The sequence below is a fragment of the Dama dama genome, chromosome 24, assembly GCF_033118175.1.
Source record: "Dama dama isolate Ldn47 chromosome 24, ASM3311817v1, whole genome shotgun sequence".
Classification (NCBI taxonomy): Eukaryota; Metazoa; Chordata; class Mammalia; order Artiodactyla; family Cervidae; genus Dama; species Dama dama.
The window spans coordinates 42015686-42261301 of NC_083704.1; the positions used below are offsets into that span (position 1 = coordinate 42015686).

The following is a 245616-nucleotide window of genomic DNA, read 5'->3' on the forward strand; positions in this document are numbered from 1 at the left end:
GAAAATACTCTGAAACAGTTCAACAGTCATTCTTAGAAGTCACAACAGTGGAAGAGTGGCCGCTGAGGGAGCTGGGTGAGAGGCTACTAAAGAGCTTACCAACTTTGATCACTAATTTCTTAGAGAAACTGGAAATGTAAGTACCCTTAGCAAAATCCACAACCATAGGAATCAGTGCTGTCCATTAAGTCCAACACAGGCGTCGCTCACTGTGTTCCTTCTGTAGGAATCTGTTTTCAGCCAGTCACCTCATTGCAGTTCACGCGAGAAGGGAAAAGTACCATTAAAATGTCAGTTTCTTAAAATAACTTTCCCTCAACTCCCCACTATAAAACCACCTACACTGAAGTGATCACAGAGCAAACCATTTCAACTGAAATGTAGGCTTTTTTAAAAACCATTTTAGCTCTACCATCTAAAATTAGAGGAGGTAACAGGTAAGAGACACTAAATGAAAAAGAAATGCTATTCATTCCCAGTGCAAGATGGGGAAGCTGAAAAGCAAGCCTGCAGATAAATGTCTAGGGAACTTGCCCTATGATGCGTAAGCAGTACGATTCTGATGTGAGGGAATCCAGGTTTTCAAGGCCGTGCAGTATGCGACAGATAGCCCTGAACACTGCGACTAGGAAAGACTTCTTTCAGCCTATTTCTGTGGTTTACAGTGCGCTAGGAAATCAAGCTTATTATGAAGTTCCTTTACATAAAAACATCACAGACTAAAACAGTATAGTCAACAACATGTATTTCTTGGTCACACAGTTGCCTGGGCCACTTACACCACATTTTATATTCCAAACTGAGAATTTTTTTATCTCATTGATGTTTTTCACTTATGTTTGTTATATACTACGAGTACATAGAATGATGATTTTGAGCCTTGCTTCTCTGATTTTTGACCAGTGAGAGTTGTTTTAAATTTGATGGAAGACTCAGAAACCTAAAGCAACTCATGATGCCAAAGGAGGCTTCCAGAAGCTTGCAGACAGGTCAACTATAGGCTACAACTGTCACCAACTCCCTCCCCCCACCCAATACATTTTTGGAAAAAAAATGTATGGTTGCCATCTAAAAATAAAAAGAATTCCAAATCACTTATCTAGCTTTGCTGTAATACAGATCAGGTGCTGGGCTCCCGTTCCCAGGCCAGGCAGACGGCTGCATCTGCTCCAGCGGGCCCGGTCCTGCCGTGTCAGATTCTGCTTCCTACCTGGTCCCGCAGCTGTTGGGAGCTTCCTGTCCAGGTCATACATCTATCTCTACTGTATACCTGGGGCTGATGGTAGGCAGATTCTGTTAATCTAGGAGAAGCCATTCAAAGAATTAGTCTTAATTTTGACATTTTACTCATGAAGGGTACACATCCCAATACAAAAATAAGATTATCATCAAATGATAGCTTCCTTTGCTAAGGGATAGAACAGTTGTGTTTAGTCCCTTTTAAATACTGGTAAGCTTTTTTCCTTTTGGTCAATGTTTTTAATCAGACCTGGAAACTTCTCACTTTTATAAAACATAATCTCATTTATTATGCACTACTCAAGTACGAAGTGCATCACTGGGGTGAACAATCTTAGGCATATTTAACTTTCAAAATATTTATTACAAAATGGAGGAAAGCAAATAAACATCAAAATGACATGACACCAACCTGGACTTGTGAACACACTGCAGACTCTGTGTTGGAGCATCCAATTCCAATGACAGTCAGGCACTGAGGAGTCTCACCACACAACAGTAAAATTTAATCTTCCATACAATAGCATAGAAGATTTTTGCATCAGACTTTCTTAGAATAATACTGCGATGGAATAACAGAAAAATGTTTTGAGAAAGAAGAGCTGTAGATGAAATTTTAACTTCCTACTAGTCTTTTAGGGAAGGAAATGCTGTCAGAAACTATGTTACTAAGTTTCTGGTGAAACTATTTGCGTGGCAGGAATAGAGATGCAGAGGTTGAAAGAGAAGAGGAGGGTGGAGTGAACTGAGACAGTCGCACTGACACAACTCTCCCAGGCGTGACAGGGAGGTCAGCTCGGGGACTTCCGAGAGGGGAGGCATGGGGGACGGAGGGCGGGGTGTGTGCACTCACAGCAAAAACCAACACAACACTGCAGCAACAGTACTCCAATAAAGTGTTTTAAAAAAGCAAAAACAACACAATTTTAAAAGGAGGACAACCTTTAACATTTCTCAAAAGGAAAAATGAATGGAGAACAAAGAAGACTAATTATTCCTATTAGACTAATACAGATGAAAATACTGAGGTATCACCTCATGCCAATCAGAAGGGGTATCATTAAAACATCTACAGTCAAGCCAAAGAGAGGGCATGGAGAGAAAGAAATGCTGCTACCACGCATGCTTTCAGTGACTGTAACCTGCTAACAGAAGGGGAAAAAAAACAGTATGGAGATTCTTAAACTAAAAATAGGTCTACCACATAATCTGGCCTTCTCACTCCTGGTTTCTCTTGAGTCTCTCCAAGTTAACAAATGTAGTTACAAGGGACACCTACACCCCAACATTCACTGCAGCAATATTTATCACCAGCCACCTCTGCAAGCCCCCACAGAGTTCATGGTCAGAGATGTACAGATAAACATGGTAAAGATAAATGTGTGTATAGAACATATACACACACACAATATATATATATATATACACGCTGCAATATAAGCTACCAATCAAAAAGCATGCAAAGTGCCTTTTCCAATGGCGTGAATGACCGTAAGTGACCATCCTGTGGTGGTGATCTCCCTTAGGTACAGAAGGCAGACAGAGGGACCAACACCTTATGAGAACTCCTATGTGCAGGAATCTAAAAACCGGAACCACTGAGCACATTTACAGACCGAGTTTTCTAAATTACGAGGTTGGGATTAACATAAGCACAGTCTTACACAGAATATGTGGCGTTCCCACGGATAGTCTTCTGAGCATCTTCCCACCTAACAGGGCATCCCCAGCATCGCACTTCAGGTAGCCTTCGAATCTGTGTCTGGGGTGCAGGGTAAGGGGGAAGATGATGAGACAAGCCCTTAACAGGTGCAGACTTCTGTAGGGATCCAGTCGCCAAAAACAAGAGCAGGGCCTGAGGGGATGCCGCTGCCTTGTGGACACTTCTGTAACAACAAGAAAACTGCGTGCACCTCAAAGTGTCCATTTTCAGATGAGTGGATAAACACGGTAAACAATCACACATATAAATGCATATACACACTCATGCATAAACAAATATTCCATGGAATAACACATAGAAATCAAAAAGCATGAAAACTCTTTTCCAGCAACAACGGATATACTGATGAATATCCTAAGGCAGGCAGGCAGAGAGGACCAACAGCCTAAAAAAACTGTATTTGGTACCTAAATGTTGACATCAATGAATACATTTCTCAACTGAGTTTTGTAAATTAGGAACTTGGGATTCACAGAGGGACAGTCATACATATGTACGATAAATAATCCACAAAGACCAAGGATACAGCACAGGCCATTCTGCTCAGCAGCCTTTAACTACCTTCAGCGCAAGACAATTCCAAGAGGAATACATACATGTGGAAGTGAATCATGCGGCTGTATACCCAAAACAAATGGACACTGGAAATGAACTGTATCCACCGCACAAGAAAAAATTAACTTTTGAAGAAACCAAATGTGAAGAGTATTCCTCTCAGGCCTGGGGGCCTTGGACCACTGTCACACCCCAGGAACCTGAGCAGCCTTGGGACTCAAGTCCAGACAGCGCTGAATTGAAGAAACCGGAGGATGTACCGAAAACACGCCCTCCTTGGATCTAGAGTGCCTGGACCACAGGGCATGGGACCCCACTCCCCAATGCAGGCAGGCTGTCCCACAGCTCAACCAAGCCTCGTAGGCCCCCCAAAAAGGTGGACCCTCAGGCTGAGAGCTCTGAACAGACACCTGGTCTCCAGTCTCTCCAAGGTGTCTCTCCAAGGTGGGTTCCCACCACAACCTCCTACCTCCACATCTTCCCACCCGACTACCTCGGCATCCCCAGCATCGCCTTCGTTGCTGGCTTGTGCAGATAACAGGGAAGATCAAGGAGAACCCAAGGCCTGGCACATGCCACTCTCATCTGCAACCCAGGAACACAACTTTTCTCTGCGGCTCTCGATACCAGGAAAACCTCCTATGGGCCTGAGAAAGTGCTGCCGCCTCGTGGACACTGCTAGTAACAGCACCTTAAAAATCGCCGCTTGCGAGCACTTCAGCTTCACAAGCCTGTGGGGCTCAGGGACACCTCGCCTCACGCAGCGTGCTGGGGCGAGTAATCGGAGAGCGTATCAAAACACAGGGAGACAATCTCAAAGGTCACTTTAAAGCACATTAACGTTTGTTTCCTCTTATTTAGAAAGCACAGGAAAAAGGCTCCAGATCGCTAATTAATGAGAACTGCACTTCAAAACCATAAGGACTACCTACCACCTCCCACCACTCAGAGTGGTCATTCACAAAAACACCACCAACAATAAATGATGGAAAGGGCCCTTCAGAAACAGAAACCAGAACCTGCCCACATTTTCTTCGGATAATGTCAAGTGGGAACAGCCAGGACACAAAACAGCAGGGAGCTTCCTTCAAAATCTAAATAGGAGCTACCATGGTATCTGGCCGTCTCAATGCTGGGACTTTGCAGGTGGAGAACAGATCATCCAAAAAGACACCTACACACCCCAGTGTTCACTGCACCAATATTTATCACAGTCCAAGGCTGCATGCACACACAGATCCATTTTCAAAGATGGATGAATAATATGTGGTACACACACACAAGCACACACACACATATATATACACACACACAACACATCCATAAATATACACACACACACACTCACTGGTACATGATACAGCAATCAAAAAGCATGCAAAATGTCTTTTCCAGCAACATGAATGGACATGCTGATGAAAAGTGAAGGTAGTCAGCAAAGGAACAATTGCCTCAGAAAACTCCACTGGGTACAATCTAAAAATTGACACCAATGCACACATTTATCAACTGAGTTTCGTAAATTAGAAGTTTGGGATTAACATATGGACAGTCATATACATTACATAAATAATCCACAAGGACGCAGCATGTATCACAGGGAATTAATACTGAGCAGCCTGTAACTACACACAGGGAAAACCTATTCCAAGAGGAAGACATACATGTAAGTGAATCATGTGGCTGTACACCCAAAACAAACACAACACTGGAAATGAACTGTATCTATCACCCAAGAAAAATTAACTTTCAAAAGAAACCAAATGTGAAGAGTATTCCCCTCAGGCCTAGGGGCCTTGGACTACTCACACCCCAGGGGTCTGAGCACCCTTGGGACTCAAGGTCAGACTGAGCTGAATTGAGTTAACTGGAGAGGATGTACCAAAAACATGCCCTCCTTGGACCTAGAGGGCCTGAACCACAGAGGGTGGGACCCCACTCCCCAAAGCAGGCAGGCTGTCGCACAGCTCAGCCAAGCCTCATAGGCCCCCCAAAAGGTGGACCCTCTAGACTGAGAGCTCTGAACAGGCACCATTCTTCAGTCTCCCCCATGTGAGTTCCCACCACAGTATCTTACCACGGCATCCCCAGGATCACCTTTGTTGCTGGCTTGGGATTTGTCTGCGGTGGTACAGATAAAGAGGAAGACTTAAGGAGAGCGAGTCCTGGCACATTCCACTGTCATCTACAACCCAGGAAAACAACTTTAAGGCTCTGAATGCCAGGAAACCCTCAAGTGGGGCTGAGAAAGTGCTGCCACCTTGTGGACACTTCTGGTAACAACAGCTGAAAACCAGTGCTTCGGAGCACTTCAAATTCACAAAGCCTGCGTGGGGATGTAGGGACGTTGCTCCTCAAGCAATGTGCTGAGGTGGGTAATCGGACAGCACATCAAAACACGGGGAACATTCAAGAAGACAATCTCAAGAGGTCACTTTAAGGCACATTGTTTTTTTTAATTTTTATTTTATTTGGACCACACAGGAAACAGGCTCCACACTGCTAATTACTAGAGAACTGCATATCAAAACTATAAACAGGTAAAGCCTCCCACCACTCAGAACAGTCATTCACAAAAACACTACCAACAATATATGATGGAAAGGGCCTTCAGAAACCAGAACCCTCCCACATTTGCTTTGGGTAACGTCAAATGGGAACAGCCAGGACATAGAACAGGAGGGAGCTTCCTTCAAAAATGAAATACGAGCTACTACAGTTTCTGGCCATCTCAGTGCTGGGCCTCTGCAGGTGGAGAACAGATCATCCAAAAAAGACACCTACACACCCCAGTGTTCACCATACCAATATTTATCACAGGCCAAGACTGCATGCACACCTAGAGGTCATTTTCAGAGATGGGTGATAAATACGTGGTACACACAGGCACACACACAATCATATACATACATATGTACACACATACACATCCATATACATATATTCACTGGCATACGATGCAGCAATCAAAAAGCATGCAATATATCCTTGCAGCAAATGAATGGACATGCTGATGATCCTAAGTGAAGCATGTCAGAGAAGGAACAATTGCCTCAGAAAATTCCACTGGGTACGATCTAAACACTGGTACAAATGCACACATTTATCAACCAAGTTTTGTACATTAGAAGCTTGGGATTAACATACGGACTGTTATATACATATAATAAATAACCCACAAGGACATAGCGTGTAGCAGAAAGAATTCTCCTCAGCAGTCTCTAACTACCTACAGGGCAAAACAATTCCAAGAGGATATAAATGTACAAGTGAATTAGGTAGCTGTATACCCAAAACAAACATGACACTGGAAAAGACCTGTATCCACCATGCAAGAAAAATTAACTTTCAAATAAAGCCAAATATGAACAGTATTCCCATCAGTCCTGGGGTCACTGGACTCTCACATCCCAGGAGCCTGCGAACCCCTGGGACGCAAGGCTGGACTGAACCGGAGCGGAGGCAGCTGGGGAGGTACCGAAACAAAGCCCTGCTTGAACCTGGAGTGGCCGGTCCTGGGGGGACGGGACCCCAGGCTCCAGATGCAGGTGGGCCATCCCACAGCTCACTCAAGCACAGTACGCCAGAAAAAGGGGACCCTCTAGGCTGAGAGAGCTTTCAACGGGCATCTGGTCTCCAGTCTCCTCAAGATGGGTTCCCACAAAGTTTCTTACCACGGCATTTTCCCCAGCTGACTTCCACAGCATCCCCAGCATCGCCTTCTGTGGAGGCCTGGCATTTGTCTGGGTGGTGCAGATAAGGGGGAAGATGTAATGAGACCCGAGCCCTGGCACGTTCCACTCTCATCTACAACCAGGGAACGCGACTTTTCTCTAGGGCTCTGGTTGCCAGGAAAACCCCATATGACCCTGAGAAAGTGCTGCCTGCTTGTGGACACTTCTAGTAACAACAGCCTAAAAATCTGCTTTTAGAGCACTTCAAAGTCGCCAAGTCTGCGGGGCTGTTGGGACACTTCTTAAGCAATGTGCTGGGGTTGGTAATTGGAGAGCATATCAAAACACAGGGAAGTTTCAAGAAGACAATTTCAAGAGGTTATTTTAAGACACATGAATGTGGTTTTTTTCTTTTTTATTGAAAGGATAGGAAACAGGTTTCAAATCACTAATGAACAGAGAACTGCAATCAAAACTATGAGGTACCATCTCCCACCACTCAGAACAGTCATTAACAAAAAGACTACTGACAATAAATGCTGCAGAGGACCTCAAGAAACCAGAACGGTCACACATTTGCTTTGGGTAGTGTCAACTGGGAACAGCCAGGACACAGAACAGCAGGGAGCTTCCTTCAAAAAGTAAATAGGAGCTACCACAGTATGTGGCCTTTGCAAGGACCTCAAGTATAGCAGAGGGAATTCTACTCAGCTGCCTCTACCTACCTACAGGGCAAAACAATTCCAAGACGATGACATATATGTATAAGGGAATCAGGTGCCTGTATATCCTAACCAAAGGCAACACTGGAAATGATTTGTATCCACCACGTTAGAAGACATAACTTTCAAAGAAACCAATAATGAACATTATTCCCCTCAGTCCAGGGGCCCCTGGGCACCTTCTTAGCCCAGGAGCCTGAGCACCCTTGGGACCCACGGCCGGACTGAGCTGGAACTGAGGCAGCTGGGGAGGGCGTACCGAAAGGAAGCCCTCCTCGGACCTGGAGTGCCCGGTCCACGGAGGACAGGACCCCACGCTCCCGGATCCCATCTCCCCCGATCCCATCTCCCAGATGTGGGATCCCACCACAGCCTCTTACCTCTGCGTCTCCCCACCTGACTACCACTCATCCCAGGCACTGCTTCTGTGTAGGCTTGGGATTTCTCTGGGGTGTGCAGATAAGGGGGAGGACATAAAGAGATTCGAGCCCTGCCAAGCTGCACTCTCATTTATGACCACAGAACGCGACTCTTCTCTAGGACCCTGGTTGCCAGGAAAACCTAACGGGCCTGAGAAAGTGCTACCGCCTTGCGGACACTTCTCATAACAACAGCTTAAAATCCAGCTTTCCAGCACTTCAAATATGCACTCATCTCACATGCTACCAAGTAATGCTCAAAATTCTCCAAGCCAGGCTTCAACAGTATGTGAACCAAGAAATTCCAGATGTTCAAGCTGGATTTAGAAAAGGCAGAGGAACCAGAGATCAAATTGCCAACATCCGTTGGATCATAGAAAAAGCAAGAGAATTAAAGAAAAACATTTACTTCTGCGTCATCGACTACACCAATGCCTTTGGGTGGATCACAACAAACTGTGGACAATTCTTAAAGAAATAGGAATACCAGACTACCTTACCTGCTTTCTGAGAAAACTGTATGCAAGTCAAGAAGCAACAGTTAGAACCAGACATGGAACAATGGACTGGTTCCAAATTGGGAAAGGAGTACGTCAAGGCTGTATATTGTCACCCTGCTTGTTTAACTTATATGCAGAGTACATCATGTGAAATATCAGGCTGGATGAAGCACAAGCTGGAAATCAAGACTGTCAGGAGAAATATCAGTAACCTCAGATATGCAGATGACAGCACATGGCAAAAAGTAAAGAGGAACTAAAGAGCCTCTTGATGAAAGTGAAAGAGGAGAGTGATAAAGCTGGCTTAAAACTCAACATTCAGAACATGAAGATCATGTCATTCGGTCCCATCACTAAATGGGAAATAGATGGGGAAACAATGGAAACCGTGACAGACTTTATTTTCTTGGGCTCTAAAATCACTGCAGTTGGTGACTGCAGCCATGAAATTAATAGACGCTTGCTCTTTAGAAAAAAAGCTATGCCCAACCTAGACAGCATATTAAAAAGCAGAGACATGACATTACCAACAAAGGTCCATCTAGTCAAAGCTATGGTTTTTCCAGTTGTCATGTACGGACGTGAGAGTTGGACCATGAAGAAGACTGAACGTTGAAGAATTGATACTTTTGAACTGTGGTGTTGGAGAAGACTCTTGAGAGTCCCTTGAACTGCAAGGAGATCAAACCAGTCCATCCTAAAGGAAATCAGTCCTAAATATTCATTGGAAGGACTGATGTTGAAGCTGAAGCTCTAATACTTTGGCCACCTGATGCAAGGAACTGACTCATTAGAAAAGACCCTGATGCTGGGAAAGATTGAAGACAGAGGAGAAGGGGATGGCAGAAGATGAGATGGTTGGATGGCATCAGTGACTCAATGGACATGAGTCTGAGTAAGCTCTGGGAGTTGGCGATGGACAGGGAAGCCTGCTGTGCTGCAGTCCATGAGGTCGCAAAGAGCTGGACACGACTGAGCGACTGAACTAAACTGGGGGGATGGAGGGACACTTCTCCTGAAGCAGTGTGCTAGGTGGGTAATTAGAGAGCGTATCAAAACAAAGGGAACCTTCAAGAAGACAATATCAAGAGGTCACTTTAAGGCATATTGATGTTTTTTTCTTTTGCTTGGAAAGCACAGGATACAGGCTCCAGATCGCTAATTAACAGAGAACCACACATCAAAACTATTAATCAGGTACCACCTCCCACCACTCAGAATGCTCATTCACTAAAAGACCACAGACAAAGCTGGAGAGCACCTGGAGAAACCGCAAGCCTCAACATTTGCTTTGGGAATTGTCAGCTGGAGAAAGCCAGGACACAGAACAGGAGGGAGCTTCTGTCCAACACTTAACAGGACCTACCACATTATGTATTCTTCTCAATGCTGGGACTCCGCAGGTGGAGAACATATCACCCGCAAAGACACCTACATGCCAGTGTTCACTGCACCAACACTTAACCACAGGCTAGGACTGCATGCACACACACTGTCCATTTTCAGAGACAGATGGATACACACGTGCTACACACACACACACATTCTTACTCATATATTCACTGGCATATGACGCAGCAATCAAGAAGCATGCAAAATGCCTTTCCAGCAACATGAACAGACAAGCTGACAATCTTAAGGGAAGCTAGTCAGAGCAGGAACAACTGCCTAACAGAACTTCACTGAGTACAGTCTAAAAGTTCATACCTATGACCACATTTATCAACTGAGTTTTATAAATTAGAAGCTTGATATTAGCAGAGTGACAGTAATATACACACAATAAAAATGCGCAAGGACCTAGCATACAGCAGAGGGGATTCTACTCAGCAGCCTCTACCTACAGGGCAGAACAGTTCCAAGAGGAAGACACTTACGTGTAAGTGAATCAGGTGGCTGTACACCCAAAACACACACAACACTGGAAATGAATTCTATCTGCCATGCAAGAAACATTAACTTTCAGAAGAAACCAAACGTGAACGGTGTTCCACTCAGTCCTGGGGCCCCTGGGCACCCTCACAGCCCAGGAGCCTGAGTAGCCTTGGGACCCAAGGCCAAACCGGGCTGGAGCTGAGGCAGCTGGGGAGGATGTACCAAAAAGAAGTCCTCCTTGGACCTGGACACCCTGGTCCACGGGGCATGGGACGCCATGCTCCAGATCCAGGCGGGCCATCCCACAGCTCAACCAAGTCTAGTATGCCCAAAAAAGGTAGATCCTCTTGGCAGAGAGAGCTCCAAATAGGCACCTCGTCTCCAGTCTCCCCGAGGTGGATATCCACCACAGCCTCTTAAGCCACAGATCTCCCACCTGACTACCACAGCATGCCCAGCATCGTGTTCTGTGCAGGCTTGGAATTTGTCTGGGGTGGTGCAGATAAGGGAGAAGATGTAAAGAGACCCAGGCCTGGCACAGCCCACTCGTCTACAACCCAGGAACACGACTTTTCTCTAGGGCTCTGGTCGCCAGGAAAACATCAAATGGGCCTGGCAAAGTGCTGCCCCCTTGTGGACACTTCTAGTAACAACAGCTTAAAAAGAAATGCTTCAGAGCACTTCCAGTTCACACATTTTGAAGTGCGGGGCTACAGGGACACCTCTCCTGAAACAGTGCTTTGGGGTGGATAATTGGAGAGCACATTGAAACAGAGGGAACCTTCAAGAAGACAATATCAAGAGATCACTTTAAGGCACAATCGTGTTTTTGTTTGCTTGCTTGCTTGTTTGGAAAGAACAAGAAACAGGCTCCAGATTGTTAATTAGTAGAAAATTGCACATCAAAATCATAATGAGGTACCACCTCCCACCACTCACAATGGTCATTCACAAAAACACTACCGACAGTAAGTGCAGAGGAGGGACTGGAGAAAGCGGAGCCCTCACACATTTGCTTCGGGAAATACCAACTGGGGACAGCAAGGACACAGCAGAGTAGGGAGCCTCCTTCAAACAGTGAGCAGGAGCTACCACAGCACCCATGCTTCTCAGCGCCGGAGCTCTGCAGGTGGAGACAGGTCATCCGGTAAGATACCTACACTCCAGTGTCCATGCACCAGTATTTACCACAGCCCGAGACTGCATGCACACAGAGAGTCCATTTTCAGAGATGGATAAACACGTGGTACACATACATACACACACATTCATATACACATATTCACTGGCATATGACACTGCAATCACAAAGTACGCAAAATACCTTTTCCAGCAAGATGAACAGACGACGTGATGATCCTAATGGTAGCTAGTCAGACAAGGAACAACTGCCTAAGAAAACTCCATGGGGTACAGTGAGAAAGTTGATACCAGTGATCACATTTATCAACCAAGTTTTATAAATTACAAGCTTGGGATTGATAGAGGGACAGTCATATACCTACAATAAAAAATGCACAAGGACCTAGCAGATTACACATGGGTTTCTACTCTGCAGCCTCTAGCTATCTACCCAGCAAAACAGTTCCAAGAGCAAGGCATTTATGCATAAGTGAATCTGGTGGCTGTACACCCAAAAGAAACAGGACACTGCAAATGAAATGCATCCACCATGCAAGAAACATTAACTTTCAAAAGAAACCAAATATGAACAGTATTCCACCCAGTCCAGGGGCCCCTGGGCTCTAATAGTCCAGGAGCCTGAGCACACCTGGGACCCAAGGCTGGACTGGGCTGGAGCTGACGTAGCTGGGGACAGTGTACCAAAAGGAAGCCCTCCTCAAACCTGGAGTGCCTGGACCATGGGGAAGGGACTCCACGCTAGAGATCCAGGCAGGCTGTTCCACAGCTCAGCCAAGCCTAGTACACCCCAAAAAAGGTGGACCCTCTAGGCAGAGAGAGCTCCAAATAGGCTGTTGGTTCCAGTCTCCCTGAGAGGGGTTCCCACCACAGCCTCTTACCTCGGCATGTCCCCAAGTGGCTACCACAGCATCCCCAGCATCCCCTTCTTCGCAGACTTGGGATTTGTCTGGGGAGGTACAGATAAAGGGGAAGATGTATGGAGACCCAGGCCCTGGCACATTCCACTCATCTACAACCCAGAAACACAACTTGTCTTTAGGGCTCTGGTTGCCAGTGAAAGTTGCTCAGTCATGTCTGACTCTTTGCGACCCCATGGGATATACAGTCCATGGAATTCTTCAAGTCAGAATACTGGAGTGGGGTAGCCTTTCCCTTCTCCAGGGGATCTTCCCAACCCAGGGATCGAACCCAGGTCTCCCACATTGCAGGCGGATTCTTTACCAGCTGAACCACCAGGGAAGTGTCCACGAGGCGGCAGGCCTTCTAACGGGCCTGAGAAAGTGCTGCCGCCTTGTGGGCGCTTCTGGTAACAACAGCTTGAAGGTCAGTGTTTTGGAACACTTCAAATTCACAAAGCTTGTGGGGCGCTGTAGAGATCCCTCTCCTCAAGCAAAGTGCCAGGGTGGGTAATCGGAGAGCATATCAAAACAAAGGGAACCTTCAAGAAGACAATCTCAAGAGGTGACTTTAAAGCACAGGAAACAGGCTCCAGATCGCTCATTAGTGGAGAACTGCACATCAAAACCTCAATGAGGTACCACCTCCCACCACTCACAACAGTCATTCACAAAACACCACCAACAATAAATGCTGCAGAGGGCCTGGAGAAACGAGAACCCTCTCACATTTTCTTTGGATAACAACAACTGGGAACAGCCAGGACACAGAATAGGAGGGAGCTTCCTCCAAAAACTAAATAGGAGCTACCACAATCTCTGGCCTTCTCAACGCTGGGCCTCTGCAGGTGGAGAACAGACCATCTGGTAAGACACCTATGCTCCAGTGTCCACTGCATCGATATTTATCACAGCCCAAGACTGCATTACTTTGCCAACAAAGGTCTGTCTAGTCAAAGCTATGGTTTTTCCAGTAGTCAGGTATGTATATGAGTGTTGGACTATAAAGCAAGCTGAGCACCGAAGAATTGATGCTTTTGAACTGTGGTGTTGGAGAAGACTCTTGAGAGTCCCTTGGACTGCAAGGAGATCCAACCAGTCCATCCTAAAGGAGATCAGTCCTGAATACTCATTGGAAGGACTGATGCTGAAGCTGAAACTCCAATACTTTGGCCACCTGATGTGAAGAACTGAATCATTTGAAAAGACCCTGATGCTGGGAAAGATCAAAGGCAGGAGGAGAATGGGACGACAGAGGATGAGATGATTGGATGGCATCACCAACTCGATGTACGTAAGTTTGAGCAAGCTCCAGGAGTTGACGATGGACAGGGAAGTCTGGCGTGCTGCAGTCCATGGGGTCGCAGAGTCAGACACGACTGAGCAACTGAACTGAAGACTGCATTGCACACATAGTGTCCATTTTCAGAGATGGATAAACACGTGGTACACATACATATATACACACACACACATTCATATATTCACTGGCATATGATGCAGCAGTCAAAAAGTATGAAAAAAGTCTTTTCCAGCAACATGAACAGACATGCTAATGATGATCATAAAGGGAAGTCAGTCAGAGAAGGATACGGTTTAACTCCATTGGGTACAATCTAAAAACTGATACCAAAGAACATACTTATAAATTCAGTTTTGTAAATTAGGAAGTAGGAATTATCATATGGACAGTCATATACATACAGTAAATAATCCAATAAATAATCCACAGGGACCTAGCCTTTTGCACAGGGAATTCTACTAAGCAGCCTGTAATTACATACAGGTAAAAAGAATCCCACGGAAAAAAAAAAAAAAAAAAGAATCCCACGAAGACGACATATAGGTCTAAGTGAATCAGGTGACTGTACACCTAAAACAAACATGACACTGGAAATGAACTGTATCCACCATGCAAGAAAAATTAACTTTCAAAACAAACCAAATTGAATGGTATTCCACTCACACCTAGGGACCCTGGGCTGCTTTCATACCACAGAAGCCTGAGCAGACTTGGGACCCAAGGCCAGACTGAGCTGGAGCTGAGGACAATGTACCAAGAAGCAGCCCTCCCTGGACCTGAAGTGCCTGGTCCATGGGGGATTGGACCCCATCCTCTAGATCCAGGCAGACTGTTCCACAGCTCAACCACAGTATGCATGGTACGTTCAAAAAACAGCGGACCCTCTAGGCTGAGAGAGCTCTGAATAGCCACGTTGTCTCCAGTTTCCCCGAGGTGGGTTCCCACCTCAGCCTCCTCCCTAGGCATCTCCCCACCTGACTACCAGGGCCTCCCCAGCACCGCCTTCTGCGTAGGCTTGGGCTTTGTCTGAGGCTGAGAAGGAGGGAGATGTAAGGAGGCCTGAACCCTGGCACATTCCACGCTCATCTACAACCCAGGAACATGACTTTTCTCTACAGCTCTGGCTGCCAAGAAATCCAAAAGCGGCCTGAGAAAGTTATGCTGCCTTGTCGATCCTTCCCATAAGAACAACTTAAAAACCAATGTTTAGTAGCACTTCAAATTGCAAGGCCTTTGGGGTGTAAGGGTTTTCCTAGTGGCTCAGTGGGTAAAGAATTTGCCTGCAATTCCCGAGACGCATGAGATGGGGGCTCCATTCCTGGGTCAGGAAGATCCCCTGGAGGAGAGCAGGCAATCCACTCTAGTATTTTTGTCTGTAGAATCCCATGGACAGAGGAGTCCTCAGGGCTACAGTGCATAGGGTCACAGAGAGTTTATCATTACTGAAGTGATTGAGCACATGGGGTGTGATGGACATCCTTCCTTAAGCCTGTCCTTGGGTAGATAACTGAAAACCAGTGCAAAACATGGTGAACCTTTAAGAATTCAATTTATTGCAGATTGTTGTTTTTTTTCCTTTCCTTTTATTTGGAAGGCATATGAAAAGAGGCTCCAAATCAGTTATCTTTGGAGAACTGCAAATTAAAACTGCAACGAAGTATCACCTCCCACCACTCAGATTGGCCATCGTCAAAAAGACTACCAATGTTAAATGTTAGAGATGGCCTGGAGAAAAGATAACCCTCTTATGCCATTTCAAAGAATTTCAACTGGTAACAGCCATGATGGATAACAGGCTTCCCTCGTGGCTCAGCTGGTAAAGAATCTGTCTGCAATGCAGGAGACCTGTCTTTGATCCCTGGGTTGGGAAGATCCCCTGGAGAAGGGAAAGGCTACCCACTCCAGTATTCTGGCCTGGAGAATCCCATAGTCCATGGGTTGCAGAGTCAGACATGACTGAGTGACTTCCACTTCCACTTACTTACGATGGATAACAGTGTAGGGCTTCCTTAAAGAACTAAAAATGGAGCTACAACATAATCCAGTCATCTCACTCCTGGGCCTCTCAGCAGAGAGAAAACATAATTCAAAAAGACACATGCACCACAATATTCACTGTAGCAGTATTTACATTAGCCAAGACCTAGAAGCAACCAAAGTGTCCATCTTCAGACGGTGGTATATATATACAATGGAGTATGACTAAGCCCTATAAAGGAATATAATAATGCCATTTGCAGCTACATGAATGCTACCGGAGATTATCATACTATGCGAAGTAATTCCGAATGAGAAAGACAAATAAAAGATTGTATTATTCACATGAGGAATCTGTAATATGGCACAAGTGAACGTATCTATAGAACAGAAATAGACTCACAGACATAGAGATTAGGTTTCTAGTTGCCAAGGTTGAGAGACGGGCGATGATGTAGTAAGGACTTGTGGTTAGGAGACGCAAAGTATCACATTCAGAATGAATAAAGTCTAAGATCCTATTGTACGCACAGGGAAATATTTTCAGTCTGCTGGGATAAACCATAACAGAAAAGATTACTTAGAGAAGAATGCGTACGTGTAAAGCCGAGCCACTGTGCTACGCAGAGAGGCTGGCGCCACACTGTGAGTGCGCTACACTGCCGTTAAAGAGGAGGAAAAGGTGCGATTTATAGACGAAGCTACTGAACAAAAAAAAGGCGGGGAGGGGAACCTGCTTTTGAAGATGATTAGGAGCTGCCACTTGACATAGGTCCTTGACTTCAGGAGGAAAAGACAGCGGGCTGTTGTAATCCTCCATGTTCATAATGCTCCAAAAACTCAAACAAACCTCTTACCTTCAAAGCAGCTATGGGGAAATGAAGTTACATTCCTGTGAGAAAACATGGAGTGCTCCAGTGATCACTGGTTTGGGTTTTGAAGGCAGAGAGGCACAGGCGTACACTATTCTTCTGTTTCTGAAGACCTACAAACGATATGAGGAATGTGTGACACGCTGTTGGTGGGAACATAAACTGATACAGCCACTATGGGGAACAATAGGAGAGACCTTTAAAAACTAGGAATAAAACTACCATATGACCAAGAAATCTCACTACTGGGCATATATACTCTGAGAAAATCACAATGGCAAAGGCACATGTACCCCAGTGTCCACTGCAGCACTGTTTACAACAGCCAGGGCATGCAAGCAACCTAGATGTCCGAATGGATAAAGAAGGTGTGGTATATACATACAATGGACTATTACTCAGTCATAAAAGGGAATGCATTTGAGTCAGTTCTAGTGACGTGGATGAACACAGAGCCTATTACATACAGTAGTAAGTCAGAAAGAGAAAAAAAATAGCATATATTAACGCATATATGTGAAATCTAGAAAGACAGTACTGATGAAGCCACTTGTAGGGCAGCAATGGAGACGCAGACGAGAGGACACAGTGCGGTAAGAGGAGGGAGGGACGAACTAGACAGTAGCAGCGAAACACAGACGTCACCATACGTGAGAGACAGCGCCAGTGGGGGTTTGCTGTATGATGCGGGGAGCTCAGCCTTGGGGTCCGCGGCAGCCTAGAGGGGTGGGATGGGGTGGGAGGGAGGTTCAAGAGGGAAGGGAGATATGTATACCTTCGGCTGATTCATGTTGATATATGGCAGAAATCAACAGAACATTGTAAAGCAATTATCCTTCGACTGAAAATCTTAAAAATGCTTTGAAAAAGAGTGATAAAAAAAAATATAAAGAATGCATGTCAGTTTACTCCAGGCCATTATAACCTTGAAGTACAGGGTCAAGGGGGAGGGTGACGTTCTGTCATTCAGAAATCTCTTGTAATGGCATAATCTTCCCTGTGTAGACTGGATGTAAGAAATAAAAGGTACAACTAGCTAGTGAGTGAGTCAGCCTTCATTCCAGCAATTATGTATCATAAATCCTGACAGTGCCTTGGGGAAGGGATCATGTAGTCATCACTACCAATAGGTGGCGCCCTGACAACTGTATCAACCCTCTCTTTAGGAAGTTACCAGAGATCTGCTTTTCCAAAGAGTCTCTGCAATCAGTGGGATTATTAGTACTGGTAAAACTCTGTACTAGGTTTTTGAGGACTCAGTTCAGTTCAGTTGCTCAGTCATGTCGACTCTTTGCAACTCCGTGAACCACAGCACGCCAGGCCTCCCTGTCCATCACCAACTCCCAGAGTCCACCCAAACCCATGTCCATCGAGTCGGTGATGCCATCCAACCATCTCATCTTTTGCCATCCCCTTCTCCTCCTGCCCTCAATCTTTCCCAGCATCAGGATCTTTTCAAATGAGTCAGCTCTTCGCATCAGGTGGCCAAAGTATTGGACTTTCAGCTTCAGCATCCGTCCTTCCAATGAACACCCAGGACGGATCTCCTTTAGGATGGACTGGTTGGATCTCCTTGCAGTCCAAGGGACTCTCAAGAGTCTTCTCCAACACCACAGTTCAAAAGCATCAATTTTTCGGCACTCAGCTTTCTTCACAGTCCAACTCTCACATCCATACATGACTACTGGAAAAACCATAGCCTTAGACTAGACAGACCTTTGTTGGCAAAGTAATGTCTCTGCTTTTTAATATGCTGTCTAGGTTGGTCATAACTTTCCTTCCAAGGAGAAAGCGTCTTTTAATTTCATGGCTGCAATCACCATCTGCAGTGATTTTGGAGCCCAGAAAAATAAAGTCTGACACTGTTTCCCCATCTATTTGCCATGAAATGATGGGACTGGATGCCATGATCTTAGATTTCTGAATGTTGAGCTTTAAGCCAACTTTTTCACTCTCCTCTTTCACTTTCATCTTCACTTTCTGCCATAAGGGTGGTGTCATCTGCATATCTGAGGTTATTGGTATTTCTCCCGGCAATCTTGATTCCAGTTTGTGCTTCTTCCAGCCCAGCGTTTCTCATGATGTACTCTGCATATAAGTTAAATAAGAAGGGTGACAATATACAGCCTTGACGTACTCCTTTTCCTATTTGGAACCAGTCTGTTGTTCCATGTCCAGTTCTAACTGTTGCTTCCTGACCTGCATACAGGTTTCTCAAGAGGCAGGTCAGGTGGGTACTGGCAAAACTCTATACTAGGTTTTGAGGACTCTTACTTTTCTTGAAATCCTCTGGCTTAGAGGCTCTTCTTTCATCTACACCTCAGGAACTTGGGGCTAAGATGATGCCTTGCTTCTCTGCTGGCCATTAAGTCTCCACCCTTATTCAAAATGCCTTCTTGGTGAAGCCACCCACTACCCAGCACTCACTGTGCTCACCACCCTGAGAACTCTAAGCCACCATGTCCCGTTCACTCCAAACCTGAGCAGCTGGCTCTGACTCCCTTTCAACTCTAACTCTGGAAAAGACAACCTGTACAGTGACAGCTCACTTCCCAAGCCTTCACTCCAGTGCTATTTCCTTCCACGCCACTTCTATCCACTGTCAGGGTCTCACTCAGGACCCAGGAATCACAAACACCTCTGAACAGCCCTGCTTTTGAAAATGAAACCTGGACTGCCACTGGGACCCTACTATCCTATTCCTTTGTTTCCTGACCTAGTCATGTGTCACTGTGCTAATTCTGGATCTGTCTTGGACACAGAGAGCCCTTCTTCTCTACTGGCCAAATAAAACTGAACATGGACTGTACTCCATAACTCTGAACGAATCACTTAACTGGTCTGATCATAGATAAGTTACCTGGAAGGAGGATCATAAGATATAACAAGAGGGAAAGTGCAAATACAACATCTTTAGGGGGCCTGCATGGACTTACATGGCAGCTCCTGTTCTTCCTTGAATACCCGGATAAGGCCATCCCTTGGCCACACTCATATTTTTAATTCTTTGGCAGTCTCCCTGCCTAGGCCAGGGTCTAACTTTTCATCTCAATTGATTCCAGTTATCTTGGAGAAAGCAGCAGAAGGGGAAAAAAAAAAAAAAAAAAACACCACCACCACCTAAGTGGGTGGATAGGGTTGATAAATAAGATAACTGTCTAAACTTCTAATTAAACCAACTCAACTGCATCCTTCTCTGACTTCCCTGATGTCTCTGGTACAGACTCTGTTTGTCTTCACCAAAACATTCTCTTTTCCAGGGTTTCATTTTGGGCTGTCTTCTCTCTCTGGCCATGGAACATGGGCTTTAGGTTTGTGAAATCTTAGAAAAAGAACATAGAAGGTGGGGTGCTCATGCCTCTGTCAGAGACAAGCTATGATTTCTTTCATGTGATCCTAAGAATCTATAGAAAGAAAAAAAAAAAAGATTAAGAACTGCTGATCTGACAGACCTGAATTCAAAGGCTGGCACTGTGGGACAGAGACACTCAGCTTTTAAGAAGCTGCTCATCAGTAGGAGTAGTGGCACTGAAATACATGTCCTGTTAGAGGATTTGAGAGAGAGAAGGGATGCAAGTGCTCACCACATCTGGGGCATCAGGCCTCCAACTTGATGAGCATTATTTTAACTAATGACAAGTCAGATTGCTACCTATTTCTCCTAGGTGAACTCATCCACTCCTAGTGAAAGGCAACCCTCCAATTCTATTTTATGCTCAAATCTGTCTCTTAAGCTCCAGACTGTACATATATAGCCACTGGGTATTACACAGGCAACTCAAATTTATTGCAGTGTTTTTCTTCTCTATCACCACAGCATGTATTCCACTTAAGGCTCAACCAACCTGGCCAAGCCAGAAATCTAAATTACCTTAGCCTCCCTTTTCCCCATATGAGACCTCAAAATCTGTTAGTTTTACCTTTAAAAGATCTCTGGAATAAGTTTCCACTTTATCCACATGGTCACTGTCTTAGTTTAGAACTTAATAGCTGTTACCTGGATCACTACAACAGCTTTATCAATTATTTTTGTCCCAAGGTTCTCACCTGTCCATTCTGTCCTCACCTGCCCATTCTGACCTGGGAGGGTCCTATGTGGTAGAGATTAAAGTATACATACTAGACTCATTTAGTAAGTCCCACTCGCAACAGGAGCAAGTGTTTCTTATGAGAGAGAGAGAGGATTGAGAGAGCACACAGTGGAGCCAGAAGGCGGAGGCCCTGAGGTCTGATTTAAGGCAGAGGTTTATGAGGAGGACTTGACGGGTGGGGAGTAAAGGCTAAAGACAGAGTTTAGGCAAGAGCAAAAATGTGAGAAAAAGGGAAAGAGGTTTAAGTGCTTCTTTGATTTTCCACAGTTGCCAGTACAGATGTGAATGGCTTTTACCTTTGGCAACTACAATGTGCTAGGGCTGGGTGTGAAAATCTCTGGGCTCTGACACTGACACCTGGTTAAACTGCACGCTCCAAAGGATGAACGACCCCTGACGCGCAAGGTCCCCAACAATCTGGTGCCATCGTCTCCAGCCCTGTCGGCCCCCCTCCCTCTCAGCCAGCTTCCTCCAGTCCGTGTCTTCACACCTGTGTGGCCCCTCTTTGCTCCCTCCGCCTAGAATGGTCTCACCTGCCCTTCTGCCAGTCGATTCCCTCAGGTCAAGATCCAGAACTGCCAATCCCCCGCTGGGTGAACTGGGATAATCTTCTGCTGTCCCCGGCCAGGTTACCCGCAAGAGAATAGAAGTGAGAAAAGCATGAGAGGATGAGTGATCGAACGTTTAAGGGGGACATCCAAGTGAAAGGAGTTATCTATAGAGAATGTATTAAGACTGAGTTTGAATAGTCAGCTGATCTAAGGATAGAATGTAAGTCTATGGAGCAGGGCAGTGAGGACTGAAGCCAACCTGACTCCTTCCTGTAGTTACTCACCTTTATTCCAGTCCACAAATCCACTGCTTCCCTTAGTCTTTTAAGCAACAAAAATAATTTGGAATTTGTAAGAATGGTTTGCAAATGGTAAAAATGGCCAAATTTCTTCAGATGAAAGATTATACTGTGCCTAACACTAATACACTTATATCGCCAGAGAGGGAGGTATGTTAAAAAAAAAAAAAAAAAAAAAAATTTAAAAAAAAGAAAAAAAGAAAGAAACCAGACCCACTAAAACTTACCTCTCTTCTCAATATTCTGTAATAACCTAAATGGGAAAAGAATTTGAAAAAGGATACCTGTATACATATAACTCAATCACTTTGCTATACACCTGAAACAAACACAACATTGTTAACCAACTATACTCCAATATAAAATAAAAATTAAATACACACACAGACTTACCTGTAATCAAAACTGACCACATGCCATCAAATAATGCAAATAGAATGCATTTCTCAACCTATCGATTCCCTTCTGCTGACAAACCTACAGGGCAAGAATACAGTTGTGTTCACTGTTTACCCAGTTATTAATTTACCCAAGATGAAGTTTTGTGCCCAAGAAGGGAAACATCTTAAGCCCTTAAAGTTTGTAGCTTGCATGGAAGGGAAGCTGAAGGAAGGGGCTTTACAAGGGTGTCTGATGTTAAAAATGAAGAAGAGTCAGACTAGATTGGAAGAGGTTCAGGATCACAACGAGGCAGAAACATGTAAAATATTTCATGCAGCCAACCTTATTTATTGAGAAATCCTAGTTTTATTGCCCGTTAACATGTTTGTTCCACAAACTAATTTCTCATAAAGCAAAGCACAACTTTTCTTATAAATAGTATAAATTATTTTATTTACAGAACTTGTTACAAAACAAATAGACTATATATTTCTTCTCTTTTAAATATCCAAAGTAATCTTCTATCCCTTGACATTTGTTCATGTTCTATACAGCAGCCAACAAAAAGTCCAGCTGAGATGCTCTTGATTATGTGTACAAATGATCAAACTATTCACACATTTTAAACAGGAGATTGCTTTTATAACCAAGCTCAAAGGGAAAAAAAAAAGAAACCGGCAAAATGCTTTCAAGGCCCTACACTCACACTGACAGGATGTAGTGCTCATTTAAATGATCCAAAGATGTAAAAGGCTTTACACAGAATGTAAAAATGGTTATTTTTCTGCTAAACATAATGAAACTTTTAACAATCATTTTTCCAAAGCCCAACTTTTCCCCCCACCGCAGGACAGAATGAGAGACATTAAGAAATTCCTTGGCAACAGAACTCTTGCAGGAAGACAGCTGCCTTTATAAGTTACATTTTTTTCAAATTAAACATTTTTTTCAATGTTCTCAGAGGTACTCTGTATTATATTTTTGGAATACAAAATATTTTAAATATTCTATTTTAAACTCTGCATTTCACGAGTGAATAACAAAACGGACACGCTGTGTAAGTTGCTGGCTGACAGAAGATTTGTAACCCTTGGTGCCACTGGGCAATTCATCACCAGTTGAATTCCTGTGAACCAAAAGGTCTTGATTTTAAAATACCTTATAAAATTACCAGCATTTGGTGGTTTTCAACTCCTCCCCTAAAATTTAAGTAACAATATTTAGGTGGAAAAAGCAAACTCCAAAAAAGTTCAACTGAACATTCAAGTCTTTTTAAAGAATCTGTCTAAGCTTAAAACTAGGTTCAGGCACTTTCAGTTTTGTGTTTTTCCCATTAGTTTTAACCACTCACATACTAACACGCGTGTGCTCGGGGCGCGCGCACACTCACTCTCACACGTAACGAAAGAAAAGCAGTATGTCACCTGTTACATGTAGTCTATAGGGAAGTCAAGCAACTAGGGAGAAGCAATGCCCACTTCATCTGCGTGAATCCACTCCCGAGACACTGAAAGGGACAAAAGACTTTCACAGAACAGAGGCGTCCCTTACATGGTAAAGGAAGCAGGTCCTAGAACTATTGGCTTGGCAGTGAACCACTTCAAATTATAAAAAGGTATTTACTTTTATTAATTAATAAATAAATACTAGATGATCTCAATTGTACCAAAACAGGATATCAGAAAAAAAGACCTGTGCAAAAATACATATTTAAATATGTACAATTCATTTTTAACAAAATATGTCTTCTCAAATAGGGATACTTCCATATTTATAATAGAACAAGAAATTCCAAAATAAAGATACAAAAGTAGGTTTTTGTATAATTCTTTGTTCATCATTGCAGCACTTTTTCTTTTTTTGTAGGTTAAGAAAACTGCAGGAGTTGTCACGAAATTCTATTGGAAAGAATATAAAAATTTTCTTGGTTTTAAATTGATACCAAAGTCTGTCTAGAAACAACCCAACCACTGCAAATTTGGTTTCTGCAAGTTAATTTAGTTCAAAAAAATACTTGTACTCCCGTGTTTTAAATGGTCTTACTTGTTCATTATAGTAAAAAGTAGCTGTAGGAGAAAATAAAAATATTTGAACAACAGTCTAAAATTTAATAGCACTGTTTAGAATAGGTCTGAGTCCAAAATGGCTAATTTCCTAATCCCGATGCTCTGTGTACTACCGGGAGACAATAATGAAATTAAAACCTCAATCTAAGAAATCAAAGGATCAAGACTCGCTTAACTAAATATCTACATTATTCTGAGTCAACTTTCTATCATGGGTCCTATTCACATCTTCTGGAACAACATGATCTGTCTACAATTCCATCACTAAAAGCAACTTTATTTATAACCATCAAGTCCCCTTGGCTCTGAAAATAAATTCTACCCATCCCCCATTGCACTTGTCACTGAGGAATCAGCTAGGTACATTCTGATTTCCTCTTACCTCCTTCTCTCTCTCTCTCCTGGGATGAAAAACCAGACCGACCTCTGCTAACTACACCAAATGGGCCCATCTGTGCAGTCTTCTCACAAGCTCTCCTACAGTATCATTTTAAAAACATTTACTAATTGATTGCATAATAACTGAACAAGTTACTGTTCTCCCCTTCCTTTAAAAAAAAAGAATCAATATTTTACATCAATTTATAGCTAAAGTATCTCCATAAACTTTGTTATCTTACATAATAATTCTGTAGCGATTCACATTATTAGGCTGGTAACCAAGTATTTATTCATTCTACCTGTTGTTGACTGAAAATTCCCTGAATCTGAAGTTTATAACCCAAGAATTGTAAGGAAAACAGATGCACTGACTGGCTCTGTCCTGGCTCTACCCGGGGCCATGATCGGAGCCTTGGGAAATTTACCCTGTGGTTGGCAACTTCCTGTGTTCCTCTAAGCGAAATTGCCTGGTTCTCCTTTCAGGAGCTGCCGGTGGAATCAACTATGGAAAAGCTCCAGCTCATCCCCTCAAATTCAATGGCACCTTCTCAGGCAGAAATGCCTTAACCTATTAAACTCTTTCTCTGGGGGTTAAGTACTAGAAAAAACATTCTGGGTGGGTGGGAGTGGGGGGTGGGGGGTGGGGGGTGGTCTCTGAAACCCTCAGGAAGATCACAGGCATTAATCCTAAGAAAGGAGGTATGTCAAGGAGCACCCCACCACCTCCACACGGGCAGTGGTACCGTCACCTGCACCCCTCCCTGGGTGCCTGCTGCCCACCTCAGTGGCATCCAGAGAAACGTGTGCAGTGGCAGGATGCGGTGTGCAGATACACACATTGGGAGTGCTCCAAGCAGAAATTTACACTTAGTCCCAGGACAGTATCCAAAGAGGTTGGGGGTAATGCACAGAGTGCTTTGGAAACATTTAAGTATTCCAGTGACTTGGTGAATGACAGATTCTGCTGCATCCCAGTTACTTCACGTTACAAAGGCAATTTTTAAAAACAGGAGCCTGGGCAGGACAACTGGCCTAATCACATTGTTTAACATGAAAACAAAGGTTTAAAAAAAAATCAATCTCTTTAGAAATCATGGAAAACTTCCCCCCCACAGTGATTTTTATCTGCCCCCTCCCACCAAAATTTGACTTTCCATTATCAAAATTGTCTGCATTTTTTTTTTTTTTTAAATTCACACAGAATTGCTCTTGTACCATGAAAAGTAAGCCTCTAAACTGGTGTATCCTTGCTCTCTGGCCATCAACGGCTTTTAAACCAGTTCGTATATGAAAAACTTCTGACGGCTTCTGATCCCAAATTACTTGCAAAAGGCTGGGCGAAAACACAGACTCTTTTATCACGGCGCCTCACACTAACGTCCACACTCCATTCCGGGCCCCTGATGTGTAAACACCTAGCCACAGACCCCCTTCTCCAGGGGGCTGCTCGGGGTGCAGCTCTGCTTGCCCCCAGAGGTCTCTCCAGTTACGGTATCTGACGGCTGGAGAGGGACCTGGGACCTACAGATGCCAGAGTGAGGGAAGACCTAGGCAGGGAGAAGGAGGGAGGGAGAAAAGACCACAGTCACACTCTTGCCAAGACACTTGCACCAGCCAACCTCCTCCAAGAGCGGCTTGGTGATATATTGCAGGTTCAACAACGAGACAGGAACTTCTCACAGATGGCAGCAAGTTGTCCAGACCACTCTAACACTGATAAAAGCAACTTGGTGGCTGGACTTGATCCAGTGTCCTTTAACAAGCACTCACTGCTACAGGGGCAGTGAGTCAAGCTTCAGGGGCATCCTCGTTAGAACAACGGCCCGGCAGATTTCCACCCTCGTGGCCCACAGGAGGCTGGGAAAACAGACTCAAAGGTGTCGTGGAATCCAGAGTGCTGAGTGAAGGTGTAACTTGTCGTCAAAAGTGTCCACATTATTCCTCCCCGTGCTATTTCCAGCTGTCAGGGACGGGCCTTTGGCTTTCAAAAAAGAGGTGGGTGGAGAGACATCGAAAGGTAAGAAAGCGGCTGTCCCAGCCCTGCCTTGATTCTAAACAAGGTACTCCCAAGGCCACGCACCGCTCATGTCTCCTCTGCCCAGGCCGTGCCAGGAGCAGGCAGCTAGAGAACTTGGTTTTAGCTTTCAACAGTCTCCAACGACCTTGGGCACAATCCTTCTAAGAGACTGGCTCTGAGAAAACAGTCCAGAAGAGATGCAGCCTGGGTTTCTAGCTTAGAGAAAAGGCTCACATGTCTGCCTTTTGGTTCTATTTACGGATGCTGCTTCCTTGAGGCTTTTCCAGGTTGTCAACTGAGACGTGAACAAGGTCAAATGGGCCAGCACACAGGTGTGAAAGCTCACACCCAAGGCGGAGGGGAGGCAGGCAGAGGGAACTCTGGCCTTCGCTGGCCTGCACTGAGCTATTTTTAGGTCCGTGGTGGCAGAGCCCGCAAGTCCTTGGTGGCAGAGCCCGCAAGTTGACACAGGGGCTAGGCGGGCACTCAGCAATATCTCCCAGGCTCCCCAGCAGGTCTCCGATTCTGTTGTTGAAGGGACTCAAACCAGTCCAGTTATCTCGGCTCTAAAATCTGCTCCATGGAGAAGAGTGAGCTCAGGTTCCTACTGGTCTAAGAGCAGACTTCTGTACAGCATTTTGGAGGCATGGGTCCCTTTGATAGTCTGAAGAAAGCTACTGGTTCCCTCTTGCAGCTAAATGATCAGGGATGTAAAAATATGCAATACTTTTTTGGGCAGTTGATCCATCCTGTGATCTATAGCCATGAACCACACCCCACATCCCCCGAATTTGTGTAGCGTAACAGAATGTATTCCACTGCACAGAGAAAACCTTTCTCAAATACAAACATGACATGAAACTGCCGTTAAGGAAAAGAACCCAAACATAGGCTGTTTGTCCAAGGGGGATGTAGTCCTCCTCAGATGGTGGAAATGAGAGGTGGCAAACTGGTAGCTCCTGAGCCAAACTTAGCTGACAAATGTGTCAAGACAAAATGATAAAAAAAAAACAAAAAACTAGAGCTTTGGAAAATGGTGAAATTTCTCATGAAGGTTCAGATGCGCAGTTTCTCTCTGAAATTAGAGCAAGTTTCTGGGAGTCGCTGCTCTGTGCAGATGAGGTGCCCATTCCCCAGCTCTCCACAGATCGTCACCCTCGGCTGCACCCGCCCAGTCCCCACCTTGCCCCGACACCAGGGCGGTCAGGTCTGCAGCAGCTTCCGTGTGAAGACGGCCTGCTCCGAGACAGGGGTGCGCGCAGTGGGGCTTCCCTCCTGGGGTTCACATGAATCGGGAAACTACGCTCAGAAGGGTGTTACTAAGGGATGGATTCTTACAGTGTTTGCAGTGTATTTTTATGCTTATTGTTATACTACAAATCAAGAAGTTTTCACTTGTCCAGGAATCCTGTTCAAAGGCCCAAATGACACACAAATAGCACTTATGTATTTGTGGCTCAAAGAGAAGAATTGAAGCGGCTGCTACTGAAAATTCACGCGTCATTATTTTTCCCACACCTCTGGTGCTGAGTTTTCATTCACACATATACTGGAGGGAAACTTCTGTCTCATGAAGAAACTTCTTGGTATTTTCTGGACAAGTTCTAGTCTGACATTTATGTTCAGTTTTGAAGACGAGGAAGGGAAAACAAAGCAAAACAAAAAGAGCCTCACATTTTAAAGCAGAGCTCTGAGGCTGATACTGCTGAAATTCCCGCTTGTAAGCAAAGACAGAAAGTACCCTGCTGAATGAAATGACAAGATGAGAGGAGCTGGACAGGAGAAAGAGGAAGGTGGAGGAACTGGCCACAGGAGCAAACAGCAGCCGGAGGAGGAGTGGGGAAGACAAGACACAGCCAGAGAAACCACGGTCAGTAATGAATCCGATGCCCGACAAGCCCTTTTCTAGAAACGGGTCACATGCAGGTTTCTTCTCAATCTGTTAACGTCAACGAGATGTTAGTCTTCTGCTCTGCCACAGTTAAATTCTGTTTCCCTGCCTCCTCGGAAAACAGGGAGAACACAGAGGGAGGGAATTAACAAGAAAACCTGAAATTCTTTGAAGGGAAAAATATGAACAGCCTTTTTCAAATTTAAATCATCCCTTTCCATATCAGCTTGATTTTCGCCCAGCTTTCTTCAGAAAAACGTACAAGAGGACCGCACTCCAGGACAGGGAGGGCCCCACCGTCACGCAGGACGGTGTCCACCGCCCCAGCTGCGGAAATGCACTTGGTGTGGCCTCCTCAGCCAAGAGCATCTTCCGAGTCATCAGAGAGACAGTCTGGCAGAGAGGCGCCCGTGTGACCTTCATCTGGCCTTCAACTTGGCCCTTCTTAAAAGACACCGTGAAGCCGGACACTTGCTTTTAGGCAAACCCACCAAACCGACCGCACAGATCTCTGAGTTGATCAACCATCTCAAGGGAGAGGCCACGAGCCTCCCCACGGGGCCCCCAGGCCCTGTCCTACCTGATGGAGGAGGGAACTGTTCGTCAGCCCTGGTGCCCCCGGGCTGGGGCCCGTGTGTTTTGCGTGGACGTTGTTCACGGCCGGCAGTTTGGCCACCTTGGTGGGCTTGCCGCTGCCGCCGCTGCTGTTGACACCGCTCGAGCCGGGTGAGCACTTTCTTTTCTTTCCTAGGAGTTTGTCCAGAGGAGTGTGTGAGTGCGGGTAGGCGCCGTGGGAGTTGACGGGAAGCTCGCCGCCGGCCTGGTGCACGAAGGGGCCGAGGGAGAGTGTGGAATCGCCGCTGTTGACCATCACGCTCATCCTCTTGATGGACTCGCAGGGGCTCCCGCTGGGGGCGCCCCGGCACCCTGGCTGCTCGTGCCGGCCACCCACTGAGTTCGCTCGGCTGGCCACGCAGTTGAGGCTGATGCCCGGGGCAGAGGCTACTGCTGCGGGGTGGGGAGGTCCAGAGTGAGCCACACAGTTTTTCCTAAAAGACTCCATGGAATGAGAAGAAGAGGACGAGGACGACGAGGAGGCGGATGAGGGAACCAACAGTGGGGAGCTGTTTTTGCGTTTCTTTCCTGAGCCGCCGCCGGCACTGCTACTGGCGTTGTGACAGTTCGTGCTGTTACCAGAAGACTCCTTGGGCCGCAAAGACTTGCTGGATTTCAGCTTCTGAGGTTTCCGGGCCATGGGGGAGGAGGGGACGGAGGACAGGCCGGAGGGCGTGGAGGGGGAGGAGGAGGAGGAAGACACTTGTCTGGACTGCATGCTGCTCACAGGGTCCACGGCCCCGGAGGCGGCGGGCTGGGCGTTCAGCGTGGTTCCGTGAGCTGGGACCGACTTACTGCTGGGGGAGATGCAGGTGGACGAGAGCGGGACTGGGGCAGGTGACACGGTAGCTGCTGCCAGGTAGCTAACCCCACAGTGTGATGGCGGCACAGAGTTTGTCCGGTGAGGAACACGTGTGGACACGGGCGATGTGGTACTGGGAACGGGCGGGATCTTCCTGCAAAACAGAAGAGGGCGTGAGCAGCGTCTACCACGGCCCTTCGTGCAACTTTCAGAAGGAGACCTCCTTCACTTCTGGCACTGAACAGACAGACCCCTTGGTCAGAGGGATCGCGCCCAGATGCCGAGCCACAAGCAGTGTCACTTGCCCCCTTCAAATTCTTCATGCTTTCCTGTGCTCTGAGAACACTGGCCTATAAGGCCATGTTGCTGGGGCTACAGGTTCACACCACACCCTTCCATCCAGCACCCCAAGCGCCCCAATTCTGGCTACTGATCTTCCTTCAGTTCCTAAACCAGGTCATGACACTAGACCTCATGTATCTTCTGCCTAAGACACTGTCACCCCAGCTTCTGCTCATCCTTCCGTTTTGGCCCATCATCACCTTCTGAGGAAATCAGGCCTTCCTAACTTGCGTAGTTCCCACCCTGCCCCATTCCTAGACTTGGGAAGGCTCTGGTAGTTTTAAAAGGTGTGACTGAGAATCACTGTCCAGTGTCTCTGCAGATGGAGCAATTCACAGCTGATTTACTACTGTCCATCCAGCACAGGGCCTAGAACACAAAGGCATTCAAACCATTAAGAGAACTCATGAACAATCAGGGAAAAAGGAAGGACACAGCTAGTTAGTAACAACTGACAGGTCCCAGATACTGCCTGAATAGCTGGGAAGCCCCCAAATCTCAGGGGATTTCTGGTCAGTGTTCCAACAATGGATTCTGATAATACTATCTGGGTATCTATTCAAACAGTCAAACGAGGGACGCTCCCCACTTTTATTTTAGCTATGACTTTTAAAATCTGACAGAACCAAAATATCAAAAAACCTTATAGCATAAGTACACTCAGATAGCAAAACAGCAAATGGCCTGACGGGAAGTCAACTGCCAAGACTGCCCTGACCCAAACTTCACGGGGCAGCTCTGGCTGATCCAACTACCAGCAGTGCTCCTCAACCTTCAAGTGAGAGAGTTGGCTTAGATAGCTGCCAAATCTCTCTTGATGCTTTTTGAGAAGAACTATAGCTATTCATGAAAGGAATTAAACAACTGCAAGTGTTCACACCAGCCTTTAAAGCCCTCCCCCAGCAAGAGTGTGGCTCCTACTCTAAGTCTGTGCTTCCCAACGTGGCTGCACGTCACAATCACCCGTGGCGTTCAGGCCACACCAGGATCACAGGGGTGGGGTCCAGGCACTAGTAACTTCTAGATCTCTCCAGATGCTGAGGTTCATTGAGAAGCTGTGCTTCTATCCCTATGTTACTCACGAAGAAAAAGCACTGACATTACAGGAGAGGCTTACTGGAAATGCTGAGTCCCTGGACCCCACCCTAGACCTCCTTCATCAGACTGTGTATCTCAGCAAGACCCCCAGGGCACTGGCACCTGTGAGAAGCCCTGACTGAAACTCAGTGCAGGGGTCCCTGCTCCCTGGATGCAGTGGCGTCTCATGGCCACCAGGTGGCTTAGGAGGACGGAGCCTCAAGGCCAGGCTGCTGGAACCAAACCTGGGGAAAAGGAAAAGCTTCCATAGGGACAGGGATGTGAACTCTCTGGATGACATTACTAGTTTCTCATTAAAAAGCTCTTTCAAGTCATTTCCTACCTTTTGCATAAAGAAGAGACCAAAAAAAAAAAAAAAAAAGAATAGGCAGTCACATTGACCTATGTTGCATGAATAAACCCAAAGACATACAAGCAACTAATAAAACTGTGAGAGGTGGGTGGAAAACAGGAGCATGGGGATCAGGGCAAGTAAAACTTTTTACTATGTGCCTCTTTGTATCCATTTTTCCTTTTTTAGCTGATCTTAAAAATTAAAAAAAAGGAAAATTCACATTAAAACCTGATAGCCATCCAGCCTGTCCTCAGTGCTCCCTGATAACAGCACGCAGACAGCAGACAGAACACACAGGTCTGAGTCAGAGCAGGAGCTAGAGCAAGAGCCAGTCTACCCTCACCTGCTGTCCAGAGATTCCACACTGCGGATGACTGAGCTACTGCCAGGCTCACACCCGCTCCACGTACCCCCAGGTTAACCGCAGTAACTGAAGCAAGAGGGGCTCAGGTCAGGGCTGGCAGGGCTCCTCGCAGGAGGGAAGATTTTCAACCGTGCCAGGGGATGGGACCCAGACCGCATCAAGAGGTTCCTTGAGTGCCTCAAAGATGCCACCTCAAGAGGAGTTCTCCTCTGCAGAGAAGTGCTGAGCCGCTCCTGGCAAATCCTAGGGGCTGCCTGCGCCAACCCCCCTCACTCCCATGTCAAGAGCACTTATTCCCTCAAGCATCTGGCCTGGCAACTCTCTCCAAGCTCCTATCCACCCCAGGCCTGTATGCCAGCTCCTCACAGCAGCCCGTCTGTCTCTGCTGAACTGATTTTTTAAAACCTCAAAGGTCATGGTAATGGAAAGAAAGTTTCCTCCTCACTGGGAGCAAGTGACTGATAAGGCAGGCAGACTGCGACACAGCAAAGGCGAAACAGCGGTCAGCCGGAGGACCCTGCTACTTCAGACATCACAGTGCAAAGATGTCTCTCCACAGGAGCCTCCAAGAACCAACTGAAAGTCTTTCACCCAAACCCTGGCTGTAAACCACACATCAGTGTGATGGGGACAGAAATCCCCAGGACCCTTCCAAACCCTGACGAGTATGTTAAACCCACAGATCTATAACCCTGATGAGTACGTTAAACCAACAGATCATAATCTCAGTGAGCTCTTCAGGTCCCACCAGGTAAGAAACTGAGATTCTCCTCATCTTAAAGTTGTCTGATCTGAGGCTACCACCCACCCCCACACCAAAAAAAAAAAAAAATCCCAACAAACCACTGCCCAAGTCTGTCTCTGGGTCAGAACACTGTTACTTCATTAGAGCTCTTATCCAGTAAGAACTAGGAACAAATATGAAATAAAGCAAAGTAACACTGCCATGGGGCTGGTCTTCACTATGAACAAATGCAAGCCCTACTAATGACCATACAGACGGTCCTCTGGATCACGGACTATCCAAGGTCTGATAACTTCCTCTGACGGTAACAGGAAACACAAGCAGAGAGGCAAATATATGTACTTGCAGAGTCTACTCAGGGAGGCACTAGGGGTAAATGATGCCCAGAGGGAGGATTTGGGATGACTATGTATTGCTGGAATGCCCCCTTTAACAAAGTTCAATGCTTTCCAAAGTAGGTTCTACCCAACACTAGTCTCCCAAATGCTCCCCTAAAAGAGGTTCTCGGGTCACAAGAGACTGAGAGGCAGTCCACATTATACATGCTATCATCTTATGTTTTCAGAGTTACATGGACAGCACTCACTAAAGGCTCTGAGAAGTTCTGCAGTAACAAAAACTTTCCTTTCAGAAAGACTGGGTTAATAAACTTTTTGGGCCACGGAACTCCTCTTCAACTTAAAACCACATTGGGGAAACAGGAGCATGGGTAAGGCCACACAACACGATCACCTTACTTTCAGCTGAAAGCCAGAGCGCACAGCTCCTTCACCTGAGACCCTTCTCCCCAGGGCTCTCAGTCAGCGTCATCCTAACCTCGGGTCTCCTCTTGTTCCAAGAGACTCCTTGCTCGTTCTCAAAGAAGCCCTGTTCTTTTCTGACTTAAGAGCTTCACGTGTACGGTTCTCCTTGCATGGAATCCACTCCTCCTCGCCCGTCCCACGACTGCTCTCTCTCAACCACTCATCTCAGCTCAAGGGCCCCTTCACACAGGTTCTCCATGAAGCCCTCTGGCCTGGAGCTGTGAAAACTGTATTTGCTACAGTGTCTGGCCTATAGTAATCTCAATAAGAGATACAGATTATGAGCTTTTCTGTTATTCTCCCTTACGACAAGCTATGATGTCTGTTTTCTGCTGACTGGCTTTCACGTTTCTCCCCGACCTAGAACCTGAGCTCCGTCCATCTGGGAGCCCCTCAGCCTAAAACCCCAGTGCCGAGAACGAGACACATCTGCTGCAGGAGTGAATGGATGAATGATGAAGGTCCTTCTTCCAGGGCTGTTCAAGCCCTTGTGTTCATCAGAGATGATGACCTTCCTTAAATCAGCCCCGTAAGAAATGAAGAGGATGCAGCCCCAAGGCCCCACCTGCCCCACAGGTGGTGGACGGGCACTCACTTCCAGAGCTGCGCGTTCAGATGCTTCTCCACCATGAGGTTGAGGGCGCAGCGAAGCCGGTTCCACCTGGAGTCAAACACGTAATAGCCTCTTCCAATCTGCCGGCTCCCGAATGTGCAAAACTGTAAAGAGAGAAAGCACACGCTTGGGCTCGCAGACTCTGAGGGCGCACGGCCCGGGAAGGAGCGGCCGGGACAGACAGCACTGACTGAGGACCGCGGGCTGTGAAGCATGAACGTGACAATGCCTAGCCCTGCGCGTCATGAGAGACTGGGAGCAGCAGCAGATGCGCCCGCCAGAGAGCATGCCGCCTCGGGGCGACCCGCATGGACGAGGGCATGCTGCGGTCCCCGGCGCGCCCCCCTGCACTGCCCTGTCCCTGCTGCGTGGGGAGGGTCGGCACCGGGGCGGGTGTGGAACTTACAGATGCTGGCTGAGGATGATGACCTGAATAATGACAGTCCAGTTTTTCAACAGACTCTTCTTTGTCATCGCCTTCTCCCTCCTCACTGGATAACCGAGAAGCTGGCTCAGTGGCAGGCAGGGGAGGGTGTGGAGACTCATGGACTGGAGGAGGGTCAATGGGGGCACTCCCACCTTGCTGAGCAGGGCAGCCTGGAGGCCTTGGTGAGCAGAAAGTGCAGCACTGATCAGATCACACCACATGTCTGGGAATCAGCCGCCTCGACTCAGATACAACCATGTATCCAAAACCACCAGGGGAGCTCTGGGCGCCACCACTAGCCCTTGGGGACACAGAAGCAGATCCGGGGTGCCTGGAGCGAAGGGGTCTCTCTCTCCTGCACCGCACGATGTCAAATGGAGCTTTCTGCCAGGTCTAATCAAAGTCACTTACAATCATTCTCCTTCCCACCTGGTCCTATTCTCCCCCAAAAAAGAGAGATGTATGTGGAACTTAAGAGAATTCTTTCTTTGATTCCCCTTCAAATTCTACTTGGAATTGGGTTACTAAGGAGATCAATGAAATTACAGGTAATGTGCTCTAAAATAACTTAACAGGGACAGGAGGTGATAAAAGGTGAGTTGATGTGGGTAATCTGGAATGTATGACTCATGGACAGCAGTGTGCTTTTCCAACAGAAAGGCCTGGTGTTTCTAGAGTTAAGCCCACTTTGTTTCAGGTGGTAACACTTTAATGAAAAGGTGGCCAAAGAAAGGACTTGCTAAGGATCCGCGGCCTGGCCCTGGGCACCTTCTGGGGCACCTGCTCGGAACACTCCTCCACTGTGCCATTCAGAACCAAGGGGCTCACACGGGGACAGGCTCAGGCACACACTCAGGTTTCCCCAGGGAGGCACTTCCACCCCTCATGTGACCATTTCAAGAATCGGACATGTGAGGGGAAAAGGTTAATTAAGCAACAGCAGCCAAGGGTCTGCACATTCCTAAGCAGAAGGCCTCACTACTGATGGTCGAGACACAAGACCCTCCTTATCTGTGGGTTTCTCCCTTCTCTCTGGATACAAAGTCCTTTACTTGAACTTGGTTAAATATACAAGCACACACATGCACATCTCAGCCCACCATCACCGTGTCTGAGGGATGTGGCTAAGTTCTGACATGCTGCTCACTGCACCGCTCCAAAGCCTAATGTGCACTCCGGCCAGAGTCCCAGATGAATGAATGAAGATACATGTAAACGGATGCTATAAAAACTCAGGCTGAATGCCTATCCCTAGCAAGAATCCCTTCTGCTGTATTTTGCAAGAAGCAAGACAAATGAATGGGAAATTGGTGCCAAAGCCATGTGAGATGTCCCCCTTGCTACTGCAGGCAGGACCCGGGCTTCAGCCCTGCTCTGCGGGTCAGGAGACAGGCATGTCGAGCAGGCAGCTCCAGCTTTACTCTGATGCTTGTGTTTGGCTATGAAGAGCCCTGGTTGAAACTCACTGATGAACAGTTTTTTTTTCCTCTAAAAATAAAACCCAATTAGAAAACACGCCCTCTTCTTGCAACGAGCCTGATGCCTGTCCTTGACAGCACGACACGCCAGGACTCTACAGGCTGCATGTCTGTTCTCTGAGGAGGGAGAGAGCTGCAGGACGCGGCTTACCTTGGAAGACTGGGGGTGTGAGGTTTAGGTTTACTAGCTATGAAAGGCTTTGATTCGGAGGGAATCACTCCGTGAGAGTTTTGGTGTGGCTCCTGTGACGTTCTAGGAGGGGTGGGATGTGGGTCCCTGAGAGGCTGCGCTGGTTGCTGAGAGTCCGGATGGCGAATCGATTCCTTTTCCCTGGTTTTGTTTTTGTGCTCGGCTAACAACACGTCGAATCGTTTTCTTCTACCCTGGACAGCCCTCCGCTGGGTTAAGGAATGTGTCTACACACCAGAAACAACAACAAAACAAACAGAAATGGAGGAACGTCAGTAATAATTTTTTATGTCATATATCAAAGAACACCAATACCAATAAAAAAGCAATCTAGACCGTTAGCATAATCAAAGGCTGCTTAGCATTTGATAAGGGAAAAACCTTAAGAGCATGAATTTTTTTTTTTTTTTTAAAGCTAGAAGCAGATATTCCAGGCTCCAAATGTATAAGAATCTGGTGATGTCAATTCCACCAGAAGAAAGGAAAAAACATCAACCATGCTGCCTGGTATGTAACCAAGAGGCAAACAGTGAGACTGTCAAACCTGATACAAACAGGTGACAGGTCCTTAAGTTCTGTGTCACTGGAGGAATTCATTGGTCAGGACTGTCACCAACTCCACTAGAAAGTCTCTCTTTGGGCCACTTAAGAGTTTTCAGTATTAAAAGGGAAGAAATACTTCCATTTTATGGGATGATACATCCCACAAAACATGTATCAGAAAGTCTTCTTTCAGTAACTGCCAGAAAGCAAAAATTAAATACAATTGCTTCTTTATTCCAGTGACAATGCCATAAGGAGAGAGGAAGTGGCTCAAGACACCCTAGAAACAGGGGCTGATGCAGCAGAGGGAGATGTGGGAATTAAACAGTGTGAAGCCAAGAGAAGACAGACTGTGAATAGGAAAAGATGCACAGCAGTGTGAAACCCCATGAACAGGCACTCTCTGCTGAAATCAAGAAAATGGGACAGACAGCATTTTTGGAATTGGAGACAAGGTGTAATCTCAGAATCAAAAATGGTCACATCTTTAGAAATTTGGAATTACTCTTGAGAAGAAGAAAGGTCAAGTAAACCTGACCACTCCTTACTGTCAGGACCCCTGTTGGTATTAAAAAAAACAAAAAACAAAACCAAGGTGCCACTAACCACAGCAGCCCAAATAACACCTCCCAAGTATGAGTGAGTTCAAGTCCTTGCCTCATCCATGTCACAGCAGTACTACAAAGGCTCGTTCCCATGTGCTCATTACCCACACGTTACACAAATGCACTGCTCTGCAGGCTCACATGTCTGCTACAGTGTAAAGGATTTTAGGGGAGTTAGACTTCTTCTTCCCTTTTGCAATTCAGTAACATAACCTAGTCCTTATCAGTCACACCGCAACTATGTCTGCTCAAATGTAACCTGGCACAGATAGTTAGAAACATGAGTAGGGCTTAAAAAAATTTTTTTTTTTTGTTTTTCTTTAATATGTAATATATCTGTAAGTAACCCAAATGAAGCCAAGAACCTCTGTCTTGCTCAGTGCTATACAAACACCTAGGACAGCACCTGGCACACCATCAATGCCTCAAACAAAAGGCATATACAAATGATGGTCCTCCAAAACACGCTGAATGAACAAACGAATGTACGGTATCACTGGTCACCTGCCCGTGTCTCCAGACAGATGATGGAGAAGCCGCTCCTCCTCTCTGAGTGTCCCTGGTGCCCAGCATGGCAAGACTGAGTGAAGAAAGTAGGCAGAGATGATGGATGTTTCCCAAGCTTGGTTTGAAGAGTAAACAGCATTTCCACTGGGCTCTGAAGAACCGTCTGATTACAACAGTTCTGACGCTGCCCATCAGAACTCTGTGGGAACTGTGTGAAGCCCACAGATAAGGACCCACTGTAAGGCGGCCCGGGGCCCGGCTTGCCCTAACACCTGTGCTCCCTGCTCCCCACACCTCCATCTCCTGCCCACCTCCAGGCTGTCCTGTGGACCCTAAGCTGTTTGCTCTGCCCTCCTCCCACAGTCTTCACACCCACTGTCTCTGCTGTCTCTTCCACCCCTTTCTGCCCAGACAAACCCCAAGAAGTTCAGCCTAGTAGTCCTAAGGTGAAGAAGCCTCCCCGACTCAGTTCCCCTAGTGAAGACTGTGACTAGCCTGGCCTCTTTTTTATTACCCATCACAGGTAACTTTTACCACTAAGGGTAGGAGCCAGGCCTTGATTCTGTTCAAGCCTGTATCCTCTGAGGCCCAGAGGGAGGTCTGTGCCCACACGTGTGTGCAGTAAATGTTTCTACACGGAAAGGAGCCCAAGTCTACCTGGACTGAAGTGCAAGGACACAGAACAGAACACTGGACAGATGAGGAAGTGAGGAGGGGATAGTGAGGGTGGCAGGCAGACCCCAGAATGACAGGAATGGATAGCGGCAGATGGCCGTCAGCTGTCCTCAGCCTAACAGAGACCTGGCCAGCAGCATGGGGGACACTGAGCTGGGGCGGTCAAGTGTGTTTAGCCCCACAGCTCGAGAGGAAGGGAAAGGGAGAAGCACTGGCAAACAGGCCGCGAGAGCAAAGTACAGGCGTCTGTGCAAGGACAGGCCAGTTGCCATGCTGTATCTTCTGCCAGTTCTATGCTGAACTCATGCCCCGCCTGGGTGAAGATATATACTAATGCAAAGATAGGCTTGGCACCCTGCTAGATGGTCAAGACCCCTTAACAGTACACATGAAGGGCAAGCACAACTCAAAAAGATGGGAGAAGAAGGCAGGATCCACATAAAGCCACTGAAGGTTCAGGAAGAAGACTGGTCAAATCCCTTGCAGAATTGGAGTTGGTAAAGCTTTTGGTTCATCAGCATGCCTCATAGATAATTAAAGAAGAGCATCCTGGGTAAAGTAAGCCTTCTTCACTAACCACAGTTACCACAACACTGAGAAATCTATGTGGCTGACAGTCAGCTAGGCAGGGAGAGAGCGGAGAGAGGTTGGCAAGTGTGATACATCGTGGAGCAGGGCTGAGGCACTCGCTCACGTTGAATGGGACGCGAGTGTAACAGAGCTCAAATGGCTACGGTCAACAACACACCACTCGAAGTGTTCAATTAATATTACAGAAAGCAAAGCAATTTGTCCTGAGGAATTTTTAACTGGGAGAGTCAAAGGTGAATTTGAAGTGGAATGACCTCTGTGATAAAATGCAAAATTCAGAACATGCATGTGTATGTATGTTTTCCTCAGAGAAAAGGATCCATAATTCTTTAAAAATTAGATATTTAAAGGTGCTCTTGACCAACCAATTTCTTCAAAATATTCAGTACCTTGTTGCAAGATAAAACCCACACATTAAAATTAAATATTAATAAGAACTATCTAGAAATAGCATTTCTCATTTCTGAAGATCTTAATATTCTTCCACTGTTTAGTGAATGAAGTGGAACCTGAATATTTTTATTCAAACATAATCTTTGGTAAAATTTATACATCAAAATATAATGTATAATACATCAAAAACTTTGTTAATTTGTAGTGAACACCACTAACTTTTATAATTTCTAACCTTCTCCAAACAACGGCTTTAAAATTACTTCAAGACAATGATTCTGAATACTTTTTGAACCCATCTTCAGGGTAGCTGGAGACATAAGCATATATGCTCATTCACATAAAGGGTCTACTGAAGCCACTCCCACATCCATACTAATTTTATAGTAAATACACCACCTTCTCATTAGCACACTGGCTAAGTTTTCTAAGGACAACTCAGGGCAGAAAGGGGGAATCTTTACATTTTTGTAGTGTGTGTGATTGATGCTTCTGAACTGTGGTGCTGGAGAAGACTCTTGAGAGTCCCTTGGACTGCAAAGAGATCCAACCAGTCCATCATAAAGGAAATCAGTCCTGAATATTTACTGGAAGGACTGATGTTGAAGCTGAAACCTCAATACTTTGGCCACCTGATGTGAAAAACTGACTCACTGGAAAAGAACTTGATGCTGGGAAAGACTGAAGGCGGGAGAAGGGGACGACAGAGGATGAGATGATTGGATGGCATCACTGACTCAATGGACGTGAGTTTGAGCAAGTTCCAGGAGGGATGTGGTGATGGACAGGGAAGCCTGGTGAGCTGCAGTCCATGGGGTCACAAAGAGTTGGATATGACTGAGCAACTGAACAAACTGATATATATGTATACCCACACAGATATACATACGTGTGTGTGTGTGTGTGTGTGTGTACACAGATATACGATTACATGTGACCTAGGTTTTTTTTTTTTTTTAACATGTGACTTAGGTTTTTTAAAACCAAAAAAATAACACTATCTCAAAGTCACAGATTTTTTAATAGCTGTAAAATTAAGAACCAGATATTACACAAACATTTTAAGAATCACATAAACATTTTAAGGACTATCCATACAAGAAAAGGAAATTTCTGGATGTACCCTATGTCAGTAGACTTCAAAACACAGTAAAGGGAAGCCTCTCAAATTAAAGGCATTGAAGATAACAGATTAATTAGGAAAAAACACTGTCCTCCTGGAAACAACAGTGCTCACTAGGGGCAGTTTGGAACAGCTGTTTATAACAACAGGTCCCATGTTTTCTGAATTTGAAGTGTTCTCCATCAAAACAGAGTCAACACCTCCCTTAAAAATCCAGGAAAATCATCAGGACAGAGGCCCTGTGAGCGAGAGAGACCTGGGGAGCAGCGCTGTGCAGCCCTGGCCCCCCCCCCCCGGCTTCCTGGAGCACTGGGCTCTCCCCGGGGCCCACTCCCTACCTTGCACGTCAAAGACCGAGTGCAGGGCTTCTTGGTGTCGAGATCGATGACCCCACAGTGGATGTCAGGATCAAACTCTCTTTCTGTCAAAAGCACACAGACATTACAATGGGTTCAAACACTCCTTGACTTATTCTGAAAATAGAAATCAGAGATTCTCTTATTTCAGGCAAGTTATAACTTGAAGCAAACCTACCACATTATCAATAAATGTAAGAAGTAAAATGTTTGAGCACTGAGAAAAAAGTCGCGACATCACTGAGAGGGTGGGCACTCCAGTCACCAGAGGAAGGAGCGGGGCCATGTGAGCCAGCACTCCCCACTACTCCATTTGGGAACATGCCACTGGAAAGCTGCTTTTACGTCACCTACACACACATGCACTCTAAAACCAAGGAGGACGAGGTCAAGGACACAACTTAGGGAACCTCATCTGAAAGCTGAAGTTGGCTAGTTTTAAAAGGAGGACTTCTAATAATAGTTGATTTGCTCCGCCAGGAGTGCCCAGTTAATACAAAAAGAAATGCTCAGAGAAAAAATATGAAGTTACCTGATAATCTCTTATTTAAAAACTTCCTGTTATTGGAGTAATCTTCTGCCTTCTTTTCCAGAACAGGCGGTGCAGGAAGCCCTTTGCCATTCAGAATGTGTCCAGGTGAAGGCAAGGTTGGCTTTGGTACTGAGGGGCAGTTAAGGCCAGGCTTGACTGAGGAGCTCACGGGAGCAGGACAGGTGGGCCCCGCCGCGGGTTTCAGTAGCGTGCCATCCATCTTCGGATGAATCTTTTCCACTTTGACAGAGGGTGTCATGCTGTCGTGGGGGAAGTGAGAACACCAGCACCTGAGTGCCTTGCAGCCCCAGGAGGGTAAGCTAGAGGGATGAGGCAGAACCTGTGTCTGCCCATGTGCCCGCAGAGCTAGGTTCCCAAAGGCACCTTGGGAAAATCTGTTAGGACTATGCAGAAAACTCAGTGAACCTTTATCCATAAGTCTTTCTGGAGAGGCAGAGAGCTCCAGAGGAACCATCACATTTACCTGGCCTTTCATCATTCCAGAACAATCTTACACATGAGCCTGTTATCCAATGCAACTCCAGCAAGCAGCAAAATATGAAAAGGTCTCAAAGGACCAGAAACTACTGCAGGACCCCGTGAGGATTATCTTTTGAGAACTGTCATTTTTAAGAACTGATCCATCAAAGTGAAGTAAAATGAGTGAGTAGAGAAGAGAGCAACTGAAATTAGAGAACATTTCCAAGAAAGGTCACTATGGACTTAGAAGAACTGAAAAGTGCCTAACAGTTCATCTCCAAGAAGAGCTTCTCTGCCCCTGTCAACGAGGAAGACCCAGGTTTAATTAGGACACGACACGTCACTGAAGCGGTAATTCTCCAGACCCTGAAAAAGGCTTTCCTGACAGAAGCCTGGACTCTAAGTGCCTGGCACCCAGCTCGTGAGCACTGGACACCTGGATCACTAACCAAGAACTGATTTTTCTCGGCGGCTTACCAATGCCGTCACTTGGGTGGCAAATGCTGCTTCGAAGCTAACAGCTGGCCCGGTCCCCATCTAAAGCCCAGCTACAGATACAGAAAACTTGGACCGGGGAGGTTCTGTGCATTTTGTCCAGCGCAGCCAGTGCTCTCACAGCTGTTAGGCTGCTGAGTGACTTACACGCTGCACTGGCATTTTCTTTGGCGCTCTGACAGCTCCAGGAACGAAAGCCAAGTCCGCTGTACTTGCGCTTCTGACAGATGAGTGGAGGCTGGGGGCTTAGCAACCGGGACAAACAGCACCAAACAGCTGTACCTGGAGCAGCCCGACAGCGGCGGAGACACCACAAGATGCCACGGCCTCTGCAAGCTGGCAAGGTCTGTGCACAAGAGCAGGTGCTGGCCGCTGCCTGAAGATTAACCAGGTTATCAGACCTTGGGACTGAGACGTATGGCACACCCTCCACAAAGGAGGCGGGCCAGGGAAAAGCCACTCGCCACCAAGGCCGAGGGATGCCGTGAGCCGGCAGGATGTGTTTCCATGAGAGGGCACGGCTGCTCTTCACGTGACCACACAGAGCCTGCCAGCCTATGGATCCACCGCGGAAACTCGTCAAGGCCTGTCCTTGTGGTGGGAACCTCTTTCAGCCTCCCTCATCAGTGTTCTGGTACGAACCCAAGTCAGAGGGTGGGAGGAGGCACTGCTTCCCTATTTGCTTTGTAAGCCCAGAAAACCCTAAGACAGCTTCTGGGGATCTCTCTGGTTTTTCATTCTCACTGTTATCATCAGTGGCAGCAGCACCAGTACCCCTTTCTGCACGGTCTCCTGCGGGGCTGACACTAGCCAGCCTTGACTGGCTACCTGACTCTAACACACGAATCCTTGACTCTACCACATGAATCCTACCATCCCAATGAGCCTGCACAGGGGCCATGGTCTTTAAACTCTGAGAAAAACAGGGCCTTGGCTAAAGCCCCTCAGCTAGGAAGTGACAGGGGTGGGATTTGAACCTCAGGCCTGTTCGACTTGAGAGTCCCACTGCTAAATCTTGTCACGCTTCCCTCTCATTGCGCACATAAAGGAGATAACCACAGTACCTATTTCATAGGACTGTTGTAATAAGTATTATTAACCTGATTATTATTGCTGCCATGACTCTGCAAAGTTTCCCAAGCTGTAATAGGGAAACAAAAAGAAACAACAACGTATATCTGGATTTCCCCCAGAGTGGGCTTTCTTTTACATTTCCACAGACGCTCTCACAGGCTTCTTGTGTACACAGTTCCACTTCTGGCCAGTGAGCTTTAAGAACCCTCTGAGCCATACTCACATTCTACCATGGGGGACTCGATTTTGCTGGATGGGATGCATTGGCCTGTTCCCCCTGAGCTGCAGTTTCTCTTTGGGCGATTTCAACAACTTGGAACTTAACGAGGACGTGCTCAGAACACCTCCGCTGGAAGAACGGCTGCTTCCACTTCCACCACCTCCTCTGCTTTTGGACAGAGAAGGGAAGAAGGAAAATACTGAAGTGGGAGGAACGGCCAAAGAAGGCTTGCTGGATGAGCTATGTCTTCTTTCTGAAAAAGAAAACAAAGGGGGGCGGGGGAGGGGAAACACTGTTTCAGGCAAGTCTTCAATGGAACCCTGGAGGAGTCCCCTGAAATCAACACATTTAGGTTCAAAAAATGTGTCACTAAGTGAAAATATATTAAACTCACCAGCTTTCAGAAATGGCTTATCTAGGCCCTACAGACTTATTCTGGATTCTAGGAACTGGTCCTTCTGCTTAAGAAAACATTTCACCATAAAGAGGTTTATCATACATAGATAACCACTAGGAAATTAAATAGCCACTTTAAACCTGAGACTACTGGGTTTTGCATTTTAGAAATAAACCTTACTGACTCCAATTTGTAGTCAGAGAGGGGAAAATTATTCATTCATCTCCAGAGCTCTGTTCATTGACACCACACAGAATTATTTCTTACTTTCTAGTGAGGGACATCTCCAATTTTCAAAACAGCAAAGTGTGAAGAAAAAAGTTGTACTTTCATTTTATTTTTTTGTCACTACCCACCAGCATATGACACCAAATAAGAATGTTTCTAGGATTATCTTATCGTTCCTTACGAATCTGTGCTGAAATTTTCCAGTGAATCACTTCACTCCCCACCCCCAACCCCTCCCCCACTTTTAAAATAATCTTACTTGACTACAGATGGCACGGCTCTGGTTCACACCACTAAGATGCCAAAGGCGCAAGACAAAAATACCACAAATAGCTTCGCCTGTTTTATAAACCAGGAAGTAATTCATGGTTAAGCAAGAACTACACAGGTTTAACGGAAAGTAAGTCTATCCGCTAGAGAATCAGGTTTTCTCAGAGTAAGGCAATGCAAACTAAATAAATGGAGAGCTGAAGAATGTTACCATCAGAAACAAGTAAATTATTTAGTAACTTTATCTACTTAAGTACCTTATGCTGGTAGCTTAGTAATTACCTTCAGTTAAACTTGTACTTTAAAAGGCATGTTTGCTTAACTCTAACTCTTAGGTTTAAAAATGTACGTGACTCAACATCTATTTATCACAACATGGAAGTTACATGAATATTTTAAAAATTCAGCATATTAGAATCAATTTGACTGATTCAGTCGCTCAGTAGTGTCCAACTCTTTGCACCCCATGGACTGCAGCACACCAGGTTTCCCTGTCCATCACCAATTCCCAGAGCTAGCTCAAACTTATGTCCATTGAGTCAGTGATGCCACCAACCATCTCATCTTCTGTGGTCCCCTTCTCCTCCTGACTACAATATTTCCCAGCATCAGATTCGTTTCTAATGAGTTCGTTTTTCACACCAGGTGGCCCAAGTATTGGAGCTTCAGCGTCAGTGCCTCTAAATGAATATTCAGGACTGATTTCCTTTAGGATTGACTGGTTTGATCTCCTTGCAGTCCAAAAGACTCTCAAGAGTCTTCTCCAGCACCACAGTTCAAAAGCATCAATACTTTGGTTCTCAGCCTCCTTTATGGTCCAACTCTCACATCCATTCATGACTGCTGGAAAAAACAGCTTTGACTAAATGGACCTTTATCGGCAGTTATGTCTCTGCTTTTTAATATGCTGTCTAGGTTAGTCATAGCTTTTCTTCCAAGGTACTAGCATGTTTTAATTTCATGGCAGCAGTCGCCATCTGCAGTGATTCTGGAGCCCAAGAAAATAAAGTCTGTCACTGTTTCCATTGTTTCCCCATCACATAAATGGTTTGTTTCCAAATGTCTTTTTTAACCAGTGAAGCTGTGCTGAGTTATTCCCAGGATGACATCAGGTCACTGATGCTTTATGAGGTACTAAGAGCCTGCTCTACACCAAGACAAAATTATTATGTTCTCTATAAACAGAATTCAAATTCTCCAACTAGAACACACAGAGGCTACAACCAAGTCAGGAAGGCCCAACTGGTAGTCATTTATAAGTGCCTGCTGCTTCCTTCCCCAGATATGACAGTTGTGTGTAAGGAAGGGAAAGCCAAAATAAGCTAAGTTGGCATCTGAGGCTTTCTTTAAAAAAAAAAAAATTAACTTTCCTTCTCTTCTGTGATCCCCAAATACTCTGAATATACTTTCAAGCATCAGCACTTGTCAGCAAGGACTGCGAAAATCTGTTTCCATTTCCTGACTCCCTTGGATGACGGAGCTTATTGTCTCAGTCAGCTGCCCATGACAACCTGGCACAGAGTAGGCCTTCAATTAACACTGAAGCCTAAGACCAGGCTAATGTCTCGAGGACCACAACTGAGTAAGTCCACATCTGCCACATAAAATACTATTTTTCACTCAACATTTCTATTTAAATGATCAACTCCACTGTTTCTCCCTAATCCAATATTTACCAGTCTCTCGGGGGGACATCACTGGTATTTCGGACAGAACAGTTCTCGTACAGGACCTCAGAGCGGTTAGAACTCCTGTTCCCCGAGCCCCTCACCACCAGTAAGTGGTACCACTCCACCAAGGGCAGCCTGAAACTACCCCCCCAATCAAAACTGTCCCTCCCAATCTATTTTCAGATGGCCCAGCATGAAATAGGGTATCACTCAGTTGAGAGATATTTTCCCAAAACAATAACATGTATAAAATAATAGGTTTTAAAAGTCTATAATATACTTTATACTTCTGATATACATTAAATATTAAAATATTCATCCATATTCTGCCACAAAAACTATCTTGTGTACCCCCAGTGGAAGAGTACTAAAGGAATACCACCATATCTGTAATACAAAGAGGGGGAAAAACTTCCAACCAGAACTTTGACTTCTAGGAAATACATTCCTTTTACAATTTGTCGTGTATCAGAATTCTCAAGTGTCTCTGAGTGAAAGTGATGTAGTCTCTCTTATATCAAATGATGCAAATAAATTATCAATCTAATTAATCTTCCATAATGATCATCTTGAAGACAGAAAGTAATTCTGAAGACACTGATCTACCAGGGAACAATTTCAGCATAAAGAATTTTTGCATTTGCTTTTGCGAGATTTCCTCTGTAAGAAGCACTAGGTGAACACAGAAAACTACCCTTGGTTGAACTAAGCCATGTGAAAATAAAAGCACACCCCCTCTATCTGCTCACCCCCACCAAATATCCACCATCCACCCCAGTTCACCATGGACCTCAGGAGCCACGTCACCCACAGCTGGTGTGACTGACAGCTTTCCCTCCATTTCGGATACCCTTCCTTCCACCACTTCACAGCAGCTCACAACCTGAAACCCTGCTGACCCCTACCCTCAGAAGCACATGCCAGGCTGTCTTCAAGGAAAACTCATATTAGAATATTTAAGTATTTTTCAAAGCATTTAATACACATGCAACTGTGCTACCATTCTTGTTAGATTCCTATCTTTCTCAGCATCGCTGCTTAAGTTTTGAGTGTTTGTGCCCATTATCCCATTTTTCTAATGAGTCTCTTGTGGGTTTTATTGCACAACTCTGCATAGTGCAGTAATTTTTTAGGAATGCGTGTTTTGTTATAGCAGACTGACTGCAATTTCAGTTTGTCCTTTCAATTTTCATTTTTTCTTTTTTGGCCACACCGCATGGCATGTGAGCTCTTACTTCCCCAGCCAGGACTGAACTCATGCCCCTGGGAGAGGGGCACAGAGTTCTAACCACTAGACCCCAAGAAAGTTCCTGCCCTTTCAATTTTTTATTCTCATTATAGTCCACTCTCCCTTTTTCTTCAGTTAATGTTTTTTTTCCCCTTGTCTATTAACTCTTGATATGGGATTCTGCATTAGAAAAATCAAGATTCAATGCTTTCTAACACTAGAAGTCAGCTGATATACCAATAACTTATCAAAAAAGTTATATTTCCTACTGCAACAATAAAAGCTGTTTAAAAACTTAAGAATGGCAATCTATCATGTGAATTTCTTTCATTCACTAAAACTTGAAACAGACTGTGTGTGTGTGTGTGTGTGTGTGTGTGTGTATAAATGTGATTCTGGCTGAAAAGTGCCAGCTCAAACCCTCGTCACGCTGCTGAATTAAGCTGTTCCTTCACATCATGGTCTGCTAACTTATTCACTGGAAAGGGCGGCATCTGGCTTTCCCTTCACGAGAAAATAAAGATGAAAAAACCAAATTAAATTATAGTTGTGTTGGACTCTCCCCAACCTTTCAAGCTGGGCCCTTAACTTTCTTAAGATTTTAAAAAGTGTTTTGTTTCTAGATCAAAAAGGAAATGGGCAACTTATGGGTAGGGTTAGGGACCTTATACTAAGTGGACAAACTGGTGGCCAGATGCTAAGCACAACTCCAGTGTGGTTTGGTGAAAAGTCCAAGTTGAATTTTCAAAGCACTCCTCTCTCCAGGGCCTAGCACTGGCCCAGAAAAAGCACGCTCTGTCCCTAAATGAGGAGGGCCCTGTGAAGGGCTCCAGCAAGCAGGAAAGATAGGCAGACAGACAGACACAGATACAGTGAAAAGACAGAACATAGACAGAAAGACAGGCATGGGTGGGTAAGGTTGCAATGTCTATGTAGCAGTGGTGACCACACAAATAGATGGGGAGTCAGAGACAGAGAGGGCAAGAGATGGGTGCATCGGTCTTTCTTTCTCTGGTGACTTGAACATGTGACACCACTGCAGGCCAGGGTAGGATACTGGGATGGGTAGGGGACAGGACAACTTTAAGTCTTCCAAAACAGAAAGTAACCAAGAATACTGAGCTTATAATTAATTGTGGATTTATGCTGAGGTTCAAATAAAAAAAAAATGCATATACAAGTGTTGACACCTAGGTACAAACCAAAAAGGAGTTCAAATCAAATAATTCGATCTTTAAAAGTCATATATATTGAAGGAAAAAAAAAAAAAAACCTAAAAATAACTTATGATGTACAACTGTCAGTGAGGATACAAACCTAAAATGCAGTCAAAAAACACGTAACTTCAAATCATTCATGCTTGAAAAAAATCTACAAAAATACCTGTCATTTGTTAAGTGGTCATCCCTTGGCCTACAGGTCTATTTTTGAAAAACTTTTGCATATTGTTTTTCTACAACAAATATGGTTTACTTGTTTATCAAACACATACTTTTAAAAAAGAGAGATCAGTTGGTCTTCTGGCCTCAATTCCACACATGCCAAAATAAAGCAAGGCCTATTATCACTCCCAAGCATAGTATCAATTTGTCTCACTCTTCAGGAGCATCATGCAAGAGCAGGCACAGCGGTGAACAGCTCAGAAAACCCCACAAAACTATTTTTACTCAAGGCCCTTTTCTGGTTAGCCCTAACCATCTTCCTACAGAGCAGACACTGCCATGATCCCCTCTTTCCAGATGAGAAAGTCAAGGCTTTAAAGGACTCAAGTTGGTTGCCCAACATCACCCAGCTAACCCAGAAGCAGGATCAGCATGCAAGCCCAGGAAGGCTGACTCTAGTGCCCAGGCTGGAGCCAGGACAGTCCATCTGCCCTGAAGTGGCGTGATGAGCAGACCACGATGCATAGGCCAAAGGCAGGTGGAAGGGAAGGGTGATGGCGGGTCATATATCCTCTTTCCAAGTGCTTAGCAAGTGCGGGCTATTACTTGGTCTGCACAGAGGGCTGCAGAGTCAGAAACAGAACAAGTTTAAGACAAAGCTTTGGTAAATTTGGGGTGGGGAGCCACAATCTGTTCAAGGGAAAACCAGGTTGTTGTGGACTTACTCTCTATTTTGGAAGTTGCTAACCTAAAAGTTAGCTATGGTCTCAGTCAGTGTTGCATTCATTTTTTTTCCCCCCTCAGAGAAACATTTAAGATGGTTTTAAGAATGATTTTTTTTTTAATTTTCTAGAAAGTGCTTGTCAGGCTGACTTTCTGGCTTGGCTAAAAAGAATTATTTACAAAGTTCCCAGACGCATATGCGCTACAAAGAACCCATGAGGAGGAGCAGCAAACGCCTGTTTCACAGGGTGAGACTGGCCCCCGCTGCCCAGCACCATTAGGCATGCTTGCAGTCACGCTCTGCTCTTGGTCATCTTCCTGACAGAGTTTGTTGGACACACTCTTGATTAATTAAACAGTTTGAATAGAATCCAAAGTAAAAACCGAAAAAAAAAAAAAGTCATCCTTTTTTTTTTTTTTTCAGTAGATCACTTGAAACGGCAAGAACTTTGGAGTCAGAGACACGTGGGTTCAACTCCTTGCTCTGTCACTAACTAGCTAGGTGACACCCTGGGCAAATACCTAACTCTACCTACAGACTCTTCATCTGTCAGGCCTACCTTTCAGGGCTGCAGGGATTAAGTAACAGAGTTGTAAAGCCCACTGTGGACCAGGGACTGGGAACTCCATAGGAAGGAAGACAGAGGCTCCCTGTAAAGTTCAGGTGGTGACGGTTACAGACACCAAGTGGGAAAGGCCTGCTGACTATTCAAGCAAGCAGAAATCACTAAAGAACAAGGCAAACCCACTGCGCCTTCTCCAGTGTGGGAGAAACTTAAGTTTATAGATTTAGTTTACATGTCAGTCCAGGAAGATAGTAAGTTCATCTCAGTGGACAGTTTGGAACTTTTACAATTCATTAAAAATGAATACATTCATACATCAACCAAAAACGACATTCATTCAAGCTAAAATTACTTTATAAATAGTAAAAAGTTGGCCCATTTTCCTCAGAGAACTGAGTCACTTAGGAAGAACTGCAGGTGAAAAGAAAGAAAGTGGATCCAAAGGTGGAAATTTTATGTAGATTATCTAAGCAATGATTCCCAAAACTCCCAAATTTTTCTCTAAGTAAAGCTCACAACTGTGGATGGGTTAGGGTAGGTGAGGTTAAATAGAATGAATACTCCGTTACAGAAAGACCTTTTTCCCCTTCTTCTCTTGGCCAAGCCATACAGCTTGCAGGGTCTTAAGTTTCCCAACCAGGGACTGAACCCATGCGCCATGCAGTGGGGGTGTGCAGTCTTACTGACTCAACAACAGGGACGTCCTAGAAAAGCCTTATGAGAACTACCAACCCACAGGTCAAGGAATATATGATTTCATGGTGTCTCTGACAGTCCCATTCCACTAATACTCTATAACTACTCCCATTGAAAGCAAGGATTTTTAATAATCAAGCTTACATATGGCTATAAAATGTAAAACAGAGATCCTTTGGCCAGATATATCAAGTAATAACTGCATACACCAAAAGCTCAGTTTAGAAACGCTGGGTCATTCATTAAGCAGACCTTTCAAAAAATTAAATTGCTTATTTGACATTCAGGTTGGAAATAACTGCTATGTGCTACTCATAGGTCCTAATTAACCCAAAGTAACCATCATATTTCAGTTTTGGGGCCAGCAAACACAACTAACAAGGGGTCAAACTGGCATCATCTGTGTTTCATTAGGAGTATGACCCCTATGAAACATCAAAGATCAGGACTCGAGGCAGACTATATCTAAGCCTGCATAATATATATTTTATATATATATATATATATATATATATATATATATATATATATATTACAGCAACTGACCAGGCATACCCAATTTAGCAACATCCTAAGCAGTATCTGTGAAACCATGACTTTGGGTTTGACGTAGCTATTTTTTTCCCTAGTAACTATTTAAAAAAAAAAAAATTAGCACACTTTTAAAGTCACATCACTGACTATATGTGGACTTAACACATTTAACAACATCTCCTCACTGCTCTCACTGTCAGCTTCTCCCTGTAAACATTCTTGTTCTTTTCTAAAAGCAGTCTCACATGTCTGACCAACAAACACAATCCAATTCTACTCCTGTCCTTACATATTCTTTCTTAATCGTAAATCTGCTTTTTCTTTGATCCAATTTCTGGAGGGTCCCCAAGGACTTGACTGGAATACTCCAGAGCAACCAGTGCACAGTCTGATGCTAAAAAGGAAGCGAGTCAGTGGGACTGTGCCTGGAATGTTCAAATCTCAAGCTGGGGGATCCAGTGCTGACCTCTGACATGCAGTACCTCAAAGGGCAGCGAGCCAAAAGCCAAAACTGGAGCCAGGAGGCGCCCTCAGAGCATGCTTAGGTGGGTTACCAACGGCACTGAAAAACAGCGAGGAAGGAAAAGTCTTTACCACAAAGCCCGCGGCATCATTTCCACTAGAGAGACTTAACTGAAAAGGATGATTTCAACACTGGCTGCCCTAACAAATTAGTCTCCAACTGCAACTTCTGCCAGATGCATTTTTCCTCCCCCTAATGCAGAGGTGTTTTAAAATTCAAACATAGGGGGAAAGTGCAGAAATGAGAGTCATTTACAGCACCTGGGCCACTTGAAACAACTTTTAGCCAAGGTCTATAATCAAATTATCAAGCTCTTGAAGTCAGTGCTTTATGACGGAAATAAAAGGCCCACTAAAGTATTCCAGGTCCCTTGGCATTTCCACGTCTCTGGGCAGGGCAGCCCTGCAGCATCCCTATTCACACTGGCTGATGAAAGAGAACAGATCACAAAGGGCAGATTACAAGGGGGAACGACTCCCAACTCCCCAACTCCGGAGGGGGAAGGGACAGGCGTGAATGGATTGTAAATAATGTTGCTAAGAAAGGACCACAAATATGGCAACCTAAGATAATCCCCTTGCCAGGAATTCTTCCCAGGGGGGCTGTTCTTTCTGAACTTTGCTTTCAAGTATGTGAGAAATATGAAGAACTTATTGAATATCTGGAGGTAGCCCTCCCCTGCCATCTTAACTTGTAGCTCTGTGCAAACATTAGGGGAAAAAAAACAAAACATGGTCTTCCAAAATTCCAAATACTTTATTAAAGGAGATGGAATGATAAAGAAAAAGAGGGGAGACCGAATGGTACAACAACTGATCACCTCAGCTGGGAGAATAGTATCAGTTCTTCATCATTGTTTTCTTAAGACATCTTGCTTAAGGAAAACTGAATGGACCGAAAAACCAGTTCATTTCCTTCAGGGGGCCCTTCCTATGCTCCTGCTTAAGGTGCAGACTTTGAACTGAGAGTTATCATCATGATCTCAGACAAACACACACAGATGTTTCTCAGCATATGTAACTTTGGGGAAAAGGCTGTCACTGCTGTGAGCAGAATGCAGCCACCAAACGACGCTACCTCTGAGACGTTGCTGTCACCGTTTCAGACTACAGCAGGGATATCATGCAGTGAACGACATGCTGGCTGACACTTCTACTTTGCTAACAGTCGTAAGCACCTCTCTCTGCTGTGCTCAGGACGCACGGTGTCAAGCAAATGATACTGACAGAGTACAGCAAGCACTCACCCCACCTGAAACAAACCTGATTTCAAGGTCTGAATTGATGCACAGCATTCCCTGAATGCACTCCTTGGTCTCCCCCTCCATCCACTGAACTGACAGGTCTGCATGCCTCAGGTATCAATGTATGACAAGGAACAAAAAGCCAAGACAAGAAATCCACCAGTCTTCAGGTACTTTTGGTTTAATCCTTTATCTGTTGGGGGAAAAGCATCCTATACGTTCAGTGAACGATCATTGTAAGTTCAGCCTTCTAACGTGCTAACACCACGTGCAGATCAAGCGGCAACACCCCCAGTCCTTATACAAACACCTCTGTAGTCACGTCTGGTCTGTAGTTGGGCCTGGGTTCCAGTTTTTCTCTAATGAGAGATTCAAGGCTATCACCAAAATGCACAAATTAAGAAAAACAAGCTATGTCTTTACTACTGCTACTGCTGCTAAGTCGCTTCAGTCATGTCAGACTGTGCGACCCCACAGATGGCAGCCCACCAGGCTCCTCCATCCCTGGGATTCTCCAGGCAAGAACACTGGAGTGGGTTGCCATCTCCTTCTCCAATGCATGCATGCATGCTAAGTTGCTTCAGTTGTGTCCGACTCTATGCAACCCCACAGACAGCAGCCCACCAGGTTCCTCCGTTCACAGAACTCTCCAGGCAAGAACACTGGAGTGGGTTGCCATTTCCTGCTCCGATGTCTTTACTACTCCAATCCAAATTTTACACACACACACAAAGGGTAAGGGAGAGAGAAAAAAATTAAAGGAACCTGGCAGAACTTCAAGTAGAAGAGTCCTTCTCATTTTTGTTTTTTTAAACAAAAACTTCCGTGTGGGAATCCCCTTAGGGAACAGTGTCCTCTGAGGCCAGAAAGGAGCAGCAAGTCCAAGGTGCAACAGAATGACGGCACCATCTGCCGCAGAGTGCCGCACTGAGTTGGGAAGCCACATCTTTACTGCTGTGTCCCACTAGTTTTGTGGCTTTTACATTCCACTTTATTGGGGAGGAAGGAGAGGAAGGGGTGAGAAGACCATGAACCTGGGAATAACAACAACCTCAAAATAACAACACAGCCTTTAAAGCCTCCTCATTAAATGAGCTCTGTTAATAAGGAATGGGTGATTCATGACTGAACAATGCCAATGTTTTGATGAGTTTGCAGCACGTGTTTTTTTTTTTCCCCCTGAAGACCGAAAACAGCATCTGCCCCACCTACAGGCCGGGGTTGTCCACTAATCAACACCAAAGCGATATTCAAAAACGAAACCAGAAAACAGCAACTGTAAAACTGCCTGACGAGAAGTAAAAGTTTTGTGTTTTGTTTTCTTTTAATGAACAGCAGTTTGAATAAAGGTTTACAATCCTGTTTGTATTTCAAGTCCTGAAAACCGGTAGCTAAAGTTCATCCTCAATTAAAACCATCCGGTCAAGCACATTATTGCAGGAGGCATGAAATGTGAATCCAGTGAAAACTAAAGATCTCAACTGTCACCTCGCTTCCTGCTTTCAGAGGAGGCATGAGAGAGTTAAGGTAACTTTGAGAACAGCTGCCCAACCCACCCGAGCAGAATCAGCTTGGCTGTACTGGCTACCTTAATAACACAACTGAAGGAAAAAAAAATAGTCTTTTCTGGCAGGCAGTCAGTAATTAAATTTTTATACACTCAATTTAAGTTACTGAATGACTTCCCAGGGTTACTGTTTGTATTTTGAAGTTGTTCTTCCTCTTGACACAATGTTCTGCTTGCAACTTTGCTGCGGAATTGAAGAATCCGACAAAACGGCTTTCAAACACATTCTACAGGAAACACTGTGAACTGCCTGTCATGAAACCTCACTCACCGCAAGTGAGATAAAAAACAAACAGTCAAAGCGTGTTACAACGTTCCTCCATTTTTAGAGAGCGACGTAACCACTGCTCTCCCTGTTTGGAGATATGGGAACCGTTGGGTGCAAACCTCAGCATTTTGTGGGAGTTAATAGCAAACTCAACTCCAGCCTGTGCCTGACCTTTGGCCAGATCACTCGAATGACATTTCAGCATGGCTCCTGTGGCTGGCCAGCCGGCGGGGCAGCAGCTAATCCCTCCTGTTGCGATCACCCCCCTGCTCAGCGGGACTGCAGGGCGCACTCACCACCGCTCAGCCCGAAGTGCTCTGGGCCTGCCGGCGGCGCGGGACAGCCGCCAGAGGACGGGCCTGTGCCAACTCGCCCCGCTCTGCTCTGCTCTGCGTGGGGCTCCGTCCTGCTCCCAAAGACCTAGCCCACCTTCCGCATGCTCGTCCAGGACCGGGCCCCCAGCCAAGCCCAGCCTCTGAGAACTGCCTCGGAAAACTTACCCGGGAGAGCTTTCAGCCCCGGTGTGGAGGAAGGGCTGCTCTGAGGAGGCTTCTCGTCACCTTCCATTCACATAATTTGGTTGTGCTTCATTGCACACTTGCTACTGCAGGCTTGCATCATGATGTGGGTCTGCCCACCAACTCCAAATATGCTCCATGTTTGGTCTTATGTAACATTTGCTACTACTGTAAAAAGCACTTGAATTACAAAGGTCCTGGCAGATCAACAGAAACAAGGGGTGGAGTCTAATTCCATCTAATATGGTCACAGAAGGCGTCCTGGCTGGTGTAAGTAATCCTTCTCTTGGAAAGGCTGCTGGCCAAGACTGGAGGAGGATGGAATTTATGAATTTAACCTACTAGAATGTGAATTACTCACACCTGATCTTCCTGCATAACTTTACACTGACAACTACTACCAGGTAAATCAGAAAATTTAAATGATTCTTTATATATCTATACTTTAAGCCTAGACAGAACTAAAAGTTTTTAATATTATACATTTTTACAAATATCAGCAGTCTTTTTCTACATTCTATTTCCCCAGTATCTATACTTTAAACAAACAAAAGTTTATTATATCTAAGAATAGCTTTCCTTAAATCTAGTAAGAAAAATCTTCACCCATTTTCTGTGCCTATTTGTAAAATAGGTCTAATTTCAGAAAAATACACATGTTATTGTCCACAGTTCAAAAGCTGGATAACTGACGAAAGCTGGGGACCATTCAGGCTTTTAATCCAAAAACTTCTCTAAGTGGATCCTTGAAAACCATGTTTTCCTGGTTAAACAGGTTGCCTGTCTCCACCGTATTACACTTTCCGCATCACTACTCCTCATCCTGCTAATCGCCAAATCTTACTATCAAACAGACATGGAAAAAAGCAGCCAACTGATATGAGTTTTATGATAATAAAGGCTGCACACATAAACAGACTCAGATGCCTGATAGTTCAGAATGAACACTTTTAAATGTCAAAAGGAGGGGGGAAATTCCTCTACAAAATACCATCACCCAACACAGACTATTTGGCAAAAAGTCATGAATTACATGTGTGGAAAAGATTTGGCCTGGAAGGGGTGGGAAAGAGTTGTGAGGCATAGGAAACGGCTTCTGTTAGAACAGACACAAATTCTAAATTTACTGTAAAACAAAAGAGTAGTAGTCACATCGCTTTGTTTTTACAGAGAGCATTCACATCCTAACCACGGCAGCAATACTGGGATCTAGAGGGCTTCTAAAACTGTTCCCCACCCCCCCTAGATTTCTGATTCTAACAATGCAAAACTATGGTGGTTCTTAAAAGAGATCAGGACACCAGGAAAGAGCCATCAGCCGGAAGTAGAAGCACAGTATGAGCAAATCCTTCCAAAGTTAATGCACAAAAATAAGACAATTAGGTTAATTCACTGAAGGGTTTGTTAAGCTGGCAGGAAAACAAAACAAAAACATTCTACTGCTGTACTACCTGATTACAGCAGAGTCTCAGCATCATTCACTGCACCCACTGCCCGCCCACCCCGCCGCCAAGGGGAGCTGAGGAGTCTCCCTGATGTTGTCAATGGCAGAACTGAACTGAGGGAAGAGGACCTACTCAGACTAAGTCTCAGCTCCACATCACTGCACTCCGAAGCCTGGACAGCAGACTCCTTGCCGGTCTCCCAGCACAAACACTCACATTTCTAAAGTTCCCTTTTGTAGATGGTGCTAGTGCTAGTGGGGAAAACAATTCTTATGAGAACCAACCAAAGTAATAAGACAATGTGGGGAACAAAGTCTTTCTGTAACCCTGAAAAATCTCAGGGTGAACTTCAGCAAATGTTTTTAAATACTACACACTACAAATGTTCTTAAGAACTACAAAGTATTCTTAAATATACCTACATTTTCATATGTAAAGAAGGAGAAACTATCCAAATTTGTTCTGAAGACCTACATCAAAAAGGGGATGAATGATAGTGCAAACCAGAAAAATAAAAATCGATACAATAAGAATATACGCAAGTACAGAAACTGAGCATCTAAAGCTCAGACTGAACTTTTAAACACACACCTCTCTTAATGCCCTAATTAAAAATGTTTAAGCCAATGCCATCCTGTTCTTCTTGGAAAGCATTATTACTCTTCTTCAAACCCTAACCAGATAGAGTTTATATTGATATTACATTTCCCTATGATGACTCATTCAGGGGACATGGTCACATTTCTTTTTTCTTGTGAAAAGAAATAAACAGACTACAGACTAAAAAAAGACTACGGACTAAAATACCGTTTTAATAGAATAACATCCATGCCTTACAGACCAAAAATTACAGGTACTGGTTGCGGTGTGGATGGTGCGCACTCATCAGCTTTACTCCGGTTGCACAAAGCAAGTCCTGAACGGACACAAATTCTTCTGTGAATCAGCCTGCTTGCGGCGAACAAGCGGACCAGCCGCAGCCGCGAGGGGCTGCGAGGGCCTGGCTTTGGCCTGCCACGGCCTCAGCACTGTGCGCTGTGCAGTCTCGGGCGAGCGGCCTCTGCGTCCTCCTCTGGGGAGCACTACTTGGGCCTCGATGAGGAGTAGAGGAGGTGACACATGTGAAGTGGTACCTAGCACCTCTGAAATGCTCGATAAATGTTGGCTATCATGATCAGGAAGAAGGAGAAACTGGATGGTGGACGTCACTTGAAATAAAGGAAGACTGAGATAAAGACAGCGGTTCCTGTGATGAAAATTAGTGAGGTCCCCGACAAATCTTGGGATTTCCTAAATCCAACCCTGAGAAGCCAGCGACGATGTCATTTGGTGTTCTGCAGGGCAACAAACGAGCTGTCGGCAGTTGGGAAATCCTGTGTTCCTGTCACCGGCGGCAGCCAGTTCTCCAGTTTACAGGAGCACAACAAGCCTCCACTCACTCCACTTCAGTGTCTCAGCAGGCCGGGCGAGTTATAATTGGCCTTAATTGGCACTTACAGGAGCTTTAACATTCCTTACCTGCTGCCAAGGAGCACTTGAAAGGGGGAGAAAGTATTTTCAAACTTGGAAATACCAAGCAATTCATTCAGCTGTGGGCCGGGATGCCTGCTGTCCAGAATCAGATTAGCTTCACCAAGAAACTGCCGCTGTGTTATTATCCCGTGCTCATTAGGTGCTCCCGCCGGATTAGGAGAGGTGGGAGATGGGAGCTTAAATGGGATCATTCACCTTGGGGGCTCATGGCACACAGCCTTCCTCTGGTTGGCACCGTCTGCTCTGTTTGGTGGACGCGCCTTCAGGGCTCAGCCACACTTGGTGTGTGTGTGTCCCTTTTCAGCTGTTCAGATTGTTCAAAGGCAGCCAAATAAAGTATAACCTCATGGCCTGATTTACATAGGCTTTGTGTCAACCACAGTCTGACCTCAGCCCAGTCTTTATTTGAGACACAAAGTGAACACTGTTAAAAGGTGACCAATCACACCAAATTCAAGGAGGATAATGAGATCAGAAATAAAACTGACAATAGTTTTTCACTGGCCCCACAACTGATCTCAACAGAAATTGTTGTCCTCTACAAGTCTACACATTTTGCAAAGAGGAATCTCAGCCTAACTGAACTAGATTTCTGCCCTAAGGTAAATTCCAATCAGAGTAAAGAGAAATCTCCCATAAATGCCAGGAAAACCATCTGCAGTTGTTTAAATGAATACTTGAAAAATCATCACTCGTTTTGAAAAACCTTTTGCCTCATATCACACGGTGAAGATACATGCTACACTGGTAGTAAAAAAAGTTCGCCCTTGTTTGAGAAATAGACTTCAAAGTCAAATTACAGTTAATCACATTTGTGAATAAATGTGTAAAGCACTCTAAGAGGCTTTAGAAAAAAACTGGAAGCTTACAAAAATAAATAAAATACCTACTCCTGGTGGCAGTAGTCGCCTAAGTGGCTAGCAGAGATACAAAGTATTAACAGACTTCTGGGAAAACAATCTAGGAACAGCTATAAACAAGGCAGATAAGTATCTTTTTTGATCTGGAATCCATTCCTGAGACTTTTATCCTACAGAGACAAAATGAATGCGTGCAGCGTTTAGCAGGGTGGCTACTGCTGCCTTCTTCGTGGAGGTAAAAAGCAGGAAACAAAGTGAATGTCCACAGACAGAGGGCTGAGGATGTTACCGCACAGCCGCACCTTAAAATGGTAAGCAACCGTTAAAAAGGAGGATTTGTGTTATTCTGGGATCTGAATGGATTTCTATGTGGTTTTGCTGAATAGAGGAGCAGCAGAAGTGTGCTTACTAACAGGATCCATCTTTTGGTAAAAACTATGACCTGTAGTCCCTGCTAATGAAACATGGGATTATATGTGCTTGTAAAGAGTTATGAGCATGATAAAAATATAGAAGGATGTATACTAAGTTACATATGAAGAATGTACCAAGTTACGTAGATGAATTACAGAGTGGAGAGGACCAGTACAATTGGAGAAGGCAGGGAAGCAGAAAGAGCCAATGAGATAGAAGGCAGTAGGCTGAACTGAAAACAGCATATTTGAGATTATTACACTTGGGTGTCTATGTAAATATATATGACAGATGAATGCGCCTCATATATTCAGGTGTCAATCAAAAAATCCATAAAGAAACTGACTCAAGTTTTTGTCATAAAAAATTGCACTGTGAAGAAAGCAGAGGAAAAATTTAAACAGCATGAAACTCTGGTATTAAATCAAAGTACCAAGTCCTGACCATAGTGCGCATTTCATTTGTTTGGCTGTGCAGACGGATTCACGCCAGTAACATAACAAATCACAGTAAGAATCACAGTGTGTGAGGCTAAGCGACTTGGGTCGTGTCCGGCTCTGCGAACCTGTGGACTGCAGCCCGCCAGGCTCCTCTGTGCGTGGGATTTTCCAGGCAAGAATACTGGAGTGAGTTGCTGTGCCCTTCTCCAGGGGCTCTTCCCGACCCAGAGATCAAACCCTCGTCTCACGTCTCCTGCACTGGCAGGCAGATTCATTACCACTGACACCACCGGGGGAAAAGGCCTATTAGCCACTCTTGTGAAACAGCACCTTAACTTTCTAAAGCTCACTACAAATCTACAGCAGGAGTTTTAACAATCTTTTAAAACTATCAAACCTAAGAAGTAATGAAATAAAGTTCATACTGGAGTTTATTTTTTACCCTAGGAGAGTATAAATCAAGAACTACATCATGTGAGATAAGGGGCTGACTGCTTATTTTAAATTGAGATAATTACCTTCCCTGATCTGTTTTCATTAACTTTCGAACACACAAGAGGAAAAGCTATACGATTTCTTTGAAGTTCAATTTGAGAACTGTTGACTTAAAAGCAAAGCACAAAAGTAAACCTAAATATTGGAATTTCTATATACACAATAAGCAATGAGGAAGGAAACAGCTGAATTCAACCTCTGCCCACTGCCCCAAACCAGCTGTAGGGGCCTGAACCCTGCATGGGAGGCATTAGTCCAGTCAGGTAGTAGGTGCTACAGCAGACAGAAGTGATAAAAACTCCCTCTTCTGGTCAGACACAAGACCACAGCTTAATAGGGCCAATACAGCAGGTGTGTTGTGCGTGTCTCAACTAGTCAACATACAAAAATGGTCTTGTGAAACAATGTCAGGAGAAACGTCTTTTAGCAAATAGAACTAAATATGGATTTATATCCTGAAATGTCCCCTTCAAAATCTGAAGCACAGCCATCCTAATGATTTCTAGATGTAGCAGACAAGTCAGGAGTGACACTGCTGAATATTAATAATTTATTGACTGATTTATGCTGCTGGACACTCACATTTTCATTGCCTCATTCTGGTGACACAGATCAGAAGTGTTGACGTTGTTCGTTCAATCAGCAGCACTAACCTGGAGGCAGCTCTGATCAGCCTCCAGGTGGAGAATCCATCCACTGAGACACTGACAGACATTCTCAAAGAAGAGTGCATGTGATAACGTAGCACTGACAATCTCAATGTCTACCAACAGGGGACAGGCTAAGTTAAATACATTGAGGAAGTGAAATAATAGGCAATCTTTTTTTTTAAAAAAAAGGAAGTAATGTGCATTAACATGGAAAAATAAGCTAGATCACTAAGTTTAAAAAAGTGAACTTATAATAAATCTAATTTTTCATGTGTGTGAAGGAAAAAGCCAAATATTGCTTTGTCCAGGGTCTAGAAATGCTCCAAGTGTTTATGTCAACCTGTGCCCCTGGAAAGTAAGATGGAAGAGATTCATCTACTTATTCTGACTGCATATTTGTCCTCTGTTGTTGGTTCATGTTTTTCTTATATGATGTGCATTACCATGTTAATAATGAAAAAAAAAAAAAAAAACTCAAATACATGTGTTTTTCCTTTTTAATTAGAAAGTTTCCACTACCCAAATGAGAGGATCCTCTTGTTTTCAGGTTTACATGACTAAATTACTGTTTCACTTTAAAACGGCAACAAAAACCCAAAAAGAATAAATGACTCCAAAGTTTTGCATCACTGCAATAATTATTTTCTATCTCTACAATCTTTAGGAAATGTCTAAAGACTTAATGCATATAATACATCATGACTTTTTGTTCAGGTCATTACACTTCATTGGAAAACAAACAAACACAAAAAAGCCCACATACAAATTGAAATAACCACCCCATGATCCACAAGCTAAGTAAACCATCCAGCTGCTTGTGAGCCATTCCCTGTCCCTTCTTCTCCAGTTCGTCAGCCGGCCCTGCTGGCCTCCTCCTTCTGTGCTGATTCCTACTCCAGCCGCAGCTCTCAGCCTCTGCCGCCGCCGCCCTGTCAGCCCAGGCATCCTCTCCAGACCCCGCGCTCACCTAGTCTAGTGCAGTGCAGCCCACTCTGCCTCGCCCTGCTTCCGCTCTTGTCCTCCGTTTCACAGAGCAACCACAAAGCAGGTCAAGACCCTTTCTGACTCAAGATCCTCCAGAGACTTTGCACAGTCTGCACTGGCAATCCAGATTCCTTTCATTTGGCCTCAGCACCCCCTTCTCCAACTTTAACCTGGCCCCCTCTCCTCCCCGCACATTACGTTTTCACCTCCTCTCTGGCCTTCCTGCAGGAACTCTGCACCTGCCAGTTTCTCTGTTTGGAACACTGCTCCTCCAGATCTTCACATGGCTGGCTGTTTTTCATCACACACCTTCCACATCAATTCCTCTGAATGGCTTTCTTTGACTAAGCCTTACCTAAAGTGTCTGGCCCCATTTTTTCTCTGACATTAACCCAAGCCTTTATCACTATTTGAAATCATCTTATTTTACTCGATTTTATCCTACTCACTCCATCCTCTTTAAACAGAATATAAGCTGCATGAAATCAAAGACACTGCTTTCCTAGTTCATTGGAGAGAAATGCCTAGACAGGATGCACTCAATAATTATTTGCTAAATGAGTGAACAGTATCCTTGCCAATTTATGGCTTTTTAAAAAAGCCCCAAAGGCACAGATATTAATAAAGGCAAGGATTTCAGTATAAAGAAAAATCAATGCATTTTATAACTAGAAATTAAAATGTAGCTCTTACAAATGGCATAAACAATACCATTTAAAATATATGTGTTGATTATATAACCAAGAAAAAAAAAAAGATAAACGTATTAGTTAGGGACAAAGTGATCCTTTATCTGATGCTACTGAAGTTACTTGAAAATTTTAATTTGCACTGTTTGGCTGGTGGTAGAGAAAAATTGAATTCACTGCATTAATTTTACATCATGTTCTTCAGTGACAAGAAGCTTAGATCAAACAGTCAACCTGGAATTTCCTTCGAGAATTAAAGTAACATCTACCCTGACATTGCTCACGTTTTGATGTGCCTGCTCTGGTTTGCTCCCTTCCTGGTTCAGCCCTTGACTGCTGGAGAAAGGCCTGGCATATGTCTTTGAAGCAAAAGAGTGAAGTATTTTTGGCTCTGCAACAAATTTCAGTCTTTATACCGACTGCAGAAATATGCCAACCAATTCGCTAGAGAAGCTACAAAATGTCACGAGGCTGGAACAAAAAGAGGAGGAGCTTGGCTTTGGATATTTACTATGATTTAGGGTTAAATAAAGTGGAACAGGCCAAAGAGAAATCCAATGACTATGCTAAATCAAGTATCTACCTACGACCATTATGTCTTCAAATTATTAAATGTTCTCCCTGAGGTAATGGGTTTACACTGCTGACCCAGTCACTCTAGGCAACCTTTCAATTCCACCTGAGATACAACATCTGTCATTAATGACAGTTTTGTGACATGTGGAATTCATTACATCTTCTCGAGATTGTCCTTTAACTCTATACACCCTTATTATATGCAAAAGAAACAGATGGTCAGTTCAGTTCAGTTGCTCAGTTGTGTTCAACTCTCTGCAACCCCATGGATGCAGCACACCAGGCCTCCCTGTCCATCGCCAACTCCCAGAGTTTACTCAAACTCATGTCCATTGAGTCAGACATGATGTCATCCAACCATCTCATCCTCTGTCGACCCCTTCTCCTCCTGCCTTCAATCTTTACCAGCATTACGGTCTTTTCTAATGAGTCAGTTCTTCGAGTTTCATCTTCAACATCAGTCCTTCCGATGAATATTCAGGACTGATCTCCTTTAGGATGGACTGGTTGGATCTTCTTGCAGTCCAAGGGACTCTCGAGTCTTCTCCAACACCACAGTTCAAAAGCATCAATTCTTCGACACTCAACTTTCTTTATAGAAACAGATGTTAAGTAGACAGAAAATTCAGCCTGAGACATTTTATCTGTGTGAATGACATTTAATTTAGGAGTTTGATCTGTAAACTGGGAATAAAACCATCCATTCAGTGGGTCACTAAGAACAGGAAATAAGATAATACAAAAACACTTTGTGAATCATCAAGTCCTGCTACAAATTATCATTAGTCTGTGGACTTTTAAATTACTATTAGTCCTAAAAAGATTAAGTTATCACTGAAAGTTTCAGAGTAGAATAAGACCCAAACAACTGAAGAGAAAAAAAGAAACATTTTTTTCTTTATCCAAAAACAAAGTTACTTAATAGCCAAATGAAACAACTCATTCAAAATTCCTGAATCCATTACCTTCTACACCTAACTCCATCAGATCACAAGAGGGAGAAAGTGTTCTTTATTGAAAGGCAAAACCTCTGCTCTGTGATACAGAGTTGCTTAATTACACAATAGCAATCATTGGTCACAACTATGTTAAATTGTTGTCAACAGTGGGATTAGCATTTTTGCCAGAGACAGCCCATGGGATGTCATACAGTAAGATTCGTTTTGCTCACCCAGTCATGTTCTTTGAAACCAATTAATTAGCTCAAAAAAACTGAGTAATTCCTATTTATTCATCTTCTGATGAAAACGACTTTTCAGAAAAATATAATTTATGCTAGCACCTAAAAAAATCCACCACCTTAGTGCATTTATTAAGTCCCAACTATGCATGTGGCTGTTAACTTTACAGGGTTTGTAATATCTACAAGTGGAGAAAGCTCTAAGGTTGCAGAGGAGTGTCAGCGAAAGATACATTCATGAAAAAGCCAGATTTATGACATCCCCTTCTGTGAAGAGAGTCTGAGGGGCACATGTTTTACCCCAAGCCCAGACTCGCACGTCACTTACAGCAATGGGGACGCGCACAACACGTAGTATCAATGGATAAATGGCAAAGGGTATTTATCTGGGATCCTTCTGCAGATCAACATGAGATTTGAGAATTCTGCTCCCTAGGTAAGGCATTTCCTAGACTAGGGCTGGCCTCGGGAGACAGCTCCCTGAATAGCACAGGAAACCAAATCCGACAGCTTAAGCTGGTGTTTCCCCAAACATGGAGTAGGAATCACTCTCCAGCATTAACAACATTAAATCTCAAGTGAAAACTTACTCCCTTCCTAAATCTCCTTTACTTTTTGTGATAACACCATGCCACTCTGTGGATGACACTTGCCTAAAACGTGCTAGTCTCCCTCCAACTAAGGCAGCAGGCCTCAGGGCTCAGTGCTGGTGCTGGCAAGAGTAGTAACAAATAACTGAATCTTTTCACTAGATTTATTTTCACACTTACCACCTATGGCAAAGGACGTCAGTTTTCCCACTGATGACTCTAGTGAGGTTTTCTTTGTGAAAGATTTAAATAGAAGTGGTTTGATTTTAAGAAAAAAAATTAAATGGAAGTAAATAAATCATAAAGATGGAACTTGATGGAGCACACCTGGGGAAAAGGGGGCTGAAGTCCACGTGCTCAGACTCGGGGCTGAGCCACAGGGTGAAACAGTGGTCAGCCTAACTCATCTGAGGCAAAATACTTGGGCAGCTGACATTCGAGTGGGGCTTCCATTAATTATAGAGATGCTACCAGACGACCCGTCCGATCTGAATTCACATCACTCATGTATTTCACCTAGGTAGGACCAGCCCATGTCTGCCTAAGACAGGTTGACAGAAGTTATGGTATTCTTCACAAACAAATTCTTCACAAGCAAATTCAAATAGAAGCGGCAGGGTGCAAGGCAGTGCAGCACACGGCTTCTCAGAACCACCTGCAAAGCTCTTTCCGCACAGAACCCCAGAGCCTCCCACCAGTCACTAGCTGACCCCACCTGTTCAGACCCATAGTAAATGTGTATAAATGGAAATACACAGTTTATGCTATTCAGTAGCCAATTTAGGGCCAACACATTTACTATGAATGAAAGTATCTACTCAGATCCCCAACCTGGCTAACACAATCTCAAAAGAAAGGTGCTTACAGTCACAGGGCATGTCACCATCTTTAGTCCTCTTTCATACTTAAGGTCTCAGAGGCAATTACTGCAAGATTTCCAGGACATGATACAAAAAGTTAAAAATCAGTTTAAAAAAAGCAGGGGCCTCCTCTCATGCCATCCTTGCTAGACTCAACAAATCTCTGAGCGCCGATCTGCGTCAGTCCCTATGCCAAGCACAGGAATACAAAGCAGCAGCCCCATGGGGGGAGGGGATAGGCTGCGAACACAACGCATCCTGGCAAGCCCTTGGGCCACAATCAGCTGAGGGAGCTGTGTGGAATGCAGACTCCTAGGTCCTCTCTCTGGCTCCTTCCAGATTGCCAGTCTGCAGTGGGTAGGAGGAAGGGGGCCACTTAGGCAGCTCCCCTTTGATTTGGAAACACAGGAGGTTTTGGATGCACTGATTCAACTGTATGTTGAAAATCTGAAATTAGCAGTAAGAAACATCTCACTCCTAAAAATACTGAATAACTAAAGAGAAGTACGAGGCAGCTGGGACTATTTCAAAACATTAAAACAACAACTAGAAAGCATGGTATTACTATACAGTTTCCAAGAGAGTCATCTATACAACAAGAGTGATCAGACTACAAAATGGAAATGCCAGAATGACACTACAATCACTCACCATCACTGACCCAGGAGAAATCTTGGTGAATAGTTAACTCATGAAAAGGCAGCTCAGCCAGCAAAAATGTACAGATACAACATTTCGGGTGTAGCTCCAGACCAGTGCAATATAGTGAATACTCAGGAGAGCAGGTCACACAGATCTTCTGGTTTCCTAACACTTAAAGTTATGTTTATGCCATACTGTAGCTTATTAAGTGTGCAAAAAAGCATTATGACTTAGAAGAACTGGAGTGAGCTGCCATTTCCTTCTCCAGGGGATCTTCCTGACCCAGGAATTGAACCTGGGTCTCCTGCATTGCAGAGAGACTCTTTACCATCTGAGCCACCAGGGAAGCCCCTAAAAGAACGTACATGTGCTTAGCTGCTCAGTCGTGTCTGACTCTTTGTGACCCCATGGACTGTAGCCCACCAGGCTCCTCTGTCCATGGGGATCCTCCAGGCAAGAGTACTGGGGCCAGTTGCCGTGTCCTCCCCTCCAGGGGATCTTCCCAACCCAGGGATCGAACCCAGGTTTCCTGCATTGCAAACAGATTCTTTACCAGCTGAGTTACCAGGGAAGAACATACATACCTTAATTAAAAAAAAATAAAACTGTTTCTAAAGAGCTTCCCTCATAGCTCAGCTGGTGAAGAATCTGCATGCAATGCAGGAGACCCTGGTTTGTTTCCTGGGTTGGGAAGATGGATTCTTTACCATCTGAGCCACCAGGGAAGCCCAAGAACACTGCAGTGGGTAGCCTATCCCTTCTCCAGGGGACCTTCCCAGCCCAGGGATCAAACAGAGGTCTCCTGCATTGCAGACAGATTCTTTACCAGCTGAGCTACCAGGGAAGAACACACAAACCTTAATTTAAAAAAAATAAAACTTTGTTTCTAAAGAGCTTCCCTCACAGCTCAGTTGGTAAAGAATCCGCCTGCAAGCAGGAGACCCTGGTTTGTTTCCTGAGTCAGGAAGATCCCCTGGAGAAGGGACGGCTGCCCACTTCAGTATTCTTGCTTCCCTGATGGCTCAGCAGGTAAGGAATCTGTCTGCAATGTGGGAGACCTGGGTTTGATCTCTGGGTTGGGAAGATCCCCTGGAGAAGGGAAAAGCTACCCACTCCAGTATTCTGGCCTGGAGAATTCCATGGACTGTGGAGTCCATAGGGTTGCACAGAGTCGAACACAACTGAGTGACTTTCACTTTGTTTCTAAAAAACGCTAACCATCATCTGAGACTTCAGTAAGTTGAAGTAGCAACAAAAATCACAATAACACAGGAACAATGAAAAAGTCTGAAATGTTTCAAGAATTCACAAAATATGACAGAGACATGAAGCCAGTAGATGCTGTTAGAAAAATGGATTCAAGGAGTTTGCTTGACATAGAGTTGCCCCCAACTTTCAGTCTGTAAAAGACACACTCTCTGTGAAGAACAATAAATCAAAATGCAAGAAATGAAGTATGTCTGCAGGTCTCTCACTATTTTGGGTAACAACCTGTTCACAAATTCAGCATAACATTATCAACATGAACTGAGCGACAAGCCTTGCTGCTACTGTAGCTTCCTCCCCGTCACGGCCAGGCAGCAGTGGTTTTAAAGGAACTGTCTGCTAAATTTTATAGCAACTGCTCACTTGTTCATAAAAGTCACAGATGAGTATCATTAAGACATGAATTCACAGAAGACTGCCCACACATTTTCACCAAGTTCATCAGAAGGGAAGACAGTAGAATCTCTCCTTTGACAGGTGCAAGTTCTTCCTAATACAGCAATAAACAGCTTGCAATGGCTACTTAGAAATTTCTTGAATTTCAAAAACAGGTTTTGCTTTTGACTCTGGAAAATAAACATGTAGCAATAGGCCTTCTGGAATTACAACAAAGGAGAATGGGTTGCAAATACTTCTTCCTGTTCCTGGTCCTGGCCCCCGACCACCTCTTTTTTTCCAGATGAGTGAGCTGTCACTCCCGAACTAGGCCAGGGACATCACATGGTGCCTTCCTCCACTTTGGGAAGTTGCCCCCAAGCCCATACACCTAGCCGTCTCCAAACCTCCTGTTTATTCCATCAGCCTTCCCTTGGCTGCTGCCCCCAAAGAGGAAACTCCTACATTTCCCAATGAATCCCTCTGTCAGCACCTGGCCCTCTTCTTTCCACCAGAGACCCTCTCGTCTCTTACAGCTTGAAGAGCTCCCTTGCCACTAGAGGGACCAACGCCCCCACCCAGTGGCCTGGGTCAGCTGCACTTCCTGCCTTTCAGAAGGCGCTGGAATATGTACTGAGTCCTGCATTTACACCACACCTTCTTCTACTTTGGAAGTCAGCACAATTCCTTTGTCATTGAACATGTATCTTATTAGAAGATGTTATGGATGCTACAGACTGATAGAGAAAAAGAGAAGAAATATGATTTCGAGACACTCTCCCCTCCCCTACCTCGCCCTCAATATACAGACATTCATTCTATGAGAGACAGAGGAAGATAAAGAAAATCATCTCCAAGAAACGTGCTGTAAGTAAGTGAAGTGCTTCTGGAAGAGGGGACCAAGAGGGCCTCCTCCTGACTAGGTAAGGCCTGGAAGAAGGAACAGCTTTAAGTAGGCTTGATGCAAACAGTAGCTGTTTTCACACTGCATCATTAAGGCAAATCATTCAGGTGTTAAAAATCCTGCAACAGGTTCCCAGTGACATATCAAGCCCAGGGTGTCTGACGGCACTGAATCTCTCTGAACAGCCCCAGCCTTGCCCTGGCACACAGCTCTTCCCCACGGGGTACATCAGCTCCAGCCAATGGAGATTCTGTGGAGTACATTCCAGACAGCCTGGAATTTCCTGCCTCCGCGCTTGCTCCCATCAGCCCTGTGGCCAACCTGGCACCACCAAATATGGCTGTGCAGTGCACAATCTGTGCTACGGTGACGGCCCTGTCCATCCCCATCACAACACTTCCCATTTTAGAGGATCGTAGGTGATTTTTTTTTTTAAGTATTTTCTGCATTTTCCACAATGGACATGTATTCCACACCTAAAAACTGATGGGGACAATATGCACATGGGAAAAACAATCCATCCTACTCTTTGGAATAGCCTGATGTGAAGAAGGCTATTTCCTTTAAGAAGTCTGCCCCGAGTTACAGAGCAAGAAGCAATCTGCGCTCCTTATCCTTACGGTTTTGGACTGCTGTGTGAGCTTCGACACGCATCTTTCTGTCCCCGCAGCGGCACCTCTTCTCTCTCGCCGACTTGTCAAGTGTCAGGTATGCACAAGGGGCTACACCATACCGTGCACTTCATCCTCTCTGGGAACCAATGAGGTTGCTATCACTGTCCCCACATTATAAAAAAGAAGCTGAGGTCGGAAAACTTGCTCAAGGACAACAACTAACCTATGGTTCTTGCAAGTTTAGATGTAAATCCAGTCTGGTCTGGCTTCAAAACCCATTACTCCCAAATGAAATGAAAATGAAATGAAGTCGCTCAGTCGTGTCCGACTCTTTGTGACCCCATGGACTGCAGCCTACAGGCTCCTCCGTCCATGGGATTTTCCAGGCAAGAATACTGGAGTGGGTTGCCATTTCCTTCTCCAATAGATCTTTCCGACTCAAGGATTGAACCCGGGTCTCCCACACTGTAGGCAAACGCTTACCGTCTGAGCCACCAGGGAAGTTTTTTTTTTAATAACTCCCAAAGCACTTGGCAACTGGCTGTCTTTTCCAATACCAGCCACTTGGAGTCTTAAGCAGGGAGACCATATCTTATTCAGTTTGGTGCTCACTCTGGTGCCTACTCTGGGGCCTCACCCAGAAGCAGAAACTCAAAGGACCTTCTTATGATTACAGAAAAGATTCCTTGGGGGAAAAAGGTGGGATGTGATTGTGAAGGTGTGACTTTGAACAATGGCAGTCCAGCCCGACAGAAAGCCCTGCAGGTTCCAAGCTGGACTGTGCCTCCGGCCCTGCTGTTCCCCTAGCCTTACTCTGTGATCATCTTCACCTCTGAACTGCTCTCCTGCTTCCACCCTCCTCCCACAGTCTGCCCTAGCGAGAGAGATGGTCCTGGGTTCCTCCCTTACAGAAACCTTCACTACCCCCAGGCAGCTTCCTCCTCGGGCCTACAAGCCTGTACATGAACAAGGGCCCCGCCCAGAAGGCTGACTCCCATGTCTCTACTTCCCTCACTAACTTCAGAAGCCATCTGCAGGTCTGCGAACCGCCACTCCCCTCTGTCACACACTTTTATTCCAGATCCCCGCATGGGTGACCCCCTCTCATCACTTAGGGCTCGGGTCACCAGGGTCACCGCCTTAGAGGCCTTGCTTGAATGCTCTATTACAGAAAGACCCCGTTGCTATTCTGTCTCAAGTCTGTGTTTGTAGTCGTGAGGACAACAATAAAACAACTTGCAGTTATTAAAAAAAAAAAAAAATATGTCCAGTTAGTTTTGCCTTTCTCTCCAGCAAGATTTTGAACCCCATGGACGGAAAAATGATAACCACATCCCCATGCCTGAAACAAAGTGAGCACTCAAACACTTCTGAGTTGCTACTGGGTATAAAATTAAACTTTATGATCAGAACTTTTTTTTTTTTTTTAATCACTATGACAATGCAAAACAACCTTATTTGGATTCTCCCATGACCGACACCCAGTTAACAGGCCTGGAGTCTCACAGCCCAGGGAAGGCTCAGAGGTTCATGAAACCCCTGAAGTCACAATGCCTCATTTTAAGTACATGCACATTTTGATGGGGGAAGACAGCATAGTTCCATCTTATTCACAAATTAGAACATCAGAGAGATTTAGAACTACTGAACTTGGACATTTCAAAATCACATTTCTTTTAAAAAGAGCCATGTCTCTATATAATTTTACCACCCACTAAATTCACAACCATGGGATCTAGAAGAAAACAAATATTTTACTCCACTGATGCAGTATTTCAACAAAGATTTTATGAAATACATTTTCCCTCTAAGTTTAATAAAAATGAGAAAAATGCACATTCCTTTCAAGAAAATTCAGAAAACCCCTAACATCTGATAGGCATTAACCCATTCAATCAATTAGAAAACCTACTTCCTGACAGAGGGGAGGGGTAGTACACCCCACCCAGGCTGTCACAGCTTAATCCTGCTCTACCTTTTTACCCTCGAATAATGATTTTTAAATGGTTAAGCACTTACCATAATGTGATTGAAATGCCTGTGGTTTGACAACCTGATTACAGTCGTTACACACCACCAAGTAGAAATCATCGTGGGCTGGACAGAGACCAAATATTGGCATGTCTGCAATAAAGACAGAGAGCATCACTCACTCACGTGGTTCTTGTTAATAGGAAACCATCTGGGGTGGTGATATTTCCTAAAAGAGCTGTCTTATGATAAAGTGCACAGGATAAAAGTTATTCCAGTTTAAAAGTAACTGATGTGATGCACCATGACTATGAAGAGAGAAACCAAATCAGGCTTACAGAAACACCATTAGAAAGGGTTAAAATAAAATGCATGAGAAATCATTAGTATGAGGTAAAACAGACCAATGTATTAAAATACGATCCATGAATGCCCTCACACAATAAAGCAACTTCAGGAGAAGTCTAATAAGGGTTATGAGGAAGAATCTGTAACCACAGAAAATGTCTAGGAATTCACAAAGCAGTACCATCTAATGGTTTTATTTAACTATGCATTCTATTCCAGCCATCAAGTCTCTGAGTTCTATGGAACAGTTAAGAAAGAAAGCAGAGGTTTCCCTTAAAGAGTAAAATTGCTGGTTTCGTCAACATGTGATACAAAGAAAACTATTTTCATACTTTTTTTTTTACAGGTCACAACTAACCTCCAGTCCTTCTGTTTACATACTGATGCCACTGAAGAGAAAGAACTTCAGTACAAGCGTAACACTGCATACATTAATCTCAGTTCAATTACTGGAACAGGGCAAAATACAGGTTGGATTTTTTTATAGTGAGAACTTAATTAAACATAAAACCAGTCTACCTGCATATATATGTAAATTGAAAGTACAGTAACTTGATACCTGATAACACACGATTAACCAAAAAATCCTAACTGTGGATAATTAATAATAATTGCAACAACCAAGGGAACAGAGCGAACACTTCAAATCCATAATCTTAACTCTTTTAAATATTTCAAAATTGGTATTTTACACTAGGTGCTCTACTTAGAATATCTGCAATGAATAGATAATTAGCACCATTTCAATTGGGCAAATATTTTAGTAGACCAAATACCAAGTTTAAAGGGAGGAAAAAGATCTAAAAAGCTGATTAGCATCTGCTTTCTCTCCTGTAAGATTTAATTTCACCCTTTTCTACCCTGGGTGAACTGGGTGGTTTTAAAGGAAACAGAAAATGCCCTGAGGTAATGTAAAGTGACGATAATCTCTAAAATATCAAATTCCGGATCTAATATCTTCCTGTGGCTATAGCTCACATTTTCTTAGACAGTTTCTATTTACACTGAACTACACAGATAGCCTTTGAATCGGAAACATACCAGGGAGCGACATGATTCTGGGATGCAGGAGTGGCACCGAACACGTTCTACATGCTATGATCTCATTTTACCTTTGCAATTACTAAGGCAGATACCATCATAACCCTGCTGTGGAGAGGAAGAAACTGATTCATAGAAAGGTGAACTACTTTGTCTAAGTCAATACCTGAGATTTCATTCTGACTCATAAGAGTGACTTGAATTTGGTCCCTTTAAGACCAGAGGAATACGATTTCTAGAAATTCTTTCCAGATGCCAACTCCAATAAGTTGACTGTCAGGGCTGAACACCTTTGACCGCATAAACTGATAAAAGAACATAAGAAGGTTCTAACAGATTGCTGATTTCTGTGACTAAGCTTAACAATTGCATGAAAAGTAAGAGCCAAACAATGTGCTATTTTCCTCGAAAGCAAGCCCACATTGAGTTAAAAATAGTACACGTGGGAGAGGGGAAAGGTTAAATCCATGCAGTGATCCACATGAAATAAGCTACTCTCCATGGCTACATTTGACGTGACATTTCATTAAAAAAAAAAAAAATAGACTAGTAGTTTACCTTAGGTTTCATATATCCCTAGGTTAAATGACTCTGATACAAGACAATTAAGATGGAAAAGTTGAATTACAGAAATGGCATAACATTCATAACTTACAGCTGAAAAATATGAAATGTCTACAAATATCAAATCAATAGGTCATTAATGAAACCAACTTAATTAGTTTTATTAATTAAACAGTAGCTAAAGCATTAAATCTGGAGAAGGCAATGACAACCTACTCCAGTACTCTTGCCTGGAAAACCCCCTAGACGGAGGAGCCTGGTAGGTTGCAGTCCATGGGGTCGCTAAGAGTTGGACATGACTGAGTGACTTCACTTTCACTTTTCACTTTCATGCACTGGAGAAGGAAATGGCAACCCACTCCAGTGTTCTTGCCTGGAGAATCTCGGGGACGGCGGAGCCTGGTGGGCTGCCGTCTATGGGGTCGCACAGAGTCGGACAGGACTGAAGCGACTTAGCAGCAAAGCATTAAATTAAGTGATCTCGCCCACCCTGGCGCTCTGTGATGACTTACAGGGGTGGTATGGTGGGGGGTGGGGGGGTGGAAGGGAGGGGATATATATATATATAGTTATGGCTGATTTGCACCACTGCATGGCAGAAACCAGCAAAGCAATGTAAAGCAACTGTCCTCCAGATAAAAAAATAAATTAGGTGATTTCAGTTGAGACTGAATTCAGTTTAGACTTGGGCCTCTGCGATGTGCCTGCTTTGTGTGGTGCCTCACAGCACTCTATGACAAGCTATGTGTTTACGATAATGTCACTTTGCCAGAGAGCAGATACTGCTGGGAATTAGCCCCCACCCCTTTATAAATAAGGCAATTGTAAAAAAAAAAAAAAAAAAAAGACAAAAACTGTATCAATCCTTTCAAATAATAAGGATGTGACTGGCCGCAATAAGGCTTATGTAGAAAACTGTTCTTTTTCTGTTCTGGTTCCTTTCAACCTTTGTGAGACTCGGAAACGCTAATAAAAGGAAGTGAGTAAGAGGTCCCTCTGTGAGCACCAGGAACCTGTACTTCTGCAAAAAGTTCAATTTCTTCAATAACTTAAAATTTTTTGCAACTGATGACAACAATAATGATGATAATCATATGGCATTTACTGAGAGACTACTATGTGCCAAGTCCTGAACTAAGCACTTTTTATAAGGTGTATCCCACAATAGGAGCCTAATTTTACTGATGGAGACCAGAACTCGTCTTGTATCACCCAGCAAGAAAGTACAACCAGGACTCAAACTTAGGTTTGCATCATCTCTGAAATCACTTCTTAATCTCTTAGTAGCACGTCACGTCTCCCTAAGAAGCCAGCATGTGCACGCATGTGCACTCACACAATCCCTGTGGGAAGAATGACGGTACGCTGAAGTACAGTTCATGCGACCCTATGAAACCGAGTTCCTGCGAGAAGAACCTAAAGCAACTTGAATTTTAGCTTTCTAAATTCTTCCAGATATCCATATTTAGATGTAAACTAGGGGATACAAAATAATTTAAATGTCTTCTTCAGGGGGAAAAAAGGAGTTCTATATCCTTTCTCTGCACTGAAACATTCCAGAGGCCTTAGCAACAGGAACAGCATGTGGAATGTTGTGGTAACAGAGAAAATGAAATGATTTTTGTGAGAGACAGTATGTTTCCGAATACTTTTAAAGTGTAAGTTCACAATCAGCCCATCTATAAGTTAACATATGGAACTTGCCCAAATGCAAGAAGGAAAAAAAAAAGCTTCATTTATGACAGAAAAGAAAGAGCTCCTACTGAGTTAAAATGAGTTCCTATTGAGTTAAAAAAAAAAAAAAAAGTTTACAAAATAGTCTTTAAATATACAAGGTAAATCATTATAAGAAATATAATGAAAAGTTTTAAAACCGTACTTGATCCCATGGACTCTGACCTGATTTGAAAGAATGGATTTTATTGTGTGTAGGTCCTGAATTTTTCTCAGGATTCAGGTCATCCCAACCCTCCAATTAGTGAGTGGCCCGGCACCCACATCTAGGCCATCATGTTTCAACACTTGGAGACCCCAGGCCGGCGAAGCAGGAAGGACTGGGTTCAGTCCCACGGACACGTGAGCACACGTGTGCAGGGCCTCCCCAGTCCTGTGCAGAGTGAAGGCCCCCTGACCAGAGCCAGTCCTGACCAGTCACTTCGGGGCTGCCACCCTCACGGGAGGACTACGCTCAACAACACAACGGACACTGCAGCCAAACATTTCACCTTTGCAGTACCCTGTGCGTCTCCTCTCTCCCACGCACCCAAACTTCTACATGCCAACAACTCCCACATTTCTGTCTCTAGCCCTGACGGCTCCTGACCTCTGTCTAGACTCACATATCCAACTGCCTACCAGACACCACCACCTGGATGCCTTTCATACATCTCAGATCAAACGAGCACGTCCGAGAGAGCAGTGCTTCCCACCCTGCCCTGTCTCCCACCCCCCACCCCCAGATCATCCCCCTTTTGTGTCAATGACCCTACTCATCTTAGGAAGCTAAACCCTGGACATGACCTCTGACTCCTCTTTCCCTCATCGCACACAGACCACCAGCAGGTCTGATCACTCTAACGCCTCTGACCACTTCTCTCCCTTGTTTAGGCCCCACTGTAAAGCCTGTCCCCAGCACCTTTCCTGTGGACCGTGGAAGACATCTCCCATGCGGTTGACAATCCCTTCCACATGGATGCCAGAGTGAGTCTGAAACTCTCCAACACATCCTGTGACTACTGTTAAAATTTCCCAAGAAACTGCCCACTCCTACGGAATAAAATCCCAGCCTTTACCATAACCCCCAAGGCACGGCCAGAGGTTTATCCTCCCCACTTTCCACTCCCTGTCCCCTGAGCCCCTGGCCCTCTCTCCTTGGCTCAGTCTGCTCCAGGCACACTGACCTCCATCCTCTCCTTTGAGAGCTTCCTCTCCGCCAGGCACTGCCCTTGCTCGTCACAAGATGCCTGGTGCACTCTCATACATCAGGGCTCAGCTCAGCGGTCACCTCTCTACAGGGCTGTCTCCAGCCCTCCCAACCACTCAGTCACAGGCCTTGTAAGCAGAGTGGCTAACAGTATGGGCCACTCCCCAGCACTCGGAATCCAATGTGATCTTGGGCAAGTTCCCTAACCTGAATCAACTTCAGTTCTTCATATGTCAATCAGTGATGATCACATTACCTAATGCACCAGGTGCCTCCCAGGGTAGAAAGGCCTGAGAAGACCCAGGAAGGGCTCACTCATGTCCCCCAACAGCCTGGGAGGTAGGAGTCACGCATCCTCACCGTACTGCTCAACCAACTAAGGCAACCAGACACTGAGATTTCACAAGCCAGTAAGTGGCAGAGTCAAGATCTGAACCCGGGTCTGCTGGGCCCCAAAGCCCAGACATTTCCCAGAGTTCTCCTGGAAACAGCCAGAAGCTGCCTCCTCCACATGCTCCCACTGTCGGTGCCCAAGGCCAGAGCCCCGCGGCCCCTGCACACCAGTGCAGAGCGCCTGACGGAGTTCCTGAGCTTCTACCCTCCTCAGCCTCCTCCACTCTGCCACCAAAGTCAGCGACCCACAGAGTAATAAAGTCACTCCTCTCCTTGAACACCTCTGCTGCCTCCCAAGTGGCCAGGTGGGATTGGACCCCTGACCTACTTCTCTATAAGCACGGCCCTCACACCCTGAGTCCTCACATCTCTCCAGGCGGAGTCAACCTGCTCTAGACCCAAGGCCATGCAGGTCTTCTCAGAACCTTCTTGTTCTCTGCAGTCCTCCTGTGTGGACACAACTGTGCCTGCAGCAAAGAAAGCTTTCCTCTCTTCTTTCTGGAATCCCCACTCTTCAACAAGAGCTATGCTCATACTCACACCTCCGTCACGGTCTGTCACTCACTGACGGGGACTTTCAAGACCATGTGAACGTGGATGACTGTGCAGTTCTGTGTGACAGCAGACCCCTTGCCTTGCCTAGCAGATTCTGAGAAGTGAGCTCTTGTTGTGTGATGGTGAAGCAATGTCTGGCATCTGGAAACTTCCCATAGCTTCCAGTTGTTCTTCGGATAAGAACTAAGGCCCCTGACAAGGCTGGTGCCCTGCACATGGCCTTTGTTCTGTCCCTGATGCGCACAATGCTGTCTCCTCTCACAGCAGCATGGCGCCTGCTGTTCCTGCTGCTTGGTCCCCCTTCCTCAGATCTTCACCCGGCTGGTTGCTTTACTTCATTTGGTCTCAGCCTCAATGTCACATCCGTGGAGACCTGGCCGGTGTGGAGACCTGGCCAGTCAGGCCCCCCGTCTGCTCTCACAGCACTGACTCTGCCTTGCTACACAGCACCGTGCCCCGTCTGTAACTATTCATCTAACTATAGAGCCTCAATCTCCTCCCACTAGACTAAGTTCCACATATGTCTTGTTTCCTGCTCCAGTGACAGTGCTTAACAACGCCTAACCTGAAGGATGAGGGAGGGGTGAAGGTGTCAGTCACTTAGTCATGTCCAACTCTTTGCAACCCCATGGACTGTAGTCCACCAGGCTCCTCTGTCCATGGAACTTTCTAGGCAAGAATACTGGAGTAGGTAGCCATTCCCTTCTCCAGGGGATCTTCCCAACCCAGGGACTAAACCTGGGTCTCCTACATTGCAGGCAGATTCTTTAACATCTGAGCCATGAATTCCAAACAACTAATGCATGCACTAACATTACTGGGTGGACAGTAACTGAAGTATTAGATGAAGTCTCTGTGGTCCTCCAAAGTCCAGGATATAATTGTGCCTTTATGTCACATAATGTTACACAGTCACCCACTAGAACGGGGTGTCCACTCAGTAAGACAAAAGTTCAAGGGTGAGAAAGCTTCCCGTGAACACATGATCCTATTTCTAGGGGTACTTTCTGGTTGAATTTTGTGTTTCAGGGTCTGATTCTCAAATATGCACACTGGCAAATTCTCATTTGCTAGCGTGTGCAGCGCAGTAACTCCAAGCAGTTCTGGAGTCAGACAACTGAGATCAAATCCCCATTCTTTCTCTTAGTAGCTACGTGAACACCATTAAATTATTAACCTCTCTGAACTTCAGTTTCCTCATTTGTCAAACAGAGTTAATAGGACCGACATTTCACAATGTTACGGTGAGGATGAAACGAACTAATCCGTGGAGAGCATTCCGTGCTGGACACATAGTGAACACTCAGCAAAATAAACAAAAACACATAATATCACACACACTAAACATGTTCTGCTGCAAGAGTCCCAGTGCTCACTGATGAAACTCTAAGGAGATTGATATACACACCAAATGGCAACTATTTTACAATGTGAGCTTAACTCTCCAGGGGTTTCAGCCCCTGCTGCTCCACCCTGTAAACAATGAGAGGCAGGGGAGAGGTGGAGGACACTTGCAGGTGCATCCCATGAAGAAGATCCAAGTCCAAGTCTTGAAGCTTAAGCTCTACCCTGCAAGCATGGAAGAAGCCACAGTTTTAAGGAGGAAAGCCACATGATACAAAAGGTCACTCTGGCATGAGTGTGGATCTACCCAGGTAAGCGTGTAGGAGGGCAGTCCCCAAGGGCTGATGTAAAGTCAGAGCAAGACAGGAAGTAGTGGTGAAGATGGGCCAGATGAGACTGAAGACATGCTCTGGAGAACTCTACGAACAGCCGAGGAGGAAGACCATGTCATCCAAGGGGTAAGGCAGAGTGGAAGAAACCAAAGCTGGGCTGCAGTCTGTTCCCTGCTCACTGCAGCTAACGTGGCTGCATGGATGGTGGGAGACACAGATGGGAGAACTCAGCCTGCTATGGGAACAGAGCCTGGCAGTTAAAGGCACAGCTGTTAGAACCACACTGACTGCATTCAAATTCCAGCCTTGTCATATGGTAGCCTTTACCTCCATTTCCTCATCTACAAACGGGAAAAGAAAGAGCACCTATCTCACAGGTTGTAGGAAGAACTAAGGAACAGATATAAGATCCTTGGAACAATGCAAAGTACTTTGTAAACATGAGCCATTTTTTATCATCTTCCAATAACTGTCTTCTGGTCTTTAATCTAAATAGTGGCTGTTCTCCCCTCTCTGCCTATTCCAACTCCCCGACCCATACAGATACAGTAAGCAGTGATGCTTTTAAATCACAGATATCACCTATTCTGACTAAACCCTTTAATAGTTTACTATGTAAACTACTGCAATGTAGTCAGAATGAAAATTAATATGTAGAAGGCCCAGCCTGATCTGTGCAACCATAAGACACGGTTTGCTCCTCATCCACACCAGAATTCTATCTCCTTGACAGTTATACCCAAAAGCCAAGCACTTTCCCACCTCACGGCCTTGGCTAATTCTGTTCCCTCTGCACAGAATGCTTTGCCTGGCTGGCTTCAGATCATGGCTTACATTCCATTAAAAGACATTCCCTGACATACCCAATTTAAAGCAGGACCCTATCTCTTTAGACATTTCTCTCTCTTCACTCATTAGTGATTTATAATTTGTGTCTTGGCTATAACTCTAAGATATAAACCCCCAGAGGCAGTGGCTGGGTCTGCATGGCACAATGCCTGGTACACACTAGGTTCTCAACAAAAGAATTTCAGAAAGGCCTCTGGATCGAACTTCCTGAGTTCAAATTCCCATGCTATTACTTACTAGCAGTATGAACTTGGGCAAATCCTCAGCTTCAGTACCCTCGTTTGTAAAATGGGGATGGCAACAGTAGCTACCTTAACAGGTAGTTGTGAGGATGAAATGAGTGAGTATGTACAAAGTTCTCAGAACTTTGTCTGGCACAGAGCACGTGCCGTACTCTCTGCTTAGTTGCTCAGTCGGGTCTGGCTCTTTGTGACCCTATGGACTGTAGCTTGCCAGGTTCCTCTGTCCACGGGGATTCTCCAAGCAAGGATATTGGAGTGGGTAGCCTATCCCTTCTCCAGGGAATCTTCCCAACCCAGGAATCAAACCGGTGTCTCCTGCATTGCAGGTGGATTCTTTACCATCTTACCTACTATGACTATGAATATTTCCATTTTTACTGTCAGTGGGTTACACTGGCCACAGTTTCTAAACTTTGCTGGTCTACGGCTACCATCTTTTGTACACTCAATGTATTAAGTACTCACTGGATGCTAGATATCATGGCAAATCCTCTACGTACATTATTCATTCATGTATTGAATGTCTACTATGCTCAGATGTGATTCAAGGTTCTGGGCACACATCAGTGAACAAAAAATCACAACAGCAACGACACCCGAGAGGCAGTACATACAACAAAAATAAGAGTCTGTAATTACCAAGCACTTCCTATGTTCCAGATACACTGCTGAGTATTATTAGCTCACTTCCTCTTCACAATACTACCCACCTACAGGGGCACTATCTGCACTTGACAGATGAAGCAAGTGAGGAACAAGATTATCTGCCTTAAGTCACAGAGCCAGTATATGAAGGGGCTGAGAGCTGAAGGTAGGCTACTCTCAAGTACGTGCTCCCCACCACCTCACAAGATTCTTAGCACTGCCCAGCGCCATGCCTGCCTCTCCCATCTTGTCCAATCAGAGTCAACAAGACATCCTATCGAACATCAGACTTCTGATGTTATCTCTGAACTGTCTGATTCTCTGCTATACAAGGGTTTCCTTAGCTACTAGGACTCTCAGCCCCATTAGTGTCCGAAACACTTCTAAGTAACTGATACTGACTTGGAAGGCTGGTCTGCACATAACTGAGCTTTTATTATGTTCAATTTCAAATTTATTTCAAACGGTAACTATCAATTCTAGATAATCAAAAGGAATGTCAGTGATATAATAAAAAAGTTTTTAATTGCTGTTACATGAGCTTTAACATCTTAACTGCACAAAAATAAAACAGAATTTTATTTCTACCTTCTACACAAACTTCTCCCAAATTCATATAAACTCATGATTAAATTAAGAATACAATTCTTTTCTTCAAAAGGCAGTCAATACAGCAACGCAACATCTGCCAAATATGTTCTATGCAGAAAACCCAAACCCACAACTCTTCATATAACTAAAAACAGCATTAAGTATGGAATGCTATTACCTACTGACCTAGCTGTCTGTTTTTAAGTGGTTAGCTTTATATAGACCATAGCCTAACCCAGGAAACCAATTTAACAAATTTAAAAGAACCAACAAATTTAAAAGAAATTGAAATCATACAAACTATGTTCTCTGACAACATGGAGTCAAATTAGAAACCAGTAACAGAAAGATACTAGAAAATTTACAAACACTTAGAAATAAGACACTTCAAACAATCCATAACCAAACAATGTAATCTGTGATAGTAACAGGCTAAAGGAAAAAAAAAAATCATTCTATCATAATAGCTGATGCAGAAAAAATATGCATGATTGAAAAAAAAATCCAGAGACCCAAGAATAGAGGAGGTTTCCTTAACTTGATAATGAACATTTACAAAAACCCCTACAACTAACATCATACTTAATGGAGAAAGGCTGCATGCTTTCCTCCTAAGGTCAGAAAGAAGGCAAGGATACCCGGTCTCAACAAAGCACTGAAGTTGTTGCCAGAGAGATCAGGCAAGAAAAGGAAACAAAAGTCATCCAGATTCAAAAGGGAGAAATATAACTTTCTCCATATGCAGATGACTTGATGGTCTTATGCAGAAAACCACAAAAAATCTACCAAAAAACCTCCCAGAATTTACCAGTTTAGCAACATCACAGGACACAAAATTTCTTAGTCTATTTGGGCTGCTTTAATAAAATAACATAGTTTGGGTGGCTTACAAACAACAAACATTTATTTCTCAACAGTCCTGGAAGCTGGGAAATCCAAGATTAAGGCACCAGTGCATTGCGTGTCTGGTGAGAGCCTGCTTTCTGGTTCTGAGTCCTCTTTTCACTGTGTCCGCCACACAGAAGAAGAGATGGAGCTCTCTGAAGCCTCCTTTACAAGGACACTAATGTCATTCATGAGAGCTCTATCCTCATGACCTAACTACTTCCCCAAAGGACTCATCCCTCCAAAAATCATCATACTGGGGGTTAGATTTCAACACGTGAATTGTGTGTGTGGAGGTGGGGCAGGAGAGCGAACGGGACACAGACAATCAATCTGTGCACAACATCAACATAAAAAAAAAAACTTTATTTCTAGATAATCACAATGAACACATGAAAACCAAAATCAAATGGCTAGCCTTCAGCTGTTAAGGCATGTTAAGCAAGTTATTTGCTTCATGGCATAGCTGAGTGTTATCCAACAGCTATGTGGCTATGATGAAATCTATGTCTTTCATAACTTCCTTAAAAGGGATGTTATAATTATCTCATATTTGTAAAGTCTCTAGAAATCTTACCAAAAACATGCCTCAGAAGATGCAGAACTTTTAATAGAAAGCTAAAACGTTAATAACTGTCTTGAGTTTGTTTCAGATTCTTCAAGTCTGAGGGAAGAAGATCCTTCCTCAGATCTTCTATACTAATGGTCACAATGAAAAGAAAGGTACACTCAACTCTATATTCCTCCTCAATATAAAACCTCACTACTTAAAACACAACTGTTTCTGTATCATTGAGAACCTGGTTAGAATTAGAGAATTTCAGGACCCAACCCAGACCCAGAAAATCAGAATAGGCATTTTATCAAGATTTCCACGTGACTTATATGTGTTTGACAAGTGTAGAAAACAAAACATCATTTAATCTGGATTGAAACTTGAAAACTGTGACCAAATTGGAGAAATTATTCATATATTATGCAGACTCTTTCCAATTCATCCATCTATCAAAGGCATATTGAACATTTCTGCTTAACTATAATTAGCATTTGCACATTACAGAATATAATAAATATACATTGTATAATGTATGGGCTTCCCTGGTAGCTCAGCTGGTAAAGAATCTGCCTGCAAAGCAGGAGACCCTGGTTCAGTTCCTGGGTTGGGAAGATCCGCTGGAGAAGGGATAGGCTACCCACTCCAGTATTCTTGGGCTTCCCAAGTATAATGTATACTGAGTATATCAGTGTGCAGTTTTCAGTTACTGTGATGTCTTTGGTTTTGGTACTGGCCTTACAGAATGAATTGATAAGAGTTCTCTTTTCAAACATTTCTATAGAAAAATGTGTGCAGGGTGAGTGCTAATGGTTTTATCGATATTTAGTAAAATTCACCAGTGAAGCCATCTGGGCCCGGGCTTTTGTGTGCATAGGCAGGTAGGGGGTGGGGAAATCTTACATTTACTAACTCAAATTCATGTACTAGGTCTATCCAAATTTTCTAATACTTCTCGAGTTATTTTTGATAGTTTGACAGTATTTTCTATGAATGTATCTGTTTCATCTAGTAAATTCAATGTGCTGGCATAGAGTCATTCACAGTAATCCTTTATAACCCTATTTGTGTCAGGTGGGTAGTGACATTACATATTTAATTCCTGATTTTAATAACAGGAGTAATGTGGTGAGATCTACCTACAAGTTCGTCAATTTTATCATAATCCAAGTACTCCAATCTTACCAAAATACTAACCTTTGGTTTCTGTGCTTTTTACCCTTTGTTTTCCTATTGTCCAGTTCACATATTAATAATTCATTGTCTTCTTTGCTCTGCTTGCTTTGTGCTTATTCTTTTTCTAGTTTCTTAGGAAGGAAGGTTCTTACTTCTTAATGTAACTATTTACAGCTATAAATTTTCCCTTAAGTAATGCTTCAACCGCAGTATGTTTTGGTATGCTGTGTTTCATTTTCATTAATTTCAAAGTACAATTTCTCTTGTGATTTCTTCCTTGACCCACTACTTATTTAAGAACATGGTGTTTAATTTTCACATGCTTGTGAATTTACCAAATTTCCTTTGGTTTTTAATTTCTAATTTTCTCCATTGTGGTTAGAGAACGCTGTATGATTTCAGTCCTTTTACAATTATTTACGTTTATTCTACTGTGGCCTAACATATGATCCTGAGAATATTCCATTTGCACTTGAAAAGAATGCAAATGGACTATTTCCAAAAGAATGTTGGTTGTGTCTAACTGGTTTGTTTTTCAAATCTTTCACATCCATATTGCTCTTCTGCCTAGTTGCTGTATCCAGGCTTTAAAGTGAGTTATTGAAATCTCCAATTATTACTATTAAATTGTCCATTTTTTTCCTTTCACAGTGTAAGTTTTTTGCTTCATATACTTCAAACCTCTGTTAGGCACATGCATCTCTATAATTGCTGTTTCTTCCAGATGAATTGACTCATTCATGATTATAAAATATCCTGTTTTTAATGACTTGATTAAAAAAACATCTACTTTGTCTAATATTTGTACAGCGAGGCTAGCTCTCTTTGACTACTATTTGTTTGTATAATTTCTACTAACTTTCAATATACTTCCAACTTTGAATCTGAACTGTCTCCTGTTCGTAGCCTATCACCGAATCACGATTTTTAAATCCACCTGACAGTCTCTGCCTGCTGAGCAGTATTCGGTCTATTCCCATATAATGCAATTACTGATAACACAGGATTTCAGTCTGTGACTTTGCTATTTGTTTAATATACATATTATGTCTCTTTTTTTGTTGTTCCCCTATTTGTCACTGCATCCTTTTGTTTAAATTGATAGATTCTAATATTTTTTTTTTTAACTTCCCTTCTTCTACTACCTTCTACATAAAGTTATTTTCTTAGTAGTTCTCCTGGGGATTACAATTAACATCTTAACTTCAGATAATGTACTTTGAATAAAATCAACTTAATTTCAACAGAATTTTATTAATGCTCTGCTTAGACAGGGCTCCATTTTGTGCTCCCCCCAAACCCTCCCCCAACATATAGGCAGTATTTTGCCATTTTTGGTTGAAAACTAGACAATATAGATAATATAACATGGCATTCTACAAATGAGATCCACCTCCCTTTTTGGTTCGTTTAGTGATTTACCTGGTCTAATTGTGTAAAGTCTGTATTCTTTGTTATGTGTGAGCTTAGTTAGCTAAGTATTGGGCAGGGAGTTCCTTAAATATGTTGAACCAATGAGTCTCTCAGGCTTTGCCGAGGGGCTCTGTGCATATGTTGGGACGTCTTCAACACTCTAGCAATAATGTACAGCTCTACCTTAGGCTTCATTTGCTGCTTGAATAGAAACTCAAAATCAGCCAGAGGTGAGAGATTAAGAGATCTACATATCCTGGACATGCGGATAGCCCTATACATGCATGCTGTTTTCTTCTCTTTTTAAAATTGAAGCGTAGTTGATCTAATGCACATGGTTTTCTAGATTCTCAGAAATCTTGAGAATGTTGGGGCTCTTCAAAAACCCCAATTGACATCTCATTTCCCAGAGTTTACTATTTAGTTTTTTGGTCAGACTCAACTTATATCACTGACTCAGACAACTGCAATGTACAATGATTGCTACCTTTTTTTTTAAACAAATACCCTAGGGATAGGCTACAGAATGAGCTCTGATACAGACAAATTGTGATAAGGGAGCTTTTTAGGGACCTACTAGAAAGTTCAAACAGAGAAAATTTTCTGTGCACACAACTTTAGGGACGCTTCAAACCCATTCTTTCCAGTCTCATAGGTTCTAAACTACTGGTTTTCACAGCTACCACAGTTGTGAGGTTTACAGGTTTTCAAAGTTACTGTGGAGCTCGGCATGGCATGGGGTGTGGCAGCATTAAAATGAGGTAAAATACCTCAGAGTTTGCCTGTATTTACAGAGATTCAGTTCTTTGTTTTGTATAAATGCTCAATAGATCCTGCAAGCCTTTAATTTTCAGAATTCTGAAAAAGTTAATTTTGTCAATTCTTGCCAGTGTTCTCGCTATTTTTATAGAAGAAAAAGATTTTGGGAAGTCCTGGAAATGTTCTCTGGAATGGAGGATAACATTATCAGACTTTTTATTATTTTCAACCCTACTCAAGACTGCAGAACAGATAAGGGAAGTGCATGCTTCAAAAGTGAGGGGGCCGGTTATTTGCATTTGCAATAGTACAGGTAAGAGGTCTGGGGCACCTTGGACCTGGAGATCACAGTAAGATGGCACAGAAATGATTCACAGATATTTAGAAGGAACTGCTGACATGACTTGGTAATGACCTGGATACAAGGGTGGTGCAGTGAGTGATGCCAAGCTTCCTGTCTTGTAGAACAGGATGGATGGGTGGGACCAGTCTCTGAGACTGGAAGAAGGCCAGGTTTGGGAATGAGGAACACACACTGGCAACATCTGAAGTCCAGGTGCCTCTGAGATTTCTAAGAAGATAACAAGGAAGCCATCATCTTAAAGACTCTCCCCCAGTTTTAGAGAAATGCTTTATAAATCAACACCTAAAACACTATTTCCTCTATATGAAGGGGAGGGGGGAGGCAGGGCTTGTATACTAAATGCCAGTAATTGAACGTCACTGAGGAATTAAAAATATGGTTCCAAGAATGGTAAGAACCATGCACAAATGTCTGAAACTATTCATTGTTTATGTGCAAAGACATTAAAGCTTCTCCAAAGGCAGCTTTATTTAAAGAGAAGCTACAATAAAAATAAAGATAAATCTTCCCTGTGATTAAAGATTCTGTTGCCCTCTTGCACACATCATTTTACCGTTCTCATTGATGCCTGTGAAAACAAATCAATCAGATTCATTCATGCCTCCACTCATTCCATAAATACTCAACTGCTTCCTATTTGACATCACTTGGTCAGACCCAGGAGACAGCTGGGAATAGGTCAGACCAGGTCCCTGCAGTGTGAACTGGTGTTGGTCTCAACACCAACTTGCCTGAGTATCAGAGTTTTTTTGTTCTGTAATCCTTTCTGTTAGGCCTCTCTTTCATGCGCGAAATTCACTTGTACAGCTGCTTTCTCTGGTCAGAATTGGGCAGGGTTAGATGTGTAAGGGAACCCTAGGGGAGGAAAGGGAAGGGCTGACTGCTGGTTAATTACTTCTACTCCTAATATCTCTTAATGCTACAAAGGTTGGTTCTGTTTAAAACAGATGAGGTGCAGTTTGTTCCTCTGGGAAACATTAAAGTTTCAAGTTTGTTTTGACTGTTAGCTCCTTTCTGACCTAACGGGCAACACTTTCACAGGAAAGTTTTATGCATTCTCTTATCTCAGTTTTGCTTCTTCAGACTTCATAGTTTCACTCCTTGTCCTTCCAGAGGAAACTGGGCAACATACCTGAACAAAGAACTCAAAGCTCGCTTACCAAAACCATATGCAAACAGATGTGGTTGGCAGATAACGCCCTGCGCGTAGCCACAGTTCAGAGGGAAGCCTCGAGTTCAACACCCATGTCTCCCCAGTTGTTTGTGTTTTTGGTTTCTAGAGAGCTTCTAAAGTAAAAGGTCAGGCAAGTGTTTAAAATACAACATAGTAACAATAGCCATCGTGTCACACGACTGTGGAGAACTCACTAGACCAGACAGTGTGCTAAGTGCTCTACATGCTTTACATTACATAATCCCCACAACAACCCACTGGTACAGGTACTATTATTAGCCCAAGCTTACAAATGAGGAAACATTTGTGTGGAAGGATTAAGTAACTGGCCGAAGATCACACAGTTGGCAAGAGGTGGGGTTGGGGTTAAAGGTTAAATCTAGTTGACTCCAGAGCACAGTTCCTAACCAGCATGCAACGACATGTCACTGGTCACAGAGCTTCAGTTCTTGCTCTAACAAGTATTAACTGGGGGTCCTAGTAGAATCACCTCTGAGGAAGCTTACATAAGAAACAAACAGAATAAGTCCTTACAGAACTGACAGAACTGCTTATACCATGAGAACTGTTTCCTTTAAGACACTTGTCTGGGTTATTCACATACAAATACATACTTTATACACACTACTACTTAAAATTCACCACTGGCTTAACAAATTCCAATTACTCTAAACTATGGTGAATAAAAGTTACAATGAAAATAATTTTAGTGGGCTTGGGGTGGAATTCAAATATGTTCAACTAAGGTAAATTGCATTCAACTGTATTTTTACAAGACTAACATGACAATCCACACTTTCTCCCTGCATTCAGCACACTAGGAAGCACTTTAGACAACAAGGGGAAAGAAATGTATGTGCTCATAAATGGAAACTAACAGAAACTATAGTCCCGCCCCACTAAGCATCTGGTCTATTTTATTTGAGGTAACATATTTCTGTCCTCCCACATTTTAGAAAAACAGCCGACACACTGCCTCACTTATATCTACGCTTATCAGTAATGACACGGCCATATCTTTCCAAACAGTTGGTTAATTAATTTGTACCCCTATCTCTGGCAGCCTGCCTGTGCAACTGAACAGCAAAAATAATTACACTAACTAAAGAGGGAAAATTTCCACCCTTCTTGTGATTTCTTATCGTAGGGCCTGTTGCCTTTCTTTACATGGGTTTGAGTTGCAAAACACTCGCCAATCAGATTAAGGTCACTACAAAATGATGATGTTTCCATTCTTCACTACCTCAGCATGAACCATCAATTGGGAAAGAAAGGGGCAGAGAAGAAAACTGACCCACCAGTCAAAGGCATGAAGTATGGGCTGAGCAAAATTATGAATGAAGAAATAGCTGGCTCTATTCCAAAAAGACCTTCATCTCTTTGATTATCTGAAATCATGTGAAATCTGACATCATGTGAAATTTTACATATCAACAAATATTTACCTAGAACCTACCACAGGCAGTCCCCTTCTTTCCTACCCAAAACCATACAGGAGAAAGTCAAACAGAGATCAGTGGAATCCACTACTGAGCACCACAAGCCACAAAATTTCTAATCAGGGATCACCACTGAAAGACTGTCTACAAGAGTAGAGTTCTGGCTCTGCTAAGGTAAACACAACAGTCCTTGATTTGCTTAAGCCCACCTGAGCCGTCACTTTTTGCATGCCTAGTGATCTTCATCTGTCTCAACTGCGATGGTGGAGAGTTCCATTTTAAGAGATGAATCTGTTGGTTAGTCTCTAAACTCACTTAAAAATCATCCTTGAAAATTTCTCAGACACCACATGGTGCCCGACCAGTAAGTCCTACACAGTCAGTTATGTCACTGATGTCAGAACAGATGGCTGTTTCTACCAGATTAAATAGTTGGCTAGTGTTTAGGGACCTTCTTGTATGGAAAAATCCAAGTAATTAAACACCACAATCACAGGACAATGAGATGCTTACACTGTGAGACACTTGCAGGAACTGTGACCAAATAAAGGAAAGCAATCAATATTCCATAATTCTCTCTGTTTACTATATTCAAAGCATTCTTTCAGGATGCTGAAGATACAGCAGTGAGCAAAACCCTGTTCTCATAGAACTTATGTCTGTGCTGATTCACACCTCCTACTTCACATTTCAGGTTAATATGCACTGAATGACTAGTGAAATTCACCGTGCCATTATTCTCTTTTGTACCATCACATAGTAGAATTCACATAACTTAGAAAGCACTTATGATGCAACCCTCCCGTAAAAGTTTGAGACATCTGTTTCTTACCACCAGTGTTGGAAAACTAGTTCATTCTATACACTCATCCTTACAGTAAGCAAAATACAGTAAAGCCTCAATCACTCAGACTGCTGCAAGGACACAACAGGGGCTACTGAAAAAACAACAACAACACTGCTGGTACCGAGGCTGCAATGGATTTTGTCCTGAGTTGCATAAAGGTTCAAAACCACATGAAAGGCAGTCTAAGAGCATCATCACAGAAGAATGGAAAGTGCAGGCTGTTCAAACGTTGGAGACTGTGTTTGAGGCACCGTGCTGCATACTGGACGAAATGGCAAGTAAAACAGCCTCTACCCATAAAGAGGTTCCAATCTAGTTGCAAAGCCCATACACACACAGAAATACCACATTCCCTAATTTCAAAGCTGCCATCAAGTGTGTGTGAATGCCAGCCTTTGGGGAAGAATAAAAAAATGTACCCTATGACTTCATAATCCATTCTGATTTCAGGAATAATGAAACACAAGAAAAACAGCCATCTTGGAATCAAGGATATACACTAAGAGCTACTCTGGCACTTCGCAGGTGCCACTATGCAACACGAGTGAAACTCAGGATGGGGAAGGAGGGCTCCTCTTGGTAGCTGGCCCCGAAAAATTCAGGGCCGAGTGCCACAAGAATCACCAAGGAACCTCCTCCACGTGATTTCTACAGAAGGAGCTAGCACTCTTCCAATTCCATAACACCAGCAACACCAACACGCATTCACACGTTCACACATTTATCACACACCTCCTATGCATTAACACTGAGGAACATTTCTATATGTCAAGCGCTGAATGAGGGGCTTTAGAGCAATGGTCCTTGGGGACCCTGGCAAAGTTTGGAGATGTTCTTTGTGACAACTGGAGGGGGCAGTGCTACTGGCACCCAGCGGTAGAGGCCACACGCTCCTAAATGTCCTATAAGGCACAGGATATCCCCTTATAACAAAGAATGATCTGACCCCAAATGTCAGCTGAGAAACCCTGCACCTTCAGAACGACCCTATGGGAGAAACACTATTCTGATCCATACCCACCTGTGAGGCAACTGAGTCAGGAGGTGTTAACAGAACTTTCCCAAGGTCATCAGAGATGCTACAGAACAGGGACTGTAACCCAGGAAATGCGATGCTGGGCAACAAGCATTAGAACCCTGCAAAATTCTTGATGTGATTACAGAAACCCAGAGAAGAAGTACTTAAAACACTGAGTCACCAGGGCATCACACTCATCCGCCCTCTCTTCCCGCAGTTCCCATCCGAAAGCACTCCCTTTCTGCCCCTCACACAGCCGGTCTCTCACCCAGCGCTCCCTCATCTCATCTTATCTTTAGACACAGGTGTGTGAGTACGATGACTGTCTGATCTCTCATTTCTCCATTGCTCAGCATGCTTCCCATCAGCATAAACAAAAACATCCCCTGGTCCCAAGAACCCAGGGAACCAGGCAATCCTTTCTCTCTGTGAACCCTCTTCCCAAAAGGGTGAGAGCCAAAGAAGCTGGACTCAATCGTAGCCTCTGAGTAAGTAGGCGGGTATGAAGACGCTCTGGGAGGTGGGAAGCCACCACCTGACAGGTCAGTATGAAGGGACAGGATATAAGAAGGTGGTTTTCAGGCTTTCCCAGCTCCCAGAGGAATTCGTCTTTGGCATCTCAATATGAATTTAGGGTTGACCACCGGCTGCAAAGGAGTTAGGGCAACTGATGATTCTTAAAATACGGATGAGTATCAGTAACTTTTTAAGCACTAAATCTATGAAAGAATTCTGAACATGCTTTTTTTTTTTTTTTTAGTGAAAACCTTTTTAAAAACATTGTTTTAGGAAAACTGATGGTAATACGTCAAATACAGAAAAAAAAGAGTCAACTCGGCGCTCCCTCCAGTAGGCACCTGTGAGGCACTGACTTCATCATCCCCTTAGCAGCAAGCATCACCCACTCCCTGGAAAGGTCCTCTAACCAACTATTTTGTGTAAATTTATTTCAATACCCAATAAAGAATATCACCTTATCAAGAGGGAGAACAAGGGAGATTATCAATCACACGGAAATTATAGTTCCTCTTTTTCCGTGAAAGAAAAATACTTTAGACTCCAGTCACTTAAAATTCTGTTCTGTATTCAACCCCAAACCCTGTTATGAGATGTTCACTCATCGTGGACTTTCTTAAGGGAGGTAGAAAACAGCTTTTGCCTTTGTCTGAGACTGCGGAGGCCAGGGCTTACAGAGCAGATGAAGAAAGTCAATAGTAATGTGGCAAAATCTGTACCCTGGATTTTGTGTAGAATAAAGAGTGAATACCTTAGGTAGTACTTTGTGAAAATCTCAGATGATGAAGCTTACTGTTAACTGGAAGCCTACAACTGATTCTTCCTTTAACACTTTGAATGTCACACTGCATTTTCAAATCACAGAGCTCTAAATGTCTACAGGACAGAAGAATGCAATTTCAACAGCCCCAAAACATGGGGAGTAGCAACACAGGGAAAACAGCTGGATCCTACCAGTTCCTTAAGGAGAGACAAACTCTGAGAGAAGAAACTGCACCCCCAAGCCATCAACATACTTTTCTCACCTAGTTGGACTGACAGTTGAAAAGTTTTCTCGGAGGGCACTTTGGCAGTACCTACTTAAACATACTCTCCATTCATCTATTTATTTAAAAAAAAAAACAACAACAAGCAAATAAAAACTTGACCAGTGCTAGGAAGCTTGCAGAAGTACTTCAAATGTGGCAATGTTGGTAAAAACAACAAAACTGTCAACAGAAATGTCCATCCAGAAAGGTTGGATTTACACAAGCATTCTATTGTTTTCCTCTATTTCTCTTCATTGATCGCTGAGGAAGGCTTTCTTATCTCTCCTTGCTGTTCTTTGGAACTCTGCATTCCAATGCGTATATCTTTCCTTTTCTCCTTTGCTTTTAGGGTCTCTTCTTTTCTCAGCTATTTGTTAGGCCCCCTCAGACAACCATTTTGCCTTTTTCTTTTCCTTGGGGATGGTCTTGATCACTGCCGCTTGTACAAAGTCACAAACTTCTGACCATAGCTCTTCAGGCACTCTATCAGATCTAATCCCTTGAATCTATTTGTCACTTCCACTGTATAATCATAACGGATTTAAGTCACACCTGGATGGTCTAGTGGTTTTCCCTACTTTCTTCAGTTGAAGTCTGAGTTTGGCAATAAAGAGTTCATGATCTGAGCCACAGTCAGCTGCTGATCTTGTTTTTGATGACTGCATAGAGCTTCTCCATCTTTGGCTGCAAAGAATTAATCAGTCTGACTTCAGTATTGACCACCTGGTGATGTCCGTGTGTAGGGTCTTCTCTTGTGTTGTTGGAAGAGGGTGTTTGCTATGACCAGTGCGTTCTCTTGGCAAAACTCTGTTAGCCTTTGCCCTGATTTGTTTTGTACTCCAAGGCCGAATATGCCTGTTACTCCAGGTATCTCTTGACTTCCTACTTTTGCATTCCAGTCCCCTATAATGAAGAGGACATCTTTTTTGGGTGTTAGTTCTAGAAGGTCTTGTAGGTCTTCATAGAACCATTCAATTTCAGCATTACTGGTTGGGGCATAGACTTGGATTACTGTGATACTGAATGGTTTGCCTTGGAAACGAACAGAGATCATTCTGTCATTTTTGAGACTGAATCCAAGAACTGCATTTTGGACTCTTTCATTGACTTCTTCGAAGGAATTCTTGCCCACAGTAGTAGATGTAATGGTTATCTGAGTTAAATTTGCCCATTCCAGCCCACTGTAGTTCACCGATTTCTAAAGTGTTGATGTTCATGCTTGCCATCTCCTGTTTGATCACTTTCAATTTCCCTTGATCCATGGACCTAACATTCCAGGTTCCTATGCAATACTGTTCTTTACAGCGTCAGACTTTACTTCCATCACCAGTCACATCCACAACTGGGTGTTGTTTTTGCTTTGGCTCCGTCTCCTCATTCTTTATGGAGTTATTTCTCCACTTTTCTCCAGTAACATATATAGCATATAGGGAACCTACTGACCTGGGGAGTTCATCTTTCAGTGTCATATATTTTGCCTTTTCATGCTACTCATGAGAGTTCCAAAAAAATATCTACTTCTGCTTTATTGATTATACCAAAGCCTTTGACTGTGTGGATCACAACAACCTGTGGAAAATTCTTATAGAGATGGGAACACCAGACCACCTTACCTGCCTCCTGAGAAATCTGTATGCAGGTCAGGAAGCAACAGTTAAAACTAGACATGGAACAACAGACTGGTTCCAAACAGGGAAAGGAGTACGTCCAAGCATGTATATTGTCACCCTGCTTGTTTAACTTATATGCAGAATACATCATGTTAAATGCTGGGTTGGATGAATCGCAAGCTGGAATCAAGACTGCTGGGAGAAATATCAATAACCTCAGATATGCAGATGACACCACCATTATGGCAGAAAGTGAAGACGAACAAAGAGCCTCTTGATGAAAGTGAAAGAGGAAAGTGAAAAAGTTGGCTTAAAACTCAACCTTCAGAAAACCAAGATCATGGCATCTGGTCCCATCACTTGATGGCAAATAGATGGAGAAACAATGGAAACAGTGAGACTTTATTTTTGGGGGGCTCCTAAATCACTGCAGATGGTGACTACAGCTGTAAAATTAAAAGACGCTTTCTTGTTAGAAGAAAAGCTATGACCAATCTACATAGCATATTAAAAAGCAGAGATGTTACTTTTGCCTACAAAGATCCATCTAGTCAAAGCTATGGTTTTTCCAGTAGTCATGTGTGGATGTGAGACTTGGAGAAAAGAAAGAAAGCTGAGTGTCAAAGAACTGATGCTTTTGAACTGTGGTGTTGGAGAAGACTCTTGAGAGTCCCTTGGACTGCAAGGAGATCCAACCAGTCCATCCTAAAGGAGATCAGTCCTGAATATTCATTGAAAGACTGATGCTAAAGCTGAAACTCCAACACTTTGGCCACCTGATGCGAAGAATGGACTCATCTGAAAAGACCGATGCTGGAAAAGATTGAAGGCAGGAGGAGAAGGGGATGACAGAGGATGAGATGGTTGGATGGATTCATCGACTTGATGGACATGAGCATGAGCAAGCTCTGGGAGTTGGTAATGAACAGGGAAGCCTGGCGTGCTGCAGTCCATGGGGTTGCAGAGAGTCAGACACAACTGAGCCACTGAACTGACTGACTACACAACCATAATATATTCATAATACAAAATACTAAGCACTAGTTTAAACAAACCCAGGCAGAATTATGTGCAATGACATGGGGAGATGTCCTTGTGGATGAACCTGAAAAGCACACGGCAGACCTAAAGCCAGCCCAGGGATCCAGGAAGGTTGCCTGGAAGAACTGATGCTGAAGCTTGAACCTGAGAGATGAAGGTCAGTTTTCCTTGTATTGGGGAAGAGGGTTGGGGGAAACAAGGAAGGAGGAGATGGGGAGGGTGTCTGGGCAAAGGCGACAGTGTCCCCACAGAGGAACAACACAGAATCTGGAGGGAGGAGCGGAGTGGCTGGGTTGACCCCAGGCAAACAGGACCTTATCCAGCAGCCATCACAGTTTTAGCTTCACACTAACAGTAAGAGGAATCAGTGAAGTCAATTACTCAAGAGCCCATCATCTAAGTCATAATGAACACTATTAGGTGGGAATTTCACACAGATCACTGCGGCTGCCACTTCATATTCAAGTCTGTCCCACACTTATCCTTGACTTATAAAGATGTTTAGGAACAAGACTTCAGTCACAATTTGCATCACTCTGTCTATCTGAAATAATGCAACTCCACAAGAAATGGCCATCTTCTCGGGCTGGCCCACTTATGACTCTTCACCTTAATGGAGTCAGAATTCTATAAGCTTCTAAGGAAAATTATATTAATAGAAAACAATATTCTGTGAAAGCATTAACTAACTTAAGCAAAACATTTAGAGACTCAATGGGAAATTTTTAAAAATTATGTATCTTGAATACTGGAACTGGAACACAAAACCTGCTTTAACTACAAAGAAAATAATAATGGAGACATTCTAAGATCTTATAAAATGAGACTGGGTACTTTCATTGCTGATGCTGAACACTATTGGATCATGAAGGTCTTTGAACATCTACCAAAATGTATATCGTGTCTCTCAATAAAACCATACTTATGCAACTACAGACGATATTCTGCACAAACCTATGAAGGGGTTCAAGGACTGTGCACTGCTCAAATAAGTCCTGTTTGAGAACCTCTGACTTCAAAGACCAGAAATTAGTTCTGCGTGTCTATTTCCACTTCTACACTCAAGGCTTTTCTTCCCTGACATTGGCTTATCACAGTCACTATTTACATCCAGCACCCACGTCATGATGTAAGATGAGAGACATTAAAAGAAAGCAAGATTTAATGTGAACTATTTTCCTGAAGTAAGACTGAAAGGGGTATGGGGTCATTTCAAAGGTATGGATATACAAAGGGCTTCCCTGGTGGCTCAGATGGTAGAGTCTGCCTGCAGTGTGGCAGACCCAGGTTCCATCCTCGGGTCAGGAAGATCTCCTAGAGAAGGGAATGGCAACCCACTCCAGTATTCTTGCCAGAAGAATTCTATGGACAGAGGAGCCTGGCGGGCTACACACTGTCCATGGGGTTGCAAAGAGTTGCACATGACTGAGTGACTAACACTTTCACAAAGGAGACTACCTAACCTAAAGATATGTAGCCAAGAGCGCTGGAAACAAAGCAAAAGCAAAAAAAAAAAAAATTGGCAATGTATATTCTTTCTGAAAAGCAGGCAAAAAGGCTTCAAGGAAGAAGGAACCCTGACCAGGTCTGTCTGTCATTGGCATCACAGGCAAGGGAGGAGGCTTATTTTCAGCAGCAAGAAAAAGTCCATGAGCGCCCTCTCTGATCTTCAGGGACTTTTTATCAAGGCCAGACACCCAATAAAAACTGATCCTTAAAAAAACAAAAGCAGAAAAACTGACCCTACACATGAGTACTCACAGGCACCACTCACCAAACCTTTGTCGGAGCTCAGTTACAGCTGCTCCCTCCTTCTGCAGAGGTTGCTCACAAGGAAGATCAGCAGTAGAAACAAGAGCTTAGAACCTCCACCATGCATTCCATTGATTCCCGAGCTCTCTAGACCCCTGCTTCACTTTAACGCCTCACAGTTCTTTGCAACAGCCCCACTCTACTGTCTGAGCCTCATAAGACACTCAACAGCCAGACTGAACAAAATCTCTGAGCAAGCCTTTACTATGTCTCCACAGAAGCAGCCACCTGCCTGGGGCCTTAGAAGTTGATACAAAGGTTCTAAAGCTACAGGGGCACGTTAGAACCACCCCTAACTTTAAACTGTGGGTTTAATAAAGATCCAGTGGCTATTCTACCCTGGCTCCTCTCTTCATTTGACAGTGCCCACCTACAGAAGTAATTACGGCCAAGGACTTTCAGGGAAAGCTGTGGAGGGGCTGCACACACAGGGGATCTTATTACAAGACATTTTCATCAGGCAAATAAGAACCTAAGTGATGATGCCAAACCAACTGCAAGACATATTCCCCACTCACTCCTTAATTACCTTTTCATAAAGCTGACAGCATTTAAACATTTCTTGGGGATTTGAGAGTAAAAAGAAAAACCTGTTATCTTTTTAAACAGAAGGAAAAGCTGTCTCTGAACAGGGGCTGCTGAATTTTAACTGAAATGAGGCACTGAAGTCTGACCTCTCCAAGTGACCCACACTCCTCGAAAACCATTGAAATATACATTAAGACCTATTTTTTTCTGTAGGGAAAAAAAAAAAAAAAAAAGAAAGAAACCTAAATTACATTCAATTTAGTCATAACCATTTCAAATGATTCCTGCCAGACACTCTTGAGCCAGTAACTCCCAGTTGCCGTGGATGGATGGGACACCTCTCAGTCATCTCTCCATGACATTTCAGACGCTTCACCGGCAGCAGGCTGCATGAGCCCACTGCGTGCAGAGAGGCCAGCATGCTGTGAGAGGCTCCACAGCCAAGAAGAGCGGGCTGGCTGGCCGCTGAGCCAACTCCCATTCTCCTTGTGCCAACGGTGCACACACAGAGGAAAGGCCACAGTAATGCAACACGACCAGAGCAGAGCAAAGTAAGTGACGCAAAGTTTTGTTGTTGAAACCTATTTCCCTTTTTGGGGAAGCCCCACCATCAAGACAGAGATGGGGAGAAAAAGAAAGAGTTCAGACCAATCAACTGAGCAACTTAATGTCAAGCAGGACATTGTCTGGTGAGAGAGAGAATAAAAATTAGTGAATCAAATTTTCAAGAGTTTTTCAAGTTGTCTTAACACTTTCTAAAAATCCCATTCAAATAAAATTGGTGTGCAAACCCCATTGCTATCAGGATTCAACATATTTTCTTAAATCTTATGTGCCATCTATTGAATTCTTATTTTTACAGAAGCTGTTTTTATTTCAGAATTACTAGTGAAAAGAAACAAGAATCTCTGTGAAATTTCTATAAGATCTTGATAAATACTAGTATTTCCTAACTTTACCCAGCACTTAATGAATACTAGAGCTTACCAACTTTACTAATCTATCTGGAGGGTTTGGCTTTCAGACGATTTAAAAAAAAAAAAAAAAAATCAGTTGTTTTACTTCTTACCCTGCCATAATTCTGTTCAATGAGAAGATTATGATTCATGGATAGATTATAAACTCATACAACACAGATTATTATCAGCAACAGCCACCAGCTTTTAAGAAAACATCTACCAAACACAAGATCTTTTAAAGGAACAGTCACTGCAGCTGCCAGTTAACAATGAAAAGCTCATGAGACATGGGCTTAGTGAGATAAGAGGAATAGAAAGTGTAGCACACAAAGTCTACAGTAAACTCTGGGCCTGTCCCCAGTACAGTGGTGCTCCAGAGAGACAGAAAAAGGCCTAGAAACAGGAATAAAGGGAAGGCAGAAAATAAATTTCCTATTCAGAGGCTGAAAAAAGCACAGAGTTTATCTTGGGAAAGAAAACCCCAGTGATGTAACAGGAGGATTCGGGCATGTTGTCATTTCTTCGTACACAACCAGTCATTCTAAAACCAAAACCATTTCTCTCTTCACAGCATAATGTTACTCAACCAAAAAGTGGGTGCTGGAATACTGGGAATAAAGATGAACAATGGTCTATCAAACTTTATAATCAACAGGGGAATGAAGTGTTATTGCAGCGAACACTACCAACCAGAGGCGAAAGAATATCATTAGTGGTTATTCTATACTGTTTTTCCCCTTTAGGTCAAATTTGCAAATTTAGCCGAGACTTATATAAAAACTGGCCATAATTCCTTCTACCCAGCATTCATATCCCAAATCTAACAGTAATGACCCATCTTAGTAGTAATGATGGCTTACTTTATATCAATATAAGATACTAACAGGTAGTTTTTGAGAAGGGTCACAAAGCAACACTGATGTAGAGGATTCCTTCATGATGATGATACCTGACTTAAGGAAGGGGTGAGGGCTGAGGGAGAGGAAAGAGCCCATGCAAAGGTTCAGAAGCTGGGAAGAGCCCAGGGTACAAGAGCTGGAAGGAGGCCACGTGCCTGGGGCCCAGGGGATAGCAGAAGTTGGTGCTGGCCGGCCTGGCAGAGGCCAAACACAGCAGAGCCGGTAGGCCGAAGTGAAGGGGTCTGGATTTTCACTGTGCTACAAGGCCCTTGAGTGATCTGCCTCCCCAACTCCCTCCCAAGCCCTCAGCTGCTGACTTCTGTGGCCTCACTCCCTCTGCTCACGCTCCTCCAGCGACCCTGCCCCCCGCTGTTCTTCAGCCTTTCAGCATCCTCTCCCACCACAGCCCTTGGATTCACTGTTCCTTCTCTTCTGCCCTAGGCTCATCCACCATGTTGACGTGACTCAAGCCTTCATACCCTCAAAGTTTTGTTCAGAAAACTCCTCTTCTCACCCTGTTTTTTTTTCAACCTATTTTAAATTGTACACCTCCAACGTAATCCTTCTCTAGATCACCAACTAGCATATATATATATATATATACACTTCACTTTTTAAAAAAAATTGTCTATCTCCTGCACTAAAGTAGAAACTCTGTGAGGGCAGTTATAGTTTACTATTTTTCTGAAAATTAGAACCATACCTAGCTCAATGTAGGTGCTCAATAGATACACACTGATTCAGTGAATGAACGAATACAAAGAGAAGCCACTGAAGAGTTTCAGGATGGAGAAATGATCCACTTTACATTTGAAAGCTACATTTTAAAACCTTATTTCCTCAGTTTATGATTACCTAGACCCTTGAGGATTTCACCTTAAGGAGGGACGCTACAGGCCCCAGGCCCCCAACTTGTACTTCAGCCACTGCCAACTCACCATCCATACTATGACCATGACAACCTTTCTGGGCTCACCCTCTGGACAAAGTGCAAAGCTCTTTTCTTCTAAATGCAGAGTGTGTGTGTTGTGTGTGTGCACATGCATGCTCAGCCATTCAGTTGTGTCCAAGTTGTGTCCAACTCTTTATGACCCTATGGACTGGAGCCCAGCAGGCTCCTCTGTCCATGGATTTTCCTGGCAAGAATACTGGATTGAGTTGCCACTTCCTCCTCCAGGAGATGTTCCTGACCCAGGGATGGCACCCGTGTCTCCTGCATTGGAAGGTGGATTCTTTACCACTGAACCACCTGGGAAGCCCACAGAAAGAGGCTTCTAAAGGTTATGTAACTGTTCATTTACTTGGCTAACACCTCCCCACCAGCCCAGTCTAGATACTTTGAGAACAAGACATACAAAATTCTTCTTCCTACCCACTGTCAACTGATAACCCTCCTATCTTCTCTTTCACTCCATAAAATGACAGGAAAGAATTCCCTACCTTATCTTCCCAACTTTCCACATTCTTACCTGCGATTGATCCACATGCTCCTTCTCTCATTACAACAGGAATAAGTCTGTGATTCGACCCAGAACTGAATCACTTAGGCTGTGATACCGTTCATTGCCTTTTCTCATCTCAAGGTATTATCTTCATGATAATCCATTTTTTTCACACGTTATCAATTATTGTTCACTCCTGGATAATTTCCAGTGGCAGACAAATGTGCCCTAATACTATCCAAAATAAATAACACGAAACAAAATAAAACAAACCTTCCCTTTTCTGCCTTTATCTATGTCTCTATCCTGCTATTAACTTATTCCTCCATTCTCTTTAAAGCAAAACCATCTGAAGATCTGCGGACACTTGCCCTCTCAACTCCTCCAGCTCTGGTCATCTAACCCCACTCCAAAAAGGCATCTAGCTCCCCGACTCTCCTGATTAGGGGCACTAACCTCCACACTGCCCCAGCCAGAGATCAATTCCCTGGCCTGCCTCTACTGCACAACAGCAGGGGACCCGGGCCATCACTCCTCACTTACCTGTTTCTTCTCTGGACGCCTACACACTTCACATTCACCTGGCTTCCCTCCCCGCCTCACTGGGGATTTCTCACCACTCCTCCTGACTCCTCCTTACCCTCAAATCCCCTTATTGAGGGCTGAGCCGCCGACCCTCTTCCGTACTTTACTGACCCTCGAACCCAAGAGAACTCGCCTGTCACCCAGCTCTCCCTGTCCTCTGCACAATGATGACAGATTCACCCAGTGGCTTCAGCCAGGCTGCTCCTCCAGCTCTGGGCTGTATACTCAACTGCTGCATGGATGCCGACGACCTCACACATTGTAGCCAAAACCAGCTCCTGACCCTGAGTCTCCCCATTTTTCACCATTCCTCAGCTTATTAGATGGTACCACACAGCCGCTCACATATAAGATCCCCATCTTCATTTCCCTCCTTCACCCGCATTTGATTCTTCACTAAATCATCAGCTCTACCTCCAAAACAAGTCCATAAGAGGACAATCTTCTGCCTTGCCAGCACCATCACCAGGATCTAAGCCCTTATCACCTCTCACCTAGTTGACTGGTCCCTACACCCTCTCCCCAATCCACTCACCATCCAACTAGATCCACCCACTACCGGATGAAGCTACTGCCCCGCCCCGCAGTAGTCTCTCACTAAAGTTCAAATAAATTCAAATTTCTGACCTTGGCCTCTGTGATCTGACCTTTGTTAGCCTCATTTCCCTCCACTGTGTTCCACGCTCATCTCAGAGAGGCCACATACCCGCTTTTTCTTGCTCCTCCTTCCAGATGACTCAGTGGCCACTTCCTTCTCACCATTCCCACCTCAGCTCCAATGCTAAAGCTCAGATAAGCCGTCCCTGATCATGTTAGCCTGAACCCCCTCCTCCGCCATCAACTCACTAGCCCACTTTCCTGATGTCACAGCACTCCATCTCCTTGTAAAACATTTGTGTGTTGACTGAGTCTCGCTTTACTCAAGGTTCGGGGCTTTCTGATGTGTGTCACTCTACCCCAATACCCAGGAGAGAACCTAGCACTTAGCAGGTTAATTCCATCACCACTTGCTAAGCAACCGCCTGCCAGTCAGGACTGTGTCTTCACTGCACCGAGTTATACCCTCGGACTCTAACCCCATTAAGAGGCACAGACAACGTGCCTGTCAAATGTCTGAGGGATAAAGCAAATGAATGAAGGCAAAACAGCCAGAGGATTCTCAAGGCAGGAATCACGGCTGGACAAGACATCCTGAGGCCTGCCCACTCTGACAGGAAGTGAGATGACTAGGCTGGCAAAGAGGAGCCCTGCCTGTCAGCAAGGGCCCTAAGCAGTTACAGGGACGTCCCTGATCAGGTATGAATTGTCCCAAGGCCAAATCCTATAACTGAAGATTTAAAAATTGGCCTAGAACGCAATTACAGAGAATGATGACTTTCATACTTCATACTATCATTAGTATGGAAAAAATTAGTAAAATTATTAGTAAAATCTGTACAATGAATATGTATTAAATTCAATAATACTCCCCCCTCCATTAATACTATTCTGCAGATATAGTTTCCAAAGAGAACAAGGTCATTTAAATGGAGAACTGCTTCAAATTTAAATGGAAATTTCCAAGAATTGAAAAGGCAATTTTAAAATTCCCTCATCAGACAGAAAACCCATGACTACCACTAAGCATACACAAAATCTTAAAAGTAGTAGCCTCAGTTATCTCTGACCCATTTCCCAACCTAGGATGACTTTATTCTGGTGGCTGTAACTTACCTTTCTTGCCCACAGAAAGAGCTCTGCAAAACATTCCAAGAAGAGACAGCAACTACGGGCTTCCAGGAAAGAAGCAAGCACAGTTTTATACAAGAGAACAAAGTCAAACCCCACACCGGGCTTCTATCTGCAAGTCTAAAAAGACACGACTGACAGCAGAAACAAGCAATGTCAGTGTCCACTTCTCATTTTCACTCATGTTCATGAAAGCTGGGAGCTGGGGTTCATTTGCTACGCTCACTCTGTTGTCCTGAGCACTCTGAGGCTTCTTCTCACTGCCTATAGACTGCCTGCAAATGGAAAACTGGCATTTCGCTTCCTGCTGCTCTCCTGAGAGTCCTGGCTAACCACTTGATTTGAGGCATGCTCACAACACTGCGCTTTCATGATTGATGAAAATAACAACATTAGCAAGTAATGTTTATTGAACAGCTACTCTGCCATACATACAAAAGGCTGAAAGTCTATTACATCATTTCATCCTCCCAGTCACAATGAAGTACTGCTAGGATTCCCATTTCACAGGTAAGTCAATTGAGGCTGAGCAAAGCTATGTATATTTTTCTCGAGTGACTCCTCTAGTGGAGCTGAGATTTGAACCCAGGTTGGTTTAACTCTCAAACCAGAGTTCTCAGTATAGCCTCTATTTAAAGCTACCATTTGCAAGTTTACCACATGGAATCCTATTTTCTCCATAACACCTACTAGTAACAGCAAACAGAAGCAGGGCTACAAGATAGACACTCAGGGAAGCTAATTTAAAGCAGAGATGATCAAATATCAAAATACACAGTGATCTTCAGAAAGTCCACAAGGAAACGTGAAAAAGAAAGAAAATGCAGTAAGTTTTTCCTAAACCTAAATTTTCTTCAAATTTAAAGAACTGTCCTTTATTCCAGAACAACAGCCCTCACACTTTTATGATAGTAAGAATTATATATGTTATAATGTCTAATTTTATATATTCTAAAATGCTAGCAACCCTTTGTTTGAGCCTCAAGTTATTTTATAAACTTTCTGGTTTGATATATAAAAGCCTGGGACCACTGGTTAAAAGCATTCCTTTTTTCTAATTGCATTACTGGAATTTAGGACTATAGAAAACATCAGTATCACTGGGGATGGGAATATTTTATATGTTTAAGATTACAAATCTAACTGATAATGAACTATCACTTTCTCCCTGCCGTACGTTTACATATAAGAGAAAAAGTATTTCATGTTAGCAGGGTCTTTATTACAAAGAGGAACAAGAACATTTAATCTAGTTTTATGTTATGAATGCCTGAAAAGAAAAAATCATTCTTCAGCTCATTTATATGATCCCTGCTGTACAAGATGAATATAAATGTAATCCTCTGCCTTCCTCTCAAAAGTATAGTAACTCCAACTGTTAAGTCTACTAACGGGCTTCTTTTTCTTCTTAGAACTTCAATCAAAAATACTTTAATAATCAGATGGGTACATTTATTAGAAACACCGCCATAAACTGTGAATATCAATGTGATTAAAAGCAATCTTGCACTGAAATGCTATTTAAACAATGAAATTTCACTTCTCCTTTTTTTTTCTAAAGGATTTTTTAAAAATGGTACAAATCCCAGTTGACTGTGTTTGCTATCTGCTGCAACTTTAGCTTTCACCTAATCTTTTTTTAAATCCAAATATTTCTAATGCAAATTGTGCATACTTTCCCTCCCTGTCAAAGAAAAGATTTTTAAAAAGAACTGCTAAACACAACATAGAGAGGGCTGTAAAACACACCAAAGGAAGGGCTCTTGATAGCTTTACTTACCCAAAAAAAAAAAAAAAAAACCACCAGGTTTCCCCTTTGGGAGAAAAGGCAGAATTTCTAGCCAAAGATAAGGAAAACAAAGGTCACAGCAGCCTGTGCTGTGGACGCACATCCCGGAATGGGCTCAGCACAACTCTTTGCGATTCCATGGGCTGTAGCTTACCAGGCTCCTCCACCCATGGAATTTTCCAGGCAAGAATACTGGAGTGGGTTGCCATTTCCTTCTCCAGGGGATCTTCCCAACAACACAGCAGAGGGTTAAGCAGGTGAGCTTTGGAGTTAGACATATGTGAGTCCCAAGGTCTCTTGCATGCTTTGGGGTCTTGGTGAGGTATCTCACTTCCCTGGGCCTCAGTTTCCTCATCTGTAAAGTGGGGGTAATGGTAATACCTGCATCACAGAACAGATGTGAAAAATACATAAGGTAAAACCTGTACTGGCACTGAGTAAAAGTTCTCACTGAACTTGAACTGTCATCATACATGTAGGAACATTGTAAGATGTGGATAGGAGGAAGCAAGATGCTATTCTAAGGGAAACACTTGACCACATAACAAATAGGTCATACTCAATAATGAGGCATAAATTTCCTATGCTTCCCTCCTGAGATCAGAGTTCACGAGAACTAATCAAAACTTTAAAAGGAGTACATTGAGCTTGGAAGCCTCATCCTTATAGGAAACATGCGTGGTTTCCTTTACTGTGGAGTCTTGTGGGTTGTGGACCTCACCATGGACTATACCAGGTATGACACTTCTCAGCAGGCACAAAATCAGAGCTGTGAGATGGAAGGATGTGGCATGCCCTCCTCATTCATCAAAATGTAGACGTGTTTCCTGGTGAATCTGCCTTACAAATCAAGTTCCAAGGCTTCTCACGGGGCTTCAGCCTCCCAAAGGCAGCTCAAGGGCAAAAATTGTCAAGAATCTGTGTCAGGTCCCTTTTTGAAAATCCCATGAAAGTTTCAGATTCCTTCTCCCAAGGATGTATACACTATCCAGGAGTTTAACAGAAGCCAGGCCCATCCTCACACCCAAGGCTCTATAAAGCTGAGACAGTAACAGCTCTGTGGATGTCCTATATTTGCATTGTCCAGACACAGGTCTATGCCCTAGAAAAGTGGTGGGGAGTGACAAAAGTGACAAAAATAGGAACCTTCTTACACGAAACCTTACATCTTCACATGTATCTTTCTGGCTCAACATATTTCTTCAATGTTGAAATAACTTTTGGTTGAATGGTGTCTTTTTGTTTTTGTTTTTTTTTTACTATTTTTAAGATTCTCCCCCTCAAAACAGAACATTCGAGGAGTAATAGAATCACATTCTGCAGAAAAGGTTTCCTTTCATTAACCAAGAAATCCATTAGAACAAGGATGGCAAGCTTTTTCTGTAAAGAGCCAGATGGTTAATTCTGGCCTTGCTGGCTATATGGGCTCAGTCACCCCCACAGGTCACTGCAGAGGAAAAGTGCACGGACGGCTGTGCTGTGCTCCAGGGAAACGTTACTCGGGGACTCTGACATCTGAACTTCACAAACTGTCCTACAAATCAGGAACTGAACGTCTCCTTTTTAGAGTTTTTATGTTAACAACTCAACAACATAAAAAGCATTCTCAGAGGTTTCCCTTGTGGCTCAGTAGTGAAGAATTCACCGGCCAGTGCAGGAGACACAGGTTCCCTGACCCAGGAAGCCCCCGCATGCCACAGAGCAACTAAGCCTGTGTGCCACATCTACTGAGCCTGCGCTCTGGACCCCGGGAGCTGCACCTGCTGAAAGCCGCCTGCCCTAGAGCCCAGGCTCCACGGCAAGAGATGCCACCGTACTGCGCGGCCCGCATTACCTCAACCAGAGTGGCCTCCACCCGACACAACTAGAGAAAAGCCTGCACAGCAACAATAAATATAAGTAACAGAACTTCTTTAAAAAGGAAAAAAAAAAAAAAGCATTCTTAGCGAGGCTGCAATCTGCAGTGACGTAGCTAAGGAGCCATACTCAGGTCAGGGGAAAGATTCCTTCTTTAGGAGTGTCTCTAGGTCTACCCAGGCCCTCTCACTCCTGGGTTAGCGCAGACTTCACAAGCAGAGAGTTACAAGCAGGAGCTGTGAGCAAGGACACTGCCTCCTGGAGCCACAGTGCTCATTCACAGAACGTCAAGTGTGGGCGCTCCAACGCCATCACCCGCCCTCCTTGAATGTGTGAGTGCAATCCGGAGGCAGTGAACCCAGATCACACTGATTCCTGTCTGAGGCTTACTTTGGGTCTCTACGTAAGGTATCAGCAGACTGCAAGCCCTGCTGCCTGCAGAACCCTTACAGGCTCATGGAAGCGTGCCTTGCCTCAAAAGAAGGAGCGGAGTGCAGGAAGGCTCCATTTTGCCAGGAGACAAACTGAAGTCCATGCAAGCATTAAAAAGAAAACCAAAAGAAATATGGTGTCTGAGACATGTTTCAGTGTGGGGAGTGTGGCAGAGATGAAACAAGATTGGGAAGGGATTCATGAGCTGTGGGAAAGACATCAGGAGGCTCATTAAAATACTATCTCTACTTCTGTGTATTTGAAATTGTGCATCAGAAAAGTTGGGGGGGGGGCATTAAGAGAAACCCTAGAGAAAAATAGAGATGCTCTTTATTTCAGAGAGGTTTTATGTCTATAACACAGTTATTTTAATAGTCTTTCCCACTGATACCTGTTTGTTTTCAGTTACCTGACTATGAACAATTTTTATCCCCAGGAAAGAAAAAGGTGGTACGTTGACTCAATCTGTGTTGATTAAGGTTACCTACCTTCCTCGTTTCTCTTTTTCCTTTGGTACCTAGCTCCCTGCAGGTGTCAACCAACCTCTCTTCCATCTTCACCCAGGCTCAACTAGGTCCCTGTTATTTTGACAGGGAGGTCACCTGTCATCAACTGTGGATATCACTCGAGGTCACCCTCCTACTCATTCGCCTAAATATCAGTGATAAAAAAGGTGGTGTCTTGCCTGCACTCTTTCTGGAAAAGTGTAAATGGAGTGCTAAACTCAGGTCAGAGACACAGGAAATGCTCAGCACAGTCCCCAGCCAGAAAGCACATCCCCCCACAGAATAGGTACCTTTTTCTGAATCACAATACAATGGAAAGTTGGTCACTTAAACTTTTCAATCTTCCTAGTAGCCCAGTTCATTTATTTTGTGGGCAAATCTTCATTGAACACAAGCAATGTGCAGGAGCTAAACAGATCTTCGTCAATAACAACCCTGTCCTCTAGCAGCCTGCACTCTAATAAAAGAGCCATCACATAACACACGCCTTCATATGGTGATAGGAAGAGAGTTTAGACAAAGGAAAAATACGGGGTACTTTGATAATGTACAAGCGGCGGGCGTAAGAAAAGTTAGGAATGACTTTCCAAAGAAAACATCCTATTTTCACTGTCGACTCCTACAATGTTTTATTTGTAATTTGCTGTCAAGTGAAGGCATTTCATGCTTTTCACATTTAAGGACTTAGGTAGCAAGCTTAGGTACAAGCCTAGGTACCAATATGAAAACCTCACTCAGTTACTCATACCAATTAATTTCGTCTAAACATAATTAATGTTATTTATACAATTTCAAAAATCACCTTTAAGAAAAAAGTAATTTTCTGCGTTTAGTCTTTTGAAAGTTAAAAATGTATTATCCATCTTATCCCAGTAAAACCAACTGTGCCATAAAATTACATATTACAGAACAAAACAAGCAAGGCAATAAAAATTTGATGATATAAATGATAAACAGGCTGATCTCTGAAAGATAACTGATATTTTATCCTAACATTTATCTACCTGTGCTAATAGGAAAACTGGGGGATGACACAGTTGCTAAACCACAGATAATCTCAGTCCCACCTAAGTCAACAGTCCCAACCTCTCCCACAGCATTAACTCTTGGGCACTCTCATCATGAAAGAATTGGACAAAATAAACTACAAGAGCAAAAAGAGAGGAAAAGAAAAAAAAGAGAGATTCTAACTTAGAAATTTTGAAGGTAGAGATAAGCGAACAATCCTTGAGAACCCAAGAAAAGCTGGGGATACCTGCCCTCCTAAGTGGACATAACATACTATTTTGCATACAGTTTCAGGGCAACCATAACCCCCTGAAGGTAATTCAAGCCCCAGGTCAAAAATTTCTGACCTAGATAAATACCAAATTAGGAGATCAGGCCTAAGATTATCAGCAGTTGAAAGGAAGTAGTAAGTACGGAGGAGTCACTTTCCATTATCTAATTTAATTTCAACCCTTACAACCTCCATGGGAAGTAGGTATTATCATCTCCTTTGACAAAGAGGAACTTAGATTCTGAAAGCTGAAATGCAATGTTTAGCAACTTCAAACCCAGGTTTCTAACTCTTAGGTGCACAATCATAAACTGGAGAATTCAAAGTCTGGTCAATATTCCTAAATATCTTCCAAGACAAGGAGTTTCTGACTTAGTACATCATTCATAGTATCAATTTATCTACATATTTCTTTTCAACTTAACTTTGTTGACAAGAAGAATTAGTAAGAATTTAACTCCAAAACACTTTTTCCTTCGTAGGAGATAATCTCAATCAAAGACAAAGGATAAGTGTCTGATAATTTTAAAATGTATTTTCATTCTTAAACAGCCTGACATGAACTATTTGTTAGAAAAACAAAGGTCCACTGTCTAAAGTGCTGGACATCCTTATACTTATCCCAGAAAATTCACAAAGTCACAAATGAATCGAAAATTGACTGAATTAGAAACTTCAGTCTCTACTTAAAACTGGGAGGCAGAAATTCAGCCACCCTGGCTGCTTTAGCGTCTTCTGAACGGTTAGAGCAGTTTAGGAAAAAAATAGTACCGCTTATAGCCACTAATAATTTGATAGGTCAGAAGCACAGAGAACCAAATTTATGATCCCTTTGTGCCTCAAGACAGGAATTAAGAGGTCCTAGATCTTTTTTGGTAAAATACACTAATGACTATGCCCAAAGAGAAAATAATAAATACAGCAAAAAGTGGGTCCAGGCAACTACATTTGGTTGGGTCTCAATCCAGAACAAGTAGTGCAATGAAATACAAACATACGTACTCAACCTCTATAGGGGAATTACCAATAATTAGCACCCTGTTTTCACACAGATTTAGAAACTCTTTATGGAAAATATATCCACACCCAGGGAAGAAAAATGAAGAACAGGAGCGGGTCAGGTCCTCTAAAGCTCTATTCCAACTGCTTCCAAGGAGAGTTACCACCTAGTGATTTTAATTTTTTAAGCCCAGGCAGGCTGCCAATTCAACACTAAAACCGGACTAACAACTGATTTTTCCTATTGCAACATCGCCAGCAAGTCCTGTGCTTTCCCTCTCTTTCCTTTGCTCTCAAATAGCAATTCTCATTTGCAAAATCAACTAATTTGCTTTCTAATCTGTTCCAATTGGAAGCTCTCAGAAAGTTGCCACTGGTATTACTCTTCCTCCTAGTGCCAAGAGGCAAACAAAAAGCTAGTTCAAAAAACCAAAACTGTGAACATGTAGACAAGACAGGCACTAAAACCAAGAAGTGTGGAGACAGAGTAACAATAGGCCAACTTTAGACTTTAAAATGCTTCACTGGCCAAAGCTGTACCTATTCTTGGGCCCTTGACAATAACAATGCCAAAATAAATGGTCACACTGAGAAATAAAGTTGCACTGGGAATATAAACTCAATATTTTGGATACCAAACCTCACTTAAGTCCTTGTCCATACTACTACTGAAGGAACAGCTTGAGCTTAGTCTAGAGATGACTGGACTCCTTTAGTCCTTTCTGACCACCATGTGCCTTAGACACAGGCCTTAGACAGCAAAGGGGACTATTTAAAGAAAAAGAAAACCTGAAGTAAAAGTCTGACAGCTCCTAGATATCCTTCATTTAGAGATCCACGTTTAGTTACAGTTATTTCCTTCTACCAAACAGTTTTTATTAAAAACTGGCCAATAATTAGACTTTGATTTCACTACCTAAGCGCACCAAAGGCTTGTTTCACCAGATAAAATTCTGTGACCCGCCCCCCACCCCCGCCCGGCTGATTTTGGCACCTTCATAAAAATACAAAAAAGAAAAAAAAAAAAAATCCGACCAACAGCTTCTTGGTTGTGATGATCCTTTTGATGAACCTTTGTAAAATAAATTCTATGGAAATAGGCTGTACAGGTAAAGTGCTGTCTTTTTTAAAATTCATTTTTATTGCTGGCAGACAATTACAGGTGGCAAGGTGTCCTTTCCAGAACCCCCTAAGACGTTCGTGGAGACGCTTTTGGAAGCTGAGAATTCCTCCCTCCACTCCTCGCGTTTCTCCATAAGGGGTCAGACCTGAAGAGATTTGGGTTAAACTCACTGCTGGTCCCAGCGTTCATCACTAAGCAATGCTGCTTAAACTGCACCCAGCCAGGCCTCCACTGAAGGGATCTGGATGCTCCCGGATACACGAAGCCCCAGGAAACCGGATTTTCCAAACGCTCCATCCTCCCCTTTCTTCTTTATCAGACAGCATCCTCGCGTGGGAGGAGCGGGGTGATTCAGGTGGGCTCAAGCTACAGCCTGGTCAGCCGGCCAGGATACTTCCCCTGGACTTGTACAAACTCCATCAGGGGGCTGGACTCACCTTCGCGACAGAGCCCCATGACTTCGCGGTTTTTCCCATACTCCTTGAAACTTTCGTCCAATTCCGTCCCTAGGAGATACACACACACAGGAGGAGGGGAGAGGCAGGTCAGTTGCCGAGAGTGTGACGCACGCTCACGCACGCACGGAGTAGGTGCGGGCACCTCCGCGTTCCCCAGCCCAGCGATAGCATCTCTGACCCCCGAGGGGGCGGGCCACGGGACGGGGGGAGGGGAGAACGGTCTGAGGAGGGGGGAATGGGGGCTGCGAGAGGAAGAGGAGGGCGTGGACACTCACCGTCCTTCCCAGGAAGTTTGGAAGCTTCGACCCACAGATTCCACGACTGTCCCAGCATCGCTTCGGGACTCGGCAGGGGCCGGCGTTCCCCGACGGTCGCCATTGCGGCGGCGGCCGAGGTGGAGGCGGCGCCAGGGCCACCGTCCTCCGGCCGTAGGCGCCGCGGCGGCGGCGGCTGCCGCTGGGGCTGCGGAGGCTGCTGCTGCTGCTGCCGGGCGGCCGCGGCCGCTGCTCCGCCCGCCGCCGCCGCCGCCGTTCGGCGCGGCTCCCCCCTGACGTCATCCGCGGCCCGCTCCGACATTCTTTCCGCTCCTACAATGTAACAAAAAAAGGGGGAAAAGAGTCGCGCGGGGGCTGCTTTTAAGGAGGCGCCGGGGAGTTCCGGCGGCGTGCGCGGCCCGCGGGCCGGGTGGGGCGCGCTGACAGCGCCCCCGGCCGCCCAGACCCCCAGCTCTCCTCCTCCAACCCCCCCCCCCCAACCCCCGCCTTGGGCGCAAAGTCCGCGGCGCGGGCTCGCTTTCGCTTTCGACTCCAGTGCCCCTCGGGGGAGGGGACGAGAGCCGGCGGCCCGCCACCGCGGCGTAGGGTCCCCAGCCTGCCTCCGCCGCGGACACCCGGCGCGGAGGCCGGCGCCCAGAGCTGCCCCCGCCTCAGCCCCGCGCCTCGCCGCGGCGGCCCACGGAGGGGAGGCCCGAGACGCACTCCGGGGCCCCCAAGTTGCCCACCCTGAGGCCGCTCGCATCCCCGGGCCGGGCCCGGCGGCCCCGCTCCTTCCTTCCGTCCGCGCGTCCGTCCGAGCGGCGGCGCCCGGCCGGCTCCCTTAAGCGGAGGCGCCTCCCGCCGCCTCCTCCCCCTCGCCGGTCCCTCCCTCTCAGCTCGCTCCGGCGAAGTTTGCACGTCAAGCCCCCGGAGTGGAGCCAGGGCGAAGTCGGAAACGCAGCCACCTATGGAGGAACCGGCCGGCCGGCCGGCCTCGGAGCACCAGCGGGCGGCGTAGCTGTCGGGCCTTCCCGCCCGGGTCCGATCCGAAGAGCAGGGGCGGGTTCAAGGAGCTCTTCGCTCTCAGCTCGCGAGCGGCCGCGCGGCTGTCAAAAGCATGAATGGGAAGCCGCCGCTGAGCGGACGCCTAGAGCGGAGGAAACCACTGGCAGGCGAGGAAATGCAGCCCAGGTGCTATCCCAGGTGTCGGCCCGAAGCCCACCACGGGGGATCAGCGCGTGCTCCCGGGTGACTTGAGCTCGTTCAGCGAAGAGGAGACCATGAAATCCGTGTAAGATGCAGTGGAAGAGAGAGAGACCGAGGCGAATCCGTTTACATGTTTTAGAGACACGACTCCAAATTTCTATATTTCCCTTTCCAGTGCTCCTGGAAGTGATTCATTCACTACACCCCCATCCCCTCCTCACCACCCCCAAGTCTAATTAGTTTTAATTCAAACTGTTGGTCTCTCCCTCCCTCGTTATGATTTCTTTGCCTGGGCAGGACGAGAAGCTAGGGCTTAGGTGAATGTACAGCATTCCTAGAAAATACTGTTTTCTGTTAGATATTTTTCACTCAATTAGGCACTGGCCCACAAAACTTAGTACCCTTCTGCAATACACACATTGCGCACAAAGCTTTTGTTCAAGTGATGGGTAAAGACGGTAAAACAAAGGGCTACTTAATGAACTAAAGCACCTGAAGTACTTGAAACAGTAGCAGACCATATCAAGCGCTTTTAATTAAGTGTTCTTAGCATAACTGTTACTTAAAACTGATGTGAAAAATCTGCAGCCTGAGACAGAAACAATGATTTTAATCAGCATGTTTCACATAGCAATAATATCCGCACTCCTGAGGCACACCTATCATAGCTGCTTACTTAGAGGGGCATTCTTTAGATGGGAAAAAAGCAGGCTTATTCATCTTTTAAAATTATTATTCATGTTTTTTTTTTTTTTTTAAATCTGGAACATCTGATGTCACAGAAGTGGCCAATTTAGCTGCAAAAGGAACAAAGTCCAACTCTCAGAAATATAAAGATATTTAAAGAAGAGTAAAAAATAATGAAACGTTATTGCATCCTAAACTCAACCCAGGGCTCCGGTGGGAAATGCTTATTTTAGGTTCAAAATTTAAAGACTTTAGTGGAAGAAAATTTAAAAATTACATATGTATATGAATTTATTTTTAAATTGTTTAGAAATAAGTGTGTAAATTTTTTCCTGGATGACATGCAAACAAAAGTTCCCAAAAGTGAAGTTATGGATGCTTCCTGTCCTCATCTGAGAAGCAGGGGGGAAAAAAAGAATAACCAAAAATAGTAGAAATGATTGGTAGGATAAAAAATCATTTCTAAAGTTTTAACTTTCAACAGAGGAGGATCAATGAGAAAAAATGTGTAGGTAAAACATAATTTCCTTAGTAGTTCGGTTCCTAACTTGTAACAAAGGCCCTCAATCTTGATGTCACCAACGTAGACCTTCAATTTTTCATTCATCCAAATCACTGAAAAATCTGTAGAATTACAGAAATACATTTAAAAAAAAAAAAAAACCTAACTTAATGATTTTCTGCGACTAAAGCACACAATTTATGGATTATTTTGTATTTTGCAATATTCTACATTTAAGAAAAACAAAAATTTGAAGTATATGGCATTTGGAACTGCCATTAAAAAGAAAAGCTTAGGGCTACCCAGGTATGTAGGTTCCAAAGAGAATTTGCCTATTGAGTTCAGCCCTTCTGATCTCTGAGAGTACAGGATGAAAACAAAAATAAGGGGAAGAGTGGCAAACATGAGTACAGCCCTACTTCCTCAAGATATGGCTCGATTTCCCCCTTTTACATGTGAAAACACTTCAGCATTCACTAGTATGACTTCAAGGTAATGAGGGTCAATATGGCAATTTGTAATACTTCAACTTCCATCCTTATTCCAGTTTCATACCTCCCCCCTCTTTTTGACTGGTTTAATAAAGAAAACACAACAGGGCTTAAAATAAAAAAATACTAAATATCCTCTTAGCATTATGATAGTTATTAAGATAAACTGTTACTAATAGCAGCTATCAATTATTGGGTACCTACTAGGTGCCAAGCATTGTTGGAGGTACCTTTTTGCATTATCTCTATTAATATTCACATCCGTGTAAGGCAGGAGTTGTATTACTATTTACAGATGAGGAAAACAAGGGAGGGCTCTGGAGCCAGTCCCTATGGATTTTTTCTGGGTTCATATAGTGGCTCTTTCACTTACAAACTATGTAATGTAAGCCAGTCGCCTAACTTACTTGGACCATCAGTTTCCTAACCTGTAAAACAGAGATAAAGCCAGGTTCCTTCTGAGGACTGCATGAAAAGGTACATGGAAAGCACAAAAGAAGGCAAAACAAACACTATAAACAAGTATCTTATATCACACTGAGCAATTCAGGTAAATTCTTACCTGAAAACTGCATTACCAAGTTGAAGATGGGATCACCAAGAGAATGACAGGCAATTCCTGGCCATCTCTCTTTTCCTGCAGCCAATGACTTTTACCACATTCTCTTCACCCATGAAAAGTCCTAACTCCTTCTAGAACATGCAGCTTCTGATATCCAGAGTTGGTTTGGGTTTCTCAATAGTTTGAATGAGTAACCAACAAAAGCCAAAACTGCTAGCTGAGAAAAGTACAGTGCTCTGAAACTCAAATTTAGGCAACATTTTAAAAGTGTTCTTATATCAAGGACACTCCCTATAACCAAGATTAAACAGAAATTAGAAAACTTGGTTTGATAATAAGGATGACCTGATGACTTCTTACCTAAATACCCCTCTTCTGCACCCAAAAAATATGTAAAACCATGAGCAATACAATTTACATTCATTTATTATTATTATTTTCATATAACAGTGTTCCTTGTATGCTATCAATCAATTCTCCTACCAGTATACTTCTGATGCTGTCTTAGAGTTCTGAAGATCTTTAGTATCTGTCTGCACAGATAAATGATAGGTTTTATAAGGTTTGAGTAATGAAGATTCAACTCATCAAACAGGTTCTGCTTACCTACCATGCATCAGGCACTCTGTTAGGCACCGGGCTGAACACAACACAGTAATTTCACTGAGGACATGAGAAGTTTTTTTAATTCATCAAAATGCTCTTATGGAAAAAGCTGTCACCACCAATTAGACTGTATGTGGCTTAAGAACTAGGCCGTCAGAAGTGAAACGCTGCCAAGTTTTGAGCATTTCATCCCTTCCAGGGATGTATTTAAAAGGTGGCCTTACTTCACCATCCAAATTTAGGGATGTTCCCAGTAGGTGCCAAGGGTAACAAGGTCTCTCTTTACAAAAAGGATTCTCTGCACAGCAGATTCACTTGTAAAATGCTTTGTTCAAAGGCCAAAGGCATCACTAAATGCAAAACAAAACAACAAAACAATCTTTAAATCCAGTTTAACGTAAAATGGCTGAAACTATCTAAAACTTTTCTAAGATGTAAGACCCCACATGACCAGCCGTTTTGTTTGGAAAGAACCACTAGTCCCAATACACCATTTTAATAAACCTGAAAACCAGCAACTACAGTATATTTATGTGTGCAAATTACAGGGTTGATAACAGAGATTCTCCATCATCAACCCCAAAGGACTGCAATCATTTGAGTAACAAGAAACTTGGACCTACTGAATTAGGAATGTGTTGCTGTGGGTTTCTTTCCTCCTAAAATTGGCTGTGCCTTTGTTTACATCCTTTCTCCCTTCTCTGACCACATCTCTCTCTTTCCTTTTTTCTTCACCAAACAGAGCCAGGGCTCTCTTCTGCATAAGGGGTATGCCCAGGCCAGCCCTCTCCTTAACTGTGCTCCCTCTAATGAAATACCTTCTGGCCTGTTATGGATACATGAGTATTCCAGTAGGGGGAGAACAGTGGAAAAAATTGAATTCATCAGCTCAGTGGCTGGAACTGCTGAAAATCAAGTGCAAAATTAGGAATAATAAAGACAGTTGAAAGTGGAGACTTAAAGATGAAGGTAATTATCTTTTTAAAGACTTAACCTTGGCTTCCCCGGTGGTCTAGTGATTGAAGTCCGCCTTGCAACGCAGGTGACCCTGGTCTGGAAGACCCCCATGCTGCAAAGTAACTCAGCCTACGCGCCACCAGTACGGAGCCCGGGCTCTCCAGCCACAGCCGCTGAAGCCCATGTGCCCCACAGCCCATGCTCCACAACAGAGCAGCCCCAGCTCGTCACAACTAGGGGAAGCCTGCCTGTAGCAACAAGAACTCAGCACAGCCAAACATAACTAAAAGTTACATATAAAAGACTTGGCCTGTATGTGTAGTCACTCTATAAACTATGTCATTTGCCCAAAAGTTCAGAGCTTTACACCTTTGGTCTGTTTTCTCAGTCATACGTGTGTAGCTACATACAAATCTCCCAAAGCATCACTCACCAATAAAAGCAAACTGCTTTGAAAGAGAGAAAATTTAACAATACACATAGTGAAGGTATTAACATATACCTTTAAACTGAATAACACCCAAATGTCTCTAGGAATTTGATACTAGCCTGTAATTTTAAATGATTCACAAATTTCATTTAAAATCTTTATTTAGAGCCTTAAGGTTAAAGAGTTCTTTTAAAAATAGAGGAAAAGGATTAAGTTATAGAAATGGAATGGAAAAATTGGACTAATGTTTAGCTATAAAAAGAGGCTGACTGTATAGTCATAGTTCTAGTACACTGCCTCAGATGCAATAAAATGCAAAGATTAAACACACTGTTAAAAATAATTCCCTATGTCACCTTTGTACCAATCAGCTTTCCCTGAAGAGACAGTAACTATCACCATCTTTCGGGCCCAGCAGTTAAGAGGATGTGTTCTACAGCCAATATACCCAACCTGAATCCTAGCTCTACCACTTATTTACTGTTTAACTCTGGGAAAGTCGAACTTCTCTCAGCCTGTTTCCTCATTTATAAAATGATGTAAAACAAGAGTATCTACTTTATGAGGCATATTAAGAAAGTTAACAGTACAAAAGTACCCTACCCTACAGGCTTCTCAGATGGCACAGAGGTAAAGAATCTGCCTGCCAGTGCTGAAGACATGAGTTGGATCCTTGGATCGGGAAGATCTCCTGAAGAAGGAAATGGCAACCCATTCCAGTATTCTTGCCTAGAAAATTCCACGAACAGAGGAACCTGGCGGCTGCAATCCATAGGGTCGCCAAGAGTCAGACACGACTGAGCACACATACACCACACCCTACTCTACAGTTATTATCACTAGCACCTCGCCTGTCACACAGAAAGCCCCAATTCTAATCTAGCCATGCTATGCTATGATCATTCTTGCAGGGTAAAGCATGGCATCAGTTATGTCAGTCTTTTGCTCCAACACTTTCAGGGGCTCAGCACCGATCCCTCAACTCATAACCACTCCTTTCATAGCACTTAGGTCCTCCACAGCTGGCCCCAGGCCCAGCTCCACCACATCTACAGCGCTCCCTCTTGCAGGTACCCTGCAGTCCAGCCAAAATGACCAAATCATAGTACTGAGTATGCCCCCCCTCCACATCCCAGCTCTCAAGTCTTTGTTCACATGGATCACACCATCTATAAAACTAACCTCCTTTGGCTAAAATCCTACGGTCACATCCCCCCCTCAAGTTCTGTTTCCTTAACAAAATCTTTCCTGATCTCTCACACTAAGCTTACAGGATCTCATACACCTCTAAATCTAAATTGGACTTCCTGGACCGAGGTTAAGGGTACTATATGTCCTGAAATCATGGTGGCAATTATATATATGTTTAGTCTCTCATGGATTAACAGCTTGCACTCCCAACATAAGAGTGTCATTTGGAACATGGAAACCATCTCCTCATAAACTATAAGATGTATGGTGGCCAGGTCCCCAAGCTGGTCAGCAAAACGCCTTAGGGCTGGACTCTAGGACTAACTGAAAGTGTGCTAGTACAAGAAGGAACGAACAACACAGCTCTTTTTCCCCTTTATCTGCAGCAAAGTTCCAGCCCTAAGCAAAGACATAGATCCAGCAAACACAATCCCCCTAAGTGCCACACCCTTTGTGTACACCGATTCAGGAACCCATCTGGGTCTGAACTGCTTCCCCAAAGACAGACTGTTCCACAAAGGTTTGCATCTCTTTCCACCTCTAACATAAAACCTTCCTTTCCTTGGTAGAGAGAGAGAGCATGCAGATTTAACTACATTTCACTAACATGTGAATGAATGGCTGCAAATGAATACAGGTCCCTATCTTCAATCCCCAACCCACACAAATATTTTCTTATACAAAGGGAGAGACCTGAACCCAAATGACTTTCTAAATTTCATGGTCCCTAAACCCTTTTTCCCAGAAAGACACAATTACTTCATTCTCATGGCAACTTTGATTTTAAATGGCACCATCTATGACTCAAGGCAAAGTTTCAAACTTTTATTTTAACCAGTTTTATGCTTCTGACCAGCATAAAATCTGCAGGACACACAGACCTTGATCCTGCTCTCCACCCAACTGCTCTACACGAAGGAACCTCAGGAGCAGAAAAGGTAAATAAACCAAAACAAAACCACCACTCGTGAGACTCGACCTTTGCCGCTTTCCAGAGCTTCTTGTCTTCACTCCAGAAAACAGGTATTTTCACAGAACATGTTTCCCTGTCATTTTCTGGGGAAGGGGCCGCACAGCTGCAGTCACAAGTGGATGGTTAAAAGGCTGCAATCCAACTTACTAAGTATTTCTTACAAAACAAGGCCAAATAGATACACTGGACTTCATTGAAATTATGAAACTTTTGTGCTTCAAAGGACACCTTGAAGGAAGTGAAAAGAACCCAGAGAATAGAGAAAATTTTTGCAAATTCTTTATCTGACAAGGGCCTTGTATGTAGAATGTATTAAGAACTCTTACATCTAAAACTAAAAAGGACACAATAATCCAATTTTCACAATATGAAAAGTTCTCAATAGACATTTCTCCAAACAAGATAATACAAACGACCAACAAGCACATGAAAAGATGCTCAACATCTTTTGTCGTAAGATAAATACAAACCACAGTTACAATGAGGTATCACACCATGCCCTCTAGGATGGCCAGTAAGGAAATAAAAACAAACAAAAACCAGAAAATGACAAGTGTTGGTGAGGATGTGGAGGCATCAATGAGTATTGTTGATGGGAAAGTAAAATGGTGCAGCCCCTGTGGAAAACAGCCTCTGTGTCAAACTGTGGAAAACAGTTTGACAGTCCTTTAAAAGGTTAAGCAAAGAACTACAATATGATCCAGCAATTCCACTTCTAGACGTTCACTCAAAGAACTGAAAGCAGAGACTCAAAGAGATACCTGTACACCAACGTTCATAAGGGCATTTTTCACAAAGCCAACAGGTGGAAGCAACCCAGGTGTCCACCAACTGAAGGATGCCTAAATAAAATGAGGTAGAGCCACTCAATAGAGTATTATTCACCCATTAAAAGGAATGAAATACTGATACATGCTACAATACAGATAAGCCTCAAAAACAAGCAAAGTAGAAGAAGCCAGACACAAAAAGTCACATATTGCATGATTTCATTTATGCAAATATCCAAAACAGGTAAATCCATAGAAACAAAGCAGATGAGTCGCTTCCAGGATCTGGTTAGAGGCAAGGATGGAAAGTGACTGCTTTATGGAAACAATGTCTCCTTTGGGACTGGTGAAATAATTTTAGACCTATATAGAGGTGCTGTCTGTGCAACATTGTCAATGTATTAAAAATGATTCAAATGGTAAATGTGTGGCATTTAAATTATATCTCAATAAAGCTATTTTTTAAAGCCAACATTAAAATTTGGAAAATTTCACACAAAATTTCAGATTGACTTCTCTTGAAAAATCTCTATGCTCTCATACCACTGATCACAAGGTCCTCATAACAAGATGGAGCTGAGGCTGGTCTTGGAGCCCATTTCTGCCACCAACAATCCATCGACCTGTTACCGAAATGTAACAGGACACATTTTGTCTGTGCCTCTGTTAACTTCTCGGCAAAAGGAGGGTCAAACCATATCTACCTCATCAGGTTGTTACAAGGAGTTAGCAAATTAATATGGTTAGAAGAATGCCTGGCAAATAGTAAGTGCTCATCAAATGTTAGTTACTTTTACATTTTATGATACTGTATTTTCTTTGTAATAAGAGGTAAATGGCATTTGCTTTTCAATTTTTTTTGTTGTAGTCTTTACAAATGGAGGTCTAACATGTAATATAGCAATCCAAAAGAAAGAAGTAGGAAGACAGCCAAGATATAAATATTTTTAACGGACATAACAAAATACTATGCATAATATGTGCCACTTTTGTGAAAATAAATATAATAACAATAAAGCTATGTATAGAAAACAGTAGATAACTCTAGACTTACAGGTAGTAGAGAGGGAAGGAATGTAATTAAAGGGGCTTTTTATTAGGGATTATATAATGTTTACATTTTTCCCAGCTTTACTGAAATATAATTGACACAAAGGACTGTGTATGTTTAAGGTGTGTGATGATTTGAGATACTTGAGAAAGATCCAAGATGTGGATACATAGAGCTTCACAGGTGGTGCCATCGGTAAAGAATTCACCTGTCTGCCAAAGTAGGAGACGCAGACACGCAGGTTCTATCCCTGGGTCAGGAAGATCCCTTGGAGTAGGAAGTGGCCCCCCACTCCAGTGTCCTCGCCTGGGAAATGCCATGGGCAGAGGAGCCTGGTGGGCTACAGTCCAGGGGGTCACAAAGAGTGGGACACAACTGAGTGACTAGGCATGCACACATACACCTCCAAACAATTACCACAATCAAGGTGAGCTGACGTACCAGTCACCTCACATAGTTACCTAATATTTTTTAATAGCAGACATTCATAATCAGGAACTATAATAAGCATGTTTTTTTAAAAAGATCAGGAAATTATAAATTAATTTTGTTTGAGACTTCCATGAGAGTATCATAACATTCCATGAGGTGAGCAGAAATATCCTAGACTGATAAAGCCAGGGACTGCTTGCTTTGCTTTGCAACCCAGAGGCTGCAGTTCCCAAAGTACCAACCTTGCTTCAGCTTCCTTCTTAGGAACTTGTGGAGCGGACACTGATGGGTTTTACAGGTGCCAACAGAAGAGAATCTAAACTGCTTGCCTGGCAGTCAACAACTTTCACTATCTGACTCAACATCCTTTTTTTTTCCCTTCTAGCTTTATCATCTGTCACACCCCCTTACAAAGACTCCACTCTAGCTAGACAAGATGTAAAACACATATCCTTCAAATACTTTTCCACATGCCATCCTTTTTTTAAAAAAATGATGTAATATTCACACAACATAAAATTCACCATTTTAACCATTTTGAATGTACAACTTAGTGACACTGAGTACACGTACAGTGTGACGCAATCATATTCACAGCTTTGTCTAGAACATGTCATCACCCTGAAAGGAAACCCTGTACCCACTAAACAGTCACTCCCCATCTCCCATCCCTCCCCCAGCCCCTAGAAACCACATGTTTTCTTTCTCAATAGATCTGCCTATTTTGGATATTTCACAATGTTGAAACAATACAGTATGTGACCGCTTGCGTCTGACTTCTTTCAGTTAGCATACGGTTCAATCTTCACCCAGGTTGGAGCACATATCTGTAACTTTTTCTACTTTACGGCTGAATAAAATTCCACTGTGTGTGGATATATCATCGTTTACGGATCCATTCATCAGTTGACGGACGTTCGGGTTCTACCTTTTTACTTCTGTGACTAGTTGCACGCCTTATTTTTTCCCTTTGTTCAGCTTCATGCGCTAATCAAAATCAAGCTTTGATGTGAGGTTCAAATCCACTCTGACCTTTCCCAAGCTAGCCTTGTCCCAAAGCCCTCACCTTTCTCTTACTTCCTTTATCACTTCTATACCCATAGTAGCAAAGTGTCACCACATGGCAGAATCCCACAGACTTATTTAGGTTGACTCAAATTCTTTTCTTACATTGCTAACTTTGAAAACAATCAAGAAAATTCACTAAGGTGAAGATTTCCATTTTCTTAACATTTTGATGGGTCTGGGTTATTTCAGTAACCACAGCTTTAACTGCTCTCACTTGCTCCCTATAGCCTAACTGGATACATAGAGTGACCAGAGTGGTTTTATTAAAACAGAGGGCAGATCACCGTATTTACTTATTATATTTGCTATCTGTTATCTGTTCCTTTTCATTAGAAGGTAAGTGGCACAATGGCTTGTGTTCCTTTCACTTACTGATTAAAGCTCAGTGCCCAGAAGAACACAGCATGTAAGCAGGCACTCCATTAATACTTGCTGAATGGATTTTGGGGCCTACAGTCAGCCGGTACTGAAAAGGTAAGCCCTTTGAGATTGGTCATGAATCTAATAGTTTCTCATAGTTGCACCCGGTGCATTTCATTCCTCCACACATCTGATCCCTGCATACTTGAGTCTGTGATACTTCTTTAACCCCTTGTCATTGGCTTCCTGGCATCCTATTGTATGTACCACTCTGATGGCAGAAAGTGAGAAGGAACTAAAGAGCCTTTTAATAAGGGTCAAAGAGGAGAGTGAAAAAGCTTGAAACTCAACATTAAAAATAAGATCATGGCATCTCATCCCATCACCTCATGGCAAACAGAAGAGGAAAATGTGGAAGCAGTGACAGATTTTATTTTCTTGGGCTCCAAAACCACTGCAGACAGTGACTGCAGCCATAAAACTAAAAGACGCTTGCTCCTTGGAAGAAAAACTATGACAAACCTAGACCATATTAAAAAGCAGAGATATTACTTGCCAACGAAGTTCAGTATAGAGAGTTGGACCATAAAGAAGGCTGAGCACCAAAGAATTAATGCTTTTCAATTGTGGTGCTGGAGAAGACTCTTGAGAGTCGCCTGGACTGCAAGGAGATCAAACCAGTCAATCCTAAAGGAAATCAACCCTGAATATTCATTGGAAGGACTGATGCTGAAGCTGAAGCTCCAATACTTTGGCCACCTGATGCAAAGAGCTGATTCATTGGAAAAGACCCTGATGCTGGGAAAGATTGAGGGCAAAAAGAGAAGAGCATGGCAGAGAATGAGATGGTTGGATGGCATCACCAACTCACTGACATGAATTTGAGAAAACTCCAGGAGATAGTGGAGGACAGAGGAGCCTGGCGTGCTGCAGTCCACGGGGTTGCAAAGAGTCAGACCTGACTTAGCAACTGAACAGTAACAATCCTATTGTATTTTATTTTTCATCAGAATAGTAGTCTGTGAAAATCACCTCCTATTGTTCTTTTCCTCCTCAGGGACAATCCTGCACACAGTAGAAGCTCAATAAACAATTATGGACTAACGAGCTCCTCTAGCATTTCTGTCAGATATGTTTTTTCTCTACTTTCTCCTCTCACCGCCTCATATCCCACCCCTTCCAGCTGCTGATCACCATCTAGGAAAGTCCTGCTGCTCTCTTCTCTGGCACTTTTCAGACATTCCACAGAGAATGCCGTCCTCGGTGATGACTGTGATGATCACCTCTGCACTACTGGCCTTTCAGCTTTGGGCCGGAAAATTTTAAGGGCCTATTTTGAAGGTTGAGACTGCATGGCTACCCGGTCTTGTGTTCTTCTAAACACCTTACCAAAACTGCCACATCCTTCTAGAAGCTCCCGTTTCTGCTTCGTCATGGTCAAGATGCATGTTCATGTTGTCCAAAATGGTTCTGTCTTTACTACAGATGCCTACAACCTGATGGAAACACTGCAGTTTGTCATCTAAATATGTAAGCTGATCAGTTGCAGAGGCTGAAACTCCTTTGGTCTTTCCTGTTTGGATTCTTTTCAGTTTTATTCTTCAATGACTCATCTTAAACTGCATCTTAACTTGGAAGCCCCTTCATTTCTTTTAAGAGTAGATGGGAGCATAGATCTTTTTTTTTTTTTTTTTTTTTAAATAATAAAAATTCCTCCAGCAATTTTTCTCCTTTTTCACATTATATGAAACTTACCACCCCCCTCCCCAGATAGTAAGCGGAAAATTGCGATCATGTAGTGAGGAACTCAATCAACGGTGGCTGCTATCTCTGTGAAGATCTGGGACTGCTCATGAGCAGAGAGCTTTCTGGCAGGCTGGGCAAAGGCACCGGGCCCAGAAAGTGTGCCTGAAGTCCTCCTGCCTGTTTTACAATTTCCTTAAGCGCTCCCCTGCCCTGGGCAGCTGCGTCTACATTGCTTGTAGAGAGAAGAAAACAGGAGTTTGGCGAAGTGAAACAGGACAAACACAAGAGCACATCTTTAGACAGCTTTGCAGGAAAAGGTGACGGTAGATGGGGGCGGGGGAGGGGGGTGGATTTCCTATCTCCAAAGTATTCCAAAAATTCTACTGAATTTGGGGGAGGGAGGGTTATTTTGAAGATTTTAATCTGACCAACATCTAAAAATACTGTACTCTAAGATTCACCATCATTTCACATTAATACGATCATATTCGGGGTTATGCTTAAAATTGAAGATCTTACTCAGATACCTTAAATTTTAAAAATTACCATCCTTTGGTAGAACTCAAACTCTTATAATCAGAGGCACTGCAGCATTTATTCAGCCCTGCTATGGTGAAAGAGCAAGTTACCTTTTCTTTGGAGGGCTGGCCAAAAATCTTGATCAATTTACTAATGGATCTTCATCTGCTGTGATTGTAGAAGCTCTTTCTTCTTAACTTTGTTCAGACCTACAAAAAAAAAAAAAAAAGAAAACAGGCAAAGCAATGAAATAATGGATAAAATGAATCAGAAATCTACAGTCTCATTAGTTGCCAGATGTCCCCAAATTATTATATGTGCTTTAAAATGTCAAAGTGTTAAAATCTGAAGCACTGTACCAGTTTTACACCAAACACAATTCAACTTTTTTTTTTTTACAATGAATTTAATTGGCTATATTTATACAGTAAACTAAGAACAAATGACTACTCAATATGTACATAGAGTCAGCCTCCTGGGGCTTAAAATCATTTTGTGTAATTTGCCACTAATGAGTTTTCACTTAATTTTTAAAATGACTATTCAGGAAGCCTGCTCCTATGAAACCTGTCAGAATCACAGATTTAAACACACAACACACCGAGTGAGAATATTATTTGGAGAGTTCTCTCTGTCCTTTATCATTCAGCAGTTTATAAAAGCAATTTATAATAGTACAGACAGGAAACAAAAGCTCAGTTAAACCATCTTTCTAAAAAGCACACACACACAAAAAAAAACCCCACTCCCTTATTTATGTATTTTTGTACTTGTCCATACATGCACATTTAAAATCCATGGCTGATTCATGTCAGTGTATGGCAAAAACCACTACAATATTGTAAAGTAATTAGCCTCCAACTAATAAAAATAAATGAAAAAAAAAAAATAGAATGTGGGCACTATTCAAATAAATTTGGGGAGGAGCACTGAGGTACAGAATCAAGGGACCAGAGATTAACAAGCCAGAGTTAGAAATTAAGCTGGTGTTCAAGATTGACAGGCAGCAGGAGAGAAAGAACAGCAAATATGGGCAACAACACAGCTATGGCACAGATGCTGTTCAAGTATAAAGCACAAGGCAGGCTGCTTTCATATGAAAAATTCACTAGCAATACACTTCTCTTCCTATAATCCTCACTAGCTATTCATCAAGGTCGGGAGGCAGGAATACTGCTTTCCTCAACTCATATTTATTATCATACACTCGAAGGTGGCAAGCCAAATATTTCTAAGGTTTGAGGTGCTAATAAAGCTTCTGCCAAACTCAGTGGCTGAAATTCTATGCCATGTTTGAACATTTATTCATAATTACCTTTATTGGCTCTTAAGTTGCTCCTGGATCACATCCCTCCCCTCTCCCTTTTTAAACAGTTTGTTTTATTCACTCACAAAATATTATTCGGCAATGTAATCATTCCTACAATCTTTAAAACCAGCTGTTTCTCAGATTTCAAACTGCATCCCAGTCTCGTACCTTTTAAAAATTTTTCTCTGATTTCTATTTTAGTGTTTCTCTTCTGCCTTATTTCCAATAAAAGCCACTATCCTGTTTAACATGTCTGTCCTGAGCCAAAATTCATTTCTCTGCATCCTAAACAGCTATGTCAAATTTTACAGCTATGCCAAATCACTCCAAGGGAACCTACAAATTCCCAGGATAGAAGCAGCCACTAAAGATGTTATGCTACAGATAGCCACCTCCCTGATGGTTATTCCTTCAAGGTAGGCTGGAGATGCAGACAGAATAACACTGGCATCGTATGTGCTTGACCTTACTTCTCCAGGTCAAGCTAGTTTTCAATTTTCCATCAGGATACTTCAGCTATATCTCCAAGTATTCCAGGAAGTCATCAGATCTTGAGTGCTGTAAAATCTCCCCCAAGATAGTGTTTGCTTTTAAAAGAATTCACCATTTACTAGCCTGAATACTGTAAAAATGCTTTAAGAGAAACCCTATTCTTGGAGAAAAATGGTAGTGGCAACTACTAAAAATAAGCATTTAAAAATAGTAACTTTTCTCAGAATAGGGGTCAGAAATCTTTCTGCAATAGGAAAAAAGAAAAAAAAAAAAAACAACTATCGCATGTTTGTATATGTTCTTTCATTTTATCTTCACAATAACACTGTGTTCAAAAGAGCTGTTATTATGATCTCCATTTTACTACTGAGGAAACAAACTGAGAGGTCATAATTTGCTCAAGATTACCCAGCAAATAAATGGTTTGAAACTAGAACCAGAACGGAGGCCTTTGGTGTTATTTAGTTCCCTTTTCAGTACACCAAACTGTCTAAACAGCCGTTTTATTTTCTTTTGCGAAGAGAGAGATAATTTAAAAGGAAGACTGGAGAATATTTCCAAACAATAGAAACATAAAACTTGATAGCTTTTACTCATTCACCACCTACTATATAATAAGCATTCAATAAATATAATTTTTAAAGGTTTTTTAAAAGTGACAGCCCATTACAGGTGGGGGAGGAGATGAAACAAAAAGAGACATAATTTGAATGTTCTCCAAAGTCCTGAGAGGCATAGATTTACTTTCTTTTTCTTTCGGTTGGGAGGTGGAGGTGGAGATTGTAGATGATGCCTTTTGTCTAGAGTGGCCGCCAAGCCCACGGTGGTTCTATAAGCACCATATTTCCCAGTGCCAAGTCATGTGTGTACCATGGGACTCCAAACTCTTGTTCTGGCCAAAGCTGGACACATGACCCAACCTGAGACATCGCCTTCGCTCTCCTGAGAACCAGAAACTGGGATGAACAGGGTCTCCTCTATGTGCTCTCCATGTCTAGGCAAAGACCAGCGAGCAAAGACTGACGCGTGAAGGTGGTGCTCAGAGTAAACCAGTCCCAGGGGGCCCCGGGACCCCAGAGGACAGAAAAGGAACTGGCTTCTGCCTGAGGGGTTCCAGGGCTTTCTTGTCCCACGTATAGTCTCCAACTGGATTCAAGCACATCCTCTGTAGGGTTTTAAGAATCCCCTGGACCTGCAGGGTAAATGGCCCCCTAATCTGAGCTTAAATTTTTGGAACTGATTTCTGATAACCACAACAAAAATAATCTTGCAGAAAAGACAGCAATATTTTTGTACTACTAAATAAATGGGCAGATACCAGCAGAATTTGATGTAAAAGAAGGTCCTGTGGAATGCCCAAGGGTTCAGAAAAGTCTTCTCATTAACTTTAAATAGCAAAAAGCCCACACTGTTACATGGGCAGCATCTTATCAGTTTTAAAGAAAAGAACTCATTTTCTAGGAGTTACATTTCTATGTCCTTTTAAGACTCTGAGAACCTTGTTGCAATTTAAGGCATAATCTGGATCACTTCTTGTTATATAATTGAGTCTATCAAAATTAAAGCAAAACTGCACTAACCTTGATAGAGGAAAGGAAGTACAGGCTACACTGAGTTGGTCCTGTTTTTAAGCATGACAGTACACACTTTCTTTTTATTTCTTAAATTTCCTTCACTTCCAGGCAAACTCTGGAACTTTAGTGTAAGAATGTACCCCCAGGTGCTTGCAGAGAGGCTGTGAAAGAGAAGAGAAAGGGCTGCAGAGGCAGGCCCAACAACGAGGACCACAAAGGTTCTGACTTGATTCTATCTCCTAAGCTGGAGGTGAGGGAAGGCTGACTCCTCTCTCTCCGTATCTCAGAAGAGGGCTACCCCAGCAGGTTTATTTATTCAGTGAAAATGTATGGAGTGTGTGCCCTGTGCCCAGTGATGTGCCCCGAAAGCACAGGATCCAGGAGTGTATGAATCTGAGCCACCTCCTAGGTTACACGTTTTTCTCTCCATTCAACTCTCACTGCAAAGACCATGGGCCTAAAAGAGTTTACTGTTTTGTCTGTTTGTTTAGTGATCTTACAGGAAAAGGGTGGGGAGGGATTTGTTGGTAATATTTAAAAAGTGGGGAAATCCACTTAAAATTCCATATTTCTACTTTCTCTTCCAAAAATGTGGCTACTAAGGCTAGCTCTCCTACATGGGGCTGATGCTATGTCGTGGCATCACTGAGCATGTACCTCCCAAAGTATGCAGCTTGGCCACATCACTAATTTTCCTTCCAGGCTTGTCTCCTATCAGAAGCCAAGCTTGTGACTCTGAGCCTTTGTTGCTTTCCTGTCTCCCAATTGAAAAACCATAAAAAAAATTTTTTTAAGCTGGTTGTCAACTGTGGGCATATTCTCCAAAAACATGATTTAAATGGGGTCCTTAGCTTACTCAGTGTCCTCCTACCCAAGCTCCACCTGGCTTTCACCCTGACCAGTTTTCTCCCTGGCAAAACAAATTTAAGAACGAAACTCTACACAGTTGACCATCTCATCCGCAGGTTCCTCATCCATGGATTCAACCATCACTGATCTGATCGGACACTATGTTTACAATCTGCAGTTGAAACTGTGGACGCACAACCAGTGGATACCATGGGACTGGATGTGCACGGTGTAGTACTGGACCCAATCCCCCGTGGGCACTGTTAGGTTTCTGGAACTCCTGAGCTACAGGGACTGCTCTGAGGGTCACTCCAGTCAACACCAAACCAGCCTGAAAACAGAACTGGTAAAGGAGCTGAAGCCACCTGCTAGGAAGGACAGCAGCACCTCTGCCTAGGTTTCAAGGATACATCTTAGTGCCCTGCAGTCAGTCATGGGCTTTCCTGACCCTCCATGAAACTCCTTACGTGGAGTCTTAACATTTTTAAAGGAGCCTCTGTTTTCTGACAGCTTCTATGTATACACCCACATTCAGCCCCTCTCTTCCCCAAAGGGTTCAACATAGTCATTCCTTTGCCCTCTCAGGTCTCATGGCTCTTTCATCTCAAGTCCCAACTCTCCCAGACTTCTCTGAGATATACTGGATTCTCTATCCTTTTATCTCAGGGGTCAGCAGACCATTTTTCCATCAGTTGTAACTATAGTACACTATTTTACCAGAACCCTAAGAGAGAACCAAAAGTGTAATAGAATTCCCAGAGCCCTGATTTGTCTGTGAAAACTCCTTGGTCAAGTCAGTGGGTTTACAGGTTGACTTACAGACGCACATGAAAACAGTAACAATAGGAGCAGCCTGCATGTACTAAGCACTTACTATGTGCCCAGGACTACCAACCCGTCATTACCTTCCCTGGTGGCTCAGATGGTAACGAATCTGCCTGTGATGCGGGAGGACCTGGGTTCAATCCCTGGGTTGGGAAGATTCCTCTGCGGAAGGAAATGGCTACCCACTCCAGTATTCTTGCCTGGAGAATTTCACGGACAGAGGAGCCTGGCAGGCAAAGAATGGGACACAACTGAGCGAGTCACACTTTCACACTAACCCATTAACTCGATCCTCCCAGGTCTGTGATGTTGGAACTTTTTACTCTACTCCTTTAACAGAGAGAAAACTGAGGCTTGTGAGGAGAGGCCAATAAGGGGCAGACCTGAGGCAGATGCATCCATGAGGTGAGCTTCTATCATTCCTTCCCACCTATATTCTTTCACAGCTGCTCTTCCTACCACCGTGAATTCCTTTCTTCCTACCTTTCAAGAAACTCACCTCCCTAAGGGGGTTTCTTGCAGGCAAGGTCTGCAACATTTCAATCTTGTTTCCCCAGGGCTGTTAATAAATGCCTGCTGAATAGAACTGGGTTAAATGGAACCACAGGCTCTGACAATTACCCCTCCACTCAAAGTAACACGGACCTGGGAGGGGTGTTCTTCCCTTGCTAAGAACTTGCCATCAGACCTGAGCAAAAAGTAGCTCTTCTGACGTTAACCTCACTCTTCCCAGACAAATTCACGATAGAGCTGAGAAGTTCCGGGAAGGAAGGAGGGGGGGTAAATTATAGCCCAATACTCCTGTTATCCTCTTCCGAGAGGAACAGAAAGTCTGTGAAGTCGAATGGAAGGACGCAAGCCTGGGGGACAGAGAGGGTTTCTCCTCTAATATTTTGCCAGGGGAACATTAATCTCCTATTACCAAACTGGGGTTCCAGAATTCTAAACTTCATATAAATAAACTCAGTCAAGTCATTCTTCGCTACTCGAGGTGGTCTTTCAGGAAAGATAAATGAACAGCTAGCAACTATTTAGTTCTGGGGTCATACATATTAACATTATCAATAATAATAACCTTCATTGAGTGTTTCCTCTGGGCTAGACCCAGTGCTAAGTATCTGACAGGCCCAGTCTTGTTTGAATTTCACTGCAGTCCTATGAACAACATTAATAAGGAAGGAAATAGGGGTCTAAAATAGATGGCCTGTCCAAGGTCACTACAAAATGGCTTACAGTAAAGGCAGTGGCTAATGGGACAAAAGTGTAATTTTTATGAACAATGCCTGCAGGCTTTTTAAGTTCTATCCTTCCTCTTGAAATAATGCTACCTAAGGGCGGGCGGAACAGTCTATTACGTATCTCCCTCTAAAAGATCCAGAAATAAATAAATAAATAAATAAATAAACGATCCAGAAAAAAATCCCTCCTCTTCTGTTCTCTCTCTTGTCGCGCAGTCGTGCCCGACTCTTTGCGGCCCCGTGGACTGCAGCCCACCAAGCTCCTCTGTCCATGAGATTTTCCAGGCAAGGATACTGGAGTGGGTTGCCATTTCCTTCTCCAGGGGATCTTTCCAACCCAGGGATCAAACCCGGGTCTCCTGCACTGCAGGCAGATTCTTTACCGGCTGTGCTACAAGGGAAGCCCTCTTCTATTAAGCCCCTCTAATTATTATCTATGATAGATTGCCAATGCTCACCTATACTCACATTCTCCTGCTTCTGAGCACACAGTTAGACTAAATTTCCCAATACGCATTGTAGTAAGGTATAATCATATGACTGAGTCCTAAAACGTGAACAGAAATGTTGGATGCCACTTCTAGGTTTGGCTCATAGAAACCTCCTTTTCTTAATCCTCAATCTCTCATACCCTCTGCTGGTCAAATGGAAAGGGTTCCAAGCAACAAGAAGTGAGCAAAGCCACAAAATCTCACTCCTGAGTGACTGGGAAAAGTGAGAGCGTCCTTGCCAACACACACAGAGCTGTGACTTGAGTGAGAAATAAACATGGATTGTGTTAAACTACCGAGGTTTTGGGTAGTGACAGCAGTCAACCTACACTAATACAGTATTATTGCTGTCACTACATCATCAGCATTTTCCTTGCCAATGGCACAGCTATAATTTATTTAAAGTACACTAAGTAATGGGCTTTCTTGGTGGCTCAGACGGTAAAGAATATGCCTGCAATGCAGGAGACCCAGGTTTGATTCCCAGGTGGGGAAGATCCCCTGGAGAAGGGAATGGCTACGCACTTTAGTACTCTGGCCTGGAGAATTCCATGGACAGAGGAGCCTGGCAGACTACAGTTCACAGGATCGCAAAGAGTCAGATACAACTGAGCAATGACCACTTTCACACATTATGTAATGGGCAATACATGCCTATTTCATTCACTTCTCACTATGACATAGGTATCATGTGCATGTTACAGGTAACAAAATTAAGGGTCAGAGATCAATAATCATTTCCTCTGAACAATTACAGCATTTACAATCTGAAAGATTACATAATTAATTATAGATTGCCTTATTATACACATTGTATTGATAGGTTAAGTAATTTTCACTCCTGTACTTAGTTGGTTTTTCTTGTACTTATAACTTATTTTCCTCATCTGGATAGAAAACTGCTAACAGGAAGGTTATATCTTGCATCTCTAAATTCTGTATCACTTCATACTTTGTATAAATATTTAAGTTAATTAATAGATATATATTCTTTAAATTATCTCTCTATATAATGTGTGTGAAAGTGAAAAAGTGAAAGTGTTAGTTGTGTCTGATCCTTTGTGACCCATGGACTGTAGCTTGCGGGCCTCCTCTATCCATGCTCCAGGCAAGAATAATGGAGTGGATATATATTTCATATATATATATGAAGTTATATATATATATATATATATGAAGTTTTATATATAGTATTATGGGCCACTGCCTCTTAAATGTGCCTGACCAAGAAAACAGGCTTATATGCTCTCAAGAGTTACCTAGTATGTTGCTTATTTTAGACCCATCACTTAATGAGTATCATGAATGCAGTTTTTCCATACTGTAATTCCACATGTGACTGTTTTCCACATGTGACATAGCACAGTGGCTGGCATATATTCAATGGTCAAGAAATGATTGGTCCCTTCTCTTCTATCCCAACAGCTACTATGAGTAGAGTCATATGTTGCTTGAAGGAAAAAAGAAAAAAAGAAAAATGTCAGTAAATAGAGGCTGATTTTAATTACAAAGGATATTTTCCTATCTGGGAGGAAGACTGTCTAAAATGCCAGGAGCTACAGTCAAATGGAGGCCAAATGCCAGTTACACGAGTATCCCATTTGTAAACATCTGTGCAGGAGCAGGACCTCTACGCAAGCCGAGCAGCAAGGCTCACTCCCTCACCAAGGGTGAGCTCAGAATGGTGCCCTGTGACCCACCTTCTACTTGCTCAGTTACAGTTCTGTAAGTCCCCATGTCGGGCTCCCTAAAGCCGTGGTATGGTTAGCTGTAAGCAAACACTAAGCTGTCCTCCTACAGCTCCCAGAGGTTGTTTTGTTTTTTTTTTTACATTGTGTTAGAAAACAACACACTGGCATCTGAGGAAGATTTCTTCCGTCTGAGGCTGTTTGTTCCCACCTTCATTCACCCATAGGAGTCCATTTCCAAAAAATCTCATTAACATCACACAGACACTGACTTTCTTATGGTGACATCTCACATTAACCACATACAGTAAAATTCTGTACCACAATCTTTACATCAGGCAATTAATGTGAAGAGTTCAACTGTTGTTCATTTAAATATCCTGTTCCAAAAAGTCTCTCTGCTTTAAAGAGTTCTTTCAGGATCAAATGGAATACAGATGTGGGTCACTTACTTTATTTGGTACAATTAAAGTATATATTTGGGCTTCTTACTCTCGCTCGGTAATCAACTGTAATATTTACTTTGTCAATGGAATTGGCTTTTCCCAGGGTAATTTTCCCTTTAACTTCACAGTATCATCCTTAACAGTAGGCAATAAGGTTAATGCTATAATCAGCTATTAGGTTGGCACATGCGACTTTAGCCGCTGTTCAAATATAGCAACACAGAGTATAGAACATCCAAGCTAGAAAAACACAGGTTTGAAAATTAGTGAATCAAACTCTGGATAACAAGTTGTTTTATTTTTTTCAATTTTTTTTGTCTGACTCTTTCTGATCCCATGAACTATACAGTTTATGGACTTCTCCAGGCCAGAATACTGGAGTGGGTAGCCTTTCCCTTCTCCAGGGTATCTTCCCAACCCAGGGATCGAAGCCAGGTCTCTCACATTGCAGGCAGATTCTTTACCAGCTGAGCCACAGGGAAGCCCACAAGTTGTTTAATTTTTTTTTTTCCACAAGTTGTTTTAAAAATAAATATTTCTTTAAGATGTTTAACATATATATTCTTTTTTTTTTCATATATATTCTTTTTAAAATAAAATTCTTTTTAAAATACTGACCGACAGAAAGAAAAACACCAACACAGTATATTAATGCATATACATGGAATTTAGAAAGATGGTAACAATGACCCTATTTGCGAGACAGCAAAAGAGACACAGATATAAAGAACAGACTTTAGGACTCTGTGGGAGAAGGCAAGGGTGGGATGATTTGAGAGAATAGCACTGAAACATGTATATTACCATATGTGAAATAGATGACCAGTCCAAGCTCATTGTATGAAACAGGGCACTCAAAGCTGGTGCGCTGGGACAACCCTGAGGGATGGGACGGGGAGGGAGGTGGGAGGGGGGCTCAGGACTGGGGACACGTGTACACCCGTGGCTGATGCATGTCAATGCATGGCAAAACCACCACAGTACTGTAAAGTAATTAGCCTCCAATTAAAATAAATAAACTAAAAAAAATAAAAGGAAACCATGAAAGTTATAAGCATTAAAAAAAAAAAAATACTGACCAGAAAAAAACACAACAGTCTCAAAAGATCACATATATGCAACATTCCCAAAATGACAAAATTACAGAGTTGAAGAACAGATTAGTGGTTGCTAGGAGTTAGTGATTGTGAGGATAACAGGAATGACTGTGACTGTAAAGAAGGGAACAGGGGAGATTTCTGCAGTGATGGGATAGTTGTACACCTTGATTACTACAGTGGTTACTACAGCGTGTGATAAACCAGCACAGAACATGCCCATGTCAATCCCCTGGCGCTGCTGCCGTACTACAGTTAGACAAGATGTAGTCAGTGGGAGAGGCTGGGTGGAGCGCAACCCGGGCCCCTCTGTACCATCTTCACAGTCTCCTGTGAATCTTGAATTATCTCAAAATTACAAGGTAAAACAAACAAGCAAAACAGCTAGAGCTTCCTCGGTGGTTCAGCAATAAAGAATCCGCCTGCCAATGCAGGGGACGTGGGTTTGATCCCTGATCCAGGAACGTCCCCCATACTGCTAAGCCCATGAGCCACAACTATCAAGTAGGTGCTCTACAGCCGGGAGCTGCAACTACTGAAGCCCAAAAGCCCGAGAGACCATGGGCCGCAACAAGAGAAGCCACCCCAATGAGAAGTCTGCGCACTGCAGCAAAGGGTAGCCCCCGCTCATCCCAACTAAAGAAAAGTCCTCACACCAATGAAGACCCAGCACAGTGGAAAAAATAAATAAAACTTGTTTTAAAAAAAAAGTTAAATGTTGGAGTTAAATATATTTCATAGGCCAATTTATTCATCTTAAAAGATTAAATAATGCCCAAGCCCATGCAAATATATTTCATCATTGAATTTTCCATTCTGTATACAAATGAACTGCCGATTATCTTGACAAAACCTAGGAGAGAGTGACAATAGAGGTTTTAGAGTTGGTGTTGCTGTTGGGATGCTTACTGTTCAGGTCAATGTCAGTAACGTGAACCACGGTGACAGCCAACATCCAGATATCTTACAAAGGGCAGGTAGTATACAATATATAAAAAACAAGGACATGTATTTAAAGACTCATTTTAAAATCTGTAAGATTCTGCCACAAAGGAAAAAAAAAGAGAGATAGACAGCCATCAAACAGAATAGTTCAAATATAACTTAACCTATTTTGTGATTTCTGTATGCTAATCAAGATCCTACTGAGTGTATGATTATAATGTAATTTGCAAAATGTATTCTTAGACATATGTGATTACCAAATATGAGGTTTATTTTTTATGTACACAAGGCAATCATTTCTACAATTCAAACATCTCTCTGGTTAAATTAATATAAATTGCTGCAATATGCCAATAATAAATAAGAGACAAAAATAATTCCAGAAGGTGGGAGATGCAAATTAAACGAAGCCACTGTCAGTTATTTTCACTAGGGCTTTAGACAGGGATCTTTTTATCACTGATTAAAATGCAACATTCTGGGACTACATCAAAAACACGACTCTCTGATTCCCTGTATCTCACACCTAAGCTGGCTGAACACTGGTTCATCATGACTCGGAATCTAAAGAGAGGTTGGCAGCACTTCATAAATACCTTCCTGTTCGCTCCTTCCTACAGTGATGCAATTTGACCTACATTTCCAGTGCCCATTGAAACTTCGTAGGAGGGGGAAGAGGAGAGTTTTTCATTTCTCCTACCCTCTGATTAACTAGGACAGCAAATGCCACTCAAGGGACTGCTACTGGGCAGAAGCAAAGGGGGGGAAAAGTCACGTCAGTAGGAAATTCCACAAGAGAATATTTAGAAATATTTCATTCTCTGATTCTGCAAACAAACTGTCATGGCTTCACAGGACAACAGCAAGGAAGTTGCTCCACTTTCCACTCTAGTCAGCAGAGGACACTATAGGCTGTTTCATTTACTTCAGGGTCCCAGCATGATGAAAATTAAACTTGAACCATATATTCATCTTTGCAACAATCTTTTTTTGAAAAAGAAACTATTAATTTTAGAGTGATTTTAACTTTACAGAGAAGTTGTAAAGACTAAACAGAGGATCCCTATATATCCCCACAGCCCGTTTCCCCATCATTCATCTCTTACTGTCACATTTGCCACAACAAATGAAACAATACTGACACATTATAATTAACTGAAGTCCATATTTCATTCAGATTTCCTTAGTTCTTGCCTAATGCCCTTTACCTGCTCCAGGATCCCATCCATCTCACATTACATTTAGTTGTCCGGTTTCCTGTACTCTAGACTGTGACAGTTTCTCAGACTTTCCTTTTCTGATAAACTCGACAAAAGTTTTGAGAGTACCGGTGAAGTATTTTGGAAAAAGAGTTGAATTGCTTGTCCAACGTTTTTCTCATGATTATAATGAGATTATTGAACTGGGGGAGGCAGACCACAGAGCTAAAATGCAACCCTCATTACTTCACATCAAGTGCTCATTTGTCACTGGTTGTGTTAACTTGATCATTTGGCAGACGTAATACCCGTCAGGTTTCTCTACTGTAAAGGTTCTCCCCCGCTTTTCCATACTGTATTCTGGGGATGGAAGTCACTGTGCAAAGCCCACATTTAAGGGATGGGCAGTTCTGTTTCACTTCCTTTCTGGAGATTATTGACAAAAATTGTTTGGAACTCATCCATATCGAAAATTTAGTCTCTCTCATTTGCTTATTATTCCGTCACTCATTTGTATCAGTATGGACTTAGGGGTATGTGTTTTATATTATTATTTTGCTATACAATTATATTATTATTTTGCTATGTTACTTATTATTTATATATTTTACTATAATGTATTATATGTATACTGTATATCTTATTTATATTTATATCTTGAGTTATAATTTAAAACTATTATTTAGTTCAATCATCCCAGCTGTGACCACCGGGAGCCCTTTTAGGCTCCTGTGTCCCTTTGACATACCCCATCAATGTGTGTTATGCATCAGTGTGGGTTTTTTGTTTGTTACTCCTTGCTTTCTGGTATTAAAATATGCTCCAGGCTCATCTTGCTTATTACCTTCCCCAGCTGTAGAATTAAGTTATGTCTGGTTCCTTTTATTGGAAAACGGTATTAGAAATCAAGACCTGGGAATTGGGGCTTATCAAAGTCTGTTCAAGTTTTTAAACTTCTACATGAACTACTGGTACAGTAAATCAACACAATTATCTCATTAAATATTAATACCTTCATTTTGTAGCATAACATGCTAAATCATGAAGAGGATGCTTAGTAATCAAACTGCCATCTGATGGGCCAAACTTTCAGGTTTGGTATGACAATAAATGACTTATTATAATGAAGTTTCTGGGGGGTGGGAGAAGTGGAGAAAGAAAGGAATAGAGTTGTTTTCCATGGTTGGGGGCAGGGAACAAAAAATCTAGAATTAAATGTGGCACGCTTGCTGTTCTGTGCAAGGTCTCCTCCTTTTCGCCCTTATTACCATTAAATGCTACTTCCTTTATGTGAGCTCTTAATTACCTGAGTTAAAGGAAAACATAAATATCTGATCTAGCTATGAAATACATCGATGATGACCTATGACAGCAGCTACACCTTCCTATTTATGGTCTGAATACTTTAATGTTACACTTAGTTTATCTTTGTTGAGACTCATCAGTGGAACACAAGGACAGAGCCAGGAACTCTGTAGTGGGGGTGCCTAGTGGGAATCAAACAGATTTCCACTGAAAAGTGAACCACACAAACTGGAGTTAATCCCATGCAACACACACAGAAAAATTCTTCACCTCTGACTCCAACCATCAGTCTGTGTAAACAGACTACGTGAATAAAATCTTTGGTGACCTCACTCCCCCTCCTCCTTTTCTTTTTTTTTTTAAACAGAAAATAGATTGGTACCAGGACCTAATACTGATTTTTCTCTGTCATTGTTTTCCCACTCTATCTGATTAAGATTTATATTCAGTAAACATTTCTTGAGCCTCTTCTGTGCACTACACAGCACACTATGCCTAGTGCTTCCAATTAATCCAATGGATTAAAAAAAAATTAAGAGCTCTGTTCCCACTACTCCCTCTCAGCTGAGCTGCTGAAGCTGTTGAAAAATAAGTCAGGCCTTGACAATACTGAAACAGTGCAAAACGGTCTGGAGGGCGCATGGCTTAGCATCTCCTTCTGCAGTTGTCCGATAACATCTTAGAAAAGATCGTAGCTTCCCGTCTGTAAAACAGATATAATCAAACCTACTTCTCAAGGAGAATGCATGGGAAGCACTGCCCAAGCTCACACAATGGATTCTGTAAGAACTGGCTCGTGTTCACGCTTCACGTTTCATCATACTCACATCTAAGAAACACAGTAGGACTGCCCAACTGAAGCATTCCGTTACCTTTTTTCATTGCCAATTTTACTATCTTTGCAAACCCTAAAATCGTGATCTTAAAAAAAAAGTCAATTCCCTATGCCCCAGTTAACCTGTCTTTGATAAATAAACAATGCCCATTCATTCAAGAGGCATGGACCAGAATGACAGGAAATATTAACAACAATAACAGCTAACATTGCCTGAAAGCTTATTTTGTGCCAGATACTATGTAGATGTAGCACAACAGGCCTATGAAATAGTTATTTTAACTGTCCCTAATTCCAAAAAGTCAGATACCACTTAGCAACAGAAGAACAATTTCCAAATGAGAAACGGAGGCTAGAGAGGTGAAGGAACTTGTGGATGGGTGCCATGCATCTGGGCTAGGCAACCTACTCTTATGTAAAACAAAAGGTAACAAACAACAGTATGGTACCAAACAACTGAACATGAACATCTGTCCCTTACCCTTTTCAAACACTGTTGCACTGGGTGCTACAGTGGAATGAAAGAATCAGCTAAAATGTATCTTTGCTACAGAGATCCAAAGTGAGAGGGCTTAGGACACTTGTGCCCTCAAAAGGACTCCAAACAGACTTCCTGCTTCCAAAAGGTGGTTAATTAGGAAAACCCAGTGAAGCCTCCCTACAGTATTTCACAGAAAGTAGCCGCTCCCCGGCCCAGCTTGCAAGGTTATTCACTCTTCGGCCCCAGAGATGGCCTCAGAGTGTTCACACTGCAGGCCTGCTTCTGTATCTGTATCGGGGCTCAGTTCAGAAGTCACTACCTCTTCATCCAAATGGAGCTAATCCCACTACTGATTCCCTAAACCGGTGTAAAAGCACTCCTGCTGGCTTCCTCATTGATGTCAGCATCCCAGCTACTTAGTATCCAGGGCTCCTGCCTCCTGGAATTACTCCTAGGACAGTCACAGTTGTGGAGAAGAGCAATCAGGGAATCAGACCAGGATTTAAATCCGGTTTTCTACTTACAAACTGTGTGACCTCAAGCAAGTCAGTTCACCTCTCCCAGTTCAGGATTACTGGAGGAGAGGAGAGCGGTAGAGCGCAGCGCCTCGCACAAAGGGCCGCCATCACCGCAGTTCCCACGCTACAGATCAGCAACTGAGGCTCCGAGCTGTGGAACACCAAAGGTCACAAAGCTGGTGAACGGTAGGGGGCAGGCCTGAAACCAGCCCTTTTTCCTTCCAACTCTGCTGAGCATCAGTTTGAAGCACCATGCTTGGCAATAAGGGCATAACTGTGAAACAGACGGACAGGTACCTGCTCTCCTGATGCTTACCTCCTGGTAGGGAAGACAGCCACCGAACCTTTACACAAGTGGAAAGGTGCTCAAAGGAGTAACAGCAGGGGGGCTGGACACAAATGGGTTTGACCCCATGTAACAAGATCCCTGGAATTAGTCTGGAAAGTCAGAGAAAGCCTCCTTGAAATGAAGAGGTGGCAAGAGAAAAGATTCTGAGGAAGCATATTCGAGGAACTAAGACGCCAGAGCACCTGCAAAGGCTGGCGAGGTAGGCAGGGCGAGATCAGAGGACCACAGCAGAACATGGTAAGGATACTGGATGTCATCCATCACTGAAGCAATGGGAAGGCACCAAAAGATTGGCTGCCTGTAATGAAACAGTAGTAAAATGTTTATTCTAACCCCAGCTCCCTAATGTCAGGGTCATTTGGTATCTTTTTATGGTCTGTACTTCTAGGTCACAGCAAGTATACTTCTGATAAATATTTGTGAGCCACATGAGAGAATCTTTGGTAAAGACAAACCATTTCTCCCTCTTTCTAATTCCACAGCTGATGCTTCTATTAAAGTTCTTATCTCTGATTATCATAAATGGGTGTGGATCTCTTTTCATTGTCTGGCCATAAGTTTCTGGAAAGCAGAGTAAATATCTTATTTATTTTTCTATCTCTCAAAGCCAAATGATCAACAGTTATGGATTGAAACAGATCCTCTTTTAACAGCCAAAAATTTCCTTCCTCCCTTAGTGAAATAGACCTGAAGGGATGTCAAAGATTTAAAAAAAGAAAAAAAAAGTTCTGCTTTCTTTTTGAAGCATAATTTTAATATCAAAAATCCATTTTGTTACTGTATGATTAAAAGTACAATTCTTATATTTTAGGATAAACTACTTGTACAGTTCACATGCATTTTTTTAAAAAAAAATCTTAGTTTAATTTTAACCAAGAACAAAATGCCCCAACAGAAGGTCTTTCAGTGATTTTCCAATTCTTCTGAAAATTGTTCAGATTCTCTCTCTGAATATTTAATTATCTAGTAAGGGTAGGTTAACTGTTTAGGCTATTTATATTAAAAGACAGAACTGAGTCATAATCAATAGTCCATACACTTGAGGGTTTATTTTGGGATTTCGGGGGATGAGGATGATACGATAAAATGATGAAACCGGGATCATGAATATGCTACTAGGGTGTGCTAGTAATTTTCTCTGATCCTTTTTCCATCCCCAGACAAATTTTCCACCATTCTGACCCTGCTCTGTGCCCCAAAGGCTGACCTCTATGGGTAGCATCACTGGGTTCATGCAGGCAGGCTTCCAGGTGGGTTTGGCCAATAGAAGGCACTGGAAGGAGATCAAAGAAGGAGGAAAGAATGTGGGGGAGGGGAGTACTGCTTCTCTCTTCCCTCCCTAGTCTGGGACGCATTTTCTGGCAGTGACTAAATCCCTCCGGACTACAGCCCCTGTCAGACAGCCCTCCTCTCTAGCTCCGGCTCCCTCACTGGACTCCAGGAATGAATGCTATGTCTTCTCTTTGCTCCTCTGGACCTAGCAGTGATAACGGCTTCCCATTGCTGTTACCATTTCTGGGTGATGGGAACCTCTTGTCACCCTTAACTCTTTCCACTCTCGGAAAATAACCCCTTCATTCAAGTCCTGAACCATTAGAATTGGACCACTTCCTGCCAGAACTAAGAATTCAAACCACAGAACTGTAAAACCAGCAATCCCCCTCCTCTGCATGTGAGCAGTTACCACAAAGGTTATTCATTTTCCAGAGCAATTCCTTCACACCAGGCACTACCTGTAAGCTCTTATGTTCCTCAGGCAGAAACGACACCTTTTAAACTGGTCAGTGCAGGAGAACACGGGAGGGTGCTCTTGGAAAACAGCTGGCAGAATGGAGGGGTGACACTTGACCATTCTCTAGGTAGGACTGTGCTGCATGTCAAAAATAAAATGTTTACAAAGAGATGCTGCTTCCTATTTCTCCCTGGGTTTCCTCTCAATGAGGGTGTGGAATCAAAGTCAGCACTGCATTTTCACACCAAATACCTAGAAGTTGTATCACTGCCTGGGGAAGTTGACCTGTGTGTCACTTCACTTTGCTAGTTTCTCAGACCAAAAGATCTGCTTTACCACTAGCCAAGGCACCAGAAAGAAAGCCAACCACCTTGTAATACTAGCCACCTGCCTGTGACCTTTCCTTCTTTCACAGGATAAATCTTTCCTCTGCACTAGGCAAAAGATGAGCAGGATGAGAACATTCTGCTTTGCTCAGCCTCGCCTGTCTCTTTAACAGATCTGACCAGATTAGCACTTTTCTTTTCCAATGGAGAGGACAGGCATAGGCTTATACCATAATCTGCTCTGAGCTCCTTGAGGTTTTTCTTTTACCAAGGCGACTGGATTTGAGGTTAGATGTTAATTGAAATCACCTGGGAGCCTCTAAACACGTCACCTTGCTTTCACTTGGCGTGAGTACCCTGGAGGTTACTGTATTTCTAAACATTGGGGCGTTCTTTTGATCAATCAAGAGTTGATTTAAAGAATCTTTCTAAGAGGTTGATAAGAACTCATGTGGTTTATGTCAACAAGCCACTCCAACAGACTGCAAACGTCTCCCTCTGCAACCAGCAGGCATTCAGAGCTGGTGGCAAGAATTACTAAGATAAAGACAGGCAGATACACTATAGACTGTGGAAAAGATGCTCTGTTACCCCTCAAGACAGGCTGGCCAAAGAGCAAGATAGTTCTCATGGCCCATCCCAGCAGGGAAGCCCCTCTCTTCAGCCTGAGAGTAACACTGAAATGCAGTGGGATGAAGAAAACTTGGTTCTCACTGCGTATATCCATTTCTAATATTTGTTACTCTGAGGTGTTCATGTCAGAGAACATTTTACTGGAAAACTCTCTAGGCAGCTGTGTGGCTACACATCACATGTCAACAGTGGTATCTCTAGGTAGTAGAAACGTGAGTAACTTCTGTGTCCTTCCGTGTATTTGAGAAATTCCCCAAGTTTTTACAAACACCTATGATTCCTGCGATCTTGAAAAAAAATGATTAAACAAAAACCCTATATGGATTCTGGAATTTTAGTTTTCCATAGGAATCAAGTTTATGTAATTCTTGAAACTCAAAATCCAAATGATGTTTCTGGGCTTTTGTGTATTTTAAGACTTTCAATAGTACAATCATTTTATGAACCATGTTTTCAAATGAAGAACTGGTTCACAATGTAAACACCAGCATGTGAAACTGGGTTTAACATGCAAATTTTTTTCTGGGACACATCACAACTTGAGACAATTTAGATTCTTCAAGTTCAAAATTCACTATTTTCATACTCTCTGGTGCTCCTAATACAGATGAAAAATGGAACTGTTTCTTTTTGTAAGAATACCATACAGACGATATCATATGCAATGATATGGCTATGAGACTACAGATAAAAAACAGACTGGTGTTTCTTCCACCACGAATGCTAGCCAATAAAAACTTTCCAGTCTACAGCTGATTAATACTTGACACCAGATCTCTGGAAAAGAAAGCTAATCATTGCTGGCAGTTAGCTAAAGCAACAGACACACTCAGAAACCTGCCTACTAATGCATCATGACTGCTGTTCACTGTGACAACTGATTTTTCAATTCAGTGCCACTTACAGTTGTAAACAGAAACCTAGAGTATGTACTAGCTTTTCAGGGAGCTACCTTTCTCATAATCTATAATGGCTAAACATGTGTTATTCAGTGTCTTGTAGGGTTGAAATTAACAAGGAATCTTAGAAACCATAAACATCTTTACTAGCTTCAAGAAGCTAGTAAATTTGAACAAGTGATTCCTTTTAAACTGTCCTGATGTTATGGTAAATGGTCTCTTTTCTAACTTCGATTTTCAAGTGATTTATAGTTATAACTACCAGGACAATAGTAATCAACAGGATGAGGAGTGGAGGGAGGAGAGAATAGAGTTTTAAATATCTCCTCTTAGAGCAACTAAGAGTAGCTAAGAGGGGATATTTAATCTCCTTTTGTGTTCAGTATATTAAAACTTTTTTTAAAAAGTGAATAAAATACAAAGAAATTAAAAATATACATTTTTCAATGCATTACTCTGCTAGCACTCTTTATGATTAAGTTCAAGGATTCTAAAGGTTCAAAATGTGTGCAAAAATGAAACCATGAGACAAATTACATTTTCGACTAGTGCTAACAGAGTATGTTTAGAAGTTGTAGAAATCAGTGTCTGAAATAAATTGGAAAAAAGAGAGACAATTTAAAAACTAGTGTTAAATGCTAAAATGAGATTCTAAAGCCATGAAAAGTCTTGTGATTTCTCAGTTTATAAGATCCGGCCAAACAAAAACCATCATATTGCCATTATGATCATGTTGATGGTTCAGATGACAATGAAATTTTAATACTGAGGGGAAAAGGGCCTAACATACAGCCCAACTGTTAACAGAACACAGTCTGGAGACCTTAATTAAATGAAAGGGTCAAGGGCTCCTCTCAAAATTTCATGTAGTGATGGACCTGAACAGCAGAAAACAGAGCAGATCGTTTAAAAGAAGAGTCCAGGGGTTGGGAGGAGGACAAATGACTACACCAAAGGTGGTAAGTACACCCTGAGGAAGTAAAACAGGCCAGACTGAAGGGCTCCAAGAGGTACTTCAAAACCAGCTAATCATGGGAAGAAGAGGTGGGGTAAATCGGCTCCTTGACTGGTTATCTATGGGGAAATAAAAAGATCCTGGGACTCCAAAGCAAGAGTAAACAAAAACAGCTGCAAAGGAGCAAGGTGACTATTAGGTACCTCCACCACAAACCAGTGTCCCCACAGTAAAACAGAGGGTCCTCATCGGCTCACCATCTCCAGGTCAGCCTGGGACTCTGGAAAACCAGAAAAAGGGCTTCTGCAGTTGGTAATCCACCATTCTAGCACCACCCTCCACAAAGGCACAGGGGTCAAAGCACGCAGGGGTCCTCTTGCCCAAACTCATACATAGCAGGGGTAACTGCTTGCCTTTTCTAAACCATATTCTCATAAAAACGCAGGGGACATATGCTGTTCTCTGCTTTCAAAATATTAAAGTATAAAACAGGAAAATATGTGAAAATGCTCTGAATAAAATCACCTTGTATTGCACATTTTACTGACTGAACCATGATTTAACTCATATTCTAAAGGCTATATAGGGTGAGCCTTCAACTTATCTGGAAGGTCTAAAATGCTTAAGGTATTAGGAAGGATGCAGTGAAAGCAGCTAGACACTTCAAGAAGAGAAACACACACACAACAGTGTGAAACATTTAGTGCAGAGAATAATAGTGTGTATCTCACTGTGTCCTAAAGGGATCCCTATGCGCTGGGTAAAAATGTTCTTAACAGGGACTCTTTTACCAAAAAACAGTTTAGTGACAGTCCATGTGTTTTCCTTCTAAAATACAAGTGAAATGCGTGTTTTATAAAAGATCACCACATAAGAAATGGATAGATACATTCACTACTGCACTTAGAGAGAGAGGTAAGTGCTGATTAGCTGAAATAGAAACTGGTGGTGTGGAGCCACAAGAATGGGTCTCAAACTGAGGTTTAAGAGGCATACGGGGTTGGGAGGGAGAGAACAGTTGCATATATTAAATGTGATAGATGATGCACAAAGTAACCCACAGAGAGACCCACAGATGTTCGGACTGTGGACATCTGTGGTTTTCCCAGCCCTGCATCCAGTCCCCCTGCTGAGGAATGACAACTGGCCCAACAGGCACTTTCCTGGTGAGGCAGGACCCAAGGCACCTGCCAGCACCCAGTCTGAGCCTGAGCAATACACTTAGTAGGGAGACGGGTTAAAAACAACTGGAGAAGTTATGAAGTCTGGCACCCTGAGGACATTCTCCACTGAGTCCTTTTGCTACCTAAATCCCTGAGGCTGCCCTGGATCTGATCCATTCTAAGGCCTCGTTCTTCAGTTCTACTGTCAATGCTGGAAGCTACACCGCATCCTCCAGCAACCTCCATTTTTTCTTAAAGTGGCCAGATTTAGTTTCTGTTGCTTACAGCCAAGGATTTTAAACTGATTAGTTATTATTTTGAGTTGACAAGAATCAATTTTTTCAAAGATTTGGGAGAGAAAATTTGACTGGCAAGTAATTTAGCCTATTAAGGTTATGGCAAAACAAAGCATAATCATGGAGAATACAAAATAAATGCAGAATTTAAAGACCCTGGGTTTTTCTTTTGAGATTTTTAAAAATGTGCCTCTTGTCACTTCTCACTCTCTCCCTGTCCCATGCAAATATCTTTAGCAAGGAGGTTTACGCAGCACCGGTACAGAGATTAACTTGCTTTAACTTTCAGGATCTGACCTCACACCAGGCAAGACCTGTGGAAGATGCCCTGCCCCAACTGTGAGCAAAACAATGATCACTGTTTTAAGCCACCAAGTTTTGGAGTAGGTTGCTATTACTCAGCAATAGATAAATCATAGTATGTCTACACTCTTTTATTCCATGCAGAGCTTACAGTTTCCTAGGAAGGAACGCAACACTCCAGTGTTTCCAAATAACCACGTCACAGTTAGATGTGGTTTTACACTTCTTACACATTTTGCAGTCAGGTCCGCGTTTCTGATTACACAGAAACAATGAAATGCACCTCAGCTGGAACACAGAGGATCAGGCAGGAGGCAGAATGTACTCCATGGACAAGCTGACTCCAGTGAAAATAAAGCGAAAATTTTCTCAAATTATCATAGCTACACCACAAGGACACAGCAATTGAAGGTGACTAAGAGAAGAAAGATGAAGCAAAATGGCTACGTTTAAAAACTAGAGAACTCAAGACATTCACCACACACTATCTAGAGAAAATGCTTGCTTTAGGTCACCTTCTGTTCAACAACTACTGATATTGAAACAGTACCAACTCTATGCCCGTGAGCCTCTGAGCACTCTATTTTTTTTCCTTCTTTTTTTGATAGTGATACGAGGGTAAAGGGAGCATGACTGGGTGAAACCAGACCACGTGCCTGTCTTGGCCAAGGGACCTGGTCTGGTGAGAGGGTTTAGGCTGCTGAATGTGGCCAACAAGGCTCTGCCCTCATGCAAACCTACATCCAGAAGGGGGAAATACTTGTAGCTAATATTATCATTATCAGCAGCACTACTGTCACCATCATACTTGTGATTAATATACCTCACCCCTCCCACCTCTTCCTCCTGAGTCACTGCTAGTATCTGGCACTTTGCTAAGCACTTACCTCATTTAACCTTCACAATAGTTTATCAAGGTATCAGCACATTTTACAGATGAAGAGACTGAGGTCTAACTGGACAAAGGCGACATACCAAGTGCTGAGGCTCATGCTTGTAAACACTAGCCTATGTTCCCTCCATACATACGACTTACTTATGAAATTGATATTTATTTAGTCCTATAAGGAATTTCTTTTCTTTCCTGTTGGAAGAGTCTGGAAAATATTCTTGCTTATTACTAATATAGAAAACATTTTTAAAGATATATGAGAAAGCCTATTTCACTTCTCATTCAATACAACAGGGGAATGGTCATCTTGGGGAATGAGGCCTTAATCAGCCACAAGTACGAGATGTTTTTAATCTGCATGTTTATTCTTTAATAATAATGTTATCATTTTTTCCTAATTATAAAAGCAGCACATGGTAGCTGAAAAAAAAAAAAAATGACAAAAACATAAAGGAAAAAGATCATCACAATTATTACTCCCTAGAGATAATCAGCTCCTATTAGTATTTGGTGTTTCCAGATCCTTTTAGGTTTCTAAACACAGGGCTTTTTTCCACCTTAAAAATTACACATTAAACATATTTTCATGCTATTCTCTGTTTTCTTAAACAACATTCCCATGTCAATAAATATCAACCCGCAATATCCTGTTTAAAGACCACTCAGTATTTTACTGTATGGGCAGGCTCTAAATGACTTAATCAAGCCTTTATTAATAGGCATTCAGATTACTTTCTATGTTTTGCTATTACAAAAACACTTATGCACCTTTGTTTTAAGATAAATTCCTACACTTCAGCTTCCCATTCCATGACTCTGGATTTACACTGCCCCAAGTGTCATCCAGAAAATATGTACCAAATTAACCTTTTTTTTTAAAAAGAAGGAAACCCTTAAATGTTAAGAATAATAACGTAAAATTTCTAATATTCAGATTGAATGGCCAAGAAACTTTAAAACTGCAATTTATCTCTAAGATAAATTCCTACACTTCAGCTTCCCATTCCATGACTCTGGATTTACACTGCCCCAAGTGTCATCCAGAAAATATGTACCAAATTAACCTTTTTTTTTAAAAAGAAGGAAACCCTTAAATGTTAAGAATAATAACGTAAAATTTCTAATATTCAGATTGAATGGCCAAGAAACTTTAAAACTGCAATTTATCTCTAAGTGTCTAAAAGGTCGATTCACGCCTCTGATCAAATTGCATTAGGTTTACATCTGGAGAGGGAAAACACTAAAGTAACCAATATGTGGGTTTTATTTTCAGTATAGTGTTGTTTTGAAAAGTTAAAACTCTGAAAATAATGTATTTGCTGTAAAAGAAGCAATTAGTAGAGAATTCTAAAAAAGGCAGGAAGAGAAGCAAAAAAAAAATTATAATGATCAATTACAGCAGCCACCAATTCACCAATTCTGCATCCAATAAAAAGGCCCAGGGAAAAGGGTCAAGAGAGAAAAAAGACAAAAACTAGAAGAAGCAACTCTCAGAGCTTCAGGGCCGACCAGATGAAATTACACACAGACGCAGACATCTAAATGCTCAGAACACACCAATCCTGGAGCTAGTCTCCAGGGGTTAGAACACTAGAGGAATCTCTGGGTGTTTCATTTAACCAAACATCATGCAGAGGAGGGTGGGGCAGGCTGCCTACAGGTAAGGGTGTCACCTAAGCAGCCTGAGGGCCTAGTATCAATTACTTCCCCTCCAGGGCACAGTCTGCTCTTTTGCAGCGAAAGCCCACTCATTGGAAAAGACCCTGATACTAGGAAAGACTGAGGGCAGGAAAAGGGGGTGACAGAGAATGAAATGGTTGGAAAGTGTCACAGACTCAACAGACATGAGGTGGAGAGAAATCCAGGAGATGGTGAGGGATAGGGAAACCTGGCATGCTGCAATCCGTGGGGTGGTAAAGAGTCAGACACAACTTAGCAACTGAACAACAGCCGGGGCACAAAGAGGGTGACAGGAACTTGAGGCTTAAGACAGCTCCAAAAGCACTGATTCTCGTCAAAACCATCACACAAGACAGGACTTAATCATCAATTTCTACAGAAAACTGGGCAAGGTGAGAACATTTTTAGCAATAAATAATTTACTGATGAATACAATGTGTGTGCTAAGGAGGGAAGGCCACACAGGGTAACTAATAACAACTAACCTACTGGAGTCTCTTGCTAATGAGGCCAATGGGGGCAGGAGATAAAGCCTCCATGTCAAAAATACTAAATTCTTGAGAAAGCAAATGGCAGGGGGCAGGGCTGCCTGGTGACGCCACAAAACTACAGGACTAACATTCTTCTAGGCAAGGGGTCAGGAGACTGTGGCCCATGTACAGGTCAAATCCAGCCTCTGCCTGTACATGCCATGAGCCACTGTCAGTACACAACATATTTAAGCAGTTGAAAAAATTTAAAAATATTTCATGGCATATAAAAATTAAATGAAATTCAAACATCAGTGTCCACAAAGTTTTACCGGAACACAGTCATGCCCACTCACTTTTTTTCTGTGGCTGCTTTCTCCATGAACTGATGGAGGTGGTAGGTGTGACAGGCACCAAGGTGGCCAGCAACATCCTGTCTCATCCTTTACAGAAAGTTTGCTGATCTCTGTTCTAGGCCATAAAGTCCAGTCACTTTCGAATGGTTCACAGCTCTGAACATTGGTGCACGCCTATTAGTTTGGCTGAGACATAACCAGGATTTAGGAATAACCTGCCAGCCTAACAGACAATGCAACCCCATTGTTAAGAACAGCAGACAGGTCTAATAGGTCCTACAGATGCAGAGGTTAACTGCCCACAGTAACCAGAAAGATGTGCAAGGATTTCCTGAGTTGAAAGTAGGATGGTCCCAGAAGGTTTATGTGGGAATGAGTATGATTAAAGATTTTCTCTTTGAACGAATGTATTAGCTACCTCTTACAGATGAGAAGAAAACCATCCTCAAAATGGCTACCACCTTCGAGCACTTACTAGGAGCCTAGGGCTGAGCAAAGCCTTTTGCTTTTATTATCTCACTGAATGGTCATCTTCTCTAGACTCAGAAAGGCTGGTTGGCTCAGGAAATGGGGATCAAATCCAGGTTCCACTCTAAAGCCTGTGTTTCCAACCACTCTCCAACTTGAAAGCCCAGGACAAAAATGCTCACCAGGACTAAATGAGAGGAAAAGGGAACGACCACAGGAACAGTGGAAGCAAGTTCCTTTTTATGTCATTGAGCATTTTATTCACCCGCCACCATAATACTCTCTTCCATCAGTGTTTAAAGAAAAAAATACAATTCATTTCTTCCAAAATCTTTGCTTGAGAGCAGTAAGGGAGTGGGGCTGAATGAACCACTCTCCCCAGGAGCTGGTTGCCGAGCTCAAGCCTCTGCTTATCCACCATTCATCTATTCAGTCTAAATGTTTAAACATAATTTAAAACAGCTACAACGCACCCAGGACTAGCACTGTCAAGACCTTTCTGCGGTGCATGGTTTATCAATTGGCAGACAACACTTTGCTGTGGGAACAAAATGGCAGCGCTTCTGTACCTCTAAGGCCACATGACTAGGTTAAAGACAACTTAAAAGGCAAATATTAAGCAGAAAGATCTATTTTTTTCTTATTTTTTCTCTTAATTCTTCTAACTCCCATTTTACTTAATAAAAACACATATCTGTAATTAGGGGGCTCAGGCTCTCTCTTATAAAACAACTCTAGCCCCCTCCTCAGAAAAATACACACACACACACACACACACACAAAAGTTTAGGTCACAACTCTAGGGGGTTCAGGAATATCTTGAAGCCCATTCATGACCCCTTGCGATTCACAGAACCCAGGATAATCCTTGCTCTGAAAGCAAAACACAGGATTGCCTATTTTACAGGATCAGGGTACAGACCACATAGCTAGCTCTCTCATCATCTTTTAGAGTTTCAGAGGCTAATATTAAATAAATACTCAAAGAAACTTTCTTAACTCTCATACTCGCAAAAAAAACGAACCTAATAACTCGAGTAAAGCCCCAAACCTAAAGCCATATATGTCCAAAGTCCATGTCAGTTTTGTTAGAGTTTTTTTTTTTTTAGTTTTGTTAGAGTTTAAAATCTACAATCTCTTTCTGTTCATGGAGATTTTCCTAGGAAAGGAAGAAATGTTAGTATGGACTAGAGCTTGAGTGTCTTCGACTTTAGCATTCATGAATATATTAATTTACAATAAATTGTATAAAAGAAGACCACTTGTAAGATTTATTAAAAGATGTTCTCTTACTATATATGAGATGAAGAAAAGTTGATTAAAATAATTCTTAAATGTTTAACACAAAAGATCTGTGTCAATGCAATTGCCAATTAAGTTAAAAAATCTGCTTCTTCAGCCTCATGAAGTTCAAAAAGGCTTAAGCACCACCACCTGAGACAAGAATGTTCAGGGATGTTTAGTTTCAGGTATACCTTAAACTTTAAAGTCTTTCCATTTTTCTTGGTCTGATTGATTCAGAAAATTTCTGACACTGCCCAACAAAATACAAAACGAACTTAGTAAGTGTTTGGTCAGGACTCCATCTGTGACTGAAGGATACACTGACTCCTGAAAATTTAACTTAGAGGAGGCAGAGACACTTTCCCATAAACAACAGTTAAGGTTACTTCAAGTCACTAGATACTGTTTCCAAATCAGTATTATGACTATAACGCCAAATAATAAGTAACTCAAAAAGAACATCATTTCACCGCTGGACAGTTACTTTTTAAACAATGATTACCGCCAAAATGCCACCTGAGACAGACAAGTAGTTGATGCCTGAAATTTACAATGTGTAGCACTTAAGATTTAAAGTAATTCCCCTTTTGGTTAGTGTCTTCTCTCCCTCTAAACCAAGAAAATGAACGAACTCATGCACAGTCAGAATTTATGCTAGTATTAGTTTAAAGCCAGGAGAGATTTCACACTGTGGGGGAGAGCAAGTTATACCTCAAAATATTCACTCAAGGTAACTTGCTTCCTTTTTTTTTTTTTTTTTTTTTTGGCCTTTGTGTTAAAAGTCACAGGTGCTAACTTTTTAGAGCACTGTTGATGAGCATTATTGAAGTTTTTACTTCATATATGCGAATAAAATTTTATGCATACTGATTTCTAGCTAGAGGTGATACACCCTTCACTGTCACATATTTGCATGTACAGTTCTTCCTCTCAGAAACAGAGAAAACCAGGAGAAAGAGCTCAATTTGACTGAGGAAACTGAAACAACCAAATCCGTCTTCCATAAGAGCTTCATCCCGAAGAAGCAGGGTACTTGGGAGGGAGAAGAAATATTGGAAAATAACTCAATAATATCAAACCTGGATTGAAAACTCAGACCCGCTTCTTGGGGCTCACTGAATCCACCCCAGTGGAGATGAAATCAGCCGGACTGCTGCCCGTTTCCTCTCGCCCCTCACCATCGAAATGTTGCCATTTGCGAGAAGCTCATCGAAGTTGAATCAAAGTGACTTTTGGGAAGAGATGCCAGTATCTCCGGCAGTGTGCTCCGGAAATGTGTAACTAGACGCTAGTCAACATTTCTCATTGAGCACCTCCCTCTCCCTTCACTTTCGACTTCCCCTTAAGATGGGGACAGTTTTTGAAAATCTGAGAGAGAGAAATAAATAAGAGCATCCCGTCCCGGTCGCCGGCGGGGATTCCGGCGCCCGGGAAGGAAGGCGGGCACCCCGCACCGCGGAGCTGAGCGAACTCCGCCCGCAGGTCGCTAAGTTTCTCCGTCCCTGTTTTCCGGCACCCGCCCGAGCCCCGAGGGGAAGGGGGCGGCCGTCCGGGCCGGATCCGCGCCACCTGGAACCCGGGGCCTTTTTCGCTCGAGGACCGCGCCCCGCGCGAGTGCCCGCGTGCGAGACCCGCCCAAGCGCGCGTGGGCGCTAAAGTTCACGGGGACCCCCCGCGAGGCGCCCCCTCTGTGCCCCGCATCCCCCGACTCCCGGGCTCAACCCGGGCCGGGCGCCCCCTCTCCCCGCGCCGCCCCCGAGAGCGAGCCCACCCCCGGCGGCGACTGAGGGAAAGGGGCGGCGGGGGCCGCGGCCGCCGTCCCCCAGGAAGCGCTGGGGGTTCGGACCCCGCGTGGCTCCAGCCGCCCCGGCGGCGCCCGGACGAGCTCACCTGGCGTCTGGCGGCGGCCTCCGGGGCGGCCTCTGGGCGTGGGCCGGGCGGGGGCGGCAGGGGGCGGGGGGCAGGCTGCGGGCGCCGGGGTTGCACCGGGGCCGCCGCCGCCCGCCTGGCCTCGCCCCACACGCGCTGGCCGTGGCCGCCCCCGGGGAGTGCGGGGAGCGCGGGTCCCGCGGCGGCGGCGGCGCGGCGCGGCTCAGGCGGCGGAGCGGGCGGCCGCGGGCGCCGCCGCCTCCTCCTCCATGGCTGTTTACCCGGCTGCATTGTGGGAGTTTGACCTCCGCCGCCGCCAACCGCCGCCTCAGCTTGCGCCGCCGCCGCCGCCGCGCACGCCATGGGAGCCGTGACTGACGGTGAGGCCCGCTCGCCGCCGCCCCGGCCCGCTCCCCGGAGCCGCGCGGCCTCCCCGGCCCCCGCCGCCGCCTCCCTCGAGACCCCCGGCCTCCCCCGCTGCTTCCGGGAGCCCCTCGGCTTCCCGGATCGGGTCCCTCGGAGACCCGGCCTTTCCCGGCCGCTTCCCCCGAGCTCTTCAGCCTCTCCCCGGAGCCTCCCTCCCTGTCCCCCCCTCGGAGCCCCTCGGGCTCCCCGGCCGGCTCTCCCGAGATCGCGCGGGGCGTGGGGCGGGTGCGCCGGGAGGATCGTCCGGGGGCCGCGAGCACACGTGGGGGCCTGAGCAGGCTGGCAGCCGGCGATGCGCGGGTGGGTGGTACCCGGAAGGGGTCCAGGCTCTCGGAGGATGTGGTGAGGGAGCACTGGGTGGGGGCGCTGGGGTCCGAGGGGCGGCGAAGGGGAGGAAGGGCTGGAGGCCTTGCCGTTGGGGGTCGGGAGGACCTAAGGAGGGGCTGGAAGAGACTGCGAACTCCGAGGAGGTGGCCGGGGGGTGGGGGTGGGGTTGGAGATCGCGCCAGGTTGGAAAGCTGAGAGAGGTCTCCGGACAGGAGTGCAGGGGTGTCGGTGTACAGAGGTGACACCTGCAAAGTGTCTGGGAAGGTCCCCTAGACAGTGGATCGCACGGAGGCCTGAGAGCTAGCCCTGGACTGGCGGTAGGGAGAGGGAACTGGGGATAATATCAAAAAAGAGTGGATGTGGGCGGAGTGTTTGGAAGACAGCCAGGGACTGTGCCTGGGAGATTAAGAAGAGCCAGCAGAGGGATGGGGCCACCTCGGGAGATCCGTGGAAGACTCATTTGTGTGTGCATGTCTTGGGAAGGGTGGTTTGTCCCCTGGGATGGAGTAAGGAGGGAGAGGTAGGGCTGAGTTTCTGGCAAGTTGTGAGGTCGGTTTAGGAAGGTGGACCCATGTAAGAAGGGGCCCAGTAGGTAGTCTACAGAGAGCAGAATAGAGTGACACCTTGGGGAAGGTGGACAGGCATAAGCATGATGGGCAACTGGAGGGAGAACCTAAAAAGCTATCCGGTTAGGGAGTGAAGAAGTCTGTTGACATTTGGGAAGGGGAGGTCTAGGGGCACTGGGTCTGTTTGAAGAGTGGCCAGTGGATGCCTATAGAGAGGCCATTTCTGAAAAGTTGAAGGTAGACAAGGTCTCCACATGAAAGGACCAGGCCATGGGCAGAATAACAGGCCCAAGTTTTGTGACCATGACAGGGATTAGTTAGGTGGAGGCTCTTCAAGGTCCAGTTAAAGCTTAGCTTCACTCCAGTTAATTTTTTTCAGTAGGTATGTATCCTATCTGGACTAAGTCTTGGGATTATAGCCCTGGCCAACAGGCAAGACCTCTTCTCTGAGGTCACAGTCTGGTGGGAAAGACTCATGAGATAATAAGTTTTCATGGTGGAAAATGTTACTACAGAGGAAGTAGAAGGTTGGGAATTGTAGAAGCACATAACAAAGATTGTTTACCCATTCTCAGAGATCAGAATACCTCCCTGAAACAGTTACTCTTAATCTCATTTTTGAAGGATTAGTAGATGTATTAACTGTTGGACTGGTATTCCAGGTGGAGAACCACTTATGCATAGGTAACAAAGTTTTGGAAAACTCAAAGATGATAAGCATTGACTAGAAGTTAGAAAGTTATAAGCCAGACATTTTTGATGGTTATGGGACACCATTAAAAGATTTTAGCATTGGTGTGATGTCATCAGATGGCATGAAAAACAACCACCACACTCTACTCTGAATAATAATTAAGGGAAGGGAAAGTGAGGCGTTAAGTAACTGGCCTCTCTCCTTTCTAACATCTATAGCATATTGATAGTATGCCAAGCATGTTCTAATTACCATCCCCACTTTTCAGATGACACTGGAGTACAAGGAGGTTAATTTAACCCTGGGTTGCACAGGTAGCAAGTTCTAGAACCTGAGCTCAAAGCCAAAGGACCAGCTGCCATGGTTCCTAGAGAGAAAGGATGGGGACTGAGACCAAGAGGAATGGCAGAGAAGCAGACAGGTGGAAAAGAAACCGATGCGGTCGAATGTCAGGAGACTGAGTGGATGTGAGGGGAAGGGCCAAGGATTATTCCAGGTTTCTGATAGGAGTGACTATGTGCTTATTAGTGCGACGGTTCTATTCATCGAGGTAGAGAACAGCAAAGGAGAGAGAGGTTTTGTCAGAGGGAGGTGAAGAGGAAGATGAGTTCTAATACACTGATTGCAGTCAAGTGCCCACTATATCCAAATAGACCATCAGAATCCCCACTCTGCCATTCATAAGCAGTCTGACCTTGTGCAGGTTAATTAACCTCTTTGAGCCTCAGTTTCATTCCTTGTAAATGGGGATAATAAAATCTACTTCATAGGCTGGTTTTGAGAATTAGATGCAGCAAAACTTGTGAAGTGCTTTGCACTGAGGCCGATACACAGTAATGTCCAGTAAATACTGTTAAATGTCAGAGTTGGTTTACTTGCCTCTCCTCCACTTTCCTTTGATGAGGACTGTGCCTTCCCCCATTCTTTATCTCTGCAGATTTCCCCTTCCTGCCTTTTCTGCCTGGTGACTGTCCACTTATTCTTCACGACCCATATCAAATATTCTCCTCTGCTCTTTTCGAAAACCAGTTGATCTTTCACCTGTTAACCACATTATCTTATTATATTTCTGCTATACCCCTCAATATACTTAATTTACTTACATGGTGTGTTCCAGAAAATATTTAAAGCAGCTAATTATAATGAGAAAACATTAGAATAAATGGATGATAGGGTCTTCCCTGGCAGTCAGGTGGTTAAGGTTCCACACTTCCAATGCAGGGGGCACAGGTCCGATCCCTGGTTGGGGAACTAAGATTCCCACATGCCTCACACTTGGAAGTGATCAGAGAGTTTCAAGTGGTCATCTTTTGGATCATTCCGGGTTTCTGTGTAGAGGATGAGTTGTAGTAAGCCAAGAATGGAAGCAGGGAGGCCAAGGAGAAGTGGTCCAAGTGAGAAACCATGTGAGCTCTGATTAGGATGATGGCAGTGGGGAAGACTGAGGAGTGGCTGGCCTCCACATCCTCAGCCTCCTGAAGGGCTCTTGGAGAAGTTCCAGTACCTGTTTCTGGAGACTTGAGGAGGGCGGATGTCCTCTTGCCAATCTGAGTGCCTGGTCAGGTGCTGTGCTTTCATGTAATCCTTACATCTGGGTTTGCCTATCCAACTGGACTGGGAGCTCTTGGAGGAGAAACTCTTTATATCCTGTGCAAGGACACAATGATTAATTGGAGGAATAATCTGCCCTCCTTTAAGGGAAGGAGAGATACTATATTGTTATCTACAGATGCTGAACTTAGATGGCATCACCAACTCAATGAACATGAATTGGAGCGAGCTCTGGGAGATTGAAGAACAGGGAAGCCTGGCGTGCTGCTGCCACCGGGTTGCAAAGAGCTGGACACGACTTAGTGACTGAACGGCACCAACTGAACTATAAATGTTATCCCTAGAAGCATCATCTCTGCATGGACAAGTGGAGGTCCTGGGAAGTTAGTAGCTTATTGTCACAAAGCTAGTTATTGGCAAAGCCATTCTCTCTCCTTCTTTGTTGCCACCCCAGCATTCACAGTTTAGATGTTGTCACTGTTAATTTAAACTATGTTCACAGTTTGTATTTTGTATGTTAATTTAAAGGGTGTTAAACAGTGTTAGTACCCTGATAGAAGGCTTTTCAGAAGCACTTTTTGCAGTACAGAGAACATTAGGTATATGTCTTGATCTGCCAGAGCAACAGATGGATGATGAGAAGGGCAATAGGGAGCGGGATGTGGCTGTACACTCCATTTAATAGAGCTTGTTGGTTTTGACAGTGTTGCTTTTTTCTTTTTTAATTAGAAAGTATAATGCATGGATAATATGCCTGTTAAAACTTGAAATAATGGTTTTTAACATGCCCGTGAACAACGTGACAGAATAATGGAATGCCACTATGACTTCCTAATAATGTAATTGTGGATATTTTCCTCTAACTACAGAGATGACACTTTTCATCTGTAAAAGGAAGATAATAATACATACTTCATTGGGTTTTTCCACGGATGAAGTGTGATTAATATATGTAAAGCACTTCAAAGTTGAGTGACCATTTAATTGATTGTCCAAACCAGGACACTTTTCAGAGTGAAAGGAAGCAGGAGGTATGGTCATCAAATAGGAGTGTACAAACACTGTCTGCTGCTGTTCCGATTTCAGTTGTTGATCCAATGTTAATTACACATTTGTAGCCAAAGGGTTTGTTTGACTTTTTTTTTTTCCCCCACAAGTACCAATGGATTTGCCCACTTTGTTCCCTCATCTGTGGTCCCAGCACAGGGGTTACTGAAGCAGTTCAAATATTAAATAATATTTCTTTAGCCAAGATAAAAGGCATCTCAAAGTGTCATTGGAGTTTCAACCTTGACTTGACTAGGGTCATACTCTAAACATTTAAATAAATCTAGAGAAAACCCAGAGATGGTGAGGGACAGGGAAGCCTGGCATGCTGCAGTCCATGGGGTCGCAAAGAGTCAGACACAACTTGGCGACAGAACAGCAACAACAGAGAAAAATGAAGGACCTCAACATTGATTTTTCTGCTTTTCTGTTTTAATTTTTAATGTAATTTTGGTTTTTGTCATTTACTTTGGTATCAGCAATTTATTTAGACTGGGCCTAAGTGTCTCCGGAGAGATCCCTGTTTACATGGATGAATCAAAGCACCTTACTCTTTCCACCTGACTTTTTTGTATCTTAACATTGGTGGCCTTAATAGTTGTTTTAATGATTTTAAGCTTCTTCAAAGGAGGGGCTCAGTATTATTTTACCAGGAGGAATCCAACACAGTGGTATATTCGTAATTCAGCTTAATAATCCATTAAGCCGTGGTGACCTAGTGATGAACGTAACAGGAATTTGCACACACGTTGTTTTGACATGGCCTTAGTCCCTCCTTTTGTTAATAGGTCAAGTCAAACCAGTTTTCTTTTTTGTTGTTAACACGTCACAGATTTACTAAAGAACACTGGTGAGAATTTTCAATACAGAAAAAATGAAGAAAAATACCTCAAAGTGACCAGTAAGTTCTCTATCCAAATAACAACTCAATACTGTGAGGAAGAAAAGTGGTACATGTCAGGAAATTCAGAAGAAATGCCCCAAGGGACAGTGAAAACCTTCCCTTCTTCACCTTCCACAGCTCAGCCCAGTCCCCAGTGGCAGTTTCTGTAAGGTGTTTTTTGTGTACCCTTCCAGAATGATTATCAAATGCCATTAAAGGTAACAAGCACCTTCTCTGGTGTCAAACTCCTGAGTGTGAGTCCCAACTCCACTCTACTTCTTACGGCATTTAATTTGCACAAGTAACTTCCAGTCCCTTCATTGTAAAATTGGGGTAATAATATCCACTTTACTGGGCTCTTGTGAGACTAAATGAGCATATTGTAAGCATTACATATATATGTGTGTGTGTGTGTGTGTGTGTGTATGTGTGTGTGTGTGTATGTTAGTTGGTGTACCAGTATGCATATGTAAAGTTTTACACAAATATTTACATGCTGTTCTGAACTATACTTCCATAATTAATGATACATCTTTGAGTTCTTTCTAATACCTTTTGGGGCTCCTCCTACCTTATTCTTTTGTGGTATTCTACTAGTTTTTTAATCAATCCTCTTCTAAATGTTTTTTGTTATTTTCCTTTTTTTTTTCTTTAACTTTTATAAATAGTATGACAGTGGAGATATTTGCATAGTTATCTTTGTACACAGTGGGAATCACTTCTAGAAGACAGGTCAAAAGTATCTGTATTTTTAATACAGAGTGTTACATTGGTTTCCTAGTAGCCAGCTGTTTTTTCCTCTGTAATCTTATCTCCAGTAATCCCTTCCTGTAATTTTCCATTTGGATCCAGAGTGTTTAGGAGCACTGAGAAAAAGCCAGTGGTTCATTTGTGTACTTTTCAGAATATCTTGCTAAAGAACCTTTAGAAAGGAAATGCTGATCCTCACTGAGAAATCACAGAATTGCTCTTTCTGAAAAGCAGGTGAGATTGGGAGCTGTGAGGTCTAGCAGACTGGGAGGCACATTTGACAGCAGCTTAACCCTAGGAGGAAGTTACATGACAGGCTCTTACCTTTTGTCAAGCCTTGACCTGTCCCTAAAGTAAGAGTTTTGGAACTTAGCCCACTATTATCTTCCAAATTGTCCTTCTCTTTCCTTTTTGAACATCTGCTCCAAGAGGCTATGAAAACTTGTTCTATAATCAAGGTTTTAATTGCCACTTTGAGGGAATAACAATTAGTTTGTGAAAGCAGTGTAAGTGTGGGTTTATGAGAGATTGTCCTTTCCACACTAAAACGAGAAAACAACTGCGATGGCTATGTCAATCAACCAGAGGCTTGGAAATGGAGAGTTGGTCTAATAACTGTAAAGGAGTCCAGCCTTTCTTCCAGCCTGTTTATGAAAAGTTGGGTATTAAAATCTAACCCTTTAAAATGGCTCTCTTGAGACCTATTTAGCAGACCTATTTAGCATGTTAAGCAGTTTTGTATTCTAGATAGAGGATGGCATATAAGATAGGCATATAAAAAAATGCATCCCAGTTTTTCAAATAAATATTTGCTTATCATCATGCTTGTGTCAGAACTGATTTGAAAGTGATTTTGAATGGCAGACATTTTATAGGGTATACTATGGTACCCATATAACTGAATCTAATAAGAAATCTTCATACAAGCCTAAAATCTGGTGGAAAGCCACCATTCTCGGAGCAGACATTAGGTATTTTGGGTTAAAGGCTTTTCCAAGGTGGTTTTGATCCTTGTACTCAGTAAAGAAAGTGATTGTGACAACTATTGTGACAACTAAGGGATGATGTTGATAACATCACTGAAATAATTTCTAAACCAACTTCATTATTTTTACAGGTAGACCAAGGGCCTCCTGACTTAATATTACTATTCAGATTGCTTACAGAGAGCTTCAAGCATGATAATAATTTATGAAGTCAATGCATATAGTAAACAGAACATGTTTAGGTGTGTCCAGTCTAGAGCTAATTGATGAGGTACAATTAAAAATAATGCTCGTGTCATACATGCCAGGAACCATCAGCAGCTGGCCATCTTTAAATTTAAAAAGAGCAGAGAAATTTCAGACAGGCAACTTACCCTTTTAATTTGTTGCTGTTGGAGCTGCGCTCTGTACTTTATATATATATGTGTGTGTGTGTGTGTGTGTGTGTCATATATTGGAATATATTATAATACATAATTATATATTTTAATATATATTAACATACAATGTAAACAATACATGATTATATTAGCATATATTAATATTTAATTAATATTATACTTGATATATGATATATAATTATATATAACATATATAATATAAAAATATATAAAATTATATATTATTTATATATAAAATATATAATTTATAACATAAAATATATAATATATAATATAAACTATATTATATATAAATATATTTAGATTATATTTTAATTATATATAAATATTATATTTATATTGTATATTTATATTAATATATATTGTTGTATATTATATTAATATAACTATAAATATGTATCATATAATATTATATATATATAATTTCAGTCCTCCTCATCCCCACAGACATTCCTAGGCAGCAACTACCTATGCTGTTTAAGCTAGGAATACAATGACCTTATAGCTTGAAGCTTGAGACAAGCAAATTTGTGATAAATCGTAACTATGCAGAACTTTCTATGCATCTTATATAACTATATCAGTATATAGATGTATCTATAGATAGAGCTCCAGCAATTATTCACAGTTTCACATTACTTTGGGAATTAAATTCAACATGAAGATAAGAATAACTTTGCTTTTTTCTTTTTTGTTTTCCTATAGTGAACAGGAACTTGTATACTTTTATTTCCATAAGGTTTCACAGTAGTCCTATGAAGTGGATTGTTTTATTCCCATTTTTACAGATGAAGTTAAAAGTTGGTCACGCACACAAAGTAAATACTGCGGACTAACCAGAACACTGGCCCCAGTTTTTGACTTGGGGTCTGGCTGTGAAGAAATGCTCCGTAGACGAAAGAGGGATCAGGCTCAAGCAGGAGAAAGACCTTGAGGCCTGGACAGCATGTCCCCTGTGCTGCAGAACGGATCAGCCTGCCCTGCTCGTGCCAGCCAGTTGGTCCTGGCTCCTGCCTTTTCCTAACCAAGTCTCTGTTGAGCCCTTGTCTGCCTTCCAGGACCTGTGACTCTGATCTCCACTTTAATTCACACCCTTTTAGCTCCTTCGGTGGGCATATGCTTTGGGAGCCTCCTAACTAGCCTCCCAGCCTGTGGGCACTTCACACTTGCACCACATTTTGTACACTTGATCCTCCTAGAAAGTCCCATCACAAATCTCCAGCAATTCCAACTTGTTGCCTGCCAACAGGATCTGAGTCTACCAGTGTGGCATTCACTACTGTGGACTTCCACAATCTGACCTCTGACTGCCTGTATGTGCTTGGGTTTTGACATCGGTCTCCAGGCCCCCAGACTTCCTAGTGTCCTAGGAAGAGTGCTCACATCCCAGACACAGCTTTGCAATCCCCACCTCTGCCTTAGCTCACAGCTTTCTCCCTGCCTATTGCAGGTGAGGTGGGGAGAGACATGATTTTAGGTTGCTTTCTTTCTTTTCCTTCCTCCACTTTTGTTGAAGTATAATTGATACACTAAGAACTACATGTGTTGTGTATAATTGGATGCAGTTGTGTGCTGTGCTTAGCCACTCAGTCGTGTCTGACTCTTTGCAACCCTAGGACTGTAGCCTGCCAGGCTCCTCTGTCCATGGGGATTCTCCAGGCAAGAATACTGGAGTGGGCTGCCATGCCCTCCTCCAGGGGGTCTTCCTGACCCAGGAATCGAACTGGGGTCTCCTGCATTGCAGGTGGATTCTTTACGAGCTGAGCTATCAGATACAGACAACTATGATACCATCACCACAGTCATAGCTTTCTTTCTTTCTTTTTTTTTTTTTATAGCTTTCTTTTTGCAAACATCAGCTAACACATTTTGACTACTATATGGTTCAAAAATGAAGTAATATAAGACATTTTCAGAAATATAAGACATATGGTTCAAAAATCAAGTAACATAAAGACATCTTCCAGCCTGTCCTCCAGCTACCCAGCTTACCCTGCTCGATTCTTTGGTAACTCCTTGTAGTAGTTTCTTGTATATCATTCCGGTATATCTATGTGAACATCGACACATATGAATATACTTATTTCCCTACTTTTATCTGAAAAGAAACATGCCATAAATAGGATTCTTCACCTTGCTCTTTTAACAAGTTGTATTAAGTGGTCTTCCTTTCAATATACACAGTTTCTCCTCATTATTTGTTTTTTATAACTTTGTATTATTTTATCATATTCTTATACCAAAATTTATATATCTTAATCTGCTGCCAATAAGCATGTCATATTGCATATGGGCAAGTATATCTAGGATTTGGGGGGGTCAAAGAATACATGTTTGAAATTTCCATAGATACTGTTAAAATGCCTTTTAGCTCTTTCTTTTTTTGACCAATGTTGGTCAAATATCAGAAGAGCAGCTTTAGGGACTTCCCTGGTGGTCTAGTGGTTAAGACTCCATGCTTCCAGGAAATGGGTTCAGTCCCTGGTCAGGGAACTAAGATCCCACAAGTCAAGGGGGAGGGCCAAAAAAAAGGGGAAAAAAGGCAGCTTAAAATCCTCTTCCCCTGTTCCCCCCAAGCTAAAGGAAGCTCTCCTCCTAATCTGCTGTGTGTCGGTATCACTTACTTAACAATCTCAGCCTCTGTGTGTGCATTCATACAGTGTGTTATGGCTCCAGCTAGAGTGAAGGAACTCGTGCCTTTACTTCACGTCCTCAAGAGGTTAGTCTGGCACCTGTGGACACTGCTGCTCATTGATCAGATATTCATGTCTTTTGTCCAGGAAGAGAAATCTCTGCTATGGACCTAAGATAAGATGGTTCCATGTTAGTCCTTGTTAGTGTTTTACTGAGACAAAGCTATTTGGAGGGCAGATGTTCCCAGGCAGGCACCACAGATCCAATTTTACAATATTTATTGAGCATCAGAAATGTAAAGACACAGTATGAGAGACTGGAGAGGAAACAGAATGAACAGGACATAGGATGGGTCCTGATGAACCTTTCCCCCAAGTTTATTTGGTCTGTATAATGCTTTAAACATTTTTCAAAAATTTTTGTAATTGGAATATTACATACATATGTAAACAAGTGCACAGATTAAGTACACAGCTGAAAAGATCACTAAATGTTCTGGAAACATTTTCAGTTAGTCACCAAACTTTAAAAATCCCTTGAAAAACCAGATCTGGTAATAAACTCTTGCTTTAAGTACTCAATCCTCAATTTCCCTACTCCCTGTTTCCTACATTCGTTTACATTTGAAATCCATCGTCCTCCATAAAGGAGGGTCCCTAGTTATCTGGGAGGAAGATGGGGTCTCTTGGGGGCTTAAAAGAGTAGAGGTAGGAAGACCAAAAATAAATAACATCAATTGACCACTGGACTGCTCACCCCCTGAACGTTTACTTTTAACAAAGTTAAAACATGATTGTGACTTTATAAAAAAATCAGTTTCATTTTTTGTATTTAATCTCTGCCAGGACTGTGTTTTGCCTCAGTCTCCTCAAATAACATTATTGGTGGTTAAAAGAGGAAACCATTAGTTTATATCTTTCAGTGTAAAATTAAAACACTTGATGAATCCGTAGCTTGAGCCGTCTGTGACAGCCATGACTCTGAGAACAAAACCCAATTCTAAACATGTTTATCTGATGTTGTCACAGAATAGATTTTGAAACTGGGGGGAAAAAAAACTGGAGCCATCTGCCTTCCAAAGTTTATCTCCCCTGCACCTGCACTCAAAAATACTTCTGCCTACACACAGGAACTATTGTTTTAAGATTTTGCTGTTGATTCATCATGCAGGTTCTCTAGGAATTATTCACACTTTAGAAATTATTTTTTAAATGCCTGCATATGGTTTAAAAAAAAAAAAAGACAATCCTATAAAATCATAAAAATTAAATCTCATCCTCTGTAGTACCTCTTATCAGAAATAGCCACTATTACCAGTTTCTTATGAATCCTTCCAAAGATATTTGCTGAATACATAAACACACGTGTGATGGGCACATACATACACAGATGGCCTCCTTGTTTTCTACACAAATGACAGCAAACTATGTGCTTCTCTGTACCTGTGTTATTTTCCTTTTACTTAACACATCTAAGGAGATTTTTATGATATTAATATATACATCCACACTATTTTTTGGCTGAATCTTACTACCTCTTTTTAAAAACATGAGATTCAGCAATTACCAGTTTGTGTTTGTATGTCTGTTTCTTTATTGGCCCCTTGTGAGGCATGTGGGGTCTTAGTTCTCCAACCAGGAATCGAACCCACGCCCCTGCAATGGTAGCATGGAATCTTAACCACTGGGCCGCTGGGGAAGTCCCTGCATATTACTACACTTAACAACTCTTTTGTATTTAGCCAGTCTCTTCCTGGTGAATGTTTAGGTTTGCCATGTTCCTGGGTTGGGAAGATCCCGTGGAGAAGGAAATGGCAACCCACTCCAGTATTCTTGCCTGGGAAATCCCATGGACGGAGGAGCCTGGTGGGCTACAGTCCATGGGGTCACAAAGAGTCGGACACGACTGAGCAACTTCACTTCACTCACTACAAGCAGCACTCTTAAGAACAATCCTTTTACATTTATCTTTGTGCATGGGTGCACATGCATCTATAGGATGATTTCCTAGAACTGGACTAAACGGGTCAAAAAGGTATACGCATTTGGAATATTATCTGATTGTCCAGCTGCCTTGCAAAGAGCACACCACTTACATTCTATCAGTGTATGTAAGTGTGATTTCTCAACACACTTACCATCACTTATTATCAGGTCTTTGATCTTTACCAGTCTGAAAGATGGAGTGATATCTTATTGTGGTTTCAACTTGCACATCTCTTGTTATGATCCAGCATTATCTTGTCCAGGAAGAACACTAGTTCAGGGCTGCCAAGCAAGCCCACTGGGCCCCTACTTGTTACTCAGCATTGTCATCTGCATTGCTTTTCTATTCCTTTTTCTTTTTTTCTTTTCCTTGGAGCAAAAGGGAGACAGACATTTAAAAAAAAAGAAGAAGAAGAAGTCCTCAGGAGGAAAGAAACATTACAGATTGAATTACTAAATCACACCCCCCAAAAAATTCCTTTTTCTCTGACACATCTCATTCTCTTTTTCTAGTCTCCCACTATGTCTTTAAATCTTTTCTCTCTGTTCCTTTTACCAGTACCTTACAGTACTCAACAACATGAATGCTTCAGGCTTTCTTCTGTCTGAACAGGTTTTGCCCAAAAAGTTTCTCCAAGAATTATTGACTTATTTCTCTGGTAGTACCTGAAAATTATTTTTACTCTATAGCCTGGCAGTAAAATGTCAGTTCTGTGAGGGCAAGGCTTTTCCCTGCTATAACTCCCGCCCCTAAAACAGTGCCTGACATGAGACACTTAATAACTTTCCATATATATATATGGAAATTACATTAAAACCTACCTAACATAAAATTGGCCATTTTAATTCTTTTAAGCACAGTATTTTATGTACAGTTCAATGGCATCAAGTACATTTACATTTCAGTAGTTTTCTTCTAGATAAATGAATGTGTAGTGGTGTTGCTTATTTGTCCCTGAAAGTGAACAGGAACCAGACAGTCATTTTAATTCACATTATTCTGTCCTCCAGACGAAGTCATACGGAAGCGTCTCCTAATCGATGGAGATGGTGCTGGAGATGATCGGAGAATTAATCTGCTGGTGAAAAGTTTCATTAAATGGTGCAACTCAGGATCTCAGGAAGAGGGGTATTTCATGTTGCTGCCGATACTATGCTAATGTCCTGGTGTGATTTTTTTTTTTCAGACCATACATATAGTGCTGTCAGTTTTTCATATTTTCACTTATTAACAGAGTCCACAGTAGATTTTTCCAGCCTTCCTTTCAGAGGCTGCTTTTATGTTTATTAAAATGTGCAGAAGGTGCAGTGATAAGAAATGAGGGTTAAATTCAGACTTATTACTTTGGTCCCTTTTAAAAGCAGATAAGTGTTTAGTAAGACAAAATACTTAAATGAAATTTTCTCTTCTTTTTAAACGTACTAATCAAATTGCTGCAAGGTTTTATATATTTGATAAATTTCTAACTTAAAGAGTTTTTTCATCATTTGAATTAGTTTTTCACATAGATAAATAATTATATACAGTGAAAAAATTGAGAACAGAATTGTGACAATAAAAACCATCTTAAAACATTTTTAAAAGGATATTAAGCAAAATTCAACAAATAGTTGTTTGAATTAAACTTATATTGCTAACAGCTACAGTCCCAGCTTTACGTTTGTAACTAATACAGTTTATAAATTCAAGTAAACCACATTTGGAAGAAGAAAACCTAAGGGACAGATATTTCAAATTATTTTAAATAAAGCATATTCTCTCAGAACCTGGCATAATTTACTTAGCAAAGGTGTGCCTGCATTATAATGATTGAGCTGGAAATCCACAAAATCTTTATTCTCTTTCTCTCTCTTTTATGTTAGATACAGCCAGTACCAACGTATGCTGAGCACACTGTCCCAATGTGAATTTTCAATGGGCAAAACTTTGCTGGTATATGATATGAATCTCAGAGAAATGGAAAATTATGAAAAAATTTACAAAGAGATAGGTAAGGAAACAAAGTAATTGTTTCTGTCTGTAATTTTAATTTTTATGGGCTAAGGGAAACAATATTTACTAACATTTTTCTTTGGTTAGTGGTACAATAATAACATTAATAGAAAGAATATATTCTAATATGATATACTTTGAGTTACAGCTGTGTTTTAAATGCCAGCATCTGTTTTATTAGCAAGGAAACTAAATTTAAAAACACATTTTAAAACTGAAAATGGAGATTATACATGTTGTTATAAGTATCTTAAAAAAAAAAACTTTTTATATAGAATGTAGCATTGCTGGAGCCCATGAAAAAATTGCAGAGTGCAAGAAGCAAATTCTTCAAGCAAAACGAATACGAAAAAACCGGCAAGGTAAGGGTTTTGTGGGATGTAGTGTGCAAATACTTCATTACTGACTAGTATTTTCATGCAGCTTTTAACGTGGTGAGATGAAACCTCCAGCTAGAATCAACCTAAATTATAAAAAAGAATTAGGAGACAAACTTAATTCTTTAAAAACTATATTGTTGTTTAAAATAGCAGAGAAGGAAAGCCATGGTTAAAAAAAAAAAGTTGATGGATTGTGTTGATTAAACAAGTATTTTTTTAAGTATTACATATATATATATATATATATATATATATATATATATACACACACACATTTTACTGTCCTCATACCCCTTTGCCTAAATAATGTTATACAAGTACATTAGATTTAGGACTTTGTGTTTTGTGTGTGTTTAATGGAACTACATAAAAAAAAAAAAAAGAAAGAAAGAAAGAATATAAGCCCAGTGACTTTTTTTTATTAAGGACTATGCAAGCAAACATTTACAATCTACCTGGATTTTATTAGAAAAGGAAGGTTAAAGTTTAGTTTTCTTCTCATCTCTTTTGTTCTTAATTAAAGTCTGCCTTATTTTAGTTCATATCAACTAGTTCAAAATAATTTTAATGGCAGAGGCATTGCTCCTCCTATAACATAAGTTGAAAGGAAGATTAAAAATATAATGTAAAGTCACAACTGTGACATATACATGAAAGATATAGAAAATGTTAATAATTATTTTGGAGTTGTGGAGTTTTATCATTTAGGTTTTGTTGTTGTTGTTATTTATATTGAATATGTATTATTTTGTAATCCAAAAATATTTTATTAAAAATCACACTTATATTGAATTAATACATTGTCAACAAACAATTTTACTTTTTAATGAGTTAATTAAGATGATGTTTAATTCCTTATTTTTAAAAGATGGTTTTTTATTTATTTATTTTTTTTTTAAATTTTTATTATTATTATTATTTTTTTTTTCCAGTGGGTTTTGTCATACATTGATATGAATCAGCCATGGATTTACATGTATTCCCAATCCCGATCCCCCCTCCCACCTCCCTCTCCACCCGATTCCTCTGGGTCTTCCCAGTGCACCAGGCCAGAGCACTTGTCTCATGCATCCCACCTGGGCTGGTGATCTGTTTCACCATAGATAGTATACATGCTGTTCTTTTGAAATATCCCACCCTCACATTCTCCCACAAAGTTCAAAAGTCTGTTCTGTATTTCTGTGTCTCTTTTTCTGTTCTGCATATAGGGTTATCGTTATCACCTTTCTAAATTCCATATACATGTGTCAGTATGCTGTAATGTTCTTTATCTTTCTGGCTTACTTCACTCTGTATAAGGGGCTCCAGCTTCATCCATCTCATTAGGACTGGTTCAAATGAATTCTTTTTAATGGCTGAGTAATATTCCATGGTGTATATGTACCACAGCTTCCTTATCCATTCATCTGCTGATGGGCATCTAGGTTGCTTCCATGTCCTGGCTATTATGAACAATGCTGCAATGAACATTGGGGTGCACGTGTCTCTTTCAGATCTGGTTTCCTCAGCGTGTATGCCCAGAAGTGGGATTGCTGGGTCATATGGCAGTTCTATTTCCAGTTTTTTAAGAAATCTCCACACTGTTTTCCATAGCGGCTGTACTAGTTTGCATTCCCACCAACAGTGTAAGAGGGTTCCCTTTTCTCCACACCCTCTCCAGCATTTATTGCTTGTAGACTTTTGGATAGCAGCCATCCTGACTGGCGTGTAATGGTACCTCATTGTGGTTTTGATTTGCATTTCTCTAATAATGAGTGATGTTGAGCATCTTTTCATGTGTTTGTTAGCCATCTGTATGTCTTCTTTGGAGAAATGTCTGTTTAGTTCTTTGGCCCATTTTTTGATTGGGTCATTTATTTTTCTGGAATTGAGCTTCAGGAGTTGCTTGTATATTTTTGAGATTAATCCTTTGGACACCTTATCTTTGACAAAGGAGGCAAGGATATACAATGGAAAAAAGACAACCTCTTTAACAAGTGGTGCTGGGAAAACTGGTCAACCACTTGTAAAAGAATGAAACTAGAACACTTTCTAACACCACACACAAAAATAAACTCAAAATGGATTAAAGATCTAAATGTAAGACCAGAAACTATAAAACTCCTAGAGGAGAACATAGGCAAAACACTCTCCGACATAAATCACAGCAAGATCCTCTATGACCCACCTCCCAGAATATTGGAAATAAAAGCAAAACTAAACAAATGGGACCTAATGAAACTTAAAAGCTTTTGCACTACAAAGGAAACTATAAGTAAGGTGAAAAGACAGCCCTCAGATTGGGAGAAAATAATAGCAAATGAAGAAACAGACAAAAGATGGTTTTTTAATTCAGTCTAAAGTGTATGTGGTCAGGTTGCAGTGGCCAATTTAGAGCAGGATATACCAACTTATTTAAGAACTAATATCAACTGAAAAATCATTAAAAAAAATTTTCAGTGTTTTGGTAGATTAATGAGGCTTTTAAGTAAATGCTGCCATATATCATTTCATAGGAAAAGTTAACAAGAGATACATGATTTATCTTGGAGGTCTTAGTGGAGCAGAAACAAAGTTCCTGAATTATAAATCATTAGATCTTTACCTTTGAAATGAGTGAGAAGTATAATTTTACATTGTCTAAGATTTGAAATTAATTGTAGGATACCTTGTTAATTAATTATGGATCACCTTTTTGGTCTTTGATTTGCTGGGCAAATGATAAGATTCTCTTATGTTCACAATCAGTCTACTTGAACAATAATGACTTAAGTTCACTTTCTGTTATGCTAGCCCCTTGTATTCTACCCAGGTATACGTAAATGGAAAGACAGAGTAGGAGCTAAAATCCTTGTTTGGAACATACTTCTGAAGTCATGACTTGTTGCAGTTATAATCGAATGAAAGGAAGCTGGCAATACTCCGCATATCCTTCAATGTTTCCACTTCTTTATCTATTAGGAAAATAATTAGGAGAGATTTGTGATGTTAGACATTTTGTTTTTATATTCAGGTTCAAAATATCTTATTTTGGCAAGTATTTTTGTATCTTTCAGAATATGATGCACTGGCAAAAGTGATCCAGCATCATCCAGACAGGCATGAGACATTAAAGTAAGTTTAGAGCTTTACTTTGAAAAGAACTAATGTATGTTTACATACTAGTCTACACATTCCATTTCTATGGGAATATATCATATGTTTCAAAAAGTAGGGGTCAACCTTAAAAATTACAGATTCTAATACCTCTTGATTAGATTTTTCCTTCTGCCAACCTTACTGCCTATAGTTCTAAAATAAATGCATGTATGTATCAATACAAAAACATAAATAGAATATGGTCTACTCATGTAGAATACTAAATAGGAGTTATAGAGAATTTGGAAATAAACACTTTCCAAACACCAATTTAAAAAATAATCAGTGAAAAGAAAAACAGAAGATATATATAATGAACTTTAAATTATTACTAAGTTTCTGAAATACATACAGAATAATAATCATTTATAAAAGTTAGAGCCCTCCAAATATTATATACTGATGCTGTATATTATTGAGATACAAATATATGCATAAAAAAGGATTGGTGTAATATAAGGATTGCCTGAATGGATAGTAGAGGAGGGAAAAAGTCCTGGTTCAGAGGACTAGGGGTTAAAGTTCAAAGGGGTAAATGTGCAATTTACCACATTTACCAAAAAAAAAAAAAGTTTTGAATTATGACAAAATGTTAAAAGGGTTTGATATCCTATTGTCAAGTCTTCCTATACTTTAAAATTAATTATCTAAAATTTAATTTTAATGAAAATTAGTACATATTTAGAAGTTAAGGAATCACCCTTAGTTTTAAAAGTCTCATCTTAATGGAGGTTAGAACTCTTTATCCCTTATAATAAATACTATTATTTAGTAACTAAAAAGTTAGATATTAATTATGAATTCTTTTCTCCCAATTAGCAAAATATAACAGTTTCATTTTTTTTCAGAGAACTAGAGGCTCTGGGAAAAGAATTAGAACATCTTTCACATATTAAAGAAAGTGTTGAAGATAAGGTATTTGCATGTGACATGTATTAGTCTTTGTATTCTATATTGGTGTATAGATCATTGTGTATTAATTTTCTTTCTTACTAACACAGCTGGAATTGAGAAGGAAACAGTTTCATGTTCTTCTTAGTACCATCCATGAACTTCAGCAAACACTGGAAAGTAAGTAGCATGACTGTAAAATGAATGTTCCTGTAGATTTTATTTTTTAAAGATTAATTTATTTGACTGCATCAGGGCTTAGTTGCGGCATGCCAACTCTTAGTAGCATCATGAGGGTCTAGTTCCCTAACCAGGGATCAAACCCTGTTCCCCTGCATTGGGAGCACAGAGTCTTAGCCACTGGACCACCGGGGAAGTCCCTATATAGATATTTTAATGACGAGAGGCAACTTTTTTTAAATTGAAGTCTATCACATAAATTTTGCATTTTGATTCAACTAATGTGTGCTTAGTCACTCAGTCACATCCGACTCTTTGCGATCCCATAGACTGTAGCCCACCAGGCTCCCCTGTCCATCTGACCCTCCAGGCAAGAACACTGAAGTGGGCCGCCATTCCCTCCTCCAGGAGTTCAACTAATAACAGCAACCAAAGCTGGACTTTTAAAAACCAAACACCCTTGTGTGGGTCAGTTGCAATCATAGGGTGCCATTTTGCCATTTTTGCTTTAAATATATTCACTTAGAAAGCACAAAAATGTTTTCATATATTCATCAAACATATAGTTTAAGCAAATTTGATTAGAGTTTTATGTTTCTTTCTCAACTGCAGATGATGAAAAGCTCTCAGAGGTAGAAGAAGCTCAAGAAGCAAGCATGGAGACTGATCCTAAACCATAGCCCAAGGAATCACTCTCCATTCCCAAGAATGTTGAAGTAGCAGCGTGATCTCAGTGTGTTTAGAATCTGTTGTGCTCTCGAGATATGTAAAGTTTTGGCAGTGAACTATTTTGCTTTTAAATGTTAATGCAGAGTTCATTCATATTTCTTCACACAAAGGAAGATGACTTCATTATATATTTGTTTTTACTGAAATGTCTTTTTTGTATTTAAAAGGTGGGAAGCAACATCCAAAATAAATGTTGAATAAAATGTTTTCAAGCCAAATATGTTTGTGCTCATTGGCATTCTAGATAGTTTTTAATTGGTAACATTGATTTGCTCACAAAATAAATGGAAGATAGTGAGAAGGTGGCACTTCTGGGATGTACATGAGAAAATGAGTCAGTTTCTGGAAATTGTTACCACTTTTGAAAATGGAGACCATGAACAGGCTCTCAGGAGAGCTGTGAACTTGTGAAATTACGTACAGAATGTTTGTGGTGTATGCTTACTGTGGGAGAGGTTCTATGATAAGAATCACTGGGCTAAGAAGTAATTATAAGATGCAAAGACAATCAATATGTATTACTTTCTAGATCTCTGTCCTTAATACTTGAGATATATGGTTGGTAAATGTTTTGGTAAAACATTTTCTCTCCATTGTTTTCTTCTGTAGGAGTCATTTTCAAGAGTCTTGCAAGAAAGGATTTCATGATCTTTTTATAAATTTAAACTAAGTCTGAATCACATGTACTTTTCTTAAGGATTGAATTATATGTCTAATACTTGCTAGGTTCCATCCTTATCCATTCATTTTAGTTCAGAAACATGACACTTTGCATGAATCATACCTTAATAATGTTACATTTTTGTAATTTTAATAAGAACTCTTCTCTTTAAAAACAAAGGTTTAAAGTTAGCTTAATAGTAGTCACAGTGAAAGTGTCAAAATACCTTTAAGTGCTTCCTCTAATTTCATCTGGCAAATCATGGAAGAAATTTCTTTGTAGAATTGGTATGCCCTGGTAAATATTTCTATTTTCCATTATTAGTAAAAATTATGAAGCAAAAATTTGCTTATATTGACTCAAAATTAAAAATCAATTTTTGTAAAAGGACTATTGGGCCGAATATTTTTATAAGGACTTTGGGCAGAATATTTTTAAACTCACCCCCCACCCCAATTGATTAAGAGAAATTTATTCAGGATTATATACCAAGAGATAAGAATCCCTATGAACATAACTTTTATGGCATCAGAAACAGAATCAGAAGCAGGACCAGGTACATGGGAAACACACATTTTTCAATTTATACTTTCTCATGGTTCGCTTGGACATCCTCTGGAACTGCTTCGAAGACCGAAGAATTTCATCCCCTAGAAACTCACACTGTTGAAGTTCAGCATGTCTTTGGGCCAATAACTTCATGGATTTATCTGTCACTGTTTCTATGAGGTCATCCACCTATGACAGCCCAAGACAAAGAAACGAAGCCATGTGTTAGAAAGCCTTGTCCACACCCCAGGGAGAGCTGTTTTTCCTGAGAGATGAGTTCAGGAACTGGTGGATGTCTGCAAGTCCCAAAGTATTATTCTAATTCAAGTCATAGCAATCAGAGCTTGAAAACATGCATTTACCACCCAGTGCTAAAGACAATCTCATCTCTTCTCAAACCCTCGTGTGTGTGTGTGGCTTCATTTTAAGTGAATTAACTTTACCATTTAGGAGGCACACAGCATCATCCTCCGTGCCCTCAGCGATTCCGTAGCCACTCTCAAACGCCCCCCACTAACAGGATGCCTTCATGCTAATCATTAGTTTCATCCCATAGCCACGCTGTCTAGCCGGGCTGTGCGTTCCGTGGAGCCCAGGCCTCTGATGCTTTTGAAACACAAAGTAAAAACCTTTGTCCACTACCTGCATTTGAAGCTTTCCCACTGTCAAATCTGATTTCTGGAGAATGTTTTCCATGCTGTGCTTCTTTCTTTTAAATATCAGAAAGTGTGGTCTCTTTTTTGATGAATATGGAACCTACCATAAAAATGTAAAAACACATCAGATTAAGAAGTGCCACCATTATTTCTGTGACGGTGCTTCAGTGAACACCCTTACCCTTGCGACATCCTCTTTTAAACTGAATATTTGCCACATAACAACATTGGATTGTAGGCCGTATTCATATTATTCTCCACGCCCCATGCATCTCCTTTGTGCCCAGAGCTCTCTTTGAAGAGATCTATAGGGTGCAGAGAAATGAGATTGTCTGGTTCTGAAAGAATATACAGTGTCAGGAAAAAAAACAGGTCATTCGTAAGGGGAAGAAGAAGAAATTGCCTCTGTAGCCGCTGAGCACAGTCAGAGTGTGGGGCTGTTGTAGACCAGTGCCCCAGAAAGCTCATTATCACTGGATCCAGTTGCTAATCTGGTCTCTTTTCTGCAGGTTTCCTTATTTTCATGGCAGACATGTTTCCAAACATGAAAAAGAAAGCTCTGGGTTCTTTTCATTGCATGCCTGATACCCTTCCCATGGTCCCTGGCTTGCTGGTTACAAGTACCTGTGCTATTAAAACTCATTCCTAGGTCATGGCTCCTGGCTAATATGGCCTTTTTAGTTTTACTAGGTTCACTCTTCCTTCCCCTTGTGTTTAGTAATTACCATGAGGACTACTGTGAGACCTACACAAAGTGGGATGTGCAATCACATTTGGGTCTTGCCCTTTGCCCGAGTTTACAAATGAGTCTGTGGAACCTCTGCCCTGCCCTGACGGCTCCTGCGTGCATGCTCAGTCACTCAATCGTGTCTGACTCTTTTGTGACCCCATGGGCTATAGCCTGCCAGGCTCCTCTGTCCTTGGGACTTCCCAGGCAAAAATACTGGAGTGGGTTGCTGTTCCTCCTCCAGGGGTTGTTCCCAACCCAGGGATGGAACTTGCATCTCCTGTGTTGCCAGGCAGATTTATCGCTGAGCCACCCGAGAAGCCCTGCCAGCTCGCCCCGGCTCCAACATCATTTGCAGAAGCTTCCCCAACCTAACGAGAGCACAACTCCTCTTGTTTCTCTCTCATAAAACCCAGTGGTTTGGTTTTTTTTCCTACTAAGCACTTAACTTGGTAATTACTTAAGTTATTTCTGTGTGTTGAATACCGTTATTAAAAAGTCAAATGTCTTGAAGGGTCAGGCAGGTTTTGAAAAACAGGCTCAGTTGGGGCTGGCATGGACTGGAGAGAACGGGCCCCCTGCAAAGGGGGTGGCCTCTGTGTAGCTCCTGCTGTTGCTGGGGGGACTGCAAGCTCCATGTTGCCAAATCCTCTTATTTTTCAAAAGGAAGTTGAAAATCCAGACTTTTGTTTGAACAATTCTAATTTCGAAACGTGGACAACTGATTCAAACATATGAGAACATAGGAGAGCATATGAGAACATTCTGAGAGCTATCACCTAGAGCCAGACATCCTGGAATGTGAAGTCAAGTGATCCTCAGAAAGCATCACTACGAACAAAGCTAGTGGATGTGATGGAATTCCGGTTGAGCTATTTCAAATCCTGAAAGATGATGCTGTGAAAGTGCTGCACTCAATATGCCAGCAAATTTGGAAAACTCAGCAGTGGCCACAGGACTGGAAAAAGTCAGTTTTCATTCCAATCCCTAAGAAAGGCAATCCCTTTCTTAGGCAAAGAATGCTCAAACTACCGCACAATTGCACTCACACGCTAGTAAAGTAATGCTCAAAATTCTCCAAGCCAGGCTTCAGCAATACGTGAACCGAGAACTTCCATATGTTCAAGCTGGTTTTAGAAAAGGCAGAGGAACCAGAGATCAAATTGCCAATATCCGCTGGATCATCGAAAAAGCAAGGGAGTTCCAGAAAAACATTTATTTCTGCTTTATTGACTACGCCAAAGCCTTCGACTGTGTGGATCACAATAAACTGTGGAAAATTCTGAAGGAGATGGGAATACCAGACCACCTGACCTGCCTCTTGAGAAACCTGTATGCAGATCAGGAAGCAACAGTTAGAACTGGACATGGAACAACACACTGGTTCCAAATAGGAAAAGGAGTACGTCAAGGCTGTATATTGTTACCCTGCTTATTTAACTTGTATGCAGAGTACATCATGAGAAACACTGGTCTGGAAGAAGCACAAGCTGGAATCAAGATTGCCGGGAGAAATATCAATAACCTCAGATATGCAGATGACACCACCCTTATGGCAGAGAGTGAAGAGGAACTAAAAAGCCTCTTAATGAAAGTGAAAGAAGAGAGTGAAAAAGTTGGCTTAAAGCTCAACATTCAGAAAATTAAGATCATGGCATCTGGTCCCATCACCTCATGGGAAATAGATGGGGAGACAGTGGAAACAGTGTCAGACTTTATTTTTTTGGGCTCCAAAATCACTGCAGATGGTGATTACAGCCAGGAAATTAAAAGACACTTACTCCTTGGAAGGAAAGTTATGACCAACCTAGACAACATATTAAAAAGCAGAGACATTACTTTGCCAACAAAGGTCCGTCTGGTCAAGGCTATGGTTTTTCCAGTGGTCATGTATGGATGTGAGAGTTGGACGGTGAAGAAAGCTGAGCACCGAAAAATTGATGCTTTTCAACTGCGGTGTTGGAGGAGACTCTTGAGAGTCCCTTGGACTGCAAGGAGATCAAACCAGTCCTTCCTGAAGGAGCTAAGTCCTGGGTGTTCATTGGAAGGACTGATGCTGAAGCTGAAACTCCAGTACTTTGGCCACCTAATGCAAAGAGTTGACTCGCTGGAAAAGACCCTGATGCTGGGAGGGATTGGGGGCAGGAGGAGATGGGGACAACAGAGGATGAGATGGCTGGATGGCATCACCGACTCAATGGGCATGAGTTTGAGTACACTCCGGGAGTTTGTGATGGACAGGGAGGCCTGGCGTGCTGCGATTCATGGGGTCGAAAAGAGTCGGACACGACGGAGCGACTGAACTGACTGATTGCTATCTACTTTATAGGGCTGTTGTAAGAAATACCTGAGTTGATATTTTTAAAGCACTTAGAAGAGGGTTTGGAACATAGTCAGCTTTAATAAATGCTTATTATGTCTAAAAAAAATAATACTTCAGATTCTATTGAAAAATAGCATGGGCAATTTAGGCACAAACTTGATCTAAGTACAGATAAGTACAAGCCTTGGGTTGGAGTGTCCTGGATCATCAAGTGCTGCACCATCTATAATATACACACGTTCTATTTGTATGTTAATTTCAATTATAATGAAATGAAATTTAAAATTCAATTCCTCAGTTGTACCGCCACATCAGCTGGGAAAGACTGATGGCAAAAGGAGAAGGGGGTGACAGAGGATGAGATGGTTATGTAGCATCATGGGCTCAATGGACATAAATTTGAGCAATCTCCCGGAGACAGTGAAGGACAGAGGAGCCTGGCATGCTGCAGTCCGTAAGTTTGTAAAGAGTCGGACACGACTGAGGGACTGAACAACAACTGGCCATATGCAAAGGCTTAAAAGTACACATGCTAATGGCTACTGTTTTGGACAAATGTTTGCATCCTTGCAGAAATTCTGTGGGGTTGGTCTGGAGAATATCTCTCCACAGAGCATGCATGATATGCCAGATGCTAATATACCAACTTGATATTTGAACAGCTGACCAAGTCAATATAAAGCAGCAAACCCTACTGTTGCCCAGATTATAGCAGAAGCTGAACCACTCGGGCTCAGAAGTAGAGGAATCAGACCTGGCAAGTCCACTTGTGCCCTGAATTCTAGGAGTGGAGACACAAAAGGCAGCTTTAAATGGGAGAGAACTTGGTTTTCACAACAGCCCTGAACATTGACTTCTGTGTAAGTCTTTAGGTGCAAGTTTGTTTCTGCATTTTACCTTTTGCATTCCTGGAGGAAGTGATGCCACAGATAAACGCTTGGTGGTTCTCCTGGCTCGGAGGAGTGTATTTCTTTGGGTTATCGCCTCTGTCTCTGCTTCAACAACGTCAAGTTGTATAGTTGCTTAGAGGGAGTGAGGGGGGTAGAAAACAGACAATCTTGAAGGATCACAATAATAAACATATGCCTGCTATTAGAAAGTCTCCTGAAAAGCAAGCATCACATGCGATTTCAGTGGCTTTTTTTCTCTGGGGTTAAAATTGAAAATGGACTTGCTTTGCTGAATCTCACACTTTCTCTTGAACACTTGACCCTTTCTTCTGGTCATGACCTCCACAGTCACCAACCCATCTTGACAAGGTAGTTGATAACTGTTTTTGAGACTTCACTTTTGCCCTCTGTTGCTCTTCCCTGTAACTCTTGTGGAATTAGGAAAAGCACCCTCTAACATACAAGACAACCCAATGACTGTTTGCTGTTGACGAAGACAAGTTTAAGTGTATTCTGCAGCAAAGTGGCTCAAGGCTCAGTCATTCACATACCATCTTAATAGTGTTTCCCACATTCTAGGAGCCCTGTGAATCCTAGAGTCCTTAATATTTTCCTCTATCAGTTCAATTCTTGGGACTTCTCTGGTGGTCCAGTGTTAGGAGCCCTCACTGCCAATGCAGGTGGTGGTTCGGGTTCTATCCCTGGTCAGGGATCTAAGATCCTACAGGCTATGTGGCACGGCCAAAAGATAAGGGAAAAAAGCATCCTCATAAAAAAAAAAATCAGTTCTTGACACAATAAACATACTTATAAAGGAAACTTAAAACACTATCATAAATCAAAAACCAGTATCATAAATATAGACACTGAGACTAGGATGGTAAAACCAAAATCATGTTATTGCCAACAGAAGGCAGTAAACTTGAGGTTACTCTCTGTTTTATTAAGATAGAAAAAGGGAAGGAGATGAGACTTTTTCCTTGATGTAGGGAAAGGGGTCACAAAAGGCACTGAGAAAAGCGGGGTGTGCAGCGTGGTCTGTCTCGGAGTTTTCATGCTGTGCACAGCACCTAAGATCAATTTCATCTGCTTCGGGTCACTTGAAGACTGCATTGAGGAACCATGGCTCCTCAACTCAGGGGCTGGTGGCTCTACCTTCAAAGCGGATGCTCATCCCAGGGATGCTTCTTTCTCCCCCACCCTACACTGTCAGCTCTTGTCCAAATCTTGCAACTCCTGCCAGTGAACATTCTCTTCCACCTCACCACCCCCAGCTAATATTATCCGTTGCCTTGGATGAATGCAAGAGCCTGTTTATCATTCCTCCTGCATCAGATCTTACCCTCCTCCAATCCAGTCTCTACCCTGCGGTCTGAGCTACCTTTAAAAAACGCCCTTCAAATCATATAAATCCCCAGCTTGAAAATATCTTATCACCCTTAGGAAAGGTTAAAATTTCTTAACATGGTTTACAAACACACTTATCGCCTTATTCAGCAGACTCTTCGCTGGCTGGATTACCTTCAGGCCTTAATTATGCCCAGTGCTCTCTTGACGTTGGGACTTGAACATGCTCTGCCCTCTTCCTGGAAAACTGTTCTCACCACTTTTTCCTTATCTAACTCTAGTTCTTCAGATCTCATCTGAGATGTCCATTCTTTAGCGAGGCTTTCTCGAGCCCCCTCCTCTAAAGCCAGCATTCATGACGTGTACCCACCCTATCCTGTGCTTCTTCTTTGCATCAGAGGTAAATATCTGCATGACATTGAAATGCCCCTCCATGCCCTCTGTAACGCAAGGAGGGTAGAGACCACGCCTGTACTGTCTGCTGCTCTATCCCTTCAGCATGCCTGCCACATAATAAGTATTTACTACATATTTGTTTTATAGCCTAATGAGGATCAACAGGGATGAGCAACTGTCTTTCAGCCACAGTTGAGAATCAGAATGTTCGAGCTGCAGCCTGAAAGATGGGCAAGTTTTTGGAGAAATCTTAGTGTAGAGATTTGTTATTTGAGCTATGATAAAAATAAGCCAATGCATGGGATGTGGTGGAAGGTTCTGGTCCTCTGTTTTCTGCTGGCCTCTTCAACTCCAGCCCCGTCAGTAGAGAAGTGTGTCCTCTTTGTTGTTTTCAATAGAAACAGGCAGGTCAATCTATATCAGGTAATTGCTAGATGCTTGGATGCTTGTATTAGTTGTGTTTTTCCAGAAGAGAGAGTTTGTTTGAAAGGGCAATGTGTCAGCTGCAGGCCATCAGTTTTCGTTTTTTTCTGGAAAAAGTATCTACCAGGTATGCAGCCTTATCATGATGTGAAATTTGAAGATATGTGTGAATCACCTACATATGCATAAGTATTCTATATGTTTCTGAATGCTGTACTGTGAAGGGCACTAGAAACATACAAAGGGTATTTATGGCACTGAAGCTCTTCTGTATGGTATTGTAATGAGAGAGAAATTACATGGCGAGTTTTTCAAACCCACGGAACTGTGTGGGGCAAACACTGAATCCTAATGTAAACTACGGTGGTTGTTTACTCGCTAAGTTGTGTCCAACTCTTTTGACACCATGGACGGTAGCCTGCCAGACTCCTCTGTCCATGGGATTCTCCAGGCAAGAATAGTGGGAGTGGATTGCCATTTCTTCTCCAAGTTAGGGATCTAACCTGGGTCTCCTGCATCACAGGTGGATTCTTTACCAACCTAGCCACCAGGGAAGTCCAGCGTAAACTGTGGACTAGTGTTAATAATAATATGTTAACATGGGCTCATCAACTAACAAGTATACGGTACTAAGGCAACAAGTGCATAATAGAGGAAACTGTGGGGTAAGGAGAGGAGGGTATAGAGGAAATTTCTGTATTTTCTACTCAATTTTTCCAGTTTACCTAAAATTGCTCTACAAAAAAGTCTATCAATTTTAAAAAGGAGAATGCAATTAGTAGTCATCACTTACATGACCCCTCCCCCACCAAACATCATTACCCTGTCACAAAAGAAATTGTCAACAGTTCAAACGCCAATTCTTCACAAAGTATGTGGGAAGTAGATATAATAAAATAAAATTTCCTTTACAACTTACCAATCATACATTTTTAAAATGGAATTCTCACCACAACTTTGTCTGTTGGAAGCAGCCATTTGAAAATCTGCCTCACTTCTCCAGAAATAAAACCAGAAAATCCCACTTTGGTTTGATTTTCTAATATACGTGTATGTATACATGCATATATATACACCTATGTACACATCTAATATTTAAATGAAAAGTAGTTTTAGACTGATGAGACCACTGACTAACTGGACTGGGACTGACCTCAAATGTAATCTAATTCAGAGCTTATGAAGATGTATACACACACACACGTCACCTGGGGATCTTTCTAAAAGGCAGATTCTGACTCAGTAGCCCTGGGTGGGGCCTTAACTTCTGCATTTCAGACAAGCTCCCCAGAAATGCTATTCTGTGGGTAACAACAAAAGCTGTCCTATTTCATTTTCTCTCTTGGCCTTGACACTGGACCGTATGTTGACTTGGATTACCATTCTGGGAGAGCTTTCTCATTCTTGGTTTGGTAAATAACTTGGGTGGTGGAAGCTCCTTGACAATTCTAGGAAGAAGGCTCTGCGTATTTGGAAGGAGGGTTTCCTTGTGGTTAGGGGCACCCTCTTCGTTGACACTTGCTGGCTTGCTTCTGTACGTGTGTGACAGCATCCTCCCCGAAACAGTCTTCACTTTCCTCACCAAATTTTTCTTCTGATTTTGCTGGCTCTTGTGAAATTCCATGTCACTATCACTGGATGACTCCTCTTTAGGGACCAATACATTTTGTTTTACTAAGTTGGTAGACACAGCTCTATGCCATCTGAACAAAGGAAAAATAATTTGTGTCAAGGAAATTGAAAAGTTAAAAATGAAACATTGCAATCATGAAAATCAACTGCAAATGTGAACAAATTATACAGTTCAAAAAAAGAAAACTAAAGACGAAGCATCAAATCCAAAGCAACTACTTGATATTTTGTTGCTGAACTCTAGAAGTGCATTCTGGCCACTATCTCATTTAATCCTCAGGGCTGGTAGTTTATATTATTATCTTCAGTTTACTAATGAGTAAGCTGAGACACAGAGATATTAATTTAATTGATGGAGCACAGAATGCAGATTTTAATCTTGGTTTGTGACTGTTAGAATATATTACCTCATATTGGCAAATTGGTGATCTCATTTCAATCATGGTTTGAGATATTTTTTTGCTGGACTTCAAAATGTGGTTCCAAATGTGATGAGACATGAGAGTGTCTGCTAGGGTAGTTAATAAAAAACATATTCTTCAAGGTCCTATAAATGCTCCATTTTATGCAGAATACTGATTTAGAGAGAGCAATTATAAATGCATATTTCCAAAATTCCAAATAAATAATATCTTCATCATTTCAGTAATAAAATAGGTAATACTTCTTAGTAGACTTTTATGTGCTAAACACTCATCTAAGTTCTTTCATATGTATTACATATTTTAATCCTCCTACTATCATCTCCATTTTACAAATGAGGAAATTAAAACTTGGAAAGCTTAAATAATTTATGCCCAGATAATCTGACCCCAAAGTCTATTCTGTTAGCTTCTGTGCTAAGTGAGTATCACACGTTCCATGATACCCTCATTTACCTAATATTCTTCCTTGATTAACTACTTTGATGTTAGTTTCATCCAAAGCAATGATATCCATAAAATTCCAGGGATTTTTAAAAATTAGTCTTCTATTTCGAGATAAAAAATCATTTATGGGCTAGGACTAATCTCCCATGGACCCCTAAGAGAACTTTTAATAAAACCATCAGTTTCTACTACCATAAATACACACACACATGGGAGTACAATGTAGGAGGCTCAGGAACCCCCAAGGTCATCCACGCAACCCCCATCAAGTAAAAAGCCCAGCTCTAAGCAGTTTCTGAATCTCCAAGATGCATCTCCTAGTCCCATCCCCCCATCCTCATTCCCAATCTATTTATAACATAATTAATAAGATGATTTTGCTCCAAAGCCTAGGAATAGAACTGCTACCGTTAACCTTTTAAGTATCTTGGTTGGTTGTGAATTTATTTGGTTGTATTGCCTCTCTTTTTAACCCCTATTTTTATATTGGAAGTGGAAATCTCTGCAAAATTTCATTTTGCCCATGGAAGTTCAGAAGTCCGGTCTTTGATACTTTAGGTCTCATGAAGACGACTCTTTACTACCTATCTGAGCTATTGCTCATGAATTTGGTAAGGAAGAATACTCTCCAAATTGGAAAATAATCATCTCACTGCCTTTCCAAATTAAAATGTATTACATTTGGAGTATTCCATGCTTGTCTTCATGGTTTTGCCACTGGCAAGAAATATGAGGTATAAGACAGTTTTTAGGTTACATTAAAGAGCATGTACATGGGTAAAATATAATTAGTACACATTACAACAGCCCAAATTGCTGGAAAGGGGAATGGAGAGAGCACTGATCATGGACTTATTTTGAAAAATGCACTATTCGTTTTTCAAAATAATAGTATTTGCTGTCTAAAACTGTGAGATTGAAATATCAACTTAGTATCTATGAATTTTAATATCATATGTGACAATAAATCTCAAGTTCAGGTAGAAAGGCAAGGTTTTCCCATTACAGTGAAGACTTTTCTGATCACAAAACGAAGCTTCCATCGTGGCACTAGATTCCCTGATCCAATGTATATATGCTGTCTATGTATGCTGTCTCTGCTCCCTCTAATCCACAGGGAGCCTTCATTTCTAAATGCAGTGCTTAAAAACATGCTACTTTTTTCTGATCAGCACAGTGAATATTGTTTAACGCAAAATCCAAAGCATCTCACTCAAGAGAGAAGAAAATGAATCCCTGTTTCCTACCTTTCAATCTCTTTCCTTTGGAAGGAGCCGCTTCTCTTTCCGGGCTGCTGAAATCTTCGGTACTGGCCAGCTCTTTCGTAAGCACCCTTAAAGCGCTCTGGAGTATACAGGTGAGGGTGGCCCATTGCTGTCAACCTCACCTGCAGTAGTTGTTGTTAATTTCTTTAGCTCTTAGGCTCACAAACTACAAAACAAAATCATCCAGTGACTGAGGCACTTTTAACTCCAGGGCTGTTTGGGGGTAAAGTATGTAGGAAAATTTTTGGAATTGCTTCCTTATTCCCTTCCAGGTGTTACACACATCATTTGTGGGACTGGCCCTGTTTACCACTTTACAGAGGTCATCATTGATGCAGTTGACAGAGCAGTGGGAAATTCCCAGTCATGTTGCAGACTCCAGGGCAAGGCAGATGTGAATAGGTGACCTGCTTGTCTAACCACTGCCATTTGGGTTGGTAATAAAGTAATCACACACCAACTGATTATCACATTCAAATATGCACGTCTGCATTCCAAAGAGGGAAGAACCGAGACCACCGACACTAATTCCAGTGACCCCAGCTTTTGTTAGATCTTTCATGTGGAACTGATGAATGCTCTCCGTCCAGTTTTTATTTGGCTTTCTCACAGTACACCCCTTGGGCTATTTTGTAGTGATCTCTCAAAACACGCAGCTGAGAAAGTTGGGCCCACCCCTCCCTTTTGACATTTGGTTTATTTCCTGGAGGAGAGCAAATTCTTGCTGGGTTGGAACTTCTCACCACAAGGTGGCAGCAGACACTAGGGTTTATTCCCATCCCTTTCTGGCGCTTTGAGTTTTTCAGTCTGAACTAACTAGACTCAAAGAAGGAAAACTCCAGAAAAGTGTTGGGGGATATAATGATTATTGTTTTCTGTGTTTGTACTCATCAGTCATCTGCAGCGGGACTCTCAAACTTTCATGTGTACACAAATTACCTGGGGATCTTGTTAAAATGCAGATTTTGTTGCAGCAGTTCTGCCTGATGAGGTCATTGGGCCAGAGAGCTCAACAAAATAAAAAAGGGTTACTTGCATGAGGATTTGTCTGCTCCTGGCAGATTAATCAGCAGGCACCAGAGCCCTGAGGTGGAAGGAGTCTGATGTCTTTGAAAACATAGCCAGGGTGGCTGCATTGAAGAGGCAATGTATGTGATAAGCTGGAGAGATAGGCAGGGCCAAGCCGGCTGGATCCTACAGAACAACTGAAAGTTGTACCATTATTTTGGATCTTCAGAATAATAGAAAGCTATGAGGGTTTTTTAATCATTAAAATTAAAGACAAATTAAAACATTTTAAAGCGTGGTAAAATATATATTATATGCTGCTTCTGCTAAGTCACTTCAGTCGTGTCCAATTTTGAGCGACCCCATAGACGGCAGCCCACCAGGCTCCTCCATCCCTGGGATTCTCCAGGCAAGAACACTGGAGTGGGTTGCCATTTCCTTCTCCAATGTATTATATACAATTTACCATTTTTAAGTGTGTTCATATTGTTGTGCAACCATCATCACCAGCATCTTCAGAACTTTATCTTGCAAAATTGAAATTGAAAACCCATTAAACAATAACCCCTAATAACTTTTCTGTCTCTATGAGTTGTTCTTAATTGGAAAAAATATCTTGGAAGAAGTCACTACGTAAGGTGACAAAATTCCAAAAATGAATTACCGTGAAAATATATATCCCAATTTCTTTGTACAGTAGTGAGAAAAATCTGCAGTACAGAAGAAGAGTGGAAAAGAAATAGGAAGGGTTAAGGAGAAGGGTATGAGGGTGAACAGTATTTTAATGCAAGCCCAGAAGTTAAGTAGAAAGCCTGTAGCTGTTTATGCTTTATTCATCCAACCTGTACATTAGGTAACTGAAGAGCAAAAATAAAGCCAAATGAGAATTCTGTTTTGTTTGGGGGTAAATTTCAAAACTTTAGATTTCTGAATTGAATTAAGAACCAACTCTTTTTAGTTCTTGGGATAATGACTGAATTCAACAGCTCTCAACAATGAAAAAAATGTTATTGCTACATCCAGTCCAAGAGATGGCTGCACTCTCTCTCTATGAATTTGATGAAACTTTTTGAGGAGTGATGCTGAAACCCAGACTCTGTGTACCAATGCTGAATTGAATCTCAGAGACAGAATTTTGGGTGAGCTGGGAGAGAAGGGCTCTCTATTGCTTTGCCCAGCAAAGGAGGCCATAGCAAGCTGGTACCCATTAGACTGTCCCACCCTAGAGTGGGTAGAAAGGGGTCTTACAATGTTAAAGCAACAGGGCATGATCAGCTCCTGGACATTCCTCTGAACGTTGGGTGGTGAGGTAACTGGGAGTCAGCATCATCAACCTTCTGGTTCCAACCGGTCTGGGGTCTACGTGCTTGGAGGCAGCATACAATTACCTTCTTCCACTTGGTGGAGATTTCTGTACCTGCAAAACAGTTCAAAAGATTAAGCTGAGAATATTATCGATAGTCCTTGGGGAAGAAATGAAGGTCCCTGACTTTGTTTAATGGCTAAAGTATTATTATTTTGTCTGGCTTGATTGGCTTCCTTTCTTTCTGCATTTTTCTCACTTCTGTGATTAAACTTACTCTTTGACTAAAGCTTTTCTACAGACAAAAGGCAGGTGGAGGATGTGGCTTGGGGACTATTCTGGGAAGGCCTCAGAGGGTCCTGCTGGGTTACAGGAGCTAGTCAATATGTATTTATTCTGTGCAATGAGAATCCAGCGTTGAACAAAACAACTGGAACCCCTGTCTAAGATTTACACTCTAGGGGAGGGCACAGATTCCAACCTTGTTAGTAAGCTGATACAGCGTTCAGACACCGATAAGGAATGCTAGGAAAAAACTAGGAAAACACTGTAGCAAGTGAGTGTTTCTACCAGGGCGATCAAAAAAGACCTCTCAAGGAAGTGATAGTCGAGGTGAGACATTTCACATTGGAAAGGACATAAACTGTGGTAAGATCTGTGTTCTAAAGCAAAGTATTCCAAAGATGAGAAATGACCAGAGCGAAAGTTCTGAGGTGGCTGGGCATTAGGTCAGATTAGAGGGCAGGATGGAGACCACAGTGGTGGGAATACAGGTGACAAAGGAAGGCAACGTTATGTTTGTGTTCTTAAAAAGATTGCTGGGGCTTCCCTGGCCGTCCACAGTGGTTAAGACTCGGAACTTTCAAGGCAAAGGTGCGAATTTGATCCCTTGTTGGGGAACTGAGATTCTGTCTGCTATGTGGCATGGCCAGGAAGTTAAAGAAAAAAAAAAAAGAAGAAGAAGAAGAAGAAAGAAAAGATTGCTGTGTGCCACTTGCAATGCGCACTGGAAAAAAATGTGACGGCTGAAGAGGCAATTGATCCAGGATGGAGACGCTGGTGGTGAGGCATAGAGTGAGACAGATGTGCAGAGATTCAGGGAATATTTAGGAAGTATCACACTGAAATGAACTCAGTGTCAAGGGGTGGTGAGTAGACAGCGAGAAAAACTAGACTGGGAAGTTAGCTTGTTGCAGTAGCTCAAGTCTGAGACAGGAGTGGCTTTTTTAAAAAATTTTTTGGCTGTGCGGTGCTGCATGTGGGATCGACAGTTCCCCACCCAGCGGTTGAACCTGCATCCCCTGCCTTGGAAGCATGGAGTCTGAACCACTAGACTGCCAGGTAAGTTCCTGGAGTGGCTTAACTAAATAGGGGTAATGGAGATAGAGAGAAGTGCACTGATTCAAGAGCCCCCCGTAAGTCTACTTTTCTTTCCAACCCTCCTTGGGATATGGTTTGGCATCAAACCCGTAGGCTCACTCCCTGGACATTGGTAAATGTCCTTTTCAAAAGCCAGAGCAGGGCAAAGCCTGGTCAAAACATAATCTCCCTTGTTCTTAACATTATCCTTCTATTCTATCCTTCTAACAGATCTGAGATCACAAAATCCTATTTAGGTAACCATAACAACAGTTGCAAATGAGAATGCTTGGGTGGCCAGGCAGGTAAATGTGAGAAGCTGCAGGGTGTAGCAAAGAGGGGAGTCAACTTTGGTAAACCATGGAATGCTGGACCAATCAAATGTTAATGAACTTCAAATTGTTAAGGCTCTTCCAGCATGTAAAAATGTGGTCTGCAAGTCCTATTTAGCTTGTGGATCACCTATTTGCTGACTTCAAAGGCCTTTTTATGTAAACTCTCCATTCAGTCAGGCAGATCTTTCCTATCTGTGGTCCCAAAGCTGATTCCCATCCTCCTCCAAGTTTTTGTTTCTCCCCCTCCAAGCTTAACTTAAATGTATTACCTTGCATTCTATTGCCTTTGGGCTAGTTATTACATTGTTTTTGCATCTCATCTCTATCTGGTTTCGTACTAACCTTACCTATGAATGCGTAAGTTCTCAAAAACTTGGTAAGCAGAGATTTCAGGTCTTACTTCAAATTTGGGAGTAATAAACACATAGACTTTTGAGAGTCTCTTGGACAGCAAAGAGATCAAACCAGTCCATCCTAAAGGAAATCAGTCCTGAATATTCATTGGAAGGACTGATGCTGAAGCTGAAGCTCCAGTACTTTGGCCACCTGATGAGAAGAACTGACTCATTTGAAAAGACCCTGATGCTGGGAAAGATTGAAGGTGGAGGAGAAGGGGATGACAGAGGATGAGATGGTTGGAAGGCATCACTGACTCGATGGACATGAGTTTGAGCAAGCTCTAGGAGTTGGTGATGGACAGGGAAGACTGGTGAGCTACAGTCCATGGGGTCGCAAGAGTCAGACACGACTGAGTGACTGAATTGAAACGAACTGAAATGCATAAAACAGGCAGGATGATGTACTTCAGTGGTGGTGTGGTTTAGTCGCTAAGTCGTGTTCCACTCCTGCAACCCCAGGGACTGTAGCCCACCAGGCTCCTCTGGCAGGATTTCCCTGGCAAGAATACTGGAGTGGGTTGCCATGCCCTCCTCTAGGGGATCATCATGCCCAGGGATTGAACTGGGTCTCCTGCATTGCAGGTGGATTCTTTACTGACTGAGGTATGAGGGAAGCCTCTATCTTAGTGGAGTCATTTAAAAATGGAATCCCTTTGAAAATGAATGACTCTAGTAAGGTGAAGAGTCCTCACTCACTCAACTCACCCAGGACTGACCAGGGCTTAGGAGGTCTTTGCATGTAAAGAAATATGAATTGGGGACATTTTCCTTTTTGCTTGAGCACATCTCCTTACTGGAGCTTTTGCCCACTTGAGAGAAGAAGGTAACATTTCACAGGTCACTTAGCAAGTACTGTTCCACGAGGAAGTGTATACTGGGCGCCTAAAGACAGAATGCTTCACCCAAGGACTCCTTACTAAGAGGGTGCCACTCCCTAGCGGTCCGGAAAGGCTGGGGCTGGGGCATAGTGTCTCTGAAGTGGCAAGACAAGAGGCTTTTCAAGGAAGGATGTCTTTTTTTTTTTTTTTTTCAGTTGCTTTTTGTATTGATTTCTGCCCCAGGTGAGTATCTGTAACTTCAGACTCATTATGTATCTCTGAGGATAAACATTTGGTTTGCTTTGACGGTCTTTAATAACTCGAACTCTTTTGAAGTTGTCAAGTACTCTAGGCTGTGCCCCATTAGAAAGTCGATGTTTCAGTTAAAATGCCCTCTCAGATGAAGTTGAGATCAGTGTAGACTGGTACAAGTTCTTTGGAGGGCAGTTTGGCAACATCTATCAGCATGTGATGTCTGTATTGTCTCAGAGCCAGTGTGTTACTTCTGGGAATTTATTCTACAGAAATACTCATAGAATGATGTAAAGCTATATGTAGGTTTATTTGTAAGAGCAAAAACTAGAGGCAGCCTACATGGCCATCAATAGAAAAGTAAACACTATGTCTGTAGACACAGACATAATATGGCCATTGGAGCCATGAAAAGAAGGAGGCAGATCAGTTTGTTCTGATGTGCAAATAAAAAGATAATTCACAGTGTACTGTGGAGTGGAGACAGGATGCCCTAAAACTGTGAATACAAGAAGATTCTTTAAAAAAAAAAACAACTATATTCACATGCAAGCTGGCATAGGACGTACTGGAAGAAAATACACCAAAGAGTTAACAGTGTGTATTTTTGGAGATTGGGGCTGAAAACAGTGATAGAGCAGCAGATGTGAGGAGGAAGAACTAGGAGGTTTAAAGATGTTCATTTTATATACTTTATATTGTTGTTTTTTTTAAGTGAGCTTATATTACATTAAACTAAGAAATCAAACTCGAGAATTTAAAATGTAATGATCCAAATTTTGAATCATTTTCTTCATACATTTATTCACTTATTCATTCAGCAAATATTTCTTAAGTGCCTACCATGGCCAGACACTGTTCTTTTTCCTGGTGACATAGCAGGGATCTAACAGATGAAAATCCCAAATTTCATGCAGCCTGTATTTGAGGTGGGGGGAGAGGAGGCTGAAAGTAAATGTATAATATGACAAAAAATAAGGAAATAATATATAAAATTTAAAACTTTTCACCTGCAGGGGTAGGATATAATGCTATTTTTGTGCAAGCATGGTCTGGGAAGACCTCTCTGATATGAGGACATTATATCAGAGTCCTAAAAGGAAATGAGTACACAGGAGATATGTTGATCCAGGGAAGATGCATTTGGACAGGGAGTCAAGGCAAAGGCCCTGAGGCAGGAGCTGCTTGATGTGTTTAAGGAACAGAAAGGCTTGTGTGGATCAAGCAAAGGGAGTAAGGGCAAGAGTGAAGGAATACGAGGCCAGATAAATGAAGGAAGACTCATCTATCGTGTGGGGCTTGGAGGCCAGCATATAAACTTGGCCTTCACTCTGTGTGAGGTGAAAAGCTGTCATAGGATTTTGAGAAAAAGCATGGTGTAACCTGACTTCAGTTTTAGCATGTTGTCACCTCCACTTTGAGTTGCTCAATCATGTAAAACGTACATGTTGATATTTTCTAACATAACCCAAAGAACCCCTGAATTAGCATGACTGCTGTAGCAAATTATCACAAACTTGGAGGTGCCTTAAGACAGCGTAGATATATGATCTTACAGTTCTGCAGTTAGAAGTCTGGCACGGGTCTCCCTGGGCTGAAATTAAAGTATTGGCAGGACTGGATTTTCCTCTGGACTTTCAAGGGCTGTACCCATTTCCTTACCTCTTCTAGTGTCTAGAGGCCACCCCCTTCCTCCATGTTAAAGCTAGCAACTTTGCCTCTTTCTGACCTTTCCTCCTATCTCCTGATTCTCTTTTTCCGCCTCCCTCTGCTATTTTAAAGGATCCTTGTGCCTACATGGATCTGAACCAGATAACCCAGGACCATCTCCCTATCTCAAGATCCCTAACTTAATCATGTTGGCAATATAACCACTTTTGCTATGTAACGTGACATATTCAGAGGTTCTGGGGATCAGGAAATGGATATCTGTGGGGTGGGACCATTATTCTATCACAGACCCCAAGCATTGTACTTTGCTAAACAACCGCAGTCCCCCACCCCAGGATACATATATATCCCTCATGGAGTGCAAATTTCAACTACGGAGAAAAAATTCTGAGTAAGACTTTGACATGCTGTTCCAGAGGGAAATTGATGAACAGAAATTAAAATTTTCCATTGACAAACTTCAGGGTTCAGAAACTTTCAGATCATTTCTTAGACGGGAGGCCTATATTGTGGCCTGAAGGACACCTTTGAAAGCAGAAGAGAATTTGTCAATATAGGAAAGAGGACAGTGGAATATCAGTGACTGGAGGGAAGCCTGCAAACATATTTAGAAACAGGTTCATGAAACAACTGAGTCAAGAAAGTCTCCTTAGATGGAGAGTTAAAAAAAAAAAAAAGAAGAAAACAAAAGAAAGAAACATGAATTCTCCAGCACTTTGGCACTAGAGGGCACCATCAGACAAAGTGCCAGGGCTGAAGGATGGAATTAGGCTTGCATGCACGTGGGTAGGGCACTGAAACCGCCTCCTTCCTCCTCCTGGAAACATCAAAACTTCTACTTGGCTGAGAGTGCCTGGGGTGATAGTGAAGAACTGGTAAAAGGCCCTATTCATCACTGTGTAGGAGCATATATGTATATATATATATACATATTACCTTACTGTGAATGGCCATCGGAATGTCCTTTAAGTTTTATTGCTCATTGCAAAAGATGACACTACAACAGTACCTGGCCTGTCTCCTTAGCACTTAATAACTGTGCTAAGCACTTAATAATTAATGACCAAGTAAACTGCAATAAAATTTTAATTTGGGAGTGGAGAGGCAACAGGACCTGAATTCAGGGCACTGTCTTTGCAAAGTGTTTTGAGAGTCTATCCTTAGTCTGCATGTGTGCGTGCTAAGTCATTTCGACTCTGTGTGACCCTATGGACTGTAGCCCACAGGCTCCTTTGTCCGTGGGATTCTCCAGGCAAGAATACTGGAGTGGGTTGCCATGCCCTCCTCCAGGGGCTATCCTTAGTCTCCCTTAGCTAAAATCTTCACCATAAAGAAGAGACCCGGCTGAAATTCAAGGGCAGCAGAAAAAACATAGGACAGAGGGAAAGAAGGAAAGATAGAAAAACAGAACTGAAGTAGGTCAGCCCGGTAGGGCGTATAATGACGTTTGTCTCTGAATGTATTGTGATTTCGAGGACTGAGTAATTTCCTGGCACTGCGGGGTTAGATAGAAGTCATGTGAAACAGTGGCATTTAGGAAACTATTTTTGTTCACCTTTCATGCATCATGTCTAATAAAACTTATAATGAATCAATGTAGAAAGAAATCCTACATCTCCCATGAGTGAATGGCAAATCTTTGTCAATAATCTAAATTACTTATCTTTTTTTTTATCTTGTCCTTGTTCTTTATTGTTTTAAATTTATTTATTTTTTATTGAAGGATACTTGCTTTACAGAATAAATCACTTATCTCTTAAATACAGTGATCTGCTCCCTGACTTAGTTTAGCCAAAGAAGCTTCTTATTAAATAGCAGTTGGTTTCCAGTTTCAGAGAAGATGAGTTGCTTGCCCAGAGGTCATGTGCCCAGTTAAGAGGCAGACCTGGGATGTGAGTCAAGTTCTGTCTGCTTAGTTTAAAAGTCCATTCCTAGTGTGGTCCCTTCTCCTTTCTCCCTAGAACTAGAGCTTTTTCGTAAGGGCCTTCTTAAAATTTGAAATTTGAGGACATTTGTCTTGCCCAATTTCTACCCCAAAGAACTTTACTGTGAATCATGAACTCATCTCTATCATTTAAAAATATGGGATTTTGTTCCATCAAAATTTCGGGTTCCATTCTTTATACTCCTGTTTACTAGCTGTACTTTTAGGCCAGCTGGTCTGTCTGTGCCTTAGTTTTCTTATGTGCACATGGAAATGATAATCCTACCCCTTGCTCTAGCGCTGTTGTGAGGATTAAACAACAAAAAAAAATCATATGGGGACTTCCCTGTGGTCCAGTGCATAAGACTTTGCCTTTCAATGCTGGGGGGTGCATTCCTGGTCGGAGAGCTGAGATTCTTCATGCCTGGCAGCCAAAAATGCAGAACATGTACAACAGAAGCAATCCTGTAACAAATTCAAGAAAGACTTAAAAAATTTCTATGAAGGAGTGTCCTATAAATGGTCATTAATATTATTTACTATTCATTCAGCCAATACTCTCAGGTATTCTTATTTAGTGTCCTGAATAGATACATTCCTCGTACTTCTCTGCAAACTTTAAGAGCAAGGGGAGTCACACGAGGGAAAGGAAACTAGAACATAACGTGTCTAGTGTTGTGATGGGGTGCCATGGAAATACTGAGAATAAGCGTCTAATCCAGCCTGGGTAGGTCACGGCAGGCTTTCTGAAGGAAGTAATATTTAAGGGGCAACCAAAGGATGGGTACAATTTGAGGGAATCAAAAAATATTTCAGAAACAATTTATGTAATTGTCCAGAGATGGTCAAGAGAAATGGAAAGCAGGTCAGGATAACTGGAACAGAGAATGTAAGAAGAGTTGTTCAAATGTAATATGAGATCCAGTGGCTCAGATGGTAAAGAATCTGTGAGAAATGCAGATTTGGGTTTAATCCCTCGATTGGCAAGATCCCCTGGAGAAGGGAATGGCTACCCACTCCAGCATTCTTGCCTGGGAAATCCGATGGACAGAGGAGCTTGGCAGGCTACAATCCTTGGGGTTGCAAAGAGTCGGGCACAACCAAGTGCCCAACTCAACACTTTCACTTTTCACTTTTCAATTCAAGACCAGTGCCAAGCACAGCATCCTCCAGGTCCCTCTGTGTTTTACCCTCATGCTCTTTTCTTATAGAAAACGGCCACTGCAATAATCTTTACATTTTGATGTATGTTATAAAAAATGATTATAGCATATGGTCTTAGTTTGGATTTTCCTGGAAGCAGTACCCAACAGAAGGGTTCCAGTGCAAGCAGATTTATTTGGGAGATGATCCCAGAAAAACACCAATAAGGGGATAAGGAAATGAGGAGTGGAGCCAGCCAGTAAAAGGCATGTAACCAAGCATGTGAGCAGTGAGGGTGACTGGGGCTCAACCTCACTGGGACTCGGGTCTCCAATGGAGACTGAAGACAGTAACTGAAGTTACTGACGATGGGGAGGTTGAGCTGTTTAACCACCAGGTCCCTGTTGGCCATCGGTGGAGGGCTGCTTCCAGGAGCATGAACTCTCTGGCCCTCTGTGTCACCCTGAATTTGGCCCACACTGACAACGGCAGAACTAGAAATGCTCTCAGTAAGTAGCCCTGTGCACAGATACGTGGGTATGGACCAAATTAAGGCAGGACCCTTAGCACCTATGAACATTTCTAAACAAGTTTGGAAGCAAAAAGAAAGAAGCACAAATAGCAACCCTGCCTAGCAGATGATTCTCCACAACCCCTCTCACTGCTGTACATCTTGGGAGTGAAGGTCATGGCTGCCTGCGTCTGCACTATGCTTTCAATGATGTTTATTTATTTTTATTTTTAAGTTTTTTTGCAGCAATAAGCTTGACATGTTTATTCATTAAACTATCACTTAAATTTTAAAAAGTGCATAGAAAACAAACATGTTCAAAAATTCCTTTTTTTAAAGCAACCATGTACACTTTTTACTTTTACATTCAGTCTCTCATGGACAGCTTTCAGCATTATTGTTTTTTTAAATATCAAAGTATTTTCCTTCATCCCTGTCACAGGGAGTTAACATTCATGGACTTCAGATACATTCCCCCCTTTTTTTCTTCTTTTTCTCTAACCAGAAGTTTGGAAGAACACAAAGGGTAAAACAACAACAACAAAAAGATCTGTTATACATGGCAAAGTTGTCAAGAAAGGCCTTATTTCTAGAAAAGAAGCTAGTCATCTCTTGCACTTTGGAACAGTCATTCAACTACCTGTATTTACTAAAGAGACTGTTAAAAGTTCAATAAAAGAAACACCACAAATCTGTTTTCTCGGTTGAAAGACAGAAGCAGAGTACCTTTGAACAAGATGCCAGGAAAGCAGCAGAATACAATTTTCTCCTAAATGCAGGTGGTAACCCCAACATTCATAACCAAAAACACAGCACAGGTACTGACTGGCAACATTCACAGGAAGAAAACATCCAGGTGACATCATTTCTGCATTTCTCTCTGATCCCAGGAATGGACTGTTTCACCCTTCCTCAAGGATGTTTTAACAGTGGTACAGACAGTGTGTCTCTGTGGAGCAGAGAATGTTTGTTTATCATGGACTAAAATAAAGCTATTTTCTCCCTCTCGGGCAATGATTGGCACACTTATGCCTCACTCTAAAGATTAGCGTTCCCTGAGCACAGCGTTTCTCAACTGTGTCATAAGCCTAGTGCACACTCATGTCCACCTGGATCCCTCTTTACTGTCCCCTGGGGCTTCAGGAGCAAAGGAAATTGATGCGAACATTAAGTGCATGCTGCTTGTTGTACCATCAATAGCAAAGTCCTACGTCTCTATATTAGTCAGCTCAGGCTGCCACCTCAAAGTACCAAAGAGTGGGTGGCTTCAGTGACAGACATTGATTTTCTAACAGTTCCAGAGGCTGCAAATCTGAGATCAGGGTGTCAGCATGGTCAGGTTCTAGGGAAGGCTGTCTTCCTGGCCTCATGTGTCAGAAAGAAAGAGAGAGAGATCTCTTCCTCTTCTGATAAGCCCATGGTCCTCTTGGATATGGGCCCCCACCCTCATGACCTCACTAACCTTAATGACATCCTAAAGATCCTGTATCCAGATGTAGTCACATTAGAGTTATAACATACGAATTTTGGCAGCACACAATTCAGTCCATTGCATTATGCCCTAATTCAAGAGCCCTAATTCAAATGTTCATCTCACTCAGACACATCTGGATTAATGTTTGGTCAAATGTTGGGCACCTTATGGCCCAGTCAAGTTGACACATTACATTAACCATCACAGTCCCTGACGTATGAGTCTTGAGTCTTCTGCCAGCATTTGTGAAACTATGGCAGATTTAACTTGTCATATAGGAACTTAGGGTTAAGTTCTCAGATTCTTCATGGCTCTTAATGATCCTACCATTCTACCTAACTGATATGCTACCTAACCAATATGCTACTGGGGGAGAGCAGAGGGCAATTACTAATAGCTTCATAAAGAATGAAGTGGCTGGGCCAAAGTGGGAATGATGCAGATATGTCTGGTGATGAAAGTAAAGTCTGATGGATGCTGTAAAGAGCAATATTGCATAGGAACCTGGAACATTAGGTCCATGAATCAAGCAGGAGATGGCAAGAGTGAACATTGACATTGTAGGAATCAGTGAACTAAAATGAATGGGAATGGGTGAATTTAATTCAGAGGACCATTATATCTACTATGCGGGCAAGAATCCCTTAGAAGAAATGGAGTAGCCCTCATAGTCAACAAGAATCCAAAATGCATTACTTGGGTGTAATCTCAAAAATGACACAATGATCTCTGTTCATTTCCAAGGCAAACCATTCAACATCACAGTAATCCAAGTCTATGCCCCAACCACTAATGCCAAAGAAGCTGAAGTTAACTGGTTCTATGAAGACCTACAAGACCTTCTAGAACTAACACCAAAAAAAAGAGATATCCTTTTCAACACAGAAGATTGGAATGAAAAGCTGATTTTAGGGAAGGGAACTGTAAGTATTTATTTTTTTTCCTATGTGATTTTAAAATATAAAAGAAGTTGGGAAGCACTGCAGAAATTCTTATAAGAAAAAGTCCAAATTTGTGTTTTCTCTAAGGTGTTCTAGCCTTTCGAAATTTTGCCATCAAAAATGCCAGCTCTCTTCCAGAAAATGCTTCTGAACACACACGGGTTGCCATAATCACTGTGTCTGTCTCACCCCACGCTTCTCTGATTGGAGATCCAGTCAACATCAATGCGTTTGTGCTGTCTTGCAGACTTACATATCAGTGGGAAGTAAGTACACAGGCAAACTATCATCACTTGGTCCCACAAGAGTTCTAAAAGGAAACCGTCACCATTTCCATTCTTACTTTCCACTGTATCTTATTAACCTAGCACCTACTCCTTGGGATCCCATTATTTGTCAGAAGCTCTAAAAATCCTTGTGGGCATCAAGATGCATTTATCTCACAGTTACCTATTGAGGACCTCCTCAGACACAGGGCAAGGCCGTGGGGCTCTCACGGAATATGGTCCTTGCCTTCATGGTGTTTGCTGGTTTGTAGAGAAATACTATTTAAGTCAATACTCACACACGTATAACATGGCGAGTATAATAGGAGCCATGGAGAACAGGCCCACAGGTCTGTGAGAACACTTACATGCGACATTTGACTGAGTCAGGCTTCCCCGAGGAAGCATGAGAAGCAATCTTCTAAACAGACAGAGAGAGAGGACTCCAGGTAGAGAGGACAGCACATGCAAAGACTCTGTGGCAAGAAAGAATACAGTGAAGAGAAGGGCCTGGGAGGTGGCTCAAGTGCCACTTGAGGTGAAGGGCTGAAGGGGGAGTGGAGAGAGAGAGTAGATTATAAAGGAGGTGGGGGTAGGGGGATAGATCCTGCAGGGTTTGTGAGCTGTCTTATCAAGTCTTACTTACCCTACTGTATAAAGCCAATATCCCCCTCTAGGGCAAAGTTCAAGCAGACTTACAAGATTATAAGATAAGCTCAAGATTCCTCACCTATGATGCAAACCCACTGCACACACACCATTCACCTGCCACTCCCCCAACCCTGCATTGCTCCCATGGGACTTGAGAGCCCATATGAAAGCATGAAGTACATGCTTTTATTTGTTGGGTTGAGGGTAATAAAGATCTAAATAGCAATGTATGATTTCCACCAAAGAGCCTTATGTAGGGGAATCTGCATTGGCTCCAGGCTTTAAGAGATTCTGAAACCAATAGAGGGAGTGCTGGGCTAAGTCACTTCAGTCGTGTCCAACTCTGTGTGACCCTACGGACTATAGCCTGCCAGGCTCCTCTGTCCACGGCATTCTCCAGGCAAGAATACTGGAGTGGGTTGTCATGCCCTCCTCCAAGGGCTCTTCCAGACCCAGGGACTGAACCTGCATCTCTTTATGTCTCCTGCAAAGGCAAGCCAGTTCTTTACCACCAGAGCCAGAAAACCAGTAGGGGGAAGACACGGCTAAACGGGCAGCTGTGGTGAATCAGGAAAGGCAGGATGAGACAGTGGGTAGGACTGCAGACTGTGGAACCAAACTGCATGTTTTCAGGTCCTGGTTTTGCATCACTCTGAGCAAACGAATTAACTTGTCTGTTCTGATTTTTGTCATCTGTAAAATATGGATAAGAACAATGGCTGCCTCATGGGCAGTATTCAATCCATTAAGTGCTTGAACAGTGCCTGGTGGTCAAGTCAGTTCTGTATCCGTATTAGTTATGTTTTTATAATGGTGATCTGGGCTAGATAGAGGTTAACACAAAGAGCTGCTGACATAGAAATCCAAACTGAGAAAGCAAGGAGGAGGCTCTCTTAAGGTGTTAACATTCCTCCCAAAGAACTCGAGGAAACGGGCACTACATCAGAGGAACCACAGCTGTTCTCGCCACAGGTTTTGTGATCTGAGAATGCTAGGTTTGCAATGCAGTACCTCCAGTTAACAGCAATACGACCTTGGGAAAGTTACTTGACTATTCTGCACTTTTTCTATTCTGTACAAAGAGATTAATAATAATAATACCACCTCACTCAGGAGTTGGTAAGAAGATCGTAGGAGATAATAAATGTAAAATGTCATTTAGTGTTTGACCATAAGGAGCAATTTACACACTGGAGATGTTACTAAAATAAATATACTTCAACATTCAGCAGTAGTGTAATTAAATTACAGAGAATAAAAAGCTATAAGAAAGGTGGTCATATTATCACAGTTATGTCATAGGCCAGCTCTAGATAGCTTTAGAAACATTTCAATCATGAAACAGTTTCATAGCATGGAAGTAAATCTACAGAGAAAGACACAACTAAATGAGCTAATACCTGTCTTGACAATATCACTGTATAAGAAGGCATATACTGTTCTTTTACATGTTAAGCAAATCATTATCCTTTGTTGAACCTCCTTTCTTACAGAATATACGCTTGTTTGGTTTGCAAAAGACTGAACTTGGGAGGGGTAACTGGGCAGGCAGTCAAACCAAAAGAGAGAGAGAGAAAAAAAATAAAATCCAGTGCCAAACTAGTCTCCTGAAGAAACAATAGCAAAGCTTGAAGTGATCTGATTATACAGATACATCAATGAAGTGAGACAAGGTGTTCTCCAGTTATGTAATCTTCAAATTGCTACCTGTCATTGAGTGATCTAAGTGGGGTCACACAGGCAGGATGGCAAAAGGAATTCAAGTTAGCCTTTGTGTGTGCACTCTCTCGTCTCTGGACAGGAGTAATCAACCAGAGGAACACTTAAACCATCTTCCTGTCTTCTTCTATTGTGAAGTGTAAAGAATACCATTTGCATTTTTAAAAATTCAGCAAGTATTTGTTAAAGAGCCTAACACTGTGGAAGGAGCTAAGGAGTAAGAAGGACACAGTTGATGCCTCCGTGGGGCTTCCAAGGCAAAGGGCACCACCCCATGAGGGCCAGCCTGAGCCTAGGGCTATGTTTATTGGTTAAGAGAGTCCTTGAGAACAAGGCTGTGCTTAATTGCAGCTTGAAAATGCTATGCATCTTCAAATCAGGATAAAGTATTAACTTACCAGGAAGCATCTGAGCGTGAGGAAAAGAAAACAGGTTTTAGAGTCAGGAAGACTTTACATCTGGTTTTACATCTTAGCTCTGTCTCTTCCTAGCCATGTTACCTTGGTCATCTAACTTCAGAGTTTCAGTTTCCTCTTTGGTAGAATAAGGATGTTGGTAGCATTTGCTCCATGGAATAACTGTGAGAACTGACAAGATAAAGTGTCCAGCCGGTGGTAAGTGTTCAGTAGAGGAGTGGTGTCAAATAAGAATATATTAGTGACGTCTCATGGTAGTGGGAGGAAAACATTCAGGTGTTACTGCCAGAGGTGGAGCCGGTCAGTACAAGAGCTCTGGGGTACATCGGCAGGGCTCAGGTCCAAGCACTGCCTTTTTCAGTAGCATGACTTTCCTAGCTGCATTGTATAGTCCAAACTTCAGTTGCCTCTTCTGTGAAAAGGGGACAATGATATTATCTTCCTCGTGAGTTTGTTTTGATGTTTAAATTATGTAAGAAGCTAAGAGCATTAAAAGTGCTCAATAAATGTTAGCCCTTGTTAGCATGAGGCCAGGATACCATGATGACCCTTTCTTCTGAGGGCTGGTTATTCGCTTACTGGGAAGGCAGACACACTGGAAGCATAGCAGCTTGGTTAAAGAGTACAGACTTTGGTGCAAAAAACCTGAGTTCACATCTTACCTCTGTTCTTTGCTTAGTGACCTCTCTAGGCCTTAGTTACTTCATCTGTCCACTGGGCATACTAATAGTACCAATAACACTTTTTCTTCAGGGTTAAATGATTCAAATTAAATATTTGTAGTTGGTACAGAGTAAGTGCTCAGTACACTAAGCTATTAGTATTGCCTTAGAATCCATCATCATTACGGGCAAGGGGTTCATGGTTTAACATAGAATGTCCAAAGACACGTGGCCAGCCTTTCCAGTGAGTTTTGCTACCCAATAAAACCCCCTGTCCCCCTGTAACTTTACCAACAAGAAAAGCTTTAGAAACAAGAATTACCCAACCAACCCACACCATACCAGACATGGAAAGGACATGAACAATAGAACATACAAAGCTTTTATGTGAGGGTGAAGAAATACAAGTTAGAAACCTGAAGGGTCATGGTTGAAGTCTTGGGGCCATTTCTTAGTGAACATGGATTTGAATCCAAATTTCTTGTTTTTCAACTTTAGGGGATCCCTAAAGAGAGCAGTTCAAAAACCAGCATGAAACATGGAAAATACAAGAGGAGGCTCAGGGTGACTGAATGGGGGAAGAAATAAGACTCTTATGCTCATTTTTCATCCATTTTGAGGTGCTAGGCAGTTTGGGCTAATGGTTAAGAACAGGAACATGAGTGTGAAATCAGATGGGGTCTGTATTTCTCTCTGTGAAAATGTGGCCAATCCGTTAAACCTCTACAAGCCTCAGTTTCTGCATGTGTAGGATGCACCCAATAATAGCACCCATAGCAAGGACAGAATGAGCTATTTGTAAAGTGCTTAGCATATTAAAAAGCAGAGACATTACTTTGCTGACAAAGGTCTGTCTAGTCAAAGCATTGGTTTTGATTTAGTAGTCATGTATGGATGTGAGAGTTGGACTATAAAGAAAGCTGAGTGCTGAAGAATTGCTACTTTTAAACTGTGGTGTTGGAGAAGACTCTTGAGAGTCCCTTGGACTGCATGGAGATCCAACCAGTCCATCCTAAAGGAGATGAGTCCTGGGTGTTCACTGGAAGGACTGATGCTGAAGCTGAAACTACAATGGCCACCTGATGTGAAGAACGGACTCATTGGAAAACACCCTGATGCTGGGAAAGATTGAAGGTGGAAGGAGAAGGGGATGACAGAGGATGAGATGGTTGGATGGCATCATTGACTTGATGGACATGAGTTTGAGCAAGCTCCAGGAGTTGGTGATGGAGAGGGAAGCCAGGTGTGCTGCAGTCCATGGGTTTGCAAAGAGTCACACACGACTGAGCAACTTAACTGAACTGTAGAATAAACCATGACAAATTTAGAGAAGGGATGTGATCAACTTTGTTATTTGAAAGAATAACATGGGAAAGAAGGCTGGATGAAGGGGAAACCATTTAATACAACATATGTGAATTCTCTGTTCATGCAGGTTTTTTAAGAAATCAGATCACCTTGCTTCTACTTTTTAAATATGAGGGTTTTTTAATGTCTTTTTTTAAAATGCTGATTCATATTGAGGATTATCAATATAAAACATTCTGTCTACATCCTTAGGATGCCAGTCATTCACTCCATTATTCTGCATTTTAAAAAATATTATTCACCACTGGAGTACCCAAGCTGGACTTTGAAATGGTGGCTCTGTACTCCCTGGTAATCTATGCCAAAGATGACAGAAAGGCAACAGCATCACGAACCATTTTAATCCAGATTCAAGATGTGAATGAACCACCCATCTTCATGGGATCCCTTGCTCAGGGAGACCAAGGTACAAAGCTCTCCTCTCAGGGAAGGAAGGACCCTGTGGACATATGTATGTTGATGCCATGCCCTCTCATAGCATCATGGATATAAGAGTGATAGTGAGGATTATGACAACAAAAGTAATGATACATGGCTGCAGGAAAGGATAGGCATTAATAATCAGACACTAGTAACATAATTAACTGTGTAATCTTGAGTTAGTTTCTCTTTCTAATCCTCAGTAAAATGGAAATACTAGTTACCAATGATTTGGAGTGCTTAGCAATCAAAAGCACTCAGGAAATCTTCAATATCACTATTGTCTAAATGTATCAACTCTATACCTGATACATGACAGACAGATAAATGATGTCTACCATTATAATGATAATGATGAATGGGAATCACCCTATACAAACATCTGTACAGAGTAAGCACATGCATTCAGTTTTATCTAAGATCTAGGATTGAATGAGGAGTTTCTGGGCTTATAATAGTGACACTCATTCAAGCACATCTATTTTACATTTTTTGGCAGTTACTGAGATTTATATCCTAGAAGACACTGCCCCCGGCACAGTCATTTACAGAGCGGTGGCTAAGGATCCAGAGGATGCTGTTTTGGAGGTAATTTATGGTTTAGGGCAGAGACTGTCAGTGCCTGGTGGTTTTATGTGCAACTACATTCACAAATAAAGCCATGGAGATAATCAGGTCAATTATATCCACAATTCAGGTTCTGGATCTACCTATTGCCTCAATTATAAGGACACTGCAGGTGAAGATGATTCAAAACTGGGTTGTCTGGGCAATTGCTTCCTTTCTGGGACATTCCACTGTGTGCATGCAGGTCCGGCCTAATCCTTTCGTAACTTTTGACAAAAGATGCCAAGCATTTTAGTTCATTCGTGGGGATTTTGGCTACACATACTGTTGACAGACACTACTACAACTTCCTGGCAGAATTAATTTCAAATGCTATTTGAAAATGCTAAGTCTGGTCCTCAGGGTTGATAACAGCCCCAAGAATGCATTTATGTAGAATAGGTATTCTCTAGGTACAGAGAGTGTGGGAGGGGGAGGAAACTGTGGATTTAGACCCTAGAGGCTTGGATTTAAGTCCCAACTTTACTGCTGTAAGTCCTTTATCATGCTTGCTTCTTTGTTTCAGCTGTAAAGTTGGGAAAAGGATATCTGCACTGTTTTCTCTCATACTGCTTTCTCTATATTGTAACAGACTTAAAAAGCAGCTTTTACATTGCGAAATATCTTGCAAATGACAGGATTTATATTTTAGTATTAATTTTTGATGCCATATAGACTGGTTATGGCAATCCACTGCAGTATTCTTGCCTGGAAAATCCCAGGGACAGAGGAGCCTGGTGGGCTACAATCCGTGGGATCGCAAAGAGTCAGACACGACTGAAGCGACTAAACCACCACCACGACCAGGCTGGTTAAGACATCATTCGGCTTCATCGTTTTTAGCTAGTGGATCGGCAGACAAGAATATCACGGCGTTGCACTTTCCTAGCGGTCCAGTGGTTCAGTCTCTGCTTCTACTGCAGGAGGCGCGTGATTCCTGGTTGGGGGACTAAAATCCTGCAGACCTTGGAGCACCGAGGGAGAAAAAAAAAAGAATATCATGGCCTTCAAGTTTTAATGTTGTATTACTTTTCCAAATTGGTGAAAAATTAGAGAATTGTCCATATTGATGCTGTACTTTCAACATTTACAATGTACTAGTGATACTACTGGATCTTTATCCAAGGTGACTTGACTCTTATAAAATTGTCTTGAAACAATGGATGGCCACTTGTATCTGAGGCCTTGTCCGTGTGGTTTTTTAAGGTATTGAACACACACAAGTAATTACATGAATGAACACTGCTATTGTCAAGCTCCCCCCACACACATTGTCTTCTCTTCCTCCCCAGAGCACAATACCACATCCAGGATGGGACTGGAAAGGTCACAGCTTTCTGTACAACATGCAATTAAGCCACCTAATCATGCATACTGCTCCAAATCAACATGTTCAAGATTATAGTATTGAATCCAGCACTGAGCAACTCCAACCACATGGGCATCAGATATCATATTGCAATTGCTTCCTTGCTGTTCTCTATGACAGCTCACCAACCATGTTGACATTTTTAGGGTGGAAAACACATCCCAGTTCCAATAGGGTTTAACTGTAACTTTAATATGCAACCACAATGACTTACTAGCCAATTAATGCAAGTAATTCATGTCAAAGGAAAGACTCCCAAAGGCTTGCTCATAGAGATTAAATGTTTCTGGTCCTGGCCCTATACTCTTCTCAGAAGGAAACTGGTTCCTGGACCATATTTGAAAATTCCGTGAAGTGTTCTTTGTGAATTTTACCAAACATGGAATGACATTTCAGTGTTGATACCGGCTGTGGAAACTTACATTTAGATCCACTCCTACATACATCCTTCTAACACAGGAGATCAGACCAGATGTGTTATTCAAGTATTCATGACTGGGCAACAACTTTCTTTTGTATTTGACTTCACGTTGATTCAGAGAAAAACTGGTTGCAATCTGGGAAAGAGCTTGCCACTGTTTTGGAGTCTGATGTAGGATGATGATAATAAAGACATGAATAACTGTTAAGGGACTTCCCTGGTGGTCCAGTGGCTAAGAATTCGCCTGCCAATGCAGGGTATATGGGTCCAGTTCCTAGTCCAGGAAAACCCCACATGCCATGGAGCACCTAAACATGTGTGCCACAACTGCTGAGCAACTAGAGTAGCCCCCGCTCGCCACAACTAGGGAAAGCCTGTGGACAGCAATGTGGAGCCAGCACAGCCAAAATAAAAGAAGTAAATACATTTTAAAAATTATGCTTAGAAAAACAACCGTTTTTATTGGATGATAGGCACACACCTTCTATCATTGAATCCCTATGTTAATCACTGAAGTAGAAGCTATTACCTACAATGATACTAAGTAATGGATCAATAAACTAACGTACTATGCCTTTAATTTACAGATGAAGCCCATTAGGCTACTAGGATTAAGCAATTTGCCTAAAAAACAATTAGTGTACTTGAAATTCATACTCATGTTCCTTTTGCTCTAAAGCCAGGGTATTTCTTCTCATACAACCAAAACCTGACCAAAATGTATTCCCTAAAACACAAGTCCCACCAGATGCTCCAAGAGAAACATAAAATATTCTATGATTAAATGATTTGGGGAAATGATGTTTGCTTATCTCTTCTGAATTCACAACACCAAGCATATTAAATTCCCTTAGGAGTTCTCTAGTAGAGAGATGTTTGTTTAATCAGATTTGTTATAATTGTTTGTTCATAGCACTTTTATATGAAATATAACACCTGTTAACATTTCATGTAATGAATAACTAGTATGCCACAGGGTAGAAAGATTATACCAGCTTCTGCTGTTAGATTGATAAAACTGGGCATATATCTCTGGGGTTGTTACAATGATGAAAGATGAAATTCCAGATGAAGTCCTGGCCCATAATAAATAATATAACAAAAATTGATTTTATCCTTATCTAGCCCACTAATTTCCAGGACTAAGATTTTTCATGCTTGACCACGAATGTTACTGTATATGTTCAAAGATCCCAGAAACTCTGGTTCATGTGTTATTCTTAGAGAAATAAAAAGTTAAACTTCTTATCCTGAACAAGCTGAAAATCAAAGACTTTACTTACCATGAGGACAAACCAGTCCTCCGAAATCCAGACAGACTGGTGAATCCAGAGAGTCACAGTCAAGTTCTGCTTAACTGAAGCAGAAACTGCTAGAGGTGTAAGCAGGTATAAAGACGTACTGTGGTAATTTTGATGAACTGCTGGAGGCTGAATGTGAAGTACTTTGAGACAAAGTGCTGGGTGCCACAGTCTTGGGGGATCCCATATTTTCATAGTTTTTACCACCAGGAACTCACAGGTTTTCACAGTGAAGATTCCAAAAAGATTGCCCTGTGTCTTGGGGAGAGTGAGAGAAAGAAGAGAATCTTTGTGAAACAAACCCAGAACTTTCTCCTAACAAAGCCTACACTCTTGGGGAAAAGACTTTTTCTAAATCTTACCTCATCTGGGATACAGACACCTACACACATGCCCCTATGTAAATCATACTCAAGGTTCAGAAACCTAAAAGACAAAATCTTGAGAGATGCCTAGGGAAAAAACCATCATACCTATAGAGGAACAAGAACAAGAAATAAAGCAGGCTTCTCGTTAGAAACCAGGCAAACAAAAAAGAGAGTAGAATAATTTTAAAAGTTGAAAGAAAAATATCAAGAAGTCTGCATTCATTGAAATTATCCTTCCAAAACTAGGGAGGAATGAAGACTTTTTCAGCCTAACATAAATTGAGGAAATGAATCATCAGCATACCCGACCTGCAAGAGATGTTAAAGTTCATCAGCATGAGGGTAAATACAGTAGGTAAAAACTCAGATCTGCATCCAGAAAGGAAAAGCACAAGAGAAGAAACACTTAAATGTAAAATAACTTTTATTTTTAATTGACATAAAAAATAATTTTATTTAATAGTAACAGTGTAGTAGAAGATTACAGTATATTGTTAAGTGAAATGAATATCAGTAATATCACAAGTAGGAAAAGAGAAGAATTGGGACTATTCTGTTATACACTATCTATACTGTTACTGCCATACTCTTTAAAAAGCAACATAGTGTTATTTGAAGCTACGTTTAGATTAGTCAAAAATGTACACTGAAAATTCTGAGGCAACAACAAAAAAATTGAGAAGAAATAAAATTGATATGCTACTACAGGACACAAAATGGAATTATATAAAATATTCAACTCAATTAAAAAGGGGAAAAAAAAGGACAGTTGCAATGAACAGAAAATAGTTACAAATGCAGGAGATATTAATTCAACCAAAACAAATGGTCTGAATGCATCAATCCAAAGACACAGATTGTCAGAGTAGATTAAAAAAAGGGCCCAGCTACTAATAAATGATGTCTGAAAGAAACATACTTTAAATATAAAAACTCAAAAATAGGCTAAAAGTAAAAGGAATAGAAAAAATATACCATGTTGACATCAATCCCTGTAAAGCTCGAGTGAAAAAAAGTGAAAGTGTTAGTTGCCCAGCTGTGTCTGACTCTTTGCGAACACATGGACTGTAGCCCACAGGCTCCGCTGTCTATGGAGTTATCCCGGCAAGAATAATGGAGTGGGTTGCCATTCCCTCCTCCAGGGAATCTTCCTGATTCAGGGTTTGAACTCAGGCCTCCTGTGATGCAGGTAGATTCTTTACCACCTGAGCCACCAGGAAAGCTGGAGCAGCGATATTAATTTCAAACAGAAAATGGGGAGTAGGCATCTATGGAATGTCCATAAAGGGCAACTCAGCCATATTTAGGGTCTGTCTAGGGATGATTAAAAAAAAAATGACTGCAGATAGAAGATCCCCCTTCTTCCCCACCCCACAGTAATGAGATCCCTGGGTGACTCTTCACCTCAGAGGTCTTTCCAGTGCTTTCCTGGGTTTCAGGTCTACCCCAACTCTCCATGTCATCCCACACAAATCACCACTTCTCCACCATCTACCTTAACCTTCCTTGTTCCATGGTGATGGGACTAGTGGTGGTAAGGGGGTTGCATGTGGATTTCTCTATTGTTAATACACTGAAAGGCAGTTTTAGACATCTGTGTAGAGTATATCAATTTAATTCTGCCTTAAGAATCCTACTTTCTAGGACAGTGTAGATGCCTCTGACTGTCATGAATAAGAAGTGTGGGGGGGAGGAAGAGTTATCTTGTTCAACATGTATTCTGTCTTTTCCTTTCTTCAAGAACTTACTTCCTCATAGTTTTCAAAGTAGCATGTTATGCCTTGTCTATCAAAACAGTTGATTAGCACCTTGTAAAAATATGTCCTGGCTTTGAAGACAAGCAACCACAGGACTGTGGGAGAGATGAGTGAAGGGTTAAGGGTGAGAAGGATGAAAGATAAAATGGGATTATTTTCCTGACATAAGGTTTAATCACTCTGTGTGAATGTAAAATATATCATTCAAGGTATGCCAATGGTGAATGGGATTGATTCCTTAATTTCTCTTTCTGATTTTTCATTGTTAGTATATAGAAATGCAAGTGATTTCTGTGTATTGAGTTTGTATCATACAATTTTGTTAAATTTACTGATTAGCTCTAGTAATTTTCTGATATTATCTTTAGGGTTTTATATGTACAGTATTATGTCATCTGTAAACAGTGAGAGCTTTACTTATTCTTTTCTGAACTGGATTCCTTTTATTTCTTTTTCTTCTCTGATTGCTGTAGCTAAGAATTCTAGAACTATGTTGAATAATAGTGGTGAAAGTGGACACCCTTGTCTTGTTCCTGATCTTAGGGGGAATGCTTTCAGTTTCTCACCATTGAGAATAATATTTGCTGTAGGCTTATCATATATGGCCTTTACTATGTTCAGGTAGGTTCCTTCTATGCCCACTTTTTGAAGAGTTTTAATCATAAATGGTATTGAATTTTGTCAAAGGCTTTTCCTGCATCTATTGAGATTATTATATGGTTTGTATCTTTCAATTTGTTAATATGGTATATCACATTGATTGATTTGTGTATATTGAAGAATCCTTGCATTCCTGGAATAAACCCAACTTGATCATGGGCTATGAGCTTTTTAATGTGTTGCTGAATTCTGTTTGCTAAAATTTTGTTGTGCCCATTCACCATTGCAATAAAAGTAATTAAATATCTAGGAATAAACTTACCTAAGGAGACAAAAGAACTGTACAAAGAAAATTATAAGACACTGATGAAACAAATCAAAGATGACAAAAACAGATGGAGAGATATTCATGTTCCTGGGTAAGAAGAATCAATATTGTGAAAATGACTGTATTACTAAACAAAATCTACAGATTCAATGTGATCCCTATCACATTACCAGTGGCATTTTTCACAGAACTAGAACAAAAATTTTCACAATTCATATGGAAACACAAAAGACCCTGACTAGCCAAAGCACTCTTGAACAAGAAGAATGGAGCTGGAGGAATCAACCTTCCTGACTTCAGATTATACTACAAAGCTACAGTCATCAAGATAGTATGGTACTGGCACAAAAACAGAAATACAGACCAGTGGAACAAGATAGAAAGCCCAGAAATAAACCCATGCATCTATGGGTACCTTATTTTTGACAAAGGAGTCAAGAATATACAATGGGGCAAAGAGAGCCTCTTCAATAAATGGTGCTGGGAAAAGTGGACAGCTACATGTAAAAGGCATGACAAAGTTAATAACAACTCTTAGAATACAGATCTTAAATATATATTGTCATTTCATTAGTAAACTTTTATTTTCTTTTGGGCATTATGTAATAGAATAAGGAAAGGATCAGCTAACATAAACCAGCATTCTGATAACTTTCTGGGAAGATTTTTAAAAAAAACTTCTAATAAAGAATAATTTCTGGATGTTTCATGGTAACCCTTGAAAGAGATACCACTTAATGATAAATAGAAGTCTGTTTCTATGGTTTTGTTATTCTTCCCTCTTTGATAAAACATGTGCGATGAACCATTGTAAGCCACAGATTTTATCTGGAAATAAACAATATTTTCCATTCAGTCAAGTATATTGACTGAAAGCTGATGATGATCAAATTTTTATGATAGATATTTAGATATTCTAAGAGGCATAATTAGTGATCAAATTATTAAAAGATTCAACAATTATACTGCAGTCGAGTTTATAATTATGGACCTGAGGATTTTAATTATATACTCCTATTTTATAACTCAGCTGTAAAAACAAACATTCAAGAGGAGGAAAAGATGAGCCTATTGAGTGAGAAACCAGAATATGTAAATTTTTCTTTATAATTTGGGGTGGCAATTCTGCTTTTAATGGCCTGTTTTTAAGTACAATTATTTTAGGGAAAAGGCCCATGTTTCCTTTGAATGGCATCCACACTTTCAATTTTTTAAGTTTCATGTGTGTGGAAGGAGGGCATACATCAAATAGGTAGGGTAGGTCCTAAGGGGAGGAAAAGGGTGGCTGTCATTTTGGAAGCAGGAGGAACTCTAAAACCTGCCGTGGTTCTTGTCAAAAGGTTGGGAAGGGGACACCATGCCAGGAGCCAGCACCTGAGAATCTCTAATTTATGGCTATTTACAGAAAAAAAAAGCTGCCATACTGAAATCCAACAAACAAGATAAAACAACAACAACAAAAAGTCCTCCTGCTGTTTATATATGAAAAGTTAACCAGAAATTAATATCACTTTATCTGGATAGTGGCTATCCTATACAGAGCTCTACCCAAATTCATTAAAACGAAAATCCTTTTTCACCCAGCAGAAAAACTAACTTTTTCTGGCTGCTCAAAGTCAATTATTAATAAGACAGCAAGGGAATGACTGACTTTTGCATAACTGGTTTGTGGTAGTTTGGATGTATCAGTACTCATATTACCTGCATTTCTGTCTTTCTTTTTTTTCATTTACTTTTATTAGTTGGAGGGTAATTACTTTACAATATTGTAGCGTGTCTTTCTTTTACATAAACAGGCAGTGGCTGTTCTTGACTCATGAGGACTCTCAAAATTTTGCAGGATAACTTGACAAATTCATTTTATTGCTTTAAAATTTTCATTTCATTGTGCGAGAACACTTAATATGAGATCTACTCTCTTATTGGACTTTTAAGGGTACAATACACTATCATTAACTATAAACACAAGGGTGTATAGCACCTCTCTAGAACTTGTCTTGTATGACTGAAGTTTTAAAACTGTGGAATAACAATTCTTCATTTTTCCCTCCTGCCCATCCCTGCTAACCACCACCCTGCTCTCTGCTTTTATGAGTTTGATTAGATACCCAACAGGAATCATGCAGTATTTTTCCTTCTGTGACTGGCTTACTTCACTTAGCATCATGCCTATGTTGTGGTATACTGCCAGATTTTCTTCTTTTAAAAGATTAAATGATTTTCCTTTATATGTGTATAGCACATTTTCTTTATCTGTCAGTGGACATTTAGCTTATTTCTATATCTCAGCTATTGTGAATAATTCTGCAGTTTGAGAGTGATGATACCTCTTTGATATCTTGATTTCAATTTTACAGATTCAGTGGAATCACTATCAAAATCTCAATGGTGCTTTTTATAAAAATGGAAAAAAATAATTCTAAAATTTCATATGGAACCACAAAAGACCAGGAATTGCCAAAACAATCTTGAGAAAGAAGAATGAAGCTAGAACTATCTCACTTCCTCATTTCAAAATTCTTTACAAAGAAAATTAAAATAATATGGTACTGCATACACATTGATGTGTAGACCAATAAAATAGAATAGACAGCCCAGAAGTAAATCTATTCACAGATAGTCAACTGATATTCAACAGGAGTACCAAGAATACACAATAGGGAAAGAAAAGCTTCCTCAACAAATGATACTGGGAAAAAATGAAATTGGACTCTTACAACATACACAAAAATCAACTCAAAACCGATTAAAGACTTGAATGTAAGAACCGAAATGGTAAAACCCCTACAAGAGAACATAGTAGAAAAGTTTCATGACATTGATCTTAGCAATGATATCATAGATGTGACACCAAAAACATAAGCAACAAAAGCAAAAACAGACAATGAGGACTACATCAAGCTATCAATAAAAATCTTCCGCACAGCAAAGGAAACAATCAAAGTGAAAAGGCAGCCTATGGAATGGGAGAAAATATTTGCAAACTACATACCTGATAAGTGGTTAATCTCCAAAATATATATGGAACTTCTACAACTCAATAGCAAAAACCCCCTGATAATGCAATTTAAAAATGGGCTAAGTACTTGAACAGACATCTCTCCAAAGAAGACATACAAATAGCCAAAAGATGTTTAATAAAATGCTCAATGTCACCAATTATCAGGGAAATGCAAATCAAAATCATAATCAATTATCACCTAATAATAGTCAGGGTAGTTATTATTAAAACAAAACACCAAAGACAACAAGTGCTAGCAAGGATGTAGAGAAACTGAAAACCTTATACACTGTTGATGGGAATGCACAATGACATGGTCATTATGTGAAACAGTACAGGAGTTCCTCAAAAAATTAAAAGTAAACTACATATGATTTCGCAATCTCATTTCAGGGTATTTATCCAAAAGATTTATTTCTGAGTTGGCCTAATGACCAGGTCTTTAATTCTAACTTAAAATTCACCTCTTTGTGACACCAAGAGAGAGGGGGAAAACAATTAAATCCTACATTATGACATTCTTGTCACGCTCTTGTATATGATGAAATATTTAGTTTAGGCATAGACTAAATAAACTTGAGAGTCAAGGCAATTATCTGGGTTATTCAAGCTAAAGAATAATTTTACTTATATAATTGGGGGAAAAGTGATTTTAAGAAAAGTTTTAATTACTTAGAAAAAAATCTGTAGTTCCCCACATGAAGGACAGATATTTGGAGAAAACCACCATCATATTTTTAATAAATATTCTTTGGGAGTACTTACTTTGTAATTATACCACTTGCACCATCCTCCAGAAGATGGCATGCAAGTTTTGTTTTGTTTTGGCATGCAAGTTTTTAACATACTTTAGCCAGTAGTTTCGGTTTTGCTAAATGATCTTGTATCAAGCAATAACAATGAATCACATCACAGAATAAGTTTTTTTTTTTTTTTGCCTTACAAATTGCAAATATAAACATTCAAACAATGTTTTCTATAACTAAAGACCATTCCCTTTCAAAGATATGCATGAATAGAAATCAATATCTTAAGTCTATGGGCTTCCCTGGTGGCTCAGTGGTAAAGAACCTGGCTGCCGATGTGGGAATTGCGGGTTCAGTCCCTGGGTTGGGAAGATCCTCTGGAGGAGGAAATGGCAACCCACTCTAGTATTCTTACCTGGGAAATCCCATGGACCTCTGGCAGGCTACATCCCATGGAGGCACAAACACTCGAACACTACTTAAGCACCTTAGCATGGAGCATATATAAACAGCAAACAAAGTTTTGACTATGACTAGCCTATTCAAAGTTCACTCTATATTGAATGTTCAAGACAAGACAAAACAAACAAAAGTGTTCTGCTATTCATGTTTGAAAAACACATGTTTATGAGAGTAAGAAAAGAATTATGAATAAAATATTTCATTTTTGGAGAATTTATTTGATTATTTTAAAGTATGCCTTAAAACACTTCCTGGGACAACTGGTAAGTAGCATGTTGATTTATCTGAATTATTACTGTGGTTCTTTACCTTTGTGGAAATAATATGGTCACTTAGGATGCTTTAATAAAAAACAGATGCCAGGCTCCCTCCTCAGATTAAATTAGAATCTCTGGAGGTGGGATCTAGGAATCAGCATTTTTTAAAAACCTACCCAGGCGTTCCAGTGATACTTCAGACGTCAAAGTTCTCTGATATTACCTACTGTGGAGGGACTTCCCTATTGGTTCAATGGCTAAGACTCTGTACTCCCAATATAGGGGGCCTGGGTTTGATCCCTGGACAGGGAACTAGACCCCACAAGGGGCAACTAAGGGTTCACATGCCACAACTAAAACTCCTGTGCCACAGATGAGACTGGGTACAGCAAATGAAATAAAAATTAATCATATATTTTTAAAGTAATCAAAACCATTAAAAACATTTTTTTTTTAAACTACTGTAATTGCGTTCTCATTTGCTTGTGGCAGGCATCACTGATCAAATATGGCACTTTTCCAACCAGAGTTCACAGCCTTAAAAATGCTCTGGGAAGCTCTTGCCAATCAATTCAGAGTTGATATGAATCCTACTTGATATCAGAGTTATCAAAGGATATGGGACAGAGTGAGCTGTTCCGTGGAAGGCGACGGGTTTCTTAATGTGGTAACTAACTCCACTGTCTAGCATGAGTCAGCCAAACAACTGTTTTCAGCTACTTGTAACAAAGGACATTTCAGAGACTGTAGGGGATACTATCCATACACTTACCATATCTCCTTGGAAACCTTGTACCTCTTCTGCCTGAGGCTCCGCAGCTCCTACCAGCTTCAATGTGCTTCTGCTTCCTTCCACACGAGGAGGGATATCCTTGGACTTTTCTTGCACTTCAAAGGGCCAGAAGTGCCTGGAAATTTCCATCTCCCTGGGGTAGTCCTTAACCACAGAACGAGGGAGAGAGAGAGCAGGAAAGCCCCGTCTCCCTTTCTTGGAGAGGGTAAAGCTCAGAGGTGTGAGGTCCCCTCGGCAGCTCCCCCGGGGGATCAGGCTGTGACTGCCTCTGTGGGCTTTGGAGGTAGCAATTTGCTTGGCTTCCTCGCCTTCTCTCTTCTGTTTCCCTCACTTCCACCTTAGTTTTCCTGGAGTACTTAGTTAATAAATCTCTGGCTCAGAAATTTTCACTACTAGGTCAGTTTCTGGGGAATCCCTGCAACAGAGGCTGAAACCTAAGACTTCTAGGCTCTAGGAGCAGCTCTACAAACCAGGCTTTGCATCATGCAGAGTAGCCCATCTGGTGGAAACATGTGAGTTTGTGTGATAACAAACTCTGCTTTCTGGCACGAGTCAACCCAACAACTGTTTTCAACTGCTGTAACAAGGGAAGATTTAGAGACAAATATGAGATTATAATCCTAAAGGAAATCAACCCTGAATATTCATTGGAAGGACTGATGCTGAAGCTGAAGCTCCAATACTTTGGCCACCTGATGCAAACAGCCAACTCATTGGAAAAAGACCCTGATGCTGGAAAAGATTGAGGGCAGGAGGAGAAGGGGGTGACAGAGGATGAGATGGTTGGATGGCATCATGGACTCAATGGACGTGAGTTTGAGGAAACTCTGGGAGATAATGAAGGACAGGGGTGCAGTTCATAGGGCTGCAAAGAGTTGGATATGACTTAGCAACTAGACAACAACAACGAGATAATATCCCTGATCTTCCCAAATCCCCTTGGAAAACTTTATACCTTTCAGTCCATGAAAAATGTGGGACCTGAATAGACTAGTGATGTATGAGAAGAGGTAGGGTGTGCTTGCTGTATCAATAGATCTCAGATGTGTTGCACGGTGAAGTTATCTGAAGAGTTTTGTATAATATAGATGCCAAGGTGACACCTCTAGTGATCGTAATTTCATTAGTCTGGGATGTGGTCTGGACATTGGTGTGTTTCAAGCTCCCCAAGTGAATCTACTGTACAGCCTAAAAAAATCAGCCTCAGAGTACTGAAAATTCCCTCTGGTCAGCCTACTTTAAATTCACATTTCCAGGCCTCCCTGCCCCAAGTATTCTGAAACAAGTATGTCTGTGTATAAACAATTATGGAAATTTCATCTGTATATAAAAGTAGAAAGAACAGTGTGATGAATACTCATTGAATCTCTGCTTCAATAATTGACTCACGGATGGAGGTTCCTAATGTGTAGGTGCTCTCTAAGCCACAGGTTGAGAAACATCGCAGATTGGTTGTAAAGTTAGCTTTTCAGATGCTGTGACTGCCACCAGGTATATAATAAATACCTGGCTAAGTCCACTGGGAATGTCTGACTTGGTCAGGGATGGCATATCAGTTTCAACTTGCATACCTTCTTTGATGGATAAGAAGGATTCTGAGGCAGTCTAGGTTCAGCCGGCAAAGATACTATGATCAGCGCTTGATTAAAGGTCTTTAATCTTTAGCTAGCCACTGAGACAGTGTATTATACATGGTTAATAAAGCTTTATTTTAGAAAGAATGAGGGCACTAACTGCCCAGTAAAACTGTATAGGTAGCAAACTATGCCCATTGTTTATAGGGTGAATGTAGCAGAATGCTCTAATAGAATTAAAATGTGGGGTTATCCCAGGTGACTAGTGGTAAAGAACTCACCTGCCAATGCAGGAGACATAAGAGACGTGGGTTTGATCCCTGGGTTGGGAAGATCCCCTGGAGGAGGACATGGCAACCCACTCCAGTATTCTTGCCTGGAGAATCCCATGGGCAGAGGAGCCTGGTGGGCTACAGTCCACAGGGTTGCAAAGAGTCGGACACAACTGAAGCGACTAACACACATACTAACCTAATTAATGTTTAGTCTAGATCCATGTTTATGGTTTGAAAATACTTTCCTGAAAATGTATCTCTCCTATAAAAAGGTTTCACAGGTGATCTGTGATTAGCCAGGATTTGTGCTTCAAGAACATCGAGAATGTCTTGTTATGTAAAAAAAACTTATCACAGATCATACTTGCATACACATTTCCCTCAAGAAAGTATCATCTTAGGACAAACTACCAAATTAGTCTTTCAGCAAAGAGCTCAGATTCTAATGTCAGATAGCCTAGGTGGATGTTTAGGCTTTACTATGTTCTGGCTTTGTGACCTTTGGTAAATCTCAACCTCTCTGTGCCTCAGTTGATTTGTAATGAGGTTAATAATAGGATCTACCTCAGGGTGATTCTGAAGATTAGATAAGGTCATACATGCAAAGGCCTTAGAACAGTGCTTGACAGATAGTATTCAGTAATAGATAATGTTAAATTCTTCTTAGATAATAAACTCTTTGAGCTTTTCTCTTATCCTTCTGCCTACCCTGATTTTCTATCCCTGCTCATCCTCCTCCTGTTAGATCTTCCAGTGTTTTTCTGGGCTTCATCTTAGTCTTCCCTTGCCCTCTGCTCCTTTCCCTCCCTTATTTCCCTTTAAACAGTAACACTGAGTTGTTGCCATTCAGTTGCTAAGTCGTGTCCAGCTCTTTGTGACCCCATGGACTGCAGCATGCCAGGCTTCCCTGTCCTTCACTGTCTCTCAGAGCTGGCTCAAACTTGGGTCCACTGAGTCGATGATGCCACCCCAGCATCTCATCCTCTGTCGCCCCCTTCTCCTCCTGCCCGGAATCTATCCAACCTCAGGGTCTTTTCCAAAGAGGTGGTGGTTCTTCATACCAGGTGGCCAAAGCATTGGAGCTTCAGCTTCAGCTTCAGCATCAGTCCTTCCAATGAATATTAAGGGTTGATTTCCTTTAGGATTGACTGGTTGGATCTCTTTGCTCTCCAAGGGACTTTCAAGAGTCTTCTCTGGCACCACCGGAGAATTGAAAGCATCAATTCTTCGGGGTTCAGCTTTCTTCATGGTCCAACTCTAGTGTCACTGTATCTTCATCTGTGTAAACACTCTAAATCCCCACCCTAAATATTTAAAAACAAGTTTAAATATAATGTTTTTTAAAAAAGATTTTGTTGTTGTTGTGGACCATTTTTAAAGTCTCTGTTGAATTTTTAACCATACTGTTTACATACTATTTCATGTTTTGGTTTTTTGGCCACAATGCATGTGGGATCTAAGGTCCCTGACCAGGGATAGAAAGTGCAATCCCTGCAATGGAAGGCAAAGTCTTAAGCACTGGACCACCAGGGAAGTCTCAATGGGAGCCAGGCAGTATAACATGATGGTCTGAAGTCAGAAAGATGTGGGCTTGAGGTTCAGGTTAACCATGGATTAGTTATGTGTTCGTGGATCATTTCCTTGACATTTGTATGCCTCAGCTTCCACATCTGTAAGATGGGGTTGAGCAGAGTACCAATCTCTTAGCATCATTTTAAGGATTAAATGAGACAGTCCAGGGAAAAAGGCTAAGCACAGAATCTGAGTCAGAGTGGAGGGTAGCCATCACTGTTCTTTCCATGAACACAGAGAAATCCAGAAGAACTCTGTCACTGCTTTTGAAGCACAGAAGCCCTAATTCTCCTTGCTGAGTTTGGCCTGTAGTCTGGGCTCTGACATTTCTGATTCCCAAGCATCTCTGAAAGCAAACAGTCATGAACAAGGCTTTCAGAGAAGAGAATAAAGTGGATTTGGAAGCTAAGTCCATCCAGAAAGACATAAAACTCCCCTTGCTACACTTCCCCCTGTGAGCTGTTGAAATAATTCTCAACTTAGGAGTGAGGCTACCATTGTTATTCTTTACTAGTTGATGGTGTTATTACAGATAAAATGGGGAGAAATGAATCTAAGTTGCCTGGTCCCACAGAGAGTTAATTTCTCATCCCTTGGACTGCCTTCCTGTTCTGGGGAGCATTCACTTAGGTGGTTTTCCCAGTGATGGCCCTGGCTGCCTAGCAACCATCAGCTCCAACCTTCTCTGAACAGCGGCAGGAGTTGTTCATATCAGTGCTATCAATTTTTTTTAAAGACTATCTCATTTTATGAAAAATTAAACCTCATAAAAATGTAGCTTCCCAATATATGTTGTTCCCAAACAGTGGTTGACAACTCTAATACAGAAACTGAATTGAGAACTGCAAATTCTTGAGTGGTTAGGCACATAAATGTAGGTGTCTTTTAAAAAATCATATATATTTTTTATATATAACCAGTGCTTTTGAGCACCCTCGAGTAATATAACCACCAGCCGTCCTTCGTCCTCCCACCATGAAATGGGGATCATTATTCCTGTGTTTGCCCTAAAAGTAGATAGGTGATGGATTCTTCTGCAGTTCCTGAATGCTAATTTCTACAACATTGTTCTACAGCAAAAGCAGAACTCAATTCTATCTTATTTATATGTGTAGAAATGGATGGTGTGAATTTAAATTAATCAGAACACCGTGATGCATCAGAAAATCAATAAATTAAAAGGTCACAAATTTCTCCAAATGATTTTTAGGCTGCTTTGCAATCCTTCTGGGTTTAATCTTCTCTATTAAATTATCTCCAGGTCTACACAATTATTAAGCCAGTAGTGCTCGGTTTAATTAACTCCTGATATTAATCCTCCCATGGATGATTTGCCTGAGCTTTTTCTAATAATTTCTTACCTATTTCAGAAACGTGAATCTCACCCTACCCTCTTTGGCAAAGCAAACAATACAACAACAACCAAAACCCCCCAAGCCCAAGCAAGCTGTCTTAGTGATGCAGTGTGGTAAGTAAAGAAGCATTATGAAAAGCTCAGCTCTTAGACTGGAGACACACTGCTTGAATTTTCTAATCTTCAGTGTTCCTATCTGTGAAATGGGGAATAATATCAGTAACCTATGGCAGAGTTGTTATGATCATTAAAACACAATGCATTTGAAGCATTTAACAGAAAACTAGAAGATAATATAAATGAAAGTCAAGGAAAAAAGACAACTTAAAGTATTGCTTGTACCTGTGTGTTGTGTGTGCTTAGTCGCTCAGTCATGTTTGACTCTTTGTGACCTCAAGGACTGTAGCCTGCCAGGTCCCTCTGTCCATGGAATTCTCCAGGCGAGAATACTGGAGTGGGAGGCCATTCCCTTCTCCAGGGGTCTTTCTGACTCAGGGATTGAACCTGGGTCTCCTGCATTGCAGGCAGATTCTTTAGTCTGAGCCACCAGGAAAGCCCCTGGTGGTACCTACACACATAAAATTAGATGAACAGACATCTCAATATTCCTGTTTTCCCCCTCCACAGCTCTCTGTCCTCTCAGCCCTCCCTGAAAAAACTGTACCTTCAGCATCACCAAGTGAACAGAAAACAGTCTGTCAGGTTCTCATTAAACATTCAGTATTCTTTTCTAAATGTAACTCCTTTGCATTTAACTTTAGCTTTCATTAGAGTGTTGTGAGACATACGTGCTCAGATAACATACTGAATATAACAGATTAGGAAAATCCATTTTTAATATTTAAGGGCAAATGAACTGGCTTGAAGTTGGTTAAATGGAGTACAATTTCAAATAGCATCGTCATAGGCAGGCATGAGCATGTTCACATGTGGTGGGAGGGAGGGGGGTGGCCCAGAGTACAGAGAGATTTCAAGACTGGTTCTTGGAGGTGTATGTCATCTGGTTATTTCAATGTCTTTGCAATATTTTGCTTTCTCTTCCTGTCCAATAAACAGTACTTCCTTTCCCTAGAGGGCTCTGGCCTCACAATCGACAGCATCGGAATAATTTCTACATCAGCCCTTTTGGATTTTGAGAGTGAAGCTAGAAAGTAAATACTGCTAGTGGCTTTTCATTTACTCAAAATGTCTACCCTTCAGTCCATAGTTTCCTTTTCCAGAGGATTTCACCCCATCTGGCTTCAATGTGCTCCCAAATGAATGTGCTTTTGGCATTGCCTTAGATATGAAATCATCATCTAAACTGTAATTGCACAGTTATTGGTCTAGGTACTAGCTGTGGCTATTAGGGCCCTTCTCTTCATCACCCACTTTCTTCAAAGCCAGGCATCAAGGTGATTTCAGTGATGGTGTTTGTGACCTGCTGTAGAAGGCAGCGGGGACTTCTCCCTGGATGGCTGGGGCACAAAATTCATTCCCAATGTAATCCAGCAACTCTGAAAAGTTAATGGACTGACATTTTCTCCTGATTTCCTCCACATCTGCTGTAGGGGGTCGGTTCACAGCTCTTATTTCTATTTTTATAATGGTTTTTATGACCACCCTTTTCAGTCTTATGTTCTGCATCAAAGTGCTTTACAGGGAAACGAAATAGACCTTTAAACCATTCTAGTCAGCTTGCTCCTGAATCTCATAAGGACATTCTTCATGATTATGAAAGTTGAAGATGCAATATATCCTGGGTTAGCATCTTCAGTAAAATAGATTGAGGATTCAAAAATGGGATGTCACTGTCCCATATATATATATACACAGATGAACTTACAAAACAGAAAGAGATTCACAGACTTGGGTGCCAGGGGGTGAGGTGGGAGAAGAGATAATTAGGGAGTTTGGGATCAACAAGTACACACTGCTATACTTAAAATGGACAACCAACAAGGACCTACTGTATTGCACAGGGAACTCTGCTCAATGTTATGTGTCAGCCTGGATGGGAGAAGGGTTTGGAGGAGAATGGATACATGTATATGTACGGCTGAGTCCCTCTGCCGTCCACCTGAAACTATCACAGCATTGTTAATTGGCTATACTCCAATATAAAAAAAAAAAAAGTTTAAAAATGGGATGTAACTGAAGTCAGCAGGAGAAGCATGCTCCTAAATCTGTATTTATCATTATTTGGGAGGTAGAAATTGCCAGAATCTTTACACTCTCAAAATCTTCTGTCCCCATGTTTAACTGATCACATAGATAGTTTTGGAATAATCTTCTTTCTATTTGGAATAATATTTGTTCTTTGGAATAATCTTCTTTGTTCTTTGGAATTTGTTCTTTGGAATAATCTTCTTTGTATTTGGAATAATATTTGTTCTTTGGAATAATCTTCTTTGTATTCGTCAGTCAGTTTTCCATATTGAAAAGTCAGTGTTTAAAGGTAAGAGCCCATACCCATAGCTCTGTTTGCTCTACCACACTAAGGAATTCCCTTCAGTTTTTTATTATTGATGGGAATTAACAGACTTCTCTAAATTCCTGCCTGTCCTTTCAACAGATTTGACTAATTTGATTCTTAACCATTGCCAACTGTTAAAATAACTGGTTTGACTGACATTTTAACTAAATGAATCAATTGTTTTCACTGGTCAGCTAAAGTGAAACAAATTCTATTTCTGTGAAAGCCTGTCAGTTACTATAAAATCTTAGCTGTTTTTCCTGTGGCTACCCTTTCAGTTTCTCACTAGTTATTAAAGTGGTTGATCCTGGAGGACTGTTTATTGCTGGGAATCTAGAGATTTTCCTCATCAATGTCAACAATAAGGACCCCATTCTTACCTGCAGGTAAGGAAATAAAATGTTTTCTTTTAAACTGGTCTTGAAAATTGAATATAAAATGTAGTCTCTGAAATTCATTAGTGAAATTTCCATTAGAATGAAATAGCTTTTCCTCTTTTTCTCCTCTGAGAAGGAAAAGAAAAAAGAAAAAAAAAGTCAGATGTAAGCAATCTCTTAAGTTTTCAAAGAAAAGGCTTTCTTAACAACTGAAAGCAAAGTAGTTTTTTAAAGCATAAAACCTATTGAAATTGCAATAGAATTAGGTATTAATGCAATATATTCTTAATATCTGATGAGCTGAATTCTCTCTTATTGCTCTCAAGGAAAATTCTGGTGATAATTATCACCAAGAAGTTTATAAAACCATAATGAAGGGACAGCATTTCTAAAAACTAGTGCTTACACTAGGGAGCTAAGAGCTCAGTGGTTAAGCATAGTCTCTAGAGCCAGATAGCCTTGGGGTCAAATCCTTTCTTAGACACCTTGGTATTTACTTCTGAAAGTTACTTACTTTCTTAAAATCTGTTTCCACATCTATAAAATGGTACCTACTTCCTGGGACTCCTGTGAGGAATAAATGAGGAAACACAAGTAAAGTGCTTAGCATTGAGTCTAAACTCTAGGAAAGTATTCAATAAATGGGCTAACTCCAAGGTCCATACGTTCCACTTTCATCATACTACCTCTAGCCTCAACCCCTCTACCACCAAAACAAGTGGAAAACAACACACACCAAACCATTGCCACTCTGACAGTCTTCTCTTTTAAATCAAGATCTTTGAATATGGAGAATGCTATTTTGCCATGTTTCCTCTGCAAATTCAAGTCTGCACAATGAAGTCAACATCACACTGGATGAGGAAATTCCAACTGGGAAAACGGTTGCCAGGCAGCCGAAGATTACTTGGGTAACTTAACCTTTGAACTAGATTGAAGGAATTCATACTTTGCAGTTGACAAAGGTAGGTTGAGAGTGTTCTCAAATTCTCTCCCTTATTTTCTACTATTATTTGTATTATGTCTCATTCGCAAGACTGAATTCCTTGAGGGTAGATATCAGATTGTCTGCATCTTCAGAACACCTAAAGAAGCACATGGTGGGTCTTAATGTCAGGCGAGTGTATGCTCCTCGGTTCTTTGTCTCGTCACAACAAAAATTTGGAGTGACAGACATTAAAGCCCCCATGGCAGGGCACAGCTCTCGGGTCTTGGGCAGACCGTGTTATATATAGCTCTCAGGTCTTGAACGGACCGTGTTATAGCTCTTAGACAAATCAGTGTTACAGCTCTGTGTTACAGCTCTATTTTATTTAGATAATAGCAGGAAAATCCATCTTTGAGGTGTGAGGGCACATGGATCCAAAGACGCAAAGAAAAGAGTGCCCCATCACGCGGGGTGGGGTGGGGGGGGAGGAGAGGGAGAGAGGGAGGGAGAGAGAGAAAGAGCTTAGGCACGCGTGGGGGGGAGAGAGAGAGAGAGAGCCCTCTGGCTCCTCTTTTAATATGTTTTTTCTTCCCCCTAGGCCTGGGCTGAGGCAGTAGCGCTGTTCGAACTGAAGTCCTCACTCAGGTCCTCAGACCTTCCTCTGCTCTATTTTCGTGGGCTTTTCCCTTCCTGTCTTTTAGCCACCACTTTGGACTCCTTTTCCCCTGGTGGCTCAGAGGTTAAATCGCCTGCCTGCAATGTTGGAGACCTGGCTTCGATCCCTGGGTCAGGAAGATTCCCTGGAGAAGGAAATGGCAACCAACTCCAGTACTCTTGCCTGGAGAATCCCATGGACGGAGGAGCCTGGTGGGCTACAGTCCATGGGGTCGCAAAGAGTCAGACACGACTGAGCGACTTCACTTTCACTTTCCATATTAATATGCATCTCTTGCATAACTTTTGGCAAAATCTTGTCTTTTGTCCACTTGCGAGCTAAGTTGTGGGTCTTAATGGCTGCTACAGCAGGATAGCTCTCCACTCTTTCGATCTTCTAGCACATCTTTTTAGGCCTAAATCACTTCTCTCTCTGCTCCATGTTCACATTTTTGTGAGAGAGAATCTCTTTGGACTATCTAGAATCCATCATTCCCTTCTTGCCCAATCATGTTGGGGGTAGATCAGGTTATGTGGAAGGTAAGACTTCTTGGGGGGCTGAACAGACAACAAAGGTGGTCTCTAACACATCTGCAAGCTTAAGCCATTGATACATACAGATGCTGTCTGTATCTTTTAAGGCCTTAACATTTTTGTGGCCTGACTTCCAGCTGCCAGGATCTTCATTTCTTTGCTTGAGGGATTATTTGGGGTCTGCCCTTCTCCTCTTCTGCAAAGAGCAGGTTAGAAATGTTCAAAAAACACTACCTATCACCACAAGCTTTCAACCAATGACTAAAGAGAACTGGTGTACAAATATTCCAGCTTTTTGCCCTTGGAGAGACAATTCTTTCTTTCTTTTTGTCCTGATGTGGACCATTTTTAAAGTTTTTATTGAATTTGTTACAATATTGCTGCTATTTTATGTTTTGGTTTATTGGTCATGAGCCATGTGGGATCTCGGCTTCCCCCTCAGGGATCAAACCCACACCTCTAGCATTGGAAGGTGAAGTCTTAACCACTGGACCACCAGGGAAGTCCCTGGAGGGAAAATTTTGAGTTCATGCTTCTCACTGGTTTCCAGAGCTCCCCAGTGGTATTAAACTGTAAGTTGCCCACAGTGGTAACCTGCTCGGCAATGGCTGCACTTTTTTTTATTTGCAGCCTTTCCTTTCCTGTCTCACTTCTCCCATCCCCCAGTGCTCCAGATCTGTTCCCACATAAACTACTTGCACTCAAATTCTCATGTTGGGTTCTATTCCTGGGGGCACCCCAGTCAGGGCAGGCACCATCCCCTCCAACCTGAATTTCTGCATAGATATCTTAACTGGGCTTCTGATGAGCAGAGCCGCTACAGTGAATTTGTTTAAAAGTCAAGCTGGGGACTTCCCTGGTGGTCCAGTAGTTAAGATGCTGGACATCCCCTACAGGGGGTGCAGGTTCAATCCCTGATCAGGAAGGTTTCACATGCTATGCGGCACAGCCAAAAAAAAAAAAAAAAAAAAAGGAAAAATAAAAAGTCAAATTAGATCTATATAAAATTATCCTGTAATTTTCCTTTGCCCTTGGAATGCAATCCAGACTTCTGATCTCATCCCCAAGACCTTGCTTTCTCTGGCCCTTGCCTCTCCCTCCAACCTCATCCTGTTCCCTGTCTTCCTTTGTCTATTACGCTACCGCCAAATGACTAAGGCCAAAGGACTGACTGCCTTAGGATCTCTGGCCTTGCATTTTTCAGGACCTCACCCTTAGACATTATTTTTAATCACATCACAGTTTTCATTTCCTTATTGTTGTTGTTCCGTCACTAAGTCGTGTCCTACTCTTTTTCATTTCCTTAAGAAATTCTGTTTGAAATTCTTTTCTTGTTTATACTTGCTTAGTGTTGGCCTCTCAGCCCAGATTGTAAATTCTATAAAGGAAGGGATTTAATTGTGGCTCATCCAGTATTCAAGACAGTTTCCAACCCATAGTTGGCATTCCATATATACTTGTTCAAACTGAATGAATGGATGGATGGACTGGGTGGAAGGAAGTCTGATAAGTTATGATCTCCTTACTCTGATTTCATGTATGATGTTCTCTCTGCTGGGAATGATCTCCATTTGCCATCCTTTCCTTATCTGACACATCCTTCAAGGCCTAAAATAAGGACCACCCCTGCTAGAAAATCTTCCCTGTTCCCCTAAGCCAAAAACAATTTTGTTTTGCTACTTACTAGTAGAATAACGAGGGTATTTTAGTGATAAACAATTACACACTATATCTACAGTTTGAATCAGCTTCTTAATTCTAATGAATGGGGCATAATTCATACTTTATTTTTTCTATCACTATGTAATAAAGTAATTTTGAAAATGACACACGGGCCAGTTTGCAGCAAGATGTGCTGTTTTGTTGCAGAGTGTGGAACAGTGGTTACTACTTCTTGCCTTGTTGGGGAGAGAGCTGAATTCGCACGTGTCAGTCCTTCTCCAATTAAAGCTTGTGACGGTGATTGGCAGTGTGCGGTCATTCTGGTGACTGTCTATATCTGTGGCATGAATGACAATGTACCTTTTTATGATCAGTATCTGATTAGGTGAGCTGAGACGACGGGTGGCTGAGGTAAGAATTTCAAGTGAGTGGAGAGCAGAGGTATTGCTGTTTATTGGCTCAACCAGACCCATGGTTGATCATCACGTTGACACTTATTGAGTCTCATATTATGGTTATGAGAAATGACTTGTTGAAATCCAGGTTTTCTGGATCTGACAGTAAATTGTTAAAAGCTTAAGTTTTGGAGTCACAGACCTGGATTGGATTCCTGGTTCTATCACACAAGAGCTCTGTAATCTTGGGTAATTTACTGAAACCTTCTGATCTTCAATTTCTTTCTTTATAAAATGGGATGACAATAGTACTTGCTATTTAGGGTGGGTACTCTTTAGAATAAATGGGATAATTTATATAACATTCTCAGCATAGTGCTGAGCCTGTGGTGTGAATTTCATAAATGCTGTTTATCACAGTTTCGTAATCCCTTATTTGAAAACCTTTTGCTCTGGCTGTATTTCAAGACAAAGACTTTTTGAATTTTAGAAAGGTAATATGGCGTGTCTACTATATATTATGCAATCACCCACTATTCAAATTCATGAATATCTCTGCTGTGAAACACAGAAATACTCAAACTAAGTGTAACAAAGAAAGATCTGGCCTGTCAGGTTAGGTCAGGCTTTGATGATCTCAGTAAATTATGAAACAGTCTTGTTTCGGGTTTTTGGAATTTGGATATGGGATTATGGGGTTGGGTTTCTGTCAGTATGGCTATTTTTATTATTTGAAGTTCAGTTTCCAAACCTACAATTTGTGACTTTCTTTGTCTCCCCTCCCCTATCCCAATCAAACTCCCAACTACATGTAATACAGTTGCCCCCCAGCCCACCTCCTGTTTCCTTATCTCTGATTATCTAATGATAAATAAACCTAGTTTCTGCTAATTACTACTCATGTGGTTTTGTTTGGGCCCCAATTACTCTACCTTTTGAATGAAGATGATAATTGCACCTACCTTGTTGGAGAAGACTCTTGAGGGTCCCTTGGACTGCAAGGAGATCCAATCAGTCCATCCTAAAGGAGATCAGTCCTGGGTGTTCATTGGAAGGACTGATGCTGAAGCTGAAACTCCGATGCTTTGGCCACCTCATGAGAAGAGTTGACTCATTGGAAAAGACCCTGATGCTGGGAGGGATTGGGGGCATGAGGAGAAGGGGACAACAGAGGATGAGATGGTTGGATGGCATCACCGACTCAATGGACATGAGTTTGAGTAAACTTTGGGAGTTTGTGATGGACAGGGAGGTCTGGCGTGCTGCGATTCATGGGGTTGCAAAGAGTTGGACACAACTAAGTGACTGAACTGAACTGAACTGAACATAGCAATGCTTAGAATTTGTTCTGTACAGAGGTTGGCAGTCACTAAATGATACCTTCCTTTTCCTTTTCTTGCTCCTCCTTCTCCACCCTGTTTCTCCAGGATCACAGTTAAATAATCAAATACCTACCCTATGATGAATCCAGTCCGATAGCCCCTGGAGATGATAGGAGTATTCGCTACGGTCTTTAGCTGTAAGAAGGTTGTCTCTTGTTATGATGATATGATGAATACATATAAAGCAAAAAAAAAAAAGATTTAATATTAAATTATATGTGTGGTGATTAAAAGAATAATACACAGGACTAGAGCATTCAGGGGAGCTTCCTGAAGGGGCGAGGTCTACCTGAGTCTTTGAAGAATGACTAGAATTTTAGAGGGTGAGGCTTAACAGTGAGCATCTAGGGCAGAGGGATTCCAGTGAAGACATGCGAGACTTTACAGAGATGGAAATAAGTCCAGTGTAACTACCGGGTAAAGGTTGTCTCTCTTGACCACACCATGTAGATGTTCTAGACTCGGACAATCTTCAAGAATTATCTGATTCCAACTCACGCCTTCTCCACTGAGGTGATGTCCTTGATAGCCTTCTAAACAAGTACCCATCTGGGTGGAGAAAAGAAATACTCCCAGAGAACAAGCAGTCAGACCACATTCATAGCACCTTTTGGGAAACGACTCCCAGATGATGCTCCAAAGCAGAACTGTCTGTCCCAGGATAAGTAGAGCTGTCACATGTGTACGTTATCTGAACTAGTGGATGTTTATGAGGAAAGTATTACCTTTTAAGACTATCCATTTTTAAAGCATTTCCCCCCTCCTTAAAAGACAAAACAGATACACAGGCTAAGAGATGATTGCAAAAGACACAGTAATTGCAAAACTCCAGTGTCATGACCTTGATGAACCTCCTGATACAACCCATTATGCTCTGAGCTTGGGGCCAACTGGTTCTGGACAACTCTTTGAGCAAGTGCCAACTGCTGGAACTTTCATCCAGGTGAGCACCGGGTGCAGCTTCTTCAGGGGTTTTCCCAAGGAGATGGAGTCATTTCATGGCCACAGTGTGGTTGATGTGGGTGCATTCAGCAGTGGGAGCTGGGACACAGCAGAGAAGGGTCTGGAAGGCATTCTGGCAAGTCCTTCAGTGTTTTGCTACCGGACACCATCATCTCCTTATCATGAACACAAAATAACTGACTTCCTGTTTAGCTGTGGAAATGAATCAGAGGCTGAAATAGATGCTGATTTTCTCAAAGATAAGTCTGTTTGACTACATGTGTGATGATGGCTCATCCTTCTGGCATTGGGAGTGAGAGATCAGCTTCTTTCTCCACCTTTAAGAGGTCATAAACTTTCCACTGGCAGAGGGAGGACATAGTAAGTTTTTTTTCCCCCTTTGCAAGATTGAATTGTGCTTTGGGAGAATCTTCCTTCTAACTTCTAATTTCCACAGGTCTATTGTTTTTTTTCTCTCCAAAGTTCCAACCCCTAAAAAAAAAAAAAAAAATATTGATCCCAGTTGGATTGGTATAATTGTTCCTTAACCAAAGCATCACCAAACACACTCCTTCTCAGCCAAAAGACATGACTGAGAAAGCCACTGATGATCTTTCTCATTTTTTGGTCCAAACCCACCCTAAATTTTCTGGAAAACTCCACAAGTTACAAGCTAAGTGTTTGCATATGTTGTGAATTTGTAAGATTAGCCACTGAGCCAAGAGGTTTCCTGAGTTGATGTTCATTTTGAAATGCAATGCAAAACTGTCATTTTAAAAAGGGAGTTTGGAGAAAGATGGCAGTTTTGTAAACACAATGCTAACTAACATTTGAGCCTTTCCATATGCTTGCTCTGCTTCTGAACAACTCCTTCCACCTGTTGCCCACCTCTAATTAAGTTCTATATTTTCATAATTATCCTTTGGGTCTTAAATGTCATTTATTCCTGAAAGCTTTCCTTTACTATCTTAACTGGCTAAGTTCTCTTACATATGTTTTTGAGTCATTTATTTCTGTGTTTCAATACCTTCCATAGTGCTTGGTACATAGTGGGTTCTCAGTATAACTTAATGAATGAATGGATGATTTAATGAATGAGATATTCAGTTTAAAAATGTAGTTAAAACATTTTTAACCTGGGTCCCGAAAACCTGGGCACTTGATGTCATGTTGGCCAATTCCACTTAATGCCAACTGAAATTCGTGCCAATACTATTATATGAGGACTGTCTTCAAGTCTCTGTTGTGGGATCATATTGTTTATTGCTATATCCCTAATACCTACAATTGTACTTGGCACTTAATTAATACTCAGTAAATATTTTTAAAATGGTGAGTGACTTCTCATAATAGGAGTAGTTATATTTATTAGTATGCTTTATCACTTTCAAAGTGCTTTCAAAACATTTTCTCTTTTAAAATATTTCACTCAAGATTGCACAATTAGTATGCGATGAAGACAGGCTATGATCCATAGTTTCCTTCTACTATGCTAGGATGCTTTCTCCAAAAATAAGCTACTCTGGAAGATCAAAGATGTCCCTTTGTTCCACCAAAATGCCTACTTCTGTGTATCAGTTTTGACCAGTGTCAAGAATATTCTAATGCTATTGTTATTAAATGAAAATGGCTGTGCCCTTTCATTTTCCAGAATGATCTATTACTTAAAATATGTACATTAAACAAAAAGTCAGTCATTTTCTCTGAAATAATGTTGTTCTACAAGGTTGTAAAAGAATTGGATTATGAGGACCCAGACATAGTTCCAGCTGGCCATATCTATGAAATGACAATTTCAGTATTTGATGACTTACATCCCTCCTGTACAGGTAAGCTTGATAAATTTCATGGAGCACTAAGTGGCTCTTCTTTAGACTGTGCACTTTAGATTTTAAAATGTAAAAATTCACTATATTTGGGACAGTTCCATTAAACTAGACAAAGGAGAAAGGGGAGACTTAGATTCATGTTGGAAGTTATCATTAGGTCTGCAAGTGTTGTTCATCTCTTAGCACACCTTATGCAAAACACAATTCTTAAATGCAGCTCTGGCTAGAGATCCTTGGAGCTGGAAGTGGGGTGTGTTAGGGACACGCAGAGCCCAATCCTAATGCTTGTTACCGAAACAATTTTATGTCAGTAGTGTCTCAGTCCACTTCAGACTGGGTGACTTACACATAACAGAAAATTTTTTCTCACTGTTCTGGAGCCTGGCAAGTCCATAGCAAGGCACTGTCAGACTTGGTGTCTATAGAGGGTCTGCATCCTGCTCTTAGATGTTTGTCTTCTCACTGTGACTTCACATGGCAGAACAGGCAAGAGGGGCTCTCTGGGGTGTCTTTTTAAGAACGTTAATCCCATCATGAGGGTTCCACCTTTATGACCTCTCCATCCTAGTACCATCACAGTGGGAGAATAGGTTTTAGTATATAAATTTTGGAGGAACGTAAATATTCAGTTCATAGCATTTAGTAATGCCAAACACCTCTTATTTGGAAAGAGCCAGATATTGGGTCACATGTAGTCCACACATATGAGTAATAGGATTTTCTTTGGGGGGGGGGGTTACCTGTATCATTATTTTACCTGATACAGGTAGAGCCATTTTTAACGCAAACAGTGGGACAGTGCCAGATTCCACAGCTCATTCCCTTTGTGAGGCCCTTGACATTTGTGGATTTAAGAGTCCTGGTGCTGCTAACTGTAAAACACCCTCAGGCACAGATTTAAATTGTGTGCTGTGGAGCCAGAGCAGAGTGCCTAGCTGGTGAAATGAGCTTAGCCAATCACCAGACACCTGCTTCTCTGCTAATTGTTGTACAAATGAGAACATACATCAAGTGGCTCAATGGGCCATTTATGTGTTCAACAACATGTTATCACATTTAAGAGTGAATTTGTAGCTGTAGCAGTAGTTGTGAAAATAAGGTTGCACAAGTTTGCAGATACATCTATTATTAATGACCACCGTCTATTTTATATGGAAAGTATGGTAATAAGTGACCCAGGAGGTGGGTTGGCATCAGAGATGTCCAAAAAGAAGTGAGTGTTTGGGTGGAGAACACAGGGTTACTAGTAGAATGTCAATGCTTGCTACGGGAGAGCCTGCAATAGGGACAGTCCTTGTGTTTCATGTTTCATCTCTTGTGCCATCTCTAAGCAATTGGTGGTGGTCGCCTGGGTCATTGAATTGAGGATTCTGAGGTTGCCTCTGAAAGCAGTGCAAAGACTACTGTGTTATGGAATTAAGCAGGTGGCATCATGGCGCATCCACATGTTTTGCAACCAAAAGAAATTTATTGCTGAACTTTCAGCAACAGGTCTAGAGCTCTTTAAATCCCTCTTTACTCCCTGATGTAAGAGTTTTAATAGGATTCAGTTTACAAATGTCATTTGTAGACTTATGTGACCCAACTATGTGGATAAACGATCTGTACAGGACAGGGACACAGCATGACAGTATGCCCAGAAGTTTTCTTAGGTCTTCTCTGCTCCCCACTGGTGGAGTTTCATTGGTTCATGCAAAAGCCTGTAACACAGCCCAACAAACCTTTTAGGAAAAATGCTTTTTCTTGTACTCATCCTGATGGCCTCACAAATCAAAATAGAATCTGCCCTTTTCACCAGAGCTGAGCCTTTTTCCAAGAAGAAGAGAAAAAAAAAATCTCTCATGGTAATAAAGCCACATCTTCTCTGGTCCCCACACCCCAGTATATTCCCAGCAGCTGCTCATAAAGAATGCTTGTAACACTCCACATGTGGTTCATTCTATTTTTATAGGCCAATCAATTAGCACAATTTTGAGCCTTTATGGGTGCAATAAAAATTATAGTATGGCAAAGCTATAAGTGGCATCTGTTCTTATGGCACATAAATGGAGTTTATTGAGGGAAATATAGAGGCTTTCACATAAATCACCTGTCTCCACGCAGAAGTGTGTCTTACTTTTTCTTGGTGGTCATACATACCTTTGAGATGCTGAGAAAGCTATAGACCCTATACCTAGGAAAACACACATAATATACACCAAAATGAAAGGAATGAAACAGATTCTCTGGAATCAAGATTCTATGGGTCCCAAATTAAATGTTCTTGTTTGAAAATGCATGACATAGACTTTCAAGAGAGAAAAGATACAAGCATTCTTCAGAGCATAGTTTCTACAAGATGATCAACTAGAAAAAACTCCATGGTCAAGAACATTTGGGAAGTGTCAACTACAAATTGGCACTTGCCATTGGCAGCTGCCATCTACCTCTATGAGGATTAAAGCCGATTTTCAACATGCCCTGAAAGGAGTTCAGGGTGGAGAGCAGAAATGAGGCACTCTGTACTTAGGGAAAAACTGGCAGGACAGTCTTCAGATAGATATTTTCAGGAGCTGATTTTATGAACCCAGTTCCTGTATTTCCTCATATCTAGAAAAGCATTAAAATCCTTCATGGTGACAACTACTCCTTGGGACTAGCAAAGCTTCACAAGACTAGCAGAAACCTTCTGGAAAAATAAAAAAGTGCTTGATTGCATGTACTCCCCCTTCATCAAAATCACATTTATATTGACCTTGCCCCTGCCTCTTTGGAGCAGTCTCTCAGAGCTATCTGAGGTGCTGTTTCCTAAGCTGTAGTCCTCATTCTGCCCCAAATAAAACTTACCTCACAACTTTCATGTTGTACACTTTTTTTTTAAGTCTACAGAAGCAATGCGTAGATGGAGATTCAAAATACAGAATGACATATCAGAAATCCTAAGAAGTTTTGCCATAAGGCAACCTTTTAATATTAGTTTAACTTGGCATTTTACCTTTGATATATTAGCATGTCAGAAGAGGCATTTTGGGAGATGTTGGCAGACTCAAGTCGATCCAATACTTGCTTAGTGACTTACTAGGGTTTGTGACCTTTGGCAAAGAGCATGACTCTGTGAACCTCAGTTTCCTCTTCTGTGAAATAGAGACAGTAACACTATCGCTGAGTCAGCACCTTGCACAGCACAGGTTAATTATTACTTTATTTTTAATGCTAAAAATCTCCTGGTTTGAAATTTGCTGGCTTTTGTATTTGAATATTTTTCTTCTTTTTTGACAACTTTCTGATAGGTTAGTTTGAGCTTGGTCTGAAAAACAGAATTCCTTTTCTATAACCTGTGATATACAAACATCTGCCTGAGAGGAATAAAATTAAATAACTACATTTCACTAACCTCTTATGGGAAAAAATCTTGGGCATGATCTCGTTTTTATACACTACAAAATAGAAGATTGAAAGTGGTGAAGAATCTGGGCCTCTGAGAAGTTAAGCTAGTTAAAGGCCACTCAGCATGTCATAACCAATCCTTGGACATGGGTTTTCTGAGTCTTTTTCCATTTCACCTCCTAGGATATATTAAATGCGAAGTGTGGAAAGTCATAAGCTGGGTTGAAAGTAACACCCAAATAAACACTAATGGAAGAAATCATACACATGAAAGATATAATAAACTCTCTTGAATAAAATGTATATTAAACATTCATATATTATATATAATATGTATATATCTATCATTATCATATAAAATAAAATATGGAATGCACCACATTATATATCTTTAACTAATTGCTTTGGTTAGCCTAGAACTCATTTATGTTCCTTAAGAATGCAGAGTCTGGAAACAGGAATCAACTGGGAGCATGGAGCATCCCCCCATAATTTCAAATCCTCCCCTAAGACTGTTCTTGGGGGCACATTTGACTGGTGTCTAGAATAAAGCCACCACCACCGCAAAGCATTTATTTACTATTTAATTTTTCAGTAACAGTGATGATCATTGTAGAAACTGCTCCTGCCAATGATTTCAGCCCTGTATTCAAAGCTGTGCACTACTAATTTCCATTCCAGAAACTTCAGGAGGTAAGAGGTCCCTGTATTTATGTGAATATATATTCACAGATACACGTAAGAGCACTTAACATTACATTTAACATTCTATTCTTTTTTTAGAGCTGGTTGTTAAACATCAGCCAGCATATCATTGGGTGGAACCCATACTACTTCAAACCAGTTTATTTCCTTGGCAGGCAAATACATTCATTAGACAGTTGTTTTGAGGCGAGACTAGGAAATAAAAAACCCACATATTTGGATTTCAGTTCTTTGTGTCATCATGGAGTTTTGGACAAGTCCTTAACCTCTCTGTAAAATAAATGCACACTTATTTATATTCTAGTTCTGGAAATATAACACAGTTGCATCTTACAATATATGACCAGACAATTTCAGAAGAAAATGCATATAAAACTATCACAGGATTGATCCTGGTTTCTCCACCGTGGACTTTTGCTCTTTTTTCAGAAGTACTAAAATATTGATTTCTGAGCAATGAGGAAGGCTCATTACCATAATTCCTTTCCTCCATTTGCATTCTCCCCATTCTGTGGTGGCCTTCTAGCTCTAGGGAGGTCTAGAGTCAATGGAACATTATGATGGGTCTTTATGCAGAAGCTAAAGAGTTGATAATTCTCTAATTATCTCTTAGCTTATAAATTGTGAATCTGGACCAGAGGGTCTGAACATTGACTTGGAGGGTCCCTGAGGGAAAAGATCCACAGCCTTCATGAGACCATCAAACAGATTCTATAATCCTCCAAAGTTAATGACAATCGATCTAGATTTTAAAATAGAGACTTGTATTTAAAAAAAAATAGACTATAGTTTAGTGCAGTTTAGGTTGACAGCAAAATTAAGCAGAAGATAAAGAGATTTCCCATATACCCTCTGCCTCCATACAGGCATAGACTCCTTCACCATCAGTATCCCCAGCAGAATGGTACACTTACTACAGTTGAACCTGCATTGACACATCATTATCACCCAAAGTCCACAGTGTACACTAAAGGTCACTGTTGGCACTGTACATCCCATGGGTTTGAACAAACGTATCATGACATGTATCCACCATTGTGGTATCACACAGAATAGTTTCTCTGCCCCAATATTCTTGTGCACCAGTCATTCTTCCCTTTCCCCTAAACCCTGAAAACCTCTGCTGTTTTATATCATTCTCTATAGTTTTGCCTTTTAAGACTGCCATTTAAAAATACAGTTGCTTCTCTGCTCAGTGTTATGTGGCAGCCTGGATGGGAGCGGAGTTTGGGGGAGAATGGACACATGGATATGTATGGCTGAGTCCCTTCTCTGTTAGTCTGAAACTATCACAACATTGTTAACGGGCTATAAAGTCAAAGTGAAAGTGAAGTCGCTCAGTCGTGTCCGATTCTTTGGGACCCCATGGACTGTAGCTTACCAGGCTCCTCTGTCCAGGGAATTCTCCAGTCCAGGCAAGAGGACTGGAGTGGGTTGCCATTTCCTTCTCCAGTGGGCTATACCCCAGTACGAAATAAAAAATTCAGAAGAAAAAAAAATACAGTTGCTTTATGGGAATCAACTGTTTTATGTCAGTTTCTCTTCCAACTATTCAAAGTTTTCTGAAATGTGTATTTGGAAGGTAAAAATTTCTAAACATATTGAACACTTCTACATTTTCTTTTTTTTTTCCTTACGTTTTCTTAAGGAAAATTTCATACCTTAATGATGGCTGAGGAGAAGGATTTAGGTTTTTCAATTACAGCATCACTGATTTTGGAGGACTGGAAAAATTCAACCTCTTTGTTTTACTATGAGAAAAATTGGGGCTGGAGAGAGAATTGGGTCACACAGTTAGTAAATGGCAAGGTGATAGCTAAATGCAGACTTCCAAATTCCTGGTCCAGTTCTCCATTTAGTATTCCAGGCTGCTTTTGGAGATGGATTTTGATGACTGAGGTCTCCAGAAGTCTGAAAACAAGTGCTGAGAGTTCATACAAAAAGATAAATGAGTCATTCCTATGTGTACTATTCTCCAAGCAGCTGGCTTCTGACCTGCTCCACTAGAGAGAAGACTTCTAGGTCTTCCTAAGAAAGCAATGTGAGGTAACAGAAATACTATGACGGTCAGAGTCAAACAGAACTGGATTCAAATTCTGCATCAGCCACTGTCAGGTAAATGATTTTAGGCTAGTCCCATAACTTTCAAGTATGTTTGAGTTCTCATTGGTAGAATGGAGATGGTAATAATTACATTATGGAGTCGAGATGATGATAAACTGATCATTGTAGGTATGTAAACTACATGATACATACTTAACAGTAGCCATGACAGCATTGCCAATAATAATAATGATAAAAACAACCACTGAAATTCATTGAGTGCCTACAATGTGCTAGAACCTTTTCCTTGCTTTATAAAATTGACCCTTGATCTTCCCTACCACAGTAAATAAAATTAGGAGAGGTTTAGCGTTTTGAGGCGCTACCCATTAGAGGAGACAAAAATCTTCAAAACTCAGTGGCAATTTGCTTTAAAGGAGGAAATTGGAAAGTTAATACTACTCTGAAAACCAACTCATCTCAGAATATCAAACATTTAGCCTGTAGACCTTGAGGATTTTAAAAATCTATTACTGTGGAGGTCGTTTTTCGTGCTGTGTTGATTAGCACAGAGGATTTGAGTGTTCCTTGAGGACTACATGAAGTTTTCCAGCTTAAAAAAATTATGAGAGTCTATCATCTTTAAAGCAAAAAAAAATTCTCATATGTAATGAATACCTGAATCTCTTATTGACAAAAAGATTCTGGAGAGAAGGAGGCATAGGCAAAAAACAAAATAAAATCCTTTATCAGAACTATCAGAAATGACTGAGGAGAAAACAGATGAAAATTAAATCACTCTGGGTTGCAAGTCATGAAGAAAAACATGTTTGATTTCTAGTAGTTTTTTGATGAGGAAGTTTGGCAGAGTTACAGTTTCATAATTTCTCTATTTTAAACTTAGCTAAAATGCTCAAGATAGCTTTTAGTTTTACTGAAAAGTTAACTTTTCACCTATAGAAGAATAAGCTTCCCATTATACTTTGCCAGGTGTTAAATGTGAAAATGGCACCCTCTGTGCCCAGCAATGTAAGCTGGAGATGGCAAGGTCATCTGTAATCTATTTTACATGGTCCTGTGTCAGTTACAACACCCTTCTCTAATAGCGATGCTTTCACTCAGCAATACGTGAACCGTGAACTTCCAGATGTTCAAGCTGGTTTTAGAAAAGGCAGAGGAACCAGACATAAAATTGCTAACATCCACTGGATCATTGAAAAAGCAAGAGAGTTCCAGAAAACATCTATTTCTGCTTTATTGACTACGCCAAAGCCTTTGACTGTGTGGATCACAATAAACTGTGGACAATTCTGAAAGAGATGGGAATACCAGACCACCTGACCCACCTCTTGAGAAACCTGTATGCAGGTCAGGGAGCAACAGTTAGAACTGGACATGGAACAACAGACTGGTTCCAAATAGAAAAAGGAGTACATCAAGGCTGTATATTGTCACCCTGCTTATTTAACTTACATGCAGAGTACATCATGAGAAATGTTGGGCTGGAAGAAGCACAAGCTGGAATCAAGATTGCCAGGAGAAATATCAATAACCTCAGATATGCAGATGACACCACCCTTATGGCACAAAGTGAAGAAGAACTAAAGAGCCTCTTGATGAAAGTGAAAAAGGAGAGTGAAGAAGTTGACTTAAAGCTCAACATTCAGAAAACTAAGATCATGACATCCGGTCACATCACTTCATGGCAAATAGATGGGGAAACAGTGGAAACAGTGGCTGACTTTATTTTTCTGGGCTCCAAAATCACTGCAGATGGTGATTGCAACCATGAAATTAAAAGACGCTTACTCCTTGGAAGGAAAGTTATGACCGAATTAGACAGCATATTAAAAAGCAGAGACATTATTTTGTCAACAAAAGTCTGTCTAGTCAAGGCTATGGTTTTTCCAGTGGTCATGTATGGATGTGAGCGTTGGGCTGTAAAGAAGGCTGAGCGCTGAAGAATTGATGCTTTTGAACAGTGGTGCTGGAGGAGACTCTTGAGAGTCCCTCGGACTGCAAGGAGATCCAACCAGTCCATCTTAAAGGAAATCAATCCTGAATATTCATTGGAAGGACTGATGTTGAAGCTGAAACTCCAATACTTTGGCCACTTGATGCGAAGAACTGACTCATTGGAAAAGACCCTGATGCTGGGAAAGATTGAAGGCGGGAGGAGAAGGGGACAACAGAGGGTGAGATGGTTGGATGGCATCACGGACTCAGTGGACATGAGTTTGAGTAAACTCTGGGAGTTGGTGATGGGAGGGAGGCCTGGCATGCTGCAGTGTATGGGGTTGCAAAGAGTTGGACACAACTGAGCAACTGAACTGAACTGAACTGAACATTTATTTAGCCCACGAATCTGAGGATTGACTGGGCTGTCCCTATGGTTGTGGCTGAGCTTGCTCAAAATTGTGGGAATTTGTTGGCTTTTTGCTGATCTACCTTGGTTCAGTAGGAGTGACTGGATGATCCGGCTCCTCTCTCCTCCTCGGACAGGCTAATCTGAGCACTTCTCAGGGCAGAGGAAGAGATGCAGGAGTAAGGCAAGCCTGGGTACACAAGTGGTTTTCAGACTTGGTGGTGGCTGGTTTGCTTCTGTCCCATCAGCCGAAACAAGCCACGTGGGAGGGCACTATAAGGTTATACAGTAGAAGAGCATGAACTTGAGAATAGTAAATAATTTGAACATATTGATGCAATCCACCTATCACACCCATGTTTCTTCTAAAAGATTATTTGGGAGAACTACACACTGGACTTATACCAAGTAATTTTTCAAATGTATAGATTTGGCAAGTACAGATTTGAATCCTGGCTCTATCTTTAGTAGCTCTGTGACCTTGGGCAAGTTAGTACAGCTGGGCTGTGGTTTTCTTTTCTATAATGTTTGGACAGTGACAGTACATACATCATAAGGCTGTTGAGATATAATGAGATAACGTGTATAAATAATACCTAATTCTTATGTAACGTTTACTATATATCAGGCTCTGTTCTATGTGTCTTATGTATTTTAACTTATTTAATGCTCACAACAATTCCATGTGGTAGATACTATTATTATTATTGCTGGTTTGCAGATAAAGACTGTGAGCCCCACAGAGGTTCCAGAACTTTCTAACGAGTTATAGCTGGTGAGAGTCAGAGCTGAGATTCGGAACCTAGGCAGTCTGGTTTCAGAGTCTGTACTGGGAACCATTATCTGATGCTAATCTTAGCATAATGCCTGTTAGAAAATAAACACGCAATGTTTCAAACTATTATCTTTATAAAGTTATTGTTAACTGATATCATTTGACTCATGCCATGTGGCTTAAGTGGACCATCTATAAATCCACTTTCTGACATGTAGAGTTCTGTTTTTCAAACACATTGCATTGTCCAAAAAGATTCAGGTGGACCCTTTGAGAAATCTATGATACTATCTGGAAGACAAAGACACATTAAGCTTTTTAAAATGGTGCAGCTGTATGACAAGAATGAATCTTAATATAAATATTATTGGCAGCTTTCTACAAAGTTGTAAGAGTGACCGCCATTGATGCCACCCACCAAACTGTGTGACGTAAAAGATAACCAGTGCTGACATCCAGATTATACAAAAATTCTGGATTTACCCACTCTCTGGAAGGATTGAACTCACAACACAGCCAGGCTACAAGATTGTAAAGCAATATAACCTCACTGATACCTCACCTTGGAAGGTGTGGACTGTGACAAATATCATCCTTGCACAGCAACAGCCCTGGTAAGAAGAAAGCCCCAGGTTTTTCTCTTTTCTTTACAACAGTAAAAAAAATATATTTTTGACTTTGCCATATACAAGGCATGTGATATCTTAGTTCCCTGACCAGGGATCAAATCTGGGCCCCTGAAGTGGAAGTAAAGAATCAATGGCAGTCCCTAGAAAGTCTCATGTTTTGATGTAATATATATGATGTGTTAGCTTTTAATTTATTACAATTGAAACTGTCAAATAATAACAATAATACTCATGAGATTAAAGAATTATAATAATAGCCAGAATGCCTCTAACACTTGTGCCAGATCCTGTTGTGGGTAATTTCATATCTTGATGTAGTTAATATTCACCTTTAGTCTTCAAAGTAGACAATACTATCATCGTTTCTACTCTATAGATGAGGAAACTCAGGCACAAAGTTTGGGAAACATATGTGACGTGACGCAGGGCTTGTAGAACTGGACTTACACTCGGGCTGCCTCTCATTAAGAGATGATGTTGACAACATAGGTAATTACCCATACTGTGTTTTTTCCACATCATAACAGGAGGAAAGGTGGAGCTCTAAATTATTGTCACAACATCAAAGGACTCTTGAAAGACCTTCAGAGTGGATACTGCTGTATTGATGATGCGGAATGTGTTTTTAATGACTGAGGTTTTGTCATCAGAGAAGAGAGGTAGGACTGAAGAATTTTTAGGTCCTCATTTGGCCTGATAATTCAGGGTCTATTTCTTCTTCCTGTACAGAGCCCCCTGGCTTGCTGCTTGGGCAGTAATTAGACTTCCTGAGTGTGTCACTGTGAGGAAAACACCAGGTCCACGGACATCAACAGTCAGAATGACTTTCACAGGGACTGAATTCCAGTCATGTGGGCATGATTAAGTGGTTTGATTGTCTCAGGGAGGTACCTATGAGAGTGATCTTTAGACCTAGGTACCTGTGGTAGTTTTTCCTGTAGAAATTTATGAGCTTCTCAAATTGTATAGGATGCCATTCACTTGGAACTATCATCCACCTATTACAAATGCTAAGAGGTGAAAGCAGATAATTAAAAAAAACAACTTCAAGTGACTCTGATCTTACAAACAGGGTTTCTAATTTAACTAAAGCAGGAACTTCTTCATTTCCTCTTTTAACTAACATCTATTGGATGTTTTCTCTGTGCACAACTTCCTGGGTTGCAAAGACATGTGCGACAATATATGGCTTCGGGTAGCTTAAATTTTTAACATGGGTAAAGTTAAATAGTGTATAGCAGGTATATTGATGATATAGATAAATGTGACTTTTGAGTTCTGAAAAGGAAGATGGTTCTTTAGATCCCAAATTATAGGAATCTGTCATCATCGTTGTCACCATCATCATCACCCACCCTTTATTGAGAACCTACCTAGGAAATGCAGTGGTAAAGAATCCGCCTGCTAATGCAGGAGATGCAAAAGTTGTGGGTTGGATACCTGGGTCAGGAAGATCCCTTCGAGGAGGAAGTGGCAATCTGCTCCAGTATACTTGCCTGGAAAATTCCAAAGGCAAAAGGAGCCTGGCAGGCTACAGTCCAAGCGGTCACAAAGAGTCGGACACAACTGAGCATGCAAGCACAATAAAAGGCAAGACTATGAGATCTTGTTTAGCCTCAATCCCAACCATGAGGTAGCTACTGATACTACTTTTTATAGGCAGAAGAATTTCATTTCTAAGGTTTAGAGGTTAAGTAACTTATCCAAATTTATTCAGCTAGAAAGAGGTAGAAGGATTAATTCTGGGCACTTAACCACTACTGTGTACCTTAAATTATCTCTCTGATCTATCAGCAAATCCTGTTGTCTCTTCTTTCAAAACATATCCTGAATGCTGTCTGGTTGTGCCACCACTGTCCCTTTCCTGGTCTATGACAGTAGCCTCATAACTGGAATCTCCACTTCCACTTGAGCTCTTTACAATCTACTCTTCACAAAGGAGCCAGAATGATTCTTCCAAAAGGCAGTTTACCCTCTTCCTCAAAACTCTCCAATGGCTTCCCATCACACTTGGCAAAAGCTCCAAGTTTGCTTCCAAGGTCTGCTGTGCCCTGTGTGATCTGGACCCCAGATCTTTGTGTTCAGCTCCTCTAGCTCTTTCCGTCTTATTTCAATCCGCTCATGTGAATTACTTGCAGTGTCTTCAACATACCCGAATTGTTTATATCTCAGAGACTTTGCCTCAGGCTGGAATGCTTGTCTTCCAACCACATGACTCACATTCTTACCTTAATCCTATTTTTGCTCCAAAGTAGCTTGCTCACAGTGCAGGGCTCACGGGTTCAATCTCTGGTCCACATGCCTTAGAGCAGCTAAGCCCTCTAGCTGCCAGTACTGAAGCCCTTGTGCCTAAAGCCTGTGTTCTGCCACAAGAGAAGCCACCACAGTGAGAAGCCCATACACTGCAATGAAGAGTAGCCCCTGCTCGCCACAACCAGAGAAAAGCTGGTATGCAGCAGCAAAGACCTGGTGCAACCAATAATAAATAAATAAGTAAATAAAAATTAAAAAAACAAAAAGACCAGATCTCCCTCCCCCTAAAGAAAGAAATAGTAAATTAATTCTACAAGCAGCAACATGGAAAAAGCAAGAAAATATGGCATTGAATGAGAAAAGTGGGAAACAGGAAAGATCTATAGCACAATCAAAAGCATGTCACCAAACACTAACATGCTGCAAGAATACATTCTTGCTTAAGGATATGTATCCAATATAGGGGAGGAGGAAGAAAATAGAGGGTTCAAAGAAAGCCTTTCTTTCATGACTTTCTTCTAT

At 42.1% G+C, this 245616-nt stretch overlaps 3 protein-coding genes and 1 long non-coding RNA gene across 14 annotated transcripts; 1 reads left to right on the top strand and 3 right to left on the bottom strand.

The window, feature by feature from the left end:
• Nucleotides 1-563: 563 nt before the first annotated feature.
• Nucleotides 564-17493, bottom strand: LOC133045790 (uncharacterized). Of its 2 annotated transcripts, none has more exons than XR_009690355.1 (3): nt 16884-17493; nt 1652-1801; nt 564-1301 (listed from the first exon to the last, which is right to left on the bottom strand). It is a non-coding gene; the product is annotated as an uncharacterized LOC133045790 (long non-coding RNA). The 2 variants fall into 2 exon arrangements; XR_009690354.1 differs by lacking the exon at nt 16884-17493 and adding an exon at nt 2904-3848.
• Nucleotides 17494-22545: 5052 nt separating this feature from the next.
• ATXN7 (ataxin 7) lies at nt 22546-154546 on the bottom strand. 5 transcript variants are annotated; one of them, XM_061128150.1, is made up of 12 exons: nt 154310-154546; nt 126243-126341; nt 112603-112914; nt 112307-112375; nt 72330-72434; nt 43984-44233; nt 41712-41971; nt 41162-41244; nt 36348-36613; nt 34698-34896; nt 34274-34395; nt 22546-30146 (listed from the first exon to the last, which is right to left on the bottom strand). In XM_061128150.1, exons 3-12 carry the CDS (start codon nt 112901-112903, stop codon nt 29105-29107), a joined length of 2697 nt encoding a protein of 898 aa, XP_060984133.1. In that variant the 5' UTR covers nt 112904-112914; nt 126243-126341; nt 154310-154546; the 3' UTR covers nt 22546-29104. The 5 variants fall into 5 exon arrangements, with proteins under 5 accessions (XP_060984133.1, XP_060984135.1, XP_060984134.1 ...); XM_061128152.1 differs by lacking the exon at nt 154310-154546 and adding an exon at nt 131262-131377; XM_061128151.1 differs by lacking the exons at nt 126243-126341; nt 154310-154546 and adding an exon at nt 113328-113621.
• A 25-nt stretch (nt 154547-154571) lies between these two features.
• On the top strand, nt 154572-175596 carry THOC7 (THO complex subunit 7). 6 transcript variants are annotated; one of them, XM_061128158.1, is made up of 9 exons: nt 155318-155479; nt 160543-160611; nt 168361-168478; nt 169213-169340; nt 169618-169704; nt 172758-172815; nt 173688-173754; nt 173841-173910; nt 174523-175593. In XM_061128158.1, exons 1-9 carry the CDS (start codon nt 155461-155463, stop codon nt 174588-174590), a joined length of 684 nt encoding a protein of 227 aa, XP_060984141.1. In that variant the 5' UTR covers nt 155318-155460; the 3' UTR covers nt 174591-175593. The 6 variants fall into 6 exon arrangements, with proteins under 6 accessions (XP_060984145.1, XP_060984144.1, XP_060984141.1 ...); XM_061128159.1 differs by lacking the exon at nt 160543-160611 and adding an exon at nt 158842-159046 and having other exon boundaries at nt 155347-155479; XM_061128162.1 differs by lacking the exons at nt 155318-155479; nt 160543-160611 and adding an exon at nt 154572-154712 and having other exon boundaries at nt 168361-168516; nt 174523-175596.
• Nucleotides 171326-188972, bottom strand: C24H3orf49 (chromosome 24 C3orf49 homolog). Its single transcript, XM_061128157.1, has 7 exons — nt 188634-188972; nt 186360-186543; nt 183992-184314; nt 180453-180577; nt 176492-176605; nt 175874-176038; nt 171326-172655 (listed from the first exon to the last, which is right to left on the bottom strand). The coding sequence occupies exons 2-7, from the start codon at nt 186482-186484 to the stop codon at nt 172635-172637; spliced, it is 873 nt and encodes a 290-aa protein (XP_060984140.1). The 5' UTR covers nt 186485-186543; nt 188634-188972; the 3' UTR covers nt 171326-172634.
• Between the last annotated feature and the right edge of the window lie 56644 nt (nt 188973-245616).

Coding starts and splice junctions, on each gene's coding strand:
- ATXN7 (XM_061128150.1), bottom strand. CDS start 112,903: ATGTCGGAGCGGGCCGCGGATGACGTCAGGGGGGAGCCGCGCCGAACG. Junction 41,245..41,711: donor TTTAAATAAGAGATTATCAG/GTAACTTCATAT, acceptor TGCTTTTGACAG/AAAGAGAGTTTGATCCTGAC. Junction 34,396..34,697: donor ATCATCCTCAGCCAGCATCT/GTAAGTTCCACA, acceptor CTCTCTTTACAG/TTTTGCACATTCGGGAGCCG.
- THOC7 (XM_061128158.1), top strand. Junction 173,755..173,840: donor AAGAAAGTGTTGAAGATAAG/GTATTTGCATGT, acceptor TTACTAACACAG/CTGGAATTGAGAAGGAAACA. Junction 173,911..174,522: donor ACTTCAGCAAACACTGGAAA/GTAAGTAGCATG, acceptor TCTCAACTGCAG/ATGATGAAAAGCTCTCAGAG.
- C24H3orf49 (XM_061128157.1), bottom strand. CDS start 186,484: ATGGGCCACCCTCACCTGTATACTCCAGAGCGCTTTAAGGGTGCTTAC. Junction 184,315..186,359: donor CAAAGGAAAGAGATTGAAAG/GTAGGAAACAGG, acceptor TCCTTTGTTCAG/ATGGCATAGAGCTGTGTCTA. Junction 176,039..176,491: donor TGGGAAAGCTTCAAATGCAG/GTAGTGGACAAA, acceptor GGGCTGTCATAG/GTGGATGACCTCATAGAAAC.